At 46.8% G+C, this 288,358-nt stretch overlaps 1 protein-coding gene across 1 annotated transcript; it reads left to right on the forward strand.

The window, feature by feature from the left end:
• Positions 1 to 52,957: 52,957 nt before the first annotated feature.
• LOC144762018 (E3 ubiquitin-protein ligase RNF19A-like) lies at positions 52,958 to 223,910 on the forward strand. Its single transcript, XM_078647181.1, has 8 exons — positions 52,958 to 53,675; positions 167,026 to 167,231; positions 172,314 to 172,461; positions 173,916 to 174,078; positions 199,129 to 199,243; positions 218,936 to 219,073; positions 222,166 to 222,355; positions 223,718 to 223,910. The coding sequence occupies exons 1-8, from the start codon at positions 53,191 to 53,193 to the stop codon at positions 223,908 to 223,910; spliced, it is 1,638 nt and encodes a 545-aa protein (XP_078503307.1). The 5' UTR covers positions 52,958 to 53,190.
• Positions 223,911 to 288,358: the final 64,448 nt, after the last annotated feature.

Consider the following 288,358-nt stretch of genomic DNA (forward strand, 5'->3'; position numbering starts at 1 on the left):
CGTGCCCGCCGCCATCACTACATACTGACACCCTTCGCTCGTTGGCGGTTCAGCGAGGCCAGCGCCCCAATGCTTCTGTGTGACAGCGGTCAGTGCCGCATGTATCAAATAATGGCCACGCGGAAGGCCAAACGTTTCCTGCAACGCCCCAAAGGGCAACAACTCACCATCCGCATAAAGGTCTCCCATCATCTGCAAGCCTAGGTTTTCCCACTCTGCCAGGGCTGAACAATCACCGCCGTGCACATGCCCAGCGGTATTTCAGGCGCATAGGGACGCTGCACCCCGATTCTATTGTGGAACCATTTCCAGCAGTACCTCAAAGTGCCCTCTATCATAGACAAATCAGCAGTCCTCAGTCGCTGCTGCAGTACCACGAAAGATAAGACGTGTCTTGGCACCTCAGGCGCCGGTCTCCCCTCTGGGCCCCGAAATTCTGATGCCACCGCCTGAGTGAGACATTGAAATTGAGCTGCCAAATAGTATAATTCAAAATCAGGAGCAGCAAATCCTCCTTCAGTCCTCGGGCGCATCAAAGTATCCAGCGTGACCCTACGGCGTCCTGCGCCCCAGATGAAAGAAAGCAACCGGCACCTTGATCGGCAGAGTCCGGAAGAAGTATAACAAGCGAGGAAGTGCCACCATCTTCAAGAGCACCACTCGGCCTGCTACCGATAGTGATAACGTCCCCCAGAACTTCATGCTACCCCTCATCGCTCTCCCAATGTTGCCCTCGAGCAGATCCCCCTGATCATGATATACCTGCGTACTCAAGTAGGGTAGGCACCTCGGCTCCCACACCAAGCCGGGCGGCAGTGTTGGTTGATCACACTCAGAAGTCACCGGAAAAACACAGGTCTTGGACCAATTAACCTGCAGTCCCGATATATCTCCGAAACATGCCAGGAGGGAACGCGCCCCCGCCAGCGCCTCTCCCGCGTCACCTAAAAACATCAGGAGGTCATCCGCATACAACGAGATATAGTGTGCAGGACCGCGGAGCTGGAGCCCATTATAATCCCTCCCCATCCTAGCTCGCACCGCTAACGGCTCTATTGCAATGGCAAACAATAATGGGGATAGTGGGCAGCCCTGCCTGGTGCCCCGTTCCACTGGGTAGGAAGAGGAAATAACCCTCCCCACCCGAACCCTAGCTGTCGCTGATGCATATAGTATCGCTGCCCACCGAGCGTAGCCCGCGCCAAGCCCAAACGCCGTCATGACTGAGAACAGATAGGGCCATTCCAGGCTGTCAAATGCCTTGGCTATGTCGACAGAAAGGATAAGCTCCTGCCCCCCAATGTCGCGGCCGCCATCCAATATACCTATCAATCTACGTATGCTGCCGGCGGTGTTGCGCATCGGGATAAAGCCAGCATGGTCCGAATGCACCAACCGAGTCATAAAGGGAAGGGGTCTCGTAGCCAATACCCGGCTCAGTATTTTATAATCTGTAGTGAGCATAGAGAGTGGCCTGTACGCAGCCGGGTCAGTCGGCTGCTTTCCCGGCTTGAGGAGCGGCACAATGATAGCTCTCGAGTAGAGGCCGGCCAAATCCCGGTCCGTCTGGCCTCCTGGTATATTCCCAGCAATCTGGGGGCCTGGAGATCAACATATGCTACGTAGATTTCAATAGGCAAACCATCGCTAGCCGGCGTTTTGTTGCGCGCCAATTGCTTAATGGCACAGCGAATCTCAGCCAAAGTGATATCCTGCCCAAGCTCCGTTGCCTCCTCCTGCTTTCACATGCATATATTTCCATGAATTCTTCAGATACTAAGGAGGAAAATTACTGCATTATCAGCTCCTCGCCTCAAGGTTGCATCACTCCCAAAAACCAGAGGCCAGTCATCGTCTGCAAGAATCATGTCATAAGCATCTGATAAATGAGGCCATAATACAACTTTTATGCTGCACAATATATTCCCCTCAAGCTATATTTGTACATCATGAAGCCTGTCTGGATGCTTAATATATGTCCATCTGGTGTCTCAACCTGTATTTTTTAGTTGAAGTCACCTTTAAATACTCCTTGACAGGCTGGTGAACTAGCCTCACTGCTGCTGCCCTGTCCAGAAGAGATACAACCCAATTCTGGAAAAGTATCCGTAGTTTGCAGGGCATGCTTCGCTTCTAAACCAGCCACCTTTCTTTTCTAAAGGGAGCTTTGGAGTCCAAATGTTTCTCTTCTTTCTTTAAACCAACCTCAGTTTCATGCCCTGATCTCTTTTCTGCTTGATATTCTCATCTTTCCTGCGATGCTCAGTTCGTCCGCTTCTCTCTGCCCATTTACTGTTCCCAGAGTCCTGAAAAGAAGAGGAAGAACAGGTGTAAGAATAAAGATACAGATTTGGCTTCTACATTTTGTCACAGCCCCTCAAATTATATCCACCCCTTTTGGAGTCCTGTATTGATGGAGATGCAGTCCTTGTTTTTGTTTTTCCTTCCTGCTTAGTCTTTGTCCCTGGAGTGGCTTTCTCCTTCCCGGAACCCTCAATCTCATTTTTAGCTTTGTGATGTGACTTAAGGACTTGTGTACCTAAGGTATCACAGTCCACAGAGGGTAAAATGTCTGAAATTATCGTTGTAAATTGTCTTTCACGATTGTGAAGGGGAACCGCTTCCAGGCACTGGGACACTGACAGAACTGCAGCTTCTTTAAAAATGTTACTCAGGACTACCGAGGAGGCTGCCTTGAAAGTGGCCATCAATGTCATCCCCAGATCCAGATCAGGTGCAGGTCAATGTTTTTTCTGTACATGTTTTAACACCTCTGGTAACACCACCAAGAAGGGGATGTATGACATTACAACGCATGCTTTTACCATGCATGCCTTTACATCGCAGTTTTTACAACGCATGCTGTTACAACGCATAGCGCTTTGGGGTGCTGGATAGTGAATAGTTTAACTTACTATTCCAACTCCAGTCCCCATGGATAGTAGGGAAGGTGTTGGATAGTAAATTAAATCTATTCCCTATCCTAGAGCGCCCCCCAGCGCAATGAGTTGTAATGACATGCGTTGTAATAGTTGCGTCGTAAAGGCACTGCGTGGTAAAAGTTGCGTTGTAAAGGATGTTCCCCCCAAGAAGGGTGTGCCATGCAAATTAGTGTAAATACCTGCAAGCATCATTCTTCAGGTATTAAACTCTACTGAAGGTGGCATCAACCCATGGGAGATGCTCATAGTCAAATACCTATCCTGGGGTGCTGTATGAGGGCAGACCTCATCCTCAACTGATTGGTCCTGCATGCAATGAAGAGTGGAATTTCACTTTGTGGGTGCCTTGCCCATGATAGGAATAATAGTCTGTGAACTGATTCCCTGTATCGGGGCGTGTACGTGTTGTGCAGGTCCATGAGCAAATGCTCCCATATCAGTCGTTTGACATACTGTTGAAGTGCTCTCTAGACAGTGACTACCTGAGTTAACCCCTCCCGTGCTCATGACGAGCTCAGCTCGTCAAGTGCCACGGTTGCGCTGTGCTCATGACGAGCTGAGCTCATCATGACCCGCCCGGCGCTCACACGCGGGGATAATTCTCCTGCTGTGCTGAGCATTCTAAAGAAACGTGCGTGGTTGTGAGGAGCTCAGCTCGTCATGAGCACAGCGCCATCGTGCTGCATGACGAGCCAAGCTCGACATGAGCACCGGGGCATTGTGTGCGCCCCCCGCCCCCCAACATCGGGGGAATTACCACCGCGGCCAAGGGGTTAATAGCTGTCTTACCTCAACCTGTGTGAGATTTGTTGCACCAGCATGCAGTGTATGCCCAGGCTGTACGGACCAGGCGGGCCCTTCATTACTAAAGGACCCATTCTGATCTTCTGCACTACATGAGGTAACTGACCACCAAACCATGCCTGGTGTTCTTGATATCCTAAGATGACTTCCAAGTCACAGTAGGGGGATAAATAGGTGGTTTTGCAGCATGTCTTAATGTATGAAAGTGCCCAGTATTGGCATCTGCAGCATCGAACTCCACCCAAGAGTAAAATATTTCAAAAGCATATGTAGCATGTGCATTATCAACCAAATATTACTTTATCCCCATGTTAGAGACACCCCTAGCAAGGAGATGTTATTCCAACATTTAAACAAACAGATTCAGCAAACATAGGATTCAAAAACAGAAATCCAAATTCTGCGAGATGGTGTTCTTTTGAACAACGCAAACACAAGGAGATGATGGGCGGAGCGCTGACACTTTTCAGACACTCACCCCCGTCACAGATCTGGGTTGAATCCGTCATCGTACTTTTGAACAACAACAATAAACGAGGCACGTAGTGATCAACCTTCTATAAACTTGTCAGAAATCAATAACAAATAATGCAAGCAGAACAGCACTTGGAGCCTGGGTATGGTTTAGGTGGACTCTTTTACAAACGCGACTGATGTCCCGTCCGCCGTTACAATTGATTTATATCGTATGGGATTGTAATTAGACGGACGGGACATCTGTCTCATTTGTGACAAAGTAACCCTGTTCACCAAATTTGTAATCAGGACCTTAGATTAAATACTGCAAATATCTTCCAGCAGTTCTGGATTATCACGTTGCAGAACATAATAAAATAAGGTCAATCCTTTTTCTACTAATCACACGTATTCACTTTTTATTGATTGACACGTAACTCAAGCAGGGCAATACCTAGGAGAGAAAAAGATATAATGTCCATGAGTCATTGTTTGCCCGCCCAGTGGATACTTACTGCCTCTACCTGTGCCCAGCCTGCCCGGGGAATGTCCTGTCCAATGACTGCTACCAATTGGAGGCTGGCTGCCGCATGGGGAAGCGTCCCCTATAGGACACTGAGACTTAGGTTCTTATCTAGGGCTTGTTGGTGGTGGTTTGGGGGTGAAGGGGGCGAGGGGTGAGGTGATGGTGCCAAACTGGTAATGCAGGGGAGGGGAAACATCCTAAACAACGAAGGTTTAGTTACGACTTACCTGAACGAAAAAACGTGGTAAAGGAATGCGTGGAAAAAAAGTCGTGGTTTAGATGAGGTTGTGGTTGCGACCTCGTTGTTCAGGAAGTCGTGGTTGTGGAACTCGTTGTTCCAATATACAATCGCAGGGGAGGCATCACCTCCAGCAGCCCAGGTGTTCCTGGCCTAGTTGCTTCAGCCACCTTTTGTTGCCAAAGCAGCTGTCGCTTCCAGGGCATGAGCCAATTTTGTAAAAAATAAAGTACCAATGTCTGGTACACCGTGGCATGGTGGATGCATTAGCACTTTTCTCCTTCTCTGAGAACAGAAACCCACAGCGGGCATCAGTCTTTGTAAGTGCATGGAGGACCTATTTGCAATGATCCTGTCCTGGATCCCCATGGTGTAGATAGGTCTCACTGGCAAACGTGGTGTTGAAAGGCCGAAGACCCTGGCTAACGACTGAGCCAGACCCTGCACAACGTAGACAAAGAGACTGATCTGCCAGGTCAACCATTGAATCTGACACCCTGTTCTGCTGGAGAGGCAAACGCCCTGGTCAGCCACAGGATATCAAGGTTCAACTAGGCACCTGAGCCTGATAGGTCCACTGAAGATGGCTGACATGGAACTGTGGCCCACCTGAAAGTCAAATGCATATTGGCATGGATGGCTCCACCAAAATTATGGAGCCAACTCTGAATATTCACTTGGTTGGAGGCCAACTGCCTCTGTGCCGGATATAAGCTGATCTCTTTGGCTTGTCCAGTGTAACCTCATACCTGAAGACACTATGCACACCTGTGCAGAGCAAGGCTTGAGCTAGAGGACCAGGGGCAGGATTTTTATCTGTCTCCTCTTGAGGGCTATTGAGTGCGGGAATGACTTAGCAGCGGCTGCATCTGAAAAAGAGTAGACAGATCACCCTGCGTGCAGGGAACCTGCCTTGTTTATCCCACAGTCCAAGTACAGCATTACAGGGTGTCGCCGTGAGAGGTTTAGAAGGACGGAGCCTGCCAAGATCAGATGCCGGGAACCGCTGCCCGGCTTGACTGGTGGCTTGTAATTGGAAGTGACACTAAAGTCAGCTTGAAAAAGCCTTGTGTCTGTTTGCAAATGATGCCAATGTCAGCTTGAGGTCAGTTTGTCAGCATCACTGCACTGCTGTCTTGAAATCCTGTCTGTGAGCAGCACTGGGTGAGATCTGGGAGCCTGAATCCTTGCATTGCTGTTGCGAAACGGATGAAGCAGATATTTCTATGATACCAAATACATTTGTTTCCAGGCCTATAGTCTTCTTTAAACTACTAAAGGATTGACACCAGCACGAATTCATAAAATGGTCGCACGTTCTATTTTGTGTGTCAGTCAGCTGCAACGTGCAAAGCAACGCAAGGCTTTCCGAGAACAAGCATGCCAGCTTCCAGCTAGCTATTGCAAAACCTTACATTTCAGTAATAATGTCGACATGACCTGGCCGGTCACGTCCGTGCCAAGTCCACGTATACCAGAGACACAGATTTCACCTTTATGGCAAAACCTGAATCTGCCTGTGTAGATGGCACGTGGGCAGCAACGCCAGGTTATAGACATATTTCGAGCCTTAAAAGGGTATCACGCCACAATTGCCCTTCATTGATTGGTCCAGCAGGACATAGTCTGATCTAGATGACGTATGCTATGATGCCCATCCTGTAGGGCTTGTACCTATAAAATGTCTCTGCACTGTCATGCCAATTGGGCACTCAGTAATCTTTGCTGAGGCCTCCGTGTGCACGTATATTTTGCATTCTGGTTGGGTTCCCAATAATTGGTTGCAAAACTTGTGTGCTGAGAGAGAATTTTTCATTTCAGTGTTGTCATTTACTCTTTATTTTTCAGTACGCTTCAACAAACCTTTCAGCGAGCACTGTCGATGCGAGTGTGAAGCGGGTGAACCGGAACCTTAGCTTTGGCGTTGTGATCACTGTCTTCGAGAGATGACAATATCATCTTGAAGTACATGAACCAACCCTTGATCCTGGAGATTATTACTCAGTTAGCAATATCACCGTTCCGGCACATGTTTTGTGTTGGAAAGCTTCTTCAGGGCAATCATCGGTATCTGAGCAATACACTAACAGCCTGATTCATCAAGGTACCGTTTTGCGAGTCTCTAATAGAGATTCATAAGGAATCGCTATTAGAGACTCGCAAAACGGTATTCATGTAGGAATCGCAAAATAAAATGCGATTCCTACACATTCCTTATTTGCGATTAGCAAATTGCTAATCGCAAATAAGGAAAAACTCCCCATTCATTCCTATGGGCCAAAAGGCCCATAGAATGAATGGGGAGTATTCCTTATTTGCGATTAGCAATTTGCTAATCGCAAATAAGATAGCGATTTGAAGGGTGCCAGGGGTGTCCAAAGGACACCCTGTAGCACCCCTTAAATGCACATTTGAACAGGTGTTGCGCACACACATGTCCAAAGGACATGTGTGTGTGTAACATGCAAAAGAAAAAAATGCACTAAAGTGCTTTTTACACTATTTTCGCAATTTACCACCAAGTCAGACTTGGTGGTAAATTGCGACCAAATATTGCGATTTCGCAATTTCTAATTGGTTGATGAATTGCATTTAAGGAATCTCTATTAGAGATTCCTTAAATCCAATTCCTCGCAAATATGTGATTTCGGTAATAGCGATTTTTGCATTTGGGATGATGAATCCCAAATGCAAAAATCGCACTCGCAAAGGGCCAGATTCTCAGAATCTGGCCCTTTGCGAGCGCAAATCAGCTTGATGAATCAGGCTGAATGCCAAGAATCGCCTAGAAGCAACTTTTAATTGAGAGAGCGAGGTTTACGTAAAACAGGTCCTAACAACAAATTTGCAGTTTATCACCAATCTAGAAACATTGTACAAAAAATAAATAACACTATTACAGTATGATAAGAGTCTTGGATGTTCATGATTAAGGTTCCCTGTTTTCCGGTTTTGCTGATTTATACAGATAAATACAAACAGAAAACCATTTATTTTCCTGTCTATATATTTTTTTTAAATGCGAGTAAAAACGGAAATTGGGTTGTTTTTGAGTGATTCTATATGCTGTCAATCATGACTGCCAGGACAATAGCTGTGCAGATTGACAGGCAAGGGGATTACAAAAATATAGGGATTTTAGTAAAGAGCCTTAAACAGCAGTAGATTTGCACAACCTTGATGCTAAAATTGACATATTTTCTCACAAGTGCATATTTTACCATCTGACTGTGTATATATCATTGGAACCAGTCAGGCATTAAGGCACGAGTGCACATTAACTGGATAAATAAATGCAGACACATACACATTTCAGCTTAATTGTTTCACAAAATCTAAAATAAATATGGATAAATACACGTAAAATTATAAAAAAATAAATATGGATAAATACAGACGGAAATGACACAAATATAAATACCATAAAACCTGGAGCCCTATTCATGATTATCTGTAACAGCACTATTGCAGCATGATAAGAGTGCATCACACGCATACATCAATATATTCTGTGAACTTGTAGCCCTGCATCCTAAATCACAGTGTGTTGTGATGCTCAGCATTCTGATGGACCAATCACATGATGGCAACATCTTATTTTACACATTTGAGATATGTTATGAAATGTTTCCTGAAAATCCAATGGTTTCCAGGATATCAGCAATAAGAATTATATGAAACAGGGGTAAGCCACACATTGTCCGCCTGTTTGCAAAGGGTGCAGCCTAGATGCAGTCTAGAGTGAGTGCTAACAGCTGTGAGCTCAGTGTATGTGAAGGTTTGTGCATATAGCAGCAGTTTCTCCCTCTCATCCTGTGTCAGGAAAGGCCAGGGTCTGCAATGTAATAAGAGCTGCAACCCATTGCCTCTGCAGAACAGCCTGTACTGGGGAGGTGCTCGTCTTGTTGCAGTATTTTGGATTAATTGCAGCTTGAGTATATAATATGTGGTCACCTCTCAAATAGTCACAAATGTGAAAGGCAAATGTCAGTGTTTTCTTTTGGTCTGGATACCAGTTTTTTCTTGTGTCTGTCACATTCTTCCTTGCGTGAGGTCAGGTAACTCCTCCGGCTTCTGTGTCACTCATTTGGTCCATTTCTCATTTGGATTTCATGATTCTTTGCGTGATGTTGTGTAGTTCCACTGGATTCTAGGTCACTCGCTTGGTCTCTTTCTTATTCGGATGCCATGGTTCCTTGCGTGATGTCGTGCAGTTCCTCCGCATTATGTTTCACTTGCTTGGTCCCTTCCTTGTTTGGATGTCACGGTTTCTTGTGTGATATTGTGTAGTTCCTCTGGATTCTATGTAACTCGCTAGGTCCCTTCCTCATCCAGACGTCATGGTTCCTTTTGTGATGTCTTGTAGTCCCTCTGGATTCTGTATAACACGCTTGGTCTCTTCCTCATCCGGATGTCATGGTTCTTTGCCTAAGATTGTGTAGTTCCTCCGGATTCTGTGTCACTCACATGGTCCCTTCCTTGTCCAGATGTCATAGCTCCTTGCATGATGTTGTGTAGTTTCTCTGGATTCTGTGTCACTTGATTGGGCCCTTCCTCGTTCAGATGTAATCGTTCCTTGCTTGTTGTTGTGTAGTTGCTCCAGATTCTAGGTCACTCAGTTGATCTCTTTCTCGTCAGGATGTCATGGTTCCTTGCGTGATTTCGTGCAGTTTCTCTGGATTCTGTGTAACTCGCTTGGTCCCTTCCTTATTTGGATGTCATGGTTCCTTGCGTGATGACGTGTAGTTCCTTTGGTTTCTGTGTCACTCACTTGGTCCCTTCCTTGTCCAGATGTCATAGCTCCTTGCATGATGTCATGTAGTTCCTCTGGATTCTGTGCCACTTGATTGGGCCCTTCCTCGTTCGGATATCATGGTGCCTTCCGTGATGTTGTGTAGTTCATCTGGATTCCTTGTAACTCACTCGGTCCCTTCCTTGTTACGATGTCATAGTTCCTTGTAAGATGTTGTGTAGTTCCTCTAGATTCTGTGTAACGCGCTTGGTCCCTTCCTTATCTGGATGTTATGGTTCCTTGCGAGATGGTGTGTAGTTCTTCTGGACTCTGTGTCACACGCTTGGTCCCTTCCTTGTCCAGATGTCATGGTTCCTTGCATCATGTCATGTAGTTCCTCTGGATTCTGTGTCACTCGTAGGTCCCAGATGTCATGGTTCCTTGCGTGATGTTGTGTAGGGCCTCAGTATTCTGTGTCACTTGCTTAGACCCTTCTTCTTCCAGATGTCATTGTTCCTTGCGTGATGTTGTGTTGTTCCTCTGGATTCTGTGTCAGTCACTTTGTCCCTTCTTCGTCCGGATGTCGTGGTCCCTTGCGTGATATCATTTTGTTCCTCTGGATTCTGCCTCTGCCAGTTGGAACCAGAAGCAGCTGCCCAGATATTGCAGTGATGACACCACGCTCATGGTGGGGCACTGAATACCATTGCTGACTGTGTATATTTTTGCCAGATCTATGGAAGAGGGAAGAGGTGTGGCGCCGCGGCCAGGGCAACTGACGCTGGAATCTGGGATTCATGGTTTGATCCCCGGCACTGGCGGCGGGTCTGTCCAGCACCATGTGACTCTGGGCAATAGCTTGCTTAATCTTCTCGACGGCCCCCGGCGCTGGGATGCCTTCGGGTAGCTGTTCGCGCTTTACAAATACTGGATTTATTTATTATATGGTAAGAAAAATATCAGCATATGCACCTGCCTACCTCCGGCGATCCTCAGCGGTGGTCACTCATCCCAAATTGCAACGCTTCTGATGAGATTGAAAACAGCTGTATCACTGAGAGGTCTACAGAGGAAGTAAAGGCAGGATGTGTTAGAGGAATGCGAAGGAAAAAGGAGAAACAGGCATGTGTCTGACCAGTGCCAGGGGTCATCTCGCCGTCCCCGGGGGGTGAGAACGGTCTGGGCAGATGCCAAGCTGACGAAGGATCAACATGGCTTATACTGCTAAGCAAAGAGATTGTCAGCCCTGGGGAGGCGGTGCAATGGAGGAAGGCATAGAGTGGGCATGGCTCTTCGACTGAACCTCATCGCCCAGTAGGACACTGTGAGCACAGAAGAGGGTTTCAACTCTGGAGAGGTGGCACAAAAGAGGAAGGTACAGAGTGGAGCGGTGATGCCAAAGGAGGAGTGTTCAGCCCTGGGGAGATGGAGGAAGGCACAGAGTGGAGAAACTGTGCCCAGTGGAGAAGTGTTCAGCCCTGGGGAGATAACACCATGCAAGAAGCTCAGTGTGGAGAAGCTGTGAAGCATCCCTGGGGAGATGTCGAGGCTGAGGAAAGCCCAGCGCGGAGAGGCGGTGGCCAGGAGAATATGTGACGTTGCAACACGATCAAAATGATCGCGGTACGTTACATCACAGTTTGCACAACGCAAGTCATTACAACGACTTGCGTTGGAGGGCGCTGGACTTAGGAATAGTATGATTTACTATTCCAACACCAGTCTACCTACAGTAGGGAAGGTGTTAGAATAGTAAATGATACTATTCCTTAGGTTAGAGCGCCATCCAGCGCAAGTCGTTGTAATGACTTGTGTTGTAATACCCGCGATGTAAAGGCATTGTGATGCAATGCCCACATGGTAATGGATGTTTCCCGCGCCGGACAGCTTGGGGTGGCAGGCTGTCGTTTCCACGAAGAGTAGGAGAGCGATGACTTACTCTGGGGCCACAGGGCAGGCCGGTTATGGAAGAAAATTGGCTGCACGAGCAGAGCATGCCACCTTTGGAGAAATGTTTTATTAGAAGAACTGTACATGATATGTGCCCCTCCCGCCGCTACGCACAGCTCTGCTGCCAGGCTGGAGTTGTTCTGCTGAGGGGGATAGTTTTGAGGTGTTGATATGTTGGGAAGACCATATAGTGGCAAAACATCAGCATGTGTGACCCCCTGCATCAATGTGTGAGTTGCCGGGACTTTTTCTTCTGGGAAGCAAATGTGATGAGAGTGAAATGCACACAAAGCATCGACGTGTGTGATCCTCTGCACCTTCTGCATGGGATGGAACTAAAAGATAATATCTGGCTTCGCAATGTGCTTGAAGATTTTGAACTTATAATGTGTTGGGAATGATGTTTCTTTATCACTGGATGCCAAATGTTTCTAAGGAACAAAGTTGGTTATTATTTTGACATAAAATATAAATTTTCAATGGAATTGTTTTTAATGATTTGGAAGCATCGCGTTGTAGCGCATTTCAATAAAGTTAATGCCTCTTGATCACATGCATGATGTTTAATGAGGGCCCAAACCGGATCTGCTGAGCGACCTGCTTGTGCGGGAGCCTCGTGCATGCGTTCTTCACGCGAGCCGGAAGTGCGTGTACGTGGGCAGTCACGTGGAGGCTGACGTCAGGCCCCATAGCTTTTGTGCCTGTGACATTAGCAGATTTAGGTGTTTATTGACGGAGTTCTGTAGAGTGCTGGCATACACTCCCGAGGGGGCCTCTTGGCGCTGTTTTGCTGAGACATTGGAGTGTTTCTCGTTGCTCAAATGGGTGTAATTTCTGATATTTGTATGTTTCCTGTCTTCATTGTTTGATTTTTGCTGGTAAGCATGTCGTTGAATGTCACTCATAATTACATTGAAATTATGGAAATGTCACACAAAAGCAATCTGAAACCTTGACAGCCATGAGCAATGAAACCTCAGAAATGGACTGAGCTGCCCTTTTGGGATGGACAGTGAAGATCCAGGTATTCAGTTCCTTTCGGAACTTTAACCCGTTGACCGCGGCGCGAATTCTGCCACAGTGCAGGCGATTTATGGAGTGGTTGTGTTTCGGACAGCCCCCGGCCGTCCTCCCCACACGCCCTATGTGCAGTCCGACGCAAGGAACGGGCTAAAGTGGAGCCAGCTATACAATCGCAAAGGGAATATAGTTCCTAGTGGCGGCACGGAGGATGGCCCTGGCTAAGCCTCTACATTTCTTGAGTTTGAAGTGAGTGTCGTGCCCACACGATGGCACTAGGACCCTGGGGACTCAGGGTCTGGGGACAAGGACACCGGACACCACATCCGGTCAGGGGAGGGGGATGAGGGCAGTCGGGATCAGGACCTCGGAGCAAGAGGTCAGGGCGCAGAGCATGCGGTACCACAATGATGTGAACAGAATAAAGGAACTATCTAAGTCACCCTACCGTCTCCTGTATCGTGTGTAGAGGTCAGACGTGACAACTGGCGACGAGGGTGGGATCAGGATCGTCCGACGTGAAGAAGATCGCGATCTCAAACCAGGAGCCCACCCTGGATCGCGTCGTGACCAGAGGACGGAGTACAGGACCGCAGCGACGTCCATAAAGCAGCAACGACGCGGGAGCCCACCCCGATCGCTGCAGGAAGAACAGAACAGAAAAGCGACCACTCCGGTAAGCGCCCATAATAAAAAGCGCGAAAGTGGGAACTGAAACTAAAGAGGAGAAGGCAGCGCGAGCTCTCGGGAGAATCTCGGCGGCCATTTTGGGGTCAGGCGCGAGAGCCAATAGGAATCGAAAATGCACGCGGCGGCCATCTTGGAGTCAGGCAGCGCCGTGATTGGACGCGAGCTCTCGCGAGAGTCTCGGCGGCCATTTTGGAGACAGGCAAACCGACCAATCAGAAGCCAGAAAGGCTCGGCGGCCATTTTAAGGCCAGGAAAAGATCGACTTTCAAAAAAAAAAGTACCGGGATTGTCAGAAAAGACACAAAGGAAGCCAATAAAGCATGAAATAAAGAAAGAAAAGGCTAAAATACAGAAAATAGAGCGCAACAAAGAAGCAAAAGTAGAATAAAAGAAAATAGAAGAGAAACAAAAGAAAGGACAATAAAGAACGAAATAAAAGAAGAAAAAAAAAAAGGGGGCAGACGAGACAATGGCAGACCCAAAACCAAGCGCGCAGTATAGAACACCACTGCCATTCAGCCTGTCTGAACCGCAAACAGGGATAAGATGGGAGAAATGGCTCAGGCGTTTTGAAAATTATACAGAGGCAACAGACGTCACAGCAGCAAAGAAACGGGGACTATTTGTAAATCTAGTGGGTGATGAGGTCGAGGACCTGATGGTGACACTGCCAACAAAAGAGATTGACACCTATGACAAGCTAATAAAATGCCTGACAGACAAGTTTGATCCGCAAAGAAATGTGGATTTTGAGAGATACAGTTTCACGATTGCCTTCCAACAAGCCGAGGAATCACTAGACGACTTCGCAACGAGGCTGAGGAAACTAGTGACTCACTGTGAATTTGATAAATTCGACAACGAGCAGGCCATACGGTTACTAATAATAACGGGCTGCCGGGACATAGAATTCCGCACAAGAATACTAAAAGAACCGATCACTCTAGAGAACATCCTCGCACTTGGGAGGGCAGAAGCGCGAGCGACAACACACGCACAAGTGATGGAACGCGGCAAAGGAAGAGGTGGAGAATAAATTCATCGGATGGCGAGCAATAGCAAAACAGGAAACTGGAGACAAGACAGAGGGGACCAGGCAGCAAGGAAGCCGCAAGAAGGAACGTGCTACAGATGTGGACTAGAGTTCCCACATCGGGGACAATGCCCCGCATTTGGTCAGACGTGTAGAAAATGCAATGGGAGAGATCACTATGCAAGCGTGTGTCGAGGAACACAGTTCAGGAATGACCGGGGAAGATCAAACAGAGGAAGAACGTCGACGAGGAGACACATCAGGCATGTCGAGACGGGAGTGAGAAGCTCATCAGCAGAGTCAGGAGAAGAATACGAAGAAGAGAAAACAGAGCGCCTGTACCTCATGACAGAGGTCAACACAGACTCAGAAGACGATGAGGAAGAGTGCATTGAAACAATATGCCTGGTGGACAAAAAAAAGATAAGGAAGACGGAGTCGGTAACAATAAAAGTGGGGCCACATGATGCCACTTTTGTTCTGGGTAGTGGAGCAACGTGCAATATCATGTGAGTTTCGGAGTATGAGAAAATGAAAATAAAACCGACGCTGAAGCCATCACGAGTAAAAGTCTTCACATGGGGGGCAAGAAGACCAGTGATCAACTTGGGGAAATTCAAGGAGGAACTAAGATACAAGGATCAACGGCTAATGGAACAGATACACGTGCTCAAAGGAGACATCACCGCGCCATGTTTGTTGAGCAACGTCACAGCACAAGTGATGGGCTAATGGAAATGACGTATCACATGACAGAAAAGAAGAACATTTTAAAAGAATATCCCAAATTGATAGAAGGATTGGTAAAACTGAAATGTCGACAGATAACGTTACACATTGATGAAACGGTGAGACCAGTGGCGCAACACCACAGAAGGGTGCCCATACATCTACAACCACAAGTGGAGGAAGAGCTGAAGGCCCTCCTAAACCAGGACATCATAGAACCAGCGGATGGACCGACACCCTGGGTGTCACCCATTGTGGCTGTCCCAAAGAAAGACAAATCGAAAATAAGAATATGCGTGGACATGAGGATTCCAAACAAGGCAACAGAACGAGAGCGACACCCAGGCCTGCACCTAGATGACATGATCAGCTGTCTCACGGGTACAAGAAGATTTTCGAAGTTGGATCTATGCAAGGGCTACCACCAATTGGAACTAGACCCTCAGTCGCGGTATATTACGACATTCTCCATCCACCTGGGGTTATTCAGATACAAGCGCCTGAGTTTCGGGATCTCGTCAGCCGCGGAAATATTCCAAGAAACAATTCGTCAAGTCATCAGGCCTGTCAAGAACAGTCTGAACTACAGTGATGATATCCTGGTATTCGGCAGATCAGATGAAGAACACGACACCGCCCTAAGAGAAGCGTGCTCACACCTAGAGGAAGCAGGTCTAACGTTGAATGAAGGAAAATGTGAACTGGGTCGAAATGAGCTGGTGTTTTTCGGTCACATTTTTTCCAAAAAAGGAATGCGGCCAGACCACAGCAAAGTGGAAACATTGGAAAAGGCAAAGACGCCCACAGACGTGGCAGAAGTGAGATCGTTTCTGGGGCTAGCGAGCTACTGTGCGCGCTACATCAAGGACTTTGCAACTGTCAGCGCACCGCTGAGAGAGCTGACGAAACAAGGACAGAATTTTCAATGGACAAGTGAATGTGACAAAGGGTTCGAGGAGATAAGAAAGGCAGTGACACTAGTAGATCATCTAGCCTACTTCGACCCGAAATTGTGCACAGAGCTGACAGTGGATGCAAGCCCCGTGGGTTTGGGAGCAATTCTAGCGCAACATCAGCCTGGGAGAGATTCCCCAAGACACATCGTCGCGTATGGAAGCAAGAGCCTGACAGATGTTGAGAAAGGATACTCACAGCCTGAAAAAGAGAGCCTAGCAGTAGTATTGGCCTGTGAACACTACCACATGTTCGTATATGGAAAACCGTTCACGATCGTAACGGATCATCAGGCCCTGATCACAATATATGGCAACCCGAATGCGAAGATACCTCCAAGAATAGAAAGATGGGGCATAAGGCTCATGGACTACAACTTCAAAATCATCCACAAGCCAGGAAAAGAACAAAATCCAGCAGACTACGTGTCAAGACACCCACTGCCACAAAACTCCCAAGTGACCACGATGGCAGAGGAATACTTAAACTTTGCACTGAAAATAAGCACACCGGCGACAATAACGGTGAATGAATTGGAACAAGCAACGAGACTGGACGAAACCATGCAAGAGGCAATGAGGATCAACAAAGCTCAACGATGGAGACACGTGAATAGCAACATGCACGTAGACAAGGGAGTAGACAAAGACGAACTGCTGGCATTCAAAAGAATAAACGAGGAACTATCAGAATGTGAAAATGGAACAGTAATGAGAGGAACGAGAATAGTAATGCCCCAAACGCTACGAAGAAGGACAGTGGATTTGGCGCACGAGTCACACCGGGGCATGGTGGCCACCAAAAAGATGTTGAGGGAAAAGGTGTGGTTCCCGGGAATAGACAGCATGGTGGAGGAAACAGTGACAAAGTGCCATGTATGTCAAGTATTAGGGCCACCCTCAAGACCGGAACCACTGAAAATGTCTCCACTACCAAAAGCGGTGTGGAGGAGCTGGCCGCGGACTTCTATGGGCCTCTAGAAACAGGAAACTACTTCTTAGTGGTGATCGACGAATACTCAAGGTTCCCCATCGTAAAGCCCGTGTCGTCGACGTCTGCGAATGCAACACTGCCAATACTGGATGACATCTTTGCGGCATGGGGCTCGCCACAGACATTAAAAACAGATAATGGCCCACCGTTCTCAGGCGAAGAATTCAAGAGATTCATGGCGTACCTAGGGATACATCACAGACGCATAACACCTCTGTGGCCGCAAGCAAATGGGATGGCGGAGAGGTTCATGGGGACCATCAAAAAGGCGGTACAAAGAGCAAAGTTAACAGAAATATCAATTGGACAAGCCCTATGCCAGGTACTCAGGGACTATCGGAACATGCCCCACAGTTCCACTGGAAGGTGTCCCGCCGAATTGGTACTAGGGCGAGTGAGCAGAACACGCCTACCACAGATGAAAGAGAAAAAGAAAATGGACCAGGAAGATGTCGCCATCAAAGACAAGGGGCAGAAAGCAAAGATGAAAGAATACGCGGACAAAAGAAGAAATGCAACAAACAAGAAGATAGAGGAAGGGGACATGGTGTTCGTGAAGCAGAGGCAGGTGAAAAAATCAGACAGCGCGTTCGCAAAGGAGCCAGTAACAGTGGTGAAAGTGAATGGGCCCATGATCACAGCTGCAGCCGGCCAACGTCAGATCACCAGAAACAGCTCTCACTTTAAAGAAGCAAAAATAAAAGAAGAAATAGAGATGCCAAAGCAAGAACAGACTGGGCATACCTCACAGGAAGCCCTAACAGCAGATGTGGGAGAGGAACGGCCAAGGAGAGAATGCAAGAAGACCAAGAGACTGATCGAAGAGATGTGAAGGAATATTGGTCAAGATCTCTCTCTCTCTCTCTCTCTCTCTCTCTCTCTTTTTCTCTCTCTCTCTCTCTCTCTCTCTCTCCCATTTCCACGCTGTCTCTATGACTATACGAGCTATTGGGACAATTGGCAAAGAACATTTGTTCGCAACAAGGGGGGAGATGTCGTGCCCACACGATGGCACTAGGACCCTGGGGACTCAGGGTCTGGGGACAAGGACACCGGACACCACATCCGGTCAGGGGAGGGGGATGAGGGCAGTCGGGATCAGGACCTCGGAGCAAGAGGTCAGGGCGCAGAGCATGCGGTACCACAATGATGTGAACAGAATAAAGGAACTATCTAAGTCACCCTACCGTCTCCTGTATCGTGTGTAGAGGTCAGACGTGACAACTTTAAACATTTTAAATTTAAAGGCTTTAAAATTAGCTTTGTTTGCAGATTTTAAACTACAGATGGGAAAGTAGTTTTTGAATTTTCCGGACAGAAAGTCAGGCTATGCGTCGTGGGAGGTGTTACACACGATACACCAGGGCACAAGTCCTATAAAAAGAAGTAGGGGGGCTGACCAAGTAAGACAGTATGCAAATGACCTCATGACGTCACGACGTAGCGCTATTAAAGAAATACAATAGTGTTTGTGTAAATACTGGGACAGACTAACCCATCTGACAGTATTTCAGTGTCTGCATTTATAAACAGGGACAGAACAAAGGCCAAAGCCTGCCTCTCTTAAGTACCTGTGAAGAGAAGGCAAGCTGTGTGCCTTTGTTTCCCTCTGTGGCATTTATATTTAAATGTAAGGTTCAAGGCGGCCTCCAGGCAGCATAAACAAACAAAAGAGGCCGGATGGCCCCTTAACTTCGGCCCAGTTGGAGGCGAAAAAAGGCTCCCTCGCTGCCTGCACGTTGCTGCTGGGAATCGAAAGCAGGCAACGGCAGGTGCTGCTGAACGTGTCGCGGTGTCTGAAAATTACACCGGGACAAGTTCAGCATATTTCTGTGGGGCCCAACTTCTTGGCAGGGGGGACGGCGTCCACCCTGTGAAAAGAGTGGGGGGACGCCGTGTACCTGCGTGTACCCCCCCGACTTGAGCCCTGTGATACACGATGTTTTGAAAAAGTCTGTTTTTGGCAGGGAGGCACTGAAGCTGACCAAGCTAGAAGGAATCGGAATTACATTTTTTTGAGGTCAAAGATGGCTCTTACTAGATTGTTTAGGATATTTTGTATCATCTACCGGTGAGTGCACAAAGGCATTTGCGATTATGATTTTATGTGGGACCTGTAGACATGGAAAGATGTGTCTTAGGATGCGAGGGATGAGACAGCACGATCAGGTGACTTTGGGGATCTGGTGGTCAAGTTTTAAGTCAGAGAATCAAGTAAAATGCACAGATTTTACACCTGTGAGTCACTCACCTGACTTGCTTCCCTCATCTTGCCAGGTGTGCCTAGTTTTGCTTGGTGCTTCTCTTGCGGTCAGGTTAGGCCTCACTATAGTGCAGGTGTTGTCAAATGAAACAAGCATTGGCAAATCCAATAGGTTTTGCCTGTGTGGCGTTGTCAGTGTTTTTTCGAGATGTTCCAGAGCAGCGTGGACTGCTGTCTAACATGCAGGGCTCGAGTCGGGGTACCACGCGGGTGGACGGCGTCCCCCCACTTATTTTACAGGGTGGACGCCGTCACCTCGCCAAACAGCTGGACTTCACCCTTTTGGCCTCTATGGGACGAGATCGGAGCCACCTTTCGTGACGTCACGTCCTGTTGTGACGTCACTTCCGGTGACAGCGTCCCCCCACTTCTTTTTTTAGGACTTGTGCCCTGCTAACATGGCTTAAAGTAAATAAAAGCAAAGCGCTATGGCGCGGTCGGCGTTGACTGAGCCATAGCGCTTTTTTGTTTCCATTAAGGAATCTTTTACAGCAACCTGAGTTGTTGTGCAACATGTAAAAAAAACATTCATGGGAATGAAACAAAAAAAGACAAGAAGAAAAGAGGTAACAAAAAAGGAAAGTACAAGTAAAATGAAAAGGAACACGCCCCCGTAACAGGCCACTCATTGCTTCCAATCCCCAAAGCCGCCTCTGGTTGGCAGGCACTGTGAAACAGCCTCCTACTGCAGTCTGGTGCTATAGGAGCAACAAATAAAAGCAATTGGCACATTTGTTGAAACATTGAGAGTGGGGGCACGAGTCAGATTGCTCAGACTGCAGTCACTGTCTGCCAGTCAAGATTCTAGGCCCCTCCATCACAAAAGAAGAGTGCATTTTCAGAAGGGACGAGAGAAGGAGGCGATATTTTTTTGGGCAACAGAATTGTGAGTATTCCCTATACCTCCTTAAGCGTCCTCTGCAGCGGTGTGAGTCCATCAGTCAGCCCAGGGCCAATAACTAGCATAATTGACTGACTTTGTGTTCAGCAATTTTAAATTGCCTCTCTTGTCAAACTTCTCACTCTGAGGCTCTTCAAACCACATTATAGACTCGTTTTCAGTGATATTTTCTCACTTCCCCTTGCTGATTACCCTTGTTCTGCTTTCCTCTAGAATAACCCCTAATCGAATAAACGGTGATGCCAGGGAAAAGAAAGCCCAGTTATCTTCACTAAATATCGAGTTAAGTACAAAACGTATTTTTTTAAGTTCATAAAACCCATGTGCGTGTCTTGCACAGGAGTGCTTTGCAGTTACCGCTTGAATTGGCACAAATATCAAATTAATAAATCAGATAAGGATTGTTATTTTCTTTTTTACAGTTGTACGTAGCAAAAGCAAAGGAGTGATTTGAAAGAGCAAAAATTTAATTGCACAATAACACATTTATTTTTTGTTTTTAGGCCTGGGGAAATTAAGTGATATGCCTAGAATCACATGATGTTGAGATGACACTGAGACTCGAACCAGGGCCATATTATCAAGCAAGGGCGATACATTATCGCCGCTTTCATCGGCAGGAAACTGCTGATAAAGCGGCGATAATGGGCTTGATAATATGCCCTTGTGAATTCCCATAGAAGCCCAGGTTAACACGAGAACCTGGGCTTCTATGGGAATTCACAAGGGCATAGTATCAAGCCCATTAGGATGTTGAGATGACGCTGAGACTTGAACCAGCTCCCCAGATCTAAAGTGAAATCGCATGCAGCCGCCAAACACGCTTGTTGACAAAGAAAAAAGTAGGTCGAAACAAGCGAATGAAAGGGAGTCCTTGCATCAAATGCCACTTATAAGAAAAACACATGAACAACAGGAAATAGCATGCTACAACCAACAGAAATCATGGAAAACCGCCACTGTATCGTCGGTTTCCTGCCGATAAAAGCGGCGATAATGTATCGCCTTTTCTTGATAATATGGCCCCAGGTCCCTTAGGTCTAAATTGAGCAGCTCTGCCCGTTACACCACACCGTCTCCTCGCAAAAAAGACCGCCATTCCTCTCAGGAAAATTATTTGTCAAGCCGATGAGCGCAGAGTGTAAAGCGAAGACACTTCTCTGACAATTTTCATTTATATTGTGTGAAGAGAAAAAAGCATTCTGTCTGAGCAAATATGTTTCTGACACCTGCACATGGCCTTTCCTGTAAATATGGTAAATTTAGAAGCTGGGAAGCAAGGTGAGGGAGGAGTGAGGTGGTTGGGAAACAATGGACAGCGGGGGAAAATGGACAGTGAACACAAGCCAAAGGGGATACCCCCTAGTCAAATAAATGGTGTTGCGGAAGACAAGAACGCTCAGTTATCTTCACTAAAAATGGAGTAAAGTGCAAAATGTATTTTCTTCAAGTTCATAAAAGCCACGAGGGTGTCTTGCGGAGGAGTGCCTTGCAGTTACTTCTTACATTGGCACAGATATCAAATTAATATAACACACAGGGATTATTATTTTACTCTTTGAAGTTTTATATAAGGCAAACATGAACCGAAGGCATTGGAGCGCTTTACATCGGCAAAAACTAAATGGACACATTCATTTTTTGTTTATAGACATGGAGAAATTAACGGCCACATGCATCAATGTTCCCGTTTGCGAATTCTTAATTGCGAAAATTAAGGAATCGCAATTAAGAATTCACAAACAGCTATGCATCAAGAAATCGCACATTTTTGTGCAATTTCTTACGTTTCCTTAATTGCAATTCACAATTTGCGAATCGCAATTAAGGAATCCCTTTCCATTGATTCCTATGGGCCTAGAGGCCCATAGGAATGAATGTGACGGCATTCTCATTTTGCGATTCGCAATTAGGGAATCGCAAAATGAGAATGCAATTTCAAGGGTGCAGGGGGGGTCCAAAGGACCCCCCCTGCACCCCTGAAATGTAACTTTAAGTACATTTTTCACACACACATGCCCCAAGGGCATGTGTGTGTGTAAAATGAAACTTTCAAAAATGCACTTCTGTGCACTTTTGAAAGTTTTCGCAAATTACCATGAAGGTTAACTTCATGGTAATTTACCACTACCTATTTGCGATTTCGCAATTTAAAAAAAATCATGCATTGCATTTAAGAAATCGCAAAATTGCGATTTCTTAAATGCAATCGCAATTTCAGAAATGGCAAATAAATTGCGATTTCTTAAATTGCGAAAAAAGCAAAAACCTTCATGCATCCCAAAAAAGGGATTTGCATTCGCAAACGGCCGAATTTTGCGATTCGCACCGTTTGCGAATGCAAAAACCCTTGATGCATGTGCCCGTAAGTGATTTGCTGAGAATCACAGGATGTTGAAATGACGCTGAGACTTGAACCAGCTCCCCAGATCTAAAGTGAACAGCTTTGCTCATTACGCCACGTCGTCTCTTCTCAATGACGAATGCCATTCCTCTCGGGTAAATTGTTGGTCAAGAAGATGAGAGCGGATTGTAAAGGGAAGCCACATCTCTGACGGTTTTCATTTATATTGTGAAGTTTGTTTCCTGCATCAAGTGTGAGAAGAAAAAAACATTTTGTCTGCACAAATAGGTTTCTGACACCAGAGTGCCGTAAAAGGAGAAGGAAAAGTTCAATGGAAGCAGCACAAATCGCATGCAGCCGCCAAACGCGCTTGCTCACAAAGAAAAAAGTAGGTCGAAACAAGCGAATGAAAAGGAGTCCTTGCATCATACGTCACTTATAAGAAAAACACATGAACAACAGGAAATAGCATGCTACAACCAACAAAAATCATGGAAAGTCAAGTGGCAAGCACACAAACAAATGAAAAGCAAAGGCGGGCTGTAAGCCCCTTTTAAGATTATACTGATTACAAGAGATTTCACAAGCACAGTGCAAATGCTATGCAGGCGAAACCTAAAAAATGATGATCTTTGGTGGAATAGCAGTGTAGCAGGGCGAGATAGAATTGGTTATTCCAAAGACAAGGAGAAAGAACTATTTTATTTATTTTAGTTTTATATAGCGCTGGCTAGACCAAGGGTATCGGAGCACTTTACATATTTTGAGAGAAGGTTTACAGGAAGTGCATGATGAAAGTCAATTTGGGTTTAAAACAATCATAAAGATAAACAAAAAAAGTAAATGAAGTCCACAGTCTGGGTACCGAAATATACAGCAATCCAGCATTTGGCTGAAGGTAAAGGGGTGAAAGGGACAGGTTCGAGTCTGCATAGTCTGTAGGATTAGGATGCCGTTCAGATGGAAACTTTTTCAGAGGAGGGTAGATTGTGTTTTCTAGAATGGTCATAAGATCAAAACTGCCTCCATGACAACATGTTTTTTCTATAGACTTACAAAAAAAGAAACAAAGTTTGTGAGCAATGTTGCTTTCTCTCAGTTTTAGAAAGGTAGCACGGTATGCATGGGACACTGTGGAAAACTATCATGATGGAAGTTTGTTCTGGCTGCGGCTGAAGAGTTTAGTAGCAGTGAGAGACTTGAGGATGTGCTAGCGTCACAATAGCCGTCTTTGCAGGGTGTTGATTGGCTGGCTAAGGACAGGGGTGGATCTCTGGGTCATGACCGGTCAGTGGTGTTCACTCTGTTAAAAGTTTGATGCACGATACCGCTGTTTGTCATGGTCAGAGTGTTGTTGCTTGAGAAGGCTCTGCTTGTGGCAGTTTGTACTTCAGCGTTAGGACTGCGTTGACTTACACAGTTGTTTGGGTTACAATGGGTTGTGTTTTTCAGAGTGGGGTGCATTGCTCTTTTGGTTGCAGCTATAGGAGGGAGATGTGTTGTATTTTGTGTTTGTCACCTGGTTCCTTCCTTGTCCTGATGTCACGTCTTGGGATGGTTCTAGGTGTGACGTCATGTGTTTCCTCTGGATTCTGTGTCTATGAGTTGGAACTATTAGTCGGGACTCATGGACTGAGCTGATAACATGAAGCCCCTGGTGGATCACCGCCTCACATACATGATTACCGAACTGCTAGACTGATCTACATGATAATATGTATTTCAACATATGTGCACACCTACTTCAAGAGGTCCTTACCTGTGTCTGCTCATCTTCAGTTGGAACACAACCCTCTTGATTGAGTGGACAGCGCTGATCTCTCATCTTCGTGGGTTCCTGCTGCGCTTTCCTCTGCATGTTGGCTCTTACCCCTTTTTTTACACAACAGCTCTCCTCCCTACGCATTGTGGTACTAGCGTAGACCTTTTTTACCCACTCTTTTTACACTAGGGCGGTGGGTAGTCTTATGTCGATAATCACTCTTCAGGCGATGTGCCTTCACAAGTAGGCTTTATTCCTCGACCCAGGACCCTTCGCGACGGCAGCCAGCAGGAGAGGCACGGTACAACCGTCTCCTCGCCGACCCGTCCCAGCTTGAGTGTCCCACATTACACCCCCAAACATTCTACACCTACACATTTGAATAGGCGAGGTGCTCACAGCACAGCGGAATACCAACCCTCAAGACCAACCCAACAGGTAGCAAACAACATTTTTAAGTAGTTTTCAGCGATGCTTGGCTAATATTGGACATCTTATTCACATTTCTTCTTATTGGCCCTCCCCAGTAAGGAGTAGATCTAATCACGCAGGTCCTGGTGCACACTCTTCAGTATCCTATTGCACGTATCTTTATTTGGCACAATGGCTAGCCTATCCGAGCATTCTGGGCTTGTAGACCCTGATATCATGCCAAAAAAGATGCTATATTCGTAGACATATTTACTGTCTTTTCCTTATAATGTGTTTTACTCTCATGCATCTCATCTCTTATATAACCATCTGCCTTCTCTTTGAAAGTCTAATTGTGTTCCAGATGTTGGCAAACAGGAGGTTGGGTGCCAGGTCCTTCAGTCGCTGTGACGTACGCGTTCCCATGACAACCTCTGGGCTCACCTCCCATGCACACTCAACGTGATGACTGCCCTGTCTTCTCTCCAGGGGGAGAGGATGATAGGCTGGTGCAGAGCGATGAAACTGGCAGGCATATATTAGACCAGGATGACGTATAGACAGTGAGTGTTGCTGAAGGGTTCCCGCTCATTCAGGCGCTGGCAGGTGGCACACTCCACAGTACACAATCAAATAAAAACTTATCTCATTCAATAAGTATTGAATGAAAACATGTCGAAATGCCCTTCATGTGAGCTATCCTGGAGTACCCCAAGGACTATTGCCTCTATAAAAGCCATAATGCATTTATTTTCTACCAGTCTGACACTGACTGCATCCAGGTGGCATTTTTGTGTCTTTAAAAAGAAATTAAATAAATAGGTAGAACTCCCTCTGTGCTCATGCTGGGTGATGCCACATGAAAGGCTTGCCCTATTGTTGTTTATTTAGTATAATGTGTTGTCTTTTCAATGTCTAGTGTTGTCTAAAACATTTGTATGGAATATATGTTATGAATGTGATGTAATTTTTTGTATGGGATGTCATTTTCTGTAGTCTTTGAAAAATTGATTAATGGAATATTGTGCAAACAAGATTTCTTGAAAAATTGGATCACAAAATTCCTTTGGAAACTAAAGAATAAACGAATCAGTTTTCTTTCCAATCACAATGTGTCACGTGTGATATGAGGAAGTAGATTGTTGATCTTCTATCAGTATTGGCAGGTGTGCTGTTGTTATCCATGTCAAAGGAGGCTCAGGGAATGTAGATGAGGCCTTCAATGTATTGATACATCTGAAGACCCTTGTGTGAGCTCGGCCCACGTCTGCATTGAACAGCGGATCACAGTCCCCTCTGTGCACAAGTCTCTTCATGCTGGTTCAGTTGCTGCTCAAGCCCTGGTGCTCTCACATCTGGATGGTGGTCCTCTATGGCGTCCAAGCCCCAAAATGGGCCCTCAGTTGGGAGAACCCTGCCCGCTGCAGCACATCTCATCCAGGGCCTGAAGAAACGTGATCACATCCCCCCATCCTGATGGAGGTCCAATGGCTCCCTTGCTGGTCCACACCCTCTTCAAAACCAGCTGCATCACTTACACACCCATCACGACGGACAAGTGCACCAGTGATAGAGCGCGCGAGGTCACCCAGCCAATGATTCCGCCGTTTCCGGCTTCAGGGCCCATATACTTTCAATTCACACTATTCATTGACAGGGCGACTTCACGGGCTGCTACCAATTGTGTGTGTTCCCTACTGTTATTACTCAGTGTACCCGACTTACCATCCACCGACACGGGTACCTATGACTTCAATGGATCAGGGGCCTAGCTATAAAAGGAAAGGCAGCCAATGCAAATTCAAATGACATTCAATACTGTTGTAAATGACCACGGACAACTGGAAGTTTTAAAATGTTTATCTAAAGTTCGTTTTCATCAAGCATTAAACTTACAAGAATAAGGCAATCAATAACCAAGATAATGAAAAGTACATAACTATAGAGAAATAAAGTCAGGGTATTCATTTAAATGCAATTTATGAGATGCAAAGGAAATATGCTATGCATTCAAGGCAAGAAATCTTTAGAAAATTTAAGTAAGGCCGTTCTAGACCATATCAGAAAATGACAAACTGCAATGCAAAATATGATTTCTAAAAGGTAGGGTAACATGGGAACATATTAAGAAAAATTATGCAAATGACTTTACGTTTCAATAGTTTGCGGCAAAAGCATGGAAAATCAACATGTGCAAGATGTCTCTTTATTAAAGCAAAAGACAGAAATATAGAAAGGTGCAAGTTTAAAGAACTTAGAGCAGTATTTACCTAGACTGGTGTGGAAACCAAACCCTGGCCACGGGTCAGTTAAGGACAGGAAACCCTCAAGGAAGGATACCCCTCAAAGGACAGCAGGTGCAGAATGGACACCCAGGACAGGACAGGATACCCTCAGATTAGGAATCAGGACAGGACCTCAGGACAGGACAGCAAACCCTCAGGACAGGACCGCTCAGGACAGGACCGCACCCGCAGTTTGGAAGCAACGCCTGCGCTCCACCCTCTCTGCAGCTATCGATCAAGACCCCGATTGGGTCAGCGAACTCCCAGCAAAGTGCTTCGCCAGCACTTTAAGGTTCAGTAGAACCTTAGTCTATGGTCAATTTCGGACAGAGTGCTCCGCAGCGCTCTGTATCTTCAGTCACCTATTGAGTACGATGGGTCAGTGACAGGTCAGCTAAACCAGACAAGTCGGACAAATTCCCTAGGTGAGCCCAGGGTAGATATACTGTTTTGGGACCGGGTACCACCCCCCAAATGTTGCAAAATGTCAGAATCCCCAATTTCGATTGGTCCTAAGGTAGGATTTGGTTAACACACCAATCATAACACATTATTTGGATGCTTCATTTACATATCTGGGTACCGCCTAGCGAGATTGGGGTTCCCATGAGAAACTGCAGGAAAATAGTAGCACAACACACAATGTATCATATGAGGAGCAACATTCTCCGTTCTCGTAGCGCAGAGGTGGCTTTCCCAGGCGCATCTTGACTGTGGCTGCCAGCTGGCTGAGTTCCACTGTCCAAAGTTGCCACCTTTCAGTGCTCCCTGGTCATGCGCAGAAGAGACCGTCAATATGGCTCCCAACCAGTTCGGACCCCCATTCCCCGCGGTACATGGAAAGCAAGCGAGAACAAATTAATACATCGAAATGACAATATGAAAACACATCACATTGTTTATACTTTCAACTTATCACTAAGAAATATACTTATGCAGTTTAAATGTTAGCTACATGGATACATACACAAGAGCAGTGGCACGAGCAGTACCACGTTGTAGGCAAAGCTATGAATTACGCATACGCATAAATTTCCCTCCACTTCTGCAGACCCGTCAGGACACGTGAGTGTGGCTGACGCATGCGCAGTAACTAAATACAAGCGGCGTCCATATTTTACGGACACGGATTAAATTCATTAGGAATACACATAGGCAAGCTTCTTAATCCTTATTCAAACTTAATATAAACGTTAGTAAGACGTACACTTATTACCTTGTTACACATAAACGAGGTTCATGAATACAGCAAGTCGCAAAATATGCGAAGCTTTGCTTCATCAATCCCCTCTTTGATGATATTTACTATCATCACAAAATAAATGGAACCAGATGCCAACTTTCTCTCACACTTTATACAGCTCTATCTCTTCCAGCAATCGCTCCAGTTTTTCTCTTTCAGTTCTGGTAGGGTGAGAACTCTTCACCTTTTTATAGATCTGATTATTCATCTCTTCTAATTCAAGCTCATCCACACTTCGTTTCACCCCTCTTGCATTCACTTCATGCTTTCTGGTGTGCTTACGACACTTGCAGCAGACAAATATGAAAAATAGGATGAGACCTATAATTGCAATTGGCATCAGTACCTTGAACAATAAGCCCTTACCTACGCCAGCAAGCCAATGACCTACATTTGAGAGACCATCTACCAGTCTCTTCCAGGCACTATCAACCTCGAGTGGTTTGAGTTCCTTTGCCAAATTAGTAATGTTTTTCACGTATCTTTTGAGCTGTACACTTTTATCCGGAATATAAGTGCAACAATGTTGCGCCTTCAACATCCGGCAGACTCCGCCCTCTTTCGCCAATAAGGTATCAAGAGCAAGTCGATTCTGCAAAACCATTGATCTGATCGCAACCATTTCGGTGTTGACCAGCAGAAATCCATGAGCTGTCTCAGTAGACAATACATCCACTATAGTGGACAATTTACAAATTCTGTGAGTGTTCAGAACCACTCCCACTCCAGGTATCAGTGCACTGAAAATACTACCCATAATTTCACCTACACTTTCTCTTTTACTACGCACTAAGCCATTAGTATTTTCACTGCTTCCAGCAACTCCATTCACATGGTATATTTTCGGGAAGACAATGCCAAAATAGCAGCTTCCATACCAGTGATCCGGCAATTTGAAATAAGCCTTGTCCCCACAAATATAATAAATTCCAGGAAACACAGGCTCTGACCCATTTTTGAAACCCCAACCTCCAATTACCTTGTAATTATGTTCGCATTCACTGGAACCAATGAAAATGTTATTATAATAGCTAGTCTTCTCGCGGTGAAGACATAGCTTGCCTTTCTTTTCAAAATCCAGCAACAGAGCAGGACCCGCCCCACCAGTTGAGGTGCCTTCCATGTTCTCTGCCCATCTTGGCCTTTTCTGACTTTCGTCATTAGCCTTCTTTTGTATTTTAATTCTCCTTTTCTCTGCCATGTTCAGGAACATCTTTTCCTGCTCACGCAAAGAACAAGTCAAGTTATCTCTGTGTGCGTCCGCTATGTCAATGTTACCTATAGTCAGAAAGTAGTCTCCCATGTATCGTATAACGTCACTTTTTGTATGTACAGGATTCAAGTTCCCACGTATAGGAAGCTCAGAAAAGATCACGTCATTGTTAGAGTAATAGTACTGTAACGGTCCTCTTTTGTAGAATAAACTAGCTAAAATACTACAGGAGATTCCATATGTCAACGGCAAGTGATGGTATGTCACGCCTTCAGCTACAGAGGTAGGTAGCTTCATGCAGACATAGCAATCTTCAATTTCCATAGTCTCTACATAGTGTATTAACAAGTTTGCGAAAACATTTAAGTGTGTCTTATTCTTAATTCCGTGATAATGTAGTCCTCCCTCATCTGATGCTTCTAAGTCTTGTTTTGTTTGTCTCAGTGCTCTCTCATGTCTTGCTACACTCTGTGTTGTCAGCTCCTCACTGTCAGTATTTACAATTTCAGTAGGGACAATATTAGTATCTTTACTTACAGCAAAGGGAATAAAAATTGTTAGTCCTATCCAAACTAATATCAGGACAACTACACTACAGACACATACCTTGCAGCATGTTTTGCAACAGCTGCGACTAGGTCTACCACTCACGTTTGAATCAGACATTTTGGCTCAGAAGAAGTTTTTCGACCCCTCTTTGTGACTTTACACGAGTAGCTTACTTTGTGCAAATTCACGGTGGCTCGTCTTCTTCTTCGTCAGAGTACTCAGGGACGGGCTCTCCGTCGCTTACGTCAGTTATATCAAGATCTTCAAGTTCTTCCAACACAAGTGTCCATTCAGGTGGCTTGTACTTTTTGTTTTGTCTTTTTATTCGATCACTCCTTCTGTTGGAGGTATCCTCTTGTTGTTTAGCTATTCGAGCACTTCTCCTTTCTTCTGCACGTTTTTCTTCTACTGTCTTTATCCTTAGTCTTAATTTCTTTACGAATCTAGGCTCAAGATGCTTTCTTTTCTTAAGTCTTTTAGTTGGTACTTGGACTTCGTTTCCTTCTCTCGCCCTTTTGTTCTCATTAACTGTTGGCAATTCTGTTTCAGTTTCTTCTTCTTCTATCTGACTAATTCCAGGGCTCGCATCTATTTCTTCTGCCTGGTTACTAATCTGGCCTTGTTCAGGTAAATCGTGTGTTTGCTCTTCAAGTGTCTCTGACTCTGTTTCCTGAACACGTTCTTCTAATTCTATCTGATCCTGTTCAAGCACTTCGATCTCTGGACTTTCTTCTGCTCGAACTATTACACTATGTCTAGTCTGTCCCTTCCCGATCTCAGGAGTCAGCGGAGGAGTATCAAACACTTGCTCTGTATCCTTCACTTGTTCAGTATCGGGCACTTGTTCAGTCTTATTCACTTGTTCTGTATCAATCACGTGCTCTGTCCCTGTCTGACCTTCTCCTTCCTCAGTTTTGATGTGAATCTCAAGATTCTGAGGTTCTTCGCCTGTGCCTTGCTTTTCCTCACTAGTCCACTCTCTACCTTCCTGTAGTCGCTCACTTGTTCGAATGGGGTCTTCAGTGAGATCAATCAATGGAATCCACTCCTCTGGCCATATACTTGGCAGCTCGTCTTCAGCTACTTCTGGCTCAGCTTCTTGGACCCCTTCAGCAGGCTGGACTCTCGGTAGTTCGTCATCAACTATCCTTGGGCCAACGTCTGCTGATTCTGCAGCTCGACTGGTACTGGGCTGTACGTCGTCAGCTACTTCCAGTCTGGCTCCTGCAGAGTCCTCTGCTGGACGTCCTTCTGCTTCAGGCACCTCGTCTGGTGGTACCTTCTGGGTGTGGCTGGCGTGTACCCAGCGTGGAACTCCTGCACACTTTACTGCTGTGGTAGTTACCAGGATCACCTGACGTTTTTCTCCCCACCTTGGCTCCAGGCAGCTCTTCCGAGTATGCTTCTTTATCTTCACCCAGTCCCCCGGGACCAGTTTGTGGAGAGGAGTCGTTGGATTGAGGATGGCGTCTTCTCCGATCTGGCGAGAGATAGAACGCACTTGGTCACCCAATCTCTTGCAGTATTCAAGCACCAAATCATCAGTAATACTCAACAGTTTGCTTCCTGGTACCCATGCTTGTCTCATCACTCTTCCCATAATGATTTCATGGGGACTTAGGCCTGTCTTGCGATCAGGAATACTTCTGAGTCCCATCAGGACCAGGGGCAGGGCCTTCACCCAGGTCAATTTAGTTGCATCACACAGTTTTGCTAGTCTGTTCTTGATAGTTCCATTTATTTGTTCCACTACTCCAGAAGCCTCTGGACGGTAGGCACAGTGAAGCTTTTGTGAAATTCCAAAGGCCTTACAGAGTTCGTCGATCACTGCATTCTGAAAATGTGAGCCTTGATCTGATTCAATAGTGACTGGAACCCCGAACCTAGGTATCAGTTCTTTCAATAAACACTTAGCTACTGTTTTTGCGTCATTTTGGGGAGTAGGGAAAGCTTCCACCCACTTTGAAAATAAACAGACCATGACAAGGACATATCGTTTCCCTTCACAACGGGGCATGGTGATAAAATCAACCTGTATCCTTACAAAGGGACCCCCGGACCTCCCAATTTTCCCCAGTTCCACCACAGTCCTCTTCCCTGGGTTCATCTTTTGACATGAGAGGCACCTCTGGCAGAGGGACTCTGCTACTTTCCTGAACTTTTTACTGTACCAAGTCTGTTGGAACACTAGAATCATGGCGTCCCTACCAATGTGTGATCCTTCATGTATCAACCTCGCCATGGTGCTAAGCAGGTGTCTAGGCAACACAGGCATACCAGTTGGACCTAAGATGACACCATCCACACGTCTTGGTCGACACCCATCTTCCTTCCACTTCTCTCTTTCTTGCCAAGGTGCCGCCTGCTGCCACTCTTTCACTTCATCCCATGTAGGCACTTCTTCAAACACCTGAAGTTGGCAGCTGGTTCCTGGCCCCCCTCGTTTTGGATTTACGATATACCGATCTCTTGCGCACCATTGGGCCACTCGATCAGCATAATCGTTTCCCAGTGATACCTTGTCCATGCTCTTTTTATGAGCAGCACATTTTACTACTGCCAGTTCCTTTGGTAACTGGATGGCCTCTAAAAGGTCCTGAACAACCTTTCCATTTCGAATAGGGGTACCTGATGAAGTCAGGAACTCCCTCTGTAGCCACAACTGGCCAAAGTCATGCACGACCCCATAACAGTACTGACTGTCAGTATACACTGTTATGCGCAGGTTCTTCCCAATTTGGCAAGCTTTTATCATAGCAATCAATTCGGCTACTTGTGCAGACTTGATGTGATATAGATAACCTGCTTCCTCAATTTTCTCTAAGGACACTACTGCATAGGCAGCACTCAGGCCTCCTTGTTCATGTCTTAGACATGAACCATCCACAAATAGTTCCTTATCATGCACAGGCAATGGCGTTTCTTTTATGTCTGGGCGTGGCTTGGTGTTGAATTCTGTTAGATCAATACAATCATGTTCATCATCCACCCCCCCTTCCATATCCTTTGGGTCAGGGAGTAAGGTGGCTGGGTTCAGAATACTGCACCTAACAATGTTTACATTTGCAGCACCCACAAGAATCCTCTCATATTTAGTCAGCCGACTAGGGGTGAGATACTGAGTTTTTGTTCTGGTCAACAAAATTACCACTCCATGTGGGACATACACAGTTACCGGATGTCCCATGACAATTGACTCACTTTGTTCTAAACTGGCACAGGTAGCAGCTACTGCTTTCAGACAACCTGGTAATCCAGCAGCCACTGGATCCAAGGTGGCAGAGAAATATGCCACAGGCCTTCTGGTTGTGCCATGTTCTTGAGTTAGGACAGACAACGCGCAATTATCGCGAGTGTCACAGAATAGGGCAAATTCCTTGGAATAGTCTGGCATTCCCAATGCAGTGGCTGTACACAGACAATCTCGCAGTTTGGTGAAGGCTGTTAAGCTTTCATCATTCAATTCTACAATATCGGGTGCTCCTCTCTTGGTCATTTTTATCAAGGGCCTAGCTAGGACTGCAAATCCCAGAATCCACTGCCTGCAGTACCCTATCACACCCAGGAACATTCTGATCTCTTTCTGAGTACGGGGTAACTGCATCTTTTGAATTATTCTCACTCTTTCCGATGTCACTTTTCTGACACCTTTTTCTATCTGGTGCCCCAGATATTTCACCGATTTTGCACAAAACTGTAACTTGTCAGGGGCCACTTTATGTCCCTTTTCACACAGGTGATTCAGTAGGGCAATGGTGTCAATCACACAATCCTTATGACTTTTAGACGCCACCAAGAGGTCGTCTATATATTGCACTAAGACAGAGTTCCCAGGAAGGACTAAAGTTTCCAAACATTTTTTCAAGATCTGATTAAAGATAGAGGGGCTCTCTGTATACCCTTGAGGGACCCGGTTCCAGCAATACATGTGACCATTGAAGGCAAATGAGAAAAGAAATTTGCTATCTGGATGCAAGGGAATGGAAAAGAATGCATGACACAGGTCTATCACAGTGAACCACTCAGCATCCCAGGGAATCTGATACAGAATCACTGCTGGGTTCGGGACAATAGGGCAACAGGGAACTAGTTGACTTTTCGTAGATCCTGCACTACTCTGTACTTGCCACTAGGCTTCTTGATGCCCATAATCGGGGAGTTACATGGGCTACTCATTACCTCCTGTATGATGTTTCCTTCTAGCAATTTCTGTATTTCCACAGTAACACCAGCTTTCACTTCTGCATTCATTCTGTAGGGTTTAGTATTGGGGTATACTGCATTGTCCTTGATGGCTATCTGTATGGGGTCCACATTTTTCATTAACCCTACATCTTTCCCAGTAAAGTCCCACACCTCTGGCTTCACTGCTTCTTGGAGTTCTTTGGGTAAATCCTGCATGGTCATTCGTTTAATTTCCGAGTCAGGGCGGACTAACATTAATTTATAAATGCCGTCTTCATCTGGGGTCTGAATTTCAACACCCTTTGGTGTGCAAAAGATGGTACAGTTCATTTTGCACAGCAAATCACGCAAGTTCACTGGACTGGTGTCGCAAACGACAAATCTATGCATTTCCTTAAAGTTTCCAATTGATATTTCCATGGGCTTGGTAACAGGAGTACTAATCAATTGATTAGATACACCCACTACTTGGATGGCTTCTCCCGAGAGGGGTAGGTTTGGAACGTCCACTGTTCTCACAGTAGAACGGGTAGCGCCAGTGTCCAACAGAAAGGTGACATCATTTCCGTCAACCTTTCCTTCAATGTATGGTCCGGACTGGTCTACCGGCAAGGAGGCGCCAAGTACGCACTCCTCGTCCTCCCCTCTCAGGCCCCGTCAGTACTGGTCATCACAAAGGAAGGTATCATTTAAAAGATACTGCGAAGTTGCTGCATTTCTGTTCTCATTGCTTTCCCAGACTTCTATCTCATCTCCCTCTGCCTGTTTTCCCCTGTATACTTGCTTTGGTGCTCGGGGCACCTGAACTGTTTTTACCTGTGGTTGAGTCTTTCTTGGTCTCTCTTTCTGCGTCTGTGGAGTTAAATCAGGAGTTTTGGGGTTATCTTCGGGCAAGTAAGGACACTCGTTACGCCAGTGTCCAATTTCGCCGCACTGATGGCAAGGAAATTTCTTCATAGCCTCCTCCCTGCTCATTTTGGGCCGGGGCTTGCCTCCTCCCCCTCCCCCAGGGCCTTCGTTCTTAGCATTTTTGACCATGTTACTCAACTGCTTTTCCTGCTGTTCTGCGAGCTTCACCTGAGCCCACATCACTTTCTCCTTAAGAGCTTTTTTCTTTTCTGCCATCTCGTCCTCGCAGTACTTTGCGTACCGTAGGACCTCGTCTATCTTTTTGGACTGCCAACAGATTTTGTTATCCTTTATCCACTGACAAATTTCGGGTCTTAAACCGTTTACAAACCTGTAAATAAAGTGCGTCATATCCTTCATCTCGATGTTATCTATACCACTGTATGTTTTAAACACCTGCAACAGTCTTTCATAATAGGAGTGCACTGTCTCCTCTCTTTCCTGCGTAGTTCTATCTATCCTGGTCCAATCCGTTTCCTTTGCGGGCACCTTATTTTTCAAATGCTGAATCACTTGTTCATACTTTTTCATCACTTCAATTGACGGCTCCCCTGTGTTAGCGTCCCTCGGGTACTCTTCACTAGGCCAGGCTATGGCGATCTTACACTCAGTCCATAGATCGACCGGGACCACAATGTCGAAAAACCCATCCAGGTCTTTCCACAGGCATTTCTGCACCTTTACGAACCTTTCCACTTGCCGGTACCAGTCAACTGGCTTTTCGCACAATTTCGGGAAATCGTTAGTAAAGGACACAATATCCTGTCTGGACCATGGAACGTGCACATACCTCCCACCTGGTACTTCACGCATGGGGCATAATGTTTCGGGCTTGTCTACTTCTCTCAGAGGGAACTCAGGGGTAGCTTGTCTGGATCGGGCCTCATCTTTCTTTCGTGCCCACCTCGTTTTCCACCTTTCCACGTCTCCCCATTTTTGCAAAACTGCAAGCAACTCTTTAATTTGCAACTTCCTCCCTGACACATTCAAGTTCTCTAAATCCTTGTCTGAGAACTCAGCTCGGTATGGTTTCTGCAAGGGCTTCGATCTGGATATATCTATCCCCATACTAGCTGCGGTGTCTGTCAGTTTTTCGTGGAGCACCCTAGTACTCTGGGTAAGGCTTTTACACATAAACAGCAATTCTTCTTTCTTCTTCGGAATAAGTATTCAATCTGTCTAATCCCACATTTCCTGCCATTAATTCTTCTATTTCTACTCTCAGTTTGTAGAGGTCTAAAGGTTTCGTTTGCGGAGCCTGTTTTTCTAATTCACGACTCCAATTTTCAATTTCTTCCGGTGTTACCAAAGAGACACTCCTGGTACCCGTTGCTGATTCTAATTTAATTTCCTTCGTATCGAAAGGATTATGCCTCTTCTGCACTCCCTTCCCTGTTTGTTTGTTTGGCAGGTCCAAGAACACGACTTCGGACTCGCACTCACTGGACTGATCGTCTATCAGTAGGGGCTCTTGCCTCGGCGGGGCCATTATCGGGTTCATAACTGGAGGGTTCGGACCTCCTTGACTATTCCCGTACAATGGAACCACGGGTCCGATTGTTACCGGAATAGTCAAAGCTTCAGGACTGGTATTTAACTGGGAGATTTTCTGAATTATTTCTGACCTTTGTCTAGCTATGGCCTCTTGCTCCCTTTCATCTAATACTCTTCCTAAAGTTCGGTCAGGTATCATCTGTGGGGTCAGTTGAGGCGTAAAACTCGGGGCAGTAGGATGCGTTTCACTTGGTCCCCCACCATAATTTGGTTTCGGGAACAAAGTTCCTGTCCCAAATGACCTGCGCTCCTCCCCATATGGAGGCTGCAAAAAGGGCACTCCTGAACTTAATGGCTTCTCTTCGTTTTCATAAAGAGGTCTGGGGTAAAAGAGCTTTTCACGGGAATATTTTTCTTCCGGGCTCACGGGCATTCTAGGATATATAGTCCTCACCTCCGGGGGTTCGGGCTTCTCAAAATAGGGCAATACCTGGCCCCCTCCCCCCCTACATAGGGATCTGTCCTCCTCCTTAATAGATGGACGCTGGAGATTCTCTCCTGCACTGGAAGGTCGGGCTCCCTCATTATAAGGGGGCGGACTTCTCGTAAAGATGTCATCTAACAATTCATCGTCTGATTCCCCCATGGCCCCCCAATGCTTACTCTTTTCTGTCCTTTTCTCTCCCCCAGAAGGGTTACCTGCTGGCATCATGGGAAACAGACCCTCAACAATCATGCTCTGCCTCCACTGTTTCATCCTCTTATCCCTGGTCTCTTGTTTCAGCCTAGGGTACCACTTGGTCAGACCTTTGTCCAACCGGGGTTTCTCTCTTTCAAAAGCCTCAATCTCCCATTCCTCTAATGCCTCATACTGCGTTAGTCTCGGTCTGGGATGCAATTCATTTTTGCGGGTTCTTAAATTAAATAAAATTCTGCCATTGAAAGTACCGTCTAACGGAAAAGCCAATACTCCGTCATCTTTTGTGTACTTTACCCAATTCTCCAACCACACACAGGTGTTGTACCCTCGGTCAAACATCATGAATGAGGCGGGAGTGTTCGGTGGCGGGATAGTAACGCCCTCTCTAGACTTAATCGGTTTGTCCGTTTTGAAATAATTCTTTACCCTACTTACAAGGGACATCCTTCTCTTAGCTCCGTACATGATATCGTATCTATTAGCTTTCCACTGATCCCTTTCAAACCCTTGGTTTCTTGGATCGGGTCTAGTCTCTGGACAATACGAGTGCCACATACGATTTCTACGCTTAACTCTGTTTACAAAATCACCTCCAATCAGAACGCGTCTTGCAATTCCGTGCAACCAATGAGGTGCGCGCGTTCAAATAATTTCGGCCAATGGGTGCGCGGCCCCTTCGTGAGACTGTCCTCACGCTCCGGCGCTTCACCCCTCCTTCACAATTCCAGCCCCGCTACCCGCCCGCTGCTTCTACCAATCCCAGCGCGGCACGGAGTGACGTCAGAGACGCTTCGCGGCTGACTCCCTCCCTTCACAAGGTAACGGAAACTTTCTTTCTTTCTAAAGTGCTCAGTGCTTGGTTATTTTACAACAAATACACATTCGCCACAGTGCTCAAGTGTCTAGACAGAAAGATTTCTTTTACTGCAAGTAAACTACTTCCATTTACTTTTCACGCGCTGCGGGTAGATCTCTTCCGCCTACCCTTCACTCTAGCATCGGTGCACCTGTTATTCCCCTAAACTCATCCACTTTTCCGGGATATATCCGAGTCTAAGGTTTCCCAGCGGACCCCTCTGCTTTCACCCAAGCTCCGAGGAACCTGCTACTCTTCCGATGTGACCCTTACTAGGTTTACGCCACTATGGGAATTTTTCCAATGAACCTCGTTACTGACATTTATTCACACATATATTCAGAAAAACCCTAGTTAGTGCTTCCCGGTTATCCTAACCTGCACCTAACTTTCCTTAAGCCTGTGACCTCAGGACAATGGATTCTATTCACCACCTGCCCTTTCAATTCCCCGGGGAGTTCGGACAACAAGAAACAATACGGTTTACAAACGCATGGATTAATACATATAACAATATAAGAACAAGAATAATAATGAGAAAACAGTTCATGAATTGTTTTCACAAGATATTATTCATGCGTATTCACAAGAGATTGATCAGGTCTCTCGGAATGACCGTTTTTATAGCAGCATTAATATACTAGCAGCTACCGACTTAACTAGTCTAACTAGTCCTACCTAACCTTTAGCTAGTCCCTAACCATCCTCTGATCTACCAGAAAACTGATAGAGCGCGCGAGGTCACCCAGCCAATGATTCCGCCGTTTCCGGCTTCAGGGCCCATATACTTTCAATTCACACTATTCATTGACAGGGCGACTTCACGGGCTGCTACCAATTGTGTGTGTTCCCTACTGTTATTACTCAGTGTACCCGACTTACCATCCACCGACACGGGTACCTATGACTTCAATGGATCAGGGGCCTAGCTGTAAAAGGAAAGGCAGCCAATGCAAATTCAAATGACATTCAATACTGTTGTAAATGACCACGGACAACTGGAAGTTTTAAAATGTTTATCTAAAGTTCGTTTTCATCAAGCATTAAACTTACAAGAATAAGGCAATCAATAACCAAGATAATGAAAAGTACATAACTATAGAGAAATAAAGTCAGGGTAATCATTTAAATGCAATTTATGAGATGCAAAGGAAATATGCTATGCATTCAAGGCAAGAAATCTTTAGAAAATTTAAGTAAGGCCGTTCTAGACCATATCAGAAAATGACAAACTGCAATGCAAAATATGATTTCTAAAAGGTAGGGTAACATGGGAACATATTAAGAAAAATTATGCAAATGACTTTACGTTTCAATAGTTTGCGGCAAAAGCATGGAAAATCAACATGTGCAAGATGTCTCTTTATTAAAGCAAAAGACAGAAATATAGAAAGGTGCAAGTTTAAAGAACTTAGAGCAGTATTTACCTAGACTGGTGTGGAAACCAAACCCTGGCCACGGGTCAGTTAAGGACAGGAAACCCTCAAGGAAGGATACCCCTCAAAGGACAGCAAGTGCAGAATGGACACCCAGGACAGGACAGGATACCCTCAGATTAGGAATCAGGACAGGACCTCAGGACAGGACAGCAAACCCTCAGGACAGGACCGCTCAGGACAGGACCGCACCCGCAGTTTGGAAGCAACGCCTGCGCTCCACCCTCTCTGCAGCTATCGATCAAGACCCCGATTGGGTCAGCGAACTCCCAGCAAAGTGCTTCGCCAGCACTTTAAGGTTCAGTAGAACCTTAGTCTATGGTCAATTTCGGACAGAGTGCTCCGCAGCGCTCTGTATCTTCAGTCACCTATTGAGTACGATGGGTCAGTGACAGGGTCAGCTAAACCAGACAAGTCGGACAAATTCCCTAGGTGAGCCCAGGGTAGATATACTGTTTTGGGACCGGGTACCACCCCCCAAATGTTGCAAAATGTCAGAATCCCCAATATCGATTGGTCCTAAGGTAGGATTTGGGTAACACACCAATCATAACACACTATTTGGATGCTTCATTTACATATCTGGGTACCGCCTAGCGAGATTGGGGTTCCCATGAGAAACTGCAGGAAAATAGTAGCACAACACACAATGTATCATATGAGGAGCAACATTCTCCGTTCTCGTAGCGCAGAGGTGGCTTTCCCAGGCGCATCTTGACTGTGGCTGCCAGCTGGCTGAGTTCCACTGTCCAAAGTTGCCACCTTTCAGTGCTCCCTGGTCATGCGCAGAAGAGACCGTCAATATGGCTCCCAACCAGTTCGGACCCCCATTCCCCGCGGTACATGGAAAGCAAGCGAGAACAAATTAATACATCGAAATGACAATATGAAAACACATCACATTGTTTATACTTTCAACTTATCACTAAGAAATATACTTATGCAGTTTAAATGTTAGCTACATGGATACATACACAAGAGCAGTGGCACGAGCAGTACCACGTTGTAGGCAAAGCTATGAATTACGCATGCGCATAAATTTCCCTCCACTTCTGCAGACCCGTCAGGACACGTGAGTGTGGCTGACGCATGCGCAGTAACTAAATACAAGCGGCGGCCATATTTTACGGACACGGATTAAATTCATTAGGAATACACATAGGCAAGCTTCTTAATCCTTATTCAAACTTAATATAAACGTTAGTAAGACGTACACTTATTACCTTGTTACACATAAACGAGGTTCATGAATACAGCAAGTCGCAAAATATGCGAAGCTTTGCTTCATCACCAGCTCTGGTAGTTCTCGGCACACCCGTAGCCAGGACTCATTCAAACTGCAGACTAGAAGTGTAAAGAAGAAAAAACAAGGCAGCAAGCCTCTTGCACCTCTGTGCCCATCAACAATCCACAAACAAGCGACCTCTCCTATCACTCACTGACTTACAGTCGTCTTTGACCCTGTAAAGCGTTCACGACACTCATACATCCTGTATCCCTCAGCCAGACGTGCATATCCGTCTCAGTGATCTAACCTGGTTGGCTAATTTAGGAATAGGTTTTATGGATGTGATCCAGCGCTGCTCCTAAACAACCCTCCAAACAATCACAGAATACTCAAGAGCTTTCACACTCTACTCATCGGTGGGACCCATAACACCGCAAGTCACTCATTCGCACAAAACACACTGCTCCCAAGATCAGTGAAACCTAGAGGACGAGCTGCTGGACAGCGGAGTACCCTAATTAATCTACACATTTAAATTCTATACATTATATACATATGCACTCTATGGACATCACCATGGTATTTTAAATTCATAAGAACAACCTTAAGGCACCCCACTATTTTGGTACAGGCTGCTCGTACATCTCTCGAGCATCGTCACGCATGCTTAGAGTTTCACTCTCTCGGAGTCCCACAAAACCTCCATTTTATTTTAGGCCTAATGGGCCATAACGGGAACTATTATAAAGACAAACACAAATTTATGTTAGATTTTGAATTAAAACCCTTCTGTTTACCTCCCCCTTCTCTAAGTTTACCCTGTTAGTTGTTACCTAGCATTAAGCCACGAGAATGCCTTATTTCTTACCAATCTCCTTAGTTTTGCCACAATGAATACTCCTAATAAGCATATTTGCATAGCTTTATTTACTTAAAAGCATTATTGCACTATGTTAGTATGACAAATTCACTTGATTAATGTATTATAATTTGCAACACAAGCAAATTAGTATCCCACGTGTACTTTTTCTGTATGTGTTTTTCTTTTCTTTGGTTAGTACTGAAATCCTCTCAATTAATATATGTTATAGTTATGGGAAACCTGATTTTACGAGGGGTACACAAAATATTTTGTCACTTCCTCGCTCCATCAATTGCAAGGCTCAGTTGTATACATTTGAATTGTCTGGGATAACTTTAATTGCTACTGCGACCTGTCCTTTTCATTCTATGATTGTGTTCAGTTGTTTGTGTCATATGTGACCTTGGGGACATCACACCTACACACCTGCCCAAGCGCCTGGATACCCTCTCGAGTGAATAGTGCGCTATACAAATTAATATAACATAACATAACATGTTTTTTTAAACCATCATAAAGAGCCATACTATAAATATTTACTAAGAATATTTATCTGAACTGGTACCCTGATTTAGATTATGTTCTTCTTTTGGTTGTATGTACTGTGCTCTCTTTATATCTATTCAGGTTCTGTGTCCCTCTTGCCTTTCCTATTTTCCTCATATTTTGCTCTCTTCCGGCACCGGTTCATTCCCATCTTTTGTCTTCTCGCTGTAGAGTGTCCCTCTGCTTCTTTTCTCCCTCTTCTCCCTCTTCAGAAGAAGATGGAGAGGGAAGAGAGGGGTGGGTGCTTTAGGGAGATGGTGCAGGTGAAGGGCAGGCGAGGAGCGAGGGAGAAACAGGAGAGAGTGGAGAGTGAGACCAAAGGGAGAAGAAGAGGAAGATACAAGCAAGGATGGAAGGGAGGCAGAGGGAGAAGATAATGATGAGGCAACAAGGGTGTGGCAGAGCAGGGAGAGAAAGGGAAAGTGGTTAATGAAGGAAAGTGGTGGAAAAACCTGATGGGGAGCGAATGGCTCCTGAAGAGGGAAGAGGGACCTGGAAGAGTAGGTGGCGATGTAGGTAATTCCATGGAAAAAGGGGAAATCACAGCATTAAGGGAGAAGGACTTCCAGACTCATTGGCAAAATGACAGTTTGCCACTTGGGCACTCATGGTACCCAAACAATAAGACTCTTTGATGAACCTGATGCCGTCTTGAGTCCACTTGTGGTGACATATTAAAGAAGCTGCCTTCGGTGGTCTGAAGGTAGGCTTGGCCCTCCAAACTGGGCCAAGAGGAAGGAGGGCAGGAGTAAAGATAAAGAAGACGTAGATGGTACAGAGAGTATGAAGAAGCAAGGAAGAGGTACAATCATGTTAAAGAGAGAGAATAGAGTGGTAGATAGTGATAGGTAGCAGGCAGAGCAGGAAGTGAAGGGTGAGGAGAGAATCTAAGAAGTATGGATTAAAAGAAAGAAGAGACTAACAGGAAAGGGAAATGCAAGAGTTAAAGAAGAGAGTGAAATAAAAATACAAGTTAATGGAAAAGAGTAAAGTAAGAGGAAGATTTCATAAAGGGGAGTAAATCAGGGACGGATCAAAGGAAGAGAGAAGATGTTAAGGGCAGGGCACAAGTGGGGGGTTCACGCGGGTGGAGCACGTCCACGCACTATATTGACAGTGTGGACGTCGTCCACCCTGCCAAGAAGTTGGGCCCCACTAGAAAAGATGCTGAATTCTTTCTGGTGTAATTAGTTTTTTTTTTTATTTAGAAAATTTTTATTGAAAGAAGGCCGTACAAAAATATATATATACAGATGTGCGTACAATGATGGCGGTCCTGTCTATGAACAGTCCATTCGTGAGTTCGTTCCTGAGTTCGTTCTCCCTCCACTGGGAGAGGAAAGAAAGAAGAGAGAAAAAAGAAATAGGGGGGGGGGCACGCTCGTTGTTGTCTTTTACTGGGTCTTCCTCAGGTGCTCGTCCAGCGGGTCCCACATGTGTAGCTTGGCTTTATGTTCTTTTGAGAAGGTGCCTGTGATGTTGTCGGCCCACAAATTACACCAGAGACGTTGCATAATGACATTTCTGGTGTAATTTGTAAACACAACGTTTATATAGTGCTTACTACCCCTGAGGAGGTGTTGTAATAATTTAAATATCACTATTTTTTCTTGTAAAGCACTAAGGGTAGAGGAAGCTTTACGCAGACAAAAGGCAACATTGTTTCATGTGTAGCTTACAAAAGTGTGATACTTCTGCCTAAATCAGGAGGGTCTCCCTGTATGGATGTATGTTCGTACATCACACACCATTCCAACGCGTGCTTTTACCACGCGTGTAATACTTCGCAAACACTGTTACACTGGCCATTTTCACAACCCACAGCGTTGCAACGCAAATGCAGTGTTTCCTATGGCCGAACACGCTGATGTAAAATGTGCGATGTAATGCACCCGCGATGCGGTTTCATCGTTGTGATGGGTGTTCGCCCCCTGAATACTCGAAATGGGCTCCAATTTACTCATGATAGACCTGCTAAACATATATGTGAGAGCTTAAGATCTGATGTCACTTCTTATGATGCCACTTCCTGTGATGTCAAGTGCTCTGATGTCTCTTGCTTATGGATTGACTAGGTTAGCCCCCCCACGTTTTTTTTTAGGACTTTCTTCGAATTTTTATTGGCTGCTTACCCTTAAAGGAATCCATTTATTCACTTTCTCCTGCAAGGAATTTATTTCTCATGAAGAATTTCTACTTTACTGGCTTCAGAAAGGTACTTTCATTTTAATTCACATTGTTTTATTCGTGCGCATCTTTCAACTTGTTGTTACCTGTAACGCGCTGTCAACGTTCTTGCTCCTTGTTAACATCGCACATCACAAGCTTGACTTTAAACAGATGAACAGCACCCTTCAAAGTAAGATACACAGTTTTTGACAAACGATATCTCAGTATTTGTTAAGACACATATATTATCATGCTTGTTTTCCCAATGAATATATACACAAAAAGACTTTAGATCTTCAATTTTCTTTCTTTTATTCAGTTTTTCATTTTCTTTTAAAACAATCGCTGATAGCCAAAAAGCCAACGCGTTTCGTCCGTTACCGGACTTCTTCAGGGCTATACATGAGAAAAAAGATACAGAAACACATAATTACAAGGTGCAATCCATAGAAGAGACATAATGCCTATACAAAAGAGAGAAACAAAATATTTTTTGTTATTTAAGCAAACAGAGAACCAGAATTGTTTAATAATACAGAAATATTTTCACACCTGATCACTTATTGGGAAAACATATTCGTAAATAAGAGTACTAGATAATAGAGAAAACACAAAGAGAAAACACAAAATTCATATACCCTCAAAGTACATGTCCATGATTGTGCATAAACCTAAACAGAATAGTATAATGAATGTGCATGGATACCCATGCCTACAGTTGCCTGGTAGTTTAATACACAATATAAATACACAATTGACATATTGTTGACCAATGAAACCACAAAAAGAGAAATTTCAACAAACTAAATAGAGTCATCCAATCCATTTATCTACTTTTACTGCAATTTCATATGTCAAGATTATAAAAAAACATATTAGTCAAAGTAACGATCAACGAAAATACAAAAAAGAGTACCTGAATAGACGTATAATAGTCAAATTTGTGAATGCTGCCTAGTTTCGCAAAGAAAGATCATCTGAGAAAGTAATAATAATAATCTATGAGCATTCTCATACAGTCCATCTTATTGGCGTTTAATCTAACCAGTTTTATACAACATCATTATACTCACAAAAAGTCAAAGGAGAGTCCTTTCTTATCTATGGTTATGTGATAATTAAAAAATGACGTCAAAATTATGTGGCAACGATTTTAGATAGGCCAAGGTAAGCCTTAAAATGAAAATAAAAGAAGAGGATCAATATTTTATTTTCCATATAAAAAGTACAAAGAAAGTCTAAATAACCAAACACACAAAGTTTTGATTAATAATTAAACAAATGTAGCCAACCCATTAATAATTCATGTACACTGTCTCTACATGTAGTGCCAATTTAGAGAAATGGGACGCATAAGCTAAAGAGTAATCTACAGAAAATTTAGACATCCTCATTCTAAAGTGTAGTATGAGATAAAACAAAACCCCATCTGTCTTAGATACGAGAATGCAAAGTATTGCCCCACCTAATGAAAACATGTTAACTAGGTGTAAAGAGCAGCGCCATCTTGAATAAGTACAGGGTAGACGAAATCGTTATCAGTGGCCTAACAAGTTCGTATGTGGAGCACCCTACAAACTATTTTGTGTTAGCAAAAATTATATGCCACACTCTAAATAGTCGGGCCCCAAGGCAGTTCTAATACCTAGAACTCGACGGAAAAGAAATTCGTAAGCTCCACTTACCAGCAAAACGCAACGACAAACGTAGCAACAGGTCCTCTGGTTCAAGTGAAAGGCACGAAGTGCCTTCCTTATGTACCCAAGTTAATTGGTAAATAATTGGATAATTGCTGAAAAAAGATCCAATTTTGAGGATGTGCAGACGTGGTAAGTGAAACGGTCGTAATAGCCCCAGAGTAAGTCGGCTGTACGGCCGACAAAAAGCGGCGCCATTTTGAAAGGGTAGAATTCCTATCCTGCACAAGATTTAACATCGCACATCACAAGCTGCCTGGATTCTTAGTGCGTCTTCTACCTGGAAACGGATTACGTCTGTGCATCGAGTAGAGAACGGCTCCGATGCTTGCTGCCTAGCAACCGATAACATTCTTGTTTGGAAGTCGGAAAAGATGTCATCACGCAACGTCAGTAAACGTCACCACGCACCGTCAAGATCGTCATAGAAACGCCATCATGCATGCTACGTATTTCACGCAACGTGCCTCCATTTTGTTTTCCTTTTGTTACTGTGTTGCTTAGCAACTTCTACACAGAAATCACTTCGCTTTAACGCGAACATTTATTAAAGTTTCAGCGCTTCATTATTTTAATTCCAGATATTAGCGCTTGCATTTTCCACCGTATTTAACCTTTGACTGTGGTTTCCTTCGATTTTCTATTGCTTCTAAAGCCATCAAAGCACTCTGCTTCACAGCAACCTGACTGAAGCCATCATTCACCCTGCTTCATAGCAACCTGACTGAAGCACAACGGACAACGTGATTCTTTCTTCTTTTTCAACTTACATAAGTACATTGACAATTCAGAATTCTTAGTTCTGTTTCATATTTTAATAAGTACTTATTTTATATTTATTTATTTATTTATTTTCACTGTTTTATTCTGTGTTACTTATTCTTCCTTTAGTTTATTGCACATTATAGCAATGCAGTTTGTTCCTCCTGCTAAATTTTTACAGATCAAGGGTGATCCTCCCATGCCTTGGTCAAGATGGAAGCAAGAATGTTTCAACTATATGAAAGCCATTGATGGAGAATGTATGGGGGCGGAAAGAAAAAAAAGTATTCTTCTACACTGTTTAGGTTCTGAGGGTCAAGAGATTTTTAGAACTTTACCCCATTTTTCTGTTCCTAGTGGTAGTGGTGATACTGTGAATGTTTATACTGAGGCTCTTGGTAGATTAGAGAAAAGATTCAAACCTACAGCTAATATTGCTTTAAATCGTTTTAAATTTTACACTAGAGCACAAAAACAGGAGGAATCTTTTGACGATTTTCTCACTGCTTTAAGAGCCCTAACCTTGCATTGTAATTTTGGTGCCATGTCTGATGAAATGATCCGTGATCAGATCATTGTTCATGTTAAGAACAAAAAGGTTCAAGATAAATTATGGTGTATAGGTGATCCTAATTTGGAAGAAACTATTGCCATTGCTAAAGCCACTGAAATGTCAGAAAAATGGATGGATATAGTAGTTAAACAAACTTCTAATTCTAGTAAAACCAATACGGAAGAAGAAGTATGTATTGTTAAGACAAAAGGTGATGAAATAACTTGTATTCCTACACAAGCAAGAACTAAAAATTCTTTTAGTGTCAATAACAGAAGGACAGATTTTAGTAATAGTTCTGTGTCATGTTTTAGGTGTGGTAGTAGATCGCACATTGCTTCTTTCCAGGGTTGTCCTGCTATGAACAAAACATGTAATATTTGTGGTAAGTTGGGACATTTCAGTAATGTTTGTAGAGAAAGACGCTATAATTCCCAGTTACAGACAGGACAATCACGTATGCCCACAAACACTTTTACTCCTACAAAAGTATCTTCAATTAGTATTGCTGATGAAGTTAAACAGGAGCTTGACCGTGGATATGTAGTTTCTAAGTTGTTGTATAGTGTTAACCAGTAAGAAATCTCCCAAATGTGTTTTTCATGTCTTATCTATTGCTATTGAGCTTATGGTGGATTCGGGGTCCCCATGGACTATACTTACTAAGGAATACTTTAATGAAAAATTACTAAGTGTGTGTGATATTTGTAGCTTACAACCTTCGGATATATTAGCAGAAGGATTCAATGGGAATAAGATTGATATTGAAGGATTTTTAAATGTTCCGTTATGTTTTAGAGGAAGGTCAGCTCATATCAAATTATACATTGCTGTTAAAGGAGTCAATGTACTTGGTTGGCATGACCAATGGGAACTTGGCATCAAATTAAATCCACGTGCCAGGGATCCCATCTCTTTGTGTAGTGAGCAAGAAATGATTAATGCTATTTGTTCTAGTGATGAAGGGAAAAATGATATCTCATTTTGGAGCAATAAGTTTGACAAAGTTTTCTGTGATCAGTTAGGAAAATTGAAAAACTTTGCACATAAAATTGTGTTGAAGGAAGGAGCACTTGCGGTTAAACAAAAGCTAATAGGGGTTCCTCTAAATGTTAGAGATGAGTTAAAGGAAATGTTGAATGATTTGTTGAAGGACAACATTATAGAGCCCATTGAGTCGTCAGAATGGGTTTCCCCCATTGTTTTGGTGCGTAAGCCTGACCAGAAATTAAGGGTCTGCATTGATTTGAGGGCACTTAACTCCAATATCATTATTGATTGTCATCCCCTTCCCAACATTATAGAGCTAGTTTCTCTTTTTGATGGTGCGCAAATCTTCTCCACTTTAGATCTTAGATCGGCATACCATCAAATTGAGCTTACTGAGGATTCTAAAAAATATACAGCCTTCATTACTCCTATGGGACTTTTCCAATACAGAAGGATGCCTTTTGGGTTGGCATCCACCGCCTCTGTTTTCCAAAGGGTTATGTTCCAAATTTTTATAGATCTTGATATGTTTGTAAAGTGCTTCCAAGATGATATCTTGATTTTCTCAAAAACGAGGTAGAACATGCTTCACACTTAAGCGATGTGTGTAGTAGGCTGGAGAAGTATGGTCTTACCCTCAAGGCACATAAATACAAACTTTTTAGGAAATCGGTTGAGTATTTGGGCCATACATTATCGGGGGAAGGTTTAATTCCCAAAAAATCAAATGTTGATGCTATTCTCAGTGCTCCAGCCCCAAGCAATAAGGAACAACTGCTTTCTTTTTCGGGCATGTGTGAATATTACAGTAAATTTGTTGTAAACTTTGCTACCAAAATGGAGCCATTAAGAAGATTACTAAGGCAAAGTAATACATTTGTGTGGGAAGCTGAACAAGAAAAGGCATTCACTGATATTAAGCATGATATTGTCAATTCTCCAACTTTGAAACCTTTTAGGATTGGTAAGAAATGTATCATCACCACTGATGCAAGTTTGTATGGTCTTGGGTGTGTGTTATCTCAGACGGATGGTGTTTCAGAATGGAATGTGGCTTTATCTTCTAGGACTTTGAATGAGATGGAGCGCAGGTATGCAGTTATTGAACGAGAGTTGCTTTCCTGTGTGTGGGCCATTGAACACTATAGAATTTACATATGGGGCAGCAAGTTTATCCTGAGAACCGACCATAAGCCGTTGGTGCATATCTTATCGGTTGGTGGAGGTTGGAACTCGACGTCAAGGATTGCACGTCTGACGTCAAGGTTACAGGAATACAACTTTACAGTTGGGGTTATCGGATTTTGTTTCTCCTAAGTATCAGGATATCTCTGAACAGTTTTGGATGGAATGTCAAGATGACGATGAGAAATTTGTTATGTTAAAGAAATATCTCCTAGAGGGTTGGCCAAACAAAGCCAATGTCAGGGATGATTTACTGCCGTTTTATAATGTAGCAGATGAGTTATGGTGTGAAGGTGGGCTGTTTTTCAAATCTGGAAAATGTATCCCACCAAGTGGCGTGCAAGAGCTGATACTCAAGTTAGCACACAAGACTCATCCGGGGATCTCTGCTATGAAGCGTCTCATAAGGTTACATTTTTGGTGGCCAGGTATGGACAGATTTGTTGACCGTACCGTTAGAGAGTGTAGCGAGTGTTGTACCAATGATAAGATGTTAAAATTGCATATTCCACCTCTCAAACCAGTGAAATGGCCAAAGTTTCCTTGGAATAAAATAGCTTTTGATATTTCAGGCCCTTTCCATGTTTTACCGGAAGCTTCACGCTTTGCATTAGTTATGATAGATTATCATTCGAAATGGCCAGAAGTGAAATTTGTGGCTAAAATCACTTCTGATGTTGTTATATCCTTTTTCAAGGAAGTTTTTGCAAGAGAAGGTTGCCCTTCTGTGTTAGTGTCAGATAATGGCGTGCAGTTAGTTTCCTCTGAGATGAAATCATTTTTACAATCTTGCAATATTACACATATTTGTACATCTCTTTATGAACCACATGAGAACGGACAAGTTGAGCGCTTTAACCGAATTTTGAAGAGTTTTGTTGCTGATGCCATTAAGGAGAAAGGTAATTGGTTGAATGTACTTAGGCAGAAACTTTGGACCTATCGCATAACTCCTCATACCACCACGGAGGTTAGCCCTTTCAAATTACTTAAAGGTAGAGATCCTGCGTCAGACATATGTCCTTGGTGGTTTAAGGAAAAATGTAAAAGTTTGGGAGAGGATGTAGTTGATATTCAAGAAATTGCAAACAGAGTTAGTTGTAAACAAAGTAAGTCAGCAGTGTGGTACCACAAGAAGTGGAAGACAAAAGAGCATAGTTTGTGTGTTGGTGATTGGGTCAGGATTCTGAAACCTTTTATGGTTAGCAAGGGTATGAGTAAGTATGGTAGACCAATTCAAATTAAAAGAGTGTTCAGTAATTCGTTCATCACCCAAGATGGCAAAGTCTGGAATTTGAGCAAGGTTGCTAAATGTCCAACACAAGATGTTGTACAGTTCCAGTCTCAAGGTAATTTTAGCCAATATAACAGTTCCAATTGTGGAATTGGTTCAAGTTCCTTTTCTGATTCAAGTTCCTTCTCTGACTCAGTAGCATCAAGAGTCAAAGATGATATGCGTGTCAGAAGGCCTACTGCTTTACAAGATTTTGTATAATATATATGTTTCGTTCATTTATTTAAAGAGGGAGGTGTGTTCTATTCTGTAATAGTTGAGTTGTTATGTAACCTGTAATCCTGCCTCTTTAACTGCATGTGCCATGTTATGTTTCTTTATACATTCTACATTCTCAACAGAGCTTTGCTCATATAGCATTCTGCACCGCTTGTCAGTTGTAACCTGGATACTGCTGTACTAGGACTGGATGCTGTGCTGTTCAATAAACCTTTTCCAAATACAAGCTTTACTGGATTATTACACTCTTGCTTACGGATTGACTAGGTTAGTCCCCCCCACTTTTTTTTTTTAGGACTTGTGCCCTGGTTAAGGGAAAGAACAGTAGTGTGGAAAGAGCAGTATACTGCTATTGTGAAGATAATAACTGAATAACATTTTACATTGGCAAAGTAGGTTAAATCTATGTAAATTTAGTTCAATCATTTTAATTCAACGGGGCATATGTTCCATACAGGATGGTATGTTCCTGGTTATTGTGTATTTAGAGTATTATAATGGTATCTTAGCCAATGTACAGCTAAGTTTCACTTTTATACATGGTTTTGTGACTAAATTGCAGAGGTGCAGCCACTTTGCAAATTATAGATGTTCCTCCTCAGAGCACCTTAGAAGCATTTTCATAAAGAACAGAACCATAAGTCTGTCTGCATCCATCCTTTCATGAGAGCTGAGCCAACATCTCCTAGAAGCCCACACCTCCTAAGTGTGCTAATCACATCAATCTGACCTGAATGTAAAAAATAAAAATGGACTGCATATACAATCAGGATCCTTGGGTATGCCTCAGCACCAGCTTGAGCAATATGGAGGCATGTTTACAAGCTCCTATACCACCACAGCGTCACTTTCTGCGACTTTGTGGGGGCGGTAGGGGCTTCACCTTATCCACAAGGAAGCGTTAAGCGAGTGAATAGGGCCCCCTTTCACGCTTTACTTAGCGTGAAAGGGGAGGGCAATGGGTGTTTTAGTGGGCGTTCAACCACACACCCAGTGATTTTTAAGCTGCCCCCTATTTACAGGGGCAGCGCCATTATTAAGACCAGGGAACATCTGGTCCTAAACAGGCGCAACAAGGAAACATTTTAATTTCTCCTCGTTTTTTCTGTTTCTGTGTGTGCTGCGTTGTGCAGCCCACTTAGAAACAGCAAAAGGCCATTGATTGTTTATGTGCATGAAGGTGTCCCTTCCTTTATATAAACAATCAATAAGAAAAAATTACGCTGTGTAACTTCTATGTGTGCTGCATTAAACAGGACACAAAGAAGTTACAAAACGCCATTTAAAGATTGTTCATGTGCAGGAAGGGAGACCTTCCTGCACATAAACAATATTGCCCTGAAACGCAGACACCCTTGCACTATGTTGCAAGGGTGTCTACATTGGCGCTTGGCTGCTAAATTTAACGCCAGTGCAGGGGGGAATGCAGAGCTGCACCATGTTGTTGTAAATACTGTGCAGCCTTGGGTTTCAGAAGTTGTGGAGCGCAGAGTTAAGCCAAGGAGCCTAATGCTGCGCTCCGCCACTTTGTAGTAAATATATCCCATACTTTCTAGAAAAGCCACTTTTTTCCTTTAATCTCATTTTGTGTATGCCCCAAAACTTGCAGTGCCTAGAAGCAGATGGGTCCCCACGTGTACATGCTCCAATGTGGACATTCACTTTTGCTTTCCTGTCTCCACAGGTTCTGGTTGGGTCTGAAGGTGGGAGAAGCGATGGTTCCATGGATGCCGAACCTATGGAGCGGCAAAGGAGACGATCAAGTGACAGTCGGATTGGACAGGAGATCCACGGATGACACTGCTCATTTCAAGGACAAAGAGTTCGACTTGCAGTAGGAAGTATCAGTGCAAGGATTGCACCCTCCCAGGAGTGGTCATCTTTTGATCCTCACTTGCAGTCACAGGTTCAATGAGAATTAAAATGTGATTGATGTGTCCCCCCTGCTGGCTAGTGCCCTAGGCCATCACCTACTTGGCACCATGGATTAGGCTGGCTCTAGGATTGATCCACTTGCCGGGGCCTGGCTCTTCCCATCGCCCACGCGTGGAAGGCCTGCTGCTCACCATGAAGAGGCCGAAGCAGTCTCCCCAGCTCAGCATCTTGGGCTTCTTTGGGCGGAAGCCCAAGTCCAAGCGAGAGCCCGCAGCCGGCGAGGAGAGGACAGTGACCAAGAGCCGGGAGGAGGTCCACTTAACGCTGACCCCCAGTGAGGGCATGGCGCCATTGTACCACGTTTTGGGCAGTGCCCGCCTGGCAGATGTCCTGGAGTGCCCACTGTGCTTCTTACCACAGCCGCGGAGCGCCTTCCCCACCCTGTCCTCCTGCCCCCACCTGAGCTGCCTGGACTGCCTGCAGCAGTACCTGCGGATTGAGATCATGGAGAGTCGGGTGGAGATTGCCTGCCCGCAGTGCCCAGAGGCGCTGCCCCCATGGGACGTGCACCAGCTGCTCACGGACACAACCCTGCTGGAGCGCTACGAGGAGTACCTGCTGCGCAGGCTCCTGGCATCGGACCCCGACAGCAGATGGTGCCCGGCCCCGGACTGCAGGTAAGAGATCTTCATGGTCCATCCATTACCAATGCTTGTTTTTTCGGCATCTGGAGAGCAGACACTCTTCCTGTGATAAGGTACTGAACCACTCTTGCTAGTCTGGACTGACTTGGAGGTTTGCATCACAGACCAGGGTCTGGTTTAGCTTGTGAAAATGAGCTATTAGTGGTGTGAAGGGTCACGTTTGTATGTTAGGTCATTGTGTCAACTTGAATGAGGTGTGGTTTACTGGATGCTCCTGGTTTGTGGTTGGTGAGGTTGGATGGCTGGACCAAACTGCTTACACTTGTCTATGATAACTAGTCGGCCATTGTCCAGTGGACTCATGTGTATGGGGTATGCGTTTGAGTGTGTGTTTTGTGTGAATGTGTGCATATGTGGGTGAAAACCAGTGGTAGCAAGTGTTGAATGCTGGAATAGTTGAATAATGATAGTCCGGGCGGCTGAAAATGATGAGGTTGTGCAGCCGCAGTGAGATGAGCATATTTATAGATTTGCCAAATTTGCCACATAATCCATCATTTGCTGCATAACCTGCAGATTGTAACAAAAATGTATTTTCTAACTCAAACGGTTCAAAAGTTGCTAAAATGCAGCAACACGTGTTGCATCGCAGTGGAAGGCCTTTTGAAAAGGTTGACTGGTTACCTTTCTCTTGCTTATTGCTATATTTGATTGTTAAACTGGTACTTATGAGGTGTACCCAATGCCCAGACAGTGTTACAAGTGTAAAAATCACAAAATAATGAAGTAATACTATTAAAAAAATGTGCAGCATTCCGCTGCATTATTTGCCTTGTCTTGACGCATAATTTGCTCAACGCTGCTGCATTATTTGGCCCTGATTATGAGTTATCATTCACAGGTCAATTATATGTGGCACAATTAATTGTGACGGATTAAATCCAAAGGGGTTGAAAACCAGGGAGATATTTGCAAGTAAATGTAAAGTTTACTTAAATTGACAAGCATGATGGACATATTAAACTTCATATGTACAAGCACATGGGTCCGTAGCACTGCGTTACATTAAATTACATGTAACCAACAAAATACTGTGCACAAGTGCTCGTGAAGTATAGTGACGGCGCGAGTGACACTTGGCGTGGTATGTACAGCGAGAGCAGTGGGCACGACAAGAGACAAGTGAGATAAAAACACAGGTTTACATATTTAGGATACCGCGACAATTATGGGTACATTAATACAAAATTCAAATGAATAGAGTATGTTATGTTATGTTAAAAATATTTATACCGCGCTCGGTCACCAGACGGTTTCATGGCGCTCATAGACAATTGCGGGGGGAACAGTTCAGCGGAGTAACTCAGTAGGCTAGCTGGAAGAAGTGAGTTTTGAGTAATTTACGGAAGCAAACATAACTGGGGCAAAGTCTGAGAGAAATAGGGAGGGAGCTCCACAGAGTGGGGGCCAGGAAGGAAGAACACAGTCCTCCATGTTTTTTACGTTTGTACCTTGGAACCATCAGCAGGTTGTGGGAAGTGGACCTGAGATCTCTCGAGGGAATGTAACGCTGGAGGCTTGATGTGATAAAGGCAGGAGCTTGATCAGTAAGAGCCTTAAAGACAGTGCAGCCAAGTTTGAACATGCAGCGATAGGCGACGGGGAGCCAATGCAGTCTCCTCAACAGAGGCGAGACATGTTGGTGTTTGGGCTGGTAGAAGACCAGTCTTGCCGCCTGGTTTTGCACCAACTGCAGCCGGTGAAGATGGTAGGCAGGTATTCCAACATAGAGGGAGTTAGCGTAGTCAATACGCGAGGTAACAAGAGCCATGATGAAGAGAATGAGTGCCTCGGTGGTGAGGAACCTACGAATTTTGCATATCCTGCGAAGATGGAAAGAACAGGATGATGTAACTGCATTAATTGGAGGCCTCATAGACAAGTCACTACATTTGATTACGCCTAGGCTCTTTACCGAATTCGTATCCGTGAATAGGGGCACCAAGAGTTCCGCTGTGGAAGTCAACGGCGTTTCGGCCTACAGAAGTGGTAGGCCATCATCAAGACCAGGTTACGTTTTATTTAGATTGCAGTGCTGGGGATAGGTTGTGTACCTGGTGTGAAGTGGATGAATGTAGGCCCTTGGCTGCCGTGCAGTGAGGTGGCAGCTGGTGCAGATACTTGGGGTGTTTCTTCCATTGGGCCTTGTACGTTTTTTGGAACATGCTAGGATCTCGGATTTAGCTCTGCTCTGACAAGCAAACTTCTTTTATCCAATAGGGTATGCACTGCTAATGTTTTCTTTACACCTCTTATTGTTCCCCAGTCAGATGTGAATTTTTGTGTCATTTTGGAACATTTGGAAATACACTAAACATTGCTGTAGACCCTGTTGTGGTCAGGGCTGGACTGGCTGTAGCGGGCACCGGGTGTTTCCCCAGTGGGGGCAACAAATAAGGCACACATGCTTCTCCCCCCCCCACACCACCGGGGGGCCAGGGCGGTTTTGGTATCCAGTCCGGCGCTGGTTGTGGTGTGCGGCAAATGTTGATGTAAACAGTAGGGTAGAGGGGGGCGACTCCAGTGGCGTTATGTTATCCATGAGTTATGATCTGTGCTGCGCATTTTTCCCTACAAGCTTCCTCCTGTCACATTCTGTGAGTACATAATTCAACTGGCACAGTGCTGCTATGGAAGGGAACATCTGCCCTGGGGCAGTTCTGGAAACCCCACCCATTCTTCTTGCCTTTTCAGCACTGAGGTGAGGTCAACAGTGTTGTAAGCTGTTGAGAGATTGATTAAGATAGACCAAGGCTGCTTGTTGCCCTCCATCAAGTGTGATGTGGTTACCTCGTGTTTACTCTGTTGCTATCATAGGTCTAAAATCCAAGCTATGATAGGTCTAAAATCCAAGGTATCATTGGTCTCAAATCCAAGCTATGAAAATCCAAGCTATCATAGGTCTAAATTCCCAGCTATCATAGGTCTAAACTTCAAGCTATCATAGGTCTAAAATACAAGCTATTATAGGTCTATATTCCCAGCTATCATAGGTCTACAATCCAAGCTATCATAGGTCTAAATTCCCAGCTATCATAGGTCTAAATTCCCCAGCTATCATAGGTCTAAAATCCCAGCTATCATAGGGCTAAAACCCCAGTTATCACAGGTCTAAAACCCCAGCTATCATAGGTTTAAACCCCCAGTTATCATAGGGCTAAAACCCCAGCTATCATAGGGCTAAAATCCCAGACATCATTGGTCTAAAATCCCAGCTATCAGAGGGCTAAAACCCCAGTCATCATAGGTCTAAACCCCCAGCTATCATAGGTCTAAACCCCCAGCTATCATAGGGCTAGAATCCCAGATAGCATAGGTCTAAAATCCCAGCTATCATAGGTCTAACATCCCAGCTATCATAGGTCTAAAATCCCAGTTATCATAGGGCTAAAACCCCAGCTATCATAGGTCTAATATTCAGGGCTAAACCCCCAGCTATCATAGGTCTAAATTCCCAGATATCATAGGTCTAAAACCCTAGCTATCATAGGTCTAAACCCCAGCTATCATAGGTCTAAAATCCCAGCTATCATAGGTCTGAAATCCCAGCTATCATAGGTCTAAATTCCCAGCAATCATAGGTCTAAAATACAAGCTATCATAGTTCTAAATCCCCAGCTATCATAGGTCTAAAATTCAAGCTATCATAGGTCTAAAATACAAGCTATTATAGGTCTATATTCCCAGCTATCATAGGTCTAAAATCCAAGATATCATAGGTCTAAATTCCCGGCTATCATAGGTCTAAAATCCAAGCTATCATAGGTCTCAAATCCAAGCTATCATAGGTCTAAATTCCCCAGCTGTCATAGGTCGAAAATCCCAGCTATCATAGGGCTAAAACCCCAGTTATCATAGGTCTAAAACCCCAGCTATCATAAGTTTAAACCCCCAGTTATCATGGGGCTAAAACCCCAGCTATCATAGGGCTAAAATCCCGGTCATCATAGGTCTAAACCCCCAGCTATCATAGGTCTAAACCCCCAGCTATCATAGGGCTAGAATCCCAGATAGCATAGGTCTAAAATCCCAGCTATCATAGGTCTAACATCCCAGCTATCATAGGTCTAAAATCCCAGTTATCATAGGGCTAAAACCCCAGCTATCATAGGTCTAAAATTCCGGGCTAAACCCCCAGCTATCATAGGTCTAAATTCCCAGATATCATAGGTCTAAAACCCTAGCTATCATAGGTCTAAACCCCAGCTATCATAGGTCTAAAATCCCAGCTATCATAGGTCTGAAATCCCAGCTATCATAGGTCTAAAATCCCAGCTATCATAGGTCTGAAATCCCAGCTATCATAGGTCTAAAATCCCAGCTATCATAGGTCTGAAATTCCAGCTATCATAGGTCTAAAATCCCAGCTATCATAGGGCTAAAACCCCAGCTATCATAGGTCTAAAACCCCAGCTATCATAGGTCTAAAACCCCAGCTATCATAGGTCTAACATCTCAGCTATCATAGGTCTAAACCCCAGCTATCATATGTCTAAACCCCCGCTATCATAGGTCTAAATTCCCAGCTATCATAGGTCTAAACCCCTAGCTAAGTAGGTCTAAAATCCCAGCTATCAAAGGTCTAAAACCCTAGCTATCATAGGTCTAAACCCTAGCTATCATAGGTCTAAACCCCAGCTATCATAGGTCTAAAACCCTAGCTATCATGGAGCTAACCCCCGAGCTATCATAGGGTTGAACTCCAAGCTATCATAGGTCTGAAATCCCAGCACCAGTCCTGATGCAATTAGTTGTGTTCTACAATTTCTTGCAGATGACTTATAGACCTGGGCGAATTTTTAATTATTCTGGTGTAATTGCATTTAATGTAATTTTGTGCAACAAAATGTACGCAGATTACACCACATCATGTAATATTGCGGAGAAAGTTTAATGTAAAATGTAATGTAGGGGTAGTTTTTGAATGCAAGTGGTTCCCAGAACTCAACTGGAATTACAAAAGACTAGAAACCAGTCGATAACTAGTCAGCCTCTGTGGACCCAGTGCTGCTTTATCAAAACGAGTATGATTTTTGTGTGTTTAGAAGGGTCAGAACCAATTTTCTTTATAATAAACATGATTACCAATCAAAGTCAATTCTTCTCTTTTTTTTTTTTTTTTAAATCTGTTGTATCGATTTTAAAGAAAAGTTACAATTGACAGTATGGTAAGTCTCATAAATGGATGACGTTGTTACAACGCATGTTTTTACTACGCCTGCCTTTACAACGCAGGTTTTTCAACGCAAGTCGTTACAACGACTTGCGTTGGGGGGTGCTGGATAGTGAATAGTTTAATTTACTATTCCACTCCAGTCCCCGTGGATAGTAGGGAAGGTGTTGGATAGGAAATTAACCTATTCCCTATCCTAGAGCGCCCCCCAGCGCCATTCGTTGTAATGACTTGCGTTGAAAAACCTGCGTTGTAAAGGCACTGCGTGGTAAAAGGTACGTCGTAAAGGATGTTTCCCCTCATAAATATCAACACATGCGAAAACAATGTTGGACACAGTAAAAGATTAAAAAAAATACATGTCTAGAGCATGTGAGTTGAGTGTGTAAGTACATTATGGTTAATCATGTGCATAGAATGTACCTTCATACTTTTAAATGCATCTGTCACACAACAGGTGGAACTGGGGAAGGTATTTCACAGGGATAGGGGCACCTAGGGAAGAGGGGCGATGGGAGCAGTGTGTGCGGGATTCGTTTAGTTAGGAGCATTCTAAGTTAAAATGATAGCGAATAAGGCTTTATCCTGTATGTCTTCATAAGGGGAGGGCGTCATTTCGTGTACATTGCACAAACTCCAAGAACAAGGGCAAACCCATTGGGGAGAGAATCCAAAGTCGATTCTTGAAACAAACCATTCCTTTCAAATACATATTTGTTTCAACCCTTACACTTTTTGGGAATAACAATGTCCCTTCATCAGGAGGAAATGTTCTATAAACTATGAACAAAAATTACTAATCGCAATTCAGTCTCAAGAATTAAACCCTCTCAAGCAACACGTCTTTAAAAGTTCAAGTGAACCAACCTCTACAATGACTACTTAAAGCCTCAATAAGCTAAATCTGCTCTTATTAGATGTAGGAGCTGGCATTAGAGCTAAACACCGGTGCATTCATCTTCTGTCTATTCTGGTCTACTACAGGCTGTGGTAACCAGATCTGAACCTCATCTCTACTGCAATAGAAACCTCAAAATGAAAAGGTGCCTGACACATATTATAATCTGCATCTTTATCCAGATTTAACATGATATTGCAACATCTTTTGTTTGGTATTGCAGGACCAGACCGGTTCTTCATTGAACCCATAGGGACTCGTGATACACAAAAAATGATTGTCTAAAAGTTTACCTTTGTAAATCATGCCCTCAGTGTACACCTGCCTGGTAATCCACACTGCTTTGTCACTTTGTTTGGAAAATATTGTACCCTGGTGATGACCAGGGTACAATATTTCTATATATGGCTTCAGCACCAAAGAACTACAATGTTGTATCTGGCCCTTTAAGTGTGATGCACCTGTAAGAATGTTAAGTGCATCACTGGAACACTGGGGAGCAATAATAAATAAATAAAATAATTGTGATGACTGCGGTGGCTCTCCGGTGGGTGTTAATAAAGACACACTCCCTGTCCATCTACAATGGTGTCGACTCATTTTATCACTAGCGACGACGATTGAATCAGCATTTGTATAGTGCAGCACTGTCACCCCAGGGGTATCTGGGCGCTGTGGATGTGATATCAGAATACAGGTTAAAAATGAGCAGAAAAGGGCAGAATACAGGGCAGAAATGAGCAGAAAGGGCAAAATAAAGGCCAGAAATTAGCAGAAAGAGGCAGAATACAAGTCAGAGACAATCAGAAAGAGACAGATTAAAGGCCACAATCGAGCAGCAAAAGACAGTAAAGGTCAGAAACGAGCAGCTAGAGACAGAATAAAGTTAAAAAACGAACAGCAAAGGCAGAATAAAAATTAGAAATGAGCAGAAAGAGGCAGAATAAAGGACAGAAACTAGCAAAAAGAGGCAAAATAACAGGCAGAATGAGTAGAAAGAAGAAAAATAGATGGTAGGAGCGACCAGAGAAGAGGCAGAAAAAAAAACAGAGGAGGCACAAACCGAATGCGGCAAAGGGTAGTGGACTGGGGGCAAGCTGGACAGGAGGACCGTCGCAGGGGGTGCTGGCCCGAGGACTACAGTGTTGGACCTCCATGGTGAGCCCTGGATAGTTTTACTATAACAGACCCACATTGTACCAGGCAAGTATAGAAAACTAGTTGACCCTCCACAGGCAAGTGCTGTTGTTAGCACAAAGGATAGCACTTTCTAGCAGAAGCTGGGGTTGTAAATATGAATAAGTATTGAAAAAACTGAGGCCAATCCCAACGGTTTGCCACAATATCCACAAGCAAGATTCCCCTGCAGCAGCAAAATGACTGAATGTTGTTGCAGTCCACATGATATCTCCAGTGTTGATGTGTCCCAGTGTGACCTTGTGAAACTATAATATGCATCAAGAATGGTAGCTTGCACACCAATTTTTGAAAAACTTTGTATATAAATATGCTCAAAGGCCATGAATAGGCGTGCCACCCTGGAACACACTCTGTCTGTGCACGTAAATATATATAAAGACAACTGGAGCCTCGTCCTGACCCCCAGAACCAGGATGCACAGCTGACGAAAATTAATTGATACAATGAACAAGTTCTAATAATTTCTTCCTTTTTAATCCATTTTAATCCTTAAGTAATCTTTATTTAATCTGGGCTTTTTCATCATTCCAAGTTACAACATGTAAAGTTCACAGAGATGCCTTACCAGGCTTTCTCAGTAATAAGAGGCGGTTCAGCAAGCAAAAGCCGGCATTTACAAAGGACAGTAAGCGTAACCAATGACAAAGATGGGTGGTGCTTGAAGCCCATATTGTAGATACAGCATGTCTTGAAGAGACAGCGTGTATGTGCTGCCTAGGCGAAACCTAAAAAAAACCTGCTCAACCACATGCATGTGAAGAAACCATAAAAAGTGCCCTAACATTTATACTTTGTCCTAAACAAATTGTTAGCCTGAATAAATCCCCACGAGAGAAACATGCACGCAACGTGAGTATTAACAATATTATCTTCAAATAGAACTAAAACATTTAGAGCTGATTTATACCAGTGGCAGATAACTAAATTTACCTGCAATAGTGAACCATATCCATTAGTGAATGGTCTATTTAGCAAACACAGGTGTGTCGTCTGCTTTTGAACTATACCGGGTGGTTAAACTATATCACGTGACACCCAGATGCCCCAAAGGATTGAAAAGAAATACTAAAAATGGGCCAATCTCGGCATGGCACAAATAAATGCAATGCAAAATAACAGATCTGCTTTCAGAGGAAAAACAAAACAAAAGAACAACATGCTCACAATAAACAAATGCTGCACGTGGTGAGATAACGAGTGATATTAAAACAAAACATGAATAAAAAGAGGAGGAAAACCATGCACTTAATCAGCATTTACTACAATAACGTGCCACTGAGAATGATAATAAAACAATGCAGGTCAAAATATTTAAAAACATGAATGTTTGTGACTGCGTGTAATTATCTTAACATTACCAATCCTTTCAATGTATTACAATATTTCCTGTTTGCTTTAAGTACGAACTAAAGGACAGCCTGCTAGTGTTCTCAGTCCATCGACCTATGATGAAGGAGTGAAGCTCCCGCGTTACGTCCGCTATTTCAGCCGCAATCTTTATGGTCATCTGTAGTAGCACCATGAACGTCAAAGGGTGCACACTAAGAGGTGGATGGACCAGGGTAAATCATGTCATCCTATAGCCATGCAAGACTTGTTCTCCCCCACTCAAGTACAGCGATGCAGGTCTGTGGTGATCCTACACCCTCGTCTCTTATCGCTAGAGCTTCTAATGTCTGGCTGAGTGTCCTGTAGGATGTATGTAAAGATTGGCCCACCCCTGATAGAGCCTCCTATTGGTACCACAGTGTCACCGTCAACCCCCCTCTTATGCCAAGTGATCTCCTATATGCTAACTACTGCACTTGGCTAATTGATGCTTGATAAAAAATGCAAATTATAAACCAACGAGGCATCGATCGGGCTAGTAAGAGGCGTGCAGATGCCCCCGTGAACTCCCACCATGGATCTAGCCATGTCGGGAGAGATGCGTGCTTCACTTAGACCCAGAGAGTGTACCGCCTGTTTGTGACCAGTCCTGGCTCCCAGTTCAGAATTAATCACTGCTGGTGGACCTGCCAGCGTTGCATCACTGCATCGAAAGATGTGTCAGAGTCCTGGCATGGGGAGGAGCAGTCGCAATCTGTCATGGAAAGGCTTCACGGTCACCTTTCCGTTGGCACCCCTGAATAATGCAGAAGCACTTCTGGCTAGTCATGTTTTATGTGTATATAAAGGCCTCAGCATGCTGCTTCAGGCTATGAATCACCCTTTATCTAGAAACCATTTGATATGGGCCCAGATGTATCAAAGGGTTTTACCCATTCTGTGTCTATGGGAAAATACATATGGCCCTTAGTGCCCTCAGTAAACGTGAGCTGTATTCACACTGGTCCTGTATGTACTTTCAGTGCTGAGCTAGGGAAAAGCATCACATAACAACAAGCATTCACAAATGCAATAGATTTCATCCATACCAACCTTCGCTCCAAAACCAGGACCTTCGCAAAGATAGGCTTTGGAGAGAGGGTTAGGGAACCAGGTGCATCAGCCTGCACATGACGCATGTTTACTTGCCCTGGTTCCTCTCTTCTTTCAGCAGGCTTGAACCTTGATGTAGTCAAAAGCATTCACATTTGTGCCTTTGTACCCGCATACCAAGGGGGGCCCACAATATGCTGGGCATTATCTCCATTAAGCCAGGGGCAGCATTATGCAGATTGGGCATCCTCTTGACCACCATCATATAACGGTCAGTATTAGAGAAAGTGTGGACAACATAATGCCGTGGATGTCCACAGTATGTCAAGAATTGACACAGCTGTGCAGTGGATGTCTGCAATAGGACACATTTTACCATCGCACTGCCGACCCGCCTCTGTGCCATTGACGCCCATGCTATGCCAAGAATTACCATCACACTGACAGAGCCGACATTATTTGATGGGTGAAAAACAAAGAAGGGCGGCCCTGTTCCCAGTGGAGCACAGTCTCATCTGATGTGCCCCATGTCTGAGTGCCTCAGTGGGCACACACAGACATTGGCTGAATGGGACACAGAGTCATTACCAGCGGCTTAGATTGATTCAACCATTCTCTCCATCACTTTACTTTTTCCCATGATGCCAGAGGTGGGCTGCATTGTTCCATGAACACCAACAATATATCAAGAATGGATAGCAATATGTCAAGTCCAAATTATGTTCCCAGCTAGGCTCTCTCATCCCATGCATGGCCACAATATACCAGGAATTGCCACCCGTATGCCAGGGTCAGCATTACGCCTGAGGTTCACACCATCATAACATGGATGCTCACAATATGCCAATAATTACCACCAATCTGGCAGGAAAAGCAATAACCAGAAGTTGCCAAGGAAAACCATCATAACGCGAGGGGGAGCATTTTACCTGGCAGAGCATCATGTGGTGGATGCCCACAAGTTGCCAAAACGTGCCATCATTGTGCGAGGGAAAGCATTTGACCAGGGATGGGCATCATGTCATGGTTGCCCAGAAGGTACCCAAGCATGTAGACACACACACGCGCGCTCACACATTTTCTGTTATATTTACCTTGCATGCTCATTGCAGCTCCTGCTGATGTCCTGACTCTGGGCTGCATCTCCTCTTCTGAAGTAGGCCATGGCTGCTCTGGGTGGGGTTCCCAATGAACACTCCTGTGAGGAGGTAGAGCTAGATGGGTGCAGGGTCGGACTGGGACAGAGAATATGCCCAGGCACTAACATAAAAGTGGCCCACAATAGTGAATTAGATAGCTGCAAACATTGGTCCATGTTTGTAAACTGTTATGAACGACGCAGCAAGACTAATCTTTAAAAAATCAAGACGGACACACGCCACACCATTGCTACGTGATCTCCACTGGCTCCCAATCAGGCAGAGAATTAAATTCAAGGGTCTCTGCATTACACACAAAACCCTGTACGGCCAAGCCCCAAACTACATCAAGGACCGCATTGTCACCTATGTCCCCAGTAGGACACTTCGATCAGCAGAGGCTACCCTCCTGGTCTGCCCCCGTTTCAAACTATCCTCTATGGGAGGGCGAGCGTTCTCTACCGCGATCCCCTTGGCCTGGAATAGCCTTCCAGTGAGCCTACGCAAGGAAGTGAATCTCCTGCCCTTCAGGTAGAAGCTTAAAACCGTGCTCTTCCTGGAAGCATGGGGTACGACTTAGCAGCCTCCCCCTCTCTCGTCCGTGTGCGCATAGAGACCCCTGGGTGATAATGCGCGTTACAAATTTAAATTACAATTAAATTAAAATTGGTGCAGTTTTCAATTTGTAAAGGCACACTGTATGGGTGTTTTGCCAGCTATGGGAGACTGAATGGATTTGAGATTGCTGCAGGCCGTATTTGTTTTTATAAAAGGGAAACTAATAGTAAAAACTGTCCGGACAGTCCATAAAACAGGACCACAAACAACCAAAACACTGTACCACAGACCGACCTTTCTGACCGGCCAATCGGGCACTGTCTGATTGCCCTGTTGGTCAGCCCGTCCCTGGATGGGAGTGCCAAGGACCGACAGAAGTGCCTGAGAGTGAATGGGGAGGAATGGAAGAAGTGCCTTCCATGCCCAGAGTGAGCCGGTGTGGGAGGTTGGGCGATGGGCATGCCTCGAGCTGGCAGGGAACAGGGTTAGGGTGCCTACTGGTGAGCTTTGGGCAGCTGGGTGAGGTGGCAGAGAAGTCTGACTGGAGTCCACAAGATAAAGACAGGGACAGGTTTTGAGCAGTTATTGAACTTTGTGTATCCCCCCAGACTGGTGTTGACAGGAAGGTGAGGAGGCGCTCAGAGCCCCCTTAAAGAGGAGACACAAAACAAAGGAAATATAGAGGGAGAGGTTTCCTCTTTTTAACTCGATGGGAGTATCACTCTCAGAGAAGAATGGCACAGGAAGAGGGCATGGGGCTGTCCCTGTACTGCATAGACCCTGCTCTCCTGTCCTTCATACCATAGAGTCCCAGAGGGATGCTGTGGGGAAACCCTGCAGTTCACACTGGTGTTTGGCAGGCTCCCTGCAGTATCGCCTTTAAATACCTTTCACGTGTAGGAATTCAAAATGGAGCTTTAGATGTCTTAGCCATCCACAGATGTAGAACAAGAAATGGTCTGTATGGCAACAGATTACTGTTAAAAGGGCCGGTCCTACCACTATAATCTATTTCTGCCTCCACCATGGTGGTGTGCTGATGGAAGTCATGCTCAGTAAAGGAGGGTGGCACACTGTGTGCCCCTCCAGATCATGGACTTCTGCTCTGGGTCCCATTCAATGTCACACTTAGCCTTCAGCACATGCATGATTGTCGTGAATGCTGAAGATAACAATACAAAATAAAAAGAAAACTTGTTTTGGGAAATACCATGCTGTCCTGACAGTTATTGTTTGCCAACTTGATTTAAAACTCACACATTAATAAATAACACAGACTACAAGACTCAAAACATGCAAATGTGCATGCACCACTTCTTAGGGCCTGAAATATGTCCTCAATTTTGGTGGCAAATCCGCCACTCAAGGCTCTCACAATCTTGCAACTACAGTCTTACTAGCCAGATGACCACCAAGGCCAGTTATGCACAAGCAACAAAAGCGATATCGACGCGCTTTCACATGTGCCTGATCATCCATCAAATCACCTCCCCATTCAGACTCCTCGGTTCTCTCATGCATCTCACCAAGAGACAAACACTGTGGCACATTTTGTCACTCTCCTACTACAACACTTCTCGCTGTTGACTACTGCCCTTATCTTTCTCACTCCTATAGCCCTGTAACCTTCCTTTGACCACAGCTTCCAACATCAAAATCTGAAACATCTTATCCTTTCACAAAGAGGACCACAAGCCCATGTGCCGGTATAATATTAATTTTAATTCTTCCTTTTCAATTTCCGCATCGTCGAAACTTTTACCCACTCAATAGTACTTAGTAGCTCACCGCCGTTGCTGAGTGAGATTAGACCCTAATGCCTCTCTGCCTCTTTCGTCAAGATATCCTGCTTTAAAACTCAATTAAATCGTTCCACTTGTCCATACCTCTGTGGGTTATGCTCTATGCTTCACACCATAACGGCTCAGAAACTGCAGCGTCTTTTGGGACGTTAACTGAAATTTATTATGTATTACAATTTCCTCAAGAACCCTCTCTGCACTATCACCATTTCCAGAAATCATCCACCCAGAGGCTTCTAGACATTTTGAAAAGGAACTTAGTGAGGTGCATACAGTATGAGTTCCCTTAAGCAATGTCTCAGCAAACATTCTTTTTAGCATGTTATTAAATATCAACATTCTGTATTGAACTAGTTCTGTCTGTGATTAGTAGCTGCAGCTAGTTACGTTGGAACCTGGAGAACCCGCTTTGAATCCTTGCATCAGCCCTTGGCTCCACATTGTTTGGTTCTGGGCAAACCACTTAATCTCCCTGTGCTGAAAAACATGAAATGTATTTGTACAATCCCCACTTGACTTACATGATCTTGTAGATTGTTTCCCAACACCTTACATGGTTAGAAATATATAAATACATTCACCCTGTTTTATGGCCCTCCCCAAGTATCTCTCATTCAAACAATGTGCAGTTTTCTTCTGGTCATTTGAATCAAATGTAGTTCAATTCTTTCACTTTCCTTCCTTTTGGGATACCACTGACCCTGCGTCCTTCTTGACGGCATCAAATACTCAACATTTTATTTCTAGATGGAAATCTTAGAGTGGTTTTTGGCTTTCTTCAGTTGGCGATGAGTTATTTTTGAGGGCTGATAACCGTGAGAGCTGCTACATCCGCAGCACCACAACAGAAGACCAGGAGTTTTTCAAGAGGTCTTTGCTCCTGTGAGGTAGACAAAGGACAATTAACGGGGGAATGGAAAGAAAGGAGAGACACACATATGTCCTTGATGAATCTGTGTGTAAATACAGCAAGAAAAGTGATGTTGAGTTAGCTTTGGTTATGCCAGTGGGGGATGTGATATTATAGTGATAAATTAAAAAACACAAGAATCGTAGCATGTCCTTCAGAGTGGACATTGCGGCAGTGGTTGAAAACGTTGCTCTCGCGTGAGGAAGCCTTGCACAGCCGAGAACTGATTCACTGCAGATTGATTGGTAATACACTTTTTTATTTATGTGTTTAGATTTGAGTCTCTTACTATACTGAAGTGGTTTAAAGAAGAGTGTCACACACTCGATTCCTTGAATGTTCCGTAAAGTAAAGAAGTCTGGCTAAGAGAGAAAGTAAAGCAGCCCCATTTTGTAAATGTGATACACTTTGAACAGTTCTAAGTTTCTCTCCCACTTGGAGTGGTCAGAACATTACTCCTTCTCTTCTGCGCCAAGAGAATCGGCGTTGGCCTGGAGGGACTGGTAGGGGATTCCATTAAACAAGCCTTGGCAACGCCAGTAGCTCTCACCTATGTGAGAGCTATTGGCTTTGCCAATGTCTCTTCGCCATGTTGTGCAGTAGCGTGGCTGTTGTTCAGCATGGCTAAAAGCTAGTGGCATGGGATAGACAAGAGTGGTGTAGAGGAGAGTGGAGTGAAGAAGGGTGGCATAGAGTGGAGTGGCATAGAATGGAGTGGTGTAGAATAGTATAGTGTGGAGTGGAGCCACTTGGATTAGAGTTGCGTTGGGTATTGTATTGTATTGTATTGGGGATTTGTATAGCGCTCGGCTGCCCCAGCAAAGGGGCGTCCCGGCGCTGCGAGCGGAACTGAAAACAGAAAGGGAATACCAGAAGAGAAGAGGTACAGTTACTGAAAGAGAAGGGTTTTGATGGCTTTTCTAAAAGCCAAAAGATCCTGCATGCCACGAATAGTTTCTGGAAGGCTGTTCCAGAGCTTGGCAGCGAGCGAGCTGAAGGAACGACCGCCCATTCTGGCTAGATTGATACAGGGAATGACCACCAGATGTTGTCCTGCTGAACGCAGTAGCCTCCCAGGAGTATACTTCGTCAGGAGGGGGCACAACATCGGGGGGGAGGCGGTTTTAAGGATTTTGAAAGCAAGACAAAGTGCCTTAAACTGAATCCTTTTTCCCACCGGGAGCCAGTGCAGTTTTTTCCGAGCTCCCGCCGCTGAGGAGTGGCGGGGGAGGCCTACCAACGCTCTGGCGGCAGCATTCTGCACTCTCTGAAGTCTAACAACTTCCGCCTGATTAGCGCCCAATAAGAGGGAGCTGGCATAATCCAGCCGAAAGAGGATGGTAGCTTGGACAATAACCTGGCGGGTGTGACAGTTGAAGAACTTCAGCGTAGGTCTTAGATTGCGCAGGATGCCGAAGCAGGTGGCTGCAACTTTTTTAGTATGATGAGTAAATTTCAATGCCGAGTCGACCCAGACTCCCAGATTTTTTACACAATCCTTGGGCTTAGGCGGTTGGCCTAAAATATCAGGCCACCAGCTGCCGCCCCAGGCTGCGGTGTTTTTCCCCAAGAGCAGTATTTCCGTTTTTCCAGCATTGAGCTGGAGGAAATTCGCCGTCATCCAGTTGGTGATGTCAGTAAGGGTCTGCTTGAAGTGATGGGCCTCCAGACCGTTGTTACCATTGAGAGCCACCACCAACTGGGTGTCGTCTGCATAAGATACTAACGTCAGACCACTCTGTTTAGCCACTTCTGCTAGTGGTCGGACGTAAACATTGAACAGGGTGGGGCTCAGTGATGACCCCTGAGGCACCCCCTGTCCAATGTTGTGATCTTTTGAGATGTAAGGGGGGGTGGACACTTTAAAGGATCTATTGGCAAGGAAGTCTTTAAACCATCCCAGGGCCGTACCTATAATTCCAGCTTCCTCCAATCTCATCAGGAGGACCTCGTGTGACACCGTATCGAAGGCAGCACTGAGATCCAACAGGATCAGGGTAGAGTGGCATAGGTGAGACTGGAGTGAAATAGAGGGGAGTAGCGTAGAGTGGCATACAGTAGATTGACAAAGTGTAGAGTGGCATACAGTAGAATGACGTAGAGTAGAGTAAAGTTAAGTGGTGTATAGCAGTGTGGCATAGACTGGAGTAGCGTAGAGTGGAGTGACAGAGTGGAATGCTTGGATTAGAGTGGTGTGTTCTAGCGCAGTGGCATAGAATAGAGTGGGATAGAGTGAATTAGTGTGGAGTGGCGTCGAGTGGCATAAAGTAGGTTGGAGTAGAGAGGTATTGAGTAGCATAGAGAGGAGTGGTGTAGTGTACCATTGAGTGGAGTGGGTGGAGTGGGGTGACGTTAAGTGGACTAATGAGGAGTGGTGTGGATTTGAGTGGCATAGAGGTGCGTAGATTACGTTGGTATAGTGTGAAGTAGCATACAGTTGAGTGGCGTAGAGCTGTGTGGCAATTAGTAGGGGGTGTAAAGTGGCCTAGAGTGACATAGAATGGGATGGAGCGGAGTAGACTGTGTAGAGTAGAGAGGTTTGGAGTAGAGTGGCAGATAGTGGCATAGAGTGGAGTGGTGTGGAGTAGAATGGAGTGGCATACAGCAGAGTAGCATAGATTGGAGTGGATTGGCATAGAGTAGGGTTGGGTAGAGTGGCATACGGTGGAGTGGCATAGTGATGTAGAGTGGCATTGCGTGGAGTGGCATAGAGTTGAGTGGTGTGGAGTAGAGTGACAGAGTAGAGTGGTGCAGAGTGTAGTGGTGTTGAGTGGAGTAGAGTGATATAGCGTGGAGTGGCGTAGAGTGAAGTGGTGTAGAGTGGAGAGGCATACAGTGGCTCAGAGTAGAGTGACATGGATTAGAGCGGTGTTCTAAAGTGTTGTTGAATAGAGTGGGTTGGAGTGGAGTGGCGTGGAGTAGAGTGACAGAGTAGAGTGGTGCAGAGTAGAGTGGCATACAGTGGCTCAGAGTAGAGTGACATGGATTCGAGTGGTGTTGAGTACAGTGGTCTAAAGTGTTGTTGCATAGAGTGGGTTGGCGTGGAGTGGCTTAGAGTAAAGTGGCATAGAGTGAAGTGGTGCAGAGTGGGTTGGAGTTGTGTAAAGTAGAGTGGCGTAGAGGATTGGAGTGGCGTGGATTGTAGTGGCATAGAGTAATGTAAAGTGGCGTATGGTTGGCTGACTTCAATGCAGGGAGTTAGCACCCGCATTAGAGAGACCCCATTTCTTTTTAAACTCCTTCCCATGGCCCCTGTCTTCCAACTGTACATATTCTGCATCTGTTGTGTTAGAAAATTAGAGAAATCCCCAAATCATCTTTATATCCTTTCTCTTCTCCAAGGCTAATATTTTCCCTAAGAGTGGGCTGCATAAATGCCTGAACCCACACTTACTCCTGCATCATTCAAATGTAGTGCAGACAAGTGAGGGAGATGCATTCTAGGTGTATGTGAATGCTCATGTGAATGCTGTGTCATCTACCACTCTTCAGGAGACAATGTAACCTTGTTGATCCCCTTATAGAGCTCCTCACTCAGAAATCCACCCCTTCACCACCCACAAGCTGTCTCTTGTTCGGTAACTTTCATTTACAGTGGGGATACCTAAAAACAACTGAAGTCTCCCAGTAATCTTCTTCCTTGCTCAATAAGGACCTCTTTCAAGTCTCCTGAACTCCCACGCACCTGAGATCTCCATATTAGAGCTCATTATTGGCTCAGGAGGCAGGGATGTTGAAATACCTGTGGATGCTCGAATGCCTTCTTCGTGCTCTTGTCTCCTTGAAGGTTGGGGCAACCCTCCCGCTTAGAAGACCCCAACAATGAGACACCGAAAGGGTTAACACTCTAGCTTCCAGTGTCTCCTCTGCTTCGCACTCCTTTCCTTCACATCAGGATGTTTCCGAGCAGAACATGAAGACCATTGCAGGAATCTTGGATTCAAAGAACTTAAAAGACAAAAAAATAAGAGTTTGTCACAATGGTTCTCCACCAAAAGAACTAAAGAAGAAGATGGAAATGGCGTTCTAGACTAGCTTCAATCAGATCTGCTGCAGCACGGAGACCGCAAGGCTTGAAGGGATTGATGACTGCTCTCCACATTGCAGATGGTGGGAATTCACGCACCGAGGCGTGAGTCTGTGGCCTCTGCGTGTTCTGCGTTTTTACTGCTTTACCACAGTTGCTGAACAATCCACCAACGGCTGCATAATTTGAATATTAAAACAGAAAAACCTTTGAGCTTCTAGCTCAAAGGGATCAATAGTTACTCAAAAATCATTCTGGGGGAAACCACCACACCAACATTCAAGCTGTTGCTTCATAAACTTTGGGGCCTACTGGGACATGAGAATTAGTGTATGCTATATCGGGCAAATCTCAACTTTTCGCCAGGTTATGGACCCTATCTCATGCTATTTAACCAAGGATTACAGAGGCTTGACCTACCCACAGTCTCTCATGGGCTTGGTACTAATCAACTGCACTATTATATCTCGGTTTAGAGTAGCTATAGCCTTGCACTACTGACGTGAAATTGAAATCTTAATTGTATGCTCAAGTGGTCCAGGAGGAGGTTGAGATTTGGAGGGCAGGACACAAGTCCTAAAAAACGGAAGTGGGGGGACCAACAATTAGTCAGCATGCAAGTGGCACCAGGGAGAGTGGCATTGCGTGTTGCATCATAGGAAATGACGTCAAAGGAAGTGGCATCATGGCTTCACAGGAAGTGACATCCCTATAAGTGACATCAGATCTTAAGATCTCACGCATATGTTTAGAAGGTTTATCATGAGTACATTTAAGAGCATTGCAAGATTTAACAAATGAAAGCTGATCACTACTTAAGACTGTGACTCGTGTTGCCTGTCTAAAGAAGTTAACAGCCCAAATGCAGATGACCTTTGGTGTCTGACTAACTACAAGAGAGAAGCCGCTGAATTCTACAAGCTAGGCATGCAAAACTTGGAATCCAGAACAAAGCACGGGCCATGCATGTCTAATTGTAAAATGTATCATCAGAGGCAATATCGGCTGGGCAGAGAATGAATGGGCCACATTGAGTAAGCTTAAAAATCCCTTGCTTTGGAATGACTTAGACAGCCTGGACCCCAGTAGGTCGGTGGACTGGAATTACCAATTCCACTGTGTGCAGATCCGAGACAGGCTTGATAAGCATATTCCTGCAAAGAAGCTAAAAAAGAGAGCGAAACCCTCAGCCCCCTGGTTTAACGAGGAATTGCGAGCACTCAGGATGGGTTGTAAAGTGGCCGAAAAAGCCTGGAGAAAAGGATATAGTGATTCAGATAAAAATGCTTTTAAGAATCAACTTAATCTGTACAAAAACACTGTAGTGAAAACTAAAACCGAGTATTTTGCTAATACCATTCTTCTAGCAGCTAATAGCACCAAAGCTATATTCAGCTTAGTAAAGAGTCGGTCTAAACCTGACTGTGCTAATAACAAAATTCCAGTTACTCAAGCTTTATGCGATGAGTTAGCTTCCTATCTGGAGGATAAAATCGACAAGATAGTTAGGGATTTTGATCCACCAACAGTGGTGGAAAAACCTGATTCTCAGTTGTCCAATGCTGAGCAGTTTTCTGCCATAGCCAGAATCTAAGCCCAGCAACCCTACCATTTTAAAACACGGCCAGCATACTCTGGATTGTTTTCGCATTCCGGACGAGGAAACATTTGATACCTTAGCCAGGGGTATCACCTCTGGGTCCCCCCTGGACCTCTTCCCCACAGAATTGGGAAGGAAAACGGGGCCGAGCTCTTTCCCTATTTACGACAGATCTGTGGTCTATCTTTGAGTACGGGGGAGGTCCCTAAAAACTGGAAGGAAGCAATTGTGACCCCTCTTCTAAAAAAAAAAAACACGCTTGACCCCGGGTGTGTGACCAACTATTGACCAATTTCTTTATTGCCATATCCTGTTAAAATTCTGGAACGCATCGTCAGTAAGTCTCTATCCCAGTATCTTGAGGAGTATTTGCTACTTGACAAGATGCAATTTGGCTTTAGGCCCAAGCACGGTACTGAAACAGCACTTGTTACCGTGCTTGATGATATGAGGATGCGGGCGGACAGTGGCCAGTCAGTGATCTTGGTGCTGTTGGACATGTCAGCGGCTTTTGACACTGTAAAACACGGTATACTGTTGGAGAGACTTAAAGACCAGGGGGTGACTGGTCGCGCCCTTGACTGACTTTGCTCTTATCTAACAGACAGGACACAGACAGTGTGCCTTCAGCCGTTCTCCGCTAACAGTTCTTCCTTACGACAGGGGGTCCCGCTGGGCTCAGGGATTAGTCCTGTGCTCTTTAACATCTATTTGCAGCCTCTCATTCCACTTATTAGATCCTTTGAAGTGGAGGTGATGAACTATGCGGATGACACCCAGCTCGTGTTTTCCTTGGAAGGGAATGATTCCATTTCCCTGGAAATATTTCACGAGTGTATGACTAGCACTACGAAGTGGCTTAAGAAGAACTGGTTACAATTTTAACAGCTCTAAAACTGAAGTGGTCCTGTGTTCTTCCAGAAGATCTGTTCGGCCTGTTTTACCCATCTTTCGGTTGTCCCCTACTGGCGCACCGCGCACCTATTACCCCTTCTATCACAGTGCGCAACCTGGGAGTGATGGTGGATCAGGACCTCCAACTGAATTCTCAGGTTATCAAAACGGTTGGCGCTTGCTTCTCACTAATCCGAGTGCTGAGAAAGATCCTCCATTTTTTGCCCAACTCTGCTAGAACGCAGGTTGTGAGATGCGTAATTCTCAACAGACTTGATTACTGCAACTCTCTATATCTGGGTGCACCTAACACCCTTATCGGGAAGCTGTACAGACTACAAGCCATTGCAGCGAAACTCGCTTTAAATAGGCAGCGAGGGACCTCAACCACATTAGCCTTACGAGATTTTCATTGGCTGCCGATCCACCAGCGAATTCAATTCAAAGCTCTATGAATTGTCTTTAGGGCCCTAAGACCTTGCAAAGAAAATTCAGCTGGTATTCTCCAACTAGAAACCTTCGTTCTGCTTCTGCATTTCTGATGAATGTAGTCAGGTTCAGGCGGTCCAGAACAGGTGGCAGATCCTTCTCTGCCGTTGCTTCTCGGCTATGGAACACTCTCTCTTTGGATCTACTCCGGTCCAAAGTCTTATGGATTTCAGGAAAAAGTTGAAAACGTTTTTATTCCCTAGGCTGGAGTAATTTTTTCTTCTCTCTTTTTCTCCCTTCCTGTATCACACCTCGGCTGCCCCTATTAACTTCTGGTGGGGACTCTCCCTTTTTTTAAGCGCCAGGACACCAGAGCGCTATATAAGCACCTCATTACATTACATTGCATTAAAAAGGATAGAAACTGCAATTGTGTGTATCAATACTATACCATTTGTTAACCTACCAAACAATCCACCATTAAATGCATTAAAAATGTTAGCACTTGGACCATTATAAAAAAATAAGGCAAGATGCTGACTGCATCATTTGGCATTCTGAGAATGGCAAACTGTATTCCCTAAGAAAGATACAGCTATAACTGAATATTCTACATTTATATTAATTCACACATTATAGACCATGCTCCATTGCTGCAGAAGTGAATAATTAGGGAGACCTTTTACATTATTGAGTCTGGAACATGTGGGTAACAAAATCACTTAAAAATCCCATGCACATGGCATCTTTTGTTGTGATGGGCTTTAGGATCTACCTTCACAGACTGACTATCTTACACATGGCGATGAACAGTCAGCCATCTGTTAACATATGGCAATGGATTCCAAAGAGGAGGAGGCGGGCCCATGACATCTGTGAGCTTCAGTGAAGAAAGACATGCAATACTGCTTCATTTATCTTTAGCAGCGATCAGGGTGCCAAGCGGCTGGAAACAGGCAGTGATTATTCCCCTGCTTAGGAAACCGTCAGCTGTTCCCTCCTAACCTGCTAATTATAGACCCATCTCTTTACTCCCAGCCTTTTCTAAGATTCTCGAGAAGCATAGAACAGACAGCTATCAAGGTTTTAAGAGCATAACAAGCTCCTCCATCCGGCTCAATTTTACACAGCACCGAAACGGCGCTGGTGGAGGTAGCAGAAGCTATCAGGGGCACCCTGGATAATGGGGTAGGTTGGTACTGGTACTATTGGATCTGTCGGCGGCGTTCGATACGGTGCCACACGCTGTTATTGAACCGTTTGCTTGAGATAAGAGTGTCCGGTTCAGCATGGAATTGGTTTAAATCCTTCCTGGAGTACAGAAGCCAACAAATCTGGACCCCCCCTTTCTCAGCCACTCCTCAAAAACTGGATACTGGAGTTCCTCCGGGCTTGGCACTGAGCCCAACGCTGTTCAATATTTATATGACCCTGTTAATTCAGTTAGCAGATAAATTCGGGGTCAAAGTTATCTCCTATGCAGATGATACTCAGCTGCTCTTTTCCTGGAATAAGGGGAGTGAGTCATACTGCTCTCATGTAAAATCTTGTCTCACCTCGGTTTTCCAGTGGCTAGCAAAGGCGCGACTGAAATGCAACGAGGAAAAAACAGAGATTCTTCTCTTTGGGAACTCCCCTCCACAGTTTTGGCTTTCATTCTGGCAGAATGATCGCCCCGCCGTCTCCCCAGGGTGGGCTGGTAAAACATTTGGGGATAGGGTTCTATGACCCTTAGGTTTCTGGACAGTTATCACTTGACGAGCATACACAAGTTGTTGTGCCCGCTCCGTGGGTGTGAGTCCTCGGCTTTAACCCTGCACCTACAAGTCCTAAACAAAGAAGTCCAGCCAATGCCAAACGCAATTTCAGTATGAGCACCGAATTATGCTAACTGCCTTTCACGGAGACTGCGCTCTCCTTCTCTTTAACATGCCTTTGTGCCTGTAGCCCAACCTGACCCCATCCCTTACCCTCTGTGACTTCTGTAACCAAAACATGGAAAACATTAGGGCTCTTCTCCCTGTCCCTTAGTCCTTAGTAGCTGCATGATGAGACCAGTGGTAAAAGGAGCTCCAAGAGGGGGAACTGTGGGAGCTTATCTACTCACCCCCACTTCTAGGGATATGTGTACCTCACTTCTAGGGCTTTATGTACCTGGGACTCTCCAGGACACAGATTGGCGTCCTGACGAGGATAGCTGAGAGCTATGCATTCATAACTGGGATCTGTGGTAGTAAACTATAACTCAGAGCTTGAAAATATGCTGTAACCGAGAGCTTGGAGGTATGCTGTAACTCAGAGCTTGGAGGTATGCTGTAACCGAGAGCTTGGAGGTATGCTGTTACCGAGAGCTTGGAGGTATGCTGTTACCGAGAGCTTGGAGGTATGCTGTTACCGAGAGCTTGGAGGTATGCTGTTACCGAGAGCTTGGAGGTATGCTGTTACCGAGAGCTTGGAGGTATGCTGTAACCGAGAGCTTGGAGGTATGCTGTAACCGAGAGCTTGGAGGTATGCTGTTACCGAGAGCTTGGAGGTATGCTGTTACCGAGAGCTTGGAGGTATGCTGTAACCGAGAGCTTGGAGGTATGCTGTAACCGAGAGCTTGGAGGTATGCTGTAACCGAGAGCTTGGAGGTATGCTGTTACCGAGAGCTTGGAGGTATGCTGTAACCGAGAGCTTGGAGGTATGCTGTTACCGAGAGCTTGGAGGTATGCTGTTACCGAGAGCTTGGAGGTATGCTGTTACCGAGAGCTTGGAGGTATGCTGTAACCGAGAGCTTGGAGGTATGCTGTAACCGAGAGCTTGGAGGTATGCTGTAACCGAGAGCTTGGAGGTATGCTGTAACCGAGAGCTTGGAGGTATGCTTGAATTGAGACCTTGAATGCTGAGATCCTCACGCTTGCCACCCTCCCTCGCTATGCCAATAATGCTCACCACTCTGAGTGTTAGCAGGACGGCACTGATTGTCTTTTACTATTACTGATTCCCCATCTCCTGGTGCTCTTCCAACTAGTGTCTGTCCTGGGCCACCTTCTAGATACGGCTTCCCTTGGAACCCACCACCACGTCTTCTCCTCTCACTTCCACAGCAATTTTTTTTTTTTTTTTTTTTTTTTTTTTTTTTTAAAGACGTTTATTAATTTTTCATAGCACAGTACAGATGGCGCAGCCTACAACCCTGAGGGCCGGCCGCAACTTGAGGAGGCATGTACGAGATAAAGGAGCACAAGCAAGAAGCATGCAATTTCGTGCCGGTCAACAATCATTGCATATGATGCACAATATCTTTCACGGTATAGGTGCCCCTGCGCACAACATGTGTAAAATGAACGTCATTTTTTTATTTTTATTATGTATATATAAGCAAAACATTGCAACTTAGGAAACTGGACAAGTCTCATCTGTGTGTCCCATTCTGTCGGCTGTATCTTCAGCGAACATTACCGCATCCTCGGTACCAAGCCCAGGAGGAGTTCTCGCTGACCTCAGCTGCGTGTCAATAATGTGGATGCGGATGAGGCACTTGTGCGGCCTACCTGCGCTGCGAATCGCTCCACCTACCAAGTAATAGCAGAGCTGTACTTCTCATCTCTACTTCGTGCAGCGACTCGTGCGGGTGGCTCTATAGACTGACATGCAGCTGGTGAGAGAGACGTGGCCTGCGCCAGTCCCCTCTCCTAAGTCTGTGGTCGCGTGCGCATCCTAGCTGACAGACTACGTGTGGGAGGTAAGAGTCCAGAACATATAAACGGGGGTGGTTGTGTGGGGGGGGGGGGCGTGGGGAGAGCGGGCGCGTTAAAGGGAGCGACCTCACGGAGAGCGGTCTGCGAGACATCGCAACAGGCCTGTACTGTTATGCGTCTGCGTGTGAATGACTATCCAGACCATCGATTAGCTTATTGGACATGAGGTGCTCACAAGCGCCTGCTGGATAAACAACTGGGAAGGCGGCAGTCCCCACTGGTCAAGAGACGCCACACCACCAGTGCCTTCAATGTGTGTATGACGTGGGGGGGGGGGGGGGGGGGGAGAACACCTATTCATACACCCAGCTTCCCTACAGCTATGTGGTTCGTGTCAACGCGCTTATTACGGACCCTATATGAGCCCTCTGGCCGTCCTTTCTTCCTGTAGGGATCGCACAAACCCGTCCCAAATCTGCGCAATGGGGAATTGTCTCAAGCCCGCAACTTCTTCCTTGTGCAAAGCCACGCTTTCCGCCCTAGCCCAGTTAGTGAAGGAAGCGCACCAGTATATAGGGATTGGCGGCCTCCTCTCCTTCCAATGTTTAGTAATCAGCCGCTTGGCCGTGATGAGGCCTAAATCCCAGAACCTGGCGTGCGTCTTATTCAGTTTGTTCCTGCCATATAAACCAAGTATGCATGCCTCCCAGGTATGTGGTAGCCCAGGGCCAGCGCTGTGCGTTAGGAGAGACGCCACCTCCCCCCAGTATGAATCCAGTGAGGGGCAATTCCAGAGCAAGTGTAAAATGTCCGCACCTATCAAGTCGCATCTGGGACAGGCGGCGGTGTTAATCTTGAAGTATTTGTTGATTCTATCTGGTGACAAGTATGCCTGATGTATTATATAAAATTGGATGGTTCGGAAGCGGGCATTGCGCGGGATGTTCATAGGGCTGGCTAAGATCATTGCCCACTCCTTATCCGTCCATTCCCGCTGTCGGTGGGTCGCCCACTTGTCCCGCGCCGGTTGCGTGGACCGCTGCGTGTGTAGGAGGAGAGCCTGCGCCAGCCAGTGGATTATGTGGGTGCCGTTGCCCATTACATGTAGGTACTGCATCACATGATGCATCTGCGGTTCCTCCCCAACGCCCCCCCAGGAATCCGCGTATGCCCTTAGTATGGACGCATGGGTCAGGAACTGCCCCGCCGGTAGACCTGCGCCCTCTGTCAGCTCCTCGAATGGAAGCAGAGCACCGTCCGCATAAAGGTCACCCAGTGTCTCTACTCCAGCCGCCGTCCAACACTCTAGGATGCGCGCTGTTACCGCTCCGCATCTCCTGGGCGTGCCCAGCAGAGGAATCGCAGGGGCATATGGCTTTACTTCCCCGGTCAGTTTTAAACTGCGGAGGAAACACTTGCGGGCCACAGCCACATGCAGGGGCAGCGGGCGTGGGCCTTTAGTTAGGGGGTGGAACAGCGCGCATATCTGCGCGTGTGTCCATGTGTACGTAGCGGTGGCCGTGTCATCCAGGTGCGTGCCACTCAGCCAGTGTGTCACCCATTGCAGCTGCGCAGCCAGATAATACAGTTCCATATTAGGAACTGCCAGCCCGCCCTCTGTTGTCGGGGAGTATAATTTCGACAGGGCCACACGGGGTCGCCCCCCATTCCAGATCAGGTTGCGGACCATTGTTTCTAGGTCGCGGAAGAGTTTAGCGGGGACGTAGGACGGGATGTTGGCAAAGTGATAGAGCAGTCTAGGCAATGCTATCATTTTAGTTAGAGCAATCCTGCTCGGTACATTCAGGGGCAGTGTCTTCCAGAAAGCCATCTGCGCACGTAGAGAGGACACGGCACGTCCCAGGTTACCTTCCAATATGGTCTCCGGGTCCCTACAGATATGTATCCCAAGATACTTAAAGAAGGTGGGATACCAGGTCAGCCTGGCACCTCCAAGGGTCACGTCGCACTCCTGCGTTTCTTGGCTGAAGGAGTACACTCCGGACTTCACCCAGTTGACCCTGAGTCCTGATACTGTTTCGAAGGTCTGGAAAATGTCCGACAATTCATCTGGCACTGCTGTGAGGTCTCGTACATACAGAAGTAAATCATCTGCGTATAGTGAAACTATATGTGTACCATCCGCCAGCGGGATTCCCCATCCCGCCCCCCGCGACCGTAGTAGCGCCGCCAGGGGTTCAATTGCCAGAGAGAAGAGTAGGGGCGACAGCGGGCAACCCTGTCGGGTACCTCTGCGCACCAGTACTTCCTCAGAGAGTAGCCTGCCCGTACGCACCCTGACACCCGGCCGTTGATAGATAAGGTCCACCATTTCTTCGAACGCTCCCCCCAGGTCAAAGCGGTCCAGTACTGCCCCCAAGTAAGGCCACTCCACCGAGTCGAAGGCCTTCTCGAGGTCTAGGACCAGACAACCCGACCTCGGCCATTGAGGTACTGCTTCCGCCTGTACCCGGAAGAGTCGACGAATATTACGCGAGGTGCTTCTCGCTGGCACGAAGCCATTTTGGTCAGAATGAACCAGGGCAGGGACCTCCGCAGCCAGGCGGCGAGCTAGCAAAGAGGTGAATATTTTATAGTCGGTATTCAACATGGCCAAGGGCCTGTAAGAGCCCATACTGGTCCCATCTCTACCAGGCTTCAGAAGAGAAACCAGGTTAGCCTCATTCAGCGTGGCAGGAAGCGCCGAGTCCTCTATTGCAGCATTGTACATTTTGAGCAGTTCCGGGATCAGTATATCTGAACAGGTCTTAAAGAATTCGGCAGGCAGGCCGTCTGGGCCTGGCGTTTTGCCATTGGACAGTGCGAAGATAGCCTCACGCAGCTCTTCCCGCGTGAAAGGCGCCCCTAGCTCCCCCCGCTGCGCTTCCGTAAGAGTTGGTAGTGGGATGTGCTCCAAGTATTCAGCTATGGTCGCCGACGAAGCCCTCAGCTGTGACCTATACAGTGCCTGATAATGCTGCACGAAGGCCTGATGTATCTTACTCTGTGTGTGCACTACGTCCCCCAGGGTCGTCCGGATGGCTGATATTGGCTCAGCGCGGTTTTCTTGTCTGACTAGCCAGGCCAGCAATCTACCGGGTTTGTCGCTGTATTGGTGTGTTCGCGCCGAGTGCGCCGCAAAGTTGATGTGTCGCAGGCGTTCTAGTAGCGCCTCATGTTCCGCGCGGGCCTCATCTAGCTCGGCGCCCGTCCCCTCCACCGCCTCCTGCTCCCGGCGGAGCAATTCAGCCTCCACCCGGCATAGGTCGGCCTCTAATTGTTTCCGTATACCGCCCTGTGTCCCAAGGCAGTGACCCCGCATCACCACCTTGAATGCGTCCCACTCGACCTGCGGGGAGGACGCCGTGCCTGCGTTATCAGTGAAATATTCTGCTGCGCGTGCCTGCAGGGAGTCTCGGAATGGGGCGTCTAGTAGCAGGGCCGGCTGTAAGCGCCACATGGGGATGGGCGGGTGGGGGCGCTCCCAGGCTATGTGCAGTGTGTGCGGGTTGTGGTCAGAATGCGCCCGACCAAGGTATTGTGTATCTGTTATGTGCGGCAAGAGCTCCGATGACACCATATATCTGTCCAGGCGGACATGCAACGAGTGTGCCCCTGAGTAATAGGAGTATATTTTAATGTTAGGGTTGTGTGCGCGCCATGCATCCCGTAGGTCCCACTGTGTCGCCCATTGGGTGAGTGCCTTAATTGCCCCCTGAGACGTGGCATTGGGCCCAGGCGGGGCCGAGCGGTCCAGTGCGGGATCCAGTACCGTGTTATAGTCCCCTCCCAGAACCCAGGGGATGCCATGCCAGGGTGCCAGCTTTTCCGAAACGCGCGCCAGGAAGCCCCCCTGTTCCGTATTTGGAGAGTATATGGACGCTAGCACTATAGATTGCCCATCCAGGCGGCCCTTCACTAGCACATATCTGCCCTCCGGATCAGTCTGCACTTCGGACATCGCAAAGGGAGTACCCGGCTGCACCCATATGAGCGCCCCCCTGGCATACGATGAGTACTCGGTAGCATACAGCTGCCCCCTCCATCTACGCCGCAGTGCGACTACCTCTGCTTTGTTCAAGTGTGTTTCCTGCAGAAGTGCGATGCGTATCTGGTGTCTCTTCAAGTATGAATATATCTAATAGCGGCGTGCTGGTGTGTGCATACCCCTAATGTTCCAGGTGCATAGTTTGGTAGACTCCATCATACAGCAGTGTGTTCCTCCATCCCGTCCCCTCAATTGCAGCCCAGCGCCCATCCGCAACAACTCCACCGCCAGCTCTCCCCCGACCACCCCCCTCAGCGCACCCATAAAAGGCCAGGAAGACATCAAAAAGGGGATACAAAACACATTGTAACAAAACCCAACTGTAGGGAAACACCCCTGAAATACCAAAAGGGCAGTAGCAAAACGGGCCACCGTCCATACTTTATAAAGAAGAGGGACAACTATTCAAATCTGGGGGATCGTGTGCTACTCACAGTCCTGACAGTTCTATGAGGTGTACAAGAGGAAAGGTCTAAGCCCTTCCCTGGGCCTCATGGGCCAGTCCAGTTACATCCAATGTCAGCGCGCCAGAGCTGGACGTCTTTAGCTCCATGGGGGACCCACCCCTGCAGCCTGTCTTTGGATTGGGTATATAAATGTTTGCTGACACATTGCCTGCACAGTGCGAGAAAGTCACATGCTGCAGGGGGTCAATGCAATCCCCGGCCATGTAGGGAAGCCAGGGAGATGGTGCCACAGACCAGGGGAGGGGGAGTGGGAAGCGTGGCATTAGTGTTCCATCATCACCTTACCTTCTCGAGGGTCGTTGGAATAGGAGAAGTGCTCACGGTGCGCTGGTGAGGCCAACCGCCAACCTGGCTGTGGGGGCCCCCCCGACAGACGCCCAGCATGTAGCATTACCAAGCGACCCTTCGGCACTATGTCGATCTCGTCTCTGCAACAGAGTTCTCATATTACGTGCGACTTTTCCTTCAGTGGAGCAAGTCTGCCGTCTGCGGTGTGACCTCCGGAAGTTCCACAGACATCTGGGAGTCCGGCAGTCCATAAATGGCTTCTTCATCGCTGAGATTGGTCTGTTGGCCAGGGTCCACGGCGACTTCCGATCCAGGAGAGTTGCTCATTTGGGAGATACGTCGGAGCGCATCCTGCTGTTCCAGAAGCATTTGGTCAGCTGGTGGGGAGGGACGCGACGGTTCCTCCGGTCGTCGGTTCCGTTGGTCCCTGTTCCCACGGTGGCGTCTCGGTCCGCGCTTTCGCGGCCGCGTCCCGTTCCCCTGCGTCTGTCTCGGCGTCGTATCAGTACCACTGTCCAGCCAGTCACCGACCTCCTCCGGGGTGTTAAAGAAGTAAGTCTTGTCCCGCGCCACCACCCTCAGTTTGGCAGGAAATAGGAGGGAATACTTCAAGCCCGCCTCCCTGAGTCTCCGCTTAGCCTCCAGGAAATCATGTCTTTGACGCTGTACTCGGATTGTGTAGTCCGGGAAAAACATGACGTGTGCATTGTCAATGCGGACTTCGCCTAGACGCCTGGTTTCCCGCAGCACTGCGTCTGTGTCTCTGTAGTTGAGGATCCTGAAGAGGAGCGGCCTTGGGTTCATGCCCGTGGTGTGGGGTCTCGTTGGGACTCTGTGTGCCCTCTCCACCACAAATTGCGGCGAGAGCGTGTCCGCAGGTAGCAGCTCCCTGAGCCAGTCCTCCACTCTTTGTGCGGGTCGGGTCCCTTCCCATTTTTCGGGGACCCCACCAGGCGAATGTTATTGCGTCTCGCCCGCCCTTCCGCATCCTCAGCCCGGTCCTCCAAGAAATCCACCCTGTTGAGGAGATCCTGTACGTGTTTGTCCATCTGGGCGACCCTGGGTTCAAGGTCTTTCACCGCACCCTCCAGCGTCTTGGTCCGGTCCGCCAGCTTCCTGTGGTCATCGCGTAGGTGTGTGAGGTCAATCGCGACACTGTCAATTTTCGACTCCAGGGAGGTTCTGGTCTGCTGAAGCGAGTGCTCCATGCGCTCCATAGCCGCAAGCACGCTATCCAACCTCGCAGCCACCTGATCAGCGGCCATCTTGTCCAGTAGCTTGCCGGTTTTTCCTTTTGGCGGGGCTCCCCCTGTCCCGGTGCGCGTCCTCACTCCACCGGACATGTGCAGGTCTTCTCTGCCAGTGTCCTAGATGTTGTAGGACAGGATTGTTCGCATGGCAGGTCCTGTCATCAAATGGCGCCTCCCCAGCGTCCCTCCAGCGTCACACGCGGCTCCGCAGCTCAGTCGTCTCGTGTGTGGGCTCAGCAGGTCCCTCCTCAGGGCCGCGCTCGCCGTCCCGCTCTCAGTGTGGGCCTGGACCATTTGCGGGCTCCCTTCCGCGGCAGGTATGTTTGTGAGCCGTTCATTCAGTGCCAGTCGCCCGGCCCCTGCCCTCTGTCCGCGCGCCTCGCCAGGCGGGCGGTAATGTTCCTCGCCGGGAGTGTGAGGGCCGTGTCGCAGGCACCGGCGTCTCACTTCCACACCAATGGTGCATAATCGTTCTCACCACCTCATCATTCTGTTCTCGTCTTCAGACTTGAATCTTGGACCTCCAGTTAGACGCTCAACAAAGAGCGGCCTTCTGCTCGCTCGTTCTGAACTCGGCTAAAAACCAAAGTCAGCTACTTTCCTTTTTGCTCTGTCCCATTGCCCCAGTCCCCCTCCATGTTCATCCCCCACCTTCCAAATCCTTCTGCCTCCCCTGAGATCCTCAACCAATGCATGTTATGTATATTAAGTCTGTGTTGTCCTCTCCACCTCTGCGATCACAGCCGGGCCACCAGTACTAAATATTAGAGTGATCCATCCTCACCGCCTTCCCAGATGGCTGGGTCTCTCCCAGCGATACCCTTTAATGAGCAGGTTTGAGAGTAGATCAGCCTCCATTTCGGTCTCCTATGGAATTCATTCTCCCCAATGAATTCAGTCACCAACTTTGATGCATGAACTCCCTTAAATATCCCTGGGCGTGCGTCTCAGGATCCTAGGCGTGTATCGCTGGAAGACTGACAAAACAGACTCCGTACTAACTTCTTACCCAGATTTTGATGGCCATCTATGGCTCCTCTTTCACGGTTGTCCTAATAAAAAGCACAAGTCGTATAGGATTCCACGAGGGCTTTCAGAGAAATGGCTCAAGGAGGTAAGAAGTGTGCTCTTCTTTGGAAGAAATGTAAACAATCTGCTTTGCAAAAGAACAATTTGGCACTCTTTTAAGATGGCCGCCACACTGACCATTCAAAATGCCAAAATGCTTCTTTTGTTTCTTAAATCCGCCTTCCTGAAGCATTGGGAGGGCCACGTGAAGTGGCCAGGAGGGGAAAGAGAATCAGTAGCACTGCCCCCTCAGGCAAAAGCAGCCGGCGGCACAGAATTGAGATGTTCACACAGGTGCCAGGTTGAAGGATGAGAGGGGACTCAACTACAGTTCACTCAAGTGCCACATGAAGACCTGGAAGCATCACAAAAACTTTAGTCTCCATCAAAATACTAACTGGGAAATGCAGTGGGTTGATACAGAGGACAGCCCATCGAGCGAATGCCCGACAGAAGCCTACCCAATAAAGCCAATGGGTGAACAAGGCTGACCCAAACCCCATTCTTTGTGTTGTGCATCTTTAGTGTTCTTATCAGACAGCTAAAGTTAAAAGTAGCCAGTAGTAACAAGCATTGGTAAAAACCAATAGGTCCTGCATTCGCTGCCTACTTTTTGTCTTTGCCAGTTTTTGTGATGTTTGTGAATGCTCTTTGTAAAATTGTAAAAGGGTAGAATGCCATCACTCACGGAAAAGTAAGTCAGTGGCTGAAGTCAACGGACACATTGCCTCATGCTGTACGCTTTAATGGGTGGAACAAAAATGAGAATGACAGAATAGCAGACCAATGAACGAAGAGAGCTGAATGAAAGCCCATATCATGTAATTAGAACATTGCAATGTAAAGGCTCCATTGAAGTCAATTAAGTGGTTCGGTGTATAATGGCTGGTATAAGCCTTCCGCTTCAACGTTCCAATGTTTGTCTTTCTGTTTCTCCCTTTTTAATGTAGAACATTCGACCTTCAGTGGTTGGGATGTTGTAATAGCCCTATAGCCCTTCTGCCTCAAGCTTTACCAATTGTTAAAGGCTCTCTCCCTCGCTGCAGACTTGAGCTGCTAGTGAAGGCCTATAACTCGGGTTCCGAGCCTTTAACAACCGACACAGCCCTCAGCAGTGGGCTATGTATGTATAGAATAATAGATGGGTAACAGTACATTACGGGGATGTTTTTCACTGAGTTGTTCTGAGTGACATTAAATAGACAACAAGAGTCAAGCTCTCGTTGTCTATGATGTCACCCAGAACTCTGAAGTGATAAACATTTCTACAATTCACTTTTTACCCATCTATAATTTTGTGTTATGTATAACCCCCCTAAATCATCTGCCCCTGCTTTGAACTACTATGCAGGGGCAGAGGAATAATTGGGGAGCCATACATAATCTGGCCTCCCTTTCATGCCCAAAATCTTTAGAAAATACTTGGCCTCTTCCTACCCACCCCCATCACTTCTGCGCCCATTCCTACAGAATCTGTGGCCCCTGGTTCCCATCGCAGCTCTGCCAGGCCCTTAGAGAACCCAGCCGCAGCAGCCTGGAATTCCTTTATGACGTAGCAACAGTGTAACATGTCATAGAAGTGAGTTTGCTGATTCAGACTCTGGTTTAAACAAATGGTCCTATGGAAGCCATGCATAGCGAGGCTATAGTATGTTATAGACATCATTTTATTTAAATCAAAAGGTCTTGGCTAACACCAGTCCTAAAATGGGAAGTAAAGAGTTGAGTACCAATTACATTCCAACTTGCGGATCACAATAACAGGAAATGATTCAAAAGTGAAAACATATCTTGAAGACAGGGTTTCTAACCTTTTGAATTCAATTACTGATATCACACCACTTCTAACACTAATTACTGTATGCACCTCAATGATTCACATATGTAATTGCCACAAAACATCATTGTCTGCTAAAGCTGGAAAGCAGTGCATTGTAATCGGAGGAATAAGGGGGGAGTGGGCCACCATGATGCTGAAGTTCTCGGTATAATGAATAGGTTGTGAGGCGCCATGCGTCAGGCTGGACGGCGACGGGTATAAATTCTCCTCCCTCTTAATAGGGGATCGCGCAGCTGCAATAATGCACAGTCGCAAATAGCTGTTGGAGGCAAAGGGAAGGCGTAAGCAAAACGGCGAAGTCATCAAAGTGTCGGTTTCACCACGACGAGAGTAAGGTCATGCCAGCTGCCGCATCGAAGGCGAAATCGCGAAGTCAGGAGAAGAGGCGTAATTAATGAGACACATGGGAGAGATGCTTCTGCTAGCAGGGTGTAACTGCACCACTCTGTCACAGGCAAACAGGGCAGGCTGCACCAACACATGCCGCAGAGAGACACCATCACTTTCATTAAATGGGTTATTATGCAGTGAGGCTGGGGAGGCTTCACTGTGCAATACTCTCACAATACCACGAATAGGTCCTTTGGATTCACACTAATAAAGCCCTAGCTCAGTCCTGGTGATGTGCCGCAGAGAGACACCATCACTTTCATGAAAACAGGACACTTGTAGGTAAGTGGGTTACTATGCAGTGAGGCTGGTTAGGCTTCACTATGCAATGCTCTCACAATACCACAAATAGGTCCTTTGGATTCACACTAATAAAGCCCTAGCTCAGTCCTGGTGATGTGGCACAGAGCAGTCAGGCTTTACTAGAGGAACATGTGTTAAGCACCTCAGAGGTCCAACATGGATGATATGGAATAGACATGACTCAAATCAAATCTGACACCAACTCTTTAAAACAAAGCAGATTTCTATATGCATTATGACACCAAAACTAACAAAATCGAGTGGTAAGGTAAAAAGTTTATTATGCATAGTTAATTAAAAAAAAATTAAAAAAAATTCGTAAGACATAATTAATTAAAACCGTTAAAATAAGCATAAGATTGAAAGTACAATATGGCTACCCAAGCACGTTTATACTTAGGGTGGAACAGTGAATTGCCCAGCGTCCTTCAAAATCAAAATCGAGTGAGTATAACCAGAGTTACAGCTTTTAAAAGGAAAAAGAAATCAATGCATGTCACTCTTGCAATACTATAATGTTGCGATCAATGGGGAAATGGACTAGTGACAAACGGTCACTTTCAGGTTGAGTTCAGTGGAAACCACTGGGCGGTAAGGTGAGGTGGGTCCCAGGAACAAGCTCGGACAGTCAGTTGATTTTTACCTGGCTCCTTGGGCCCGGGTGCAGAGTAGGCCTGGCTGTCCTTGGGGATTAATGCTGGAGCTGGGGGTGCTGGTTTTGCCGCTTAGACAGTGCTTGTGAGGAAGAAGATGCAAACTATCGACAACCGGGCCACAAGGACGTCAGATTGAAGATGTGTACAGGATTCCCTAGAGGCACAGTGTCAAATAAAGATAGTAGTAGCCCACTGGCCATCAACAAGCTTTTTAAAATGGCAAGCTGATTTGCTTGACTTCAATAAACAGAATTTCAATAAAAAATGGCAAACTCAGCCTTAGGACACTTCAGTATCCTGAAGTCTGGGGGAAATGCACTAGACCATTGTTGGGTGATTCTCTTGGCATGCTCGATAGTGAGTGATTCTTTGGATCCTGGTGGGCAGTTCTTGCCTGCTTGCTGCAGGGAACTAATACCTCTAGTCGAAGTAAGTTCTGGAGTTGAAGTGAGGTCTGAAGTCCCACATAATATATAAAAATCCCATGGAAAAGTTTGTTGGATGGGGTATAGTCCTGTCCCTATTTATTTGAGGTGAGACTGAACTTATGTAAATTTGATTACCCTCTGCTTGGCACCGGAAATGTTCTGCAGGCTCCCAGTGGATTCTGGGATTCTCTTCCAGTCACTCTGCATCATTCTCAAAACCTGCAGGGGCAAAGGCCCATCATATTTCAAAAGCTGGCTTCAAACATCCGGCCCGATTCACAAAGGTAAACTGAGATGAAAGTCTAACTTTATGACTTTCAGTATTTACAATGGGCATTTATGAGTAGTAAAGTTAGACTTTTGTCTCAGTAAAACTTAAGTTTTGGTCTTAAGTTTAACTGAGAACAAAAGTCTAACTTTACTACTTGTTAATGCCCTTTGTGAATACCAAAAGTCGTAAAGTTAGACATTGTCATTGTGCTAGGAGAGATCTCCACTGGCTTCCTGTCCAGTTTAGAATTTCCTTTAAGCTCCTATGTCTCACATATAGAGCACTTGCGGCTGGCCCTGTAGACGCACTTGGTACCTTGCTTACCCGTTATGTACCCACGAGATGCCTGCGATCAGCCGGGTTACATCAATTGGTAGTGCCTCGTGCTTGACTGACTAGATGGGGAGCAAGAGCTTTTTCTGTTGTCGCTCCCCAGCTCTGGAACTCTCTTCCGTTGGAAATAAAAATCTTACCCTCCATCGATTTGTTTAAAAAAGCCTTGAAAACCTGGTTTTTCACCAGAGCGTACCAATGAGATACTGCTGTCTGAACCGGCTTGTTTCTATATTTGATTTAGGCGCCTTGACGCCCATTGGGCTAAGTTAGCGCTATACAAGATACATTTCATTCATTCATTCATTCATTCATTCATTCATTCATTCATTCATTCATTCACCTTTGTGAATCGGGCCCTATATACCCCCCTCAAAGCTATTTAGCTTCCTCACACAGTATTGCACTTCACCTTCAGCCATCAGAAAGACAGAGGATGGCCAATGAGATTGCATGGTCCAAAATATAGACTGCTTTGACACCTCGCACCCTAACTCAAAGCCAGACCCAACCTCCTCCAGTGCAGAAAACTGAGAAGAAGCGAACTTTTTAAGTAAGCTTTAGCCTAAGAAGCAGCTGCTGATTATAACCCTTGTTACAGGGTATATCCTGTGTTCCCTCATTTTCTTAATTTGCTAGTACTTCAACGTTATCATAAGATAACCATCAGCCCTTTATTAAACCCACAAATCAATAAATATTTTGTGATTTAGTTCAGCTTGCAATTCTGTTACAGACGAGGTTTATAGGCCCGCACACAGACCAAGAAGCCGCTGTGCAACAGATGGCGCTCCCGCCACCTGCACTGCTGTGTTAATGAATATGATGGTGTCTCGCGGCAGCACGTGCTGGTGCAGTCTGACCTGCCTGCCTGGGACAGAGTGGTGCAGTTACAGTTTGCTAGCAGAAGCATCTCTCCATGTGTCTCAATAATTATGCCCCTACTCCCTGGTTTTGCTATTTCACATTTGAAGCAGAATTGGCGTGACCTTACTCCTGTTTTGGCTAAGCCAACACTTTGATGACGTAGACGCTTTGCTTAGGCCTTCTCTTGCCTCCAACGTCTATGTATGATTGTGTATTATTGTAGCTTCACAGTCCCTTATTCAGGGGATCCATACTGCTCAGCTGGGGACAGTGTCTCTAAAGCAGACTGCTCATACAACTAGATCCAAATCCAGAGTGGGTGGATAAACAAGACCAAGCAAAAATAAAGCAACATATTGTAGCAAATTAAACATTACCGGGATCTGGAGCTGAACGCTGGGGAACGAGTTACTGATAGTAACCGTATCCTGAAATACACAGCACAATTAAGGAAGATTCATTTAAAATTTGATTGCCATGTGGATTGCCACTAGGAAACTGATAAATAATAGCCCCATTGGGGTGTTATCCACCCTAAAGATCCTGAGTACCATGGGCATTAATCTGGAAGGTTTATCCAAAGAAAGTCTAATCAATGTGGTGGATATGTGATTCTCTTATATATATTTGCAATATATGTCCTGAAGAAGGTCGTGTAAACTAGTGTGTCCTCCGAAACAAGGTGTCAACAGTGTTGCTCTCTCCTCTAGTGCTGGCGTACTTTAGGGTACCTTGTGCCAATGGACACACCCTTGTACAATAGTGCAAGGGTCTGTGTGTGAGATCAAGCATAGGTTTTCTACTTGAAGGGTACCCTTCCAGCTCAAAATTCTATTGTTTGACAAAGTTTATCACATCCACTTTGCATGCATAGTTGGTAGGGTTCAGAGAAAGTTATTATTTTCTCTAACTTTACGCCTCGAGGAGGTGTAATTTTTTTGGCAAATCCCTTTCTATCAAAGTTATCAGACAAAGATTAGCATCAAAATCCGTGGGTGAGTATATGGGCATGTCCATGTACCATCCATGGTATGCGTCTTCGATGTAAAATAGCACATAGTGCTATTCTGTGTTAGTTTAGGGCTACTGTCCAACACAATTCAGGATTTGCACTGGAATGTAAGTTCTCCAACAGTACTTTGCTCCAGATTAACTAGGTGCAAAGTGTTAGTAAATCTGCCCCATAAACTCAGGGTTTGAAACAAAACATGATTGGAGTGTCATACTAATACAATTGTAATACTACCCAAAGGAACCTTTTGTAGCAGGAATCTGATCCCTCTATAGTACTTTTTCATGAGTTGTTGGACCTGGGCCTCTTGGCAGGGTCATCCCTAAACTTTTTGCCTTCCTCCAATACTCTCTCTGACCTGTTTTTGTTGGTTTAATGACTCTGGGCACTTTACCACTGCTGACCAGTGCTAAAGTGCATATGCTCTTCCTGTGCAACATGTATATGTGATTGATTTCCATGATTGGTTCATTGGATTTACTGTCAGTCCCCAGTAAAGTGCACCAGGAGTGCCAGGGCTTGTAAATGCCAATACTGCTGGAATTATTACACTCTATAATCCCAGCAGGCTCAGGGAATATGGTAGAAATTAATGTTTAGTATGCCTGAACTCAGAATAATAAAATACTTCTTTTAGTCAAGTTTATTTTAATATCCTGTGTTTGCAAATGCTACTTTTAGAAAGATAGCATTTGCTTGCCTAACCATTTCAGCCCGCCTCTGCTTGGATGTGTATCTGACTGTCTGGGTTGTGTGAGTGACAGGGCTGGGAGATGACAGGTGGTGAATGGCAGGATTACACCTTAGTGGGAGGTGGGAGTTTCCCTGAACTATGCATCAGGCTGTGCTCTGCCACCACAATGCTGGCTCCGCCCCCCTGGGGAGCGACTGATGACTCAGCCTGCACCTGGCCCAGGAAGGACCGAAGCTTGTCAACAAAGTGCTCCTGGCTGCCCCTGTCCACACAATGCTGGCTCCGCCCCCCTGGGGAGCGTCTGATGTGCCTGCTCTCACACTGAATGAAGAAGCCAGAAGTACCCACAACAAGTGCTCAGGGGCTGGAGCAGTTATGCAAAGGCCCCCCTGGCCTGTAAGAACAAAAGAAACTGGGTATAAAAGTAGGAGCCCTGCTCCTTGTAAATCAGAATCCTGTTTTACCACGAAGGACCTCTGCCCGACTAGAAGGAGAAGAGACGCTGGGAGGACTGGCCTGCTGCTTGCCTTGCTGAGGAAGGAGAGGAGAAGATTTTCTGAGAAAAGACTTTGCTTCTTTGTGCTTTAAACATTCTCCAAGGGCTTGATTGAGCTTGCCCCCTGACCTGGACCCCAGGACTAGTGGGTCCTTGGTGCTTTTGCTCGTCTTGACTTTCGAGCCGTGTGTGCTTCCCTGCTGGAGCCAGACTGCGCCCCTCATCGCCCCCTCCTAGGGCTGTGGCACTCGGGAGCTTGCCAGCCTCTGCCCTGTGAGAGCCTCGCTCCGACCGGAGTCGCTCTCTGCCCCCAGGCTTGGCTTCCTGCTCCTCTGCCCCTTGCCTGCTACTGGAGTGCCTTGAAGCGCTCTCACCCCTCCCGCCGGAATTTCCTCCGTGGATTGTGATCCACGCCGGGTCGACAGCTGCACAGTCCGTGCCCTGTGAGCCCGCTTCGCAATCCACGAGGTTTTGCCAGGCCGCGCCGCCCCCGCTGAGGAGACCCCCGCACCGTCGTGCCAAGGGTCGCGGGCCGCGCCTGCCTGTCTGCACACGCCCGCTGGCGTCAAGATCCGAGAGTGCCCCCATCGTTGGAGTCGCACCAGCCTGTGCCGACTCTCGCCAAAGAAGAAGAAGAAGTGCGCATTAAATCACCACCGGGCCCGGGGCCTGCCACTCCTTCTTTCCCCATCATCGCTCCCTGCCTGGGAGCTGCGCAGAGAAGCCTCCGTGTGCCCGGAGCCCCCACGGGTGAGTAGAGCTGTGTGCTCTGTCAGTACTCCCCGTCAGGGACCCCGAGCTCCCCCCTACCTGCTGCACTGCTTCCAGAGCCCTCCCGCACCGCTGGGCCGGCCCGCCTTTAACTCTGTCCTCGAGCCGAGAGGAAGAGCCGGGGCCGGCACAGGCGTGCTCACGCCCGATGCGTGAGAGTTGGTAGGGGCTGTGTCAGTTTCACCCTTGAAGGCAGGAGAGGCGCTGCAAGGCACGCCGAAGGCCCGGGGAGGGTCCCAAAGCCCCAGAACAGAGAGAGACTTTCCTTTGAAAGGGGATAACACGGAGAGAACACTGAAAGAACTATTTTCTTGAAGTAAAGCAATTGAATTATTTTTGAACAAGCAAACAACCATTGAAAGCTACAACTGAGAACCTTTGCCTATTTACAACCTGTGGTGCTACAAAAACGTTATTTGGTCTGGTGATAAGTCTGTTGAGTTACATATATATATTTTTTACATAAAGAAGCGTATTTTTATATATTTACAGCCTGGTGTCCATTTGTGGGGGGATTGGTATATTTTACTGTGTGTGTGAGATTACAAATGCTTAACTAACTAACGCCTGAAGAATAGCCTTGGCTGCTCACGCCACGCACCTAGAGGGTGAGCAAGGGTAATTCTAAGGGGTCATCCTTCACCCTGACTTAGAGGAGAGGGTCCCTGCTTGTCACAAGTGCATACTTGCGCCAACCAGAGACCCCCAATTCTAACATGAGTCCAAACTGTGACTAGATAAATTGCAGATCTATCAAGTGCATTAACCACCAGAGTTATCATGCCTTTGAAACTATCAATCAAACCAGATTAATAAAGCTCTGCTAATCACCTGTGAGGGTATCCAGGCACCGAGAACCAAGCTGCTTGGTTGGATTCAGCTGAACAACCAGATCTTGAGTCCCTTTCTGAATTTGAGGAGGGAGGGGAAGGTCTGGAGAGGGAGGCAGTTCCAGGACTTTGTGGTGAGGTAGGAGAAGGAGCATCCACCACTGTTGCTTTGGTAGATGTGGGGTGTGAACGAGGGTGAAGGAGGTGGAGCACAGGTGTCCGGAGGGTTGCTGGAACCTCGGGCAATGGCTGATGTATGCTGGTCGGTGGCTGTGCAGGACTTTGTAGGCAGGGGTCAGCATATTGAATTGACATCTCTTGTGAATGTGGAGCCAGTGGAGTTTCTTGAGATCTGGAGTGATGTGTATTCGTCTGGGGAGGTCAAGAAAAAATCTGCACCCGAGTTCTGTTTGGTCTGCAGTGTCTGCAGGAGGTGTGTGGTAATTCCTGAATAGAGTCTGTTGCCGTAGTCCAGGCAGCTAAAGACAAGGGCTTGAGTGACGCTGCATCTGGTGCTGACAGGGCGCCATTTGAAGATCTTTCTGAGCATGCAGAGGGTGTGCACCGATTTTGTTAAAAAACAAACTGCATTAGGTTTATAATTAGTAGGTGTGCAGGTTACAAACATAGCATTGTTTATTACTTCATTAACCCCACCTGTAACCAGCACCCACAAGTATGAATTTTGAAGAAATATCACGTAATAATTTCAAATGAAAAATGATCAAAATGATTTAAAGAAGTGAAAAAAAACTTTTTTACACCTGTGTAATTCGAACAGTGCACTCCTGCACAAGACATAGTTGTGTCTGACAGTTCAGTTAATTTAGGGACCTGACAGGGGTCAGTCAGGAAGCAGGTCTGCACCGATTTTGTTAAAAAACAAACTGCATTAGGTTTATAATTAGTAGGTGTGCAGGTTACAATCATAGCATTGTTACCTATACTACTCCCACATGTGGTTCTTGAAAGTTCTTCCCTTTCTCCTGGCAAGGCTCCAAGAAGTCTGGGGCAACAAAAAACTATTGTCAGATTCCTTTGTGTGTGTGTGCTGGAGGCAAGTCTTTTGAAATGTAAGTGGGCAAGGACCAGCTCCACCACCAGTCATCCCGGTAGGATTGCCCATCCACCTAGTAGTAGCCCTACAAATTTCTTGAATTGAGAACCCCCTGGAATTCAGCCCAAGAGGACGCCATTCTTCCGGTGGGTTTTTCCTGAACAGAGCCATCCTCAGAGGATCCCTGATTAGCCTGCAGAATAGTGGCGTTTAGCACCTGCTCAGAGTTGTTTGTCACTTTCCTACCTCATCCTAATTGATCATAAGTTACCAACAGGTGATCTGAATTTTGGAAAGGTTGCGACCTGTTACGATAAATATAAAGAGATCTTTTAATATTCAATGAGTGTAAAGAAAGTTCTTCTGAGAAGAAGGAAGAATCTCCTTTTGTGAATTGTGAAAGGAAGAATTAACCTTAGGTAGAAAATTAGGATCTGGTCTCAAGATCACCCTGTCCTCGTAAAACCATAAAAAGGGAGGACAACAAAGAAGAGCCGATAGTTCCCCCATTCTACAAGCAGAAATCAAAAACCAGAAAGACCACTTTTTAAGAAAAAATCTTCAAGTCTACCTCTTCCAAAGATTCTAAATAATGTAACCTAAAGAGATCCAAGAACTGCTGAATGATCCCAAAATTAGCAGAGAATTTCAAGGAAGGTCTTGGGATTGAGAAGCTCCTATAAACCCTATTAACGAGCATATCGACTTCCCTCTGAGGATCGAAGAATTCTCAAAAAGCGTAACTAGTGAACCACTGTGACTTGCTCATGGATACAGAAAGATTCAGGTGAAACCCTTCAACCAAGAACTGCAACTCCACAGAAAAAGGTCATGGCGGTGCTGAAAAGTCATGCAAGTAACACCACTCGACAAAGATTTCCTAGTGCCTAGAGTAGGTTTTCAAAGTAGAGGGTCTCCTCTACTTCCGAACCTCTCAGTTAAACTAGGAGGAAGATCTTTACTAAATAATATTAGCCTCTCAGCCTCCAAGCCAGCTGAACCAGATTTCGAGGAGGAAGGAAGGTTAACTTGAGGGGAAATTATTCCAAAAGGAGCACCCACGGAGGACAAATTGCTAGGGTCTTTAAGGTTGGAAACCATGACCGTCTTGGGCAATAAGGAACTATCAGGATCACACTGCCTTCTCCTGCTGCATCTTCATCAACATCCTCACTATTAGAGGATAAGGTGGGAAAGCATACAGTAGTCTCTGGGGCCAGATCAGCAGCAGAGCATCCATTCCCTAGGCTCCCTTCTCCTGGAACCTTGAGCAAAACGGTGGACTGACTGCATTATCTTTGGATGTAAAGAGGTCTAGGAATAGAAGCCCGAACTGCCTGCAGCTCTGGTTGAAGATCCTCTGGGATAAGGAGCAGTTCATTAAGGAAGGAAACTATCTGCTCGGATGATCTGCCTGAAAATTGTCTTTCCCTATTGATGTGGACAGCGGATAGACCCTTGCCTTTCAGTCATGCCCTAAGCTCTTACTCCTATTTAGATATAAGTGCTGTGCAAATGACTGAAATTAAAATAAAATCAGAAATGTAATGTAATCAGATAGGATTCCCTGAGGGCTGCCTGGGTTCCTTTTCATCGCCCGTCCAGCACTTCCTGAGTCATGATGTGTGCTGTCCTGGGCCACTGTTACCTTTTCAGATTCCTAAACCACAGCATTGTGAAGAACAGGCCACATGGCTATGGAAGGGCAGTAGGGAGTGGAATGTCTTTGTTACCCTACTTTCAGAAGGAAAGCACCTAGTGCGGTCCTCCCGAGCAGGTACGAGGTTGGCAGACACCAGAACTGTACACTAGGTTGAGAGTGGGCTGACGTTTTGGAGGCCTTCACTTAAAATACATGTAGATGGCGTTATCATCGACCTCCACCTTTGCCTCACAGATGATCTCCCTGGACTTTCCAGTCAATCACATCCTTTCACTCTGGCGCCTCTTGTGGTGTGATAAGGCTCAGCACATTCATCCTATTCTTTCCTCTCTTGCTGACCACCTTCGGGGAGGGGGGCAGATGGTAGTCTTTGGTACTATTGCACTGTACAAGCATATCCTCAGTGTTCTTCTTTTAAATTCCTAGGTCACCCGGCTGAAGAATAGGTTGGCTCCACCAGCAGCCTACGCCGGGCACTAGAACTGTGAGCCACCTCTGGCGTGGGCCATGACTCAGAGTCAGCCATCTTGCTATGTTTCAGTTCCTTGCCGGTGACTGTACAGGACTCCCTTTAAGGAAGGGCAGCAGCCATGACTCCTACGGTGCCTCAGAGTCGGCCATCTTGCTTGCTTCAGTTTAACGCAGGTGACTGTATAGGAATCCCTGTAAGGAAGGGTGGCGGCCATGACTCCTTCTACAGTGTGTCAGAGTTAGCCATCTTGCTAGCTTCAGTTCCATGCAGGTGAATGTACAGAAATCCATTTAAGGAAGGACGGCAACCATGACTCCCTCGGTGCCTTAGAGTCGGCCATCTTACTTGCTTCAGTTCAACGCAGGTGACTGTATAGGAATCCCTGTAAGGAAGGGTGGCGGCCATGACTCCTTCTACAGTGTGTCAGAGTCGGCCATCTTGCTAGCTTCAGTTCCATGCAGGTGACTGTACAGGAATCCATTTAAGGAAGGACAGCGGCCATGACTTGCTTAAGGAAGGCCCACGGCAGAGACTGTGAACCCACCAACTGGGAGTGGAGTTAGTCCTATTCAGTTATCTACTGCTGTTAAACAAGTTAAGCCACCATACATTATTAATAGGGATCTTTGTATATTTGATGAAAGCATGGTTAACATGTTATGCTGATAAATAAATCGAGCAGCAGTGCCCTCATTGCGGCCCCATGGGCTGCCGGCCAGGCCAAAGAGCCAACGGAAGTGAGCGGGCAGACTCACAAAGCATTACCCGGCATACGGGGCGGCTGCATTGGACGTGGGCCGAGGCCCCTGCTCACTGTGTGGGAGGCTGAGCAGAAAATGTATAAATAGCCACTGTGACTGGCCTTAGTGCCTCAACAGTTCAGGCAGGAGCCTGACAGAACCGTGCCCAGGTAGATGGTTTGTGCATTCAGATACAGTAACAATGTACAATGTTTGTTTTATATACGGTTTTAAACCTTAGGCCGCCAACTTCTGAACTGGTAGATATTGTTATCACTATCAAGCCAAGAAATAATAACATTTCTGGGCCATAACAAGCAGCACAAACCACATACTTGCTTCTTGTGTGAAAGAGGGCGCTTTATTGAAGACAGGGGCACATACATTTTACCCTAGGTCTTTGCCTCATAAAAATAGACTTCACAATACATTACTTCACCTAATTCCCCCTGCCTCCACCCCTGTATTTCCTGCCCCCTTTAACATCCTTATCTTGCAACTGTAACTCCTACCCCAGCATTTAACTGCCAACCTTTACAACGATAAACACTTTGACCTACATCTATAATCATCAAACTATGCAAGTATCCTAACTCTTAACTTTTCCTTCCTCTAGGTTTAATTTTATTACCACCCCCCCCCCCATTGTCCTGCTTCCCCTATGTTCACAAACATCATATTAATGTATAACCATGGCAACTGAAATGCCTACCGCCACTCAGAAAAGGCCTATCCTCCATTCTACCCTTTTGTGCCCCACCCGCACCAGGAACCTTTGCTATCTCCGCTCCCTGTCAAGATAATATCTAAGCCCTCTTTTATCTGAATCAAATACAACGGTAACCTGTACGGTGATGGATGCACTCCATCCCCTCTGAAGACAATATGCGGCCTCAAACCTCATCTACGGATGTTCTACCCTGCCAACCTCTCTTCCCTGCAAAACACCCTCATATCCCTGTTCGTCTTATGCCGGACCTTGTCAACGGCAGCGGACCTGTTCGCCCATCTTTAATGCTGCAGCGGAACACTGCCTCCTAATTTCCATGATGTTCCTTTTCATCTCTTTCAACAGGGCACGGCCTTTACAAACCACTAAACCATTTTCCCCTCAATGCAACACCAAAATGCCAGGACACCTGTCCTCAATGGCTGATTCAAGCAAATTAAAAGTTCATGTCAATGCATATCGCCTTTCTATGCCATTTCACTGTAAAAAGCTGTCCATCCAGTCCAACGTGGCAGCGTCTGCCTTTTTGCACTTCATGACGTTCAGCCCCAATTAATAAATTAATGTGCCATGATCCATATTGACAAATCAGTTGCTTCTGGCCCAACTACCACACCTTAAAAGAACACAAATGTGAGATACGGAATTGGTGGCATCGCAAACCCCTGCATGTTCCCCGCACACATTTTGTCAGAAGCAGCCTGACGACCATTGGCCCAATGCCATAATCCTTTTCCTGCCCCAGCCCCATTGGGCTGCCTCTGTGGCCGCACCAATCCTAAAGGCGTGTGTCCTGAATTCCTTTGGGTTTTCCCCCATGATTTCCACTGCACCTCGCATGACCCACAGAAGCTGATGAGCTGTCAACCAAGACCCATTTATTTGACAGAAGACCCTCCAACCCTTTTTTGCCCCACTAACCTCCTACCACTTTGCTCCCCACTGTACCGGACACATTTCCCGGGCTGGACAAAACAGGAATACTTGCTCTCTTTCTTAGCACCCTCTGATCTGTTTTAGGTTGCACTATTCCAGCCCATCCTCCTGGCCTTCACCATCCTGTGGAAAAGTAAATTTTGCCATGTTCTGTGTCCCTACGCGTCCTCCATCATATGTTATGTGTGCATGATTAATATGCATATGTATTCCCCATGTTCGATCAAAGACGCAATTATAGTTGTGTCCACCTCTAGTATGCCAGTTTTCAGTTCTCGTGAATACTACGAATATCAGGCCTATGTAAAGCTACGTTGCCACGTTTCTCAGTGTGCACGGTATTTCATTATAAAGTCCCCGTTTCCAGGCCTCAAAAGGGCCCGGACACCAGATTCAGCTCCTGTCTCCTGAGCTCTCGCTGAGGAGCGACACAGCCCCCACCTGTATCCTCGACCCTTCACTTACTTCTTGCCTTGCAGTGCCCAGTTCAGCCTGGCTCTGCCTCTGAGTCTGCCAAGAGTATGTTATAGTTCCAGTTATCAGTTCAGTCCTCCTTCTCTGCATTCCTAAGCTACTGAACTGCATCAATAGTTTCCGTCATTGTCTAGCCTTTACGTCTCCATGTAAGAGAAAATACTGTATTAATGGTCATTTAATATTCCTCATCACGCACTACATGTAGAATAATGCATGCTCCAGTCTTAGAGTCTGTTAGCCTCTCCCCTCCTGACTTCTAGTTTCTATCAACATGTTCCCTAAACATCAGATACTAGATAGGGTTTAGGTACATGTCGCCCTGACTCTCCAGACTTCAGTCTCTGCTCCTAGCACAGAGTTCATAGCCCCCAGCTTCTCCTAGTAACACGTCATTGCCAAGTTTGCGCGCACCACCAGGTTAGAGGTCCCGGCTCCTTAGGTAGCCCCCTCCATGGTTTCCGCCCCATTCATGACATATTCTGTTACGTTTGCATCACATGTCTATGTATACGCCCTGTTACTCCTACTTTCACCCTTATCTTTCGCGACTGCTACGCATCACACCCTTTGCTCCACCCACTGCTACGCCTATTGCAATGTAATGCTATGTGTTTGCGCTATGTATATATGCTCATGTACTGTTATTAAAAAGTTATCCCTTGTCCAGATCCAGCCCCGGCAGCGCTGTCGGGCTGTCGGGCCCTGCCATCCTATTCCTGTGCAGGTTGTCCTGTTCCTGTCCTTATGCTGTATTAAACCTGAAAAAAACTCCTACTACCTCGAATCTTGACTCTTATTTATTGAGCTATCTGTTAATCATTTATGCATTCAAAAAGAGAGGTATTATTTATTTATTTACCACATAATGGCGCCCGAATAGGGACTTGCCCTTTCCCCACGCGTCGGTGAAGCCACGCCGACCCCCTGACCCTCTGCAGTCGTGACGGAACTCTTCTGCGCACCGGCAGATATTTCTGCTTCAAGTATCCCTCAGGCCCACGGAGGAGACGGAGGAGGCGGTCCAGCATCCAGACGAGACGGTGGAGGAACGCGGCGAGTCCCGACCAGAGCCCAAGCCGAGAGTCCAAGGTCCGAGGTATCCGGAGGCCCACCCGTAACTGAAGTCCGAAGTTCGTCGTCCGTCGTCGTAGCAGTCCAGTCCGATCCAAGGCCTTCCGTTCTTGCTGCCCGGTGAGTACCGTCGCTGGGGTAGTATCTAGACAGGGTCAATCTAAATTGACTCTGGTCCGTGGGTTGGTGGTACACAGACCCACAAACGAAGTGTTCACCTAGGTGGATACGGGTCTTGATGCGTCCCTTTATGGGACCGGTATGTTCCGTACTGTTTCAGCAGTGCATCCAGTAACTCTAGTCTGTTCCGTTCTCGAGAAATTCTTGTGTTTCTGTTCTCAGTATTCCAGGTAATATTCTGTCCGAACTGTTATGTTATGATGTTGTTCAATGTATTTCCAATGTCGTGGTATGCCTGAATTGTTCTCCCAATTGTTATTGTTCCTCGTCTATTGTATTGTGTTCCGATTCAAGTTTACAATGTCTCTCTTTTCGAGATTACGTCAGTTAAAAACTAGAAAGGGTCTGTTAGAAGAAGCAGTTCCTGTCCCGCCTAGGGACAGTCCAGGTCATTTTATGTATCAGAAGCATGGCATAAGTGCCATATTGTATCTAGATTTATGGGTAGAGTATACCAAAGAGTTAGAAGAAAAGTATAGATGGCCCGTATCAGGTACGTGGGATGCCGAGTGCATCATGCGAGTAGAAGAGGCATTATGGAAAAAGAAAGCCAGACAATCACAGAAAGATGCCATCGAGTTATGGCGCAAAGAAGCTCATAAAAGAACCGAAAAAGAAATCAGAAAGTCAGAATTAAGTAGAGAATCCTTAGAACGAGCCCAAGAAAAAGAATTAATCGAGATAGGTGAACGAATTAGAACTGAACAGTCAGACAGACAGAGGAACGCCCTCATTAAGGGTATGTATCCTCTTCTTGCCGAGGGCTTGCCAAAAGCGACCCCGGAGGCATCCAGTAATTTTCCGCCACCACTAGTTCCGACCAAACTACGTCACAAACCGACCGCAGCTGATATTTTCATTTCGTCCTATTTGGACGACACAGTCCCAGAATATGCAAATCCTGTTCCCGCTCCGCCAGTCCCTGTAAATCAGGCACTTCCCGTTCCCCCAGACACCGGAGTACCTGTTACGGTACCCCTGGTCCAGCCCGCCATACAAGTCCAGCCCGCATTTCAATTTCCCGCCCTGCCAGGACGAAGAGCATCAGTTGACAATTCTAGTTTAGGGGCCGCAGGAGGAGGTCCTCCTCAGACCCCGCCGCCACACAAGCATTTAACGTCAGTCGAATTACATGCACAAGCGTCACAGCGCACGCCCAGATATCAGTCTGTAGCAGAAATAAGAAAAGCCCTTAATGAATGCGGCTATGATCCAGTCCCAGGCGAGGATAATATGGTTTTATATTCATTACGCGTAAGAAAGGTGGCCGAGTATCTAGTCACCCTACCGAATATGAAAGAAGATCTAGACAGAATATATCGTTTCATCCGTACAGGGGATGATCCGGAAAGCATTGGCGAAGCCATGTCTCAAAGGAAAGCTGAGATCCAGCTTATGATATTAAAGTTTCTGATCAATTGCCTAATAAGAGAACAAGATTACCCGTCCAAAGATCCGGCTGAAATGAAAATCCTGACAAAGTGGAGTGATAATATAGCCGAGGGTAAGCACAAGACCATCAGTGGTATGGAGAGTATGTACAAGAAAATCCGTAAAGAAATAATAAGGTTACACGAACAACGTAAAGCAGCACAAGTAAGCGAGAAAGAAAGTAACTCTGATCCTGAAGAGTTAGACGACGAGAATCCCGCCAGAATAGCGTATGTAGGGAAATCTAGATTTCCAGATCGCCATTTACGCCTAGAACACAAGTCTACTTTCCATCATCCAGCACCAGAACAAGGTTCCCTAGAACAAGTATTTCAAGCTACCGATCACATTCTGAAATCACGAATCGGTTACAGTGAGTTAAATACCATGCATGAACAAGAACTAGCCCGATCAGCAGTCCGATGGATTACTGATTCTACCACTTTTCCAGACGAAATAGTGGCACAAATGTTTCTGAAATTGCCCCCAGCCGAGCAACGACTGGTGGGTATGTATATGATCCAGCACCTCATTACTCTGTATGAGGGTCAGCACTCTGATCCAGGTCCGTTACATGATATCCTGAACGAGTTACTCCAGTATAGATGGAAAGGTCTAGGTACCGATTTAATTAGTGTCATTCTAGAACAACGCCACAAATATAGAACGTTTCTGAACCCGCATTTTGTTCATGTCTCACCCCCAGAAAGTAAACCCTTTTACATAGATAGACAGAATCCGTTACGAGAAGTACATCCAGTCAGGACAACAGCTGGCGAAATGCAACGAGTGTTTGTTTACACTCCGATCACAAAGATGGAACTCTTAGAGATGAAAAAATTAATTCCCTGTCATGATAAAGATCCAGCAGGGTTCCATAGAGAATTAAAAGACATGCTCCGTATGGGAGAATACACGTATCCAGATATAATTAAAATGTTAAAGGTTCTGTTGCCCGCAGGGGTATATGAAAAGCTCAAGGAAAAAGAATGGGAGGTGGGAGAGAAAAAGATAGATTGGGCAGTTCTAGAAGCTGAAGATAAGATACGAGTACCGGGTACCGGTCTTGGAGATAAATGTAAAGAATTACCAGAATTATTGATACAAGTTTTACCCAGATTACTAACAACTAAAAAGGAAGACTGGGATGCAATCTCAGCCTGTAAACAGAAACAAGATGAAGACACTAGTGATTTTTATTCTAGATTTGAGAAATGTTTTATCATAAACAGTGGCCTCAAGACAAGTAGTGAGTCATACCCTCACCTTTTTGTTACTAAACTAGTCGAGAATTCAAGTCCACAAGTTAAAAATCGAGTTTTGAAAGTCGAAAGTACCTGGCAAGCTAGTACCCCGTCCCAGATGTTACAGATGCTTCAATATCACCAGAATAGAATCAGAGAAGAGCAAGAACATGAGAGAAGACGTATGAAGGACACGAAAATGAAAGTACTAGTTGCACAATCTGTTCCTCAAGACAGCCAGAAGAGGGGTCCGAATCAAGCCAGTCATCCTGCAGCTCCCGTTAAAGGGAACTGCAATTATTGTAAACAGCCAGGTCATTTTATAAACGAGTGTGCAGTTCTGAAACACAACATAGCTACCGGTAAGACTAAAGAAAGACCACGTCCACCTAGACAAGAACAGGTTTCACAGACTCCTCAGCCACAGAATGCACCACAGACAGTTACAGTACCGCAGCCTATTGCTGCAACACAGCACGTTACACAGCAGATGTACCAGTATGCACAGTCAGAGTATCCAGAGTATCAGCCATATTCATGAAACAGCCTAGAGAGGGAGGTAGGCTTGCCTCTCATCGAGATACCTGTAGATCAAGAAGGTCCCTATGTTCACAGTCAAGTATTGGGGAAAGACAGAAAGTTTTTGATTGATACAGGGGCAAGTAGGACCACAATTAGTCACGCCGAAGTTCCAGGGGCTCCGCTCTCAGGCTCAAGAAATGTTTCCCTTGGATTTTCGGGAAAGCCTATTGTAAATGAAATTTCAAAGCCAGTTACTCTAGAAGTAGGTCCATTGTCCCGCACTACTGATCTGTTACTTACTAAGTCATGTCCAGAAAATCTATTAGGCATTAAAACACTGAAAGAGTTAGGTGCAGTTATATGCTGTTCCCCAGAGGGAATACGATTGTTCCTACGTGACTTCAAGGGTCACTATGTATTATGAGATTTTGATCCGAGATTGTCTAATGTTCCGCAGCATCTATGGGCGCAAGGTCCAACTGATGTAGGTTACATGCAAATCACACCCCATCGTGTGACTCTCAAGCCAGGTGTAGTGTTACCACGAATCAGACAGTACAGATTGCCGCCTGAGGCTGTAGCAGCCTTATCCAAAATCATTGACGAGCTTATAGCTCAAGGAGTAGTTGTAGAAACTGACTCCAACGTATGCAATTCTCCGATCATTCCTGTCATGAAACGTACTGATCCAAATGCACCCCCAGTATATCGATTAGTGATTGACCTACGAGAACTTAATAAATGTATTATTCCTCAGTACCCAGTTGTCCCTGATATCTCTTCCCTATTAACAGCCATTGATTCCGAAGCCACGTTCTTTACTGTCATAGACCTCAAGAATGCGTTTTTCAGTGTCCCCATTCATCCAGACAGCCAGTTTCTTTTCGGATTTTGTTTAAATGGAAGGAGCTATATGTTCACACGCGCTCCTCAAGGTTTCACAGAAAGTCCTAGTATTTACAGTCAAGCACTTAAGAGACAACTAGACAATATTCACATGCCAACTGACACTGCCCTGCTCCAATATGTCGATGATCTATTGATCACAGCCCGTTCTGAACGTGACTGCGAGCGAGCGTCACTGACGGTTCTGTATTTCCTAGCCGAGATGGGGCACAAGGTGTCCCCTTCTAAGCTTCAGTTCTGTGTCCAGCAAGTGGTCTACTTAGGACACTTACTGTCCAAGAGGGGTAGGCAGTTGACACCTGACCGTATCCAGTTAATAGCGAGTCTTCCTCAGCCCAAGACCCAGAAGGAGGTACGTGCTTTTATCGGCCTTACTTCTTATTGCAGACAATGGATTCCTCAGTATGCATTTCTAGCTAAACCACTGATACAGTTAACGACACAGGAGGCAGCCGTATCGACTGTCCTCCCTTGGACATCTGAACATACACTTAGTTTCAATGAGTTAAAGAAAGCCCTATGCCAAGCCCCAGTTCTAGCTACACCGAACTACAGTAAGCCTTTTACACTTTTCGTCACTGAACGTGAAGGTACAGCATTATCCGTCCTCACACAAGATCAAGCAGGACAATACAAGCCTTGTGCTTATTTTTCGAGCACATTAGATCCTGTAGCCCAGGCTCTGCCTGCGTGCCTCAAGTCAGTTGCAGCCACAGCACTAGCTATCAGACAAAGTGATTCCATAGTATTAGGACATTCCTTGACAGTACAAGTTCCACACTCTGTGGAAGTTCTTTTAAACCGGACACAAACTCAGCACTTGACAATTGCACGTTTGACAGGTTATGAATTGACACTGTTCCAGCCACACATAGAAATCAGACGCTGCAACGTCCTTAATCCTGCTACACTGTTACCATCAGTTAATTCTAATCCCGCCACACACGATTGTGTGGAAGTAGTTAACATTACGACTAAACCACGACAAGATCTGACAGATATTCCATTACCAGATCCCGACCTGACACTTTATGTGGATGGTTCATGCATGAGAACAAATACAGGAGATCTAGTAGCCGCGTATGCAGTGACTACTGACACCGAAGTTATAGAGACACACCGTATTGATACTCTGTCCGCTCAAGCAGCAGAGCTAGTTGCTCTGACACAAGCCTGCATACACGCCAAGAACCTGAAAGTTGGGGGGCGTGGCTAGCAGCCGATGGACACGGTCGCAGCCTAGCGAGGCTCCCGACCCTCAGCCCTGTAATCCGCCTTTCATCCTGATTTAGACCCGGGATCCCCGTGGAAATCGGGTCGATCCCGGAGCCAACCCACAGGTCTGTTCCGGTGGGGTCGGAGCGCCGCTACGCCGAATATACCGGACGCTGAGGGGTGAGAGGTTCCCGAGACGGCTGGGGACAAGATGGCGGCTCCCTGCATCGCTGCCACTGCGGAGTAGAGACGTGCCCGCTCCGGAGGTCCTGAGGCCACAGCGTGGGGCACAGTGGAGTGCGGGTCTGGTGGAGAGCGGCGGCGGCGGCCCCCTGGAGCGGCGGCAGATCCTGTGATCGGTGCGAGGTCCGCCCGGGAGTGGGGTTCTAGCGGAGCTCCGCCCACAACAGCGAGGGGGCTTACTCGAGGCCCCGGCTTTGAGGCCTGTGATCCCTGTGGGCGCCTCTGAGCCCTACACCGGCGCAATACCCCCGGAAGCGGCCGTGACACTACAGGCCTGCTTTGGGAGGGCCATCCATGGACACTGTGAGTGGAGGCTGCCCGGAGGAAGCACGACCCTGCTCAGGGGGACACATTATAGCCCGACGACGGGGCCTGCGACTTGCTTGGGCGGTGGCCCAACCCGGACCGACCGTGCAGGGTGCAACTGTCTCCGCGACGGAGGGGCATTGAATCGGCCCTAGACCCGAGGGAAGAGGGGAATCGGGACCGGAGGGAGAAATACGCCCGCTGGGGCCCTGTGGATCCTACGCTTTCCACCCCACCTCTGGCACCCGGTGGTGATCCCTGCGTGGAGGGTGGCTCCGGGTCAGTGGCGCTGCTGTACCGCTGAGGGGAGCTCCACGGACTGCTGACCGGCAGGCGGGGCCGGCTGGTGGACCCCAGTGCAGACCCCTGGTGCCTGGCTACCGGGAGAAGCGGATGTGCCATAACGGTTCACTGGCGCCAATTCTGATCTCTGCCGCACGACCCCCAAAGACCCGGCTCTCCGCCCGACGACGGCTGGTTGCGAGACTGCATTGGGGCTAGCAGCGGCCTACTGCGGGAGACGTCGTTGACGCCGGACCACCCGGAGGGCCCTGAATTGCTGGGAGGTGCAGGATGGGTAAGCCTAGAGGACCCAAAGGGGATGGGAGCCCAGCCACGGAAGCGCCAGACGACTCCCCGCAACCCCCCACGGAGCTCCAGCTGATGCAGGACCGAATTCTAGACGCCATTGCTGCCACGAAGGAGGCCCTACAACACGATATTGGTCAAGTAGCGACGGGGCTGGGGCACCTGCGCGCAGATCATGCGAAGCTACAAGACAGGGTCAAGGCCACGGAAGTTGCCCTACAAGATGTCGTGCCGGCCCACAAATCGATGGAGGGACGACTCACGGAAGCGATGGAGCGGATACAGGCCCTGGAGAAGAGAGCGGAGGACGCTGAAAACCGCAGTCGGCGGAATAACGTACGCCTGGTTGGCCTGCCGGAAAAAAAAGAAGGCACGGACATGGTGGGCTACCTGACTGACTGGTTCAAAACCGTGGTTGCCCCGGAGGGCTTATCTCCCTTCTTCACACTTGAGAGGGCGCACCGCGTGCCTTCCCGACCCCCACGCCAGGGTCTCCCGCCGCGACCGGTGGTTATCAAATTGCTCCATTATAAAGACAGAGACTGGCTCCTTCAGCGGGCCAGGGAAGCGGGCCCATTTCAAGTGGACAATAGTAACGTCACGCTGTTCCCAGACTATACATTTGAAACCCAAAAACAGCGAGCCTCCTTCCTAACCATCAAAAAGGAGCTACGTACCGAGGGTCTGCAATACTCCCTGCTGTTCCCGGCCAAGCTACGTGTGATAGTAGACGACAAGGCGTTGTTCTTTGAATCTCCGGCGGATGCCTGGGCCTGGTGGGACACCTACAAGGCGGGCACGGATGGGGCTCGCTTTCGGGCCGAGGAGGAGCACCAGAATCATGCGATCAGGCGGTCGAGAAGACTCCGGGGGCGCAACCGGGGATCCAAGAAGCCTTCTACGTCGCAAACTGAAGAAGAACGGAGAGCTGCGCTACAGGCGGTTAAAGAGGTGTCGGGAACGGCGTCGGTCCACTCGGCAAGAGAATCGGCCTCTGAGGCCCTGGCCACGGGATCGGACACTGACTTCTCGGGACTGGAGGGGGCTAGGGGCCCGAAGATCACCCCCCAGACGTCGGGGGAAATCATTGAACCCTGACAGCTGTCCGCGGCCTCTGAGTGAAGAGAACCTGGAGGCGGCGCCCCCCATGGATATTGGAACAGACTACTGTGAGACTTTCCTTTTATAAGTCGCATTGAGTATTGTGGGGCAGAGGGACCTGGGACCGAGGCTTGAGAGGTTCAGTAGCCAGCTCACGCACCACAGGGCCCATAAGGCCTCCGTGGTGATTACTGCGGACTACAAGTTTACGTGAGCACGTTTGCTCACTAGTTTGGATGGGTGCCTCAGCTTCGCAGTTGGGTCCTGTTCTGGGGGAGGGGGGACCTGGAGTAGTTGGGGTGACTCGAGGTGCACTTGGGGTTGGGAAGTTGGGCGGGGGGTTGGGGATGGGAAGTGGTGGGAAGATGTCTGGTGTCCGGAAGCGGAAATTTATTGATCTAACCTGCGCTGACTGGGGTGATGGCTGACATGGGTTCGTTGAAGTGTGTGTCCTGGAATGTGCGGGGACTAAATTCCATGACTAAGAGACACAAGGTACACGCCTACCTGGTTCGCAGGGGGATACACATTGCCTTCCTCCAAGAGACCCACTTAACTAAGAAGGAGGGCTCCGCACTGCAGAGGAGATGGAGGGGGCACTTATTCCACACCACGTACTCGGCGTTTGCCAGGGGAACACTTCTTTGGATCCGGGCGGGGGTTCCCTTTCAAGTTACTAGGCACACTGTAGACCCGGAAGGGAGGTATGTGGCGGTTGAGGGTTTGCTTCGGGGGCGTCAGTTGACACTTTGCAGCGCCTATGCGCCAAATGTAGAGCAAGCATCGTACTTCAATAGACTGACCAAACAGCTAGCCTCCTATTTAACAGGTTCAGTGCTACTGGGGGGGGATCTCAACTCCGTGGCAGATGCCACCCTCGATAGGTCGCACCCACCACTACACGCATCCCCAGTTCACAGACTGGCAAAACACAGATCAAACTGGCAGGGGCTGTGGGACCTGACGGATGCATGGCGCGCCCAACACCCCACTGCAAGGGATTACTCCTTTTATTCGGGTATACACGACCTCCACGTGCGCATTGACACGTTCCTCTGCTCCCAGTCGGTGTTACCAATGGTTGCCCGTACTGAATATCTAGCACGCACGATCTCGGACCACAACCCCCTACTTCTTACCTTTGCCTGGATGAATGTGGTTTCACCAATTCCGACGTGGCGGCTTCATCCGGACACTTTGGACGATCCGCCGTTCAGCGGAGCGTTGGAAGATAGAATCACCCACTACTTTGCCGAAAATGAGGGGACGGCCTCTTCCAGGGCGGTGGAATGGGACGCGCTCAAGGTGGTAGTAAGGGGGCATTGTATAGGGAAGTTCGCGGGGGTGCGGCGAACACTGGTAGAAGATGTGGACAAGGCCGAGCAAGCCTTGCGGGAGGTGGAGAAACGACGGCCCAACCACCCCGACATGCAGGATAGCGTATGCTCGGCGCGGGAAGCGCTGGCGGTAGAGGTGGAGCGCCTTCGCTGTTTTGATCACAAAACATACTTAACCAAAGCGCTCGCTGAGGGAGATAAGACGGGGACGCTCCTAGCCTGGTTGGCAAACCCCAATAGGGGTGCTGCTCCAATATTGTCCCTGATTGATGCGAACGGCACCAAGTGTTACACCCAGCCAGACATTTTACAATGCTTTAAAGCGTACTACGAGCGACTGTATAGGGGAAGCCCAGCGGACCGAACCGAGATATTAGAGAACTTGTTGTCTGAGATACACTTGCCGTGCCTAGAACCGGACCAAGCGGAAGCCCTTGGGGGCCCGATTGACCTAGCGGAAATTAGGGGGGCCATAAAGAAAATGGCGCGCGGGAAAACGCCGGGAGTGGACGGCCTGCCCGTCGAGTTCTATGGTAAATACATTGATATCCTAGCCCCACGGCTCCAAATCATATATAACGAGGCGAAAGAGAGGGGGGAATTGCCCTGTTCGATGCGCGAGGCGCTCATGATCCCCTTGCTCAAGCCGCATAGGACCAGCTCTGACCCGGCATCGTACAGACCACTGTCGATGCTCACGACGGACTATAAAATCTTGAGCACTGTCCTGGCCACCAGGCTGATGGCCCACATGCAAGACTTGGTTCACAAGGATCAGTCGGGCTTTATCCCCACTAGGAATACGTCTCACAACATCCGTAGGTTGCTGAGGCTCGTAGCGGATCCTCCTCCGACCGCCAAGGCCCCGGTGGTGATGGCGATCGACATAGAAAAAGCCTTCGACAGCCTGGAATGGGGCTACTTGTACAAAGTGCTGCGAAGCTTCGGCATTGGGGATGAGTACGTGCGGTGGACGGAGGTGCTGTATGCGTCAGCGGGCGCTAGGGTGCGAATAGGAGCGTTGATATCAGATAAATATGCAGTGCTTAGGGGCACTAGACAAGGGTGTGCACTCTCTCCCTTGCTGTTCGCCCTCGCGATAGAGCCGCTGGCAGCACTAGCTAGGAAAGGTGACTCCTACCAAGGACTGGAGGTGGACGGGACCCGTCATTACATATCATTATATGCGGACGACCTCCTACTGTTCCTGGAGAATGCCGAAGAGGCAGTGGTGGGGGCGGAAGACCTGTTGGCGCGTTTCGGAGATGTATCGGGCCTGAAGGTGAACTGGGCGAAGACTTGCCTCTTTCCCCTCCGGAAAGCGGAGAGGTGCCCCATGACCCGTCCCGAGCCCCGCTGGGAGCCGGCCTGTTTGCCCTACCTAGGGGTGTACATTTACCACGAACCCGCAGATTTGCTAGAAGGCAATATAAACCGTTGCATCCGAGCACTGCAGGGTAACATGCTTTTCTGGGCCACCCTCCCGCTGTCAATGACAGGCCGGGTCTCGTTGCTAAAAATGATCGCCCTGCCGCGGTTACTGTACTTCTTTCGAACCTTGCCAGTGTGGATTCCAAGTGCCGTATTTCGACGGCTAAGATCCCAGGTAGTGTCCTTTCTGTGGGGGGCTGGCAGGCGGAGGATAGCCTTGGCGACCCTGACCCGCCCGAAGAACGAGGGCGGACTCGCGGTCCCTGATTTCGAGTATTATTATTTGGCCGCCCAGCTGCAATTCCTCACACAGGAAGTGGCAAGGGTATACCGGGGCCCGGAGCAGGAAAGGGACACTGGCACCCCTCGCCATGTGCTAGCATACATCACCCTGCAGCAGAAGCTAGCACTCAGAGACTTATCTCAGGAGGAGCGGACATTGAGGCTCTGCTGGAGCCGCGTGCATAAGCGCGTGGGCACCGGTCACCCGTACGCACCCGAAATTCCACTGGGTATGCTCACGGCACTGCCGCATGGAGGCGACTGGTCGAGCCTTCGGAGTTGGGAGGAGGCTGGCTTACAGATGGTGGGAGACCTCTTCACTGACGGGGTACTCGCGCCGTATCAATCCTTACAGGAACAATTCGACCTTCCGAGAGGTGACTATTTGCTACACGCGGCGGTGGTACGAGGGATCCAAGCGCACTGGGGCGAGGGACTGTGTGAACCCACGACGTCGCCACCGTGTCAGTATGTGATGATGGCCGCAGGCACGGTCAAGGCAGTCACGTGCCTACACTCCAGAATACTCGAGAGCACCTTACGACCCCTTACGCGCTTAAAAACCCAATGGGAGACTGACCTGCAGAGGGAGATCCCGGATACGACGTGGGCCCAGTTGGTTCAGAGGCCCAAGAAGAGCACCAGGAACGCTCGGTTCCAGTTAATACAGCTCTACATCCTTCATAGGGCTTATCTCACTCCGCACAAAATAGCGCAATACTTTGGAGCAGAGGATGCAGCGTGTCCTAGATGCGCACGGTTGGACGCAGACTTACTGCACATGCTGAGGGACTGCCCACACTTACAGGACTTCTGGAGGGATGTGGGCGATACCATGAACGCGGTCACAGAGAGGGAGCTACACTACGATAGTGCAACTACACTCCTACACTGGTTTCCGCACACACGTAAGAATAAACTGACAAGCAAATTTATAGACATGGGCCTACTCCTTGCGAAGAGGGAACTCACTAGGGGATGGAAAGCGAAGGCAGCGCCGACACATAGGAAATGGCTGACTGAGTTCCAGAAATGGGCGGCGGCGGAGAGCACGATCAGATATCAACTGGCTCGACGGGGGCCTGACGAGAAGGCCCAGGAAGCGGCACTAGCTTGGGAAACTCTAGTCCAGGCACTTAGGGATAACACAGTAGAGAGCGAGGGAGAAGATGAAGCTGAGGACCCTGGGGAACCCGGGGAGGTGATACCCGCCATAGCTCCCACCATGGACACACACACTCCTTAGACATCTCCAGACTCCGCAGGTCACCAACACACTTCAACATGCGACAACCCAGACACGAGACACCATTGACCACCGTGGGTGGGGGGAGGGTACGGAAGGTGGGGAGGGGGGTTGCAACATTCCATTACCACCGACCTAACAGTTTGAACGGACCGGATGCTGGAAGGGGGGGTTGGTGGAGGGGGGAAAGTAAAGTTAAAAGCAGACAGCGGTTGATCATCAGATACGCCATTGAGTAGTGATGAAGGGGAAGCAATTGGTGTGACAACTACCACCCAGCCCCAGACCACGAATTGCGATGATGTGGAAAATTATATTGCAGAGACTTGATTATTTTGAGATCCCGCATGCTCTTACATGAGAAATACCTGTAATGTTTGCATTATTATCTGCAATAAAAATTGTTTTACAAAAAAAAAAGAACCTGAAAGTTAATATTTATACAGATTCACGCTACGCATTCGGAGTTGTACACGACTTCGGAGTGCTCTGGCAGGAGAGAGGTTTCATGACTTCTCATGGAACCAAGATTCAGCATGGTCTCCTTATTCAAGCTCTGTTAGACGCAATACATTTACCGACATCCATTGCCATCATGAAATGCAAAGCACATACGAAAGTTACTGACACTATTTCTCAAGGTAACGATCTAGCAGATCGCACAGCCAAGCTTACAGCACAGACCCCAGACATTCCAGTTAACCCGACACATACTCCAGATCCGACTACATGTATGACAGTTAAGGACCCTACTCAAGATGTCATAGACATACAGTTACATGCTACTCCCGAAGAAATCAAGAAATGGTCCGAACAAGGAGGGGTCCAGACAGATCAGGGATGGTTAACGAAGGGTAGAGCCACATGGTTTCTCCCCGACTCTATGGTTCAAGTCATTATTAATACCGCACATAGTCCAGCACATTTAGGGGAAAAAGCTATGTTAGACAGTATCCAGAACATTTGGTTCAACAAGCATTTACGAGCTGCAGCCAAGCAGAAAGTCCGTACTTGTATGATATGTTGCCAGTTTAATCCAGGTAAAAGTGTCCCGGTGGAACAAGGTGGATTCCAGCCCCCTGACCACCCTTTTGAAGTCCTCCAGATGGATTATATTCAGATGGAGCGATGTCGAGGTTTCAAGTATGTCCTTGTAGTTGTATGCGCTTTGTCCAGGTGGACAGAGGCATATCCAGTTCCAGATTACACAGCCGCGACCACTGCCAAGCAGTTGGTTCGTGAGTTTTTCCCCCGTTATGGACTCCCTAGAGTCGTATATTCTGACAACGGCCAGCCATTCTCATCTGAACTCATGAAGCATGTTTCCCTTCTGTTAGGATACCAATGGAAGTTCCATTGTGTACGCCATCCTGAAGCAGCCGGTCTCGTAGAGAGACACAATCAGACCCTGAAAATTCGAATTGCAAAAGTTTGTCAAGAGAAAGGTGTAGACTGGCTAGTAGCTCTGCCAGTTGCTTTGTTTTACATGCGTATGGTCGCACATTCCAGATCAGGTCTGTCTCCGTATGAGGTTGTATTCGGCCGTCCCCCAAATATGTGGGGTACACCTAGACCCCGAAGTATTACCGATGTTTCAAGTAATATGCTGACAGATTACCTAGCTTCCTTGATGTCTGCCCTCAACTCTTGTCGTTCACAGGTTGCCGCCGCATTTCCAGACAATACCGAGGTGGCACCGCATGAAATCGTTCCCGGATCCATGGTCCTAGTGCGTAATTTCGACCGATCAAGTCCGCTGGAGCCTCGCTGGAAGGAGCCCCGACAGGTCCTCCTCGCCACCCGTACAGCCGTGAAGTTGGAGGGACGCAAAGGCTGGGTGCATCTTTCGCATATAAAGAAGTTTTATGGACTGAAACCGGTCTCAAAGAACATTTCCCAGGATTTGAAGGATTGCCAAAGTACTATTCTTAAGGACTGTCCCGCAAAGAACAATGATACTGAACCCCCCCTGTTAGAGAAAACTCCGCAACAGGAGTATAAATTAAAACTCCGGTCTAGTAAAATAAGTCAGCCAGTTGGATTGTCTAAGTCCTCCCCTAGGTGAAACGGTTAGACTGTTTCTGACATGTATAAAATAGACCCCCATAGTGAGAGAGTTAGTCAAAACTCAATCCGATGTATCGTTTTCCTAAGTTTTATATTGTTTCTCAGCATTATGATTTCCTGCACCAGTTATGCATTTTATCTGTATTTCCCAGTTCCTCATGTAAATAAGTCTTCTAATGTTACAGTAGAGCACACGTTTAGTGATCTGCCTCCTCATGAACTCTCTTACCGCCTCGCTATGCGTAATAACTCTTTTATCCGCATGTTACATTACTCACACCAGACCAGCAATGCCACTAATTGTTGGGTGTGTGGTCGACTCCCCCCTTTCCAGACACCGAAGGGAGTTCTGCCACTCTTTCCTTATCCTTTTTCACATAATGGTTCGTGTGGAGCATGGTCCACGTTAACGTCATCCTCAACAGATATGTCTTTTCTTAACAGTACATGTTTTCCAGACAAGCAAGGTCTCCCCCACAGAACCGGGTTAGATCTAGAAAATGAAGTGTATAATTTAGGTAACTATTCTTCGAATTTCATGGTCCTGAATGTTCAGTCTGATACTACTCCAGACTTACCTGCTATTTCAGTACTACCAGTCAAAGGCGAATTATGTGTCCGAAATAATGGTTCCGTACATGTAGGACATAGTGATTGTACTACTATTGTCAAGTATAGTGACAGTGGGAAATCTATTTTCAAAGCTTCACGTCATTCCTATTTTATTTGTGGTCAAACCGCATATGTTCGTCTGCCCCTCGATTGGGAGGGAACCTGTTACATTGCCTTCCTACTGCCACCCGTTTTCCTAGCCCCATCTGATTACCATAGAAACACACATCTAGTACACATTAGACATAGAAGGGAGATCGAGTCCCCAATTGTCGATTATACTGAAACTGCTCTAGAACAGTATACAGATTTCAATAGAGGTTTCTTCTTCTTTATAGGACCTATCCAGAATAGTAAGCTAATCCGTAGGTTAACAAGAACCCTTGAAGCTGTAGTAAATGAGACTGCCTCTGCTCTAGGTAACTTAACCGAAGAGCAATCTGCTATGAGATTTGTCGTTTTGCAAAATCGTCTCGTCCTTGACGTCATACTGGCCGATAGGGGCGGGGCCTGTAGAGTCATCGGATCTAGTTGCTGCATTTTCATTCCTAATAACGCGCCGTCTGTTTATTCAGCTATAACCAGACTCCATAAAATTGCCCATCTGTTACACCAAGATCCAGGCACCTGGACATGGTCCGGTTGGTTCTGGAATATAATTTCCGCATGGGGATGGAAAGTCTTGTCCTTTCTAGGTATTGCAGTAGCGATCATATTCAGTTGCTGCCTCTGTATACAATGTGGCCCTGCGATTTGCGGCATTTGTGCTACATCATGTATTCCTAGTCCCAAGCCCCGTTCTAAATCCCGTTCCAAGAAAATTCGAGACGAGCAATTGATACTGTATGAAATGATAGATGGTATCATGAATATTGATGTTTCCTGATGGGAAACGTAGTGACAAGGAGGGAATGTGGAAAAGTAAATTTTGCCATGTTCTGTGTCCCTACGCGTCCTCCATCATATGTTATGTGTGCATGATTAATATGCATATGTATTCCCCATGTTCGATCAAAGACGCAATTATAGTTGTGTCCACCTCTAGTATGCCAGTTTTCAGTTCTCGTGAATACTACGAATATCAGGCCTATGTAAAGCTACGTTGCCACGTTTCTCAGTGTGCACGGTATTTCATTATAAAGTCCCCGTTTCCAGGCCTCAAAAGGGCCCGGACACCAGATTCAGCTCCTGTCTCCTGAGCTCTCGCTGAGGAGCGACACAGCCCCCACCTGTATCCTCGACCCTTCACTTACTTCTTGCCTTGCAGTGCCCAGTTCAGCCTGGCTCTGCCTCTGAGTCTGCCAAGAGTATGTTATAGTTCCAGTTATCAGTTCAGTCCTCCTTCTCTGCATTCCTAAGCTACTGAACTGCATCAATAGTTTCCGTCATTGTCTAGCCTTTACGTCTCCATGTAAGAGAAAATACTGTATTAATGGTCATTTAATATTCCTCATCACGCACTACATGTAGAATAATGCATGCTCCAGTCTTAGAGTCTGTTAGCCTTTCCCCTCCTGACTTCTAGTTTCTATCAACATGTTCCCTAAACATCAGATACTAGATAGGGTTTAGGTACATGTCGCCCTGACTCTCCAGACTTCAGTCTCTGCTCCTAGCACAGAGTTCATAGCCCCCAGCTTCTCCTAGTAACACGTCATTGCCAAGTTTGCGCGCACCACCAGGTTAGAGGTCCCGGCTCCTTAGGTAGCCCCCTCCATGGTTTCCGCCCCATTCATGACATATTCTGTTACGTTTGCATCACATGTCTATGTATACGCCCTGTTACTCCTACTTTCACCCTTATCTTTCGCGACTGCTACGCGTCACACCCTTTGCTCCACCCACTGCTACGCCTATTGCAATGTAATGCTATGTGTTTGCGCTATGTATATATGCTCATGTACTGTTATTAAAAAGTTATCCCTTGTCCAGATCCAGCCCCGGCAGCGCTGTCGGGCTGTCGGGCCCTGCCATCCTATTCCTGTGCAGGTTGTCCTGTTCCTGTCCTTATGCTGTATTAAACCTGAAAAAAACTCCTACTACCTCGAATCTTGACTCTTATTTATTGAGCTATCTGTTAATCATTTATGCATTCAAAAAGAGAGGTATTATTTATTTATTTACCACAATCCCCCCACTCCAACCCCTAGGATACATTTCCTACCCAGCTGTTCCGAAACCCGAAAAGCCCAGAGGAACATCCATGACATGAGAGTCAAGAAAGAACCTTTCTCCCTGATCTGTGCATAACTGCTGAAGCACCGCTAAAGGTTTGCAAAGCAACTGCCGGGATAGGACCACCCCTCTAACAGTCTCCTTCCCAGCTCACTGGCTGAAGGCTTGTATCCCCATGAAAGCTTGCCCATGAATGCAATGCCCGCCATATTATCACCCTTGAAAGCCCTTTCTGTATCAGGATGAGGATGTAATGTACTACATCCTCTTCTCTGCCCCACTGTTCTGACCTCCACTCATCTCCCATGCTTGGAACTCCTTCCAGACCAGGGCATAGGCTTTCCTAGTAGATACGGCCAGTGACCCCATTGTCTGTTATCATCGACCTGTCTTTTTCTGCCTCCAAATCCAGCCAACAAAACCTCCCCCACTGTGAACTAAAGAAAGCATCCTCAATGTCATTGTCCATCCCAGGCACATGCTTTGTTCTGAAGGCATCATCATGCGTCAAACAACACATCATGAATACTCGCAGCAGCTTACGTACCTGTTCATCCCATGCAGTCTGCCTATTTACTCCGTGTACGACTGACATGTTATCCACTCTGAATAATACCTTTCTGTGTGCCAGTTCCTGTCCTCACAATATCACAGCAACAACTAATGGGAAAAACTCCAGGAAAACTATACTCCTACCCTCCGCTTCCCTGCTGCGGACTATTCTGTGCTCCACCTGCCCTGCCAGTAAAGCCCAAATCTGATCCCCCCCAGAGACATCCCAGTATATCTGCACATTCCACCCCCATTCCTGTGGACTAACCATGGAAATGTCATTCAAATCGTCAAGGAAACTTCCCTACATGCGAAGTGTCTTCCCTCGTACTCGCAGATAAAAGCATGTGATGACAAGGCAAGGGCGCCCATGCCAAAGACATGCCCAGGTGCTTACAGAAAGTCCTACCCGCCCTGAATACCGCACATGCAAAGTTCAAATATCCAAGCAAGATTTGCACCTCTTTGTCTGCAACATTAGGTTTGTCCAGCATTTCACTCAAAACAGTTGCATTTGCATCCTCTTGTCCACCAGGAGGCGGGCTCCCAAAGATAGGGAATCCAGTTCAATGCCCAGAAACCAAAGTACTGTTGCTGGGCCCATAGTTTTTCCTAAAGCCAGCTGCACCCCAATGGAACCCATGAGCTCTTGAAAACTTGTCAACTGGCGCCAACAGTTCGCGAACCGGGCAGTCTCAATAGTGCATTACTGTCTTGCTCCCTGTGTGTAACAAAAAAAGAAGAAAAAGCTGAATCGCTCAAGTAGGGCACCTGATATTGCCCAGCCCATGGGTAAGGCCTTATCCACGAATAACTGGCCTTCAAACTGTATGCCTAGCAACATGACAATCCTCTGTAAGAACTGGCAACAGCCGGAAGCCTGACTTAAAGTCACACTTCACCTTGAATGCGCCCCTTCTGATCTGTTCCACCAATGCCATAGCCTCCTCTACTGAGGAATAGGAGACCGAGGTCACCTCATCTGGGATAAAGTCTTTGACTGTGTTCCCCTCTGGCCATGATAATTGCTGTATAAGCTGGAAATTGTCCCTGCTCTTTTTCCCGGCACTACCCCGATCGGGGATACAATCAAGTTGGGCATATGCTATTGGTCAAACTGTCCTGCCATATTGCCCTCCTGAACCTCTTTTGCCAGTTTCTCCTTCACGACTTGCTTCTGGGTCGCCACAGATTTCAAATTGTCAACCCATCTTGTGACTCTGGGGCCTATGTACCCCAAATAAAATCCCTCCCTGAAATTGTCGCTCAACAACTTTGCATCATGTCTGTTCTGATATCCCGTCAACCACTCATCAAGTCAGTTGCCCTTAATTGGCGTATGAGCCTTTGTCCATATTGCTGTTTGTCCCCCGTACTCCTGTTTGCCGCCGCTGGTTTACCCGAATGACTGTTGTATTCCCATGATACTGGTTCCACTGTCCTACCTGATTACCCTTTGTGGTTCCTCCTGCCCCATAGCACTGGACCAATCATTTTTCATATTCTACCTGGCCCAGCCCCCGCCAAAATCATCCATCCCTCATGGCACTATGTGCCTATGACCTTGTCAGCAAAACGGCCATCCACCTTTTTTGTTACACGGATGTTCCTCTCGTCCGTCCCTGATGACACCGTGGTCTTATCAGCTAACCTGTCGTCCACCTTTCTTGTTACACAGACTTTCCTCTCATCCGTCTCTGATGGCACCATGGCCTGTCAGCAAACCTGTCGTCCATCTTTCTTGCCACATAGACGTTCCTCACTGAGGAAGGACAGGGAGCTGTAGTAAGCCCTCCTGCCTCAACCCCCAACTGATGCTATTTGACGCCGCTGCTCACTGACCGAGAGGCCACATTGACCCGTCCAGGGTGATGCACTACCGAGGCCACGCCAGACCTTCATGTGACAATGTTGTTGCCGTCCCACGCTGCTATCTGGCTGGCCACCCTTGACCCTGCCATCTCTTCTCCTCTGGGTTTGTGAGCCGAATAAAACTCTCCCAAGTCTGCATGTCCCCCGTACCGCTGTCACTGAGAAAGAAAATGCAGATCCGGTGTCGCGCTGTTAGGGTCCCTCACTCTCTGTCCTTTCCCTTGATCTGGCTCCCATAGCCAACTCCCCACCCTGTGTCCCCCTCCTCTCCAACTAGCCTCCCTACCCCGCTCTAAGCCCGCCGCAAATAAAGCCGAGACTGGACTCTCTACGTATTGCTGGGCCCCCTCCCCTGGCTAGAGCTCCCCATGTTCTACTTGCTCTGCATGGCCCCTGTCGGATGTGTGTCGTTACCACGCATACTTTTACAACGCATGCCTTTACCACGCAACTTTTACAACGCAAGTCGTTACAACGACTTGCGTTGGGGGGCGCTGGATAGTGAATAGTTTAATTTACTATTCCAACTCCAGTCCCCGTGAATAGTAGGGAAGGTTTTGGATAGTAAATTAAACCTATCCCCTATCCTAGAGCGCCCCCCAGCGCAAGTCGTTGTAACGATTTGCGTTCTAAAAGTTGCGTGGTAAAGGTAGTGCGTGGTAAAAGTTGCTTTGTAAACGCTGTTTACCCCCCTGTCTATACCCAGCCCCCACCCCTCCTCCTCACTCTGGACCCACAGCTGTGCTTTTGGTGCCCTCTCGGGTACTCCCCTGCAGCCAGAGACACATCGGGGGGCCTCACCACCCTAGTGCCATCAGCCTCCCTCATCTTGCCCTCCTGCTCCCTCTATCACTCCAACATTTGTGGCAGCAGGCTTACCTTCCAACCACACACCCCTAGTCAGTTGCTCTGAGGCAAACAGCTCATCTCTCCCCATCTCCCCACCCTCCTCCCTCAACCCCTCTAAAAGATTGTCGCGCCCCTTGCTTCCTGGGCCTTCCCTCCTCCCACGCTGACACTTTCTGCAGGGCCACAGTACTGGCAATGCACTGGCCTTCCCCTGACGTCAGAGTCGGCTCTTGTCCCTTCCCCTTCCCCTCCCTCTCCCTGTCTATAAATGACTTTCACGGCGCCCGAGCCATGGACTCCTCTTGGGGCCATTCCCTTACTCAAGGAGCAGTCCCTTCCCCTTACCTGCGCAGTTTGGAGTGCACGCGGGGGCGAGCGAGCAAGGACCCCTGCTGCAACACTGCCCGCTTCCCGCCTCCAACTCTGACATTATTATCTAAAGCTACATACCCAGTACACTATGATGGCAGCAGAGACCTTTAAAGCGGTCACGTGCTTGTACTCTAGAATGCTTAATGAGGGCTTGCCGCCTCTAGATGCATTGAAAGAGTGCTGGAGCCTTATATCAGGCATGTACTTCAGGTCTCGTATGTATCCGGAACTTTCCCGGATAGTTGGAAGAAAGCAATAGTTCTTCCCATTAAAAAGAAACCAACTGTTAGCCTTGAGGTGCTCGAAAACCTAAGACCCATCTCTCTACTGCCGTATCTGGCCAAAGTGGCAGAGAAAGTGGCCAACATACAACTAATGGCTCACCTGGAGAATAACAACCTCCTGCACCCCTCTCAATCTGGCTTTCCACCGGGTTTCTCCACGGAGACTGCCCTGCTGAGAGCAACAGAGACCCTACGGCAAGGGGCGGACTCCGGACATACCATGGCACTGATAATGCTTGACCTCAGTGCAGCGTTTGACACTGTAGCTCACTCAATCTTGCTACAGTGTCTAAACAAAGCAGGTATTACGGGGGCCGCACTAAGCTGGCTGAAAGCATTTCTTACTGATCGGAGTTTCCAAGTCCAAAGGGGCTCCTTTAAGTCGTCTGCCATTGCACTAGAACAGGGGGTGCCTCAGGGCTCTTCCCTGAGCCCAAGCTTGTTTAATTTGTATATGGCCCCCTTAGCAGAAGTGGTACAAGCATATGGAGTGGAGTTAGTCTCCTACGCTGACGACACCCAACTGCTGATCTCCCTGTCACAAGCCCCTGAAACAGCAGCATCCAACTTCAAAGCTTGTATGCAGGCTTTAGCAGGTTGGATGAATTCGCACTGTCTAAAGCTCAATGGCTCTAAGACAGAGGTAATGGTGATTGGAGGAAGTAACTCAAGCTGGACAGTGGACTGGTGGCCCACATGTTTAGGTCCCACGCCCAATCCCTGTAAGGAGGTTAAAAACCTAGGAATATGGGTTGATCCCAAACTTTCCTGTGAGGGACATGTCAACCGCCTTGTGGGAAAGTGCTTTGGGCTATTAAAAACCCTCAATCACACTCTGGACTTACTCCCACTGGAGGCCAGACGCACCTTGGCCCAAGCCCTGGTCACGTCCCGTATGGACTACGCAAATGTGCTGCTCTTAGGCACCACGGAAAAAAACCTAGGGCGATTGCAAGTCCTTCAGAATACCGCCGCCCGTCTGGTGCTGAGATGGCCCAAAAGAGCAGCCTCTAAACCTGCTCTTACAGCACTACACTGGCTACCGGTCCGAAAGAGAATAATGTATAAAGCACTTTTAATTTGCCACAGGATTGTATGGCATAAAGCTCCATCTTATCTCTCTGACTTGGTGCACATTTATGAGCCAGCTAGAGTACTCCGCTCAGTAGGAACGGGTCTACTAAAAATCCCCCATGTCAAAAGAGCTAAACTGGGTGGACGTTCCTTCAGACTGCTAGCAGCCAGCAACTGGAACAAACTCCCGATCAGTCTCAGACTGAAAGGATCGGAAGCTAATTTTAGAAAACTTCTCAAAACCCATTTGTATAACATCTAATGTCTCACGGGGGGAACAGTGGAGTTCTCTGCTCCTAACGTCCTTTCCTTCTTCGCAGCGCGGGGACACGCCGTGAAGGCGTCACCAGGCGCTTTATAAATTTCTTTATTATTATTATTATTACCCTAACTTACCGAAATAATTAGAAAAATTGTTCTACCTGCAACTGACTGCCACCACAAAATGGTGACAGAAATTAAGGAAATGGCCGTATATAAACTGGGCGATAAAGCCCAACACAGCCCAGCCCAAAAAGAGCACAAAAGAAGCCCAATGCAGCCTGGGCTGTACCATGTCACAAATTCCCGGGGGTGGGGGAGGGAGGGGCTTCCCTGTAGTGGGCTTCCCTGTAGTGGGCTGCCCCTGAAACCCATTGGTGTGCACTACATAAATAGTTAATAAAACATATATATTGATTAACAGTGAGACCTTTTAAATCATACGTGGAGTCTCTTTTGATATTGTGCTCTCTGTTAACTGAATCACTTCTATTGGAGCATGGATACCCTCTCAGGGGTGATTAAGCTACACTATATTAATCGATTGTTTGATTGATTGGAGGCACAGTGAGGTAACATAGTTAGCAGAGGATCAAACCGTCTGGTCAAGTGGGACAGCTGAGATTTAAGCTCAGGTTTCTAAGGCACACAGCCACCCGACATCATCTCTCCAGTGCTTGATTTCTCAGAAAGGACAATCATGTCCTTGTGCTCAGTTGAACAGACATCACACCAGAGGCATGGCTGATGCTATATAAGGCGATTTTCTAGAAGGCAGCTAGGTAAACCGACTGTGACTCAATCGCGAAAGTGTCACGAGCACAAAAGACAATAATTATCTTAAAAATAGAGCAAAGCGAAGCGAAAAACAACAGATCAAACTGCACCGGTTGTTCTCCACAGAACAAACCTCCATGTAAAGATAGCAGAACTTTTTACTTCCAGTTTATTTCAGCTGCCATTCTTTACTTAATGAGTAAATGTTTACCATGATTCCCCTCACTAGAGGCTGTGTGTGCATGTGTTTCTGTATGAGATCCGTCTAGGGCAAACCTGGGACGACGCAATGGACTCGACTTATGGAAACAGCGAAGGTCGTGATTAATAGGGAATTGAATATACACTTGTATAGCGCATGGCTACCCAAGGGCATCTCAGCGCTTATCGTGACACCTTGAAAACATAAACTGATCATGGAAAGAGAGGAAGGTTTTAAGCTGCTTCCTAAATTTAAGGTAGCTAGATTCCAGTCGTAGATACTCTGGAAGCTAGTTCCAAAACTTGGCTGCATTATAAGAAAACCGCCGACCAGTACGTGACTGCTTGATTATAGGAACTGCGAGTAGTCGTTTGTTATTGGATCTCTGAGTTCTGTTGGGGCAGCATAATTGCAGCATTGACTGAAACAGTGGAGAGGCCGTTACGGAAATCGATTTATGAACAATACACATAGCCTTAAACCTAGTTTTTTCCTGGATAGGAAGCCAGTGCAACAAACCAGTGGTCAGTGTTTCCCTACTCCTGCATAAACCCATATCTGCTCAGGGTCGGAATTACGAGTTGGGAGGTATTTACCGCATCCGGTACTTACTGAGCACATTCAATGGCCCATCCTTTCATCAATTGAGTCTGGTCAAACCTGCTCAAATTTAACAGGGGAAAAATGTACGGTGTTTAACGTACCATGTGGATAATCCACGTTACTGGGCAGAAAGGCATAATAGATGCTGTTTGTCGCCGGGGCGTAGCTTGGTCAATAAGATTGGGGGGACGGGAGCTTCAAATGTCACAAGAGTCACACTGGGATATCTTGTTAGAAAACTATCTAAGAAGCAAGACATGAGGAGGGCTTAAGGGGCAGTGGAAAGAGAAGAGGGCGGGTGGGTAGGGGCAATTAAAACACAACATTTTTCAAACTAATCAACGTTTTATAAGGCCTTCAAAACAGATGCGAGTGTATGTATGTGTGTGTTTGTCAGTGTGCAAAAATCCCAGGTGAAATCCGACAAACACTTCATCATACCAGACTGAGAGCCCTGGTACCCAACTACAGCATACACGTTTAGGGGGGTGTAACACCCCCCGCCTCCCATCCACCCCGAAGCGAGGTCTATGTTTATCGCACCTGATAAATAATGTAACCCGTGGTATCGTTAATTATCTGGTTCAAGAAAAGGCGCTTGGATTCCATCACACTCAGATTCAGGGCCTTAGGAGAAAAAGACTGGAGAAGTGGAGAGACTGCATCCACCGTAGGGAGTTGTGGTGGTGGGGGGGGGTTATGGGGGCAGGAGTGGTAGATCTGCAGGTGGGAAATGGAGTGGAATGGAAAGGAGTTGGAGTTGAAACTCTTCATGGGTGTCCCGGCTTTCAGGGGGGATAACCTGTGAGAAGGTATTGCTAGACCAGACTAGGTGTGATTTAATGTAGAGCGGAGGGAGCCTGGTGAATCTGCCCAGTGGTGATGTTCAGATGGATAACCCGTGAGAAGGAATTGCTAGATGGGACAAAGTTTGTTGAAATGCGGAGTGGAGGGAGCCTGGCTCATCTGCCCAGTGGTGATGTTCACATGGATCACCTGTGAGAAGGTATTGCGAGATGAGACACAGTTTGATGAAATGTGGAGCGGAGGGAGCCTGGTGGGTCTGATGTGCCAGGTCCTGGCAGCATTACTTGGCTTCTCGTCTTCTTCCTGCATTTCCTGGTTTCTCGCCGGTGATGCTGCTGCCGTGTGTTGTGATCTTGGTCACCTTTGACCCCGGGCGGCCAGAAGGCTTTGCAGACGAAGCGTCAGGTTCATATATGATGACGTCAGACGGCTCCAGGCGTCAGATCTATGAAGCTCGGCTCCACTGCGGTCCCCGCCTCGAGCTCCCGCCCTCGGTCTGTGTTTATTTTAAAATGCAGTTTCAGAGGACGCGATAAAACCCACCTTGCAGGTTTGATGGATGGCCACTCTGCATTCGAGCAGCTCCGAGCCTCGTGCAGGAGGCGTCTTGAAGCTCACAACAAACTGCATTAGGAGGGAGAGAGAGAGAGAGAGAGAGAGACAGACAGACAGACAGAGAGAGAGAGAGACAGAGAGACAGGGTGAGAGGGACACAGAAAGGGAGAGAAATGATGAAGGAGACAGAGAAAGGGAGTGAGAGACAGACAGAGGGAAAGGATATAATATCCACATTTGTAAAGCGCACAATCACCCGTTAGGGTCTCTAGGCGCTGGGGGCCGTCGGGAAGATTAAGCGAGCTATAGTCACCTCAGGGCCACAAGAAGTCCCCCCGCCCCCGCACATTCCCCAAACGCGCAAAATAATACACAGACATAGTATTAGTTTGGGAAAAATTTGCTGCAGGTTTTATTACATACAACATATGTAATGATGGTGGGTAACATTACGGGCGATCCGGGCAGGATGCATTCTCGCCACCTGCCCGCCTGTTGAGCCAAACAGCACAGTGGCGAACCACCCAACTGCTGTACAAATAAAATATAACTACTGACACGCCCCATGCGGGGCGTGACTAGGCAAACCCCCGGTTGCACAGGCCCACAACCGCCCGAAGGACTACTGGGGCGCCGACACGAATTCCTGCACCTCCCATGAGGTTACAGGTTAGGCTCTGGCACCCCTATGTGCCCACTGAAGTACATCGTTAGTTTGCACCTCTCTTCTTCCGGATCGCCCAGTAATTCCGCCACAGCCTGTGCAGTGGTACCCGCTGCCGCACAGGCACCCCCACCACTGCTACTACTTTCTTCCTGCAACCTACGCACATAACGGCTTCCTCCAGCTAGAGGAGGAATAGGGCAAGCCCCTAAGCATGATGGCACCCTCAGCCGCAAAGGAACCCCGCCCTAACCTTAGCTCCGCAGAGCCTCTCGTCAGTCCAATGAACAAGACCCAACTACCAGGTGAAAGACAACGTGATGAGGAGGGGCCCCTACTCTGCAGGTGCTTCGAATCGAATAGGCGTTCCAGCACATGCCCAGCAACTCCACCACACCCTTTCACAACACACGTCAGCAGGCTACCCGACAAGTTACAACACCTGCCGAACGCCGTTCTCCGCATAACATGGAGAAAGTGCGCTTACAAAAATGCTTGTGCAGCTATACTTGAACGAGCACCGGGGCATTGAAGGGATAAAACATATTATACTATATAACTTGGGCGATGACTTTGCATATGCCAATACCGGACAGAACAGGTATTAACAGCAGGCGACACCTGCCCTCTCGGGTTCAGTCTGGAAGCAGCTTCAGGCCACGCTACCTGTACATAGCTAGTCTGTAAGTATGACTTAAGACCACCGCCCAGGGATTGCTGGGACAAAATACCAAGTGCCCCCGTAAGAACCAGACCTGCTACATGACACGCCCGCTGACACCACAAGCCCCCTGAAATTAGTCAGCAAATACCCCAGGGAACAAATCCCACTACAGCAATAGTGTAGACTAACCCAGGTTCTGGAGGTAATACCCCTGGAAGGAGCCCAAGAGATACGGGGATCCCCCCTGCTGATATCGCTCCCTAAGCAACAATAGGAGAGCCAGCGCATGACACTGACCCCCCCCACAGCTGCACACAACGCAACAGCAGACAACACCCAGTATTGTATAACTTCTGCCGCAGTGCAGTTATAAAATGCAACTGTAATTGAGCTTATGTGAACGCTTGTGCAACTGCACTCAATCAAGTACAGAGGGATATTTCAGTGCGCAATGCATAATTAGTATAACTTGCGGGTGGACTTATATTTTTGTACAGGAGTGCAAAAGTAAACCGCTGGTATCACATGCCCCCTAGTAGCCTGGAGGCTACCTCGACCATGCTAACAAACAAGAATAGCTTGTCTACAAGTTGACTTACAACCACCGCCATAAGGGATTAATATGCTGAACCCAGGTACTCCCAATATTGGCGATATCAAACCACAGGACAACTTCTCCCCTTGGGAGGAGTCAAAGAATCTGAAGGTTACTGTCAAACATGGAATGAGTGCAACGCTACCGGCTGAGGACCCTACCAACTACTGTAAGGCAGCAGGAGCTCCCGATCTGATGGCTCAGCGGGTAGGCCGTCTTCCAAGCGACAGGGCCTTGGAAGCACAGGCAGACAACAACGCAATATGGCAGAAAATGACCAATGTCATGTGACCTTATCATCTCATGGTGACCTTATCTCCTCACGGTAGAGCTACAAAGTACAGTTCCCAGGGAAGTTCAGGGAAGGTAAGTACACGAACAAGACTAGCTATGCCTCAAGGGAAGGCCCCAGGAGGTCGATCTGCGAAAGCGGAGGGGGATGTGGACCAATTAGCCTAGGGCTAGACCTAGACCAGGAATTAGCTACATATCCCAAATTCGGCACATCCGAGACGGACTACCCTACAGTCATACCTTGTCATGAGAGTCAGTAAGATACGACCCCGAATTGTTGTCCCCTCCCAATTATGCGACACAGGAGAAGCGACTCGTGGGTCGGGAGAACGCCGCGCAGGACCCCGGATTCTACATATCACATGTTTAAGTACGCCTCAACAGAAGAGGCCCCCAGGGGAAAATGCGCAAAGGTTTATTATGATCCTGTTAGCATAGGGCTAGGCCTAGCACTTGGTAGATACCTACCCTAGGCACAACAAAGACGGTATTCCCTACGGGCAACCTTGACAGGACAGCCCGTCAAATACCCAGAAGAGAAAGCCCCTCCCAATAGTGCGCCACCGAAGTGATTACAGCAGCAAGCTGCAACATGTATGATATAAAGGTGCCAATACAATTATCCACACTGCCATGTATGAGCCACACAACGCGGCCCGGGGATCCCCCTAACCCACAGGACGTGTTAACCTATGGAGAGCCCGTTGAACCGCATTCGAACAGACCCAAGCATGCCAAGACCATACACTTGACTGAAAATTAACACCTATAGGCACATTGATGCCACACTGTGCAGCCAGCCGCAGCATAATCTAGTTCTGGGATACATGTCAGATGGAAACCCGACATTGATACAATGGCCTTACGGGTGTATGCGGGCAAGACTCCATCCCCATACGTGTACACTGAGCGCGCCACGAAGCGCCTCTCCTGGACCGTGCAAAATTCCATCAGTCTGGTGTGCACCCATGACCCATGCTCGGTCTCTCCCCATGTGGCAGACAGGCGCTCAATCACATACGTGCCACGCACCACTACTATATACCAGCAAAGTGTGTGTATTGACCACACTAAGCAGTAGCGTCTGCTTGGCTGGTGTGTCGCATACATCGTAGACTGGATACTCAGTCACATATACATACAGGTCCCCCATGCAACGCTGGCTTCCAGGTTGTCTAAGAAACACAAATCTCTACCGTGGGCACGCAGCTGCACATGCTCATACGTTACCTCACACCGTCCGAGCTAGCTGCATGCCTAATGTAACACACCTCTAGCTTACTGCATGCTCGATGTATTACACCTTTTCCCCAGGGGTCGCCATTCACACGTCCACATCGGCGGCCTAATGCCGTGCATACAGGCAGAAGGCCTGCAAAGCCGCACCACAACTAGCAGGTACTCGGACCCGTAATAAACTGCATAAATCATCCCTACACATATGCAGACACCCAGGATAAACGTGCTGCGCAGTGCACCACTTCTGTAGTGGCAAACATAGGCCGCGTCCAAACGCGTTGACATACCCGTTAAGCGTGACCCTGCAACCTAAAATTCAGGAACCCTCTAGCTTGTCCTTAGCTCAATGCCCTATGGGGTGCGGAATTTGTTACGTAAAATGAGCATGAGCAACAAGGCACCCCGGTTGTGACTGTTTCCACTAATCACCAACTCGTGCTGCTTACACCAGATAGGACTTTAGGTTGACAGGATTTAATGAAAGTGATTTTCGAAGATATGCACCTTCGTACACTAGGCACAGCACACAAACGCCATATGACAAATACAGGTCGAAAAGCAAAGCAACTGGCATAGGGGATTGATGCATTGACGCGGGAAGGCTCCTGTTCTAAGAGCTTAAAGTGTGTGATCACATGACCAGAACGCAGCCCTTTCCGCCCCTGTGTAACAGTTCTAGAATGGCGAAACCTTGGTGCTCGAAGCACAGAAGGCAGAAAGTCGGGAGCTGTGTCGGCCCTATGGGGATGTCAAGATTTCATATGTAGGCACCACCGACACGTAGGCCACCTGCCTGAAGTACTCGGCCAGCTAAGCTTTCTGGCCCTTCGAATGGAGCAGCCAGTGTCTTTGATGACAAAGAATACACCCGACTAGCTTAAATTTTCTTGCTGATGTACAGGCAGGCGATTCTCCCCATCGAGAGCACCCGGTAAAACACCCCCGAGGCACCCCCCCGCAAGGCTCTACACTTGTGGCTCATGCAGGAAGGCAGCGGACGGGGCCATGGCTGGAGAGCCACACATGGCTGCAGATGTGGAATTTTATTTATCCACCAATCATTCATTGTGGCCACAATGCAGCGCCGCTAAGGAATACGTGTTATTGCCAACAAAGAACAACGTATTAGTCGGAAGAACATCACAGGCCATCGATGGCTTGCTGGGGACTAAAGGGCTAACGGAATCACCTTGCCTGCTCACTTTACACTTTCGGTTGTTTATAACTGCATTAATGTGATCGAATTTGGAACATGGTGTTTAGTAATGGAGCCGCCCAGTACTCGTTGTTTGATAGGGTTTAGCTCGCAAAATGAGATTACCAAACCCCCCTAGTACGCTTTCCAGGACGGACTAAAACATGTTATGATGCGAACGATAATGTTTCATATGTATCAGTTCAGTTCCTATTATGGAGCGCTCTGACGCCTTCGGTTAAGAAGGTCCGCGCTAAAATGCATAATAAATAATGTTATCCCAGTCGGGGCTGCGGCGTCGGCCTGGACCTGCGCCCTCAACCCCGCCGCGTGTTTACATTACACATCCATGCGCAGGGGATGAATGATGTGCCGAGAAACACAGGAGGTGGGCGCGACCTAGAACCTCGCACCAGCGTCGGCCGCTTTGCTGACGGCCCAACTCCTCTCTTGATATTACCATTAGTGCAGCCGGCCCCGAAGGTATCGAAGCGCATTACTGAGCCCCAAATTACATGATACATCCAGGCACGGAGAGTTTAAGTGATTTGGCCAGAAGCACTGGATATGGACGCCACCATGAGACTCGAACCCCGGACTCCTGCACCCGGTCGGCAGCCCTTCCATTGGAAACACGCCGGCTATCCTCGCAAATACGGCATACGCGCCGCAAATGGGCCGTCCATCTGCAGCCAGGTGCATATGCCCGGTGTCCGAGCGACATGCCCATCCAGCATGCGCCGACCACAAGCGGCAAATTCAGGCCAGCGCAACCATTTCAGCGCGATGAGCAAAGCCCCGCCCGGGTGGGTGTTTAAACCTCCCGCCGCACTAGCGCTCCGCTGCTCAGTGACCCAAGCTGCGACCTAGTGCCTACCACCCGCTCGCGCTGGTGAGAGGAGGGTGTCTGTTACTCCATGTCCCCTCGGAGCACCGCACGGCATGTCGGAACCACTAATGAGGTAATGTTCCCCCTCGCGGGAACAATCAGTCCCCGAGCGATTTGCCCAGTGGCCCGCAAATACAAGTAGCTGTGGGTACCGCCGTGGCTTGCAAGTACCCATTTTTGGGTATAAACACTCCACCGCCAGTCGGGGGTGGGGAAAGGTGGCCCACAAAGTGAGGGCGGTCTGTGAGAGCAGGAAAACACTGCCCGCATTAACCGCTCCGGGCGGGCGCAGTCTACCATATCACATAAGGGGGTGATTCCTACGTTAGGAGCATACCATATCACATAAGGGGGTGATTCCTACGTTAGGAGCAAGGCAGCAGATAGATGTTCGACCGTTTAGCTATCCCCAGGATATCCTACGCAGCCCCACCACAAAGGCCCCAAAACCCACATGGGGGGGGGGGGGGTGCGCCTACTGCCTTTGGCTAGTCCCGCCTACCGTGCTGTGATACGAGTCGTTAAATTAATTACGGAAGTTTCTGGGCCAAGGTTCCTAGAGGCTACATCGGAACTGCCCCCAACGCCCCCCCGGACGCGACAGCCAGCTTAGTGCAGGGCAGGCGGTGCTAAACTGCGCTCACCCTTCCCGGGCCATGGCTGTGCCTGGACCCGCCCCCGCGTGGAAATTGCAGCATCGTCTCTATGAAGCTGTGTAATACCAATGCTGGGAAAGGCCGAGCATTGCTGAACGAGGCGAGTTACACACTCCCTGCTTTGGCGGCCTGGATACCTCCGTCACATCGCCCCCGACCTAATCCCTCCCCACTTGCCCCCCCCTGCGGGACCATCATCTGGCCACTCCAGAATGAACCTTTGGGCCCGGTACCACCCGAGGACAAGGCTGGTGCGGTGAAACCAGGGGGGGGGGGGGGAAAGGGGGGGGTATTTCCGTCCGTGACGCTTCGAACCCGATATATGGTGGGATAGCGCGCACGAGGCTTCTAGCGGTGTGCTTTAGTGTTCCTCGAGCCTGCTAAACCCATCGACAGCGCCCGACTCAGCATGCTACCCCAACAAAATGTTAGAAATTTTCCCACCTTGGGATAATTCTACAGCAGTGGCAGGATTCGAACCCTGGCCTGTGAGGGCTGTCCACACCAAAGGTACGAGACTTACCTTTGAGCTATAGCTCCTTGGTAATGGGGAGCGGGCACCAGGGGGATAGAACTGCTGCAATTTGTGAAACCTCTGACCTGCCTGCCACCAGCCTCAGCGGGCCGCCCGGCCCAGCTACAACCCCCATAAGGGGGGAGCGGGCACGAGGGGGGCTCTGAAATAGGCTGCGAGCAAAGATGATGCAGCGAGGCAGGCGCAAGACGACCGAGGCCGGACAGCAGTCGGGAAGGCAAAAGAGTGTCCCGTTGCACCACATGCGCGTTCATAGCGACAAAGGTGGTGTGGGGGAGAGGGGGGTGGGTGGCTTGCGAGGGCATTCCGCTGCCAAAGTTAAACGTGCCCCAGGACATCACCACCCAAAGGTTTCCCCCCCTCCCACCGCGAAGAAGACACGAGACGGGACAACGTTCGGGTAGCCCGGCCTGGGGACACTCCATCGTCACGGCCGCAAAAGCCGTAGCGAGGCCGACAAGTTAAAGGCCGGCCCGCTAAACCCCACCCGCATCAGGAAGGGGGGGGTGGCGGGGCAGGAAACTGAGGCCACATCGGGGGAAACGAACACTCCGATACCAGGGCGAGGGGGGGGGGGGCCTCCCGTGGTGGAACGTGCCCCCGGACCCCTCCACCCGCAGATTGCCCCCCCCCCACCACACGAGGCTAGGGCGGACTCCGAGCAAGGCTAGCACGACCGAAAGCCGCGGCGGGTCCGACAAGTAAAAGGCCGGCCCGCACACGGAGACCACCGGGGACAGTCGGTTCCCCCCCCCACAGCAGCCCACGCATTATGGGCCGCCTCGCCAGGCTCAATAAGGAAGGAAGGAGCAGGCGGAGGGGAAGGGGGGGGGGGCAGTGCGGCTAGGCCTTTCCGCACACAGTGACCACCGGGGAACAGGACACAGGACGTCCCCCCCCCACAGCAGCCCACACGTAGTGGGCCGCCTCGCCAGGCTCACGACTGCGGGTGAGGGAGCAGGCGGAGGGGAAGGGGGGGAGAATAGGCCGGGCACGGCCTCGCTCACCTCTGAGAGTGTCCAAAAAGAGTGTCCAGACTGCACGCGACGGCGTCCGGGCGGCAAAGAGGCCCAACAACGAGGTGCTGGGACCTAAGTACCATGGGAGACCCCTCCCCGCCGCCCCGGACGTGAAACTCCATCAGCCACCTCCTCCAACCGGTGAGGAGGAGAAGCTGAACATCCTGTTGAGGGGGCGGGACAGCCCTCAGAGACTAGTGGCCCGCCCTCTCAATGGCCACTGCGTGGCCTCGGGCAGGCGCATTGCCCAGAGTCACATGGTGCTGGGCTAACCTGCCGCCGGAGCCGGGGATCGAACCCTGATCCCCAGATTCCGGAGTCAGTCGCCCTGGCCGCGGCGCCACACCTCTTCCTCTGAGAGAGAGAGAGAGAGAGAGAGAGAGAGAGAGAGAGAGAGAGAGAGAGAGAGAGAGAGAGAGAGAGAGAGAGAGAGAGAGAGAGAGAGAGAGAGAGAGAGAGAGAGAGAGAGAGAGAGAGAGAGAGAGAGAGAGAGAGAGAGAGAGAGAGAGAGAGAGAGAGAGAGAGAGAGAGAGAGATGTCCTCCTCCCAGGATGCAATGGGCCAAGTGTTCCGTCCAGTGAGTCCTCTGTAAAAGGGTAAATAGGGGACACTCCCAGACACCCCCCTGTAGGCGGATGCAGTCAATGACAGGAGGATATCGCCCCCCCCCCTGTGAAGGGCAGGATGGGTGCTGCTTGCACTGTGAAAGACTGACCGGTTGCTTCAAACAGCCGTCCGCCTTGAACGTTGGGTCGCGGCTGCCCTGGGGGTGCAGTGTATGATGAATAATAGGGCCACTCTCACTGTTTGCACCCAGCGCATCTAGTTAAAGGCACTCTGCAGTGCAAAAAGGAACAGTGTGCCCTCAATGTGACATGGCCCCAGGTTTCTTTGCTCCGAGGTCTACAACTTACCAACTCGATCGCATTTTCTCTGAGTGTTTTCTTCATGCTCCCGGGTGCAGCAGTATTCTTATTGCAGAGTATTCTGACCATTTTAGATAGTCCTGTGTGGTCCTGTCCTCTCATTCCTTCTTTAAGTGCTCATGCCATTGTGCAGCGAGGCGCCGCTTTCACACTCCTGAAACTATTCTCACAATCAGTGAACCAAGGTTTTCTTAATTTCATGTGATCATTCCATTCCACCACTTTACAATATATCCTTCCTTGTTTGGAGAGCGTTAATGATGGTGGTGACAAATTGTGTTAGACCCAAGCATTCGTCATGGGAAACACTATGGGGGTCATTAGGATGGCGCGCGCCTGTCATCCTATCTGTAATTGGGACCGCCCGCCATAAGGGCGGGGGTCCCGTGGGGGGTATTAGGATGCGCCCGCCACTGTGGCGGGCACATCCTGCATTTTTAGCATTGTGGCGGGCGGTGCTCTGAGCACCGCCCGCCACAATGCTAAAAATGCACGTATGCATTTGCACGTATGCATTTGCCATGCCATGCGGTGCCTGCCGCTTTGTTTATGCAAATGCAGTGCGGTACCACACCTCTCCTTCACTCCGGGGTGCCCGCAGGGGGCCCCCAAAGTGAAGACCGCATGCCTTTCCGTGGCAGCATCGCCACCACGGAAAGGCATCTAAAAAAGCCCATGCTAATATGGCTGGTGGTGTCTATTAGACTCCGCCACCATATTAGACCTTTTCCGCCCGGTCGCAAGGCGACCGGGCGGAAAAGCGGTGGATGATCTTTCCGTCCGCCGCGGTCCTCCCCGCCATACTAATATGGCGGGGGGTCATTTAGGTGAGGATGGCGGGCGGATTGCCCCCGCCAGGCCGGCCTGTGGCTACCGCCAGCCTGGCGGGGGCAATCCGCCCGCCATCCTAATGGGCCCCTATGTGTTTTTAAGATACCCCTGACACACTAAGAATCCCTCAGTGTCATGCTTCATCATGGGGTCTTCCCATCCCTCTACGGGTGGGCATGCTGCAGCCTACGGAGACAAGTGGGCACTTAATTCAGTGAAAAAACTATGTGTAGTGCGGAGGTAGGAGTGGTAGGGTCAGGGAAGATAGTGGTGCAAATGAAAAGTTAGCTAGCTAGTGGAAAACATTTATTTTATTCGCCTCCCTAGCTGGAAACATTAAAATCGGGGAGACGTAGGGAGTATACTATTATGAGTTGCCTCCTACTTGGTCAACATGTTTCAAAAGCCATCCCCCTTGGCTTTCTTTTCAGGACCATGCGTGATCCCTACTTCACTCACTCATTGATTATGTGTAATTAGTGTGCCCGAATGATATTCAGACACAGTTCATGCTTAAATTAAGCATGCAAAAAAACACACCCACTTGGTATCTTTTATACCACTATTTATAGGAACTTAAGGCCTCATGAGTTGTCACGGAAGGGGAGGGCGCCTGTAGTCCAACAATCGTCAAGGCTGCACATTCTCTGGTAAATACCTTCTTGTGGCTCCGGGGATTCCACAGGTTTCCCATGACGAATTCTTGGGTCAAACACAATTTACGCTTCTTCTGTCTGGTTGATGAGCGGGTTTAGTTGGTTGAGTTTATATGATTGGTCTGTGAGTGAGTATGTGTTTGGCAGTATGAGTGAGTGATGTATGTGCCTTATTTTATTGTTCTTCTCGTTCCTGGGCTGATGGTATATGAATTATATGCCGTCCTCATTCAATGTACTTTGCACCTTTGACAGATTTTTCTATAAACATAAATGACAATAAAATTATTTAAATTCTATTAGCTGTTCTGTGGGCATTTTATATTCTTGGAACTATTTAGTTCTTTACATTATTGGGACCTGCCCTTTCATGTTGTTCTAATTAATTACTTCCCTGGTGGGTTGTTCCCCTTTAGGTTCAGGGTCCCTCTTATGTTCTTTACACAAACACAATTTCCCACCATCATTATAACTCTCCAAACAAGGAAGGATATATTGCAAAGTGGTAGAATCTTCTTTTTGAATTAAGGTTTCTAGAGGAGGACGATTCTACTCTCACCCCTCTTCACTCCCCCTCTTTGATTTTGTGCATTCCCTTCCATCACCACCTCTCCTTGGTGTTTGCTTACGTAACTTGATAACAAAGTGGTGGTGCTAACAAAGGAAGATCTGGATGCTAACTAGTGGTTGCGGAGTGAAGAGAAGGAGGGAAGTGCACACATGTATGTGCACGGAATCACACGTTTGCTATTACACCAACTATCTAAATAACATGTGCCAGCCCTGTCATCGATGGCAGATTGTGCTATTTTCACTCTCTGGAACGTGGTTAGCCCTGCTAATGAAGGCAAGTACTAGGGACCAAGGGAGTGAAAAAAGAACAACCTCTGTAGGGATTTTAGGGGGCATCCCAAGGGCAGTTGGGGCAATTTATGGAAGGTACCCATTTTGAGGGGCATTTACTTGCAAGCATGAAGGCATGATGCGCCCAGTTTAAAGGATGGTTCATTTAGAGGGTGCAGAGGTGTAACATTTCACAGTGATCCTTTGAAGCAATATTATGCAGGTTGAGATGGAACTGATCCCTCCCTTGCCCTACTGTCTGTAGAGAGTCACCATCCGGTACATCTAGTCCCTTGCGTTACTGTCTGTCGAGTCACCATCCGATACATCTAGTTCCTTGCGTTACTGTATGTCGAGAGTCACCATCCGTTACATCTAGCCCCTTGCATTACTGTATGTCGAGAGTCACCATCCGTTACATCTAGCCCCTTGCGTTACTGTCTGTCGAGTCACCATCCGATACATCTAGTTCCTTGCGTTACTGTATGTCGAGAGTCACCATCCGTTACATCTAGCCCCTTGCATTACTGTATGTCGAGAGTCACCATCCGTTACATCTAGCCCCTTGCGTTACTGTCTGTCGAGAGTCACCATTCAGTACATCTAGTTCCTTGCGTTACTGTCTGTCGAGAGTCACCATTCAGTACATCTAGTCCCTAGCGTTATTGTCTGTCGTGCATCTCACCATCCGGTACATCTAGTCCCTAGTGTTACTGTCTGTTGAGAGTCACCATCCGGTACATGTATTTCCTTGCGTTACTGTCTGTCGAGAGGCACCATCGGTACATCTATTGTTGTGTAGTTCCTATAAACCTATATAGGATCTGCGTGTTTAGACAACATACACTGCGGGATTTGTGTCCAGACTGATTCCCAACATCCCCACTGAGTATGTTAGCCTGTGTACCAGCTAGCTCACAGTGCCACTATAAACCTGTCTTACCAGGGAGAGAATAGTTCTTAGCAACTATCGAACCACCCGTCAGGGATCGTGGAAACAGTACAGTACTTTTCACTCAGTCACTCGTGCTCACTTCGTCTCAGAAGAAAATACAGAATAAATGGTGGGGACGTTTTCAATAAGCATTTATTGAACCAGCATCATTGTAATGTAAAATAGGTGTGCTGAAACAACGATAAGACAGAAACAGATGTAGATGATTGTAAGCACCAATAGAGTAAAAGGATGGTAGATTCCTACCATCGTGCTAAAACAATGAATACAGGCATGTATAAACATACATGACAGTAATAATGCCTACTGCTACGATGCCACCCTAATTAGATGTACCTAAGTGTACCTAGCATGTATGTAGGTGCAGAGCCAAGATTCCCTCTAGGATAAAGTCAACCCCATTACTTGAAGTAAGAGACTGTGGGACCCCATCTTGGTCTTGAGATGGACACCCCGCAAGGTATGTCAGACCATTGTGAGCTGGAGTGTCTGTGTGCAGGAACCTCAGCGTCTCACGTCAGTGCGTCGTCATCGAAGTCCTTCTCTCCTCTGCCTGTCTCAGCAAAGATATGGTGTTTATATACCCAATGCCGTACCCTCAGGGGATATCCCTTGCTGTGTTATGTCAGATTAGGATGACGGAAGGAATGACCCTTATACATAGTTATTATGTCGGAGATGGTAGTCGTGCTGAGATTCCAAGAATCCTCATGCATAATGCTTGAGGTTAGTTTTTGGAGAAAACCCCATGTAATTTAGACATTACCGTAACTAGGTGAAAGGTCAATACTAAGATCTGTTATGTAATGTAATGGCTATAGGTGGAGCTATGATTGGAGAAGAACCCTGAGGGTAGGATGGCTTTTTGTGAAAACTGCTCATGTACCTGTCCTCCTCAATGTTAATACCAGTGCTGCATTAGTGCAGTGGTTGCAGGTGATGGGGGGCACTCTCTCTCATTTTTGAGGAACAGGACTTCTGTTCCATCATCAGACTTTGATGGCGCTAGAGAGAATAAAAAGACAGAAAAGGGAGTAAGAAACAGAAAGAGAAAAATAAAAAAAACAGTAACCAAGAGAAAAAGCAGGGATGAAAAAGAGCCTGCAGGAGTGAAATAAAGAGACAGGAAGTGTAAGGTGGGGGAAGAAAGATGCATGAGGTGGAATCAAGAGAAAGCTGCCTTGGATCTCAGCACTCTGCCACTCCGCAGCGCCGTGGAATGCTTCTGAGAACACTCTGGGACCTTGCGCATTAGACGCTGATTTATACCCGGCAGATAATGGATCCATTTTTCCACTCTACGCTCCATTTCATGAGGGTGATGAATGCAGTGATCACGGCCTAGTGTTGGTCCGGATGGGCCGGTGAGTTCATATCTGCCTTCAAGTTAAGTCTCTGGGGTTCTCCTCTATCTGCAAGAGCAGGTATGGGGTGTGACTTCCCTGTGGTGTTATGCTGGATTAAGATCATTGTTTGACGTGCCTAGACATTTATCAACGAATAGACTTGGAATCAATGTTTTTGATTGCCTTGCACACATTCATGGCTAGATTCACTACGCTGTTTGCATGTTTTGGTTCAACATACATGTGCAAACTGCTCGATTTCCGAGTGCAAGGAATTCACAAAGACTGAATTTGTGCTTCTAACAAGATTATCCAGTTCATTAACTGAAGCCACCTGCACACAGTCGATGAGGCGGCCGCCCAGCTAGAGTCGAAGGCTGGGAGGAGGAAAGTGGAGCTCCCACAGATTCAATTGCAGGTTGTCAAACACTCAGCGCAATGGGCAAAGGGCTGAGTTTCAGTGGAGCAGAAGTCTTTCCTTAAAAGCAGAGTTAAAACTCTAAACAGTCACAGGAGAAGGCAGATATTGCACACATTGTCCTTTCTTACAGGTTTGAGGGGAGGTCCTGCAGCAGTCCTGCAGCAGTCCTGCAGGGGTAGTTCTCGGAGACACTCACGATAGGCCTGTATATGGCCAGAGTCAAGATCTCAGAATGCTTTCACCTACAAAGCAGATCCAAGGACTCAAAAGAAAGTTCAAAGTGAACTGATACCAGAGTTGTGGCCAACTTAGGGACCGAGTAATTTTTCTCCGCTGCCAGGGCAAAGGGATCAGTGTAGTGTCAGCAGCACCGGGTCTGGCCAGTGTAGTGTCAGCAGTCCTAGGTCTGTAATGTTGATCATACTATCTGCAGAGGGGTAGACCGGGAGAAATCGTGAGTCTGTTTGGTCTCCCCCACATGCCGCGTGCAGTGGCAAATAAAAGACTGAGGGCGGGGCTTTGAAGGCAGCCACCTACCGGACCCCGAGACCTACACTCATGGGTCCAGTATCATTTAGTGCAGTGCACGCGTGGTTCGCTACTAGGCTGCACCACGCTCACCGGCTGATACTCGGCATCTACTTTTAGCAATAAGGATGGAGCCTTCACGAGCTACCCGAGCCGATCTGCAGTAAGAAAGTCCTCTCCCCTATTGGGACATCCCATTGGGCAGCTGCCCGGCAGGACCGTTAGGCCAGCAGTGCTCATGCTGCGGTGGCAGAAGGGTAGGGTGCTAGGCCTTGCGAATGGCCAAAGTGGTGTTCCCCCACAGCTGCTACCACCTTAGAAGGGTACTGAGGCATTTGCCCACAGTGGCAACCATCTCAAGGGGCTGATGGTGTGTTTATCCCCACAGCGGCAACCGTCTGACACCCTGTCAAACAGCCACAGTGGGTGAGCTGCGATGACTGGGTACCTACATCCGCGCCCTTGGTGGGAAGGCTGCCCTGCGTCTTAGCACCGGCAGTGCTCATGCCACATGACGTATTTGCCCGAGATCAGCTTCTCTCACCCTCAGTGAGGTGTTTCATAATAGTGAACTGCTAAAATCCATTTTAGGATGCCCACTGTGCCAGCGATTGAGCTCTTCGTCACAGCAGGTGCTCTGTCCTCTGAAGCACCCATGTGGAGGGGCTGGGTGGAGCACCTAGAGCTCTACTTTGAGGCCACAGAGGTCCCCGCGGCATGTTGTCGAGCTCTTGTGCTACACCTAGGGGGTAAGGACATACATAAAGTGTATAAAACCCTTACAGAGGTAGCGCCCAGAACATACACCACGCTTGTCACAGCCCTGAATGAACACTTTGAGCTGATGGCCAATAGAGACGACAAGCGTTTCATCTTCAGGCAAGTTCACTAAAATACAGGAGAATCGCTTGATGGCTTTTATGGCAGCCTCCAGGAACTCTCTATTACCTGTATTTTTAATGATGAACAAGAAGAGATCAGAAGCCAAATAATCCAAGCTGCAAGAAGCCATACTGCAGGAGCCTGGAAAATCCCTTAGAGACATACTGACACTTGGCAGATCTAAGGAGCTGTCAAAATCCCGGGCAATACATATGGAAGCTGCGCTCCACAGGGCGGTCAAGGTGGAACTAGTCAACGCCATCCAACTGCGGTGTAAAACCAAGCCGTGCAAAGAGACCACCTGACATCAAAAGTACGTGTGGGTATTGTGAAGGAAAGTCACACAGGTCGACAGACTGCCCAGCCAAAGGCAAACAGTTACACTGCATGTGGGAAATATGATCACTTTGCAAAGGTTTGTAGGGCGTCAAAACACAAAACTGCAAAAGAAGCAGCCCACGCCTTCCCCGACACAGATGGTGGGACAGAAGACATGGATGACAAAAACATCACTGAATATACAGTGCACACTGTATTTACTGTCGGCAACAACATCAACTGCAGGCCATTCCCCTAGTGTCAACGCTGTGTCGGCCAACACACGATCACTGCAACCATTGAAATGGGAGCATCCATAGATGTTATGTCGGCAGACACCTATCAGACCATGCTCGGACCCCCAACATTAGCCAAAGCTAACATCAGAGTCATTGCATACAAACAAACACAACCACTGCCCATGCGAGGGAGTTTTAGTTCCAAAGTCTCGCATGGAAACACATGTGTAGAAAAGTACTCCTTTTGGCATGATTACCCCCCCCCACACACACACACACACTTTTTGACGGATTCTGATGAAACTTTGACTGAGTGTGCACTGGGTTCCTGCTAACCAGGTTCCCAGCGCCTGTGTTCTTTCCCAAAACTGTACCTTTGTTTCCACCTCTGGCTCACATATAAGTCCCTTGTAAAAGGAATCAGTGGTACCAAGAGCCTTGTGACCAGAGAGGGTCTCTAAGAGCTGCAACATGTATTATGTCACCCTAAGAGACCCCTCACCAAACACAGGCATACTGCCACAGAAGCCTGCTTGTTTTGTGCAGTGAAGAGTTGACCTGGCACACACCTCTGTGTGTCTGGCCTACCTGCACTTCAAGAGGCATGGGAAGTCACCCTTACAGAATGCCTTACTGCCCTAAGGCAGGGTGCACTATACCACATGTGAGGGCATAACTGCATGAGCAGATATACCCCTATGGTGTCTAAGTCCATTCATAGACATTATAAGTGCACAGTGAAGCCTTACTGAGTGCATGGGCTGGGAGCTTGTCACTATGAGTTCCACAGCTCCATGATGGCTTCGCTAGAATCCAAGATGTTAGGTTAACAAAACCACACTGATGCCATTGTTGGATTTATTAAAAAATGCACCCAAAGGGCACCTCAGTTGTGCCCCCTAAAACCCTACCAACTGGCTAGTGTGTGCCTGAATGGTCTCCTCCAGCCTACTACCTCTAGATATCTTTCTGACCCCCCGAGGTGGGAGCCGTTTGCTCTCATGGGTCAGAAACAAAGCCTACTCTAAGTGGAGGAGCTTCACACCTAAACACAAGCAGGAACAGCATAAAAAGGCAGTGAGCCTCAAAGGCTTCCTGTCCTTTGTTATGATGACCAGCTAATGGAGGTGCCCACCCCCCGACCAAGCCCCATTTGTGACAGCCAGGTAGGAGAATTAGTAAGCAAGAGTGGTATGTCCCCTCTCAGCCAGATCCACCCCTAAGGTGACCCCCTCATTTCAGAATCCTCTAGATTGCTTTGGAGGACTCTAGCCAATAGGGTTAGGGATATGCCCCCTCCCCAGAGGGAGTGGACATATAAATGCTGTACGCACCCTATGGGTAAGTAGCCCATCGGCTACTACCTTCTGAGCCCTATAACACCCATAAAACCAGTAGTTAGGGGCACCCCTGAGCCTTAATACTTAGATTACCAATGACCTATGAGGAAGATGACAAAGAGTCCATTCCTGCACGACAAAAAGCTCCAGCCACTGACTCAGTACCAACCCTGCCTGCCTGTCTGCGAACTTCAACTTTGCATCTTCCACAACTCGTCCTGTAGACCAGCAACCTCCAAAAACTGGGAGGACTGCCTGCCTTCCATAAAGATTCCCGCTCTTGTGTGGACAACGTACCTGTCCGAAAGCAAAACACCTTTAAAGACCAAAGCTCTGCCTGCGGAACCATGAAACTGACTACCTCTGCACCCAATGCCTACGGCCAAAGTTCCAGTGGGCCACAAGTCTAGCAAAGGTTCCCTAGCTTTTTTGAGCAAGAGTCCACTGTAGGCTGAACCCTGCTGGACTCCATGTCAATGCCTGCAGCCTCTGCATGACGACACCCTCAACTGCGACCTGCACAGGTAAGCTGTTTCCCGACGCCAAATGACACCCCTGCACCCGGAGCCCCTGGGCGTTGGGGAGATCAACTGACAGTGTCCCGATGCTCCAGCATAATCCCAATTTACCTGTGCAGGTATAGGTCTTCTTTGATTACCCTCCTGGCCTGAGCCTGCAGCCTTTTTCTGACTTCAAGATTCCCCATTAGTTTGCATTGGGTGGGCCACACTGTGTTGGCACTCTGCACCCAGCTGTCCCTGTGCCGCTGAAGGTGTAAGTTTGGTGCTGCCTTGTGCTCCCCCCCCTGTGCTTACCCTAACCCCTGGAAACTGGGTTAATAAACTGTGCTGCTTACCTGTAAGTAGTACCACTTTGATTGTACCCTTTCTCCATTGGATAACATTGGCATGAGATACCGAGTTTGACCTCTGAACCTGGCTGCGCCAGTGCCACTGGTGACGCAGTCTTGTCACTTACCTGAATGTTGCCTGATACTGATTCTTTATCGAGAAACTCAATGTCATAAATCGTATACTTACCTGCACATTGCTGATTGTGTTTCCTCCGATAGAAAAATGCAGTGTCCACTTTTTACATTGAAAAGCAATGATTTTGCAAAATATACTTACTAAGGGTAGGCGTACCAGGCGTAGTGCCTCTATCTGTACTTCCACTGAGTTTGAAAAAAACTCAGTGGAAATACGCTACGCTCCCTCCCCCTTCCAAATTAATAAAAAAATTAAAAAGAAGGCACTTACCTGCATGGCTGCCTCCTCTTCTGCCTGGCCACTCTCCTTCCTGCTCCTCGCCGTCCTTGCCGTCCTTCTCCTATAAAAAAAACACTACGTTGTGCGTCTTGCACGCGCAAGATGCACAACGTAGTATTTTTTCAAAAAGGAAATAGAAATTAAAATTCACCAAAAAAACAACGGTTACAGGGACGTTATAGTTAAGTTTAGAATTTACACGTCCAAAAGCATGGAAATTCAGCAGTTAGAGTTATGTGAAGAAAGTATAACTCATGCCTTAAGGTACCTATAATTCGCGCCCTTGTCATGCACTGTTAATTATCCCACATATGACATCACTCATGACATCTTCTATGACATCAATGATCATATCAATGCAACATTTGCTGTAAAATTTTTGATGAGAAAACTGTACATGGTGGGGGCACAAAATGTAGTTAGCTTAGGGCACGAGTTATAGTTTCTTGACATAACTCTAACTATAACTGCCGAATTTCTATTGTTTTGTGTGTGTAAATTCTGAACCTAACTATAATGTAATCTTTGATTTCTGTTTTTAGTGAATATATATATATACAACTAAACCCGGGACAGGCCAGATATATACGTTATGTTATGTTATAAAATATTTCTAGAGCGCACTATCACCGATTGGTTGCTTGGCGCTGTGAGCAGCAGTAACATGGACATAGAGGGAGAGAATTATGAGAATGCTTGTCTGAATAGCCAGGTCTTCAAGGCTTTCCGGAAAGAGAGGAGGTCCTGACAATTCCGGGTCTCCACCGGGAGAGAGTTCCACAAGCAGGAAGCGAGGGTGGCAAACCTACGACCTCCTGCACGCTTTAGATTGAAAGATTGAATGATTACATCATTATCAGTCTTAAGTCCTACTTCAATTTCTGGTTTGATACGGTTTTTGATTCTCAAAATCTGGTCACCCTGTTATTAGGCTTCACCTAGCGGTGGGCGAGCCGACAAATTAACAGGGCAAGCCGAGCCACAACCGATCCAAGGGTCTGGCTTGGCTCTTAGGGCCTGTTTAAGAGCCGAACCCTGAAAATGTTTGCCATGTAAATTGTACAACAAACTTCACTTAAAATATGATAAAGGGCCTGATTTAATTTTAGGCGGACAGCCTGCTGCTCCTCCCGAGGGGCGGAATAAATTACTCCGTCCCCATGATGGAGGGACTGCCTGCCTAATTTATAAACGACCGTCAGGCAGGGGGTCATTTATAAAAGCATTGGCAGGAGCTGCTGTCACTGCAATTCCTGTCAATGCATGTTACTCTTTGACGCAGGGCTGCGTCCACAGGGGCAGCCCTGTGACAAACAGCCAGAATCATCAAGCCAAAATCGGCTCGCAAAGGGCCAGATTCTGAGAATCAGGCCCTTTGCGAGTGCTATTTTTGCATTTAGGATTCATCAGCCCAATTGCAAAAATCGCAAATCTAGAAATCGCTAAATTGTGAATAATTGCATTTAAGGAATCTCAATTTGAGATTCCTTAAATGCAATTCATGTACCATTTTAAAATTGCGATTTCGCAATCTGGGGGCGCTATTTACCGCGAAGTCTAACTACGTGGTAAATAGCGAAAACTTAGAAAAATGCACTTTAGTGCATTTTTCTAAGTTGTATGTTACACACACACATGTCCTTTGGACATGTGTGTGCGCAACACCAGTGTACATTACCATTTCAGGGGTGCTACAGGGTGTCCTTTGGACACCCTGGCACCCTTGAAATCGCCTACTTATTTGCGATTCGCTAATTGCTAATCGCAAATAAGGAATGACTCCCCATTCATTCCTATGGGCCTTTAGGCCCATAGGAATGAATGGGAAAGCCATTCCTTGTTTAAGGTTAGCAATTAGCGAATCGCAAATAAGGAAGCAGTAGAAATCGCAAAAAATATTGCGATTTCTACATGCATCCCGTTTTGCGAGTCTTTAATAGCAATTCCTTAATATTCGCTATTAAGGACTCGCAAAACAGGACATTGATGAATCTGGGGGAAAGAGTATTCTTTTTTTCTGTAGAAAAAGAAAGTCCTGAAACGTGATTTTCTTTTTTGTAAATAAAAAATATATTGCTCCCCTCGTCAGGGGAGTTATTTCCCATGGCAGGGGAAGCATTATTACATTTTTACTGTCCCTCACCGCCAGGCGGTGACAGATAGTAAAACACTGGCCTGCCCATCCTAATAGGGCAGGCGGACAAGTATCCATTTTTCCGACTGCCCTTACTCCGCAGGACCATCGGAAAAGTTTGGCCAGAGAGAGGATGGAGCAGTCTCCGCCATGGCCAAACTTGAGGTCCGCCTGCGTATACATCATGGGGCGGACCATAATGTTGGCGTGGAGGGAACTCCATTGTCGCTGTGACGGAGTTCCCTTCCCACCAACATATCAGTCTGGTCAAAGTCTCTTCAGAATTAAAAAGGGTATTCCTTTAACGCATGGAAGCTTCAACAGTAATATGTGACATGCTAGTACTGCACTGAGAGGTACTTATTAAAAGTGATAGATTTAAATATGAACTTGGAACCATTCTGCCCTCTGGCCACCTACACCCTCCCCTTCTGATAATGCCATAAGTGAGCGACGAGGTAAGCCAGTTGTCACCTGTACTCTGTGCATGACCAGATGCTTATAGATAGAGCAGCATTACAGTATATTAAATCAAACACAATAGGTTGTTGTACAATAGGTTGTTGTACAATAGGTTGTTGTACAGCTGGTATTCACGTATTTGAAGCTGCTTTCATATGAGACACTGAAGAAAAAGTAGAATCAGGAAAATAAAATATTTGCCTAAGATCACACAATTTAGTATACTGGACCCAGGTTTTCTGGTTTCACTTTGTACAAATCAGCCACTGAATGGGTATCTATTGGTCTCTCCTGTTTACCTCAAACGTTACTGCTTTGCTTTGACCTCTTGGTGCATGAGCGTGGAGCGAGGGTGGCAGGCAGAAGCCACATGAAAGCTCGGCTCGATATGGGCTCGAGATTCCAACAGGACCTCGAGCCGAGCCGAGCCTGGCCCGAGATTTCTGCGGTCTCCCACCGCTAGCTTCACCTCACTCAGCAGCGTGGGAAAAATCCCCAGATGTGTCTGGGCATGACATGTAACATCATCCCTCTGTCAGGGAATGTGCTATGAGAACTGAGTCGAGGCGCTAGACACGCACAGCTGCTGGAGAGAACCATCCTTGTGTATTGGGAAACAGCAGATTTCGTCGCCTACGTCAGCGGAAGCACATTTTCGCACATCCCTTGTTACAAACCACAAATAGCAGTCTATGAACACGTCTTCAGCAGTGAAGAGGGTGCGAGTCTGACACACAGCAGCACGGGGGCCATTTCACCACAATGATAGGTGCTGGAAACAGTCCTCGAGGCACTAGAGACGTCAGCAGTGAGTCAGTCAGGGACCGCTCTTGAGGCTCGCCAACAAGAACCTGTTCTGACTCTAAATCCAAACAGTGAAGGCTGGAGTCCTGGACTGTCACACTTTCCAAAATGCTCTGTTTACAAATCTGTACATTTTAGAGACACTTCCGAGGCCAGGCTGTTGTACATGTTATATTGTGCTGGGGGGAAATATGTTGTGATCCTCAGTATGTTTTCACTTTTCATTGGTAGCGTCATTCCGCGTCACTTGGAATGTTCTTGTTGGTATTTATGTGACGTCATTGTCATGTTTGAGAGATGACAGCTGACTCCCGTTGTGACTGCATTTACTCCCGCTCCCTGCGGGCCCTTGTAACTTCTATAATAAATTATACTATTAACTCAATCCTTCTCCTGTCGTGTCGAGACACTACAATTGGCGACGAGGACGTGTGAAACAAGGGTCTGCAGAAGATTTTATTCGCAAGCTTGATTGACGAAACTTGTGGTCGGAGCTAGGATAATTGTATCTTGAAATGTGAGTAAATAGCGGAATACGGCGAGCAGAGATAAAGTTTGAATGTAGATGACATTATTAACGCAAAGGATATTGGATGCGCATATATTTTATAAGAGACTTTCAAAAAACTAATGGTTTTGATATGAGAAATAGCTGTTCGCCTGAGGAATTGACTGGCTAATGTCATCGACGAATGCCGCTCTGTTTTCAATTCCGACGCGTAAATCTGTTGTGTACAGCGTTTCGTTGACAAGGCAACAGCGGAGGCGTCTGTCATTTACCTCAGCTGAGACGCGTGAAGCATGCCGGGAGTGAAAGTAATTGGCTGACTGGAACGCGCGTCACTGTGCGTGCGCAACGAGCGGCCATTTTGAATTTGTTCTGAATGACTTTTTACGAGCAAAGTGATTAGAAGCTCGTGATCTTTACTTTGATGGATTGTTAGGATTTCTCCTCAGCGCGACCAAACTCAAGTAAGCGCTAGAGTATTCATATCATTATTTCCATTGATTAACGACAAATACTTCAAACAAGCCTGCTGTGTAGTGTATAAAAGAGATTTTTGGAATAAAAATCTAAATATGGCTGAATGCAACAATATCTGTGCACCTCCTCGTTTTCTAGATGATCCTGGTAAGCCCACTATGAAGTGGAAAAAGTGGGTGAGGGCATTTGAAAATTACATCGTGTCAATTGATGGAAAGGCTTTTGATGCTGAAAGAAAATGTTCTTTGTTGTTTGGGCTATTAGGAAAAGCTGGTCAGGATATCTTTGACAGCCTGCCTGAATATGAGAGTCCGCCAGGAACTTTTGTGCCTTTAAATGAGTATCAGGAGGCTTTGAAAAGGTTGGAGCGGCAATTTGATGAAGAGAATAATATAATGGTCGCAAGACATAAATTTGCCCAAAGGAAACAACAAGAGGGGGAAAGTGTGGAAGACTATGTCGCATGTCTAAGAGTTCTGGCAGTAGAATGTGAATATGAGGAAATGACAGATGTATACATAAGGGACCAAATAGTTTTCTACTGCTATACTAAAAAGGTGCAAGAAAGACTGTTGGCATGTAAAAGACCATCCTTACAGGAAGTCATTGACATTGCGAGGGGTATAGAGAGATCTCTTATTTCCACCAAGGAATTATCTTCAACAGCTAATAATAGTAATGTATTTTATTTACAGGACAAGAGGAGAGTTGATGTTAAGACGAGTGAAAAGAGTGTAGGTGAAAGAAAGGTAGGAAGTAAGCAGTTGAGCTGTTTCAGGTGTGGATCAAATGAACACTTAGCTGATTTTAAAAATTGTCCTGCTGTTGGTAAAAAGTGCCTTAAATGTAAAAGATATGGTCATTATACCACTTTATGTAAAACTAAAAGAATGAGCAATAACATGAGTATTAATGCAGTAGGTAGTTTTGATGAAGAAATGTGTGGGAATATTGTTCTATATGTAGAAATGGAGGATGGAAAGATAAAAGGTCCGGTAAGTGACGTGAAAATTGGTAAGGTTGATCTAAAATTCACAGCTGATTCAGGTGCGCCCATAACAACCATATCTGATACTCTTTTTGAAGAAAAATGGAATGATATTCAACTGACAGAATCTGATATAAACCCGAAAGCTTTTGGGGAGAAGGAAATAAATATGCTGGGATATTTCATTGACACTGTGAGTTTCAGGGGAAGAGTGATTGAAACTAAGATTTATGTAGCAGAGAAAGGGAGGATACTAGTTGGATGGAGAGACCTGGCTCAACTTGGGGTGGTACTGATTCCGGGAGCAATGGACCCAGTGATATTAAGAGAGGAATGGGTGAATAGCATATGTATAAAAAATGTTGATGTAAACTTAGAATCTGTTTTTGAAAAACATAAAGAAGTGTTTAGAAATGAAATAGGTTGTGTCATGGGGTTCAGTCATGACATCAAACTAAAGGAGGGTGCTATACCATGTAAACACAAAGTGAGATCGATACCTTTGTCCATAAGATCTGAATTGAGGGAAGTGCTTGAGAAGTTGAAGGGTGAAGGTGTAATTGAAGAGGCAGAAGAATCTGAATGGGTTTCTGCCATTGTTGTATCAAAGAAGAAAAAGACAGGGGACATTAGGCTATGTGTAGACCTGAGGTCACTTAATAGAAACATTATGGTGAACTGCCATCCCCTACCAAAAATCCAAGAAATTCTACAGTCAACATCTGGTTCTAAATATTTTTCTTTGATCGACCTAAAAGCCGCTTATCACCAGGTATGTCTGTCAAAAAACTCCAAGAAATTAACAACTTTTATCACACCCTTTGGTGCATTCAGGTACGTCAGACTCCCTTTCGGCTTAGCATCATCCTCAGGGGTTTTTCAGAAACTAATGGACATCTTGTTTGGAAAATTGAAAGGAGTGAAAGCCTTTCAAGATGACATTCTTTTGCATTCTAAAACTGAACAAGAGCACTTAAAATTGATTGAAACGGTTTTAGACATTTTGGAAAAGAAAGGCATGACAGTCTCAAAGGACAAATGCAAATTCATGGCAAAGGAAATTGAATACTTAGGGCATGTTTTGACAGCTGAAGGTATCTCACCAAAAGATGATTTAGTGCATGCTATAAGGGAGGCCCCGGAACCAAAAAACAAAGACACACTCAAGTCATTCCTTGGCCTCAGTGAATATTATGCTAAGTTCATAAAAAAATATGCTGAAAAGGTGGAGCCACTTAGGAGGTTGTTGAAAAAGAATGTGGCATACAACTGGAAGGAGGAACAAGTTGAAGCTTTCAAAGTGATCAAAGAGGAAATAGCAAATGCTCCTGCATTGAAACCATATGACTCACAATTGGAAAATGTAGTAACTGTAGATGCAAGTAATGAGGGCATCGGCGCAGTTTTTTGCCAGAAAAAAGGAAGTGAAGAGAACACGATTGCGTTCATTTCTAGAATGCTGAATGACACGGAGGTCCACTACAGTACAATTGAGCGTGAAACTTTGGCATGCGTGTGGGCAGTGCACAAACTCAAGGACTATCTGTGGGGGAAGAGTTTCACATTGGTAACCGACCATAAACCATTGGTTTATATGATGAATGGCGAAGGTAGAGGCAATGGAAACGCTAGCTCTAGGTTAATAAGACTACTGTCAAAACTTCAGGAATATAATTTTAAAATTGAACACATTAAAGGAGGAAAAAACTGTAGAGCTGACTGCTTATCTAGGTTGCCAGTAAAGGGGCAGGATAGCGATGAACAGGATGACAATGAGTGTATAGTTGCGCATATTGATGCTACTGTTATGTGTGAAGGATCCATAACTGAAAATGAATGGGAGGAGAGTATGAAAAAGGATAATGTCATGGCCAAAGTGAAAAAGTATGTACAAACTACATGGCCACATGTAAGAAACCTGGAAGTGGAACTGAGATCCTATCAGCAGGTAAGCGATGAACTTACGCTAGAGAATGGTTACTTGAAAAGAGGTGAAGTTTTTGTTCCCCCATTTGAACTCAGACGAAAGATAATTAAATTGGCTCACATTGGGCATCCAGGCACCACGGCCACAAAGAAAGTATTGAGAATGCACTATTGGTGGCCAGGTGTGGATATTGATGTTAGGAGCTATGTGGACAATTGCGAGAAATGCTTAAAGTCAGACAAGCATTGGAGAATTGAAAAAAACGTACTCCAATTGGTAGAAATTCCGGATGGGCCTTGGGCCAAAATAGCAATAGACTTTGCAGGTCCTTTCAACATCTTGCCTGACGGGTGCAAGTACTTAATAGTTTTGACAGACTATTACACCAAATGGGTGTGTTACAAATTCGTAAATACAGTGACCACAGATGTTGTCATTAAGTTTCTCAAAAAGACATTCGAAAGAGAAGGACAGCCTAAAATAATGGTGTCGGATAACGGATCACAACTCATATCAAGAACAATGGTTGATTTTTTGGAAAAGAGAGGTATTATACAGGAGAAGACACCTTTATACAGTCCAAAGAGCAATGGTCAAGTAGAGAGAATAAACAGATTTTTTAAAGAAGGAATCCAAATGGCAATTGCAAACAATATGGATGTAAAAGATTTTATCAAGGAAAAAATTGGTGCACATAACAACACACCAAAAGATGCCACCGGTTATACACCATTTTACCTGATGAGAGGTAGAGCATGTAACAATATATTCTCTCCAAAAATAGGTGGTTGGAAAGGAACAACTGTGGAAATGAGAGAAGTGTGCGAAAAGGATCTCAAGGTAAAGGAGAACATTGAGAACAAACAAGTGAAAAACAAGGCTTACTCTGATAAGGTGAATAGAGCTAAGGACAAGAGCATAGCACCTGGAGACTGGGTGTTAGTAAAGAAGCCTGGTTTGGTAAGTAAAGGGAAATCCAAACTTAGCAAACCCATGAAAATTGGCAGGGCATCAGGTGGTGCTGTTTTCATAGAGGGTGATGGATGGCGTAGTAAAGATGATGTGGTAAGACTCAAACATGGGCAAGAAAAAATTATAATGAGGAATATGGATGAAGGAGATACGAGTTTTAATGAAAGTGTTCTGGAATGGGGAGACATATCTAGTAGCTCTGATCTATTGCAAACATATGACAACCAAGAGGGTTCACCTGCCTTGAGAGACTGTTCTAGAAATCGTTCTGACGGCAGTGCAAATACTGTTCCTGCTCAAGATGACCCTGTGCTAGATAACTATTTAGAGGAAAGTGGATCCTCTGTTACAGGTGTGGAGGACACGGAAATCAATCACACCGGGGAGTTGTCATCCAGGGTGGGCAGAGTTATCAACTTGCCAACAAGGTTTAAAGATTATGTTATGGAATAAACTGTTCCTGTCTTTGTAGGAGGAAGGGAGATGTTGTACATGTTATATTGTGCTGGGGGGAAATATGTTGTGATCCTCAGTATGTTTTCACTTTTCATTGGTAGCGTCATTCCGCGTCACTTGGAATGTTCTTGTTGGTATTTATGTGACGTCATTGTCATGTTTGAGAGATGACAGCTGACTCCCGTTGTGACTGCATTTACTCCCGCTCCCTGCGGGCCCTTGTAACTTCTATAATAAATTATACTATTAACTCAATCCTTCTCCTGTCGTGTCGAGACACTACACAGGCACAGTCACTAATGCGACACTTCAAGGCCTGTGGTGCCCCCAGATATTGGCTGGGACCCCCTGCCCCATCGAGCTGCCTCTGGGTACCCCTTTCTCTTGGGTTTGGTAGGATGACCACCTGGTCACGTTTCCTTGCCCGCGGCCGGAATTCCGCTCCTGTGCTGGACATTCCGATCGCGGGCGTGGTCATGACGGCCCCCAGCCGTCATCAGCACACGAGCACTGTGTGCCATGACGGCTGGGGGCCGACATCAGCATGGAAGGGGTTAACAACTTTATTTCCAGTTCTAGCAGTTACAGAGCACACAGTGTTTAACTTTCATATATCTGGTATGACAGCATCACTGCTACGTCACCGGACATCCACAGTAAAGGGAAAAACACTGGCATGAAACACTTTGCCATAAGTATTACCCAGAACACCCCTGCTACAAGCCTCCTGCTTCCACAACTCTCTGTTTAGGGGAAAGTCCATGGTATTTGGTGTAGTTACACGAACAACTATTCCTGTTCCAATACCGCCCATGGCTCACCGCATGGAAGGCGGCGCCAGTCGAGAGCCGGGCGCAATTGAGCAGCGTATGTGTAAATCTCAATATCAGGGGAGCCCAAGCCTCCCTTAGTGGTTCCTAAATACATCCTTGTTTTAGTGACTCTGGGGTTTTGTTGGGTCCTTGTATCTGTAATATTGTCTCTTCTAGGAACCAGAGTGGTGGAGATTGTGAAACCTACAGTAACCATGACATGGACCTCATTTTGATGCTTACAGCTCTTTTTTTCCATGAAACCTATAAATTCGTCCAACATATTTTAATCTAACTTCAGGTGGATATTGCATTCTATAGCTTCTGAATGAAGTTTGGGTGGTTAATTCCTAGATATTTTATAGGTCCCGGTGTCCATGCCCACCTGTGTCTCCGAAGCAGGGCTTCGTTACTCTCTGCGATGACGGCTGCACCCGTGTCCTGGGGATTTGCGTATAATTAATCTGCAATCCTGATACTTCTTTAAAGCTCTCTAGTTTCATCAGGGGGGCTGGAAATGATTCGCCCAGCTTCTTTAGGAAGTTGACAACGATGTCTGCAAAAAGTGCTAATTTGGACTTATCCCTTTCAATTTCCCCTGTTAACAGTCCAAGACACCGTACAACTATTAAGTTCTGCTAAGTCAGGTTCACCCACTGACTTAATTCCCGCAAAGTCTGCCAAGAAGTTGGCAGAAGAATTAGCTGAACCTCTCTGTTCTGTTTTGAACCATTCTATCAAAGAGGGTAAACTGCCTAAAACCTGGAAAGTTGCCCAAATTATGCCTATCCGGAAAAACGCGAAGTTGGCCTCTGATGTTATTAACAACTATTGCCCCATCTCCTTGCTACCTCTTTACAGTAAACTTTTGGAGAGACACGTGAATAGTCACCTGTCGGCCTTTTTGGAATCCTCCAACTGTTTGGACTATTCCCAATCAGGTTTTCGGCCAAAGCACAGTACTGAATTGGCCTTGGTGAAGGTAACTGACGATATAAGAATGCTGGCGAATTCAGGTCAGGCAGTGATTTTGGTACTGCTTGACCTGTCCGCCGCGTTCGACACCATATCTCACAAGATCCTTGTAGACAGACTGCGTCTCACAGGAGTTCAGGACTCGGCTTTGAATTATATACAGGACTTTCTTAATGACAGGACCCAAATAGTTAATCTAGGCCCTTTTCAATCCAAAATCAGTTATGTAACGAAAGGTGTGCCTCAAGGTTCCTGTCTCAGCCCATCTCTGTTTAATATATATGTTGCCCCATTGGCTGCTCTGTTTAGGAAGGTTGGTTTTCTACCAATCTCCTACGCAGATGATACACAGCTGATATTCACCTACAATAAATTCACCCCTGATGTCCAGAAAGTGTTCTCCGAAGGTATGAAAACTGTCACCCTTGGATGAAGAGAAACTTTCTGCAATTAAACACAGGGAAAACGGAGATCATGCTGTTCAAGGATGCCATTTCGAGATGGTCTCCGGGGTGGTGGCCTGAAGAATTGGGTGTCGTCAACAGAGACCTCAACTTGGAGGGTCACATTGCAGCAGTCAAAAGATCCTGTTTCTATGCTCTGAGTCTACTCCGGAAGATTTTCCACTTTCTGCCGATGAGCACTCGCAAAACGTTAATTCACGCTCTGGTCCTGAGTCGACTGGATTATAGTAACGCTTTGCTGTTATCCGCTAAGGATCTCTGACCTACAAAGCTTGCAGGTGGTGCAGAATACTGCGGCCCGCCTGGTGACTAGCGCTTCCTATCGTGCTCCTTCCCTTCCTCTTGTGCACAGCCTACATTGGCTTCCTATTCGCAAGAGAATTCACTTCAAAGTGTGTTGCTTGGTGTTTAAAGGCCTTAACTCTATGGACCCAATATATTTGACAGAAAAACTAGTTAAATATTCCCCTATGCGCTCACCTCGATCGGAAGGTAAAAGCCTGCTCACCATTCCTCGCATTAAGCAGACTAGACTAGGAGGCAAATCCTTCTCTTATCTGGCCCCTAAGTTGTGGAATCAACTGCCACTAGACCTCCGTCAAGAAGTCAACTGTCTGACGTTCAGGAAAAAACTCAAGACTCAGCTCTTCTAACCTTCCTCTCCTCATGTGTTATGTGCTGTTTCTGTCCTTAGCGCGGAGATACCCCATTTGGGGTGAGTCAGGCGCTTTATAAATGTGATAAATAAAAATAAATAAATAAAATGGTAATGTCCATGATGTTTGGATTGCTGTTGATTTGATACATTATTGGCTCGATCTGGATGGCACATTTAAATGATGTAGAGTGCAACCCTCCCTATTGGAGTTGATAATTCTTCATTAACCTTGATTTTAGCTTTGGAGAATGTGAAGGTTGATAAAAAAAAGATAAGGCCAAATCTGACTGCTTAGATTTGGCTTTAATCCTTTGGTATGCCCAGACCCATGTGGGTCCCTTGCTCACTTTTCCACTGGATTCAAGGTAGCCGGTCCCAGGATGCTTGATTCCGGTTCAGGGAAGACCTGGCTTGGGATTTCGAGCTGTACTGTTCCCATGAGACCCAGGGTCAAGACAGACTTGCATATAGCTGCGTCTGAACTGAGGTGGCGAAGTGAGCTAAAGAACGATGATGGATTCAACCCAGATCTGTGACTGGGGTGAGTGTCTGAAAAGTTTCAGCTCTCTGTATATCATCTCCTTGTGTTTGCATTGTTCGCCCTAGGTTGGCAGGGTATGCCCAGACGTGGGTCCCTTGCTCACTTTGCCACTGGATTCAAGCTAGCCTGGCTGATGAGGGGTCTTACCTCGAAACCGGTCCCGGGTTGCTTTTTTCTGGTTCAGGGAAGACCTGGCTTGGCAGTTCGGGCTGGACTGTTCCCATGAGGCACAGGGCCAAGACTGATTTGCATATAGCTGGGTCTGAACTTAGGAGGCAAAGTGAACTAAAGAACGAAGATGGATTCAACCCAGATCTGTGACTGGGGGTGAGTGTCTGAAAAGTTTCAGCTCTATGTACATCATCTCCTTGTGTTTGCTTTGTTTGCCTTAAGTTGGCAGGGTACGCCCAGATGTGGGTCCTTTGCTCACTTTGCCACTAGATTCAAGCAAGCCTGGCTGATGAGGGGTGTTACCGCGAAAACGGTCCCAGGATGCTTGTTTCCGGTTCTGGGAAGACCTAGCTTGGCAGTTCGGGCTGGCTGGTTCTGAACTGAGGTGGCCAAGGGAGCTAAAGAAGGATGATGGATTCAGCCCAGATCTGTGACTGGAGGTGAGTGTCTGAAAAGTTTCAGCTCTCCGTCCATCATCTCCTTGTGTTTGCTTTAATCCTTTTTTACCAAGACCTTCGACAGTACTGCCTGTCTACCCTGTCAAAGCCTTCTCCATATCTAGTGACTTCCCAGCATTCCTCGATATCTATTTAGGTTCACTGCCAATCTAGTACTGTCGCACGTCTGGAGATTCCTGATGAGCCCCATTGAAACTCTGATAGTCAACATAGGTTATTCAGTTGGGTAATTTTAATGAAGGTAAACATTTTTACAGTAAAATTCAAGAGTGCTTTCTATCTGTATTACCTACAGCCCTGAAGGTCTCTGTCAGGATTAAGTAAACACGTTATCATTGATTCACAGATATATTATGTCACAGTGTGAGGACTAAACACTTTAAATAGTTGGTCACTCATAATGGTCCCAGTAGGCCTTATGAAAAGACACAGAGAAGCCATCCGGGCCAGAGATTTATTGTTGGAGCGAGTGGTTATTGCTGCTCCCAGCTCTTCCAATGTTATGGGAGCTTTCAGTACCTCCAGTAGTTGTTAATTGAGGTGAGGAAATTTAAAATCCACCAGGTAATCAATCGACTTAGGCAAAATCCCACATACATTTTCCGATTGTCATAAGGCAGAGTGGTAATTATGCAGGATGTGTAGACTATATGATGTGTCTGTGTCTATGTTTCCCTCTTGATCTTTTATTTCCTGTATGCGATTTCTAGTTTATTTTTGCTGCACTTCATAGGCTAAAATCCTATTTGCTTTACCCTATACAACAGCTTGCTAGTGACATCTTTCATACACAACTATTCGAGCTCCCACCTCAGTTCTCTATAGACCCTTTGAGACTCTGTTGCCTTATGTTGGTATTCTATGCCTCATAGTTCCTCCTACAAATCTTCTTTTTTTGTTTTTGCCCTATTTTTAAAGATAATTGTATGTGATATCAATTTGCCCCTCATGATTGCTTTTGCTGCATCCCATATTCTATCCCATCTGACTTCACCATAATTGTTTTCTACAAAATAGTGATCAAGGGACATCTTTATGCGTTCCTATGCTGCGGAATCTTTAAAGGCAATTTCATTAACATATTGAATGGTGGTTTGGGAACTCCTAGTGACATGGAAGTCTAAAATGTAAGTGTAACAGGGCGTGTTCGGAAAACACTTGAACTCCAATGGCAGCAGCTATTGTTGCCTCTCTCAAGGAGTAAGTAAAAGGAAAAAACAATCCTTGTGTGTGTGAGAGGGAGAGAGAGAGTGAGAGAGAGAGAGATAGATACTTATTGTACACTTCAGTATCTCTCAACAAAGGTCTTGACAGCCTGGAATAGTTCGTACTACAAGAGGCAATTACAGTAACTAACAAAGTGTTCATCTTGCAGCTCAAGTGTGGGATTTTACTCTATAATTATTTCAATGGCAGGATAAATGAATCTGAGAAAACCAGCAAGCACCTGAATGGGGTCTAATGCAGACCCATCTTATGCTAGTATGTTTATGTATACGTTTGTGATGGGCTGTATCTTAACTACACCCTAGTAGAAAGCCTACTTCAAATTATATATGATGTTCATAAATGAGAATTTCTTGATGTGGATCAAAAATAGGCAAATGCTTAGACAAATCTGATGTGTGAAATAAAAAGAATGAAATTATAAAATTAATTACAATTTAAGTCAATTATTTGTGTGTTTTGTGGTTGTTAAAATGCAAAATAAGACAGTTTATTGCACAGGATCCTATTTACCAAGGATACCAGTTAAAATAATTGATTGCACCACAGAAGATTTCATCCTGCAACACTGAAAAACTATTTTCCATACTCAGAGCTCACCTAAGCGAGAGCACCATATGGGAGCCACAAACGTTTCACCTTAATTAACACAAAATAGCGTTGAAGTCAACGAAAGATGTTACTCTGTAAACATTATCGATAAAGTAATGGTAAAACGCAGTTATATCACTCGAGTATCATCACGACACAAAAAGAATCAACCAACAAAAGACCATTTACTTATTAATGTATCTGTAGTAGTTATATAGCCAGATCTAGCCACAAGGTCAGCTGAGCAGTTTATATAGAACATAATTCCAGCACAACAGGCAAAACTAGACAACGGTATCCCTCAGTAGCAACATGAGGACAGTAGAACTGGTGGATGGTAGGTATCCTCAGGAGATGCAAGTTGAAATGAAGGCCAACTTAGATCTTAGATGAAGTATGAACAAGTGGGTCTTCAGGTTTGTTTTTGTCCTGAAAGATAGGAGATGAGGGTTTAGTGTAATAGCTCCAGAGATCTGAATCCGAAGCCTGGCGGCTAACCAGGAGAAGGGCCATTCGCGGTTTTACTCCTTTGTCTTGGAATTCTCCAGCAGAAGCAGAGATTTTCCACTGTTCAGCTTTTCTCCTCCAATGGTATAATGTTCATCCAGTGTAAAACCTTATGTGTTATGCAGGCTAATCTAAGGTTAATGGGTGCTTCTAATGGTAACTAGTGGAAGTGTTTCAGAGCTGGAGGGATAGGATTAGATCTTTTTCACATTCACAACCCTAAAACTCAGGGTGACCTTCAAAGGGGAAAATGCATTACCTCTGCTGAGATGGGAACACGAGAGCTTGGATCAATGAACTAAAGTCTGGTGGGCAAGGGACATCTGACTCCACTTTAGCAGATAGCAGATGCACTTTTTCACTACTTGTTTCCAGGTACTCTACAGCTAGTAGTGTTATCAAGAGAACACTCAGGCATCGGTTGGTTATACAAATACTCCTTCCATACATCCAACAATTTAAAATCGATGATGTCTTGTTAGACGTCAACAGAGAAGTCGCAAAAAGTAGTGACCACAGTAAAGAATTGCCTTTTACCGTGCCTATAATGCGTGCATTGAAATGCATGGCACTTCTCTCCTGCAGGTGCTTGCACTCCTTGCATTATCTTACCTGCAGGCTGCAATTTTTCCTTTCCACCCCCCCCCCACACATAGAATGGAGTCTTGGCCACCCTTAGGTTAGTGCCAAGAAGCCTTCGTGAGTGTTCAGTTCTTGATTAATTAAAAGGCACACACACCACTAGAGCCAGAACTGGTGCCCAGACACTGTAATTGACTGATCCACAGAGTCCCAGGTCTGTAAACACATCCAGGTAGAGCGCAGAAATTAACACAATAATACCCTGTACATTAATATCTTTATTGATATGCTCATGTACAAAAAAAACTCCAGTATATTGTTGTCAGCTACTGGATTCCCTCACATGGTTTGTGTAGTGTATGAAACATACATAAATACCTGTAGATACACAGATACATTGATCATTCAGTATATTCCAGTGTGTAATATTTTTGTATGTACTCTAGAGAAATTGCAACTAAATGAAAAATAGAAACAGGACTATGTATTATGCAGGAAGCTTTAAAAAGTCTTACAAGTGTTGCAGCCTCACTTAGTGACAGAATAGCAAGTATTAGACAGTGAGGTGGGGCTGGTGCCTGTTGCATATTGTTACATGGTTTCTGGTCCAGGGAGGACCTGGCCTGGCAGTGAGGCCTGGGCTGTTCCCATTGGGCGCAGGGTCAAGACTGATTTGCATATGACTAGGTCCAAACTGGAATTGCATGGCAAGCAAAAAAACGATGGATTTAGGCCCAGATCTCTGTACTGAGGTGAATGTATGACAATGTTCTACATTCTGTCCATCAATTGATCTTTTTGCATTTGTCACCCCGAGTGGGCCGGGTATACCCAGACGTGAGTCCCCTGCTCTCCATGCCACTGGAGTCAAGCTATCCTGGCTGATGAGGGCTGAAAGCTCTAAACCGGTCCTAGGATACTTGTTTCCAGTTCAGGGAGGACCTGGCCTGGCAGTGAGGTCTGGACTGTTCCCATTGGGCGCAGGGTCAAGACTGATTTGCATATGGCTAGGTCCAAACTGGAATGGTATGGCGAGCAAATAAATGATGGATTTAGGCCCAGATCTCTGTACTGAGGTGAATGTATGACATTGTTCTGCATTCTGTCCATCAATTGATCTTTTTGCATTTGTCACCCCGAGTGGGACAGGTATGCCCAGACGTGATTCCCGTGCTCTCCATGCCAATGGAATCAAGCTATCCTGGCTGATGAGGGTTGAAAGCTCTGAACCGGTCCTAGGATGCTTGTTTCCAGTCCAGGGAGGACCTGGCCTGGCAGTGAGGTCTGGGCTGTTCCCATTGGGCGCAGGGTCAAGACTGATTTGCATATGACTAGGTTCAAACTGGGGTTCCATGGTGAGTAAAAAATCCTTGGATTTAGTCCCAGATCTCTGTACTGAGTGAATGTTTGAGATTGTTCAGCACTCCATCCATCAATTGTTCTTTTTGCATTTGTCACCCCGAGTGGGACAGGGATGCCGAGACGTGGGTCCCGTGCTCGCCATGCCACTGGATTCAGACTATCAGGCTATATAGATACATTGATCAATCAATACATTGCGGTATATTATATCTTTGTATGTACTTTGGAGAAATAGCATCTAAGTGAGAAAAAGAAACAGGACTATGTATTTAGCTTTAAAATGTCTAACAACCGTTGAAGCCGCACTAAGTGACAGAATAGCAAGTATTAGAAGGTAAGGTGGGGCGGGCACCTGTCGCATGTTGTCACGTGGTTTCAGCCATGTCCTTATGGGCAGCGGACACTTCTGCGGAATAGATGGACCTGCTTCCTGCAGGGAGTCTATATGTAATACGTATTTACATATTTTAGGTGTTTGACAGAAAGTGGACCCAGTAACAATCATAACTCTGTAAAGACCCATGTTATTGTAGTGTGTTGTAGCATTTCTATAACGCTTCCCACCCCCTTGCGGGGAACCGTAGCATATCTTCGGATGGGCAGCACACTACACCGTGGGGGGTGCTTGGTTGGCTGAGTTGTGTATTTGTTGTGATCCTGTGTGGCAGGTGTTTGCTGTTGTGTGTGAGAGTCTAGAGAGGCTTCTTACTTGGTCTTGGGGCACAGAGTCTGGCAGGTGATGGAGGGGAGGATGTGTGAAAGGCAGATGTGCACAATTACACTGTAATTAGATGTCAGATGATAAATGACTTGGCATGGTCGCTGTTGTGTTTCATAACTTCTATTAGGGTAAAGGCAGAGAGAAGATGCAGGGAACTGCGTGGATGATGTGTGTGACTGACAGGTGGTCCAGCTGGTGGCAGCTATTCAGCACTGACCTAGGCAGAGGGGTCGTGCAGTGTTGTGTGCAAGAAAGGAGGTGATCAGAGAAGGCCTAGTAATCCAAATGGCAAAATGTGCAGTAAGAGATGCTGCACGTTGAGCAGAAGGGGGAATCTGGTGACATGAGTAGTGTTCATGCATCTTTTTAAATGCATGGATACTGCCTACTGCTGAACAAATACACCCCATGAGCGAAGAAGGAAGTGGGAAAGCGATCAGGGCTGACAACCTGAGCAGAAACTATGAAATATTTAAAGGGCCCATGATCCGTTTACTTCTGCCAGGCACAAGGTGCAGGGTTTGCGCCCCAAGCCCCTCTCATTCTCCTGAAGGCTTCCAAAGGGGGACGAATGACTGTCAGGTAAACCTCAATCAGTTTATGGCTCAAAGCCTAGCCGATGCAGCAGGGGCGCCTCAAACCCCAAGCGCTATACACAGGGCAGGGACTCAGGTTGACCTACAGTGCAGACCGGCAAAGCTCACATCGAAGAAGCCTACCTCTTCTTAGGGTACAGGACGTTGGCGGATGGCACACAGTGCAGTCCTTAAAAGTGGCGCACCATTAATTCCAAGCACTGCCTGTCAGGCTTTCCTGCCTGGTGGCACTAAGGTTTGTTATAGCCTGGAGCCATTGATTCTCATTGCTGCCTGGGGTCACTGATGTTCATTACTGCCTGGTACACTAAGGTTTGTTATAGCCTGGAGCCATTGATTCTCATTGCTGCCTGGGGTCATTTATGTTCATTCCTGCCTGGTACACTAAGGTTTGTTATAGCCTGGAGCCATTGATTCTCATTGCTGCCTGGGGTCATTTATGTTCATTCCTGCCTGGTGACACTAAGGTATGTTATAGCCTGAAACTATTGATTCTCATTGCTGCCTTGGGTCATTGATGTTCATTACTGCCTGGTACACTAAGGTTTGTTATAGCCTGGAGCCATTGATTCTCATTGCTGCCTGGGGTCATTTATGTTCATTCCTGCCTGGTACACTAAGGTTTGTTATAGCCTGGAGCCATTGATTCTCATTGCTGCCTGGGGTCATTTATGTTCATTCCTGCCTGGTGACACTAAGGTATGTTATAGCCTGAAACTATTGATTCTCATTGCTGCCTTGGGTCATTGATGTTCATTACTGCCTGGTACACTAAGGTTTGTTATAGCCTGGAGCCATTGATTCTCATTGCTGCCTGGGGTCATTTATGTTCATTCCTGCCTGGTGACACTAAGGTATGTTATAGCCTGAAACTATTGATTCTCATTGCTGCCTGGGGTCATTGGTGTTCATTACTGCCTGGGACACTAAGGTTTGTTATTGCCTGGAACTATTGATTCTCATTGCTGCCTGGGGTCATTGGTGTTCATTACTGCCTGGTACACTAAGGTTTGTTATAGCCTGGAACTATTGATTCTCATTGCTGCCTGGGGTCATTGGTGTTCATTACTGCCTGGGGACACCAAGGTTTTTTATAGCCTGGAACTATTGATTCTCATTGCTGCCTGGGGTCATTGTTGTTCATTACTGCCTGGGGACACCAAGGTTTTTTATAGCCTGGAACCATTGATTCTCATTGCTGCCTGGGGTCATTGATGTACGTTACTGCTTGGGGACACCAAGGTTTTTTATAGCCTGGAACTATTGATTCTCATTGCTGCCTGGGGTCACTGGTGTTAATTACTGCCTGGGACACTAAGGTTTTTTATAGCCTGGAACTATTGATTCTCATTGCTGCCTGGGGTCATTGTTGTTCATTACTGCCTGGGGACACCAAGGTTTTTTATAGCCTGGAACCATTGATTCTCATTGCTGCCTGGGGTCATTGATGTACGTTACTGATTGGGGACACCAAGGTTTTTTATAGCCTGGAACTATTGATTCTCATTGCTGCCTGGGGTCATTGTTGTTCATTACTGCCTGGGGACACTAAGGTTTGTTATTGCCTGGAACTATTGATTCTCATTGCTGCCTGGGGTCATTGATGTTCATTACTGCCTGGAGACACTAAGGTTTGTTATAGCCTGGAGCCATTGATTCTCATTGTTGCCTGGGGTCATTGATGTTCATTACTGCCTGGGGACACTAAGGTTTGTTATAGCCTGGAACTATTGATTCTCATTGCTGCCTGGGGTCATTGATGTTCATTACTGCCTGGGACACTAAGGTTTGTTATAGCCTGGAACTATTGATTCTCATTCCTGCCTGGGGACACTAAGGTTTGTTTAGCCTGGAACCATTGATTCTCATAGCTACCTTGGGTCATTGATGTTCATTCCAGCCTGGGGACACTAAAGTTTGCTGTAAACTGGAACTATTGATTCTTATTGCTGCCTGGGGTCACTGGTGTTCATTACTGCCTGGGGACACTAGGGTTTGTTATAGCTCTGCTGTGTTGTGTCTGTGTACTCTGTCTGAAGCGCCGGGACGCCCCTTGGCTGGGGCAGCTGCGCGCTATAGAAGTGTTATTAACATAACATAACATAACATAGCCTATAACTATTGATTCTCATTGCTGCCTGGGGTCACTGGTGTTCATTACTGCCTGGGGACACTAAGGTTTGTTATAGCCTGGAGCCATTGATTCTCATTGCTGCCTGGGGACACTAAGGTTTGTTATTGCCTGCAACCATTGATTCTTATTGCTGCCTGGGGCCATTGATGTTCATTACTGCCTGGGGACACTAATGTTTGTTATAGCCTGGAACTATTGATTCCATTGCTGCCTTGGGTCATTGGTGTTCATTACTGCCTGGGGACACTAAGGCTTTTTATAGCCTGGAACCATTGATTCTCATTGCTGCCTGGGGCCATTGATGTTCATTACTGCCTGGGGACACTAAGGTTTTTTATAACCTGGAACTATTGATTCTCATTGCTGATTCTCCTTATTGCCTGGTTTACTGATGTTTATTTCAGCCGGGGGTCATTAAGGCTTACTAGAACATTGGAATATTGAGCGCTCCATTAAAGAAAATGGAGTGTTCCAAGTTTCTACTGGCTGGTAGAAGCCCGCAGAGCAACATTCCAATGTTTTTTTATTTCACAGCTGTTTCTGTGAACAAAGGCCTCTCAGAGCCTGAGGGGATTTAAACCCCCTCGGGCTCCGAGAAGCCTTTGTTTTGACAAACTGGCGGAATGTTCTAATAGCCTTAGAGCCCCCTTAGTGGGCTCTACTGGCCATTAAAGACCCGCTCTCTTGTTAACCCCTTCTACGCTGATGACGAGCTGGGCTCGTCATGGCGTAGCCTCCTCGCACGCTGATGACGAGCCCAGCTCGTCACGTAACATGCGCTTTAGAATATCTCAGCGTACGAGCGGAATTCCGCCCGCACGCATGCGTTTAAACGCTGGAGCGGGTCTTTAATGGTCGGTAGTGCCCGCTACATCGGGCTCTAAGCTTATATTGTTGCCTTGGGCCATTTAGACTCATTGCTACTTCAGTCCACTGATGCTTATGAATACCTGGGCCCTACGTATGTTCGTGAATGTATGATCTATGTCAGTGTGCACATGGATATTGTGTGGCTGTGTGCATACGTCACACAGGGTCATCCTCTTCCAGTTCTTTGGCTTCTTGAGATCAGGTACCTTCAACCAGTGCCTTGAGACATTGTCAATCACATCCTGAATCAACCCAGAGAAGTGTTAACGGTTTCACCTCACTGCCATTCCATTGGCTGTTTGGGTGTATCCTTCCATTTGCACTGTGGTGCATGAGGGACTATTTTATGCCTGAAAGGTAGGACAACTATACACATGGTCTATTTTATCTCTTACGTCCACGCTGTTGTTAATGCAGTAGGTGTTTAAATTCTTTTTGTTAGTTCTTGTGTGAGAGTCTAACACTAAGATGGACACACAAACTCAGCGATTTATAATTTATTTGCAAAAGTTGTACAAGCAAGAAAGCATTGTACTTGTAGAACTTGTCATATATGGAAGCCACTAAGGTATAGATGTGTATGTGTGAAAGGCCAACAGTAGAACGGATGAAACCTTGTACCTTGTGTCCTTCTCAGCTATGCGGTCATCGCCTACGGTTGCGCGGAGTGCCCGCGCCTGTCGTGCGGACGGAGCGGCTGCAAGACGGAATTCTGCTACCACTGTCGGCAGCTCTGGCACCCCAACGAGACCTGTGAGCAGGCGTGGAGGCAGCTGTCCCAGGGAGCCCCCGGGGCGATGGAGCCCTCCGCCCTACTCATCTACAGCGAGGAGCCAGGCAAAGGTACCCACAAATTAACTGCAATGAGCATGCACCCATAGATAGTACACAAGCTTTGGGGTCGCTTACCTAGCTTGACCTCTAGTGGAGGCTTGAAACTTAAATACTAGTCCAAGAGGGGGGCGTCCTGTGACTTTTCATTTGGGTGGGATATTTTGTGTTTCCATGTTATCTAGTACACATTTCAACAGGAATGGTGGCCCTGCAGCCATCTCCTGCCCTGCTGGTGTGACTTCAGGAGATCTAATGACAGGCAAGAGGTCAAGGGAGCAGTGTGGAGTGAAATGTGTTATGTTGTGTTAAGAGCTCAAACCCAACTGGGGCAGCCTAAAGAGAGCGTGAGAGAGAGAAAGAGACAGGCAGGGAGAGTGCGAGAGAGCACAAGGGAGTGAGAGAGAGAGAGGGGAGCAGAGAGGGAAAGAAAGAGAGGGAGAGAGAAAGAGAAAGAGAGGGAAGGAGACAGACCGACAGAGAGCATGAGAGTGAAAGAGACAGAGAGAGAGGGAGGAGAGAGAGAGAGACAAAGACAGAGAGAGTCAGAGAGAGAGTGAGGAGAGAGAGAGAGAGAGAGAGAGAGAGAGAAAGAGAGAGAGGGTGGGGGGGGGGAGAGATTGCTCCTTTCCCCCTCCCCGCAGTAGCTAAAATCCTGTCAAGCGAGAGGCGCAGACCCCCGTGCTGGAGAGACGGTGTTTGGGATGCGCCACTGAATGATATTGGAAGACACGATGGATGAATGAACGCAGATGAAAGCTTCAGAAGTTAATACAAATATTAGATTATCAGGAAGTGACCGAGAGGGTGAAAGAAGGCAGGGAGGGCAGGGCGGGGTGGCAGACGCAGCTGTACTCCCCTTCTCATCATTTACAGCACACCATGTATTGTTCTAGTTTGTGTCTTATTAGAAGTTGTTTCAAGTGCTGCTGCGAAACCAGTAGAAATATTCACTGTAAAGACAATTCTATGTCAGATATTGAAAGGCAAAGTCATGGTGGGGGCGGCCGTATGTACAGTGGATGCAAAAGATGGCTGATGGGAGCATGTCTTTCAAACTGGACAATACTACCCGCTGGCTGCAGCCTCACGGACCTGAGTGTCAAATGCTGCACCTAAATATGCATCAATCACAGGCGCAATCAGAAGGCTACATTGGCTGCCGATGAGGAAGCGTACCACGTTTAAGGCCTTGTGTGTGGTCTTCAAAGCACTGCATGGAATAGGTCCAAAATTCCTAAAACAACACTTCCAATGGTACTCACCTAAAAGAACACTCCGTTCTTCAGATGCCAAATTGATGGTTACACCCCGGATGAAGAAAGCCAATTGGGGCGGCAGAAGCTTTATTGCTAATGCAGCCACAGCTTGGAATTCCCCTCCTCCTCATTGAAGACATCTGACCAACCTGATGGCATTCAGAAAGGCCTTAAAAACACGGGGCCTCATTTATGAGGCTGTGCGTCACTTTTACGCCGCCGGTGCGTCACTTTTTGTGACGCACCAGTGGCATAAAAAATGCGCCTTGTTGCGCCATATTTACAAAGTGACACATCTAGGTAGATGCGTCACTTTGTAAACCCCTGCGCCACATTATACCTGCGTCAGGTATAATGTATGCAAGGGGGGCGTATTGACGCAAGAAAGGGTCATGGAAGTGACGCAGTATGAGATTTCACTGCGTCACTTCTAGGACACAAATGCGTCAATTTCTTACGCCTGCCTGACAGCAGGCGTAAGACTGACGCAAGCCCTTTCACATCGGGCTTGCCCCATGTGAAAGGACACTGCTGGAGTTGCGTCACTTTTGTGACACACTCCAGCAATGCGTCACTTTTGCGCCATACAGATACGTCAGAAATACTGACGTACCTGTAACTCCTTGCGACATGATGCGTCATATTATAAATATGACACATCAATCATTTCGTAAGGAGTGCGCACTGAGAAATGACGCATCGCTGCTTTCACGCAGCGATACGTCACTTCTTATAAATGAGGCCCCTTGCTTTTTACCAATTAGATCTCAATCTAGTATACAAACCATCCTCCTAATGTCCGTCAGTAGGTACTTCACCCTAGCGCCAGTACATCTTTTTGGTAACAGCAGCCCTTTACAAATGCAATTAACATTAACATTAACATTAACTCTGCATCTCCAACCCAGGACTAAGGCACACTAGCCTATATTGGGGGTGTTGAAAGCATGATTGCCGCTCAACAGCAGGAAAAGTGTGCAGTTTGGGGTTCAAAGTCAAATGATGACATATATGAGGCAGGATGAGACTAGACCCAAATTGTAGGGGTCTTGAGTGGCCATGTTTATTGTGGAATGCAACCACAACGAAAATAAGCTTTTTGTGTTGTGGTGGGTCATTGGTCTTTGTCGATCTCTACCTGGATATACCATCTTATCAGGGCGCTCGACCCAGTCCCAACCAGGTTGGGGATGGTGAACCAGCCTTTGTTTCTACAGCGTTTGAGAGTTTGAAATCTGCGGTAGACCTGCTGTCGGCTTCTCGTCGGCGGGTTATCCAGATTCAGAGGTGGGCACAGCACAGATGTTTCAATCGAGTGATAAAAGGGTTAAGATTTGAGCTCAGTCTTTAACAGATCTGCAGACCGCCAGATGTGTGTCCTTAAATAGAGTTTTGAATTTAACTACAACATTGAAAGTTAATTTTAAGACTAAGGCCCAGATGTAGGTAAATCTCATTTACCGATTCATAAATACCGAATTTTACCGATTCGGTATTTATGAATCTGTAAATGAGATGTAGGTAAAAATTTGGTATTTTTTACCGAATCGGTAAGATTCGGTATTTACCGATTCGGTAAATACCGAATCAGTATTTGCTATTGAATCCTATGGGCCTTAGTGTATCACAGAAGGCACTTACTCATCAATGAGTAAGTGCCTTCTGTGAATACCAAAATGAGTAAGTGCCTTCTGTGAATACCAAAATGAGTAAATGCCTTCTGTGAATACCAAATTGTTAGCAAGTATAGGATTTTGTCTTAAGTTAGTTCTGTGAATCTGGACCCTTATTTCTAGATCTTCTTAATCTTTTTTAATTAAAGTATTTGATTCTGAGCATGCTGTATGTAACAAGATCCCCCAAAATACGGAACGATTCTTGAGCGCCTGCTTCCTTAATATTTGTGTAAATTCTAAAAAATTACCAATTCAATACATATGAAAACACTTTAAAAAATTCATTTTTTTAATATTCATATGACAATATTTATCCCAGTGTGCATATAATTGCTTCTTACTTTAATTAAACAATAGCGCTCTACTGTGGCATACTCCACTTGTAACAGCGCTAACTGCAACAAAGAAGGCATGGCGAATCACAAAAAACGAGAACGGAAGGGTTAAAGAAACAAGAACAAAGAGCTGAGAATTAAATATAAGTGTTCTAGTATGACACCCAGTTTGCCTTCATTTCACATGCTGGTGGAATTGTTTCGGGCATGGATAAATTAAATATTTGACTGGTTTCATTATGTCAGCTCTGGGTAAGTCCCTCTGCAGGTTCTCAGTTCACCAAAATGAGTTTCTGGCAGACAATATTACCAGACACATTAACACAGCGGGGGGCTCAGTGTCTCCCACTGTGACGTACATTATAATAATGCCTTCAATGACCCAGGACTCATTAGTATTCCTCTCATAACTTCTACATAATTAAATTCTTGGATTTAATAACTAAATAACCTTGGGTACTGCCAACATAATGAAACAGATTTTATTGGACTAGCAGATCTGTTGGAAGGAGAGGAGCAGATGGTAACATGTCCCACAAAATCCCTCTTAAAGAATGTGAGCCAATGGCTGGCAGGACACTGCTTCTAAGAGAAAGTCCTTAGATTTCATCAAATGCCCCCTCTATGCGGGTGTCTCCATGAGCACTCACTTCCATTTGAGTTTCTGTTCGCTTAATCCATGGATATCTGCTCTTTATCGACAATGTACTCATTCATACAGTAGAATTTTGCCTTTATATTGTTAAATGAGTTCCATCATGCACACCTCTAACGTAGAGATACACTTGAGTCGCGATCTAGCTTTAAATCGCTTGTGGAACTCTTTAAATTGAATTATGTGTCACGCACAGTTCTAAGTTTGCCCAACAAACAGGACACGCAAAGTCCCTAGAACTGCGCAGAAGACAGTGCAGCTGTTGTCCCAGATTCCTACCAACATGAACGCGTCAGACGTCGAAGTCCACTAACATTAAAAGGTGATCCTGGCACAAATGTCCTTCGGCAGCAAACCATTGCAGTCTTTTATGACTGGATGACCATTGGCACCCGTGCTTAATTTGTGGAAAAGTAAGTGCCGGGCCCAAGGTACGTCTAAGGAGGCTGGTGCGGCTTGTACACCTGTAAACTGCTCCCACTAACGCTTCCAAATGCAAGTACCATCATAGCTACTAACCGTAAAACTCCTACAAGTGTGGCAATTTGAACTATTTCAGGCCACCCAAAGTTGGTATTATTAATTTTTGTATGTATACTGAATTGGGAAACTCTCTGCTGGTGTGCTGTCATCATAAATAGACTAACAGCGCCACCATCTGATGGACTATCATGAGTGCCGGTGTTAAGAATGAAGTGCTGGTGCTGAGCACTGGCAAACACCATCTCAAATAAAGCACCAATTCTCATGCAAGTAACAGCACAGACAATAGGGGGTTTAGGGATGAGAAAGAGTTAGAATGGGAGGGCTTAGGTTGTGGTTACCTTATTGTGTATTAGAAAGGTCAGCTAATTTAAGAGAGGATATGAAATTGTTTTCAGTCTAAAACAATAATTTCTGGCTGTAAAAGCAGCCTCCAGACTACCCCTTAGACGGCCCTCTCGCCATCCCATTGGCCGCAGGATCTCCAATGCATGCGTAGCACTTCATGTGACAGTCACGGGCTGCAGCCGTGGCAGGGATTCTCTGCAGTCTGAACATAGTATCTTTAGAAATCGACATTCACATAGGGATCCTAAGGAAGGGGCTGCTACTGTGACAACATGCTATGACGTCAGAGCAGGACAGTGGAGTGTGATGGAAGGTCAGATATCTTGCTTCTTTGGCAGACGTGGAAGAAGTGAAAATCTGCCCCCGCTGTGGAGCCTTCATCATGAAGATCAAGGACGGAAGCTGCAACCGCATGAACTGCACCGTCTGCGGCTGCCTCTTCTGCTGGCTGTGCCTGCGCGAGATCACGGATGTCCACTTCCTCAGGTAGGAGAGATCACGGATGTCCACTTCCTCAGGTATGAGAGATCACGGATGTCCACTTCCTCAGGTACGAGAGATCACGGATGTCCACTTCCTCAGGTACGAGAGATCACGGATGTCCACTTCCTCAGGTAGGAGATATTCCTGGGTCCCTAGATCACCCCTTGTAGGCGCTGTCCTGCTACATCTTAGTCTGACTCCTTCAGAGGGGGAGATGGACGCCGACTGTGTAACTCCAACATCTGTCTGACACCCCATCCACACACCAGATGTAGGCCCATCACACACAACTTATGCTGGTTGTCCCTGGAGTAGATACAAGCCTTCTGCGTAAACATGAGAAATACCTACAACTGCACCCACATATAGTACTGTAGGATCACCCCTATACGTTCTTGCTATATGCTGAGTTATACCACCACTGATCCCACCCACTGCAGGTTGCAGCAGTCCACACCGCTGCCCCGAGCAATGTAGGAAAGTCCACATCCTCAAGTTACAACCACACCAGCTCAGGAGCCCCCGCACACTACACTGAGAGCTCAGACCTGGCCAACCATGGACTGTCCCCCGAGGGAGCCCAAAAGGACATGCGCCACGCCCCACAACGAAGAGTGGGCTCCACAGATGCCCATCCTCTCTCCCATCCTATGCAGCCTGCTGATGTGGTCGCTCCTTCCTTCACTGCATCCTATTCTTAGTACCTCAGTAGTAGGTCATTCCTGCTCTTGCCAGGTGCCTCATCACCTCACTGATGAAACTGAGCCCTCCTGCCCTCTTCACTTCATGGCAGTTTTAACCTCTGTGTTGCCAAGTTTTTCTCAAGCCATGCCAAGCATCACAGTGGTTTGTACGTGAGAAACATTATACTACAAAAATATTGACTATACATCCATACAATAATATATATCTTCAAGGTACGTAGATGTGGAGTTAAGAATAATAAACCTATTCTTACCTATACTTACAGTGTTGATAGTTTGCTCGTAATTATTTTTACTGTGATATTTTGACATCACAATATTTAATATTCAATCTATTTTGGTACAATACCATCTCATTGAATCGCCGTGGCCTAGACCTCTCGATCAACAATCCATAAGGCGAAATGCCCAGAATATCTCTGATGTTGAAATTCGGTGCAGAAACAGAAATACCTCATCCGCTAAATACATCATCAATGTATCAATTCCTGCTCCTTTAGAAGCCCCAGAAGTAAACACACCTGGTCACCTCTTTCTCCTTCTTTCTCCATTGTCTCCTGGATTGGTATGACCCTTTCTTCTGGTCTTGATGAATGCTGCTATGGGTCTACCAGTGTCTTCTCTTCCTACCTGTAATACCTTATTCGCTCTTAGTTTGTCTACGGGTGTTCTTTGGTGTCACTTATCTTCTCACTATTTTTACCATTTCCTCTCTTAAGTATGGCTTGATGAATTGTCTTGTGTTTGTTTTAGCCCCTCAGGATGCACTTTCTGGGGGAAGAAGCCCTGGTCGCGGACGAGGAAGATCCTCTGGCAGCTGGGCATGCTGCTTGGGGCACCCATGGTCATCTCGCTGGTCGCTGGCATTGCCGTCCCAGTGATAGTCATTGGGATCCCAGTGTACATGGGAAAGAAGGTAAGCAAGCCATCCATTTCAGCACAATGCATGTAACAGGGCGAGAGGGCATAGATGGCACCTAGTGGTGGCATAATGATTGCATATAAATTACGAAGTGTTGTTGCAGGGATTTTAATTAACTTATCAAACAATATTCGTCTGTTACTCTTTCATTTATGCTGTCCCTTTCTTCATCAGCCAATATCCCCCTCTTATATTTCTGTCCTTTCCAATGTAACCATCATGTTAGGAGAAGACGTCTGAGTGAGTGAGAGAGTGAGTAAGCGAGTGAAGATATAGCTTTAGCAAACTTCACCAGCCTCTTTCTAGGAATGGATCCCCTAAGTTGCCAGGATCTGGCCAATCACCCTCTAACAAGAATTTCTTGAACTCGAGGATATGGACGGGTGCATGAAGGCTAAGGCGGGGTTGCCCTCACAAATACGAAAAGGTCTGGGGGACCCTGGCGAGATACCTTCCTGCACAAAAACAATACTATGAGGTTTTAATGTCAGGCTAAATACTTTCTATTGGATTCAGTCCTCCACAGAGAGGCAATGTACAGCGTTGAGACCTGGTCATGTCTATTCAGCACTAAGTCGGATAAACAAAGTCATTATTGGGCAGTTGCAGAAGGTAGTGAGACTTTTCGAGACGCAAGGATACACGGAATTCCACTAGTGCACGCAGGCATTCACAGAAGTCCTTCTCACTTTGCCCTAATTTGAAAAGTATAGAACTATAGTATCAGAGGTTCCAAGTGCCGCACTTAACTGCATTAGCAATTTGAGGCATAAGGGTCAATTGTATGGACATGATTTGGATCTTGGCGGATGTATTACTCCATTATATTCTATGGGATTTATATTTCGGCGAATGGGATATTCGGCACCGTTGTGTCGGAGTAATCCGTCCGTCGAGATCTAAATCAGGCTGTATATCTGATAGGAACCCGGCAATCTTCCCTTGGTCTGAGCTATGCAAAGAAATTGGTTTACCCTTCTTTCTTACTACCTGGATACCTTTTAGGGTTAACTTTGGTCCCGGGAACATTGCTCAGTTGTCAGCTTTATTTCATACATGCTTGATCACTGTCAAGCGAGATCTGGACATCATCCTCCAGGTGCTGGAGCAAGGTGGGATGGTGCATGGTGTGGAATGTAGCGTAGAGGTCTAATTCTGGAGAGATGGAAACCAGTTACAGTCCAAGAATCTTTAAAATGACATTTCTACAATTTACTTCATAACTTTGGAGATTATATCTGAGATTGTTATGGTCCTAGTGCTGGAACAGTTCAAAGAATCAAAGGTGGGCTTCTCCAGGAGGAGTGTTACAATCCTGGTCTTAAGATCATACAGAGCGGATCCCTCTCAAAAAGAACAGTTATTGATCTTAGAACAGATAGGGGTGAAGATGCCACAAAGCTCCCTACCAAGCAATCCCATCACAGGGGTAGTTGCTGTACAAATGATAAGCAGGCTTCCCATTTCAGTTTCTTCCCTGGGCATAGAGAGGAGAGGGTCACAGATCATGAGTCTGGCAGGAGATGGGAGCCAGCACTTTCAGATGGTTGGGAGCTGCCCGACTAGACTGCAGTGGTCGGCTCAAGTGTTTACAATTGGAGCGTTGGACCCCGCATGTCGCTCACAGAAGTCCCTCCCATACACACATCATTTTATGCAGGAAACCCACCATATAAAGTGTGAAATTCTACAGTATTATAATCCAAAGGGGTAGTTATATTTTACAGGGGTAGTGGCGGCCTTCCTTGTACCCCCACTCACATGCATCTATCCCCAAAATTTACCAGTTTCAGACATAGACTGCCCATTGTGGGAACCATGTGATCTGCGAAACATCTATAGTCTCCTAAGAAGCCTCCCCCTTGACCCTGAGCGGGTCCAGGGGAAGGTTCCGTACCCCACCTTATTGCCAGTCCGCCCCCCCTGACAGGGTGGAGAATTGGGTGTCACGTTGCTAAGCCCATAGATGGACAACCTCTGCTCTGGTCCAGCTCCAGTTGCTGCCAATGGAGGAAAGAACAAAGGGAATAAAGTTAAAGGGCCAGATGTATGAACACATTTTCCCTTTGACACAAAATTTGTAAAACTGTTTGAACATCTGGCCCACAATTCCTTCTACAGATTGGGCGAGTAAGTCAGATATGCGTTAAGTGTTTGTTACATGATTGTATGACCCCCAGATACAGGGGGGTAGACAGGAAGTAGATCCCAGGGCATATTTTCTGCCCACATAAAAAGCCCTGGACTTTGAAGAGGCCATTATAGAAAGGGCAGAAACATGTTGACGGAATAGTAGGGTAATAGGGCCATTACACCCCCATCTTACCCATTCATTTTTTTTTTTTACCCAAACCCGAACTACTGATATTAAAGGGATACCTTGATTGTTCCTGGTGTTTTTATACTTAGAGGAACCAGGTTGGAATTATATCTAAAGTGCTCCCTGGAACATGGTTGAGCCCATCCTGGTTTTAGGGACCAAGATGAGACCTGATGAGGAAGCATGCCACTAAGAGAGTGGGTGCGGGTCTCACAGAAGAAACTACTCGTCTCTCCAGGAAGAAGGATAATGCTTACATAACATAACTCTGTTTTGATATCTAGGATACTTGTTAGTGTTTGAAAAGGAAGAACATATCTCCTATCCATAGAAATGTCTATCTTCCCTCCCTGTTGGATGGTCTGGTCGGCTGCCCCACTGAGCCCTTTTGAAAGTGGTCCTCTAGCAGAACCAGAACATTTTGGGGCACAGCATCCAAGAGGAGGAACGTCATCTTTGTGGACCTAGACGTCATTGGACAGAAAAACCTGCTTTATCCAGAGATTGGCTGTCACCACTGTCAATCACCTTGACGGCAGTAGAGCGTGCACTGCCCTGGAGCCAGGTGTACTCTTTTTATACATTGAGGTATCTATCCAGAGTGGAGATGTGATCCTGTGCTGCTCTTATTCAGACCTGCATATGTACCTCATGTGGCCAGGAAGGAGGCCTGAAGGCCTGAAGGTGTCAGGAGATGCATGGGAATGACAGTGCTGTGTAGAAAGACCAGTGGAAGGTGCTAATATTTTTTGCAGTGCTTCCTGTAATGCCTGAGAGACCCTCTCTAACAATGGAAATCTGGCCTTTCTCCCTGGAAAACGTCTGCACTACTAAATTTATCAATAAACTGGGCATCGCAAGGTTATCTCCAAGTCAAAAAAAGGGTCGTGGTGGGCTCATAGAGAGATGAAGTGTCCGCTGCACTCTAAGATCTCTTTACTATCACAAGAAAATGTGCTCTCTGTTTCCCCATGCACGATAAAACAACGAGCGGCCTCTGAGCCCTTTAGCGACAAGGTACTTGCTGGAGCCCATGGCCCCCGCCTCCCCTGAGCTCCACTCCAGAGTTATGTGCAAAAATTGCTATTTAGGTACTTAACTTGAGGCTACGGAGTGCTACTAGGCCTGCGACTGATAGCCCGCGGACTTTCCTGCAATGAATGTGTAACTTGTGTGTAACTCTCACAGTGCTAAATTTGAACCAGTGTTCTGCAGTGCTGGGCACTGACACTTAATTGTCAACACCAGCACCAATTACAGTCTGCCACTTGGTGGCACTGTTTATCTTATTTAGAGATAAGCATAAAAAACAATTGTTTATAAATTCAATATACATTAAAAATGACTAACACCCACCTCCCAAGAGATTCTTATAGCTTTGGGGGCCTGGAATAGTCTGAATTGTCACAGTTGTAAAAGTGTGATGGCTACTAGTTGTGTTTGTATCGTCATTGACAGCGCTGACAGGGGCAATGGGTGGGGTAAACTGATGTGGCCTCCTGATGAGGGCCCTGACACTTATATTCTTTACATATTAAGCACTGAGTCTCAGATGTGCTGCTTGTATGGACTGCGCTAGGGCGGCCACGAGATAGAAATACTGAGGGTGACAGACTGGAAATGCCAACTTTGGGCGAATGTTTGTGTCGGGATTTAGAAACCATTATTTGAAAGGTCTTCTCTTCGACCACAAATCCAACCCTTGCCCCAGCAAAATTAGGAAATATTCAGCGTGCCATGTTTTTCTGCAGTTTTGAAGTTATTTGCTCTCTTACCAGGCAGGGTAGACAGAGGGATGGAGGAAGGCACCAGTTATTTTGGGAACTAATGTATATCAAGCAACAGAACTGCGACCCCCTTCTTTTAAGATATTGATCAATTAAGTCAAAATAATTGTTATATTTCTGTTTAATGTTTTGAACAGGTCTGTAAGTGAAATATGAAGTTTGTAGGGATGCTTGTCAAGCAGGGGCTTAACGTCCATTGTGCAGAGGGTGCAGTGGCACCGGCACAGAGACCCGAGGGGTCCACTGAACCCTGATTATTGCTGTATTTCACAGTTCAAACAGACTTGTACTATGGCCCGTAACACACTGGCCACGAGCCTGATCTCAAGTTGTGCTGTAAATGTGACTCTGGATTACAATCCGAGGGAGAGAAACAGCTCAAAGGAGACAGACTCAGACTCGGGGTGTGCAAAGGCATTAAGGGTTCATCGGACTCATATAACCATCCCCAGCTTCTAGGCAAAGGGGAACAAGGTTCAGGGCAGTGTTGAGAAGCACCGAGCTGTCATTGTACACTAGGTTCTCCCATGGGCGCTGGAAGTAGGGGTTCAGCAGCCCCAAAAATAATCATCCTGGAGTTTGGAAGGTGAATGAGCAATAAAGATGACTTTAAACTTTGTGTTTATCTTGTCACCTCTTGCATAGACAAAAGTCAAGTGTCAGGCTCTGGCTTCTGATAAATTGCTGCTTATTTGGAAAGGGGTGTTTACTTTAAATTCCTCTCACTAAAAAGCCAGAGGATTTCGTGAAAGTGACCCAGGTGACAATATTGCTGGGGTACCGGAAGGGAAAGAAACAGTTGTGCGATGTAATTTTTTCTAATATACAATAATATTTAAATACCTATAAATGAACTATACACATATTTCAAAATATATCAGCGGTTAGGAAAGCACAAACGAAGCTCATATATTGTATTTCTGAATTGTGATGGGAGCAAAGATTTAAAGGAATCAAAACAAATCAAGGTACTTTACCTGGTGATGTGCAAATGTTAAATATTCGCTGAAACACGATTTTCCCACATTATCGATCGTGCTCTGTATAGTTTTACCATTAAAAACTGCATGTCAATGTACATTTTAGTGGCCATTGCATCAGAAAACGTACTGTCTGTAAATGGCAGTGAGCTACCCCTCTAGAGCTCAAAATGCACCACTGGTTACATACCACACCCTTTCCACTCTGATGAACGGGTGTGACATATTTGCTCCACTTGTTAGGTCGAGCCTACCGGACAGCGCAGCTGTCTGGTTTGTGAAAGACATCTTGGGGACCTTCGGAAAGCTTCCCATGGAAAACATTCCGCCCATTGCTTACCATTGGCTTTGTGGTTTGTAACTCACATTTTCTGGCTTTCTATTTGATGGCTTCATTTGTTTTAGGCCGCCCGGGCTCAGTTTGTTCCTCTCAAGGAGCCACGCCTTTTCACACTACCTCTCCTTGTATTCTTCCACGAGTGTTCCCTTCTGTAAACAGGCCTATAAATCTTGTTCTTAGACAGAGGTTAGTTGTCAGGCTCTATCGTCTGAGGGAGCTTGGTGTTTACTTTTCTTTCCCTGACTTCAAATCAAGAGGATTCAAGTGACAACCTTGCTGTATACTAGGGATAGAGGAAAGGGTTTTTTCTAGCACCCAACATTTAAACGAACGGTACAAGTATTTCAGAATGTATCAGAATTAGCAAAGCACAAATGAAGCACATTTTTTTATTAATTCTGAAGTGTGTTGAAAACAAATACTTTAATATGATTAAAACAAATCAATACACTGGGTGATGCCCTTTCAACATATCATCGTTTATACCCTGTGTAGTTGTATTAGTAAAACTGTATGTATTTGCAAATGTAATGGTCATTTCACTTAAAAATGTGTTGTCTGTAATGGATGCGTGCTACCACACATGGAAACTCCACTTTAATACTCTCTACTCCACTTTACTCTGCACCACTCCACGCCACTGCACTCTACACCACTTCACATGATGCCTCTCTACTCTACTTTGCACCATTGTACTCTTCGCCCCTGCACTCTACACCACTCCACTCTGCAAAACTGCACTCTACACAACTCCACTCTACACCACTCTGCAAAACTGCACTCTACGCCACTGCACTCTATGATACCCTCTACGCCAATGCACTCTACTCTGTACCACTCCACTCCACGCACCTGCACTGTATGCCATGCCACTGTCACTCTAATCTACTCTGCACCATTGCATTCTGTGCCACTGCACTCTACACCACTTTACTCGGTTACTCTACGCCACTTCACTCTACCCTGCACCACTCTACTCTACGCCACTTCACTCTACTCTGAAACAATCTACTCTACGCCACTGCTTCTATGCCTCATTGCGCCATTCCACTCTATGCTACTGTACTCTACGGCACTCTACTCTACTCTAAACCACTGCACTCTATGTCACTGCACTCTAGCCGGTGCACTCTACTCTGCACCACTATAGTCTATGCCACTGTTCTCTACGCCATTGTACACCACTGCACTTTACGACACTATACTCTGCAACACTGCAATCTCAGCCACTGAATTCTATATTACTCTACTCTGCACTATTGCACTCTATGCCATTGCACTCTGCAGCACTCCACTCTATGCCACTGCACTCTACACCACTCTACTCTACTCTGCACCACTCTACATCACTCTACTCTGCACCACTCTATGCCACTGCACTCTATGTCTCTCTGCTCTATGTCACACTACACTACTCTGCACCACTGCATTCTACACCACTGTTTTCTACATCACTGCACTCTACGCCACTCTGCACCACTGCACTGTACTCAGCACAACTGCACTCTATGCCACTGCACTCTATGCCACTATACTCTACTCTGCACCACTCTACATCACTCTACTCTGCACCACTCTATGCCACTGCACTCTATGGCTCTCTGCTCTATGTCACTCTACACTACTCTGCACCACTGCATTCTACACCACTGTTTTCTACATCACTGCACTCTACGCCACTCTGCACCACTGCACTGTACTCAGCACAACTGCACTCTATGCCACTGCACTCTATGCCACTATACTCTATGCCACTATACTCTACTCTGCACCACTCTACATCACTCTACTCTGCACCACTCTATGCCACTGCACTCTATGGCTCTCTGCTCTATGTCACTCTACACTACTCTGCACCACTGCATTCTACACCACTGTTTTCTACATCACTGCACTCTACGCCACTCTGCACCACTGCACTGTACTCAGCACAACTGCACTCTATGCCACTGCACTCTACGCCACTATACTCTACTCTACACCACTCTACGCCATTCTACACTACTCTGCCACATAACACTCTATGTAACGGTATTCTACGCCAGTGCACTCTGTGCCACTCTACTCTGCACCACTCCACTCTGCAACACTGCACTCTACACCACTGCACTCTACTATGCACCACTCTAATATACGCCTCTGCGCTCTATGATGCTGAATTCTCTTCCTCTGCACTTTACACCACTGTACTCTGCAACACTCTACGATAATGTACTCTACGCTACTCCACTCCACTGTACGCCACTCTACTCTATGCCACTGCATTCCATGCCTCTGTACTCTACTCTGCCCCACTGTATACAATGCAACTGCTCTGTATGCCACTGCACTCTATGCAACTCTACTCAATACCACTGCACTCTACGACACTACTCTGCAACACTGCACTCTCCACCACTGAACTCTACGCCACACTACTCTGCACTATTGCATTCTATGCCAATGCACTCTTTGCCATTGCACTTTATGCCACTCTACTCGGATTCACTCCATTCTACTCCAATGCACTCTGCAGAACTCCACTCTATGCCATTGCACTGTTTGTCACTGTAGTCTACGGCACAGTACTCTACTCTGCAGCACTCAGCTCTGCATCACTCTATGCCAATCTACTCTGCACCACTTGACGCCACTGCACTCTATGCCGCTGTACTCTACGTTACTCTACTCTACACTACTCCACTCTGCACCACTGCACACTACATCTCTTCACTCTACTATGCAACACTCTAATCTACGCCACTGCATTCTATGCTGCTGAATTCTATGCTGCTGCGCTCTGTGCCACTGCACTCTACGCCACTTTACTCTGCCACACTCTATGCCAATGCCCTCTACACCAGCCCACGCCACTCTACTCGACTCCACTCTACTCTGCACCACTCCACTGTACGCCACGGGACTCCAGTCTATGGCACACCACTATGACCCTCTACTCCACTCTTGGCCGTTTCAGTCTACGACACTCCTCACCACTAACGTTTAGCCGTGCTGAACAGCCGCCACACATGTGTACAACATGGTTAAAACATTGCCAATGCTTGTTTTTTTGAGTCTCGCTTGGATTTTTCGCAATCTCCAGGACTCCAGTGATGTAACTCTAGTGGCAGATCCCCCACTCAGCACCACTGGTTCCTCCCTGTTCAGCTAATTTTACTTTTCCTCTTTCTGTCTCCAATGCCCCCTCCCTCCCCTGCCTCCAGCGGGTTTCACACCATCAGGAACCGCTAATGGGATTATGGTTTTCACACTTCCAAATTAAAATAGAAGAACATGCATTTGACATAATTTGCTAACACAGCTCAGCTCATCTAGGGCACTGGGATGTTTGCATCCAAGGCAGCAGTGAGCCTGAAACACAAGGGACAGCCTTAATTCCATAGCAAGACTAGCAGCACAGCACGAGGGGGTGGGCCCTGTCAAATGAGCAGCTGAGAGTGGGGGTAAAAAGCCAAAGTCTGCAGGAAACACTCAAATGTACAGGAATTTATATAGCGCAAATCACCAAGCGGTCTCTAAGCGCTTGCTTAGGGAACCCGTCCTGGTATTCCCCTGTGAGAACCCCCGGCAGGGTGTCCACAAGGTGAAAGCCAGGCATCCCTCCGGAAGGGGCCGTTGTGGAGATTAAGCAAGCTATTGCCCAGAGTCGCAGAGTGTGAACCCGTGGATCGAGTAGGCACCGGAGCGAGAATTGTCGAGTCCACGGACATTTTAGGACTCAAGACCCCGCCGAGCCGGGAATTGAACCCTGGTCCCGGCCTGACCTCTGCTTCCAGGTCTGCCTCCTCTAACCAGTGAGCCACACTTCTCCACTCAGCAGTGAATGAAACAGTTTTCCTCTCCACCTCAAGCCCAGGGCTGTCTTAACAACATTATATTTAGGCCCCCGGGCAAAGCGGTGCACTGGGCCCTGCCTACACAACCACTCACAGGAATAAAAATGTTTAACCAATTTTTTTAATTAAATTTATTAAATTCAGGTCTGCACAGGCCCCTATGCTCGTGGGGCCCCCGGGCAACTGCCCAGTGTGTCCATGCGTTAAGACGGCACTACTCAGACCCATCTTCCACACCCTCTCTACAAAACTGATTTCCGGCTTGCCCAGCTGCTTTATGAGTTTACTGAAACATCTTGGGGGTACCATAGGTCATCCTTAACAAATATTTGTGGAGTAAAATAAAAACCACTGACCAAGGGTTTGGCAACAATTTCATGTTAAACAAAAGGAATTGATCTTGGTTGTATAATGCAGGGGTTGCAGCTGCAACCCCTAAGCCACCTGTTGCGACCCCTGCCACCCTGCATATGACCAATGGCTGTTTGTCAGCTCTGGCAAGAGTTTTATGCATGTACTGTTTTGTTTTTAAATAGAAATTCTTTTGTAATGCAATGGTTTTAATTAACTATGCAAATAAAATCTATCTATCTAGCTCTGGCAAGTGCACTGGTGTGTAAGTGCAGGCGCTCACCTGTTGCCCCCTACACTAGCCGAGGAAGTGTTGCCTGGTGCAGTATGTGTACCACAGTGTTTGAGACCACCCACTTGGTCCTAGGGCCGTCAATCTGGTAGCGTAGAAGCGCTACCAATGATGATAGCCCTGCGCAGCTGTAAAAGCCGCACTGATGCGGCCCAGCCTCGGAGTCGAGTCGGGCTCATGCCTGCTGCTTGGGTGCCGGGTTTCAAGACTCTAGAGTGACTGGCTAGATCCAACGCAGATTCAGGATCGGGCTGCGAGTGACTTACTTCACTTAATTGTCACTCTCTGCCGGAGTTGGTCGGTCGGACCTCAGGTGGACTTGGCACAGGTGAGGTTGTGTGAGAATGAGACTGACTGAGTCGTCACATCGACTCGCCTCTCTGACTTCTCTTGTGGTGGTGCCTGTCGTTGTGACTCCTGTGAACTGCGGGCCCTGGGCAAACCTCTAACAGAAGCAACAAGTAAAGTAAGATAAGATTATCTGTTTTTGGAGTTGACACAAGATTATAAAATGTTCTGCAAAAGTTCAGAAATGATTGTTAAAGAGCACACATTTCAGGTTCAGCCCTTCTAGTGATCTAGCCATTGTTTAGGTAATGTGAATAACACATTAATTGCCATTGTTTTATGTCGAACACTGCATCCGTGTAGCCACCGCATGCGGACGCCGGTCAGTGGTGGTGGACTGACCTACAAGACATTGTCTGTTATGAACACCATCAAGGGCGGATTTGGCCGTACCAGGCATAGTGCAGAAGGTTAATATGCCTGCGGAAAAGAATATGTCCCATGCATATCAAAGAACAATATTTTATATAGCTCAGTGGGTTACTGCTTTTGCCACAGAGATTCTGTTGTTGCTGTGCAGTTCATAAGTTGTATTCATAATCTAGCACAGTGAGCTGTGAACTGCCATCTAAGAGCTGCATGCAAGCTGCATGGTACAGGTTAGGAAGTATTGTTTTCTCCCCAGTCTGTCTATACCGATGTTGCTAAGAAAAGTTTGTTTGAGTTGAAATAAATTCTTAGTATTAAAGTCAACCCTACCCACTGTGTTATGTTCTGAATCCTGAGTTTCGCTTCTCCAGACCAAGCTCTCTTAAAAAGTGCCTACGAGTATGGGTGAGATGTGAATCCTACACCTTGTAGTCCTCTTTGCCTTATGTAACGTTTTCTATACATTGATTTTCACACATGTGATTTACTGTCTCTATGCGTGTGTGATGAATTTTGAAAATGTGAAACGTTTGCTTTAGGAGTAATAATTAATGGAGCCATTTTTAAATGTGCACTGTAACATCTGCATATGTAAAGCAATCATTCATGCCTTTGGACATTCAGGCCGGTCGATAAGATTTTTGTTGCTGATAAGGTATGCTAATGCAGAACAAGCATATTATTGATCAACACAAGTACTGTACAAGTGATGTGCGTGTTTCTTGTAGAAGAAATTAATAATAGTGAACCTGGAAAGGTTCAGCGGCTCCTCATGTTTAGAAGTTTGTATACCTTGTCATGGAAAGGAGGGTTGCTGGGAGAACGTGACCTGCATTAAATAGCGCTGATATCTACATTCCATGACTGAGAGTTAATTACAAGGCACTCTTAGTTTCTAAAACAAATGAAAAGGCGAATTTGTTTTTAACATTATAGGCCCATCAACCTTCCCATTTTTATAAGTTATTTGATATTGATATGTTATGTTTTGTTATATTTATTTATAGCGCGCACGGCTACTCAATGACTGTCCCCGCGCGAGCAATGGAAAAGGAGGTGAAGACTGGATGAGGCTAGAAGAGAAGGGTTTTTCGTTTTTTCTTGAAGATTGTTGGGTCTTGAAGGCCGAGCAGTGACAGCGGAAGTAGGTTCCTGGCTAGAGCAGCTGACCTGACAAATGAGCACCCACCCAGCCTTTGGCGGTTAAATCTGGGGGTCTGCATCAAAAACTGAGAGGAAGAACGCGGCTGTCTCGCTGGTGTGTAAAAAGCCAATCTCTTTTGAAGGTAGACAGGACCTAGACCATATAAAGCCTTATGAGCATTTTAAATTTTATCCGAGACTCCACTAGGAGCTAATGCATGGAGTACAGGTGAGCACGCACACTACTCCTCTTTGACAAACCCAGAAGGAGTCTGGCTGCCGAGTTTTGGCCTACTTGCAATTTCTTAAGGAGGTAGCCAGGATATCCACAAAAATTGCATTCCCAAAGTCCAGACAGGACAGAATCAGAGCCCGGACCACCGTTTCTTTGGCAGGTCTAGGGAGAAGAGGAAGAATTTTCCTCAATGCCTTCAAGGTGCCAAAGCAGGTCCCCGCCAGCCTCTTAATCTGTGTTGAAAAGTTCAGATTTTCATTGAACCAGATGCCCAAATTCTTTGCAACCTTTCTCTCTGCACTAGGCCGGGGGAAGCCAGGGGGCCATAATTTCTCTCTAAAGTTAGCAGTAAATGAACCGTAGAGAAGGACCTCAGACTTCTCCTCATTGCATTTCAGTTGTGCCTGAGCAAGCCACTGTAACACTGAGGAAAGATAGTCTTGTACTGGGAAACATCGTTTACAACGAGGGGATTACATCGCGATGCTATTACATCGCGTTTTTCACAACGCAAGTTGTTACAATGACTTGCGCTAGATGGCGCTCTAGGACAAGGAATAGTATAATTTACTATCCATCACCTTCCCTACTGTACGTAGACTGGTAAATAGTAAATTATACTACTCCTAAGTCCAGCGCCCTCCAACGCAAGTCGTTGTAACGACTTGCGTTGTAAAAACTGCGGTGTAATGTACCACAATGTAAATGTATGCGTTGTACCGTCATACATCCCTTGTACCACAAGAACTGATTCGTCATCCATGCCCCAAGTGAACAAAAGCTGAGGGTCTTCAGCGTAGGCCATCACCTTAGCCCCTAATGATTCCGCTAGATAAACCAGGGGAGTAATATAAATGTTGAAAAGAAGGGGACTAAGGGATGACCCCTGCGGAACACCAGTGTCCACCTGCTGAGGGACCGAGGCAAATGGAGGAAACCAGACCTGCTGAGATTGACCCGCCAAAAAAGATCCGATCCAACGCAGCACCACCCCCGAAACCCCAATCATCGAGAGGCGGTCAAGGAGTAGAGAGTGGGGCACCGTGTTGAACGCCGCTGAGAGGTCTAACATGACAAGAGCTGCTCTCCCAACGGCGTCCAGACACTCCTGAATCGCTTCCAACACCTCTAGCAAAGCAGACTCTGTGCTATGTAGAGGCCGGAAGCCGGATCGTGCCGGATGCAAGATCCCCAAAGCCTCAACATGATTGGCAAGTTGGATCGTGATCACCTTTTCACAAACCTTAGCCACGTTAGGCAGGAGCAAGATGGGTCGATAATTACCGGGAAGCTGCGGATCAAGAGAGGACTTCTTAAGAAGCGGGAGAATAAGTGCCTGCTTCTAAGATGCCGGGACCACGGCCTCCCGGAGAGACATATTGACCAAAGCATTGACTTCAGGATTGATGACATCTGCAGCAGCAGCCAAGAGCCTAGCAGCACAAGGGTCGTTTGGGGAGCCTGACTTAAGGCCCTTAAGAATTTTCAGTGAGCCGGCAGGATCAATAGGCATAAAAGTAGAAAAACACTTAGCCTGGTTAGCCCCCAGTAACTCTATGGCGGCTGCAACCGGCCCAGTGACAGGGGCCGCAAAAGTATCTTGAATACTGCGTATTTTATCCAGGAAGAACTTGGAGAGAGTGTTACACCAAGATTCCGAGACCGGCGTGGCATACGCCTGAGCCGTAGGGGACATGAAGCTTTGCACAATCGCAAATATCTCTTTAGAGTTATTGTTGGCCAGGTCAATACGTGATGTATAATATTGACCTTTAGTGACCACAATGGCAGCATAATAGTTTTTTTTTTTAGCTCTAAGAGCAAGTTTAGCTTTACAGCAGTAGCCACTGGAGCACCAGGCTCTCTCCAACACTTTGCACTCATGCTTCAAAGCCTTCAGCTCAGGAATGAACCAGGGTTTGGAGGGTGAAACTCTTCACAGTTTAGATGGACGCGAAGCGGATAGGGCAGAAACCGAGTCCACAATCCAGTCAGAGAACCAGGACACATTGTCCTCAAGGTTTTCATGGAGAGAGGGACAAGAGGCACTCAACGCAGTAATGAACTGCAAAGGATCCATTTTACTGAAAGTCCGGAGGCGCAGGCTGCGAACCGGTCGTGATGGCCGCGGAACTTCCCAAGAAAAGAAAATAGGGAAGTGATCTGACCAAGAGACAGGCAAGGGCACAGCAACCAAGATAGGGATGTTTGTGCAGATAGGGTCTAAGATATGACCCACTTGATGGGTGAGGTGGCTAACCCTTTGCGAAAGCTGAGCCATGTGGAGAGAAGCGAGGAAGACAGCAGAGTCGCCCACCTACGGTTGGTCGAGTTGGAGGTTTACATCACCAAGGACCAAAAAATGAGAGAACCGCAGTGCCCTCTCTGCCACTGCATCACCCCATGAATTAAGAAAGGCACCTGCATGGCCTGGGGGTCGGTATAAAAGAGAACCACCTAGAGTGAAGTGGACAGAGAGCTGAACACTGAAATCTAAGGCCTCAGAGCCACCCCAGAGGCTTGAAGCTTCACTGCGGAGAGCCCAGGTATCCCTAAACAGAACGGCCAAACTCCCTCCCCTACCGGCAGGGCGGTCACCTCGGAGGCATTTATAACCGCCCGACGTGGCCAGCGCAACAATAGGATTAGAAGTGTCCAGCCAGGTCTCTGTAACAAACAAGAGACCTAGCGAATTATCTGATATCAGATCGGCAATATCGACATAGTGCTTCTTTAGAGATCTCGCATTGACAAGTGCAGCTCTAATGTACTGAGGCATTGATGGTTTTATCGACATGTTGCATAGGGGGGGTCGAGTGTGAAAGTGAAGCCACACTAAGGGCAGGTGAAATCCGAGGCAAAGGACAGAGAGTGGGCGGTGAGAGAAGAACATATAGATGGTCTAAATGTTTTTAGATACTCACTCGTTAGCTGTGTGATGTTAGCGGATAAGGGCTTGAAACGAGCAGCATTCCTGGCCCTGAGCGTTAACTTTGCGCTGACGGGCGCAGACCGGCTTGCCTTAGGTGCGCCCGCTGCGCTCGCCTGCTGCGCGTCCGTGCGAGTCCCATACATAAGGTTAGAGCGGTGACGGCGTGCAGCGACTAGAGCGCTGACCGCGCTTAGCATGAGGCAGGTCAGAAGGTGCCTGCCTCGGCGAAAGTGCAAAAATAAAAGGAGTCTAACACACTCCTAGCGCAATATTAAAAACGAAGCAGCAATAGACTAATAAACACAGAAATAGCAAAGCGATTTTAAAAAGTTCCCCCCAAATTCCCAAGACACATTAAAAGCAGAATGAATGAAAATAAAGTGGCAGGTGAAATGACAAGCCTTTTCAAAAGCGCTGCAAGCCCGCTCTTCACCCAATTAAGTAGGGTTAGAGCTGTGACGGCGTGCAGCAGAGGCGCAACTAGAGTTAGATTTCGGGGGGGGCTGAGAAAAAAATTCGGGGGGGGGGGGCTGAACCTTTAATCAGTAGGCAGAGTGGAGCTGCAGGGGCTCTTAGAAGGGGGTCAAACAACTGCAAGGCCTCATTAACATTCAAATGGTCTTTTAAAGACCTGTGAAACGTTCGGGTGCGGCTCTGTGTGTGCCCGGGATCTGTCTCATCCCGGGCTGCCACACATGACAGGGGGGGGGGGGCTGAAGCCCGGTGAGTTCAATGGGTGTTGCGCGCCTGGCGTGCAGCATGCAGCGACTTGAGCGGATTTAAACTTGACTAGCGTATTTTCCATTGTCGTACACTATTTAATATGTACTTAATCCATGCCATGTTATCTTAATTGTATATATGAAGTTACTACCTGAAACAATGTATGTAGCTGAATTTTCAATAGGATTTGAAGTATGTCTGTTTATAGGGTACTTCTTTTATATCTGTAGAGATTTTCCAGCTTCTGTGTGTGATGTAAGTAACCAAAAGTTAGATGCATCCCTTCCTGTGATTGCACCAAGTCTAAGGTCATGCAATGTCGCTTCCTTTTATTTCATGGGGTCCAAAGTCACTTCCTGTGATGTCATCAGGTCAAATGCCTTGCGATGTCACTTCCTGATACATCATCGGGGTGGGTCAAAGAGGAGGTGATGTCACTTTCTATGATGTCATCAGGTCAAAGTGTGTGTAATGTCATTTCCTGTGACATCAGGTGGGGGTCACATGGCATGTGATGTCACTTCCGCTACTCCTGGCATTTTGATGAATCGACGTCCAGGGCTGAGAGCATAATCAATCACACTCCGCTTCACCTGTTCCTAAACAGAATCTACCAGTCCCTGCACACTCTGCAGCCTTCCACAGGCACAGGGGCAGCTCCAGAAACCTCCAGAGATGTCATTCAATGAGACTGACTGCCTGGCAATGAATCAAGCTAGCTTCAACATAGGAACCAAGCTTATTGGTCACAGAATGGCCAATCAAATTGGGCCAAAGGCCGTGAGCACTTTGCAGCAGTGGGGAGTTTCAACCAGGCTAATCTAAAATAAAAGCCTGTTTTGCCGCTCCCCACAAAATATCCCGGACTCCGCTACCCAAAGTGGGGTGCCACTTGCTTCATACTTTAATAACATGAGTAAGGTTAAAACAGGGGGAGACATGGGTGCTGCCACTGGCCACTTGTGTGTAATATAAAACCTTTAAATAGTTTTTTTTCCTGGCTTCTGTGACTTTATTTTGGTCATAAACACCACTGCTGGTGGGAGGGAGGTAGAGATGGATGAATGGACGAACGGATGATAAGGTTGAAGCAGAGGGGAATACAGGAACGGAGGTAGAAAATAAGGAAATGATGTTGTAAGGGAAGAAAGATGTACAGAAAAATAAAAGATAGACAGAGAGACGGAAACAAAGATGGAAACAAATTAAATATAGAACAAAAAGAAATAAAATAGAAAGGCATGGAAAGAAAAATTAAAAAAGGTGGAAAGAAAAAAGCAAGAATAGTTTGGGGGATCACACTTAAATATCCCCGGATGGGATACGCTTTGTCTTGCACACCATAAATAATGTATACTATTTCCAGACTGCTCTTTCAGGACTGGCTGTATAACATAGAGCTTGCATCCAATGTTTTGTAAAATGGTCAGCATTATTCACAACATGGGTCTATTTTCTTCAAATTTTTCCTTGGACTCAGTGGCTCCTTCAGCATCTTAGAGGGGGGTCAGGAGCTGCCCTTGCTGACCTTCATGATTTCATGACAGTCCATTCTGACCGTACGGGAAAACCCTCAGCTTTTGACTCGGGGGCAGATGTATCAAGATACCCTTTTGCGATTCTCAAATAGCGATTTTTAAGGAATCGCTATTTGAGAATTGCAAAATGGTATGTATGTAGAAATTCGATATTTTTTAGCGATTTCTTAAAATTCCTTAATTGCGATTAGCAAATTGCTAACCGCAATTCAGGAATAATTTCCCATTCATTCCTATGGGCCAGGAGGCCCATATGAATGAATGTGAAATTATTCGCAATTTGCGATTCGCAATTTGCTAATCGCAAATTGAGAATAATTTCAAGGGTACAGGGGTGTCTCAAGGACACCCTGCTGCACTCCTGAAATTGACATGTGTGCGCATATGGCGCACATGTATGAGCACCACATGGCACCTTTACAAATTGCAAAATGTGCATTTGTAAAAGAATTCGCAAATTACCACCAACTACAAGTTGGTGACATTTTGCGATTTCTTAGCCTAAATTTGCAAAACTGAAATGCTTAATACATAGCATTTAAGAAATTGCAATTTGCGATTTCTTAAATGCTTACGCAATATTAAGGAATCGCAAAATTTGCGATTCCGTAATATTGCGAGGCTTTTTACATGATACATGCCATTTTCCGTTTTTTTTTGTCGCAAACGCTGCTATTTTGCGATTCGCAGCGTTTGTGACAAAAAAAACGCTTGAGACATCTGCCCCTAAATTCTTTAGGAACTGAGGTGTAAAATGCACCTTTCAGGTGCATCATTTTTAGGCTTTCCCTCCGTGCCCGTCCTAGGAGAGAGCGGCAGTACCTGCAGCCAGAACAAGCATTGATCACTGCAAACACCTCACCATCCCACAGAGAGAAATTTACAATGAAAACCCGAAATATATCAATGGAAGACCCGCCCACCACAGCGCCATGTTTACACCGACCGAATCATAAATATAGAATAAATATGGAAAGATACCAGCGACGTTTTAAAAACATAAATATTGATAAATAAGTGTCATAAAAATAAATGTAATGAAACCGCAAAGCTAATAATGCAGAGTGAATGCACATTATTGATTGCTGTAGGAGTCGGCTTCATTTTATGCTTGCGGTTTTAAATACATTTTTAAAGAGTTACGCTTAACACCATCACAGATGCCTTAAAACGCTTTTATTTTCTGGCACTAGCTTTTTTAATTTGTTGCTGCAGAAAGCTTTTAAGGTATTACTTTCTCTTGTTGACGTACGTTTTTGCTTAACAAACGTAATTTTCTCTCATGTTTCCGGTGACGCTTATTTGTTATTCATGAAAATCTGTATTGAATATTTTTGCAGAGTCTATTTTATAGTTTGTATTGTAATTATGTCCAAATTAAATTCATGTTATGAACTGATGTTTTTTAAAGCCGTCAGTAAAACATAGTGTTGTGGGATAAGCCACACCCTGTAGTTTTGCATTTGAACCCACTCAGCCTAGCTTAAAAATAATTGGTTTTAATGTTATTTATTTATGCATTCTTCTCTTGCTGGTGTGCCCCCTCACGGGTACCTAGAACCCACATCACTTTCCCTGGCCTCTCAGTGCACACAGACACCGCACCCACTGCACAGCACATCCACTGAGGACAACACAGAGTGTAGGGTGACAAGCCTGAGATACACACAGGGACTCTGTCACGATAGGCAATATTTCACAACAGTGGAATGTTTTTATGTGAGTGAGGATGTCAGACTTCACAAACTCAGACTACAAAGAATGTAGGGCCTTATTTATGAGAAAGTGACTCAGCGCGGTGCTGCAAGCCATTTTGTTGGGCCAAACTGGGTCACTTTCAAAGCACAGGGATGTGTCATACAACGATATGACGGATCCCTGTCCTCTCCCCTGCGCTGGCGCACAATTACCTGCCATGCACCGACGCAGGCACCCTTGCACCACGGTGCCCATGGCACCCTTGCACCACGGTGCCCATGGCACCCTTGCACCACGGTGCCCATGGCACCCTTGCACCCACGGTGCCCATGGCACCCTTGCACCACAGTGCCCATGGTACCCTTGGACCACGGTGCCCATGCCACCCGTGCACCCACGGTGCAAGGGTGCCTGCGTTGTGGGGATGATTGTTTTTGTGCAGGAAGACACCCCTTCCTGCACAAAAACAATCACAAGTTGTGTTTTCTTCTTTCTATGCGTGATGCAGAAGGCAGCACTCATAGAAAGAGGAAACAAGCATTGGCATAGCCAATAGGGCTCGCCTTTGGGACCTTATAAGTGTTTAGCCGTGCAACAGTTGATGTTGTTGCACCAAGGATATTGTGCTGCATAACTAAATACTTTATACGGTCCCAAAAGTGAGACCTATTGGCTATGCCAATGCTTGTTGGAGAAGTGAGAAGGAGAGGCCGATGCGGGTGAGATAATGTAATGCACCCTCCTATTTTTTTTTTTGTGTGCCCTCCAAGATAAAACTTGGTTCTCTGGAGAACATTTCTTGTAAACTGAAATAGCTTCTCCATAACTGAAAGCACTGTACCCTTTCCATAAAGCAGAACAGTCTGTCTTTGTTAATATTTACCAACAATTAAATCTTGTCTCCTACCAATTTGATGTTCTGACTGCGAGTTAGGCTACTTGTTTCCCTACTGTAAGTATGTGCTACACAGATAAAGGGGGAACATGACCTGAAAGTCAACAGATACTGCTGCCTGTATTTTCGTACTCTTAACACATTACATTCTCTATATGATTGTGAACATTTGTATGACAATTATGTTGAAGAGACCATCCAAGACAGATGTATTTTTCAATCCGCCTTTCTTCTGTCTTCTCTTTACTTGCAGTCATAGATGTTAGCCCAGCCAACGCGTTTCGTCTCTTACATGGGACTTCATCAGGGAATAATCCGTAGAAATGTTACAATATGCTCAGCACTTTCTATTTCCAGTTATCATTCTAATTTGCACATTGATATGGTTTTCTAGTGCTTCATCTCTAATGTTTTACTTACTTGTCCAGTGAGTTATCATTTGGTCATATTGCTAATATTTCAAATTGGCTGACAGTTCTGTTACAAGGAGTGTTCTGCCTCAGTTTCTATTAGCCGATTTGAGTTTTACTTATTTCTTTAATTATTAAGCGCACTAATCATCCCCGAGGGGATCTCTGTACTTGAGCAGCCCACACAGGTCGCACTTCAATGGCGGTGTTCCAGATCATATACCCAGGTTTTCAAAGATTTTTCAAAAGAGGATATGCCTGAATAGGAACGTGACCGAAGGGGTAGTTGATTTCAATATTTGGTACCAAACAAGAAAGAGTGGCCCAGTTCCTAATTATATTAATGCGCTTAGGCTGTAAAAGTAGTAGCTTTCTAGATCTGAGCGTGCCAGCCAGAATGAATGGCTGCAACTTATTTCTGAGATTTGAGTTGAAGATCAGTTATAGGCATAAACCCTCCTGCACAGACAACATCACCGCGTAATATCAAAAGGCTACTGTTGTATGTGCACTCTACAGCCTACATACAGAGTGGAAATATGTTGCTTGCTGTGTGCCAGAGACTGGCAATATCTTTAGCCAAAACATCACCTCCTTCGTAATATCTAATAGCAACACAGGAGCCTATTGTTGCTAGCCGCACTCAAGAACTGCCTATAAAATAACAAGCCAAAGCACTCTCTTGCAGCATGGCCTGAGACTAAAACTACCCCCTCGTTCAATAGGTCCGCCAACATTTTTTACCACACTGTTAAGTTTACAATGTTTTCTGTGACACAAAAAGGATACAGGGCACCCTTCTGGATCTAGTAGACAGTTATTTTCTCTGTTAGAAAAGAACATTTCAAGATGTCCTTCTGGCTTACCTGTTGATGTAGACAGAGCTCATGCTCTCTTTTCTTGAGCTAGTGCTGGACCTGCTCAGTAAAGAATCGTGTCCGGTATTTGGCTTAGAGGCTTACAGGCACATGCATCAAAGGATTTTCTGATCGCAAACGGTGCGAATCGCAAAAATCGGCCGTTTGCGATCGCAAAATCTGCTTTTGGAATGCATGAAGGGTCAAGGCCCTAGCAATTTAAGAATTCGCAATTATTTGCGATTGCATTTAAGGAATCGCATTTTGCGATTCCTTAAATGCAATGCATGAAACTTTTTAAATTTGCGATTTCGCAATTAAGGGGAGCAAATTACCATGAGGTTGAACCTCATGGTAATTTGCGAAAACTTTGAAAAATGCACTTTTCCGTATATAGTGACACCGCGATATTTCCAACGTATTGCAGCATTAGTTACCAGCCTACTTTGGAACAACGGCCCGGCGCGTATAGCGCATGATAAATTGGTCAAAAGTTGGTACGAGGGAGGAATTGCCCTGCCGAACGTTCAACTCTATTACTGGGCGGCCCAACTAAAAATTATTAATCAATGGATCCACGCCCCGCGTGAGGATCCAGCCTACAAGGCGGACTGGTCTCAGCTGGGTACAGACGGCATGCTTTCCGTTCTGTACAACAGGTCACAGGTTAAAAACCTGATAGGTCCGACACAACACACGGCTACCCTGTGGCACATGGCACATGCGAAACTGGGCAGGAAAGGAAAACTCACCAGAATGACACCGCTATGGGACACAAAATCATTAGGAAACCTCAGAACATGCAAGGGATTCACTCAATGGGACCGCATAGGGATCTCCACGGTGGGGGACTTGTGGGACAAGGGCACAGTGATTGCATTCTCACAACTCCGACAACAATACAATCTCAACCCCAATGAGACATTCAGATACATGCAGATACGTCACGCCCTGCTGCGAGCAATACCTGCCGACACTGAAGTACCAGAGTCCTCGCCATTAGAGGATAGACTATTGACAGACTTCATGTCACAGAGTGCCACTTCTCTCACATACAAAAAGCTGGTTAATAATCTGGAAGACCCCACACTGAAACTTAAGGAGAAATGGGTAGAAGAGATAGGGCAGATAGATGAGTCAGAATGGAATGAAGCGCTTGCGTCACCGAAAGAAATAGGCATTTCGGCAAAATTCAGATTGGTGCAACTCAAAATCCTGCACCCCACTTATTACACTAGGACACTGCTCCACAGGATACATAGAGCACCTCACCCCTTCTGTCTTCGAGGCTGCGGGGAGGAGGGGACGTTGTTTCATACGCTGTGGGACTGCCCAAAGATACAGGAGTTCTGGCGGCAGATTATGCGCACTGTCTCCCAGGCCCTTAAGATCTCTGTTGTGCCCGAACCCCGTAAATGCTTGTTGAACATCTGGGACCCTAATGACCTGGACAGGTATGGCCTGCTCTGGGCTACACTGGCCATGACAGTGGCCAAACGGGACATTGCGCAGAAGTGGGGTGCTATGGAAATGCCTACATCGGCTAGATGGACCAAAAACATGGACATGCTTATGGTGACAGAAAGGGCGGTGTATGTACTCAGGGCCTGCCCCCGTAAATGGAACAAGGTCTGGATGCCATGGAACATCTATAGAGGGGACATCTGTGAACCACTGCCGGAAGACGATGACATAGATTCAGAGGGGGAGGACGATTGAAGCGCTGGTGGCTTAGTTGCTGAATTGCCTGTACCAAAACATGCTGTATTCCTATGGTACAGTTGCAAACAACATAGACTACAAGCAAAGTGACTGATGATTGGTTCTGGATGTGTGCACAACGATGGGAATGTGATGACAAGAGTTAGGTTTTCTGTTTTCTTTCATTTCAATATCTATTAAGATGAGTACCGCTTGTGGATTGAGGGCTATGTAGTTACAACTTATGGAGAGTGAGGCACTGACACTGGCCTCGAGACAATGTACACAGGTCAATTGATGTCGATCATCCATGTGCTTTCTGAGCCTGCGCTGAACATATTTAACTATGCAAAATAATACTACTGCTCTACAAATGCATGCCTGTACAACCTGCAAAAATACAACTTATGCAAGATAATGTATGTATAACATATGCCTTCATGTTAATAAAGATTAAAAAAAAAAAATGCACTTTTGAAATAGCATTCTCATTTTGCGATTCCTTAATTGCGAATCGCAAAATGAAATGGCTTCCCATTCATTCCTATGGGCCTCTAGGCCCAAAGGCATCAATGGGAAGGGATTCCTTAATTGCGATTCGCAAATTGTGAATCGCAATTAAGGACATTTAAGAAATCGCAAAAAAAATTGCGATTTCTTGATGCATAGCCGTTTGCGATTTCTTAATTGCGATTCCTTAATTTTCGCAATTAAGAAATCGCAAACGGCAACAATGATGCATGTGGCCGTTAATGTTTAAACCGGAAGTTACGCCCGCCATGTTTTCTTTAGGCCTTAAATCACCCACAATATACTTATAGTAGGTTTTGGCAGCCATCAATTTTCTCTCACTACTGGTACAAGTACAAGAGCGGCACAAGGATAATTTATACTGAAATTACTGTTGGGCGAGTCAAGACCAGGACGCAGAGCGTACCATTTGCAGCTCTAAACCAATCAAAGCTCACAGGACAGAGAGCTTAGCCGTGTTTTGTGGAAAATGTGCTTATTATATCAGCGGTGATTGGGTGGCTGTTTTCACGTAGTGGGACCAGTTACACACACACAAAGACACCAAATTATTAGGTCGCGCAGGATGCATCAGTTCCAGCAGACCCAACACCACCAATTCTAATGTTCATAAAAACAGTCATGTAAAGCCAAGGAGGCCGTTTTTTTAAAACTTTGTTTCCTGTTCACCTTGAAACACAGGAAGCTGTATTATTATTTTGTATTTAAACAGATGGCAACGCTTGAAGGCTAGCTGTGCGCAGATGAAGAGGCTGATATTTTGACGGTTGCAGAAGGTTCCTAAAATTTAAATTCAAAGTGTTTTAGGGCATTCGTGCGCAAAATAAATATCCGGCAAACATAAAGGCTGTACTGAAGAATTTTTTATAAATCTAGAAGGATATTAATAAAGACATCGCGTTTAATATGTGTTAGCCCGGGTTAAGTTAAATACCCCTTTGCTAATGCTTCTTATAAATCACAAACACCTTTCTGATTTTGTTCCCATTGTCTGAGGAGTGCTTTTGCTTCCAAGCCAAGGCTATTGAAGTAACCAGCCTGATCACAAGAAGTCATCAGCTAACAGAAGCACGAGTGCTTGAAAAGTGCAGACACGCGCGCAGCCACGCTAATTGGAAACAGATGACCCCTGCGCACCGCTGCTCGCTCCAGCAAGGTGGATGCCGCCACAGCACGAGTGCTTGAAAAGTGCAGACCGATTCCAAAATGTCATCTCCTAGAGCAGCGCATGCGCGCTGCGCTAGGCTCGACCTAAAAAGTAGGAGAAATTAAAACGTTTCTCCTCGTTGCTCATCCCTACACCTCCCCTGGGAAGGCGTAGCATTCTGACGCAGTCCCAGGTTTACGATTTCTCGTAAATCTGGAAATGTGTCAGGTTCCATGGGTGTTGCAAGGGAACACCCACTGCAACATCCATGGAACGTCCCTTTCACGCAAAGTGCTGCGTGAATAGGGGCCATATTTACAAGGATACAAAAAGCCATGCAGGGTGTCTTTACATGTCCTTGTAAATATGGGGCAGCACTCTGTGCCACAAGTGCGTCAAAAAAAGTGATGTATCAGTGGCACAAGGGGCATGTAAATAACCCCCTAAGTGTTTACAGTACACCATGTCATGACAAACACCACACAAAAGAATAGACAGACTATTGCTTCTTGTGTTCACAATGTTTCCTCATACTCTGAGCCTTGCTTCTCTTCCTGTCGCTCTGTTTTCTCATACTCTCAGCCTTGCTTCTCTTCCTATCACCCTCGCAGGTCTTCAGCCGAAGTAGGAAAGGTAACCTCTCCGGTTGCAAGCAGTGCCTGTCCGTGGCCAGCGGCGTCCTTCTGTCTGTCTTCATCTCACCAGTGATCGCAGCTGTGACAGTGGGTAAGCACCACTCCTTCAACTATGTCAGTGTGAAGACAGAAGGCATTGATATTACACACTGAGGACCTGATTGCAACTGGCCCCTTTACTTCCCACCTCTTACTAAACCCCTGTTTGGGCAGGGGTTGCAATATCAAGGTGGTGGACAAGTTATCAGATGCAGTTATGTCTGTATCCATCGATAAATTCTGACAGGTCAAACCTGCGGAAATTTCATGGGGGAAAAGGTGTGGTATTTACCGGGATATGAAGGTTTTGGTGCAGTAAATTCAAGACTCCACCTTATTCCCCATTACAGAGCAAAAACTCAGAATAGAAGGAATTTATTGGCCCAGATAAATTCTGAAGGCAGAGGTATCAAAAGTCTGTATGTGTCTCAAGGTCACTCGTAATCAGATGTTGGCGGGGGTAGAGATGGGGAATTTGGATGGAGTTCGACAGCATCAGGAATTATAATCCTGACATGATTAGATCATCAGTGCATTATTCATTCATTCACTCATTCAGTCTTTGAGTAGATCCTCTGGTACTCCATCCTCCTGTCTTTGGTCCTCTTAGATGGAATGAAGACCATGGTGCAGGACGTTCCTCGACTCATGTGGGAGCGAAGGTCATGCAACCTACGCTGGCGAGCAGGCGCGAGCTACTCTTGCTTCCCTGAGGATCATCAGCTTCTCCATCAGGTTTTTGGTAGAATAATTACTTTTACCACAACCAATGAGAGGACAGGTCAATTTGTCCTGCCCATTCTTGTTAGCATCGTGAAGTGGCGTGACCAAGCCATGCCTGGCATGAGCAATCTCTCCGCCAATCCATCACCTGATTCCGTAGGTGTTGCCAAAGTTGATACCTGGAATCCTGAGGACATTCGTTGTAGTCGTGCTCCTTTTGTCTTCGACAGCGAGGTCTCGACTCACGTGCCTGTTACCTGTAGGGTTTATTGATGACAATTCCCTGTCAATATCCACCTGTTGCAATACCAGCTATTCTCATGTAGCGTAAGGCATTTGAAAGCAACAGAGATCCTTGTACTTATAAGTCTATACGGGAAACATCCTTTACGACGCAACTTTTACCAAACAGTGCCTTTACAACGCAGGTTTTTCAACGCAAGTCATTACAACAAATTGCGCTGGGGGGCGCTCTAGGATAGGTAATAGTTTAATTTACTATCCAACACCTTCCCTACTATCCTCGGGGACTGGAGTTGAAATAGTAAATTAAACTATTCACTATCCAGCACCCCCCCAACGCAAGTCGTTGTAATGACATGCGTTGAAAAACCTGCGTTGTAAAGGCATGCGTAGTAAAAGCATGCGTTGTAACAACGTACATCCGTCTATACTGACAGTCTTTTATAGCAACAGTATTAGCTTAATTTGGGTTGGTGATTGTTTTATGCACCAATATTTGGGGGCATGAGTGAAATACTGACAAGGGCTCTCCCTGACCTTACAGTCCTCCGCGATGACATGTGCTTTCCTCTGCTTCTCTTCCTTCCTTTTCCCTTTAATGCGTTTTTCTCTCTTGCTCTTTCTCAAAGTCTGATGATGAAAACTAAGTCCTGTTCCCCAAACTTGTGTCCCAGTCCTTCAGACCAGTAAGCACAAATTAAGCACTGTTTTCATCCAGAGTCTGGTTGTGTCGCCGACTCGTTTGGGCCACTCTGTTCCTGGGAGAAGGGAAAGACAATGACACCCAAGAGAAAAACCTATCATTGTCCCCAAAGAAACCTAGGGCCACATTACAGAAAATGCACATTTTTATTGTTTGCACTGGGTGAACCTTTTCAAACAATGAAAATGCGCCCTATTATGATGAATGCACTGCCCTCAAGGCAGCCGTTAGCTCGGGCTTCCCTGGGGACACCGCATTCAGGTGAAAAACGAAGCGGCTGCTTTCAAGCCGCTCCGTGTTTTCATTTTCACAGTGCAGACGGCAACCTGCCTGCACTTTTGAAGGGAATTAGAGATTCCCTTGCAGGTGGGTGCAGTCAGTGACTGCACCTGCCTGCAGGGGGCTGTCTGATGGGGTTCATGGGACCCCCTTTCCCCCCTCCAGAGGGCTGCTCTCAGGGTGGAGGGGGGACACTCACAGTGCACCACCTACTGGGCACCCCTGAGTGCTTCTTTGCCTCTGTGCCCATGTCTGCAATACCGCACGGGCACAGATGCAAAGGGATTGCCTCATTTGCATGGCACACACCCCCATGCAAATGAGGGTACGCCCCCCGAAGATAGCGCTGACGCTTTATGTGCGCCAGCCCTATCCGTTTTACAGAATGGGCAGCACAAACATCTGTAGTCCCTTCTGTAATACCAAAGTGCCTCTGGGGTGTTCAAAGCGGGGGCAAACGCCTTTTGCGTCTTCGCGGCACTTTCTGGAATACGGCTCCTCATGTCCACATGTCCAGATAGCGGCAGGGGTGTAACACAGGCCCCTGCAGCCCCCGCGGTGCGGGGGGGCCCTCACCCTCCAGGGGGCCCCGTCAGCACCGCACTTCTGCTAGGGAGCTGTAGATTGAGTCCGGAGAGGGCCCCTTCACGTACCCTGCAGGGGGGCCCCCTCAAGGTTCGTTACGCCACTGGATAGCGGGCCACTTCCTACTTTCCCCCGCACACACTCAGTGTGACTCATCCTCACAGAACATTCTGCCCTGGCAGACTCCAGGCATGCCCTTAGGTCCATCTAACCAGTTACCCACTAACTCTGTGCACACTGACAGCAAACCCTACCCGCGAAGCCTAACACCACCTGCCTGCGGCCAGGGAAAGCTTGAGCTACCACTCTCCCATAAGAGTGTACAGCACTGCCACTTAAGGGGGCCAACAAACGCATGTGCAGAGTTCATTCACCCGTCTAGTATTAGCATCAGTACATTGATATGGTCATTGCTCTCACCAGTTTACTCACCCATCTAGTAATGGCATTCATACACTCACCAGTTAATTCACTCTTCTAGTTATGGCATCTATGCACTGACCTGGTCATGGTAATCACCAGTTCATTTACTCTTCTAGTAAAGACCTCCATGCATTGACCGAGTCATTGCACTGGCCAGTTCATTCACTCTTCTAGTCATTTACTGCTCTTCATATTTACTGCTCATGTCAATCAAAGCCATGCTCTCCATGATTATAAGAAATGCCTATTGCCGGCAGAGGCTGCTTATCCTAATAGCTCCAGATTGATGGGGCTGTAATTGGAAAGTTAGTAAGATGTCGAGTGATGCTTAAATGCAGACATTGCCCACCAAGCTTCCCCTCCTTGAACCTTGCAGATGCCTTCCTGCCCTGAATTTAGCCTGGTTCCCTGAGCTCCTGCAATGCCACCTCAACCACACCACTCAGAGGAGGGTCTTTCGCAGGTTTACGGAATACAAAGTTCGCTATTCTCATTATCAAGTGGATGCGTGACCCGATCTGTTTACTCTTTCCATTTCTTAGACTACAGTTCTAATGAGCTTTGATATGGATCCAAAATACTCAAGAACTATCCTTACGAATTTGAAGTTGTCTGGCCCTAATGCTTATACAATCAAACATCCCCCTAACTCAACAAAAAACACACACAAAAGCTCCAAACACAGACTCCTAAAATCTCACCCAGAAATCCTTATGTTGGATCCTTACTTCTGCCTGTGAAAAGGAGCGACAATAAGTGATCTTATCTTCTTTACGAAAAGACATACTCAACGGAGGATGACACTTTATTCACTGCTCGGATACACCACATCCAGGAAGACTTCTCATGAACTTAAACTTACGGTTGCCCCTCCACCTATATACTTAATAGAAGCAACCACCCCCCTTTACAACATTGGGACTATCCTTATCCAATCATCAAACCGCAACCCGGACATTTTTGACAATATTTTCCCCATCATCAAGATCACAGAGACTAGCAATGAATCCTCCCCCTCCCGAAGATGCTGTAGTTCCTCAGACAACCCCCAAAATCCTCAAAGTGCATCCTCTCACAACCTCGACATCTCTTTTGACCCTGCCCTTTCCCTTCTGTGCGCCTCCATAGGGACCACCATACATAATAGCAACTCTTCAACTACTTTAGGTGGGTCTAAATCCTTCTCTTGAATTCACCAAACTAGTCTGCACGCTCACCACTGTTCTAGAGCATCTAGTTCAGAGTCACTAAGCTCCATAAGGCACACCATCACACCATCTATACACCTGACCCCTATGCACACTACTGCCGATACTACTATTGTGCCCAAGACTCTCCCTATATCTAAATCGATATCACTCCCAAAATCTGAACTCCCTAACTGGGTTAGCAACTTGATTCCTATGACCCCAGTGCTTTGTTTTAGCCAGGTGCTGCACTTTTCACCCCAATAATACCTCACTTCCGTAGGCTGTTCCTGGCCAGTATTTTCTAACATTCCATCCCCAAACTCACCCCCCCCTCATAGCACCGGGCCCCAAGTCTCGGAAACCCACTCCCATACTTCATTAGAATGCAGACTTGACTAGATCTCACTTTCCCTCCAACAACTCAAGGCGGATGTCCAATGCCTATGACACCTCACCTCCAAGTTGTCCGACAATCGGAGTTTAAGGTGGTCGCCGGAGAATTAGTGCCACAACCATATACATCCCTCTAACTCTTTCACCAAGCTTTCAGCAAGCCCCTCATCCACTGGGACCTCACCAATATTGGCTTCTACGCACCAAAGATGGAAAACCTCACCCACCCTAATAACCCCTCTTGGCCCTTCAGATTAAAAGATCCACTGCATTACAAGGACATTTGATCCGTCAATCAATCGATCATTTGTAAAATGCACTACTCACCTGTGAGGGTCTCAAGGCGCTAAGAGGGGGAATGGGGGGGCTGCTACTGCTCAAACAGCCAGGTCTTGAGAAGTCTCCTGTAGGTCAGCAGGTCCTGGGTCTGTCGTAGGTGGATGGGGTGGGTGTCCCATGTCTTGGGGGCGAGGTGGGAGAATGATCTGCCGCCAGTGGTCGTTCGTTGGATGCGCGGAATGATGGCAAACGCGAGGTCAGCAGAGCAAAGCTGGTGGTTGGGAGTGTAGAAGGTGAGTCGTTTGTTGAGGTATGTTGGTCCGGCATCATGGAGTGCTTTGTGAGCGTGGGTGAGGAGCTTGAAGGTGATCCTCTTGTTGACAGGGAGCCAGTGCAGGTCTCTCAGGTAAGCAGTGATGTGGCTGTGGCGGGGGATGTTGAGGATGAGGCGTGTGGAGGAGTTCTGTATGCGTTGAAGTCTTTTCTGGAGATTGGGCGTGGTTCCCGCATAGAGGGCATTGCCGTAGTCCAGCCTGGTACTGACAAGGGCCTGGGTGACCGTCCTTCTGGTTACGATAGGGATCTTGCTGAGAATGCGGAGGGTGTTGAAGCAGGAGGAGGATACAGCTTTTACTTGCTGGGTGATTGATAGGGATGAGTCCAGGATGAACCCCAGGTTGCGTGCGTGGTCGATGGGTGTCGGCGCAGCTTCCAGAGTGGCCGGCCACTAGGAGTCGTCCCAGGTGGAGGGGTGGAGCCGAGGATGAGGACCTCCGTCTTGTCCGAGTTTTGTTTCAGGCGACTGTTCTTCATCCAATCGACGACGGCCTTCATTCCTTTGTGGAAGTTGGTTTTGGCAGTGCCGGGTCCTTGGTGAGGGAGGTGGGTGTTGTCGGAGAATGAGACGATGTTAAGGTTGTGCGATCGGATGATTTTGGCGAGCGGTGTCATGTAGATGTTAAAAAGGGTCGGGCTGAGGGATGATCCTTGGGGTATGTCGCAGGTGATCTTGGTGGCTTCGGATCGAAATGGATGGAGGCGGACTCTCTGGGTTCCGCCGGTGAGGAAGTAGGTGATCCAGTCCAGGACTTTGTTGCGGATCCCTGAATTGTGGAGGCGTGCGCGTAGGGTAAATGTAAATGTCAAATGCCATGGTACTTATAGAGCGCACTGTCACCAGACGGTCACCTTGCGGTGTCGCCTATTCGGCTTCCTGGCGCTGATACTTATACCGTTGTGGAACCCCTGTGAAGTGTCGACTCCTGGGCACCCCCAGGGTGAAGCCAGGCATCCTTAGCGCTGTTGGGGCCGGTGTGGAGGCTAAGCAAGCTATTGCCCAGAGTTGCAGCGTGGGGCCCGTGATTAGAATAGGCACCGAGGCGAGAATTAACAGGGTGTGGTGGCAGGCGGTGTAGAAGGCCGTCGAGAAGTCTAGGAGGATGAGGGCCGCGGTTTTTCCATTGTCCAGCAGGGTCCTGATGTCATCGGTGGCTGCGATGAGGGCGGTTTTGGTGCTGTGGTTGCTGCGGAATCCGGATTAGGACGTGTCCAGGGTGTTGTTGTCTTAGAGGAAGTGGGTCAGTTGCCTGTTGACAATCTTCTCGATGACTTTCGCCAGCAGGGAGATGGGCCGGAAGTTCTTGAGGTCCTTTGCGTCTGCCTTGGGTGTCTTGAGTCGGGTGTTGATCTCAACCTGTTTGCAGCTCTTTGGGAAGGTGGCGGTCTCGAAGGAGCTGTTGAAGATTTTCCAGAGTTGGGGTGCGATGATGGAGCTAGCTTTATTGAAGATGTGGTGAGGGCAGGGGTCGGACAGTGAGCCAGAGTGGATGGTGTTCATGATTTTGATGGTGTTGTTCTCCTTGACATGGTTCCAGGAAAGCAGGTGTGGCTGGGCGGCGTTAAGTCTTAGGTGTTGGCGGCTGTCGGGGGGGGGGTCTGGGTGTTGAAGCTGTCGCGGATGTCTGCGATCTTGCGGTGGAAGAAGGTGGCTAGAGAGTCGCAGAGGTCTTGTGACGGTGGGATGTCGTTAGAGCTGGAGCTGGGGTTGGCGAGTTCCTTCACAATGTTGAAGAGCTCTTTGATGTTGTGCGCGTTGTTGTTGATGTGTTCCTTGAAAGAGGTCCTTTTGGCGGTTCAAATGATTTGGTGGTGCCTGCGGCTGGCGTTCTTGAGGGCAGCGTGGTTGTCCAGTGTCTGTTCGTAGAGCCACTTCTTCTTGAGTCTTCGGCAAGTCTGCTTGGATGCCTGGAGGTCGGTGGTGAACCAGATGGCCCTTCTGTCAGTGTGTCTGTTTGAGGGTTTCTTGATTGGGGCGAGCGTGTTGGCGCAGTCGTCGATCCATTGCCTGAGGTTGCGTACGGATGTGTCGGTGGGGTCGATTGGTGGATCTCGGGCAAGGGTGGTGATTAGCTGGTCTTCGGTGACCTTGTTCCAGCTGCGGTGGGGGATTTTTTGTGGGTGGTTGTGTGTGGTGTGTTCCTCGAAGGAGAAGTGGATGCAGTGGTGGTCGGTCCAGTGGAGTTCAGTGGTGTGGCTGAAGGTGACGTGGTTGCTGTCGGAAAAGATGGGGTCGAGTGTGTGTCCGGCGGAGTGGGTGGGTGTCGTGACAAGCTTTTTGAGTCCGAGGTTGGCGAGCAGGGTGGTGGAGTTGCTGTCGTTGGTGATCTCGAGGTTGAAGTATCTGCAGAGGATGTAGTCTGTGGATGCAGTGGTGTGCGTGCTGATGACGTTGGTGATGGAGTCGCTGAACTATGGGCAGCGTCCGGGGGGACTGTAGATGAGGGTTCCTCTGAGGGTGGTGTTGGGGTCGATGTGGATCTGTAAGTGCAGGTGTTCTGCAGTGCTGACGGTGTCTTCGGTGCTGGTGCTGGAAGTAGGTGGATGATCGGCCGGCATTGAGTTCATGGAGGATGTTGGCGTAGGGCGTTGTGGTGCTTGCGGGGCCCAGGGGGTCTGGCGCTGGGCGCAAACTATGTGCGGACGGGTGCGGACAAGCTTGCCTTAGGCACGCCTTTGGCGCACCCACTACGCGCGTCCACGTCGCATCCGCGGCACGTCCACTGCGTGCGGCCGCCATTAAGAAGGGGAGGTGGGAGGGAGGAGCAGCTGGGAGGCGGGTGCAAGGCGAATGGGCGAACGAGGGGGCGGGCCACAGGGAAAGTGGTAGGAGGCAGAAAATTTAAACAGACCGCTACAGAGCAAAGAATGGCAGAAAAAGGCAGACAGAGTATCAAAATCCAGCAGACAAGCAGACAAGTAGAACAGGCAATTTAGGGAAAACAAGAGAGCAGGCACAGGAGGCACGAACTCGCGGCAGCAGCAGGTGGAGCTGTGCGGCGTGTGGAGCGACCTGCCTGGAACAGGCAGAGAGTCTCTCCTACTCTCATATGATCCAACATACGCTGCTAACACAGATAATATGTGCCAAATTGAGACAATCCATCGAACCCCTTCAGAGAACCAAGGACAAACTCCAGATCATTAAATAAGAACGAGCTCACTCGAGTCCCCACCACACTTTTTACCTCATCCTTGGACATGATCCCGACTTCGTAAGGCTGACTGAAACCTGGTTAAATGATTCATTTGCACCTATCCTCGACATACTAGTGCTTCCAAGCTACAACATCATTAGATTAGATATATCTAGTGGACAAGGTGGAGGCATCGCCTGTATACATCGTAACAATCTGTTAATTAAACAATTACAATCTGCTGGCCTGTCGTCATGCAAATACCTGTGCATCGAGGTTGCATGTAACAACTGTCAAGTATGCAAATTCCACTTGCTCTACCACCCTCCACCAGACAACCATCCTTTCATAGAACAAATCATGGAAATCATCTCAACTAACGCAGACCTTCATGGCACCCATATCTTCCTCGGAGATTTTAACCTCCACTGGAACGACACGAATGACTCTGCAGTCAATAGCCCCAAATCCTTCTTAGTAGATCACAACCTAACCCAAATATGTGGCAACCCTACTCACATCAAGGGAGCTACCTTAGATCTAGTCATCAGTAAGGTCAACTCCATTAATCTTGAATCTATGCCCCTTGTGACTGGACGGACCACCATTGCATCACCTTCCTCATCACAGAATCTGTGAAAGTTAATACAGTTTAGCTAAAGAATCCCAGACACTGGCAAAGAAGCCTGTGAAACATTAACTTGAATGATCTGACTTCCCTCAGTGATAACATCCTGCCCCCTCCTGTGGACATGTCTGATGTCCATGAGCTTACAGACCACTATAATCGCTCCATAACAAACATTTTAGACTCAATAGCGCCTTTACAGCTAAAAATAATGTCCTCCAAAGTCTCCAAACCTTGGTACAATAGTAGTCTAAATACAGAAAGACGAAATCTTAGACTAGTGGAACAATTGTGGAGATCCTCTCCCTCCCTCGAACATCTCAATCAGCTGAGATCTTTCAGAAATATCTATAACAAACGCATTAAATGCTCTAAAACTGGTTACGTCAGAAACCAACTAGAGCAAGCCAAAAATCAACTAAAACAATTGTTTGAACTTAAGCTTGAACCAAATGGTCAACCTAACCATCTCTCAGTGGATCTGTGTCCGCAGCCTAACTGCCAGGAATGTGTCACCTTCTGTGAAAAGACAATAAATATCTAATCGGATTTGCGGTCAGCTTTGGAGAATCTACTAACAACACCACCTATCACCCTCCTTCCCCCTCACTTTGGTGTACCCCGCCCGCTCTGGTTCCTCCCCCCCAAAAAAACAATGCTTCTTGGAGCCTATTCAAAACTTTGGATGAAAGCACTATTCTCTAAACTCTTGCTGCACCGAACCTCTACAACCACTTTAGTGACCCATTGCCATCGAACTTCTTCAGTGAAATCAGACCATCCATACTCCCACTTTGGACTAAGATAGTCAATGCCTTACTACTTCAAGGCTCTATTCCGGTTTTCCTAAATTCTGGGCAGGTCACCCCTATTCTAAAAAAACCAACTGCAGATCACACTGACCTTCACAATTTTTAATCCAATTTCCAACATTCCCACTCTGGCAAAGCTCTTTGAGAAATGTGTTCACATCCAGCTATTTAACCATGTAGAACAATTCCGACTGCTAGACCAATTCTAATCCCGCTTCCATCAGAGTCATAGCTCTGAATCCGCTCTCATTCACATTGTAGATGTTGCACTGAGAATGCTGAATCAGGATGCATCCTGCCTTTTGAACCTCCTCGACTAATCCTCAGCTTTTGATACTGTTAAACATGAAAACCTAATCGACCTATTGGAACACAGGATGGGGCTCTCAGGGACCGTTCTAAACTGGTTCTCCTCATTTCTCCACAATAGAACCCAAAGATTCAAGGTGAATCTGTATGTGTCTAATCCCTCACCGCTCACTCTGGGGGTGCCACAGGGGTCTACACTCTCACCCACTCTCTTTGACTTGTTCATGGAGCCTCTAACAGACACTATTCAGCATCCAGTATCACATGTATGCCGATGACACCCAACGGTACCTGAAAGTCTCCTCTCCGGAGGGCATCAGGTCCCTCAACTCAGCTGTGTAGAGAACTCGAAGTTGGCTGACCCTTAATCACCTGAATTTAACCCCTTGCATGCTGATGACGGCTGGGATCCGTCATGGCACACAGTGCTCGTATGCTGATGACGGCTCCCGGCCGTCATGACCGCACCCGCGATGGGAATGTGCCGCACAGGCGCAGAATCGCGGCAGCATGCAAGGGGTTAAACGCTCTTGAAAGAGAATTCCTCGTAATCGCCCCATCCAAACAGTCATCCGCCATCAAAGAATGGATGAATTAACTAACAGTTCTCCACTGCAATGCAAACATCATTGATTCCACAAGCTCTTTGGGAATAAATGCTAGACAAGTGTTTGAACATGCAAAAACACATCAGTGCTCTCACAAAGAGCACATTTCCAAGTTAGCATCTTAAGGAAAATACAACTTTTCCTACCCCACAACTACTTCAAGGCTGCGATGCAAGCCCTAGTGAGCTCTACGCTGGATTATGGAAGCACAACCGTCTGCGGCCTTCCCAGATTTAAGACGGCTGCACTAGGGCCATTCTCAACTCCACTGCAAGGCTCATCACAGGTTCAAAACGAAACAATCATATCATGCCTGAGCTGAAATCACTGAATTGGCTCCCGTATGAAGCAAGGATACATCTAAAAATGGCATGCATGACCCGCAAAGCTTTACATTTAAACTCCCTGATATACCTTGCACAAAAACTTGAGCTCTCTGGTGGCTTTAGATCCTCTAGAGGTTCCAGCACCTTACTGCTCAAGCCACAGAAATTCCATAAAAGGAAAACTTACAATCAAGCATTTTCGGGTATCGCACAGAGAATCTGGTATTCTCTGCCCCCTGAAATCAGACTGAATCATTCAACTGCTTCTTTCAAAAGGCAAGTTAAAGCGATACTGATGTAGACAATTCTGGCCTGGATCCCCAGCCCCCCACGCACTGTAGGACACTCTGTTTACATTTGACTGTTATGATTGTATGTTGATCTGTTGTTTTACTGTTACTACTTGCTGTACCTTGGTGATTGCCAAATTGTAAAGCACTCTGATACCCCCAGGGGTCATGTTCGCGCTATATAAAACTTTTAAATAATAATAATCCTCGACTGCATCATTGCACTGACCAGTTAATTCACTCTTCTAGTAATGACATCCATGCACTGACCGAGTCATTGCATTAACCAATTCATTGACTCTTTTAGTAATGGCATCCTCACACTGGCCTGGCCATTGACCTCCCTGCATCCCACACCTGTGATACACCTGCATTGTCTGGCCCAGCAGGTCCTTGGCCTGAAGATACTGTGGGGCATATTATCAAGGACCTGTGTTAAAATTATCGCCATTTTATCGGCAGGAAACTGACGATAAAACAGCGATAATGGGCTTGATAATACGCCCTTGTTAATTCCCATAGAAGCCCATGTTAAAACCAGAACATGGGCTTCTATGGGAATTAACAAGGGCGTATTATCAAGCCCATTATCGCCATTTTATCGGCAATTTCCTGCCGATAAAACGGCGATAAGTTTAACACCGGTCCTTGATAATATGCCCCTGAGTGTTCTCTGAAGACAGAACTCTGAAGACAGAATCACATCTGTTTGTTCAGCTCATTTTGAGACCCCCGCCCACCTATATCTGCAGAGCTCTGCTGCGTAGAGGCGGCGAGGAGGAGAAAGGGTGAGACATTGAGAAATAGTGTGAGGAACACATCAGCCCACCGGGACCACCCACGGGTATCTTTTTAAAGATGTTTTCACAGCACTGAGAGCAGCTCCCTGCACTGAGAACCCACTCTCACCGGCTTGTATATGGACGTCACCTGCAGGGTGACCAGACTCTCCTGCAAACGGAGAACCCACTCTCACCGGCTTGTATATGGATGTTACCTGCAGGGTAACCAGGCTCTCCTGCATACGGAGAACCCACTCTCACCGGCTTGTATATGGACGTCACCTGCAGGGTGACCAGACTCTCCTGCAAACGGAGAACCCACTCTCACCGGCTTGTATATGGACGTCACCTGCAGGGTGACCAGGCTCTCCTGCATACGGAGAACCCACTCTCACCGGCTTGTGTATGGATGTTACCTGCAGGGTGACCAGGCTCTCCTGCATACGGAGAACCCACTCTCACCGGCTTGTATATGAACGTCACCTGCAGGGTGACCAGGCTCTCCTGCATACGGAGAACCCACTCTCACCGGCTTGTGCATGGACGTCACCTGCAGGGTAACCAGGCTCTCCTGCATACGGAGAACCCACTCTCACCGGCTTGTGCATGGACGTCACCTGCAGGGTGACCAGGCTCTCCTGCATACGGAGAACCCACTCTCACCGGCTTGTGCATGGACGTCACCTGCAGGGTGACCAGGCTCCCCTACATACGGAGAACCCACTCTCACCGGCTTGTATATGGACGTCACCTGCAGTGTGACCAGGCTCTCCTGCATACAGAGAACCCACTCTCACCGGCTTGTATATGAACGTCACCTGCAGGGTGACCAGGCTCTCCTGCATACGGAGAACCCACTCTCACCGGCTTGTATATGGACGTCACCTGCAGGGTGACCAGGCTCTCCTGCATACGGAGAACCCACTCTCACCGGCTTGTGCATGGACGTCACCTGCAGGGTGACCAGGCTCTCCTGCATACGGAGAACCCACTCTCACCGGCTTGTATATGGACGTCACCTGCAGGGTGACCAGGCTCTCCTGCATACGGAGAACCCACTCTCACCGGCTTGTATATGGACGTCACCTGCAGTGTGACCAGGCTCTCCTGCATACAGAGAACCCACTCTCACCGGCTTGTATATGAACGTCACCTGCAGGGTAACCAGGCTCTCCTGCATACGGAGAACCCACTCTCACCGGCTTGTGCATGGACGTCACCTGCAGGGTGACCAGGCTCTCCTGCATACGGAGAACCCACTCTCACCGGCTTGTGCATGGACGTCACCTGCAGGGTGACCAGGCTCCCCTACATACGGAGAACCCACTCTCACCGGCTTGTATATGGACGTCACCTGCAGTGTGACCAGGCTCTCCTGCATACAGAGAACCCACTCTCACCGGCTTGTATATGAACGTCACCTGTAGGGTGACCAGGCTCTCCTGCATACGGAGAACCCACTCTCACCGGCTTGTGCATGGACGTCACCTGCAGGGTGACCAGGCTCTCCTGCATACGGAGAACCCACTCTCACCGGCTTGTATATGGACGTCACCTGCAGGGTGACCAGGCTCTCCTGCATACGGAGAACCCACTCTCACCGGCTTGTATATGGACGTCACCTGCAGGGTGACCAGTCTCTCCTGCATACGGAGAACCCACTCTCACCGGCTTGTGCATGGACGTCACCTGCAGGGTGACCAGGCTCTCCTGCATACGGAGAACCCACTCTCACCAGCTTGTATATGGACGTCACCTGCAGGGTGACCAGGCTCTCCTGCATACGGAGAACCCACTCTCACCGGCTTGTATATGGACGTCACCTGCAGGGTGACCAGTCTCTCCTGCATACGGAGAACCCACTCTCACCGGCTTGTATATGGACGTCACCTGCAGGGTGACCAGTCTCTCCTGCATACGGAGAACCCACTCTCACCGGCTTGTGCATGGACGTCACCTGCAGGGTGACCAGGCTCTCCTGCACCTGGAGAACCCACTCTCACCGGCTTGTATATGGACGTCACCTGCAGGGTGACCAGGCTCTCCTGCACCTGGAGAACCCACTCTCACCGGCTTGTATATGGACGTCACCTGCAGGGTGACCAGGCTCTCCTGCATACGGAGAACCCACTCTCACCGGCTTGTGCATGGACGTCACCTGCAGGGTGACCAGGCTCTCCTGCACCTGGAGAACCCACTCTCACCGGCTTGTATATGGACGTCACCTGCAGGGTGACCAGGCTCTCCTGCATACGGAGAACCCACTCTCACCGGCTTGTATATGGACGTCACCTGCAGGGTGACCAGGCTCTCCTGCATACGGAGAACCCACTCTCACCAGCTTGTATATGGACGTCACCTGCAGGGTGACCAGGCGCTCCTGCATACGGAGACAGCCACGGCTCGTGCATGGCGTTACACCGGGCGGTGACGTCAGGCAGAGGAGGGACACGGTGGGGGGTTGTAAAATGCGGGATATGGACGATGTCAGGTAAGTACCGAAAAAAAATAATAATAATTCGTTACCCGTGCTGCATCGCCAAATGTGATGCAGCGCGCGCAACGAAATTCGTTGTTTTTTTTCTGTACTTACCTGACATCGTCTATATCCCGCATTTTACAACCCCCCACCCTGCCCCTCCTCTGCCTGACGTCACCGCCTGGTGTAACGCCATGCACGAGCCGTGGCTGGTCACCTGCAGGCTGACCAGGCTCTCCTGCATACGGAGAACCCACTCTCACCGGCTTGAGTATGGATATTACTAATTCACCTACCTGGAAATGCCTTTAATGATTGTTTTTGTGCATGGAGGTATCCCCTTCCGTCCCGTCCTGCACAAAAACTATCATCCCCTCAGCGCAGGCACCCTTCCAAGGTCTGAGTCGACGCAGTGTGCAGATCTGTGTTTTGAGAGTGTAGCTGTCAACCAGACACATTGGTAACAATATACATAGTTTGTTTTGGGTCCACCCCTTTCAGCTATTGTCTCTCTTCAGCCAGGCTCTGAGCTTGAGACTTTGATAATTGCGTCATGGCTCACCCCAGGGGAGTGTTTATCTCTCACTTAATGTTATTGGTCGGTTGAATTTATGCTTCTACCTCTGCACAGGTGCTTGCATTTAACTGTGCTCAGAGGTTTAACAGGTTAGCTGTCAAACAGGCCTACTACTAACTTATACATAGAGTGGGCTGTGGGTCCACCCCTTTCAGCCACTGGCTTCCATCAACTGGCCTCATTCAGGCACTGGCTTGAGACTTTGTCAATCATGGCTTGCCTTGGCTGTTTGCAACATTCCACCTCCACTCCATTGCTGCCACTGAAATGCATGAGGGAATATTTTACAACCACAGCCCTCTGGGCCTGCTGCCTCTCTCTGATGTATCTAGCTCAAATGTGATAACTCTGCGTGCATTATCACATGAATCCCAAACATATTGGCTTTGCCCAGGCTGTCTTTTTGTTAGACGTGAGCAGTGATGGTAGTTTCCAATTACAGGAGAGAAGTGTTATCCCTACTAGACCAGTGCTTAATTTGTAAAATAAGAAGTGCTATGGCCCTGACTAGGAGGCGACTGCAGCTTGCACCACCCATCGCCCCTGTCAACGTTGCGAAAACAACTACTAACCCTCTCTCTCGTCCGCAAGTGAGACAGTTCAGATTATTCCAGGTCCCTGAGGCTAAAGAAATGGCTCTGAGGCAGGTATTAGTCCTTTTTAATGCATATTGTATTCACAAACTACCATTCTTCTGCTCATCTCTAAATTAGATGAGCAGCACCACCATGTGGTAGGCTGACCTAAGTGCCAATTAACTGCTGGTGCTGAGCACCAGAAACCACCGGCTCAAATTAAGCACTGTGACTAGACACTATTAAAAACACTACATGTAGGCTTCTACAGTTACTGTAGACTTTTGTGGATAATGTTCAAGGCCACTATCATCTTACAGTAGTGGAGGTCCAAAATTATGTGCCATGAAATTGCAAATTATGTGGTATTGTGCATTACATACAGTTTTGTCATTTTAACACTCATAGGTGAGAGAACCCAAATGCTGCACAGAATATAAAGGTTTCTTACGAAAGAAAATTCTGCATATTTACAAGATTCTATAGAAGATGGTATTCAACAAAATAATGCCTTAAACCTAACTAGATGACCAGGAGTACTATTATATTCACACCATCCCTTCTACCTGAATAAATGAATGAATGATAGCCTGGATTTTTAAAGCGTGCTGCTGTACGGTCAGTATGGATGACGACATCTAGTCCTTGAAAAGGGGGGGTTGGTTTGTTTGTGGAACATTTTTTGTCCGCAATGCATTTTGGGGGGGAGAGGAAGCTTGTTCCAGTACCGAGCCGCCAGAACCGGGCAGGCGGGTCTGCCCCACCGTTTCCTTTTTGTGGCAGGGACGGCTAGCAGATCTGCGAATGCTCTTTGTTGGCGGTAGTGCAGGCGGCTACAGGTGATGACGAAAGAAATACCGTACCATCTTTCATTATCACCCGTAGCTGTCACGAGCGTGGGGGTGTAGTGCGGTGGGTCTGTGGCCCCGGGCCGTACCTGGATCTTCCTTGGGAAGAAGTCACCAGTTCCTTACCTGTCTGAGTTCTCCTGCACAGCCTCATTTGTTTGAGCCTTATCATGGGATGATTTTCCGACTGTTATAATCACGGATGAAATTATAGAACATTCCACTTGATTGTTTGAGCCCTGATGAAGTTCCCTTTGTCAAAGGAACGAAACGCGTTGGCTGATGGCCACTTTTACTTTTTTCACCAATAAAACTAACTAATGGACTAAAGTATACGACTTTGACTTCATCTCTGGTGCACCTTCCACTTCCACAAAGACCTTGCTTTCTCTGGATTACAGTGGCATTTAACGGCGGCAAGTGCCGGAAGCAGATGCACAGAATTCTAAATCTCTGCAGATAGGGATTGATGTGGTGAACCTTGGGTCAGCCGTTGTAAGGAGTGTTTTGATTGCTTATATGTTGTTAAGTGACGGCTTGGGAAGATGAGCGGGTAGAGATCTGTCTTTGAAGGAAGAAGGAAAAGGTAGCATTTGCTTCATAGCTCCTGAATGCTTCTGCAAAGGAGCATTGCTTGCTTTCACATTTTTTAGCACAGCAGGAGCCGGGCGCGAGGGACTCCTCCCCACTCCATATGACACCATTAGCAATAAAGGTTGAAAAGTACCGGTGCAGGAGAGAGCTAGACAATTGGGCCAGTTGCTGAGGGGGCGGACTTAGGTATGTGCAAGCTGTGCACCTGCACAGGGCCTCCAAGCCCCAGGGGCCACCACGCCAATACATATCCTTAATATAATAATCCTCTGAGGATGGATACATATTTGCGTGGCGGCCCCTGGCAGGGATTTGGCGTCCTCCGGCTCTGTTACACTTCCAAACACACTCCGCGCCAGCGTTCCTCCTGGTTCCTGATTGGCTTCTTTTTTTTTCCCTACCCACTGCTGGCCCGCTGGTACCTTCCTGAGCTCCAGGGGGCTCCGCCCCACCCGGACCCCCTCTTCCGGGGCCCCCTACCTACGCTCCCTCAATGACAGCATAAGGTATGCAGGAAAACTATACATGGCTTGGCATAATCAAGGCTTAGTGAACTAACACAGCCGCATAGCGTACATGGCTGACAATATTTAGACAAATTAGGGAAGGAACAGACTAATTGGGCAGAGATGTATACTGGACAATGATGGAAGCATATCTGGCGTTCCTCTTAATTTGCATATTATCTGCTGAGTTGTTTACAATAAATACACTCACTACTGATATGTAGGTAAATGAATAATCATTCAGCAGTAAAACACCAGTCATTGTATGTGCCTCCCGTTTGTGGGGTACACAAGGGTGGCTCGATCTACACCTGCAGGCAAGGTTCTCGGTGACGGGTGTGTCGGAATCCTTACACTTCCAGTCTAACAGGATATAACTCACTGAAGAGGTGAGAGACGCCTGTCAGATCCTCTTTTCTCTCAAAGGGCTAAATTTCCCTTTGGGTATAAAGGGATCTACCAGGTGTGCCCCCCCCCCCCTAATAAAATTGAGGTGAACACAACAAAAGGGTGAAAAAATTATGATATGTGAAAAGAGACACGTTAAGATAATCAATGACAAAGATTTACATCAACTTACACATGGTTAACTTTTAAGACACAAAAAAGATGGTAAGGGATGGCTTTTTGGACAACAGTAGAGCCTCAGTGTTTGTGAAATTTATAAGATGAGATATTGGGGGTCCGCGTTGCTGGCAGTGCTCAATCCTTCCAAATCGGCTCTAATCTGGGAGTAGTGATCATAATGTTTACAAAATCCAGACCTGCACCTCCTCCCTGTCTCTCATTGCCCATGTCCCTTTTTACTTGGACTTCCGGGTCACATGCTCTAATTGCATCCGCTACAGGCATATCATGACTACCATGATTTAATCTCTAACTTTCATCTTTTTGTGGGCAGACATAGATTTACTTTAGCCTCAGTCTGCATTTTTGGAAACCTCTTTGCCCAAGCATGAGAGGACATGTCTTTGAAACCTTGGCGAGCCACGTCCTTGGAGGGTGCTCTATGTTATGCACCACATGAAGGATTCAAATAAACTATTTCGCAGCATTTTGTGCGGATTTAATATCAACCTGCTTCCACACACTACACCTGCTCTGAAAGATCTTCAAGTGGATCCCCACTAAGTCCAGAAAGACAGTCACCGATGTGCTCAGCCGCAGCAGAATCAACTACGGCAACACACTCTACGCCGGCATCGCCCAGAAACTCCTCAAGAAACATCAGAACATTTAGAACTCCTCTATCAGACTCACACTCAACATCCCCTGCCACAGCCACATCACCGCCAACTTCGAGATCTCCACTGGCTCTCATTGAACAAAAGAACCACCTTCAAGCTTCTCACGCGTGCCTACAAAGCTCTCCATGACGGGGACGTGCATACCTCAATCATCGATTTGCATTCCACACACCCATCAGAGACCTCCGCTCCGCCCAACTGGCCCTTGCTACCAACCCTTGTATCCACAAGACCATGGCCGGAGGAAGATCCTACTAGCTCACATTTAAGACATGGAACACCTTACCTTGTCACCCCAGGCAATCACCATCACTACCTCAATTCAGGAAGGACCTTAAGTTCTGGATCGTCGACTGAACCACATTGCCCCTGCGGACCACCTGCTCCCCCCTCCCCAGCACTTCGAGACCCTTATGGGTGAGTAGTCACGCATTACAAGTTGCCTGATTGATTGAAGATGATAAGCTTGTCTGAGATGGTTATAATGTGTCCACGGCTGGTTTCTGGTTACAGTAACTCCACAGGTAACATCGATATCTAGCCCCGGGCCACACTCTACCAGGAGCATGCTATGGGGTAGTCAACCAATCCCATAATGAACTTCCTCAACTGACAGATGGACAGATGTGGAACACCTTCACACCTTACATTCCACACTCATCAGACACACTCAATACACTATAATCACCCGCGCAGACAGAGACAAAGGGCTAAGAACAAGGACATTCCACAATTCTTTCCTTCGATCAGGATGCTTAGTTATTAATAAAAAAACTAATATGGGGTATCAAAAGTATTTGTCTGGCATGACCACTCCACTATGGGTTCTTCTGTGCTTTGTGCCTGATGTCATTATGTACTGTTTTATACAGGTGTTGGGGTCCCACTGATGCTCACATATGTCTATGGCGTAGTGACGCTCTCCATCTGTCGGAGCAGGTGGCGATGCCGAAGCAACCGTGGCAACTCGGGCGACCTGGGCATGATGGAGTTGGAAAACCTCACAAAGTGTAAGTACACGTCAGGCAGCCAGCAGTCGTCTCAATTTTAGTTACATGGACCAATATGGTCAAGCCACACCCCCCCCACTTCTACTCATATTTGTTTTTCGGTTCCTCAACTGAGACCCAGACCCTGCAGATTGAAGGAGTTTAATAAATACGGTTACCTGTCATAGATCTGTCATATTGGAGCGTCCATTGGGCGCTGGGGCTTTGCTTCCTAGAAAGGACATGTGTGTACATGGAGAGGAGTAAGGCCACAGAAACTGGAAAATAATGTATGACTAGGACTAGTTGCAGCCCTATGCCTTCTTTTACAAATCAAGGAAGGAAGGGAAGAAGGGACCTGTTGGCTTGGCCAATGCTTGTTCTTCTTGCCTTTTTTTTCTTTTGGTGCTTCTTTCCTGCCCTTTCTTCCTTCATCACTGTCATACATTGACCCTCCATTGCATTGTATCCATACATTAAGGATGCCCATAGTAAGTTAACCATCCTTGGCATATTATGGGCTTGTTAGTCATTACGTTGGCATAAGGTGGATGTCATTGACATTTTTGGGGAATCTTAAGCATTACGATTGGCCATCTCTGGCATAACGAAGGCTTTGGGATGATGAGGTGTATTGTAAATTGCCAGCATTCTTGTAGTTGTAGGTGGAGAGATCTACAGACTGTTTTTAGAAATAACTCTCCTGTGGCTATGAGGAACAAACATACTAGAGTAATTGAAGTAGAACAAATGAATTACAAATAAAAAAAATCTAAATGATAGAAAGCAATATAACATCTGCATGACTATCTTCTGTGCCAACCAAGTACATCAAAAAAATAAAAATGAAGTATACATTGTGTGATCTCATTGGATGTATGGCAAAGGTGAGAATTGCCTACACAGTACACAATGTTCATTGCATAAAGACATAAAGATGCAATTGATACCAAGATTAGCACACTGTAATCAGTTCACTTTGTTAGGTGTGAGGATCTGGCATGGATCCAAACATTAGACTGGATTGTGCACTGAGGGAGAATTTCTGCAGGTGTCCTTTCTCCAAACTAACAGCGGTCGCAGAAGATGCATCACACGCCGGGCGCCATCCAGGTGACAGTCCAGGAAGTGACCTACGAAAGGATAAGTGGTTGACAAAATTCCAACCATGAAAATGTGTGTTGCAAGATAGAATTACTCTTTTCTTGGTTTGCTTTGATGGAGCACTGGGCCATTCTTACCATTTCTCTGGTCGATAGACCTTGTAGTTGCCAGAGAGGTAAAAAGGGGTTAACATTAATCTACCAGTTTAATGACAGTGTAGCCCATTTGGACACAAATTAAGGACCAGAAATCAGTAAGTAAAGTTAAATGAGTTTATTACAAGTTCAAAGCCAAACTGATGTAAATTTGCCTCAAAAACATATTGTAAAAATACAGAATCACCACTGGGAAACCAATCCATCGAATGAAATTTAGTCATAGTAGCATAATGCACAAGAGAAATTCAGTTGCAGCAATACAAAAGATAAGAAATGTGATGATCAGTGTACAGGTTTCAATCCTTTTCAAAGTCTCCCAGGAGTACTCTGATGTGAAACTATTCCAATGTAAAGAAAAGTAAAAGGTGGACGTTTCCACTTACGAAAATGAAACACAAAATTCATTGTACTTCCCTTTTTTTCCCAATGGGTAAAATAGATTTTCCCATTCTTGCCTATCCCTATCAGTTTTTGGGGGGCACTTTCTCACCATTTCCATCTTTAAAAATCCGTTTACTTCTGCCCTTAAAGAAGTTCATCTAAAGCCTGATAGGGGCAGGGACCTACCCGCAAAACGTTTGTGAATACCCACATATATGTGGGTATTCATTACGTTTACAGTTGGCCAATCATGGATCACACAAGAACTCGACACAGCCAGAGGTGTTGTACTACGTCTCAAACTTACTAGTCATAAGCGTTTTTCCTACTATCACCTGTTATTTACACAGGATTGACATGAGCAATATGACACTGTTCAGAAGAGGTGTTTGTACTGGACCTTTTACCTACTAATCTGAAGGGGCTGGTGCCTTGGTAGATGTTCTAACTGGAAAGTTCAAAAATAGACAAATTACTTCCTGACTATAAAGTGTTAATGCATCATCACTCAAGCAAAGTTGATGTTATTCTCTGTGCAAAGATCTGATTTAAAAAAAAAAAAATATTTGTGTGAAATTAATTTTTTTTCCACTTTACCTGTAGGCAATGATTTTAACAATTATTCTTGCAAAAGACACTTTTGAAGAATTTCAATTATAAAAACGTTGTGGAAGCAGTGCTTAATTTATAAAACATTAAGTGTCAGGGACCCCGTCAGAAGTCCACTGCAGCTTGCACCTCTCATTGCCCCAGTAACAATAACAGTATCAATACATCTATTAGCCATCACCTTCCAGTTGGAAACAGCGCTTACAACGCTGTCTCCACAATGCAGTACCTTCATAACACGGTAGTTACAACACGTACCATTACATCGCAAGTCATTTCAACGACTTGCTGTAGGGGGCGCACTGGTGTTGGATATACAATCCAACACCTTCCCTGCTGTTACACAAACTGGAGTAGGAACAGTAAATAATACCCTTCCTAAGTCAGGCGCACCCCCTACAGCAAGTCATTGTAATGACTTGCTATGTAATGGTACGCGTGGTAACAACGCAGTCATTGTAATGACCGCGTTGTAAAGGCATGCAATGTATTCGCATGTGTTGTAAACAGCCATATTCCATTCCTGCAAGTATGACAATTCAGACTATTCCAGGACACCCAACATTATGACAATAGTTTGGGGGGAAAGTTTTAATAATTTGTTATGTATATTCAACTATTAAGCAAGTGGTGTTGTGCTCATCTCTAAATTTGACAATCAATGCCACCATGTGGCAGACTGTCATAAGTGCCGGTGTTGACAATTATGTGCCGGTTCTGAGCACTGGAAACTACCAGCTCAAGTTAAGCTCTGTGTAAAAGTTTGTTTTGGTATGGTTCCATCTTCTTGGTTCACGCAACAATATTTCCAGTGACCACCATTGCAAGACCTGGATCATTTTGTCAATTCATATTTTACAGTGAATGAACTCTGGGCCGTGCTCCCAAATTCGGTGGTTGGTGAGACCAGTTCGATGGAAGCAGTCTCTTTACACAGCACCAGGCGGGGGCATCGTGAAAGAAGAAACAGGAAGGAACAGGACAGCCAATCAGCGAGCACTGTGGCACTGGCAGGAAGCATGCTCAGCGAGACGCAGGATCCGTCGTACAGGTGAGCGTAGGATTGTGAGAGAAGGTGGGCAAAGAGCCAGTGGTGGGTTCAGAAACATCAGAAGATATGATGCGAGAGTGAAGACACTGGTAAGATGAGATCAGCCATTTGTGTAGGATTCACTGAGAGATATTGTCTACGAGATGGCTTCCTACTTGATGGTCAAGATTCGCTACGAAGAGCCATCTTATTTGCAAATGAAGTTGATGAAAAATAATGACCTCAAAAGGACATTCTACTAGAGATCATGTGGAGAGGGAGCATTGAAAGACCTGACATTGCTTCTGCAGATATCTTGTGGACAGGGAGCATTGACAGACAGACATTGCCTCGGCAGAGATCATGTGGACAGGGAACATAGACAGACAGACATTGCTTCTGCAGATATCTTGTGGACAGGGAGCATTGACAGACAGACATTGCCCCAGCAGAGATCTGGTGGACAGAGTGCATAGACAGACATACATTGCTTCTGTAGATATCTTGTGGACAGGGAGCATTGACAGACATACATTGCCTCAGCAGAGATCATGTGGACAGGGAGCATTGACAGACAGACATTGCCCCAGCAGAGATCATGTGGACAGGGTGCATTGACAGACAGACATTGCCCCAGCAGAGATCATGTGGACAAGGTGCATTGACAGACAGACATTGCCCCAGCAGAGATCATGTGGACAGGGAGCATTGACAGACAGACATTGACATTGCCCCATCAGAGATCACGTGGACAGGGAGTATTGACAGACAGACATTGCCTCAGCAGAGATCAGTTGGACAGGGTGCATTGACAGACAGACATTGCCCCAGCAGAGATCAGATGGACAGGGAGCATTGACAGACAGACATTGCCCCAGCAGAGAGTAAGGCATTTTGACATACAGAGAATGACTAGGTAGGCCACACTGACAAACATTACTTGAGCATGACACAATGCCAAAGATAGACTGTCTCAGGAGAATACAGTGACCGCCAGAGATCACCTCTGCAGGATATTGTGACAGGCAAAATTCCCCTGCGTGCCTCATTGACAAATGTGGACAGGACATGTTAATAGAAGGCTAATAACTGGGCACTTAAGGAGACCGACTGTTAGGGTAAAGTACATTGACTGTCGTAGATCACCTGGCCAGCATACATTGACAAGGATGCCCCTGGCCCAAGGCAGCCTCAGTAAGAGACCTCCATATGCACATTAGTAGAAGGTGATATCAGTGAGACGGCCAGGCACATTGACAGGCAGAGACCGCCTAAACAAGGCACATCCATGGGGAGGGCATACCACTCCTGGACAGGCAGAGATTGTCTCCAGACAGCAGTAGTTGATCCTCATTTGAACAGTTCTCTATGCTTCTTTTTCAGAGATGGAGTGAACTTTGAGGTGGAGGTGGAGATTGAGACGCAGCCGCGGGCTGCACACGAGCAGAGCCTGGGCAGTGTAATATCTGTCCAGAGCTTCTCAGGCGAGTCGCTAGTGTGTTCACGGGAGCAGCTCTGCCTCAGCAGCGACGCCACCAGCAAGGGCACTGCTGCCGAAACCCACAGCATGGTCTAGCAAGAGATGGCCAAGACAACACCTACAACTTGAAGACGGACTACGCAGAGATCCTTCTCCAGGAGGCCAGGAGTACAGAGTGGAAGATCTGCAGGGAAGGCTTCTCCGGAGCTCTCCTATTGCCCTCTCGTGTCTGGCAGGAGAACGACATTTACTATACGCGCCTTTTCTTGTATAACACACAACTACCTGATTCGCTTGTATAAACACAGGTCACTGCAGCTGGAAATTTGAACCCAGAGTCTCACCGATAGCAGGCTTATGCACTCTGACCTCCATTGAGGTTATTTAAAATATCTACTTTCGTGGCACGCGTTGTCCGCTTCAGGCATGGAGTACGTCCGCCTGCTAGAGAGCTAGCAACCCCATGAGGATATGGCCAACATGGGACAACCTCTGACATATTTTCCATGGATGTGTGTTGGAGCTCAAGCCTCACATCTACTATGACCTGAGTGGTTAGATGTAGCTTTATAGTTAAATGTTCAACCGTGTAACCTGGAAACCTGAATTCTAATCCCAACTATACCGATCATATTGTGTTCTCGGGGGTAAATAACTTTATCCCCTGCGGCTTCGGGTTTGGTCGATTCCAATTATTATGAGGACTTACTTAGGAAGAGGCTTAATGGCCTAGTGGTATATACATAATCTGGACTTTCACCTTAAAGAGAAGGGGTGGCCAAAGCTGACCACTCCAGATAAGAAGGCAGGAAAGGCGCTTGAGTAGAAGGAACACGTGAATGGGGATTGCGGAGAAGACAACAAGGAGGGAAAATGAGAAAGGGACGAAGTTCACTACGCGGCGTAGAGTCCACAGACAAGTTCAGCGGAAGGGGTTCAGCGGGCTGTACTGGAATAGGGACAAGGGGATCGGAGACATGGCAAGAAGATGACAAGGAGGCAGTGAAGAAAAGAGAAGGGTGGCCAGGGTAGGGAGAGTTTACCCAACAAAGCAGGGAAACAGCAAGGGGGATAGGGCAACAGGAAAGGATGGGTGGGCACCTTCTGAGCAGATGAGAGGCAAGCATGTAGAAGAGGGAAGGAGTAAGTGAAATGAGGGGCGTGGGGTGGAATTGAGGGGTGAGGGCTTCAGATGGTTGGGGTATTGATGTGTAGATATGCCAAGAGACAATTGAAAACTAGAAACAAAGTATAAACCAAAAAGAGTAAGATTGTTTCGGATGCAATAGAATGCACAGACAGTGGCATAAAAGCAATGAAAGGAGAACGAAAGGAAAGAGAAAAAATAGAAGGAACGTTGAGACGGCACACATTTTTTAAAGAGCGTAGAAAATAGCTGTGAAAGGACAAGCGCTATAGATTGCGAAAAAGATGACACGGAAGAAAGAAAGGAATGAGTGACTTATATAACTCTTTAGGATATAGTGATGAGAGCGAAGAGGGTGTCTGGCCTCTTGGCGTGTAGTAACCGGTGGAGAAGTGTGGCTCAATGGTTACAGTGGCAAAAACAAAGGAAGGAGTATCCACTATGATTTTGAAGAACAGACGTATCTGGAGGATCGGTTCTTGGCAAAAAGAAGGAAATTCATCCTTTTGATAGAAACCCCTCACTCACCACCTAGTGGTGACATGCTTCATCATTGGGGTCCACCTTGGCGTCCTAGCGACCACTCAACACATATAGAGATCCCAGGGTCGTAACCCTCCCTACCAGGATCTCGCCAGTATTATTTTTAAAACATTTGTTCAGTTGCTCTATAAATAAAATTACGTTCCCAGAGTACAACCAGGACAATTTTTAACATTTTTTTGCACCTACAGCCACAACCCGCTCCACTGTAGTCCAGGTGTTGTAGCACACCTTGGTGTCGCTAGGACGCCAAGGTGGACCCCAATGATGAAGCATGTCACCACTAGGTGGTGAGTGAGGGGTTTCTATCAAAAGGATGAATTTCCTTCTTTTTGCCAAGAACCGATCCTCCAGATACGTCTGTTCTTCAAAATCATAGTGGATACTCCTTCCTTTGTTTTTGCCATATTTCCTCCCAGGGGAATAGGAGAAGTCTCTAGTTCACTTTTGGGTGAACGAACTCCCTCACTCTCTCCTTTGTTTGAAACATCAATGGTTACAGTGCCAGGACACCCCAGTTGGGGTATTAGTGCGCTTTACAAGTACAAATTACAACCGGCACCCCTACCGGTCAGCACGAAGGGTATTCTAATAACTTGTTATTTCCATGGTGTAGAATGCCACTGAGAGGCCTTTGCAGGTTGTAGTAATTGATTACAGGTACAAGTATTTTTAAGCAATATATTGACAAGTCTTATGCTACATAAGGAGGTCCAAGCTTGAGGTGATAGGATGATCTGGGAGAGCCACGAGCCAAGGATGGAATCACAAGTGCATCTGGCTGTTTAGAATCCTGAATCCCAGTTAGGGATGCTTGGGGCTGCAATTCACTGTGTCCTTTAATTGAAGAAGGAGTACATTTCTTGGAGCTGCTCCTCACATATAACATGCAGGCTGACAGGATCTTTGCATTGCACACCCCAGGCATGCAGACAGACAGGTTCTATAGGATAGACAGTCAACAAAAGCTGAGGGAAAGATATGAGCAGCAAAATTGTGCATGACAATTATTTTTCACAGTGAGGAATGCACACAAAAATGGACTCAAGTGGCAGGTGTAGTGTATAAAACACCACAGTGGCACCAACAAGGCAGCAGTGTTTCTAAGGGCCTGGATTACTAACATTTGACGCAACGCAACGTGCTGTGGTGCATCAAAGGGAGAGATCAGAACAGCACCATATCTACTAATTTGGGACGCTATTTCTCTTTCCCCTTGCACTGGCACACTTTAAGTAGGCTTACACCGCAAGGGTGTGTGTGATCTGAAGCATAGGTTTTATACTGGAAGGCTACCCTTCCAGGACAAATTACTATTCCCAAACCTACTTTAAAAATTCTCCAAGTTTGTGTGTGTGCTGTAGAGTAAAGAAGACATGCAAAGTCCGAAACTTTTAGAGAAAAGTCACTTTTCTCCAATGTCCAGAGGAGGCATATATTTGTTTGCACAAAACACTGCCTACCCTTTTTAGCAGATACACCTTTGCGTCAGAAACCATGGGTGGTTGCATGGGAATGCTCAGGTACCAGTGGGCTAAAGAACGGTGATGGATTAAACCCAGAACTGTTGACTGGGAGTGAGTGTTTGATTGGTTCAGATGCTCCGTCCATCACCACCCCCCTTTTGTACCAGGTACCAGTTACGGCACACCCCCCCCCCCCCCCCCCCCCTTACCAAACAAGTTTTGCACCAGAATGTCAATCAGAATTCATCACTTTCATTGGTTTGCATCATTTTTTGTGGTACAAACCAGGCGCAGAGTATTTGTTAATCTGGCCTTTAGATGTCAGAGTGAAGCTGGAGCCCATGTCAGGAGATCCACCCTTGGTCCCAGAGACGACCATCCATGCCCCCTTCTCAGGATAACCACTGATTTTACATGATTTATATTTAGGTATTTGGTCAATTCATAAAGAACAGGCAGGGAGTGGGTAAGGTCAGCTGTCCTTATGGCCCATTGTAGCCGGGGCAGGGGGGCTAGGAATACTCACAGTGGTAACAACAGGCTCAACAGACACTTGACCAGTATACCGTTTTAAACTGGGTTTTATTTTTAAAGTTCTCTTTGTGCGAAACGTAAGTCTCTCCCTCGCAAACTCAATATTATCCGTGGTGGTGATCTTCGGGACACGCAGTTTTACAGCATGGAGTTTCCAGGGCACGCAAGATGGTTCAGCGTCGGGACCACTCCAGGTTGATTACGGGCTGTAAGTTGGGTCTCGTTTCTCGGTCCGGTAACATGGAAGAGAATGGACAGAGGGAGGCCGTTAGTCGCTATATCTGATAAGTGTTTGCACCCAAAGGATTCCCGTGGTTGTGAGGGACACCGGTGTATTTACAAACACTTCTTGTGCGAATACGTGATAACACTTAGGGTAGGAGTGCGGTAAGGAAGAAGGTATGGTAAGAGTAGTGGGGAGACGGAAGAGAAGGTAGGAAGGATACACAGGGAGCAGAACGTACAAGGGCTTTTTACACTATTCACTCGGGGCGCTCTTTCTCCCCACCCAGGCTGCCCAACGCCGCCGTACCTGGTTAAGCCATACTCCTCCCCCGGGAGTATGGCACGGCGACTCGCAGGAACGTTGGCCTCCTGGCTTTCCGTCTGCTTCTCGTCCTCGGCTTTCTCCCAGCTTTCCGTCTGCTTCTCGTCCTCGGTTTTCTCCTACGTCTTCTTCCTTCCGTCGGTGTGCTTCGCGTCCTCCGTCCGTTGGCTCTCCGATGACGTCACACGCTGCGTACAGGGCTTCCCCTGTTTTCAACCATTCCGGACTGTCGACGTCAGCAGAAGGCGGTCCTTCTTGGTAGTCGTCGCCCTCCCACTTAAAGGGACTTGAGTACGCTTCTTCAGGCTGCTCTACCTCCCAATCGTTCTTCAGAGTCGCAGTCTGTAGATTAGAAGAGTCACAGTCATAGACACAGTCAGGGTTCCACCATTCCTTCCTATCACGCAGCCCGACCCTGTTACACCCATATAATGTTGTGTTTCCTTGTCCAGATCTACAAAGGTTTTGCGTCAGGTTTGTGCCACTTTTGTAGCGCCGTGAAGCACTGCTTTGCATTACTCTGCATCAAGGGGGCGTGCTACGGTGTGGTACATGGGCATTCCTGTTCTCATCCCATCGATTTTTACACAAAACCCTATCCACTAAAATAGTAGATAGGGTTTTGCGCAGACTTTAACGCCACTTCAAAGCCGGTGCTAAAAGGAGAAATGCTTTAATTTTTCTTTTCTTTTTTGACTTTGCATGTGGGATGGACTGTACAGCACACATGCAACGTAGGAAAAGTTGCAAAGTCCGTCTTAGCATAGTATTTTGTACTGAAGGGCTACCCTTCGAGTACAAAACCTATGCTAGACTCACGCAGACACCTTTGCACTATGCAACAAAGGCGTGGGCACAGCGCTTAGCAGCCTGATCAAGCACCGGAGCTAGCCAGAGGGGAACATTTTGGATACGGCACTTGCCTCCTGTCTGCCTGTCACACAACGCAGCACAGTAACTTTGGGTACTGCAATGCGTTGTGAGACAGGGTCGTCAATCTGGGCCGCACTATGTTCAATTCTATAGCTAATATAGGAGTTTTTTACAACATAATTATTTTAGAATTGCCTTCCAATTCCTTTGGATAGGCCAATACCTAAGAACATAATTTTATGAGGTAGAGCTACCTGAAGTGCTCAGGGCTTCACCTAGTTAGATGGACTTTAGTGGGAAATGGCCAGGTGTCTTCCATGTCAACACAAGGGCTACCAATCAAACCCTGGCTGACGCGTCGGTGCAGGAACCACACAGTACCATAGTGCTTCGTATCTAGTGCAATGATTAGTGCACCAACTACAAGAGTAGTAGTGTGCTCTACGCACTTGTTGATGAAGTGAGAAATTTTAGATACCCCTGATGGAACTCCTCTGGTGACAATTGGGGTTTGAAGCCGGGCAGGAATTCAGAAATGTAGGATGTTGTTGTGTTAGTTAAAAGTGGCTCTGACTCCACTACAGTGAAACCATTGGCCAATTACATTTTATCCAAACCACATGATGCGTCAATGGAAGACGGAAATAAAGGTAGGTGCAAAGGCAGTATTGTTGCACACAGTGTTGCTGGTTTGCTGCCCAGCTAGCATTGACTGTTGATTGGTCAGGGAAGAGATACAAGAGTGGGTAGGCCATTGTAGATACGTGAGATTAAGGTAATACTAATGTACTTGCGAGAATAGCGTTAAAGCTCCAGTGTTGACCCTGACGTAGCTGCTGGAGCAGCCGTGTTGTGTCTCCTGTGGTGACACACAAGGTGCATTGGGTGGCACAGTTTTAGCAGCTCTTAGCTTTGATGTTGGCATTGGTGGAGTAGTTGTGAGCGAAGCGCTATGGTTGCAGTGGTGACCCTGAAGGAGTCGGTGGGCTAGTAGAGTTATGCCTCCAGTGTTCACATTGAGGGAATTGTTGGCGTAGCTGAGCTATGGGTGTTGACATAAGGGCAGTCACTGAGATTATAGATTTGTGCCTCCAGTATTAACATTAGGAGAGTCACTGGGATGGTTGGGTTGACATTTGGGAGAGCCAACAGGATAGATGTGTTGCGCTCCAGTGTTAACACGGGGCGAGTCTCATGCTTATCCATGCTGCTTTTTTTCTCTGCAAGGACACAAGAGAATGGAGCATCAGAGCAAGTGTGTGTTTGCATTTGTGGATCTTTGTTTCGCGACACGTTTCTCCTTAAGGCGATGGGCTCAACAATACATTGCATGCTGATCATCTTCAGGCCTCCGTTGTCAGACCTCTGCAACCCAGGGGAACCAGATGTGTAGCCAGGGAATTCAAGTCGGCTTGAGCATGGTGCCGATTGGGCAATAACAACATCTCCAAAGGTATTTGTAAAGTATTTTGACAATGTAATGTGCAGCACTATATACACATACACTTATTTTTGTTTACTTGTAACATTTAACCAACCATGGTGACCAATTCTCTTTTGCTAGATTGGACACCGGGGCTTTACGTCTGTATTACGGGTCAGAATGGAAACTTCACAGAAATGATTTGCTTGTTAAAATAAATGGGATTTGCTGGGCAAGTCAACATTACCAGGTGTTTGACAGAGAGTATTTTGCTACCTTTAAAGTGGATTGGAGCGCTGCACTGATGCAGAAAATAAGCTATAGATATCTTCTATGTCCATTGATGACAGGCGTTTAAGATTGGGCAATATTATAAAACTAAAACAGAGTGTAATAGTGAACGCATCTCTTCAAGTGCTTCATGCATGTGTCTTGGAAACCCCAAAGTCAAGGACAAATGTAAATCTGTCTTCCAAGAAAACTTGCACCGCATGCACTTCTCCGCTGATGGCCATGTTACGTTGCAGCCTTGTCATTGGTGCATGAACACAAATAGCAAAATGTATGTAAATCTGGTTGTTTTTTCCTACTCAGTTGTGTCTATGCTACTCACCTGTCTGTATGTCTAGTCTCTGTTCATGCTTGCAGAGGACTCCTCCTCTTCTTCAGATGAAGGCTGGGCTTGATGTAGACGCTGGAACTCTAGAAAGAGTTACGGGAAGGTTTACCCTGTGACTGTGCGCTGTTGTTGGTCAGCAGAGCTCAAGGAGGGCTTAATGTAGGATTGACATTTCTGCTGTCAACCCAGAAACCTAAGAGAGGATTTGTAAATGGCCAATGCCCTGCTCTTAGATGTCAACAGAGAGCATTGGAGGAGGGTGCTGTTCCTGGTCTACTGTACTCTACAATAAGTTTCTAGCCTCTCTCTTTTTTCATCAACTATATTTTGGAAGGTCGTGCCTTGTGATTGGCCCTTTCCACATCTGTTGAGGGGTAGGCGTCCAGGAGGGCAGGACCCTGTGTTATGCTACTGTTAAGGGGGCAGCCCGGTGACGAGTTTCCTGTTAGGAGCTGGGTTGGGGTTTCTGGAGGGCTGCCCCTCTGATTACAACCTTCATGTGCTAAAGGATGGTCCCTGTTATCAGATGCTGCTGTTAATAGCAGTATTGGGGGCGAGGGATGAGCCTGAAGCTGGCGTGGATGACTAAGATATTTTGTACCTTGTGCTGTGATTCAGGAAGAGGATGTGGCACAAATGGTCATAGGTTCTTCCTGATGCTGCTCAGAGATCATGATGCCAATGAGTAGTCTGCTGCTTAAGAGGGTCTGACATGTTCCAGGGGAGGATGGCAATCCCTTTTCATCAGGGGCACACACTGCCCGTTGGCAATAGTGGCTCAAATGAGGCTCTTCGAAGAGGCGTGGCTCAGGTGACATGTACCGGGGAGATCTAGCCATCTTGATGGGTTCTGTAGCTAGCTTCTAGGCTGTCAACTTTGACTGAGCTCTATCTGCTTCACTTTTTCCCAGATATTCTATCAGTATGGCTTTGTCTTTTAGCTTTAGTTTACACCATCATTTTGTTCCTTTGCACTATGATCCTTTTCCCAACCCGATGTGCTTCAATTCGTTAACATTACAACACAATGAAGCAAGAACAGAGGCTGAGGTCTTCTCCGGGACAGAGTGAGGGGATTACTGGTCCAATTACATTCTGCATCGATTGGTCTGCGGGAGCTACGACAAGGTATTGCTCTTCTCAAAACATTTGCTTTCCACTCCTTCTTTTCCTCCTTAATGATTGACCACCTCCCTCACCTTTCTACAGCTCCCACCATCATCCTTCCTCCCCTGAGACTCAGACTGGAATCATGGCTGGGTCCTTTGGATCAAGATAGAAGTTTTGGCCATTGGTTTTCTGTCTTTTTCTGGATCATATATGTATGGTTTCAAGTCACAATTGTGTTGTTAAATTCAGTGTTTAAAAAATAGGCAAAGAGTGCAAAGCATCTACATTGATCATGATAGGAGCTGCAGGTTTCTGATGAGGGCAGCTTGCCACAAGTAGACAATACTTGCATCATGGATACAAGTCCTGAGCTGGTCTTCTATGTGAATGAGGATCTCTCCTATACATCTCAACCTCTTCGTCTTCGGTGGTCCCCTTGTGCGGGATGCTGGCACCCTAGCCTCCGTCCAGCACCTATGTTCATTGCTCATTTAGTCAGGGAGATAACGCTTGGTGCAAAGGTGGGCTCCTCATTGGTTATACATGCCACAAACAACAACGTTTATACTTATAAGATTGTGTCAACCTTTACAAAAAATGCCAACTTAGGTTGCCCTTCCAGGCCATTCAATGTACTCAGAGCTTCCATGTTCTAAATGAATCAAAGCAAAATAAGGCCTTTGTCAATGAGAAGAAAATGCATTTCACTGGACACGTGTATCATGGAGTAAAATAAAGCATCAATTCACTCACTCTTGTGTGGTGTGTTTGTTCTTTTTTTTTTAAATGTATTTATTAGCATTTTCTTTTTTTTTTCTTTTTTTTATTTCAATATACTTTTTTTTTTTCAAACTACATACAGACATGTAACATATAATTGTCATTGCTTTGTCCTTACAGGGTTTCAGCCCAAACTTGCTGATTTAGTGGCGGGTCGCATTTCAAGTCATAATTTAATCAATATAGTCAGATAAGGATACAGTTCGAATGCGTAACCGCAAAAACATAACAAAACAGTCAGGAAGCAATACATTTTCATTCAGTGTCAAATTACAACCTTTGATAAGAACTGCTTCACAGGTTCAGCATTGCAGTATGGCACATGGAACATTTTCGTACAGTCCCACTGACAGCCAGTCCACAGGCTTCTGGTCGGCACAGCCCTCCAAGGTATCCGCCTGATACTCTCTCTGCACCTATATAGTCCCTGCCAGTGTAACCCTCAAGCATCTGCTGGGATTGGGTAGAGGACGCTATCGTCTTGTAGTGTTTTCAGCCAGTCCAGAAAAGGGATCCCACATATTTTTGGGTTGAGAGGCCATTGGCATTAGCTCCCAAAAGGTAGTTAGTTGAGTGTGGCTAAAAGTGACATCCTGCATCCATGCCTTGCTCGCGGGAGCCCGTCTATCCCCCCCAATGTATGGATACTCTTCGTTTCGCAAGCAGAAGTAACATGGCGTGTAATTTACGATTCTCCGGCTTAGTGTGTTTAACATATCCCAACAGCCCGATGAGCGGCTGAGACTCGCTTGAGGTCCCCAGAATCTCCTGTATTTTGCTAAATATGTCCGCCCAGAAGGCCGCCATAGGTGGGCAACTCCAGACGTGTGTAGGAAAGTAGTGGGCGTACCCACACCTCCAGCAGCTATCATGAGGCCTGACCCCATACGATGCAACTGAAAAGGAGTCCTATAGAACCTATGTAAAAATTTAAAATGTATCATTCTCATCTTATAGTTTGGTGAGAGCATTAGGAGTTGACTAAACTATTTGTAGCCTGTGCACAACCGCTGGTAGTACTGGGTATTTATAACTATTTAGAACCAACTTTGGTATTTTTTTGTTGGGTGCTCCTGGGTTGGCGTCTTCCGTCCTGAGAGGACGTCACTGTAATGAATGCTTTGTAGTGCTTCCAAACTCCTTTGGTTGCATCCCCCTGCCCAGGGGGATGCAACTAAAGGAGTGTGGAAGCACTACAAAGCAAGCATTAGGACTTGGCCACAGCAGAAGGCCCAAATGTCGTCCGTTATCAAGTTGTCTAGATCCTGATTCCAACTGTGTTGTGCCCAAGGCACAATTATCGGTGCAGTAGTTTGCATGGAATTATACAGTCGTGTGATCAGTTTACATGGAGGCGCGTTTGTTATCATCTGTTCAAGTGCGGGTAGTGGAGTGGGGGGACTCGGAAAGGTGGTGTGAAGTTGTCTGCACGTCGCTCTCACCTTGTAATATAAAAAATCCAAAAGCGGCATCTAGATAGAGGTCAGCGAAGGTTTCATATCCCATGGATTTCACCATAGCAACATTTCCACTGCCAGTCATTGCCGGAATCATTGGATTCCGTGCGAGCGGGAGAGACGGGGTATATAAGATCTTCAAACAAGCTCTGGTACGCAGCCTATCACAGGACCATCGAAGGGCTTCGACAGTATCCATGCCATCCCACGATTTGCAGTATGGCTGACAGATCGCTACTTGAAGGGGAACCGGAGCCGGGACGACCGCCTCCACAGCCACATGAGGCTGAAATGGGGTAGGATGTAGCCAATAATATAGTGTGTTTGTTCTTCTTACACGATGGCCGCTTCGGAAGCATTTTACGTGCCCCTCACCACACACTGGAGATGAACCTCAGGTAGTGAGGGTAATGTGGCTTCATCTGGTCTCCCACCAGACTCACTGCTCAAGGAGCCCTCCCAGCATGCATTGTTTCACACCTTCAATCTGCATGGAATGGAGTGTTGAGATTGGATCTACTTGGAGATACATTATGGTGTAACCAGCTTGTCCAGCACTGTTCCTTTGCTTGCATTGTGGCACTCCTAGTGTTTTTTCACCATTATAAATCAAAGGCCACTAAGCATACTCCTGCCATATCACAGAGGATAACCCTGCATTTCATGGTGCACCAGAATACCATGCAATGGTAAGAAGCTTTCCTCCTATTTCTGTTTTTTATGGTTTAAATCTTTTTTATTGATTTCAGACATAGAACATACAGCAAAGCTCAATACTCCGTAATATCCGTGTATAAGAAACATTAAAGTCGCAATGAGTATTGTTACCCGAGGGTAAAAGCGTGGAGCGAGCTCTCATCACATAACAAAAGGAAGGGAATAGAACATATTCTCCCCGACCCCCCACCATCCAACCACCACCCACCCCTCGTCCACCCAAACCAACAAAAAAGGAAGGGGATGATATGAAAAGGAATATAGTAAAGGACCAAGTGAAGCTCATCTTCGTGCCTTGCGACTGGGCTTAGGGTCGGGACTCGGGATCTGTGTATCCAGAAGGCGGAGGAGACGAAGGTACCGAGGGCATGTGAGCTCCCGGAACTCCGAAACCAATAGAGTGAGAAAGGGCCGCCATAGTGCGGGAAACTCAGATCCTCTGCCTTCCAGTGTCAGTTTCTCCATACCCAACACCAACCATAACCGTTGGAGCCAGCCTGCATGTGTTGGGAGTTGAGTGGACCGCCAGTGTATGAGGATGTTTTGCGTCGCTGAACCTAATGCAATAGTTATTAGCCGACCTCTACGTGACTTAAGGGGGTATGTTAGAGGGTTCCGCAGACCTAAGAGGACGTAGGCAGGAAAGCGCGGGATTTGTGTCTCAAAATGGGAGTCAATCTCATCGAGGACATGGGTCCAGTACGGTTGTATTTAGGTTCAGCTCCAGAGCACATGCTCCAGGGTGCCCACCTCCCCGCATTCCCTCCAGCAAAGCTCACTCCAACGTGGGTCAAAGCGGTGAAGACTCTCAGGTGAATAGTACCAGTAAGTAGCGATTTTAGTTAAGGTCTCCGTGAGGCTCATGTGGTATGCGGACTTTGTCGTGCCCTGTGATAGATACTTTACCATTCTTTATGAGTCAACGTTCTCCCCAGATCCCTTTCCCATCTATTGCGGCCTGCATTGTGTGTGTGTGTGTGATATTGGATAACAACATTTTATAAAGGTCCGAGATAAGTTCCTTGTCAGAGGAGCGTGTCACAAGCCATTTTTCGTCAGGAGTTAAGAGGCGCTGCGCGTGCGGTCTGGTGGTAGGGTGAAGAGCCTAATGTCTAACCTGCAAATATGGTAATCGCTCTGACTCGGCGAGGCCATAGTCCTCCCTAAGCCATGAGAACAGGATTATACCTTCCAAGTTGAAGAGGTGGCCTAGCAATCTACAGGGTGAGGAGCGCCACGCCCTAAAAGTGGAAGGGGCTGTACCCGGCTGAAACTCAGGGTTATCGAATAGCGGTGTGAGGGGCGAGGGGAAGGTAGTCAGCTGACTTGAAATATTAGTACGATCCCAGGAGTCTAATAAGGTACCCGTGATGTAAGTTGCCTACTTCTGTTTTATAAACAACATTTTATCAGTTGTATTATTAACATAAGAGCCACTTATACATTCCTGCAGGCCTTCTACAGAGAAGCAATAGCAACAATTGCACTGGGTGCTTTTCTGGACCCCCCAACACCTTTAGCACTGGGTAGAGGGTGTCCAGTCACATCTCGCGTCTAAACAGGATCCACTTACAACTTCCAGGAACCTTACAGCTCTTTGCAGGTCTGTCAATTTCCCTACTTCTTTCCCGTATTTGACCACCTCACTCACAACTGACTTGAGACAATACGAGATCTCTTGCTCACAATACTCACACCGTCTAACACTTGAACCACCATAAAAAATTTAGAGGGCGCATAAGGATGGATATCAACCATACTCAACTGGTTGGTCCAGAAATCCTACAGGTGTGTGCTCATCCCTCCATTGGAGGCATGAGGGATAGCATATAGACCTTCAGTGGAGGAAATGGCACCATGGTTGGGTTAAGCATACTCCGTTCAAGGTTTTTCAAATTCTCAAAGTTCATCGGTATAACGTATAATAACACCAAGACAATGCGGGGGCAACAGTTGAGGCAACAAAGAAATGTTGAGATAAAGGGATCTGACTATAAATGAATTCAGTGATTCCTAAGCGGACATTCCTAATTTCCCTGGTAGCTTTTTGCACAATAGAAACCTTTGAAAGAAGCAAAGGTATTTTTCTAGGATGCATCCAGCGCAGGGAAGCATAGGAGGACAGCCTTGTTTATTTATCTAGACTTTATGAAGTGTAAATCAGTGCTGTAGTTTAATATAAGCGCACATTTGATATAAAAAATATATATAGGAGTACAATAAAATAGTTGCACAAAGTTCTCACAGGAAATACAATACTAGCGATTCATCCGTAAAACTAAATTCTTCATTGGCCTATGACCCAGAGGCGCGGAGCCAGTAAAGGCGGTGTGGTGGAAAAGTGACTAATCCATTTCTTTCCATCACTAGCATGAGGAAGGTAGTATTGAATACGTAATAAAAGTTACAGGGCTAACCAAGATGTATCCTCCATCAATGGTCAAATAGCCCATACCAAAAGTGCACTCACGTACCCTCTTTCCCACATACCTCCAGTGGCGGTTAGCAATATTAAAGTATGATGGGGAGCGATGGCGTCAAACCCACCATACATGCGGCTCCCTTGATGCTGTTTCCCCGGTGCAGCACTACTCCCCTGGCTCCCACAAGCAGGAATGGAAGGGCTTACTTGCTTCCCAGTGGAAAACCAATCCAACCAATCCTGGAGCTGCTTTCATGCTGTTTTCACCATAAGAGCCCCCCAGGATTGGTGGGAGCAGGCTAACTCAGTGCTCATTTTGAGGCAGTGGGCCTGTGTCAGCAATCCCCAGGGTGTTTCACAGCCATGGGATTGCTGGGTCTACAGTGCGCATGTCGAGCTGGCCATCTTAAGACAGTCTGCCAATCCGACATGCGCACTGGCAGGGGCAGCTGTCATCCTGCAATCGTGGGTTCAGCCCGCCCCTGCCTCGGACTCGTTTGAGCCCGTGCAAAAAATAAATTGCATGGCAATAAAATGACATTGTCATGACATTTTGTGTGTGCCTGCTGCGCTTACAGCAGGCGGGGTGACGCTCCTCCACTCTTGAGGATGAGCCGCCCCTGCATAGGTCATCTATGTACCATACATACTCGTCCCAACTGTCATTAGAGAACAGAAGTGCACCCACTGGTCATGTGAAGATGGGCCGAGGTACCTCTTACTCGCTTAGCTCCCGGTAAAGAGTTCCTCCACTCAATAGTGAGGCTCATCCATTCCATCGATAAGTTTGACCGCATGACCCCAGTCTCTGGGATCTACTTCGACTCCCTTTGCAGCAAGACTGGAATTCAAATGCTTCCCGGTTCGGAGGCCATCTAGAGCCTTAGCTTCCAGGCGGGGCATTTGGGATGTGTGGCACCGCCCAATATAATTCTTGGCTTGGTAGTTGGGTCTAGAGTCCCTGAGTCAGGCTGCAATGTCTGTGTCAGTTTTTCTTGCATGCTTATTTCACTAAGGGGAAGTTATGCAAGCCCCTTGGGACGTTGCATCACTTTTTAAGGCACACTGTGGTGTACAAAATATGCACCATGTTACGGCCCATTTACAACGTGGCACATCTAGGGAGCTGCATCACATTGTAAAGCCCTGCGCCACATTATGCCTGCGTCAGGTATAAAGTATGCAGGGTGGGCGTTCCCACGCAGGTAAGCCTCGTAGAACTGACACAGTAAAATCTACAAGATTTAGCTGCGCTACTTGTAGGACGCCACTGAGTCAAAACCCTACACCTGCTTGAAGCAGACTTAAGGAGTGACACAGTGTATTGGGAATAGGTCTCCCCGTGAATTTCTGACACATCTGTCAATCCTTGCGCCATGGTGCGCTGTATTGTAAATACGGCACATCCATGGTGGCTCAAGGGTTTCACATGGAGGCACAGGGAAACTGACGCATCTGTACAGATGTGTCAGTTTCTTGTAAATTTGCCTCCTTAGAGGTTTTAACTTGTTCATTATTTTCGATGTCTGTGGTGATGGTCATGAAGAAGAAGAAAAAAAACCATCTGACCATTCCACTGTAACTAGGGTAGTCGGATGGCTACATTTCAAAGACACCTACTCCATTGAGCCGTCGAAGGAAGAGTGAATTTTTTACTCCTGGAGCAGAAAACACTGGTCTCTCATACTCAAAATCAGTCTGTGGGCCTTATGTTTGGCAGACAGGGTACTCCGTTGCAACAGAGTATCTGTCTTCCGAACTCCAAATCAGCCCCAGGACCTACCTAATGGAAATGCTCCTCATGGTCATCCACCCATTCACTCTGTGGCCCACAGCTTTTATAGTTGGGAAGTTTGAGATTCACACTCTCCGCATCTCACTGACTAAGCTACGCCCCTGAGGACATCTACGACACAAACTTCCTCTATCTTGTGAAAAGTTTGACTCTTGGCTCATTTCTACTGGAAAAACCAACATTCAATCCTTCCTCCAGCAGCAAGCTGTTCTTCAGAGGGTCAGCCACAGTGGCCTGGAATGGTCTCTCAGCCAGCCTGAGAAACTTACCCCGTCACTGATGTCAGGACACATCTCAAGCCATGGCTACTCCAAGAAAACCTTAACCAGCAGCTGCTCCAAGTGAATGCAGTCCACTCAGGTGCTCACCTCTCCCACTGGCAGCTCTTTTGTTTATGCGTTTTCCTCTTTCTGTTCTATCCCTAAAAGATGTATCCTGTTACTCGTTTCAATGACATGTAAAGCGCACTGACACCCTCATGGGTCATGAAGCGCTATGTAAATGCTCAGATAAATGGATAACGGAGGAGGTCCCTGCAGGAGGGAGATGCTCCAGATCGGGAAACAACCTTTACAACGCAACTTTTGCAACGCACTACCATTACAACAAAACTTTTACAACGCAACATCCATTACAATGCATGCAATTACAACGCAACCATTACAACGCATGACACTACAACGCACACCACTACAATGCATGTCATTACAACTCAGTCATTACAACGCATACCATTACAACGCATAACATTACCATCCAACACTTACCCTGGTGTTGCACCCCCTGGAGTTAGAATAGTAATTTTACCCCTACACTATCAAACACTTACCCTACTGTTGCACCCCCTGGAGTTAGAATAGTAATTTTTACCCCTACACTATCCAACACTTACCCTACTGTTGCACCCCCTGGAGTTAGAATAGTAATTTTTACCTCTACACTATCCAATACTTACCATACATGCAATGTAATGTTATGTGTTGTAATGGTATGCGTTGTAAAGGTATTATGCGTTGTAATGGAATGCGTTGTAAATGTAGTTTTAAAAATTTCGTTGTATTGGCATGCGTTGTAATGAAATGCGTTGTAATGGATGTTGCGTTGTAAAAAATGCGTTGTAAAGGTATGCGTTGTAAAAGTGTGCGTTGTAACGTCATACATCCTCCAGATCTGGTCTGCAGGGTCTGAGATGGGCTGGTCTCAGAGTTACCAGCTGAGATCCATGCAGACACTTCAGCTCGTGTCCTCCACAGTGGGCCTGGGGGGGAGTAGGGTGATGCCTGTAGGCGCAGGGGAGACAGTAGGATACCCAGCCGACTGTATGTGCTGACGGCAGCCTGCCTACTGTCAGCCACAGCCTCAGGCCACCATGGCATGGCTACCATGTGGCTTACGAGAGATCTTTTGAGGTGTTGGCCACGTCAGTGTCCCCCCAGGCATGCAGAAGTGTGCCGGTGTACCCTTGTCACACCTGTTCGACCTCTTTCCTAAAAAATGTGGGTGAAGTCAGGCGTTTAATAGGGGGATTCTATTACTATCAGTGGGGAATGAAGACTTTTGAGAGTGATATAGGTTTGGAAGGGAGTGGCCCCAATAAAACTGATTGAGGAAATGTATCAGGTGGATGATAGAAGTTAAAAGCTGGTGACACCTGCCTAATGCAAGTTACTTGGAAGGTATGCCTTGTGCCAGGCGGCTGGTGCCTAGGGAAACAAGCAGTGGCAAAGCCAATAGGCCTTGCCTATGCAAGCTATTGGCTTTGCCAATGTGTTTTAGCCATGTTTTACACCAGCATGGATGTTGTTAAGCATTGGCTTATTGTTTGTGGTGTACAGGAGAGTGGAGTGGTGTAGAGTGAATTAAAGTGGTGTAGAGTGGTATAGAGTGGCGTAGAGTGGAGTGGTATAGAGTGCCGTGAAGTGGCTTAGGCCCAGATGTAGGTAATCCTGATTTACCGATTCTAAAATACCGAATTTTACCGATTCGGTATTTTAGAATCGGTAAATGGGATGTAGGTATTCATTCGGTAAGTATTACCGAATTGGTAAGATTCGGTAAATACCGGATCGGTATTTTCCGATTTGGTAATTCCCATTCATTCCTATGGGCCTGAAGGCCCATAGGAATGAATGGGAATTACCGAATCGGTAAATACCGATTCGGTAAAAGGGGGAACACATTGAAGGGTGGCAGGGTGTCACTTTGACACCTTGTTGCACCCCCTGAATTGTGTATGGGTGCACATGTGGCACACATACATGCCCTAAGGGCATGTATGTCTGCCACATGGCACTGTAATAATTTGCAAACAATTGCTTCTTTTGGGGTTTTCGATATTTACCACCAACTTGTAGTTGGTGGTAAATAACGAATCCTAAAATGGGAAAAACACTCATTTGAGTGCTCTCTACATTAAGGATTCGATAATTTACCAAATCGGTATTTAAGAATTCGGTAATTTACCGATTCCTTAAATTACCGATTCGGTAAATTACATGAATCCTTAAATTAGGCCCCTACATCTGAAAAGCCTAATAGCGGTCGGTAACGGCCGAATTGGGTAATGGCCCATAGAGTGGCATAGAGTATCGTAGAATGGGGTGTCATGGAGTAGAGTGGAGTGGAGTAGAATGAAGTGGAATAGTATGAAGTAGAGCGATGTACAGGGGCACAGAGTGGAGGGTCGTAGCTTTGAGGGGTGAAGTACTACAATAGAGTAACTAAATAAAGAATGGAAAACTATGTCCAAGTAATCCAATGTTAATCAGGACATTAGTGGAAGAAATAAATGTTATACTTTCCTCCAAGGCAGGAGATGAAGAAATGGCCATGAGGTTGTATAATCAGGTTGTTGCAAAGGCCTCACTTATTGCACCACCTGGAAACCCCAAAAAGGAAACATGACCAGGGCTATCTTGATTGGTTCAACAAAGAGTGCTGGCAAAGAAAATGTAAACTCTCCACTGGGCAGTTATAGTTAGGACCACATTTATATAGGGAAAGTATTTTTTGGTCTGCTTATAACTTTGCCGTTGTTTGGCGAATCTTCTTGAAAGTTGCCACAACAAAAAGTCTCATCCGCCTCAGCGCCATCCTGGAAAGTTTTGGGGTAATCCACTAAGCTGGGTATGAGAAAAGGGGAGTGGGGCGAGTCACAAAACATGTTTTTCTTATTAATTTTTACATAGGAAAATTGAGCAGCATGACCGCAAAATGTGCTGAACAGAATTATGCCAAATCCACAGAAAGCTAGATCTTTGTCCATAAAGCATGCTTTTTGTGATTTGGTTTAAATCTGTTCAGTCATTTTTCAGACATTAAGGCTCAAAAAGTTTGCATATTTCATGTCACAGCAGCCATCTTAGGACTCACTCTTGAGTCCTGGAAAAACATAAACAAAGATATAAGGGGGCAGAGTACGGACACCTTGCCCTTTAGGCCTGGTGGAGGGAGTATCAGGGGGGCCCCTGTCGGGATAAAAAACATAATTTTTTAATTTTGCTATGAGTTTGCAGTGGATAAGCAAATTTACAGCAAATTATTTCTAAAAGTACAGGCTCCTGCGCAGGGTGAACCAAGGTACATCATAATGGATTACAAAGGGATGGGGTCATGCACCCGCCCCCCCGCGCCTGCTTCAAGCACGGGGACCCCATCCCCAGGGCTGATTTAATTAGGAAGACGAGGGGAGCAGGAGGGTGCACCCTGCCCACACCAAGGCTCCCTACTGTGTAGCTGTCTGAGAGGAATACACAAAGGCCAACTGCCAACTACACCTAGTCACCCAGGGAACAGGCTGCAGGCAAGAAAATACCATCTTTCTTAAAGTGCCATTTACAAAATTGTTAAAGCCTGACTTTACCATTAAGGAGGATTTTGAATTACAATTCCTTAGACACCAAACATGATATTTCTACCTGCTTCCAAACAAAAGTGATCACTTATTAAAGTAATAAGATAACCCAATTTTAGCCCATGGGAGAGGTAGGTCTCACAGTTGTGAAAAGCAAATTTGTGAGTTTTTTTTTACTACCAGGACATGTAAACTTTTTTTTTAAAACGTATTTTATTAGCATTTGGCACAGAATTAAGGCACATCAAAACAGCAGCGGTTTAAAGGAGCCACACAGGTCAACAACAAGGCATGTACGACTTCTAGCATTGGCAGTAGAATGATCGATCACCGAAATATGCAATATAAATAATACATAACAGAACAATAACAATATATATCCCATACTAAAGGAAAACAGCAGCAGATGAAACAAAGTGGCACTGCACCAGGGATGAAGACCGTCTCACACACCACCCCTGGATAAGGTGGGGAGAGGGGAAGTGGGGTAAAACCAAGAGGAAATAGGGGGCAGGGGGCGCAAGAGGGTCATCATGGGAGGGTGGGGGGGGGGGGGCAGATATGGCCACAGCACCCAGACACGTCCTCAACGTCACTCTGAATCACACATAGACAGGGTGACTCACTCAGATTCAATTTCCGACACCGCATCAAACCATCTACGTGGGACGACTGCTGTCCTTGGTCCCCCGGAAGCAATGGGAGGAGGAGCCGTCTGTAACTCTACTTCTGACAAACTATCTAACATGCTCTTCCACAGCTGCATGTCATGTTCGGCATGCTCATCTGTGCATACTGCCCTCAGTCATCTGTCCTCAGCCACACTCCATTCTTACAGATCCGCCAGCCATTTTCTGCCTGCCAGAGCAGTGGGTTGTCTCCAGTGGATGGCCACCCATCACTTGGCCAGCACCAATCCTTGGGGTGCAAACCTATGTTTAGGCTATCTGGTTTTAGGTTTAGGCAGTGACCGGGTAAAGAGCAATGTTTTTCTGATATTTGCATGGCTGCCAGCCGAAGCGTGCAAAATCTCTACTATTATTCAGCATCTTAGTAAATAGTGACGTTTTTCTGCTATTAGCACAGCGGCCAGCTGACTAGTTTAGAATCTTTACTATTTACCAAGCGGCCAGGTAAACAATGATTTTTTCTGCTATTTGCCAGGCCAAACAGTTTAGAATCTCTACTATTTAGCCATCAGTCGGGTAAATAATTACGTTTTTCTGCTGTTTGCACAGCTGCCAGACGATTTGTGTAGAATTTCTACTAAATTAGCCAGCAGCCGGGTCAATAGTGAACCATTTCTACTATTTGCAGGGCCGTCGGCCGAGCAGTGCAGAATCTTTATTATTTATCCAGGGGCCGGCTAAGTCGTGACGTTTTCTGACATTTTCAAGGCCGCAGGCCAAGTCATAAATAATTTCTACTATTTAGACAGCGGGCTAGTAAATAGAACACAAAAATTCACTATTTGCCCGGTGGCCGGGTAAATAGCCTCTGCCATATTTTTATTAGGACTATAAAAGTACTTTACTTTCATAATGTTAAGTACTGACAGGACTTTGATTTCATTAGCTGGTATTATGGTGTAAACTGTATTCTTAGTGTCTATCCAACCTCACCTCATTGAGTAAGGCCTGGACTGCTCTGCCTCTCTACCCCGGGAGAGTCAAGTGCCGGGGGGGTCACCTGGTTATCCTGTTAGGGGTCCAGGAGTACGGTGGCCCCAGGACACCAGCGGTGAACATCTTCAATTGATGAACAGGAGCCCTAGGACACCAGCCGTAACACCCCAGACATGGGTTGATTGAACGGGTCTGTTACCCTCTGTGATGTAAGGGATAGTTTATTTTGGTTTTGCCATTCGGAAGGCATATTGTTTGTTCTGTATGCATTGTGTTTGCCAGGTGGATAACTCTAAAGGATGACAAAAGAACCCCTTCACTTTGCTATGCTGAGCAGGAAAGTAGAAAGAATGCCGTGTAGTGGGGCTACTAGCTGTTTTGTATGTAAAGAATACTGTGTGTAGTGGGGCTAACTGCCGACATGAATGTAAATAATGCTTTTTTGTTGTAGGGCTAACAGCTGGCTTGTATGTAAAGAATGCTGAGTGTAGTGGGGCTCACAGCTGGCTTGTATGTAAAGAATGCTGAGTGTAGTGGGGCTCACAGCTGGCTTGTATGTAAAGAATGATGTGTGTAGTGGGGCTCACAGCTGGCTTGTATGTAAAGAATGCTGAGTGTAGTGGGGCTCACAGCTGGCTTGTATGTAAAGAATGATGTGTGTAGTGGGGGCTCACAGCTGGCTTGTATGTAAAGAATGCTGAGTGTAGTGGGGCTCACAGCTGGCTTGTATGTAAAGAATGATGTGTGTAGTGGGGCTCACAGCTGGCTTGTATGTAAAGAATGCTGAGTGTAGTGGGGCTCACAGCTGGCTTGTATGTAAAGAATGATGTGTGTAGTGGGGCTCACAGCTGGCTTGTATGTAAAGAATGCTGAGTGTAGTGGGGCTCACAGCTGGCTTGTATGTAAAGAATGATGTGTGTAGTGGGGGCTCACAGCTGGCTTGTATGTAAAGAATGCTGAGTGTAGTGGGGCTCACAGCTGGCTTGTATGTAAAGAATGATGTGTGTAGTGGGGCTCACAGCTGGCTTGTATGTAAAGAATGCTGAGTGTAGTGGGGCTCACAGCTGGCTTGTATGTAAAGAATGATGTGTGTAGTGGGGCTCACAGCTGGCTTGTATGTAAAGAATGCTGAGTGTAGTGGGGCTCACAGCTGGCTTGTATGTAAAGAATGATGTGTGTAGTGGGGGCTCACAGCTGGCTTGTATGTAAAGAATGCGGAGTGTAGTGGGGCTCACAGCTGGCTTGTATGTAAAGAATGCTGAGTGTAGTGGGGCTCACAGCTGGCTTGTATGTAAAGAATGCTGAGTGTAGTGGGGCTCACAGCTGGCTTGTATGTAAAGAATGCTGAGTGTAGTGGGGCTCACAGCTGGCTTGTATGTAAAGAATGCTGAGTGTAGTGGGGCTCACAGCTGGCTTGTATGTAAAGAATGCTGAGTGTAGTGGGGCTCACAGCTGGCTTGTATGTAAAGAATGCTGAGTGTAGTGGGGCTCACAGCTGGCTTGTATGTAAAGAATGCTGAGTGTAGTGGGGCTCACAGCTGGCTTGTATGTAAAGAATGCTGAGTGTAGTGGGGCTCACAGCTGGCTTGTATGTAAAGAATGCTGAGTGTAGTGGGGCTCACAGCTGGCTTGTATGTAAAGAATGATGTGTGTAGTGGGGGCTCACAGCTAGCTTGTATGTAAAGAATGCGGAGTGTAGTGGGGCTCACAGCTGGCTTGTATGTAAAGAATGCTGAGTGTAGTGGGGCTCACAGCTGGCTTGTATGTAAAGAATGATGTGTGTAGTGGGGGCTCACAGCTAGCTTGTATGTAAAGAATGCTGAGTGTAGTGGGGCTCACAGCTGGCTTGTATGTAAAGAATGCTGAGTGTAGTGGGGCTCACAGCTGGCTTGTATGTAAAGAATGATGTGTGTAGTGGGGGCTCACAGCTAGCTTGTATGTAAAGAATGCTGAGTGTAGTGGGGCTCACAGCTGGCTTGTATGTAAAGAATGATGTGTGTAGTGGGGCTAACAGCTAGCTTGTATGTAAAGAATGATGTGTGCAGTGGGGCTAACAGCTGGCTTGTATGTAAAGAATGCTGAGTGTAGTGGGGCTCACAGCTGGCTTGTATGTAAAGAATGATGTGTGTAGTGGGGCTAACAGCTGGCTTGTATGTAAAGAATGCTGAGTGTAGTGGGGCTCACAGCTGGCTTGTATGTAAAGAATGATGTGTGTAGTGGGGGCTCACAGCTAGCTTGTATGTAAAGAATGCTGAGTGTAGTGGGGCTCACAGCTGGCTTGTATGTAAAGAATGATGTGTGTAGTGGGGCTAACAGCTAGCCTGTATGTAAAGAATGATGTGTGTAGTGGGGCTAACAGCTGGCTTGTATGTAAAGAATGCTGAGTGTAGTGGGGCTCACAGCTGGCTTGTATGTAAAGAAAGAATGATGTGTGTAGTGGGGGCTCACAGCTGGCTTGTATGTAAAGAATGCTGAGTGTAGTGGGGCTCACAGCTGGCTTGTATGTAAAGAATGCTGAGTGTAGTGGGGCTCACAGCTGGCTTGTATGTAAAGAATGCTGTGTGTAGTGGGTCTAAAAAAACATAACATATGTATTTATAAAGCGCACGTTCACCCCCAAAGGGGCCTCATGGCGCTGAATAACAGATGTTTATTGTTACCCAACTGAAAGGTTCTAACAGCTGTCTTGTATGTAAATAATGCTGTATGTAGTTAGGCTAACAGCTGTCTTGTATTTAATGCCTTAACTACAGCAGTTTTTCCGCCGCAGTGCGGGCGTTCTAAAGGGTGGGCGGGGCTGCGTCGCCCGTTGGTCGTGCGCAGCGCTGGGGAGGGAGTGCTCGCGACGGCCGACGGCAGCACGCAAAGGGTTAAAGAATGCTGTGTGTACTGGGGCGAACAACTGGCTTGTATGTAAATAATGCTCTGTGTTGTGGGGCTAGCAGATGGCTTGCATGTAAAGACTGCTCTGTGTAGTGGGGCTAACAGCTGGCTTGTATGTAAAGACTGCTCTGTGTAGTGGGGCTAACAGCTGGCTTGTATGTAATGAATGCTGTGTGTAGTGGGGCTAAAAGCCGGCTTGTATGTAAATAATGTTGTGTGTAGTGGCTTGTATGTAAAGACTGCTCAGTGTAGTGAGGCTCCTAACAGCTGGCTTGTATGTAAATAATGCTGTGTGTAGTGGGACTGACAGCTGGCTTGTATGTAAAGAATTCTGTGTGTAGTGGAGCTCACAGCTGGCTTGTTTGTAAATGTGTGTAGTGGGGCTAGCAGCTATTTTGTATGTAAAGAATGCTGTGTATAGTGGGGCTGCTAACAGCAGGCTTGTATGTAAAGAATGTTGTGTGTAGTGGTTCTAACAGCTGGCTTGTATGTAAAGAATGATGTGTGTAATGGGGCTGCTAACAGCTGGCTGGTATGTAAATAATGCTGTGTGTAGTTGGGTTAACATCTGGCTTGTATATGAATAATGCTGTGTGTAGTGAGGCTAACATCACAGCATTATTTACATACAAGCCAGCTGTTAGCAGCCCCATTACACACATCATTCCTTACATACAAGCCAGCTGCTAGCCACACAACACAGAGAATTCTTTACATCTGGATGGTTTGTAAAGAATGCTCTGTGTTGTGGGGCTTGCAGCTGGCTTGTATGGAAAGAATGCTGTGTGAAGTGGAGCTAACAGCTGGCTTGTTTGTAAATAATGTGTGTAGTGGGGCTGCTAACAACTGGCTTGTATGTACAGAATGATGTATGTAGTGGGGCTAACAGCTGGCTTGTATGTAAAGAATGCTGTGTGTAGTGGGGCAAACAGCTGGCTTGTATGTAAATAATGTGTATGTTGTGGGGCTAACAGCTGGCTTGTATGTAAATAATGTGTGTGCAGTGGGGCTAACAGCTGGCTTGTATGTAAATAATGTGTGTGTAGTGGGGCTAACAGCTGGCTTCTATGTAAATAATGTGTGTGTAGTGGGGCTAACAGCTGGCTTGTATGTAAGGAATGTTGTATGTAGTGGGGCTAACTGCTGGCTTGTATGTAAATTATGTGTGTGTTGTGGGGCTAGCAGCTATTTTGTATGTAAAGAATGCTGTGTGTAGTGGGCTGCTAACAGCTGGCTTGTATGTAAATAATGTGTATGTAGTGGGGCTAACCGCTGGCTTGTATGTAAAGAATCACAAAAATGCTACTGAAAGATAAAATAGTTGCCTGGGGGAGTCACAGTTCCTACAAAGAGGTGTTAGAAGAGGGAGAAAATGTTGTTCTCTTACCATAGTGACAGGGGACAGTGTGTCCTTGTCTTGGTGCCCTCACACACCCTGAAGGATGTTATGCTTCATCGTTGGGCGGTGCACCTCGTCAGGCCGATGCTACAATTCCCTACGGGTCCCCTGAAGGATCTCTTTTCGGAGATCTTTTGAAGTATTAAGCCATAAAGGTGTGTGCGAGTCTGAGTTGGAGATGTGTCTAGTGCCGTGTTAAAAGATGGCTGGAGGGGGGTAGTAGGTTTTAATAACCCCTCGGTCATCAGAAATGATAGGGTGTTCTGGACCAAAGGTTGTAGTAAAAAATGGTAGCAGTATTGGCTCAAGGGTACCGGCAAAGAGTTGATGAAGGGTGTAAAGGTAAGGGGTGGTGTGTGTAGTTTTGACCAACTTCTACATCCTTCCAAAGATCCACACAAATGTACAACCACCACCAGGCAGACCCATCATGTCCGAAATGTGCCCATCAACAACTGTGTAACCACATACAAAATTCAGCCAATCCGGCTTCCACCATGCCACAGTAATTAATCGGCACTCATTCATATGGTTGATGATGCTCGAAAAATGTTGGATCTGAATGAATCCTGCCTTCTCATTCTCCTCGATCTCTCATCAGCCTTTGATACACACGACAGCCTCTTAGACCTACTTAAACATAGGATGAGGTTATCTGGTCCATCCTTAATTGGTTCAATTATTTTCTCCACAACAGAACCCAAAGAATAAAGGTCAATACGTCACTGTCCAACCCCTCACAGGCCGCACTAGGGTCCCACAGGGGTCTTCAATCCTACCCACTCCCTTTAACCTATTCATGGATCCCTTCACTGAACTGCGGAATTCATCCAACATCCAATCTCACATGTATGCTGACGACACCCAAGTGTACCTAAAGATTTCTTCACCCAAAGATATAAGGACTCTCAACACAACCTCACAAAAAACCCAAAACTGGCTGACTTGTAACCACCTCAAACTGAACGCTCTCAAAACAGAATTCCTCCTTATTGCCCCACCTAAACACCCACCAAATATCGCAGATTGGATGAAACAACTAACAGCTTTTATCTGCTTTCCCATATACAGTGGCGCAGACCTGGTCTGATGCACAAAGCAGATTTACGGCAGGGGCTGGTACGTGGGAAGGGAAACCTGTCAATATGGTGTTGGTGTATGTACTGCCAGCATTTCTAGTGTGGTATTGCCAGAGTTAAGTAAATTGCTGCTGGGCCTACCCGACGGGGAACTCCTTATTGGGGGAGGCTTCAATGCAACATTGTGTGACGTACTAGACCACCCCCCTCTAGATACCCACCACACCTTTCCTCATGCCTATCCGAATTTTTAACAACACTGGGATTCATCAATATATGGCGGAGACACCACCCATCAATGAGACAGTACACGTTTTATTTGGGAGCACACAATAGCCATTCACGGATAGATTTCATCCTCAAATTGGCAGACAAAGCACTCAATTTTCATGCGATAAGACACCTGTCACGGGGAATTTCCGACCACTTGTCCCTATGGGCAGACTATATAATGGGCAGGGCATATACCAGAGCATCAATCTCACTACACCCTTTGAATCTGAAAATTCCTCATTTAAAATCAAAGCTGATACAGGCCACGGATGACTATTTCAAAGATAATAAATCCTCGGTCGACTCCCCACAGACACTATGGGAAGCCTTTAAAACGGTGATAAAAGGGCAAGAGCTATCATTCGCGGTAGGGCATAAAACGGATAAAAGATAATGATAGTTATAATGATAGAAATACTAGAAAGCAACATAGTAACCCTGTAAATTGAATCAGAAAATCACAACACTGAAGACATGAGACACACCTTCGATCTCAAGAGACAGGATTATCGAGACTTAGTTACAGATGCGGCAAAGAGCTGATACTCTGCGACGCAGTATAAAATTTATGAACTAGGAGACTGTGACGGTTCCCCTGGGCTACTAAGGGCTTGTAAGGATGCAATGGCCAAACGAAGGGGTGGTTTAGTCCCTTTTGGGTATTTATTAAGGAACATAAACAAGAAAGCAAACAGAACGGCAGAAATGGCTCGAGTCTCTCGGCTCTTCCTTCGTCTTCGGTAGTGCCCAGGTCTTCCGGCTCAGAGACGCTCAAAAGGAAACAAAGAAAAGGATACGCCTGGTTACTGGCGTGGTCGGCACCAAGCCCGGTGAGAGGGGAGGGAAGTGAGGGGGATCACCAGGGGCCACAACCGTGCTCTAGAACCCGTGAAGGTGGTGACGCTGCGCACAGCTTTGCCCTCATGAGGCCACCCCGCTACCCTCTACCCGTTCCCTCCCTCCTTGTTGAACACTCCCCGTAGACGCGCCCGTACCTTGTCGAGCCACACTTCTCCAGGTGAAGCGTGGCAGGGCGGAGCGTGGTTCCGTTGGCCTCCCGGCTTGATGACTGCCTCAGCTTCCGACTCGGGCACTCCTCCTCCAGCGTCCTCCTCCGCAATGGCGAACTCCACAGGTGCTCCCTCCTCGGCTTCCGTGGTCGCGCAGATCTGTTGCACCGGTCGCGCTATCAGCGCCGTCGAAGTCGCTGATTGGCCATCCTGGAATGACGTCTCCGACGCAGCTCTCGGCTCCGGGTGCATCCAGGCATCCGTAGAGGGGGCGTGGCAGTCCTGCACTCGCCGAGGCGGAAAGGAAGAGGGACAGCGATCAGCTTCGGACCCGTGGCAGGTAGGGACCCCCTGACAGAGACAAAGCAGGAAAATTGCTGGCCTGGCTTGCCAGGCATGAGCGAGCAAGCCGGTGGGTGACCGCCCTCAACAATGAGGCTGGGGAGACATTAATGGACCCTCAGTATATCAACGTGACCATTTATGGGTCCAATCAAAATCTGTACTCTTCCGAGAGCGTGGCTGGCATGGAGGGGATTGGGGATTTGTTGGCCGATCTCCCTCACCCCATAATTCTTCTCGAGGACCTGAAATTGCTAGAAAGAGACCTCACAGATTAAGAGGTGGTCAATGCAATTTGTAGCATTAAATCGGGAAAGGCAATGGGGCCTTATGGCCTCCCAATAAACTGAACGCCTCCTGCATAGCATCCTACCTCCTTGAAATGTTTATAGAGAGCAGACAGAATGGCATGCTGCCCTCGGATCAGCAACTCGCATCCATAGTGGTTATCCATAAAGAAGGGAAGCCGCCGGAGCAATGCGACTCATCCCACCCTATTTCTCTGCTCAATGCTGAGGCCAAGGATAAGCTCCTGGCCTCTTGGTTAGTCCCAATAATATCTACATTAGTCCACCCAGAACAGTCCGGCTTCAAGCCAGGGCGGTTTAGTGCACTTAACCTTTGCCGACTGCATGGGGTCCTAGACAGTAGACACCATACAGGAGGATGTAGCGATACTGTCCCTGGATGAACCGTAAGGCCTTCGATACAGTCGAGCGGCCATATCTATTCGCAGTCCTGGAAAGACTATGATTAGGGCCTGAATTCTTGGTGTGGCTCAGAATGCTATATACAGATCCACTGACGCAGGTGGTGGTGAATGGCCACATCCTTCTTAGCCAATCAAGCCTGACGAGGATAATTAGGGCCCGGACATAGCAAATCTATCTCAGAACCTGAGAACCAAAGGCTAGGGGTGAAAATGCTTAGTGAATGGGAAGATTTCATTTCGGCTGAAAAGCATCCTCCTAGGCTCCTAGCGACAGATACTCAAGGACCAAAAACTTAAGTTAAAGCTGTGAGTTGAGAGGTGCCACGCTGGGTGATGATGTTCTGAACTTCCTCTGGGTAGAGATATCACTCGTGGTCAGCAAGATGATTCCGACTGAGGTGTTGGCGCTGGTGTACAGAGAACCTCCCATAGGTTCACTAATAGCCAAACTCCATGCTGGTGAGCCAAATACAAGAGTTGCATGGCTTGCCAACGGAGACGTTGTAACCCTATTCCTCTGTTTGTTGATGTATTACACTGTGGTCATCTTGTATGTCAATATCTGGACCAACCAACCCTGGAGGGACAGAAGGCCAACCAAATTGCCCTCAACTCTAACAGACCAATATGCAGAATGTGCTTCTCTGGAGACCAGATGCTCCTCCAGAAGCACATCATCCTAGCATGGACGTTTCTGTCACCAATGTAGTTCCTGGACAAGATGGTCATCTCTGCCACAATGTTCTCCTCCAAACACCAACAGGCAAGGTCCACTACAATGTCCAATGAGATCATAAAGTTGTCTGACAAGTCTCCCTCATGCAGGAACCACTGCCTGAAGACGCACCAGTGGAGGGCCCTCATGTGGTCAGCGTACATGCATGACAAGGAGGATGCAAGAAAGCAGCAGACCTGTCAGGGATAAAACCATCAGGACTGGAATTTGAGCCATTCCCTGAAACAAAAGAATCATCAATTAAATATCTCAAATACTTGGAGTAGGGGGGGCGTGGGTACCAGCCAACCGAGATGGCGGCCTAGCTGAAGAGCTCTGTGAGCGAGGCGGCTCCACTGCATAAATCCGACGAAATTATTCCTCTAGAAGCTGACCCGGAGGGGAGAATCCAAGGGGCACCGTCCGCCGCCACTCCGGAAAAGATCCAACGTGGGAGGCCTGGAGAGGAGCGCGGAGACGGTGTGGGCCCTTCCACGTCCCGGCTGCACTGTGCTTTCATTGTGCCGTTGCCCGACCGGAAGTGCACACGAGACGGGGGCGATCACCGGAAGTCGTGGTACACCAACAACGAGCCGCGGGTTAAGTCTGCGCGAAAGACGGAGCAGCGCAGGAGACACGGCTGCCTCGACACCCTATGGCATTCTTGCCTGCTGCCCCCGCGGGCACCTTTGGCACCGGAGGAGCGGTGAGCAAAGCCCCGACGACGGCGCACTTACAGCGTGACACACGGGCTGAGGAGGGGAGGCTTGTCGGCCCCCTTGCTGGCGCGTTTTGACCATCCCGCTCGTTCTTGCCTCCCCACGGCACCCTTGGGGCATCTAAACTCTCCAGGGCTATCAATCCTGTGCAAGGCCCGTACGGGGCCCAGAGAGACAAGGGGTCCCGCGCGACGTGCTGGCCGACGGGCACCAGGCGATCCACGCCGCACTCCTCCTGGCATCTCACATACCGGTGCGTGAAGTATCGCCTGGCGGGGAAACCGCTTCCGCTTCTGGGCGGACAGAGACTTTTTGCCGATACTGGTGAGCTCCAGTGGTGCCCAAAGCCAAACAACGCAGCGGGCAATGTGGCTGGGGCGTGTGTGATGCCCTGGGGGAGACCCGCCACACCAGATGGACTGCACGGCGACTGGGTACTAACACGGTTGCAGATTCCGGTACCGCAAAGAGGGCGCTGCGGTGACACAGGTATCGTGCAGTTTTGGCTGACCGCGCCACCATAGCAGCATACTCCGCGGAGACACGGGAGCCCCTGAACGCGACGACATTTTGTTTCCTGCGCCATAGCGGACGGCCCATGCGCGTCAGGCCACCATCCACGCTGCCTCAAGCCCCGGGACGATTGGGGTACCTGGGTATTGCTGCACGGCCGTCGTAGTCCAGAATCAGGGCCATAACCAGGAGCCATGGCGGGAAGGGGACCCAGGAACAGCGCGGCACAGTCGAAACTTGAAAAATACGCCTTCGACAAGACCACCACGCAACACCCGGAAGGACGCCCTTCCACAGGCAAAGGCCCAGAAGGGGATGGCACCAAGAAGGTGACATTAGAAGACCTAATGAAAATGCTATCAAGTGTGCAAACGACGGTGGGATCCATCTCGACGGACGTTGGCCTGGTGAGGGCAGACTTACACAAGATGACGGAACGGGTGGCGCAGGTAGAAGTGGTCACAAAATCTTTGGTAGTGGACACCTCCGAACTGCAACTGGCCATGGAACGCATGGACACAGTCACCAAGAAACTTCAGGAGAGGCTGGACGACTAGGAAGGGCGCTCGAGGCGGAACAACGTACGAATCCTAGGCATACCAGAGTCAGAGGGCAAGCGAACGATGGATCTCTACGCTGAGGACCTCATTAAGACAAAGTTACTGCCAAAGGGTCTCTCCCACTTCTTCTGCGTCAAAAGGGCACATAGGGTCCCCGGTGGAGTACCGAAACCGGGGGCACCGCCGAGGCCAGTATTAGCTAGACTCTTTAACTACCGTGACAGAGACGCTATACTCCAGACAGCATGGGTCTCGCCGCCTATTAAAATACAGAACTCCACCATTGACTTCTTTCCAGATTACACAGCCGAAGTGGCCCGGCGCCGGAAGACTTTTATAGACATTAAAAAAGCCCTGCAAGCAAGGGAGTTGCCCTATTCCATGCTCTTCCCGGCGAAATTGAGAGTCGTTGATAATCACAAAACATGGTTCTTTGACACTCCTGAAGCGACGCGAGAATGGCAGGACGGCTGGCGGCGTGTGGAGGCCCCTCAGCGCACGGGCAAAGAACAACGCGACCAAAGACCAGAGAACCGGGAGAGCCAGCAAACATCGCCCAGACATAGCCAAGACATGTTCTCGGAGGCGGGTCTGGAGGAAGGGGAACAGCCCGAGTCGGACCGCCTGGCTGCGTTGACACTGGCAACAAATATTTATCATGGTAGGCGTACGGCCCTTGGGCTCCACTCTGAAGGAGGCAGGAGAGGGCAGGTGGGGCCGCTGCCATCACGGAACTACTTACCCCTACAAGCAAGTACAATGGGTTGGGATGGGACTATGCGCTCTGCTAAGTTGGGGAGGCGGGCGGTTCTATGTCCATGTAGCAGGGAGACAGGGAGGGGGGTGGGAGGGGAATGTTCAACTGTTTTAGTTATTGTATTGCGCGACAGGACACGACACGACCAGGAACACATGCAATCCACTCACAGGGATGCAGGACTCATAGCACGGTTGAGTGCAATGCGGAGGCCCACATTTAACACACCTCACCATGTCACGACACTCACAGGAGACCGCTTCTAGCGGCGTGTTGCGACAGATAGATGCCCCACCCCTGAAGATACTGACCTGGAACGTGCGGGGACTGGGTGATAAAATTAAGAGAGGACTAGTGTTACAGGCCCTCAAACGCCAGAACCCACATCTGGTACTGCTGCAGGAGACACACCTCACAGGCAAAACTTGTAAAGCACTAGACCGTAGGGGATACAAAATGGTGGCACACTCGGAGTACACTTCTGGTTCTAGAGGTACAGGTATTCTCTTGAAGAAGACCTCTCCATTTATTCTGCTGCGCCATGCGGTAGACGATCAGGGCCGCTTTGCTGCAGTACACGGGCAGTGGGAAGGTCGGCTCCTAAACATTGTATCAATCTACATCCCACCGGCACTCCTTACAGTGGCCCTGCCGGCACTAGGAAAATTCCTGCTCCCACTCCCGGAGGGAGAGACACTCCTCGGCGGAGACTTCAACGCAGTGATATATCCCACGTTAGATAAATTCCCTGTCAGGTCACATACACCCGGTCCCACTAACCTACAAGGTTTCCTGGGCGCCATGGGCTTGATAGATCTCTGGCGCCAGGGGCACCCAATCGCGAGACAGTACACCTATCACTCAGCAGTACACAATAGTCTATCCCGCATCGACTATTTCTTGGGGATGGGTGATGGAGTGCAAGAAATCGATACTATCGAGATCCTGCCCAGGGGGATCTCGGACCACTCACCGATAGTGTTAGCACTACGCTGTCGGAAAAGACTCGTAGAAGAATTTACCCCATACACCCTAACCTCCTGAAAATCCCGAACATCAGGAAAGATCTGACGACGCACTATTTTGCCGAGAATGAGGGTTCAGTGTTCTCCCCCTCGATCCTATGGGAGGCATATAAAACGGTTCTTCGTGGGCAGGCAATTACCTCCATTGCAGGGCATAGGAGAGCACAGAGTCAGGAACTCAAAGAATTAGAATATTCCTTGCATGCGGCCACTGTGGCACAGACGGCAGATCCCACAACAGATACAACACAGACTTTACAGCTTTGCCAGCAGCGGCAGCGACATAGGGAACATCTTAGACTGCAGGTGCTGAATAACATCTCGGCCACGGCCCACAGAGTCTATGAGGTGGGGGATAAGGCAGGAAAGATGTTAGCCTGGTTAGACAAGAAAGACAGGAGCGGAAGAAACATTCAACAGTTATACACCAACACGGGTCAACTACAAACACACCCCGAGGAGATTGTGAATATACTAGCAGATCACTTCGAGGAAGTATACACCCCAGTTCGGGAGATCACAGAACATGCTGCCCTGCATTCTATACAACACATAGAGATCCCAATGCTCACACCAGAAATGACCCAAGACTTGGAAGCCGACCTCTCTGTCGAGGAAATACAATCGGCGATCCACGCGTTACAATCCGGAAAAGCGGCAGGCCCGAATGGGATTCCCATAGAATGGTACAAGCTTATGCCGAGAGAAGGCAAAACTCCCCATAGATCAACGGACAGCCACCATAGTGGCGATCCTGAAACCTGGCAAGCCATCCGCAGCATGCACGTCCTACCGTCCAATTTCTCTCATCAACGCTGAAGCCAAAATCCTTGCGAAAGTACTAGCCACGAGATTGATGCCCTATCTCGCACAATTGATTCACCCCAACCAATCAGCCTTCATGCCGAACCGGAGCACTGCCCTCAACCTCAGGCGAGTACATGGAGTGATGGCACGGGCTCCGTCACTAACGGAACCAGCTGTGATCCTTTCATTAGACGCCAAGATGGCGTTTGATATGGTTGAATGGGGGCACCTCTTCGCAGTCCTGACCCGTATGGGCTTTGGCCCCAAGTTCATAGCTTGGGTACGTCTCCTATACGCTAATTCGGTTTCACAGATCACAGCCAACGGTCACATCTCTCGCACGATTCATCTGGCGAGGGGGACTCGACAGGGCTGTCCCCTCTCCCCCTTGCTGTTTGCCCTGGTCTTCGAACCACTGGCGACACTGATCAGAAATACACCATTATTGAGAGGTTTCAACTGGAGAGGGGAATGGGAGGACTGTGTGTCCTTATACGCCGATGATATGCTGGTGTACCTTACGGACCCAGAAAGAAGTATACCAGCCCTGTTGACCATGTGTGACGACTATGGGACATCCTCGGGCTATACTATTAACTGGTCTAAGTCTATCTTCTACGTGCTAAGGGGGCCCGCGCCGCAGCTCGGTACACATTGCCCGCTGCAACTAACCACATCATCCTTTAAATACTTGGGTATTCACATAACTGACAACCAAACAGATTTTTTTAATAAAAATCTGATTCCACCCAAGTCCCGGCTCCGTACTGATGTTAAACACTGGGCTTCCTTGCCTCTGACGCTCCTGGGTAGAGCGGTGCTTCACAAAATGATGGCACTTCCGAGGTTCTTATATGCACTAGAAAATTCACCCTACCCTGTCCCACCGAGTTACTTCCGTCAGGTCCAAGCCTTGGTGTCCAGCATGCTCTGGGGCAACAGGCCGGCACGCATTGCCCAAGTCAAACTGACCAGGAGTTGGTATGAGGGAGGGATTGCTCTACCGAACTTGCAATTGTACTACTGGGCCGCCCAACTTAAAATCATCAACCAGTGGATACATGCACCTCGAGAGGACCCTGCCTACAGGGCGGACAGGGCACAGCTGGGCACGGATAGTATGCTCTCAGTACTCTACAACAGAAGCCAGATGGCTCGACTGATAGGACCCACGAAACACACGGTCACACTGTGGCACAAGGCGCAGGCGAAGCTGGGGTGGAGAGATACCATCACTAAACTTACTCCACTCTGGGACACTAAGCCATTGGGTCAGCTGAGGAAGAGTAAAGGGTTCACACAATTGGATAACATTGGCATATCCACGGTGGGGGACCTGTGGGACAAGGGAGTAGTGGTCCCATTCTCCCTTCTCCAGCAACAGTACAACCTAGGCCCAAACGAAACCTATAGATACGTACAGATAAGGCACGCATTGTTACAGGCGATACCACTAGACAGTGAGGTCCCGGAATATTCCCCGCTGGAGGATAGATTGCTCACAGATTATATGCAACACAGCGCCACCTCCCTTACCTACAAAAAACTACTGAATAACCAACCAGACCCTACGCTGAAACTGCGCGAAAAATGGGTGGAGGAGCTGGGGGACATGGATGAGAGGGAATAGAATGAGGAGCTGGCATCCCCACGAGAGGTGGGAATCTCGTCCAGGCTCAAGCTAGTCCAATTAAAAATCCTGCACCGCATATATTATACAAGAACCACACTGCATAAATTACACAGGGCTCCGTATCCCTACTGTCTTCGGGGATGTGGGGAGGAAGGCAGACTGTTTCATACCCTTTGGGATTGCCCGCTAATCGCCGCCTACTGGCGTCAAGTGATGCGCACAATGTCACAAACACTGGAGGTGTCCTTGACTCCTGAACCACAAAAATGCCTGTTAAACATCTGGGAGCCAAATGATCTATCCAGGTACAGGCTGATATGGGGTACTTTAGCCATGCTAGTGGCGAAACGAGACATAGCACAAAAATGGGGGTCCCCAGAGCTGCCCACAGTGGCGCAATGGTGCAGAAACATGGACCTATTAATGCTTACGGAACGGACAGTATATGTAAACAGGGCTTGCCCTCGTAAATGGAACAAGGTTTGGTCCTCCTGGAACTCATACAGGGGTGACCTTTGTGATCCACTACCGGAAGACGATGATACGGGCTCTGATGAGGAAATGGAGGGGGAGGGGGAGGGGGAATAGTAAACACATCTTTGGTCCAAGGTTAAATACATGGTGAGGCTTCCTACTTGATACACTGTGGGTCTACTCCGATCCTAGCGTGCCTTTACTTCTCCACCTGCTGGGACTGCTGTCGTGATGAATGTCGACGAGTTTGTTTGTTCAAAGTTTTATATAAGTATATTATGAGCTAAGACAGATTGCAATGAGAAAAATATAGGCCTTTTTGACGGTCCGCTATACACATTTGATTAAACTAAGTACACCATTCACCGTAACGCCGCCTAACCCCAGGGATGTCGGCTTAAGGGCTGTGCTACCAATATAACGTGGAAGGATGCTTGTAACTGATGCGGCCGGCCCCCGGGGTTGTATGCCAATAGCTGTGTTATTCTAGAAGTGTGCAATAAAGGTCTTTAAAAAAAAATACTTTCAGTAGGTGGAACGGCTCAAAAGAGGTGTTGTCTCTAGTACTGTCCCTATGAGCAGGAGATGCTAAAAAGTCTCCAGGTGAGATATGGATACACTGATTGAAAATCCCAAATTGAGCAGCAGAGATGGATTTGACTGCAAGTAGCTTGAGACCATTTCTGGAGACATGAATGAATGAATGAATGAATAAATATAAACTTATATTGCGCATTGCTACCAGAAGGCATCCCAGCGCATTTAGGATAGCTAGAATACCACTGCCACTCATGGGAAGAGAAAGGTCTTCAGCTGTTTCCTGAACTGTAAGTAGCTAGGTTCAAGGCGGATCGAGTCAGGGAGTTGGTTCCATAGTTTTGCCGCATGGAGCGAAAATCTACGACCCCCAGGGCGTGCACGGCGAATCCTAGGAACTGACAGGAGCATTTTATTGTTAGATCTAAGGGTCCGTGATACCGGAAGAAGTTGAAACATCTGCAAAATGAGTGATGGTCCATTACCGGTAAGGGATTTATGTTCGGTACACATAGATTTAAACAAAATTCTTTGTTGCACCGGAAGCCAGTGCAGCTGACAGAGTGCTGGCTTGGCAGAGGTGCGTCTCGAAACATTTAAAAGCAGACGGGCTGCACAATTCTGAACAAGTTGTAAGATCTTAGTCGTCCCCTGTGGTGCGCCCAAATAGATCGCATTAGAATAATCAAGTTGCGATAAAATGAGGGCTTGTACCAACAGACGTCTAGCATCAAAGGGGAGAAGAGGCAAGATCTTCCTCAGCATTCTGATTAAACCATAGCAAGTGGCAGCCACTTTGCGAGCTTGTACCAAGAAACTGAGACTGGGGTCGAGCCAGACACCCAGGCTCTTAATTTGCTTCTTAGGTAGGCGGGAAGGGCCTAACACTTTTGGCCACCCGAGGTCTAAGTTGGGAGGAGGGGCATGACCCAATACCATGACTTCGGTCTTAGAACCGTTAAGTTTTAAAAAAGAGGCGTCCATCCACTCAGCTACGTTAACCAGACAGGATTTGAGGTTGTTGTTGTTGTTGTTCATGTCCAGCTGGCTAAGAGACACTACCAACTGAGTGTCGTCAGCGTACGAAACCAGCTGGATCCCCCAGGGAAGCACAATATCCGCGAGGGGCCGCATGTAGATGGTAAACATGGTAGGACTCAGCGAAGATCCCTGGGGAACACCATACTGTAACCCTGTCTGTTTTGAGTGGACCTCATCTTCGCAGACCACGAATTATCTATCGGAGAGAAAGGACTGTAACCACTTAAGGGCAGTCCCTGCTACCCCACCTCCATCAATCTTTGAATCAGAATGCGGTGGTTTACCGTATCGAAGGCTGCGCTGAGATCCAGCAGGATAATAGCAGCGCAGCCTCCGGTATCTACAATTTTTCTAGCATCTTCTACCACCGCCAGAAGGGCTGTCTCCGTTCCCTGCTTACTGCTGAATCCAGTCTAAGTGGGATGTAAGGCACCATTACTTTCCACATATGCTGCCAAAATGGAATTCACATGTTTTTCAGCCAGGTTACTAATGCCGGGGAGTAAAGAAATAGGACGATAATTCGGCCAATCCCCGGGATCCAAGTTGTTTTTTTTTAACAGTGCTTTAACTCGCGCTTGTTTCCATAGTGGAGGGACCTGTCCAACTGCCAGAGAGGTATTAATGACATTCTGGATAACTGGGGATACAATCTCTGAAACTAACTTAAGTACGGAGGAGGGCGCGACATCAACTGGAGATCGTGACTTAAGGTTCTCCAGGAGACGCTGTGAGTCTGATAAAGTAAGAGGAGAGAACACCTCTAGCTTTGCATATGAGAGGGCGTTAGGAGGTTGCAAATTAATGTCCAGATGGGGAAATTGCGAATAGATGTTAGTCACTTTAGTAAGAAAAAAGTTAGCAATTTCATCACATCGCCCTTAATATTCGAAGAGTCAGGGAGAGGCTCAGGGGGAGTGGTAAGGGATTTTAAAAATTTGAAAATTTCCATAGGGGTGTTAGCGGCCGACATAATCTTTTCCTGATAGTACTTAGATTGGGCATCCTTTATTCCAGCTTTATACTGTCTAAGTGCTATTCTATACTTAGCCTTACTCGATGTAGAGAAATCTTTCCTCCATTTCCGTTCGAGCTTCTTACAAGTTTGTTTAAGACTTCTGAGTTCAGGCGTATACCAAGCCTTCTTGTTAGTACTGTCGTGTATTTCTATAGGTCCTGAATCGATCCCCCTATTCCTGACCCTATTCTGGTTAAACTACCTAGCTAGTTAACTAACAGTCAGCCCATGAGGCAAGAAATCCCCCATGATGCAGATACCGTTATCTGACGCAGTCACACTACGGCACAGGAACGTGTTATCTGATTAGGTCATAACGCTTGAGATCTAATTAGACAAGCGACATTCCTCCAGCCCCTGATAAGGCATACGACGTTCTCATAACAAATCAAACCTATGACAACCTGGAAAATCCGTGCGGCCATTGTTTTGATTTCACAGAGAACTTTTGCAAAAGAATGTGCTAACGAGCAAGTCGTATGACATCTTTATTGACGTACCTATGTCCATCCTTACGTCAATCTCGGCACCTTTAAGGTATAAATATTGCCGACCTTGCCCTATGCAAACACACGCGTGGTGACAAGACGGAGCAGCCATACTTGCCGAAGCCGAGAGCAGAAGCAGACCCCGCAGGCAGCAGCCCCGCCTTCCTGACGCGCTGAGAGACGCGCTGCTATCTCAAGCCGAGAGACCCAGCACCGGCGCTTCTGGGCAGCCCTCGCAGACAGCCTGGAATATCGAGAGCAGAGAAAGAGATACCATTCCTCATTCATCCTAACTTCCAGGTACAGAACTGAATAACCCCTCACAGAGAATTCTTTAGTTATTCACTTGGCAAAAACAAACTTAACTTAAACTGTAACTTTCTATTCCCGCCCACGCATTAGACTTAGGTCAGGTACACGGGGTAGGCGTATTTAGAAACACCAGTTGAGTACGTTTAGTCAAATGTATATGTGTATGTAAATATATTTTAATCATTTTAAACATCGTATGGCTCAGAAACCATATCAATGTTTTTACAGTATTATTTTATACTATTGCTTCTAATGTATGCACTTTACTTAACTATAAGTATCGCAATAATATCGATCCATTTCTCTTGTACGAGAAAAGAGACTGATCAATAAATAACACCTTTTATTGAACACGCCCGTCTCTTCCTTTTCTCTACATTCTGATGAGACTAAGAATGCACGTACTGACTGAGTAAAATAATTGCCTTGTGCTCACACGACTCTTGAGATTGACTCTTCATTAGGGGAGAGCAAAGTTGTCATGTTCTATGGTTGTCAGAAACTAAATCCCTTCTTGTCTAATCAGGGGAGTTAATCCTTCCTTGAACATTCGAGAAAGTTTCTAGCGAACTCTGAGCTTAGCTGGCAAACCCAAAAATTAAGTCTAGTATCGACAGTAGTAGACCTAGTTAACGTCTGGTCTAGGCCTTTACTGCTGTAGGTACTATTCCAATGCGCAGAGCCTATTGGGAAAATAGGAGCTACACTACATGGCGCCCAACGTGTTTGGAAAGGGCGATAAAACTAACGTAAGACATTTAGAGTAACTCAGTCGTGCTTTCTCACTCAGACCCCTTTTCCCAAATACTCCAAAGACGTCTGGAGTGGGTGAAAGGTTATTATATCCTCCAAAACCTCGCAGGAGGGAACTCCTATGTATGGTTTTTGGTCTAGTCAACGTTGAAGGATAAAACAGTTCCAGAATATTGTGCATCTAATCTCTGTTTCCATAAGAAACCTGATCTGCAAATAAAAATAATACCATCCTGTCAGTAAAATGGGAGACAGTGATGGAGAAAGAGAGGCAATTAGATTAGCCACTGAAATAGCAGATGCTGATGCTACCATGCAAGCAGCAGACGCGGATATAATACTCATTCCGGTCATTAAAAGGAGATCTATAACCTTAAAACTTATAGAAAATGGACTGACACCTAGAGGTGGCACAGTCATATTCGTAATTGAGGCACACGAATATCGGCAGACAGAGGTATACTATACATGGATACATTTTCCAGCAGCAAATGCTGTAACAAAGTACTTCCACTATTACAAAGTAGAGGAACCTCCTGAAACGTACACTCCTTTCGAGGAGGTGGAAGTACCACTCAAATTCCAAGAGCATTTGCTCTTATTTGATGGCGCCCTAATACATAACAATCACATTACAAGGCTCGGTCCTTTAGGAAGACCAGGAGCAACGTGGCCGGTCTTAGCCGGATACACACCACATCCAGACATCGAAAGAATGCCTGCAGCAGAGCTGTTAATACAGCTAAAACAACTACTAAAAATTCACAGACAATCACAGAAATGTGCCGTAATCCAAGCTCCTAAAACACTAAAAAACCTACAGTCAATTCTAGGCTTCCTAAATTTCGGAAGAACATACATTGCAAATTACGCAGAAAGGGTCAAGCCCCTTTATGATCTAATTAAACCAGACTTTAAAAGATCCAGTTGGACTCAAACACACACAGAAATTTTGAGATCCTTACAAACAGACATGCTAATTAAGACAAAATTAGAAACCCGTGATAATACACGCAACCTTGTGATCCGAGTCATCCCAGGGAAATGCGGATTCACATACCTGACCTCTAATGAGGGAGAAAAGGTACCAATTGCATTCAAATCACATTTGTACACAAAAGCTGAACAGAGATTCAGCAACAAAGGAAAAATTGTTCAAGCAGTTCAAACCGCAATAGGTAGAGAAAAAGACATAGCTGACGGTAGACATATCACAGTCAGAACAGCTGAATCAGCCTTTGAGGCATTAACAACACCGTGTAATTTACCATCAACAACATTGGATCCAGAATGGATACAATGGGTGAATTCAATTACAACGGACAAAGTATACTACTACTTTGATCCAGAACTAGAAGAATTAAAAAATCTAAAATATGAAAAGACGTATCCTCTGCCAATCGACATTCTGCCTCTACGACATTACGCCTGTGTAATCTATACAGACGGACATGCTCAACCCTCCGTTTGGGGAGAACATGCATACAATCCCACATGTGAGATCACAAAAGAAGTGTGGCGCGGAGGTATATTAAAACCTCTATTAACAAAATCACACTCAGTAGAAACTAATTCAGAACTACAAACTGAAATAATAGCTTTGAAAATGGCGCTAGATAATGCGGATCGCGAATTCCCGACGCTTATAGTGTCAGATTCATATTTCTGCGTCAAAGCATATAACAAGGATTTGCAGACATGGATTCAGAACGGTTACAAAGATGACACAGATGCACCAATAAAGCAGAGACTTCTCTGGGAACAAGTAGCTCTTTTGAAAAAAGAACTACCAAAGACTCACGTGACTCACTCACTGAGTCATCAACGTGATGGCGTTCACGTTGTAGGGAATTCATTGGCTGAAACAGCCGCAGCGGCAGCCACTAAACCGGCTCCCGTAGATCGAAAAAAGCGTACATTAAAATACATTGACGGTGAAACAATGCTGGCAGTGAAAACGTCATCAAAAGGCGACTGCTCAGCATTACCGATCAACTATCCACTCAATTATACATACATAATCGATGCAAACTCCGTCCCTTTTGCTCGAATCCCTGGAGTGGGGGATAGAGTGATTCCAAACATGGACAGGAGAAACTTGTTAATCGCAGACGCACACATGGGCGAGGGTCACAGACACCTTAAATTAAAAGATTCTCTGGAAGAATTACAATCACGGTACTGGTGGCCAGGCATGAGCCTGCACTACACCATGTTTGTAAAAAACTGCCCAAACTGCAACAGAGATCGCAGTGGGGAGAGAAGCAGTTTAATACCTCGTCGTATCAAGGCAGATAATATTACCAGCAAAAAGAATGGCTTGCGATTAACATATACAGGCTAGTTTCCACTTATAATGTAGATCACCAGCACTCGGCTGACGTCCGGACTATTATACAAGATTTGCGAGTCTAATTGGCATATACGCTAAGAGCATGTTACGTTTGACCATTGTTTTCACTCAGGCAAACCAGCCTGGGGGGAAACATGGCCAAATGAGCACAGTCCAGCGGGAATCTTCTCACTTCCTTCCTGAGGGTACGGGATGGTGTAAAGAAAAAACCAAGGCAGAAAGCAATCTATAATAGAAAGGATATTAGGTTCGGGAGCTGGGTGGGTCAAACATCTAATAAGTGTCCAACGTAGTCTAAATAACTTGCCAAGAAATTCTCTGAAGGGATTCAGTCCGTACGAATTATTATTCGGAACTAGGATGTTGATCTCTGACCTTGATAGTCAGACTTCAGTGGTAATAGAAAAAACCTTTGATGTCAAAGACCGTTTGGCTATTTTGCAGGACTTAAACAAAACAAGAAAAGACCTGAGCAACATACAGTTGAAACAACAGCCAACAACCACTGAAGAATCACCACCTGTCCCAGCAAGACCTGTCTGGATTCCAAAAGTCGGGGATCTAGTCAGGGAGAAGATCGCGGTAAAGAAGGAATTTGGGCCTTCTTACAGAAAAGCAGTTCCTGTCTTGTCTGTCAACGGGACAAGATCAGTTGTACTACCGCCACTTGCTGGAAAAAAGGAGAACCGAGTTGTATCCATCGACCTGGTAAAACCACAACATGTGGCCGATAACAAACAGTAGGCCAAGTGGACTCCCAATAAGTAGCAGAACACCAAGGTTTGCTACCAGTACAGAGGTCCTATCAAAGAGGCTCATCACATTCGAAACGCCTAAAGAAGAACAACAAGGACTATGCAACAATGCAATAGAACTCAGACCTCTGAAAACCCAAATAAAGACATTTAGCAGAGACACACCAATCTACAATGAAGTTCCAAGTGAAAATGCAAGATACAAAAATCCTGAACCAATTGGAACAATTGACAGAACTGCATCTGGTTACTTCATCAACTTCGATGATTCCTCTGAAGGTTTCAGCGAACAAAAGACACAGCCATCATCAAAATCCTTTAAAGACAAAGCTAAGGAACTTTTGAAACAACTGAAAGAAACATATCTGGTTACTCCATGGATTGAATTTTGGGTGGGTTTTGGTGCATTTATCCTCATACTTTGGCTCATCATGGTATTTACCTTGGGACGCTTCATTGAGGGAAAATATGCTAAAATGGACACAGCAAGTCAGAACATCAACTTGGTCCTCAAACCACACACATCTTCACACGTCGAGAAACGAGAACTTTCTTCAGAACTTTCTTCAGCCAACTTCACAGCAATTCCAATACCTGGTGGGGTAGCCTGGGACAACACTGACTATGAAATTTATGGTCCGGTCGAGATCCTGAAATATCCACACCAAATCAAGATCTCCTTGAGTGACTTTGCAAAACCAAACTCATTTGCTGATGATTGGGACTTTGAAAGTATAAACAATATGATGTCTGACTTAGTAATGTCTGCTAAATTTACAAAACATGATTATTTGCAAGGTTCTACAAATTATGATAGTATGTATTGCTATAACCATTATGGTAACCATTTCTTGCATAAATCTGCACAACCTAGAAATGTTTTAAATTATAATCAATGGGAACATTGTGCTACACCTCCAAAAGGGAGCTCTAGAACCGTTTATGACAAATATTCATATTTTTCAGGTTTTAACATAACTAATGCTGAAACATTTTATTACAAATTGTCAAACAAGACAGGGATGAAAACCATGATAACCAACACAAAATTGATATATTCAGATTCATTCTTTGAAAAAATGAATACATTTGGATTTGATTATTGGGACAAAAATGTTGATTTGAAAAGTGTTTGGGGTACAAAAGAATGGCAAGTACAGGGTATAGAAGCTTTGTTTAGAGCCTGCATGATCCCAGAACAAATGATATTTTTAAATGACACTGTTCAACAAACCACCTGTCTTGGCTTAGCCAAAATCAAAGATTTAAATAACCTGTCTATTCCAAAGCCAACAATGTTTAGCAATAACTCTGATACAGATGAAGGAATAGACATAAACCATATACTTAACCAAAACAGAACACATCCTGATTGGAAACAATGGTTGATCTGGCCCACAGATACAAATAACTGTCAAGATAGATTCCTGAATAAAACACAGGGTTTCAAAATGACCAGGCCAGACCCTAGATATCCCCAAAGACATCACCCAGGGATAATAACAACCTACAGTGTGGGCAAATTATGCCTTCAATGGCTACAAACTTCCACACTGCCTGAAATTAAGCAACACCTAACTTTACTTACTGATGGTGCTGACTTGCGTGATTTCATACTGGGACCACGCAAACAGCGTCAAAAGCGTTTCATAGCAGCCTCTGTATATGCAGCATACAATGAGGCCTGGAAGGTTACTCAAATTGAAACAGCAGAGAGGATACGTGAAATTGATCGTATTAATTTGGAAAAATCACTTTCTGTAGTAGACAATGGGTTAATGACTCTGTCCTCCAGAATTTTTTCATTGGACAGCATTGTGTCTTCAGCAATCGATATATTATCGCAAGACTTACTGTTATTACAACATGGTCAGTCACAATTGCGCTCTATTGTACAGCTTGGCTGGACGTTACAAAATCTGCGTTCAGGCTATGTGCCTTGGCGTTTAATCAACACAACGTCACTATTCCAAATCTTTAACCTTACTGATAGACAAATCGGTATGGCGCAAAAGGGTGCTGATTATACAATCTTGAGCATTGAAAAACTAGAAAGATTACCAATGACAATGTCAGAACGACCTGTCAGTGAATGGATAATCCACGGAATAATAAATATTCCAATCTCAACCTTCAGGTTTCAATACTGCCAAAAATATATACAGGCTGGCATGTACGAGAAATTGGGAAAGGGGTACCTTAAAACAACTTGGAACCTGCCCTATTCACATGCATGTGTCAGTAACAAAGGACAGAAAGTGTTTCTTAGTGGCAACAATTGTGCTATGTCACTAAGCGGCACGCTTCTGTGTAACGGTATTAGTTTGCACGGAGCCTGTGAAGGGAATTCATACAACCTTTCATGTCACCAGCAAGGCGCACCTGCAACTGAAATAGAACCATTCTTTCAAAGACTCTATAATGGGAGTTACATTCTTATTGTAGACCGCAGATGCTGTAGTCTTATGCCCGGGACTCCTTATCTCGTCACCACGACGGCGAAGGTCAAGTGCTGTGGACGTTCTTTGTTCCCCAGCTCCTTACCAGACAGGGAGGCAAGGGCATGGCCCGGTTTGAAAATTACTTCTATTCGAATAGACACTTTAAGCAGAATGAAAACAGTGCTTCTTCAGACGCCTACAAGGCTCACGTCATCTAAAGAAACGTATGATCTACAAGTCGCAAGGACGACTGCAGAGATACATACATTATTATCAACTAATTCCCCCGTACATTTCGCGGAAATCCTGAGCGAAATCTTAAATATTTCTGATACCACTGGGGTCTCAAAGGTATTTAAGACAGTTTTTTCGATGGCATTAACACCATTCAAAGCCATACTGGGTATTTTTCCAGATTTCGTCCATTCGATTTTTGGCGGACTTCCCCTGATCCTGGGACTAATTGCAGGAATCCTATTCCTAGTCCTTATTTTTCGTTATGGCAACCCATGTCACAGATCAAACTCTCGCGACAATGGAAGATACGATCCTAGCCATTGGATACCGGGACCGGATATCAAAAATCCTGGGACTCTCCCGGCTTAGAGACCTAAACATGACTTGGTTTCTATCATTTCGACCAATGTGGCAAAGGTGTGTTTTACCTGTACTAAGGTGTCTGCTATGCGGAGAAGAATGCGTGTTAGACACCTGTCTGACGCTACAATCGGATGCGCCGGTGGATGCAGATACACTGTTGGTTCCTACCAAGGTTCACGCACTGTGCTGCCCTCAAAGGCTGCCAATTCTGATGACGGCATTCCTGGAATCTTCACCACTACGATTGAAGAGTAGTGAAGTTCAAGATGAAAGCAGCATCGAACAGGTACGACCTTCTGTCAGCAATGCAAATCAGAATGTCAATGGAGACAATCATGCGCATGAATGCATGGTTACCCCTATTTCCGACTTAGTGGAACTTTCCCATGAAGCTGTTGACAGTTTTTTCGAAAGCCTGAATGATATGATGTTCTCTCCGGAACAGAAATAGAGACTTTTGAGTAAACTCGCACACGGCGTTCCCTGAATTCGGCCTTCAACTTTAAAAATAAAGTCACATGAACAATTACAATCCAGTTCACGGACAGCAACTTTTTTCAGCAAGCCCTTAAAATATTTTTCTATATATTTTTTCCCCGGGACATTGATCTTCTGCTTAAAGTAAGAAACTATTCCTAGAGAACTAAGATTTCTATTTTAGATACTTTATATAGACTTTAGCTGCCCGCTGGTATGTTCACAAATATTTTATTATGTGATGAAATGGTCTCGACCTTCCTTTCTGTATAGCTATATTAAGAGCCATTTCATGTGTATTTCTCATATATCAAAAAGCAATAATGCATTACAATGCGTGTTTACTTTTGCATTTAATTCATAGCTTAAGTGCATACAATATATATGACTGCAATTTTTCAGTATATTTGAAAATTTCGAAATGCATTTATGTATTTTGGGGTGGTAAGGTATACACTATACTCTATAGTATGTTGTACTATGTTATACTATGCATAGATTAGTAGATATGACCATAGTTAGCGTGGAGTGGGTGTCGTGTATTTCTATAGGTCCTGAATCGATCCCCCTATTCCTGACCCTATTCTGGTTAAACTACCTAGCTAGTTAACTAACAGTCAGCCCATGAGGCAAGAAATCCCCCATGATGCAGATACCGTTATCTGACGCAGTCACACTACGGCACAGGAACGTGTTATCTGATTAGGTCATAACGCTTGAGATCTAATTAGACAAGCGACATTCCTCCAGCCCCTGATAAGGCATACGACGTTCTCATAACAAATCAAACCTATGACAACCTGGAAAATCCGTGCGGCCATTGTTTTGATTTCACAGAGAACTTTTGCAAAAGAATGTGCTAACGAGCAAGTCGTATGACATCTTTATTGACGTACCTATGTCCATCCTTACGTCAATCTCGGCACCTTTAAGGTATAAATATTGCCGACCTTGCCCTATGCAAACACACGCGTGGTGACAAGACGGAGCAGCCATACTTGCCGAAGCCGAGAGCAGAAGCAGACCCCGCAGGCAGCAGCCCCGCCTTCCTGACGCGCTGAGAGACGCGCTGCTATCTCAAGCCGAGAGACCCAGCACCGGCGCTTCTGGGCAGCCCTCGCAGGCAGCCTGGAGTATCGAGAGCAGAGAAAGAGATACCATTCCTCATTCATCCTAACTTCCAGGTACAGAACTGAATAACCCCTCACAGAGAATTCTTTAGTTATTCACTTGGCAAAAACAAACTTAACTTAAACTGTAACTTTCTATTCCCGCCCACGCATTAGACTTAGGTCAGGTACACGGGGTAGGCGTATTTAGAAACACCAGTTGAGTACGTTTAGTCAAATGTATATGTGTATGTAAATATATTTTAATCATTTTAAACATCGTATGGCTCAGAAACCATATCAATGTTTTTACAGTATTATTTTATACTATTGCTTCTAATGTATGCACTTTACTTAACTATAAGTATCGCAATAATATCGATCCATTTCTCTTGTACGAGAAAAGAGACTGATCAATAAATAACACCTTTTATTGAACACGCCCGTCTCTTCCTTTTCTCTACATTCTGATGAGACTAAGAATGCACGTACTGACTGAGTAAAATAATTGCCTTGTGCTCACACGACTCTTGAGATTGACTCTTGATTAGGGGAGAGCAAAGTTGTCATGTTCTATGGTTGTCAGAAACTAAATCCCTTCTTGTCTAATCAGGGGAGTTAATCCTTCCTTGAACATTCGAGAAAGTTTCTAGCGAACTCTGAGCTTAGCTGGCAAACCCAAAAATTAAGTCTAGTATCGACAGTAGTAGACCTAGTTAACGTCTGGTCTAGGCCTTTACTGCTGTAGGTACTATTCCAATGCGCAGAGCCTATTGGGAAAATAGGAGCTACACTACAGTACCAGCTCAATGGCAGAAATTTTTCTTCGGTAGAGTAAGATCTAAAGAAGATTTCAGCCAACTATTAAAGTCATCATTGGCTTCAATAGGGTTGTTAACGGGGGCGGGGGTGGAGTTGTTAAGATTAGTTACCCACTCTTCCACCACGAGTTTGGACCAACTCCGACCCAACTTATTAGCTTTTGTAGAGGATTGAGGAAAAGCCTCAGGAGTCCAGACAAAGGAGAGTAGTGAGTGGTCTGACCAGGTTACTGCAATCGTCTCCTTCAAGATAAAATTATCTAGATTAGTGAACAAAGGATCGAGTAAGTGGCCAGCTTTATGGGTAGGACCAGTTACAATTAATTTGAAATGAAAAGCTTCCATTCCTTCCACAAGTTCTCGAGAAGCGAGAGAATTTAAATCGTCCAGGTGAATATTAAAGTCACCAAGTATTGAGAAATTAGAAGTATGACTGGCCAAGTTTATAGCAGTACCTATCAGATCATTACAAAAGGTAGTGTGACCCCAGGAGGGCGAAAGAGAAGGATGCCTGAGAAGGTACAGGTGGGAGTAAAGGTAATAGAAAAAGGGAAACTTTCGCAATCAACCAAGGAGCCCTTCATTGATCTACAACTATAGATGTTTTTAAATATAATGGCAATACCGCCTCCCCGCCCAGACTCTCGATCCTGTCTAATCAAAGTGTAATTAGAAGGAAGGGCCAGGACCACATCTGTGTCGGAGGCTGGATTCGTCCAAGTCTCAGTAAGGAAAAGGACATCAGGATCTCTCTCCTCCAACAGCATGTGGATTAAATGTTAGGTCTCTTGTCAAGCACGATATGAAGGTGCAGTTGTTTCTCACCGAGGAAATGCCAGATGTTCTTTTCCTATGTGAAACATGGCTACGGGATGATATGGCGGGGATTCTCAATCTTACCCTTCCCACCGGTTACTGGATTAATATCATTAACAGGGATTCTAGGGGTGGTGGCATAGCCATTATCTACAAAGCTCAGTATCCCTGTTCCTTTATCAAGGAGGATATCTGGGGATGTGAATGTGCTAGTTTCAGGATTGAAATAAGTGCACATTTTTCCTTCTCTGGATTGTACGTCTATCGTCCTCCTGGGCCAGCAGCCAAGTTTATCGAGGCACTATTGGAAACAGTTAGTTCCGTGGTAGTGGGATCCGCCAATTTCACAATTCTGGGAGACTTGAATCTTCATTTCGATCAAATCCAAGACTTGATCGTTCAGAATCTGCTGGCGGATCTGGAGGCCCTACAGCTTCAACAACTTATATTAGAGGCTACCCATATTGCTGGACATATATTGGACCCGGTCTTCTCCAATATCCCGGGTGGAGTATAATTCCGCCTAAGCCCATGGGATGGACAGACCACTACTTAATTGAGTTTAAGTTTAACATCACTGAGCCTTTCAGGCCAGGTAGGGAGAACCCAGTCTTTAAGAGGCCCTGGCACAAATTGAAATCTGAAGATCTTAAAGTGGCCTTGGGCGCCTTCCCCTTACGAAATCTGGCTGATCCGGAGCTGGCATACAGTGCCTTTTGTAAATGGATTTTGGGAGGACTGAACACCCTTATACCAGCCAAATGGTCGATGGGGCATAAGTCAAATTCTAGCCCATGGTATAGTGAATCATTGAGAGCTATGAGGAAGGAATGTAAGAGGGCAGAGCGGATATGGAGAAAGGAGTACAATAGCGAAGATAAAATAAAATACCTGATGAAAATCAAGCAGTATCATAAGGCTATTTGCTCTGCACGGGCCGCATTTTATGCGGAAGAGATTAAAAATAGCTCGAACCCTACTAAATGTATTTTTAAAATCGTAAATACTCTTAAGAGTGACAGAGTCACTTCCTCTACTATTACATCTGCTCAGCAATGTGAGGAACTCGCTACCTTTTTCATTGAAAAAGTCCACAAAATCTATCAATCCTTCCCGCAGTATCACCAACCCCCATCTGCCCCTGTTGGTGAAAAAGCTGAGGGCCCTACTCTGGCCTTAATACCAGAAATGTCTAGTAAAGATCTCACTAGGCTATGTGGCAAAATCAAATCAGGGTCCCCGCTAGATCCTATGAAACCAGCACAATTTATTGAATCTCTAGGGCTGTTCCAACAGCCACTAGGGGAAATAATTAACCTGTCCTTTACCACAGCCGTTGTTCCGGAGAGCTGGAAGCAGGCCTGGGTCTCGCCTATTATGAAGAAACCCACGTTGGACCCTTCAAAACCAGAGAATTTTAGACCTATTTCTCTCCTCCCGTGGGTGGCGAAGATTGCCGAGGCTCATGTGAATAATGTGTTATCTCAATACATGAGCCTCCATAATATTCTAGATCCCTCTCAGAATGGCTTTAGACCTGGCCATAGTACTGAATCCGCCACATCTGAACATCTGCGATTGATTTTGGATGCCGGTCAGAGTGCAGCGCTGATCCTGTTGGATCTCAGCGCTGCCTTTGATACGGTATCACATGCCATTCTTTTACATCGCTTAGAGGCAATAGGGATTACCGGATCTGCTTTGGAATGGTTTAGGTCATTTCTGAGGGATAGATCCTTTCGGGTATCAGTACCGCCATTCCTGTCTCAAAGTGACCCCATAGGCCAGGGGGTTCCGCAGGGCTCAGCGCTAAGCCCGTCTCTGTTTAACCTATATGTCCAGCCACTGTCAGCTGTGGCAAAGAACTGGGACCTAACGATGATATCATATGCCGACGATACCCAGCTTGTGATCACTCTAGCTGAGGGGCCATCTACATCGGCCACTAGGTTCAGAGACGGGCTGACAGCTGTGGCCCAGTGGATGGCAGATAACTGTCTTCAGCTTAATGCGACCAAGACTGAGGTCCTGCTGCTGGGGAAAAATACCACCCTTTGGAATGCACATTGGTGGCCGGACTCCTTAGGGACTATGCCTATACCCAAGACCTTGGCTAAGAACCTAGGAGTCTGGATGGACTCCTCGCTTAGTTTTCAGACTCATACTAAAAGAGTGGCTGCCACGTGTATGGGCTTGTTAAGAGGCCTCAATCCCCTTTTGAAGTTCTTTGAACCAGCAGTGCGACAACTCATTGTTCAATCTACTATTCTGTCTCGATTGGACTACGCTAGTGTGCTACTCCTAGGGGCTAACAAAGCTGTGACTCAATGACTCCAACGAGTCCAAAACCTGGCAGCTAGGATGCTGGTGGGGCTTCCCCGCCGATGTTCGGTCAGATCTACCATCAAGAGTTTACATTGGCTCCCAATCTATGCCCGGATTCAGTTTAAAGCTCTGTGTCTGGTGTTTAAGATTGTCAAACTTGGAAGCCCAGAACTTCTATGTACCCTTCTGACCCCATATGTTCCTCACCGCAACCTACGCTCACTAGGTCAACTTCTGGTGACAGTACCACGGATAAAGCTCAGCCGCATTGGTGGCCGTTCTTTTAGATATATAGCGGCCAAGATATGGAACTCCCTGACGGCCCATATCCGGGGGATGGAGGATGTGTTAGTCTTCAGGAAAGCAATTAAAACCCTCTCTTTACTTCAACATAGCCTTGAATGTGGCTTGGTGAGCTCTCAGGGGATTTCTGTGCCAGTTAGATTTGTCAGCGCCGGGACGCCTCTTTGCTGGGGAAGCTGCGCGCTTTAAAAAACTTGTAACATAACATAACATTTAATTTGAGTGCTTGGGCAAGGAGCGACAGTTCAAATACAAGAGGGTGAAGGGGGTGGTCTCGTTAGTATCCAAGAAGGGAGATTCACAGGGTATGAGTGTAAAAGCGCAGAAAGGGCAGTGAGGACAAAGGCATAGTATGCAAACAGCTATCTGTCAGATTGTCTCTGATCGCCAATAATGCATCCCTGCTAAAGTGAATTATTTCTGGGGAATTTCGGCCAGGAATTCCTGACCCTAGCCCCGTACTGGCCTTCAGCAGTCAGTCATCTTGGCATGGAAATACTGGGATTCCCAATCTTCTAAAATGTGCCGCTACCACCTCCAACTCCCTTGTAAATTCCAGAGGTGCAACCATTAGTCCACAAGGGAAGTGGATTCCATCACAAAACGCAGCTATGACCTGTGTGGATACAGGACCGGTATGTAGAAATATGCATCCAGCCAGTCTAAGGACATCATACATTGCAAAATAACCTGAGCCAGGGTCAGCATCTTGAACATCTTGAATTGCTTTTTATGGACAAACCGATTCGACCCTGTGGTCTAGGTTTGGACAATCCCCCGTCCTTTTTGGGAACCAGTGTCATGAGTAGGAACCTTGCCCAATCTCCAGCTCTGGCACCAACTCCACTTCTCCTTTCTTCAGCAAGACTGTCACCTCCTACTTGAGATTGCATAGATGGTGATGTCTGATGTGGGAGGAACGGTGGCAATGTGATGAACATAATGCAACGTAACAATGTCTCCTCACTGCATTCCATGAGTGTCAGTTACTCCTGTGCCCCCATAGAGATGGACGTATTGAATCATCTATGAATAAACTTTGTTGTGTTCAATATCACCCATGTGGAGTAACTCATTACAGAGGTGGTGACGAGCAGAGAACACACCCTGCATGTAAAAGAAATAGCAACTGAGGTGGCCAGAGGGTGACCACTTCCTTCCTGAAGTGTAGTGCCCAGAACTACAGTAAGAATATTTTTTCTTGTACTTTTTTTATAAGGAGAGAGGCACTGCTTTTTAGTGAGAAGCTGATAGAGACATGTAGCCACAGATTCCTTAAATTTTGAATTCTCCCCAGGCTCCAGCCTGGATCCGGAGATTTTTCAGCAGTACCTCTGCGTGCCGGGAGACAGAGTTGTACGACTCCGTAACACCTTCGCCGTGGGGCTAATTCCCCCACGGTGCTGGGGGGAGGGGAGGGGCGCGCGCAGCGCCACGGTGCTTGTGACGAGCTCGGCTCGTCACGCTGCACGGTGGCCTGTGCTGATGATGAGCTGAGCTCGTCATGACCACGCCCTTTTTCAGAACGCTCAGCAGAGCGGGGGAATTAGCCCCACGTGTGAGCGCCGCGCGTGTCATGACGAGCTCAGCTCGTCATCAGCACCACGGCCACCGTGATGAGCACGCACGGAGTTAATGACATTGACTCCGGTCATTACGTCAGCGGAGCCATATAAGTCGCCTCGGCATGCGGATGTCAGTTTCTTCTTTTCTGCGCTGCAACGCGGATCCGGAGAAGAGGTTCCTCAGGCCTTTTGTGTGGCTTCCAGTTGTGATGCTGGTGGCGTCACATGAGGAGGAACTGGAGGTGGATATGACGATACCCCGACCTTTGTCGATGCCAGAGGCGCCGCTCATGGTGCATGATGATATGACACTCTCCCGCAACGGCCGCTCATAAGCACTGCAGTTCCTGTATCTTCTCTGCATTCAGAGGATGAAGCTGGCTCTGCTGCTGTTTCTCCAGCATTGCAAGGTGGCTCAGCTTATGCCGGTGACATCGACCACTTGGTCGCTCTTGTTCAGCCTCTTATAGGAGGTTCTTGGGCTGCATTGGGTGAGGTTAGCAGTCTGCATCCCTCTCCTATTTATGATCAGCTTTCTCCGCCACAAATGGCGATGGAGGCTAGTACAGCTTTTGCTTAGGTTATAAAGAGAGATGCGGAGGTCGTGAAATTGCAGCTACCTTCGGTGACTTTGTCATCTGATGCCTTATTGGATCTACTTCACCAGGGTACCACAGGAGTTGAACCATTACTACCTTGTGGAGAGTCTCTGTATGATATTCTCCTAGGAACTTGGCCAAGGCCATTGTCAGGTTTCTCTGTTGATAGTGCCATTTCCCATCATCACCCTGCTCCGGACGACCCTGCTTGTCTTTATCAACACCCTACTGCTAAGAGATTTGTCATGCAAACTGCTATAACTTCTCTGAATCTAGCTGTTTCTCCTTTACTTCCACCAGGAAGAGAATCTAGGTGGTTAGATCTGTGTGGCCGGAATATCTTAGCGTCGGCAAGTTCAGCCTTGAGGTCGTTAAACACGTCTTGTCTCTTAGGCAGGGCTTCATATGCTTTGTGGGACTCTGTCACCCATCTGCTTCATTGCCTTCCTGAGTGGGTCAGGGCTGAACTCTTTCAGCTTGCATAAGATGGCTGTGAGGTGGCAAAGTTTAATATTAAGTTGGCAATGAACACCACCGATTTGATTGGCAGAGCTAAGGCTCGATCTGTTGCTCTCCGTAGACACACTTGGTAGCTTGAGTCGAACTTCTCCAATAATGATCGGGAGAGCTTGAAAGATATATCCTTTGATGGTGTTCGTTTATTTGACAGTCATACAGATTCAGGGATACAATGCCTCATGACTGGCCACTTTTGACCGTATCAGGTCTTCTGCTTATCTTTTATATAGCCACAGTTGTGGATCTTTAAGTTTAAGGATTTAAATCCTGCCTCTGCTGTTGTTGCACTTTGTGGTGTTGAAGTATTAAGCACTACTTATGTCTTACGGCGAGAGTGTCTGACTCCAGATTTGACTATTTTAATATCCGGACTCTCTTTGCAGCTGTGTAGCTGGTTTGTTCTTTTACTTTACTCTGATGAGTAGCTTAGTCTCAAGAGTTCATACCCTTTTTGGGTATACGTCTTACTCTTTGTGGAGTATTGGTTTGCTATTGGATAGCTCTTTAAGTGTACTATTTTCGTAATCTATTTGTTCACTATTAGTTTTCTCTGAGTACCCTGTCTTGTTTGGGCATCACTCGGCTATACAGCTTAGTCCTTCTTGGACTTCGTTATATGCTCTTTCTGATAGATACATCTGCCTGTGGATTCCTCACCTTTTGAATTCTCCCCTGCGCCAGCATTCTGCAGAAAAGTTTTTCCTAGCTCTCCCATGTCGCAGAGGATGGTCGCTCACGACGCTCGCTCGCGACTCTGTCTGACGGAATCGGACCCACAAATAGACCTCGTCGGCGTGCTTACGTCAGTTTCCTTTTTTGCGCACCAACGATGTGTAACGGTTTTCTGGGGCTCTCCATTTACTTCTTAGATTACTTTGTTTCTGCTATTTCCTTTGGAATGGCAGTGCGATGGCAGCGAAAAAGTCGGGGTTTTAAACCTTGTAGAGAATGTGGTGGCCATATGTCAATCACAGACCCCTGTGAAGACTGTGGTGCCTTTCTTTGGACCACGACGTCGATGGTTGCACCATCTGTCGGAAGATGAACCCGAAAGCTTTGAAGAAGCGTGAGGCTAAGCTGTTCATGGCCAAGGCAAGGAAGGAGAAGAGGGGCCGGAAGAGATCGAAATCAAAGTCGTCGACTTTGCATGCTTTGAAGTCTAAGAAGCACAAGAAAAAGAGAAGGCATGGTTCTCAACGTCGTTCGTCGAAAGGTAGGGCTTCGAGATTGCCCTCACCGGTCCTGGGAAGCTTGATTTCGATCCAGGGAAGACATGGCTTGGCAGTTCGGGCTGGACTGTTCCCATGAGGCACAGGGTCGGACTGATTTGCATATGGCCATGTCTGAACTGGGGTGGCGGAGTGAGCTAAAGAACGGTGATGGATTAAACCCAGATCTTTTGACTGGGTGTGAGTGTTTGATTGATTCAGATGCTCCGTCCATCACCACCCCCTTTTTGTACTGCTTTTGGCCACCATAAGAGTGGCAGGGTATGCTCAGACGTGAGTCCCTTGCTCACTTTGCCACTGGATTCAAGCAAGCCGGGCTGAAGACGGCTGGAATGCCAGAAACCGGTCCTCGGAAGCTTGTTTTCGGTCCAGGGAAGGCATGGCTTAGCAGTTCAGGCTGGACTGTTCCCATGAGGCACAGGGTCAGACTGATTTGCATATAGCCATGTCTGAACTGGGGTGGCAGAGTGGGCTAAAGAACAGTGATGGATTAAACCCAGATCTTTTGACTGGGTGTGAGTGTTTGATTGATTCAGATGCTCCGTCCATGAGCAAATGTGTGCATCTAGAGAACTGAAGACAGGGAAAACCCCAAACACTCAACTCCTCATAGAGGCTTTGCTTTTAGAGGACCTCAGAAAGACCCCAGAGTCAAATGAGACAGGCAAGGTGGGTGGGACAGCAGAAGAAGAAAGGCCAGGAAGTGAAAACTTCTATGACATGAACTCTAATGCTGACCAGGATGATCAGAATGATTCAAATCTGGACAATCCAATTCTTCCTATGGATGGAGGAGAAGGCCCCAGTGGTCCTCTCTTCACTCCACCAGGAAGAGTTAGCAGTTTACCAAGAAGATCAAAATCTCCTTGTGCCAACTGCTTGAGTTTGAGAGAGCTAAGCTCAGTATCTAGAGAGAGCGATTGGGAATCCCTGCAGCTTCAGAGAGCTTCTAAAAAGTTGGGGATAGAGTCCCATGGTGGCAGCAACAGTGCCCCTAGAGGTAGAGATAATACTCATGACCATAGGAACCTGAACAAGATTGTCCCTCCCTATCAAAGTGGGGATGACATCCACAAATGGATAACTGCACTGGAGAGGGCCTGTAAAGTACAGAGGGTCCCTCAGGAGCAGTGGGCAGCAATCTTGTGGCTCTCCTTAGCAGACAAAGGTAGAGACAGGCTCCTCACTGTTAGAGAAGAAGATGCAAATAATTACAAAGTCTTGAAGAGTGCTCTGATTGATGGCTTTGGCTCAACCACTGAACAATAAAGGATTAAGTTCAGAGATACCTAAAAGGCACAGACTCAAGGCTGGGTTGACTTTGTAGATTTTGCTACTAAGGCTCTGGAAGGCTGGTTACTTGGCAGTAAAGTGTGTGATTTTAAAGGATTGTAGAATTTAATTATGAGGGAGCAAATCCTTAATAATTGTCAAAATCAGTTGTTGCATTAGTACCTGGTGGACTCTGATCGGACCTCTCCCCAAGAATTGGGTCAGAAGGCAGACAAATCGGTCAAAACCAGGGTGAGGCAGAAGGTTCAGAACCAAGTGGGGGTCTCCAAGAAGCAAGATTCTAGAAACTCCGATAAGGGTGGGGAGAAGGTTAAAGACCAGACGTCTTCTCAAGGGCCCCACAAATCTGCATCTGGTGGGGAGTCACAATCCAATAAGGGAAAAGGCAAGAAGAAGCCATGGAGTCAAATCTGTAAACAGAAGACCCATTGGACAAGTGAGTGTACCAAGTCCAAGGACTCAACTCCAGCCACCATTGCCCCTAAGGCAACTGTTCCCCCTAGTTCAGCTCCAAGTGGTGGTACTCAGAATAAGGGTGTAGCAGGGTTAACCCTGGGATCGGAGGTTTGACTCTAGCCTAGTCAGAGGTTCTACTCAGGCTGTACTGATCTGTGATGGAGGCATGGATATTGCCTCCTTATTTGTCAGGCCCAGTAATCTGGACAAATACAGACGGCAGCCTTTGATAAATGGAAAAGAGGCCTTGGCATTCAGGGGCACAGGAGCAAGTGTCACAATGGTGACAAAAGATCTTGTGGCTCTGAGCAAATCATACTTGGTGAGATGTACCAAGTGACCAATGCTAGCAATGTCAGGACAGACCATTCCTTGGTAGTTGTTAATTTCACCTGGGGAGGGGTAACTGGCCCTAAGAAGGGTGTGGTAAGTGCAGACCTCCCTATCGTATGCTTGTTGGGCGATGATTTGGAAACTTCAGCTTGGGCTGAAGTGGAACTCAGGACTCATGCAGAAATGTTGGGTATCCCTGCAGATGTGTTTTCTATGACTAGGTCACAGGCAAAAATGTCTTCCACTGAACAGGCCCTGGATCCTGGATCCTGGATCCTGGAAAAATGGACCAGGTGCCTTCCAATTGAAGGAGCAGTAGGGTTAAGGCAGTGTCTCCCCCCTGACTCAGAGTACAGATCAGTCTCTTGAGGGAGATGATCTTAGTCCTGAAGAAGGAACTTTCCAGAGGAGCTAGAGCCTGATCAGGTTGAGTTCTTGGGGACAGGAAGCCCTTCCAAGGCAGATCTGAGCCAGGAGCAGCTGAGCTGCCCCTGTTATGCACTCGTCAGACAGCAAGCTGCTGCTGAGGCTGCTGGGAGTGCCAGTGGGTCCCATAGAATCTACTGGGAGGATGGACTCCTTTACTCAGAGAGTGGAGACCCCAAGCCTGGTGCCACCAGGAGGTTGGTTATACCTCTGAAGTTTAGGTGCTTCCTATCAACACTGGCACATGACATCCCATTAGCAGATCACCTAGGCCAAAACAAGACCTGGGACAGAATTGTCCCTCACTTTCAATGGCCTCACATGTCTGAAGACACAAAGGAGTTTTATCGCTCCTGTATCACCTGTCAAGCCAGTGGTAAGGCAGGTGGGACCACAAATGCCCCCTGATACCACTACCTGTGGTCAGGGTTCCCTTTGAGAGGGTTGGGATTGACATTGTTGGTCCCATGGATCCTCAAAGTGCATCTGGGCACAGATTCATACTGGTGGTGGTGGACCATGCCACTAGGTGTCCGGAGGCAATCCCACTTAGGACCACCACAGCTCCTGTTGTGGCAAGGGCCCCCCTGGGAATCTTTTCCAAGGTGGGTTTCTCTAAGGAGGTAGTATCAGACAAGGGTGCAAACTTCATGTCTAGTTACTTGACTGCTATGTGGAAGGAGTGTGGAGTAAATTACAAATTTACCACCCCTTATCACCCACAATGCCATGGGTTAGTTGAAAGGTTCAATAAAACCCTCAAGGGCATGATGAAGGGCCTCCCATAAAAACGTAGGCGCAGATGGGACATACTGCCCTGCCTTCTCTTTGCCTACAGAGAGGTTCCTCAGAAGGGGTTGGTTACAGCCCTTTTGCACTTCTGTTTGGACATCCAGTTAGGGGTGTATTGTGTCTAGTGAAGAAGGGATGGGAGTTACCTCTCAAACCACCAAAACAGGATATTGTGGACTATGTTCTTGGTCTCTGCTCCAGGATGGCTGAGTACATGAAGAAGGTAACTAAAAATCTTGAAAATAGCCAGGAATTGAAAAAGGCCTGGCATGGCCAAAAGGCTGTGCTGACTGTTTACCAGCCAGGGCAGAAAGTATGGGTGTTGGAGCCTGTGGCCCCAGCAGCCATCTAAGACAAGTGGAGTGGCCCTCTACAATCATTGAGTAAAAGGTAGAGGTTGCCTATCTGGTGGACCTTGGAACTCTCAGGAGCCTCCACAGGGTGCTCCATGTGAATAGGCTCAAACCATATGTTGACAGGGCAGCCACGGGCTTGCTCATGGCTACTGATGAGGGACAGGAGGAAGAGAGTGATCCACTCCCTGGCCTGCTCTCACAGAACCCTGATGATGGTTCAGTAGATGGTGTAGCCTTGGCAGTCAGCCTCACTGTCCAGCAGCAAACTGATTGCAGAAAAGTTATCAACCAGTTTAGACATATGTTTTCACTGACTCCAAGTCAGACTACCTGGTGCACTCATGAAGTGGACACTGAGGACAGTTTGCCTGTTAAAAATAAGATTTATAGGCAACCTGTGCATGTCAGGGACTGTATCATGACTGAAGTCCAGAAGATGTTGGATTTGGGAGTGATTGAACCCTCAGATAGCCCTTGGGCTAGTCCAGTAGTCTTAGTACCTAAACCTCACACCCAGAATGCTAAGCGAGAGATTAGGTTTTGTGTTGACTACAGGGATCTTAATGCAGTCACTAGGACTGCCCATCCAATCCCTAGGGCAGATGAGCTTGAAGATACTTTGGCCTCAGCCAAGTTTCTGAGCACATTTGACCTAACAGCTGGCTACTGGCAAATCAGTTTAGCTGAGGATGCAAAGCCAAAGACAGCATTTTCTACCCCTAGTGGGCACTAGCAATTTGTGGTGATGCCCTTTGGTTTAAAAAATGCACCTGCCACTTTTCCAAGTTGGTGAATAAAGTCCTTACAGGCCTGGAAGCCTATAGTGCAGCATATCTAGATTATATGGTTGTCTTCAGCTCCACTTGGGAGGATCACCTGGTCCACTTGAGAAATATTTTGGAGGCCCTGCAGAAAGCAGGCCTCACTATCAAGGCCACCAAGTGCCAGATAGGGCAGAGTCGGGTTGTGTACCTGGGCCATCTTGTGGGTGGAGGCCAGGTTCAACCATTGCAGAGCAAAATCCAGACCATCATGGACTGGGTTGCTCCAACCACCCAGATTTAGGTCAGACATTTCTTGGGCCTGACTGGGTCCATAGAGACCCCTTTGAATGACTTAACTTCTAAAAGAATGCCAAAGAAAGTTCAGTGGACAGTCAACTGTCAAAGGGTATTTGATGACCTGAAGCAGGCCATGTGCACTGCTCCCATTCTGCAAAGTCCTGACTTCTCCAAACAATTCATTGTCCAAACAGATGCTTCTGTGTTCGGGGTAGGGGCTGTGCTGTCACAATTGAATGATGAAGGTCAGGACCAGCCAGTAGCTTTTATTAGCAGAAGGCTGATCCCTAGAGAGAAACGTTGGTCAGCTATTGAGAGGGAGAACTTGGCTGTGGTTTGGGCTCTGAAGAAGCTGAGGCCATACTTGTTTGGCACTCACTTTATTGTTCAGACAGACCATAAGCCCCTGGTATGGCTAAAACAGATGAAGGGTGAAAACCCCAGACATCTAAGGTGGTCCATTTCCCTACAGGGGATGGACTATACAGTGGAACATAGACCTGGGAGTAAACATGCCAATGCAGATGGACTCTCCAGATATTTCCACTTAGAACATTAAGACTCAACTGGTCAAGGTTAGTTTAATGTCCTGACATTTGGGGAGAGGGGGGTTGTGTAGGAGAGTAGGATCTGCTTTTTATAAGTACCCCCCCTTTTTGCTGATGTTTCACTGTTTTTGACTTACACTGGCAGGGATCCTGATATACAGGACCCCAGCCTAGCTGCTTTCTCCTTTAAATTGATTACATGTACTTTAGGTATACTCCAGATTGGATTCTGGGGTACCCTTAAAGTTCCCTAGTATATGGTATGCTATGTACCCAGGGCATAGGTACCCCAGAGGCCTCTCAGGGGCTGCAGCATGTATTGTGCCACCCCTGAGTGACCACTCAAACTGACACCACATGTCTGCTACTGCAGCCTGGGTAAGGTGGTGCATGCACCCCTTACTTAGATATAGGTTTGCTACATCTATCCTATACCACTGCACGTATAAACCTATCAGTCACCCCTATGGCAGACATTATCAATCCTGAAGGCAGAGTGCTGGGTTTCATTTGAGAGGGTACCCCTGCATGAGCAGAGCCCCTCTGCAGCTTTCGGAATCTATATTCCGGGGTTGTTTGTGATGCAGTCAACCATATATATTTAAGTGCATTATAACCTTGCAGTAATGGCTAACTTTAAAATGGTCCCAGGAACTTGTTTCCGGTCCAGGGAGGACCTGACCTGGCAGTTTCTCCACCGGTGATCACGGAAGCCTCCACTCTAGGGTGGGGTGCTCATCTGGGGGATCTGGAGGTCAAAGGTCTTTGGTCTCCAGAGGAAAGGTTGCTTCACATCAATCTTTTGGAATTGCAGGCGATACGTTTGGCCTTTCTCCTGTCCCTTCCTAGTCAGTCAGTTCCTGACGGACAACACTACCGCGATGTGGTACATCAACACGCAGGGAGATGTAGGGTCTTATCACCTCTGCAGAGAAGCTCTGCGACTCTGGTCCTGGGTTCAGGGCCATCAGATTTGTGTGATGGCAAATCATCTGGCCGGTGTGCTGAATGTACGTGCGGACAGTCTCAGTCTGCATTACTTAGCTGATCACGAGTGGCGGCTTCAACCAGAGGTGGTCCATCTCCTCTTCAAGATGTGGGGATTTCCTCGGTTGGGCCTCTTTGCCACTCGCAAGAACGTGCACTGCCCGTTGTTCTGCAGTCTCCAGTTTCCGATGCAGGGAGCGTTGGGGTGTTGGGGCTCCTTTACACATTTTCCTCCATACCCTTGATTCCTCTAGTTCTGAGGAAAATTCGTCAAGACCCGGCCCAAGTCATATTGATCGCCCCGGATTGGCCAAGACGGGTGTGGCACAGACCTCGTTCACCTCTCATCGCACCTTCCGCTCCATCTCCCTCTCAGGGCAGACCTATTGCAGTCGCAGGGACTGGTTCTACACCCCCCCCCCTTAGCACTTGCACCTTCATGCCTGGAAATTGAACGGGGCAAGCAGAGTTCTTTCTCTCTCCCACCGGATGTGGTGGATGTTATTTTGTCATCCAGGTGACTCTCCACCAAATCTATTTATTCCTCTAGGTGGTCCAAATTTGTTAAATGGTGTGGAAAGAGGTCTATTGATCCTTTGAAAGCCCGTTTGTCTAACATTCTAGAGTTTTCTCTTTCTTTGGCCCACCAGGGTTGTGCTGTGGCTACAGTAAAGGGATATTTGTCGGCTTTTCTATGTTTCCCGGACCAGCCGTCTTTATTTAAGTCCCCTGTTGTTATGAGGTTCATTACGGGCCTTACCAATAGGTTTCCTCCCACTCCTTTTTTTATGCCTCAGTGGGATTTAAATCGTGTTCTTACATTCCTAATGGGTTCTCCTTTTGAGCCACTTCATAGTTGCCCATTGAGGCTTCTTTCTTTTAAGAAGGTCTTTCTGATCGCTATTACCTCAGCCAGGAGGGTAAGTGAGCTTCAGGCTCTTAGTTCTAAACCTCAGGTTTTAACCATTCATGCAAAAAAGATGGTTCTCAGGACCAGGGCCGCTTTCCTGCCTAAGGTGGTTATTCCTTTCCATATTGGGCAATCCATTACCTTACCTACCATCTATCCACCCCCCTCACCCTTCCAAGGAGGAGAGACTTCATCGCCTGGATCCTAAGAGAGTTTTCAGTTTTTATCTGGACAGAACCAAGGATTTGAGACTGGACGATCAGCTCTTCGTCGGCTATGTTGGACGAATGAAGGGCAAGACTGTGCACAAGCGGACTCTCTCCAGGTGGATTATCTTGTGCATCAAGATCTGCTAAGCCTTGGCAAGAAAGAACCACCTGAAGGTATTAGAGCTCATTCCACCAGAGCTAAGTCTTCTATCAATCAATCAATCATATCATTTGTAAAGCGCACTACTCACCCGTGAGGGTCTCAAGGCGCTGGGGTGGGGAATGCTGCTACTGCTCGAAAAGCCAGGTCTTGAGTTTGTGAAGGTCAGCAAGGCTTCTTCTTCTGCTTTGGCTAGTTGTGTTCCTGTTGTTGACATTTGTAAGGCAGCAACTTGGGCCTCCCTCAACACCTTTGCGAAGCATTACTGTTTGGATTCGGCAGTTAGGAGGGACGGCCATTTTGCACGTTCTGTGCTTCGAGATATTTTGGTATAGGTTGGTGGACACCCTCTGCCAGGAGTGGAACTGCTGTGGGATTCAATTCAAAAGGTGAGGAATGCACAGGCAGATGTATCCATCAGAAGAAACACTTACCTTCGGTAACGCTTTTTCTGGTGGATACGGTATCTGCCTGTGGATTCCTCACTGTCCCAACCACCTCCCCGTTGTCCACCTTCGTATCCCAAAGGAGTTATTGATTATTTGACATGGTTGTTTTCCTATGTCTGTTCATTGCCTTTCTATTGGTTTATAGGAAATGCTTTGATTCTTTAGATTTTCCTATTTTTCTGTATACTGTGTGTATTTGTGTTTATATTATATACTTCAATTATGTTGTTGATTTTCCCGTTCACCTCGGAGGCACGGAAAAATGGGTGGAACTGACGTCAGCATGCAGACTAGGTTTATTTGTGGCTCCGATGAAGTCAGACGGTGTCGCAAGCGGAGCCGTACTATTGTGACGTCCTCGTCAACGTGGGAGAGCTAGGAAAAAAGTTTCCGCTGGTGCAGGGGAGAGTTCAAAAGGAGATGAAGAATCCACAGGCAGATACTGTGTTAACCAGTAAAAGCGTTACGGAATGTAAGTAACCAGTCGCGGCTGGTGACATTTGAAAGTGGCGGGGCGTGATGATGACAGTATCTATTCCCACTGGTCATCCCTGAGGACCGCGGCCGGAAAAAGAGATAGGAGTGCCGCAAACACAGGATGGAACTGCCGAGTGCAGCACAAACACAAAGCCATACAAGACTGAGGCACAGATAATGTCGGTCTGACTCGAAGGGACACGGAGGGAAAGTG

The sequence above is a fragment of the Lissotriton helveticus genome, chromosome 6 (assembly GCF_964261635.1).
Source record: "Lissotriton helveticus chromosome 6, aLisHel1.1, whole genome shotgun sequence".
Lineage (NCBI taxonomy): Eukaryota > Metazoa > Chordata > Amphibia > Caudata > Salamandridae > Lissotriton > Lissotriton helveticus.

What these genes read in the sequence shown, in the direction of transcription:
- LOC144762018 (XM_078647181.1), top strand. Translation starts at nt 53,191, where the DNA reads ATGAAGAGGCCGAAGCAGTCTCCCCAGCTCAGCATCTTGGGCTTCTTT. An exon ending in TGCCCGGCCCCGGACTGCAG is followed by an intron (nt 53,676 to 167,025) that starts GTAAGAGATCTT and finishes TGTCCTTCTCAG; the next exon opens with CTATGCGGTCATCGCCTACG. An exon ending in ACGGATGTCCACTTCCTCAG is followed by an intron (nt 172,462 to 173,915) that starts GTAGGAGAGATC and finishes TGTTTGTTTTAG; the next exon opens with CCCCTCAGGATGCACTTTCT.